Source organism: Podarcis erhardii, assembly GCF_964252035.2.
Source record: "Podarcis erhardii genome assembly, chromosome: 13".
NCBI classification, from domain to species: Eukaryota; Metazoa; Chordata; class Lepidosauria; order Squamata; family Lacertidae; genus Podarcis; species Podarcis erhardii.
In genome coordinates this window covers 1,783,085-2,064,880 of record NC_138502.1, presented here as the reverse complement: position 1 = coordinate 2,064,880, position 281,796 = coordinate 1,783,085, and the positions used below count along the sequence as shown (strand labels likewise).

Here is a 281,796-nt window from a genome sequence, read left to right as displayed (position 1 = left end):
CAAAAGACACCTTTATATGGGGAGGGGGCTGTCTGCCCCTCCTCCCTGGACGATAAAGACTTTCTCTTGTTCCACGCCCCCCCCCGCACGCCCAAGGGTGCCTAACAGACTGGGGCACTATCTCGCCCCCCCCCCCGAGCTTTGTCACGGGTGTGTGACAGATTCCCTCTCTCCCTCCCTCCCCCACCCCTCCCTTTTCTGCTCTCTTCTCCTCCGTCTATCCCTTAACACACCCAGATCAACTCCCCAACCCCCCCCCCCACCTCGATCCAGGAGATCTCTCGCTTTCTTTCTCTCTCTGCCCACCCCCTGGGCTTCTCCCTCCCTCCCTCCCTCCCTCCACACATAATTAACCTCTGAAGCTCTGAAGGACACCGGGGTCTCCTCCCCGCCCCCCCCCTCCATCCATCCATCCCTCCCTCCCTCCCTCCAAGCGCAGCGGAAGCCGGGATGGAGACGGCACTCCGGCGAAGGCGGCGGCGGCGAGGGATCCGTCATGGGATCCACTCCTAGCACGAGAGGGAGAGCCAGCCGTCGGCAGAGACCCCCCTCTCTTTCGGAGGGGGGCGCCCTTTTCCCGGGGCTGCCCCGGAGGAGGGAGGCGATCTCCACCTTGGAGTCACCCTAAAAAGAAGAGGAAGAGATACCCAGTTTTTTTCCCCCTTTTTTGGGGGGGGGAACCGCTGGCGGGGCTCGAACCCGCCGCCGCCGCCCCGTCGGATTGACAGCCGCGCCGTCCGGCCGGAGAGCGGCGGGATCCGCAGCGCATCTTCGCCGGGACGCCTTGACCTGGGAGGGCGTGGAAGGAGAGGAGGGGGGGAGAGAGAGAGAGAGAGGAGGGGGCGCCCCCCTCGCCCCCCCAAACCCCCTCGCCCCCTTAGTCCTGCTCGCCTCCGGATGGGGCAGGCATGGCCGCCTTAGCCAGCTCCTTGATCCGGCAGAAACGGGAGATCCGCGACCCGGTGGCCAGCCGGCCCGTCTCCACGCAGAGGAAGGTTTGCCCTCGAGGGACCAAGTCTTTATGCCAGAAGCAACTGCTCATTTTAATCTCCAAAGTCAGACTGTGCGGGGGGAGAAAGGGGCGGCTGGAGAAAACGCCCGGTAAGTCGCCCCCCTCCCCACTTTACACCACCCCCCTCCATCCCCTTGTGAAGAGGGGGTCCCGGATCCTGGATCTCTCCGGAGGAGGGGTGGGCAGGCACGAGGTGGGTCCTGGGTTGTGGCTCAGCCAGGGAGCGACTGCTCCGAGTGCAGAAGGAGAGCTTCTGCCGGCTCCTGGAGAGCTTCTGCCGGCCAGTCCTGAGCTATCCGGTCCTGTCTTGCCTGGGTCTTAAGGGGGAGCCATGAGGTCTAGACTCTTGGTTTGTAAATGAATGTAGCTGGGCGGCGGAGCAGCTGCTTGGAGTGTAGAAGGTGGCAGGGTTCGGTCAGATCCTGGCTTCAAATCCTGGAGAGACGCTGCCGGCCAGTGATGGGAATGTTGAACTGGCTGGGCCAAGGTTCTGGATAGGTGTGTGGTGCAAATGCCTTCGAAACACGCCAATCACGGCCTGCTGTGTTTGGAGTGTGTTCTTCCGCCCCAAAGCCCTGCAGTGACAGGACCCTCGCTCCCCAAAATTTGTTGGGGTGTGAGTTATCTGCACACTGCAGTGCCTGGAGGTCAACAGCAGGGGGCGCCGTCCCATTGTGGTTAATGCAGACCGCTTGCGAGGGGAGGGATTCCGTTTCCAGGGGGTCCACAGGACTGGGCGGTACCCCAAATATATATATATTCCGGGGTCAACGGCTTCACACGTTTGTTGTAAATATGGATAGTCCTTTGTGAGTTGCAGGGCTCTGGGTTCAACAGCAGGAGGCGCTGTTTTCAACCTTGCGCTTCCATGGGTCTCCTGCAGGGGGCGTTGGTTATGCGGCTTGACTGAAGCGTTGTCTCCTCTGGGTCAGCAGTAGGGGGCGCCGTTCTGCAATGGGGTGATCTTCTGTTTCTGCGATATCTTGGATAACTGTGGGACTCATTGCTGCAGGGAAAAGCCTGTTCAGTCTCTTGAGCACTAGAAACTTAGGTTAAAAAGGCACATATCGAATGTATAAACCCACAAATTTCAGACGCACCCTGGAGGGGCTTCTATGGAGTGGGGTGCCCGGTGCCCCCTGTTGGCTGAAAATGTTATTAAAGTACAAATTTATTTTACTTTTAACTGGTCCATCTGAACCTGGAAATAAATAGCAGGCAAGTTTATACCGTACAGACGCCTGGGACAGTGGAATGTGTGAAGGAGTCCCTGCAAAGGTGGGCGGGTAATTTTGAAGAAATAAATAATTTTGGCGCTGGTTTTTGCAGCTTAAACTTCGTCAAACTTTTTCCTACTGGGAAATGTTTTGGCTTCTGTTGTCGAGTCTTCGGAAGAATCAATCTTTTAGTTCGTCTTCCCTGCCTGAGGAAAGTTAGCAAGCTTTTGAATCCGTAGTAACAATTATTTGCAGCCGTTTCTGGGGCTGTGGCCAGGCCTGTCACCAAGTCCGGGCCTTTAAACCTCAGCGGTGGGGGGAATCGCCGTATTCCAGTCCCCACCCGCTCTAACCAGCCTGACCAATGGTCAGGGCTGTGGTCCAAAAATGTCTCCCTGAAACCATCTGTCTGAAATATGATGGGGCAATGTCCAGAGACTTAGAGCTGAGAATTCCTGAGTTTGCAGCACTCTGCGCATGTTCAGAGGCCCTGTCCGGCTCTTTGATCAAGGCGCCTGGTTTGAGGGCTGAACGGCAGGACCCGGTGTGTGGAAATCCGAACAAACGAGCCGCGATGCTCTGTAGAATACGGAACGACGCCCTGTTTGGGTTTTTACGGCTTTTGGAAAAAGATAGCCCATTAATTTTAAAGGTCTCTAAACGAAACCGCAGCTGGCGAGTCCTGGAATCCGAGGGTTTATCACGCCCAAATGTGAAATCCTATATTTGCTTAGTCTCAAAACGCTACCTAATTGTGCTGGGATAGGGAATTATAATGAAGGCTTATTATTAGCCGAAGTGGTCGTGTCTGTATAGATCTCTTGCTCCTGGCCTGTTCAGGAAAGGATGCCGACCCCCAGGCAGGGGGCAAGGGGAGGCAGGCTGTCTTCCCTAGTGGCTACAGCAGGCGGCTGCAGTCCTTAATTTCTACCTGTATTTCAAAAGCTGAAGAAGAGGAATGAAGCCACCGGGCTGGATGTGGAAAGGGTCTGTAATGGGCTCGGTGGCAGACCCTGAATTCCACACTCGGATGGTGCTGGGTTCAAATCCTGACAGCAGTTCCAGATAGGGCTGCCTGTAGAGGACCCCCCCCCCCGTGGTCTTAACTTAGGACCAGGTCGCTTCCTAGGCCAGCCAGTGGCAAAGCAAAAGATTTGGGTGGCAAGCTCTGCATTGCAGAGGGCCAGACTGAATGATCTCAGGGGCCAGGGGCCTGATCCGTCTCCTTGCCTCGCCCCCTATTTCCAGGTTGTACTAAACGTTATTGATCCGGGTTCCTGGGCCTGATGGGAAGGGTGGCCCCTCACTCGACACGCAAAAGCTCTGCATGGATTCTGCTTTCCGCTAAAGCGAATTATTCTGCGTTTTAGACGTTGTGGGAAGGAAGGAGGAAAACGCCCGAAAGTTTGAGAATCACAAAACGGCCTCAGAAGTGAGTTGAATGGGACTTCCTTCCAGGCAAATAGTTGAGCAGGAATTTGACGCTTGAGATGGTTTAAGGCTGTGTTGTTTAGCAGTTCCCCCAAAACCTCGTTCCCTCGAGGGAGTTTCTCAGTCATGGTGGCCTCTGAAGAAAAGCCTCGAGGATCCTTGTCCACATTAATGGACGCGCCACCGAGAGCGCTCCATCCTTCAAAATCTGCGTGCCCTGGTGACCCCTAGTTTGCGGTGTTTCCTGGGTGCCTTAGGGGCAGCGGAGTGGGGGTCGCTGGGGTGTTTGCACCCCTTCTCCCCGGCTCAGGGTGCAAAAATCTCCCCTGGAAAAGGATATTAGAAATCGCAAAATGGAACCGCAGAGCTAAGCGAAGAGATCTGACCCCGCAGAGGACTATCTCTTCCATCCTTCTACTCTGTTTCGCAGAGCTGTGCCCCTGTTTCGATGCCCGTGGGGCTGTGCCAGCGGCGAGGGTCCGCCTGGCTGGGACACCCCATGGATACCTTGGGCCGCAACCTGCCGTTTCCCCCAAAGAATATAGACTTTTCTCTATGGAAAGGGCCGGGTTCCTGTGGCCGTTTTCCACACACGCCCCACCCAGCAGTACACATTTGACAAGTCACTGCGTTCCTCTTTGGAAACGGGTGGATTTCAAAAGACAACACAGAGAAGAGACAGAAAGAGAAAGAGAGAAAGAAAGAGAGAGGGGTATTTTATGGGGAATTGCAACAGCCGAATAGGAAACAGAATCTCTGTCTCCCCTCCGCCACCCTGAAGCCCCCTCCCCTCTCGCCAATTTTGTCCTTCAAATGTCTTGGCGAATGACAGAGTGACAGGCGATGCAGGCCTCCACATCCAGGAACCGCGGATCTCTCCGTGGAACTTTGTGGGAGACGAGCGTCTTGTTTTTCTCATTATCTTTCTTCCTTTAAAAGGTGTTTGTTCTTCGTTTAATCGCACGCCTTGTATCTTAAAACCTTTGCACCCATCTTCGAGACCCGTAAGGAGCCTTCGCGTAACTCGTAATTAAAACAAGAGTTAAAACCACAAAGAGGGATTAATTTTTCAAAAGGACAGCCAGCCGCGCAGCAGACATTTTGCAAAAAAATGGGAAAGGGTTATTATTACTAATTGCTTGCCCTTCACCCCCAAAGTCCCAGGGTATTAACGCTCAATATTAGACACCGTTTAATATTGGGTCTTAAAAACGTGCACCTTGGGTGTCGAAAGCCGGCGTAAAGATGCGTATCCTAGCAGGAATCAAAGAATTGTGGGATTGTAGGATTGGAAGGGAAACCAGGGGTTGTCTATTCTAACCCTCTGCATTGCAGAAATCTCAACTAGATCATACATGACAGGCGGGCCGTCTAATCTCTGCTTAAAAACCTCCGACGAAGGAGAGACCATCATCTCCCGAGGGAGACCGTTCCACTGTCAAGTTGTTCTTACCGTCAGAAAGTTATTCCTGATATTTAGCTGGAATCTCCTTCTTGTGACTTGAATCCACTGGTTCGGGTCCTAGCCTCCATGTGACAGTCCGTGAGATATTTGAAGATGCTAACCAGTCTCCACTTTAGCAGGCTAAAGGTAAAGGGACCCCTGACCATTAGGTCCAGTTGTGGCCGACTCTGGGGTTGCGGCGCTCATCTCACTTTACTGGCTAAGGGAGCCGGCGTACAGCTTCCGGGTCATGTGGCCAGCAGGACTAAGCCGCTTCTGGTGAACCAGAGCAGCGCACGGAAACGCCGTTTAGCTTCCTGCCAGAGTGGTACCTATTTATCTACTTGCACTTTGACATGCTTTTGAACTGCTAGGTTGGCAGGAGCTGGGACTGAGCAACAGGAGCTCACCCCGTCACGGGGATTCGAACCGCCGACCTTCTGATCGGCAAGTCCTAGGCTCTGTGGTTTAACCCACAGCGCCATCTAATTCCTTCAACTGTTCTTCATATGGCTTGGTTTCCAGACCTTTCATCATCTTGGTCGCCCTCCTCTCTGTGTTCCATCTTGTTGACACCCTTCTTAAATTGGGGTGCCCAGAACTGGACACTGTATTCCAAGTGTGATCTGACCAAGGCAGAAGAAGGGGGACATTTCCGAGCACAATTCAAAGTGTTGGTGCTGACCTTGAAAGCCCTACATGGCCTCAAAGGCCCAGTAGACCTGAAGGAGCATCTCCACCCCCATCGTTCTGCCTGGACACTGAGGTCCAGCTCCAAGGGCCTTCTGGCGGTTCCCTCCCTGCGAGAAGTGAGGTTACAGGGAACCAGGCACAGGGCCTTCTCGGTGGTGGCGCCCGCCCTGTGGAACGCCCTCCCACCAGATGTCAAAGAGAACAACAACTACCAGACTTTTAGAAGACATCTGAAGGCAGCCCTGCTCAGGGAAGCTTTTAATGTTTGATGCATTGCTATTTTAATATTTTGTTGAAAGCTGCCCAGAGTGGCTGGGGAAACCCAGCCAGATGGGCGGGGTATAAATAATAAATTATTATTATTATTATCATTATTATTATTTCTCTTGATCTAGACACCAGACTTCTCATCATGCTGCCTAGAATAGCCTTTTTTGCTGCTGCATCAGACTGTGGACTCATGTTAAGCTTGTGGTCCTCCAAGACCCCTAGATCCTTTTCACATGTACTGATAGTAAGCCAGGTGTCCCCAATCCTATATTTGTGCATATTTGTTATCAGTGTAAACAGGACTCTGTTTTTGCACAGCCGCACACCACTTTTAGCTGTTCTCTGAGAGGTGGAAGAGGCGAGGACATTTTGGGATCAAGTCCGAAACCAGGATGGCTCCTGTAATTCTGGAACTGTCCCAGGAAAATCGGGACACTTGGAGCATGAGTAGGCAAACTAAGGTCCGGGGGCCGGATCCGGCCCAATCGCCTTCTAAATCCGGCCCGCGGACAGTCCGGGAATTAGTGTGTTTTTACATGAGTAGAATGTGTCCTTTTATTTCAAATGAATCTCTGGGTTATTTGTGGAGCCTGCCTGGTGTTTTCACATGAGTAGAATGTGCGCTTTTATTTAAAATGCATCTCTGGGTTATTTGTGGGGCATAGGAATTCGTTCACCCCCCCAAAAAAAATATAGTCTGGCCCTCCACAAGGTCTGTGGGACGGTGGACCAGCCCCCTGCTGAAAAAGTTTGCTGAGCCCTGACTTGGAGGGCGTGCAAGTCACTAGTCCTCATTGGCTGCAAAGATGTGCTTGATAAGACGTAGGCAATAGCTTGCTAAAACCCAACCACAGGTTGCTGGAATCAGATTCCCAGTGGGAAGGAACAGTTCCTGGCCTTTATACCCATATAAGAACATGAAAAGCACCTGCCTATTATTTTTTTATCTCGTATTTTTGTGTGGCGAACTGGTCTGAGATCTGCGGGCAAAGGACGGTGTACAAAATTTAATAAATGAGCAAAATTCATACTGAGCTCAGGAGCATGTGGGGTTTTGCAGAAACGAAAAATTTAAACGAGGGGGCGGTCTCTGCCCCATCAGGCTTACAGTCTGAAAAGCAGCACAAGGGAGACCTTAGAGGCAAAGGGAGGTGGAGGTCAGTGATGGAGCCGAGAGAGGAAAAGTGGTTATTTCAACTACCAAGATGACCAAGGGCCTGGAAACTAAGCCTGATGAGGAACAGTTGAAGGCGCTGGGGACGTTTAGCCAGGAAAAGAGGAGACCGAGAGGAGATCTGAGAGCCACCTTCAAATATCTCCAGGGCTTTCGCATGGAAGAGGCAGCGAGCTTGTTTTCTCCTGCTCGGGAGGGTAGGACTCGAACCCGTGGCTGCAAGTTACAAGGAAGGAGATTCTGATTCAACATTAGGAAGAACTTTCTGACAGTAAGAGCTGTTCGGCCGTGGAACGAGATTATGGTCTCTCCTTCCCTGAAGGTTTTTTAAGCCGTCTGTCATGGATGCTTCGGCTGAGATTCCTGCATTGCTTGGCGTTGGACTGGATGACCCTCGGGGTCCCTTTCAACTCTTAAGATTCTATGATACATGTGTATTTTTGGGTGGGTGTGTATATATGATTCTGCCTCTGCCAGTTGTGGGGAGGGCTCAGAGGCCGTGCAGGCACCCCCATCCAGCCTTGGGACTTCTCCGCCCCTTCCTGAACCTGCGGAAGAGGCTGGGCTTCAGAATTCGCACTCAGTACCAGATTCAGAGTGCTATGGGCAAACCGAGGTGGTGCAGAATTGAGACGGTCCAGTCTTGGCCTCGGACAGGGTGCCAGACAGTGGTACCTCGGGTTAAGAACTTAATTCGTTCCGGAGGTCTGTTCTTAACCTGAGGCACCACTTTAGCTAATGGGGCCTCCTGCTGCCACCACCACACAATTTCTGTTCTCATCCTGAAGCAACCCAGTCATACCTCGGGTTACAGACGCTTTCGGGTTGCGCACTGCGCCAAACCCGGAAGTACCGAAACTGGTTACTTCCAGGTTTCGGCGCATGCGGAGAAGCGCTAAATTGTGCTTTGCACATGTGCAGAAGCGCCGAATCGCAACCCACGCATGCGCAGACGCGGCGCTGCGAGTTGCGAATGTGCTTCCCGCATGGATCACGTTTGCAACCCGAGCGTCCATTGTACTGTTTCTGGGTTAGCGGCGTCTGTAACCTGAAGCGTCTGTAACCCGAGGTACCACTGTCTTAAAAATAAAATAATATCACTGAATAATAATAATAATAATAATAATAATAGTAATAATAGAATCTGTGAGAGTGATCAGGGACATACCGGAGAGTAAATCCTATTGAACTCAGTGGGACTTAAACACTTAGGATTGCAGTGCAAGGCTGCTCAGTCTTTACCCAGTTACCTGGGAGTAAACGCCATTGAATACAGTGGTGCTTACTTCTGAGTAGAGAGCGTGAGGCTCCATTTGCAAGAAAGGAATAATAAACGTTCCACGGTGTTTCCTATTAAAATAGGCTGGCTGCGGAAGCATTGCAATTAAAGAATTTGAAGCAGATTGCTGGCCTTTTCCTTCAAAAGGGCTTCATATGCCAACTTCGTTTGGTGCACGGATTTTATTTTCGGAATAAACAGGAGTCTGCTTTTGCATCTAAAGAGAGAGAGAGAGCGCAAAGGCTTCTGTTTCCATAAAGGACAGGATAATTTGTGTGTCTCCATCACTTTTAATCGAGACGTGGAAGGGAGGGAACAGGAGAAGCGGGGGAAATTGTGGGATCAGATCGGAAAACGGACACAGCTTCTGCAATCCCAGGACCGTCCCTGGAAAATCGGGACATTTGGACTGCAATCAGTTCGCCCCTGTGGCTGCAAACACCCAAGTCTGTGTCGTGCTACAGGGGAAAGATGACTTCTTTTCTGCCCTATGGCAGAAAGAGAAACACAACAAAACTGCCTCTATTTGTTGTTGTTGTTGTTGTTGAGTCATTTAGTCGTGTCCGCCTCTTCGTGACCCCATGGACCAGAGCACGCCAGGCACTCCTGTCTTCCACTGCCTCCTGCAGTTTGGTCAAACTCATGCTGGTAGCTTCGAAAACACTATCCAACCATCTCGTCCTCTGTCGCCCCCTTCTCCTTGTGCCCTCCATCTTTCCCAACATCAGGGTCTTTTCCAGGGAGTCTTCTCTTCTCATGAGGTGGCCAAAGTCTTGGAGCCTCAGCTTCAGGATCTGTCCTTCCAGTGAGCACTCAGGGCTGATTTCCTTCCGAATGGAGAGGTTTGATCTTCTTGCAGTCCATGGGACTCTCAAGAGTCTCCTCCAGCACCAGAATTCAAAAGCATCCATTCTTCGGCCATCAGCCTTCTTTATGGTCCAGCTCTCACTTCCATACATCACTACTGGGAAAACTATACGGACCTTTGTCGGCAAGGTGATATCTCTGCTTTTTAAGATGCTGTCTAGGTTTGTCATCGCCTTTCTCCCAAGAAGCAGGCGTCTCTTAATTTCATGGCTGCTGTCACCATCCGCAGTGATCATGGAGCCCAAGAAAGTAAAATCTCTTAGCTGGCTGCTAACCTGTGTCCCTGTTTTGACCTCAATCTTTTTGCCTTGGGGGTGTTGCATTGAACTTTCTCAGGAATCTCCAGAGGTGGGTCAAGGCAGGCATTTTCTCTGCAGGGGGAGGGCTGAAGCTCGGAGCCTCTGCTTTGCATGCACAGAAAGTCCGGAGTTCAAATCCCACCGCTCAAATTCCAGGCAAGGCTGGAGAGACCAAAAATCCTGCAGTGCTGACTTAGCAGAGGGCCAATGGCCTGATTCTCGACATGAGGCCCTTTCGAAAGCAGCTGTTGATAAAAAAAACATGAGATCTAGTATCTTGGGCTGTCGCTCATCCGCTCAGCATGCAGAAAGCCCTCGGGACGAAGCAGCGTAGTTTGCTCTGTAGCGCATGTGGGTGCCGGATTCGAATTGCAGGAAAAGAGATTGCAGCTAAACTTTAGAAGTAATTATTATTATTATTATTATTATTATTATTATTATTATTATTTATTATTATTATTATTTATACCCCGCCCATCTGGCTGGGTTTCCCCAGCCACTCTGGGCGGCTTCCAACAGAACACTAAAATACAATAACCTATTAAACAGGGCTGCCTTCAGATGTCTTCTAAAAGTTTGGTAGTTCTTTTTCTCTTTGACATCTGGTGGGAGGGCGTTCTACAGGGCGGGCGCCACCACCGAGAAGGCCCTCTGCCTGGTTCCCTGTAACTTGGCTTCTCACAGGGAGAGAACCACCAGAAGGCCCTCGGAGCTGGACCTCAGTGTCCGGGCTGAACGATGGGGGTGGAGACGCTCCTTCAGGTCTACTGGGCCTTTGAGGCCGTTTAGGGCTTTCAATGTCAGCACCAACATTTTGAATTTTGCTCGGAAACATCCTAGAAGCCAATGCAGGTCTTTCAGGACTGGTGTTATGTGGTGTCGGCGGCCACTCCCAGTCCCCAGTCTAGCTGCCACATTCTGGATTAGTTGTAGTTTCCGGGTCACCTTCAAAGGTAGCCCCACATAGAGCGCATTGCAGTAGTCCAAGCAGGAGATAACCAGAGCATGAACCACTCTGTCAAGACAGTCTGTGGACAGGAAGGGTCTCATTCTGCGTACCAGATGGAGCTGGCAGACAGCTGCCCTGGACACAGATTTGACCTGTGCCTCCATGGAGATCTGTGAGTCCAAAATGACTCCCAGGCTGCGCACCTGGTCCTTCAGGGGCACAGTTGCCCCATTCAGGACCAGGGAGTCCTCCACACCTGCCCGCCTCCTGTCCCCCCAAAACAGTACTTCTGTCTTGTCAGGATTCAACCTCAACCTGTTAGCCGCCATCCATCCTCCAACCGCCTCCAGACACTCACACAGGACCTTCACCGCCTTCACTGGTTCTGATTTGAAAGAGAGGTAGAGCTGGGTAGATTTCAGAGCATCAGAGCTGTGGAACAGACTCCTCAGAAGGTGGTGGTCTTTGGGTTGCCACCTGTCAGCGATTCCTGCGATAACTGCATTGCTGGGGGCGGGTCAGACTAGATGACCCTCGGGTCCCCTTCCGACCCGTAGGGTTCTGTGATTGTGTGAAAGCAAAGGTACTTTGCAGTGCACTGCCCCCTGCAATTCCCCGCTTTACGGGAATCTAAAATATTCTGCCGGACCCTTCTGTGTTTTCTGGTGCGCCTTTAAGCAGCCAACATGGGCATGTTTGGCACATGAAATGGCTCAGGGACAGGCTGCCGCCATGTAAATGGGAACGGATGTGGAGTAAGACCCTCCGTCGATGAGTAATATGTCTCGGAGTGGGAGGCGTCAGTTCTGGAGTGTGACAATCGGGGTGTTACAAGCCTTTCCTTCTTTTAATTTGCTAAATCTTGCAAGCGTGTGGGGACGAAGAAGGCTGCCGAGAGAGAGAGGGGGGAGTCTGTTCTGCAGCAGCGCCAACCAGGAAAGAGGGTTCTGGGTTCGAATCACTTTCAGTCGAGGCTGTGTGTTATTTTTTAAATGTTTATGAGGTGGTTTATTTATTTTTTCCAGAAATTTTATTAGTTTTCACAATATTATATATATATATATATATATATATATATATATAATAATATTTATTAAAAATTTTCAAATATAACAGAAAAGAAAAACATCCAAATATAAGGCCTTATTTTCAATGTCATCTTTCCAGGACTTCCCCTCCCCTCCCCCTCTTGTATTCCAATTCTTTCAAATAAATTCAGCAAATTCTTACCCCAAGTTTTAAAATTATTATCATTAACCCAATTTAAAAAATATTTTCCCATCCCCTAAAATCGACCTGTTCCCTTCCACGAGTTCCCCTCTTTAATATACAATACAGATTAACATAAAAAAAATAGAAAAAAGAATAAAATGTAATTTAACACTTTCCCGGTTGCGTTCCCAGTGTCCGTCAATGTCTACTGTCGTCCTGGAGCTCCCACATCTAAGCCATAGTCCTTCACCAGTCCGCTTTGCCGTCTTTTTAATAGTCTTTGCCGTCTTTTGGTCATCTTTGATTTTGAATGTCCAATCTTGAAAGGGGTCTATCTTCCAACTTTGTCCAGTTCTTATTATTCTTGTTATTCTTGTTGTTCTCTCTTCTCCTCTTCCCCCCCCCCCCCTGCTCTCCTGCACAAATGTTCTAATTCCAAAAAGCTTGTAATTCCTCTACAGAGGCTTTGTTATTCAGGAACAAAACATTACGTCAAGTCCCTTCCATTCTTCAATAGATAAATCTATTGTCTCCTTTAGTGTGTAGACCTCTGTAGACAAAATAGTGTTCCATTTCTGCAGTTTCCCAGGAGATAAAAAGTCCGATTCAAATTCCATGCCAGCAATACTTGTAATGACCCACAGCTCCTCTAGAGGGATTATAATAACTCAGTTTCCTTCCCGATCGCACCCACCAGTCAAAGTAACTTATTATTCCTTGTTTTAAACAGTTTATATCCAATTTATAACAGATGTAACCAGCAAAGTCCTCGTAACAAAGTTCTCTTTTTGTTCTTCAGTTTTGGCAGCTCCTTTGACAGCTGTCAAAACCTCTATTTCTCCTCTCCCGGCGCTCTCACGGATCGCTCCCGGGGTTTTTCGGGGGGGGGGGGGTTGTATTTTAATTCACATTCCACTTTTCTCCTCCAGCCCAGCTTATAATTTTCCATCGCGAAATTAATAACTTTATCAAAAAAAAAGGTTGCACTCGATCTTAGTTGTCAAATCCTTTGCTTTAGCTCCTCTACAACAGGGGGGAGGCTGACTTCCTTTTTGCACCTCCCCTGCTCGCTCCGAATTTAAGAAAAAATTTGTTCCCCTTTTTAATCCAAGTTCCAATTACTCACGGGTTATTCTTTAAAGTCCAGATTTTCAATGGAAGAAGTCAGCGCTCTCCGCCAAATGGCATGCGGCTTCACTCGGCAGGGGAAGCGGAGGACTCACAGCACCACCACCCCCTGTCACCCGCTCCGTAGCCTTTAAAAAGGCTCCTTCGCGTGGTCGGGGGGGGGCGCAAACGGTGCCCGCCGAGTCACCATGCCCATGGGTTTCAGCGCCCATGGTTTTTGAGGGTCCCCGCGTCGCCGGCGCGGTAAAACCCAGCCCCTGCCGAGCAGGCTCCCTCCGGAGCTCGGAGGGAGTCCGCCATTCGGCGATGGCGCCAACCCGGAAGTCCAGTTTTCACAATATTATAAACAAACAAACACACAAGACAAACAAACACAAATCATAGCCTCATTGAAAATCACAGTTATTAACTTTCTTAAGTGACTTCCTCGCTTCCCTTTGGTTGAATTTCATTGCATGTCCTTTTAACGCTTTTCCAAATCCCAATTTTTATAAAATTTAACTGAAGCATTAACATCCTTAGATCGTCACCTTATGGAATTAAACATATTAACTCATCACTTAACATAAATAAAATCCTTAGCCCATTAAGTATCTGCAAGCTGTTTTCAGTTAGTTTAACTTAGCAAATTTAACTAAATAATCATTAACTTTATCCCATTCTTCCTGATACTCCTCCTCCTTCTGAATCCTAGAATCCTAGAATCCTAGAGTTGGAAGAGACCCCAAGGGCCCTCGAGTCCAACCCCCTGCCAAGCAGGAAACACCATCAGAGCACTCCTGACATATGGTTGTCAAGCCTCTGCTTAAAGACCTCCAAAGAAGGAGACTCCACCACACTCCTTGGCAGCAAATTCCACGGACAAACAGCTCTTACTGTCAGGAAGTTCTTCCTAATGTTTAGGTGGAATCTTCTTTCTTGTAGTTTGGAACCATTGCTCCGTGTCCGCTTCTCTGGAGCAGCAGAAAACAACCTTTCTCCCTCCTCTATGTGACATCCTTTTATATATTTGAACATGGCTATCCTATCACCCCTTAACCTCCTCTTCTCCAGGCTAAACATGCCCAGCTCCCTTAGCCGTTCCTCATAAGGCATCGTTTCCAGGCCTTGGACCATTTTGGTTGCCCTCCTCTGGACCCGTTCCAGTTTGTCAGTGTCCTTCTTGAACTGTGGTGCCCAGAACTGGACACAGTACTCCAGGTGAGGTCTGACCAGAGCAGAATACAGTGGCACTATTACTTCCCTTGAATTTGTGCTTTAATTTAAAATGCATCTCTGGGTTATTTGTGGGGCATAGGAATTTGTTCATTATTATTTTTCGAAATGTAGTCCGGCTCCCCACAAGGTCTGAGGGACAGTGGACCGGCCCCCTGTTGAAAACGTTTGCTGACCCCTGCTCTATCCCAACTAGAAATAACGAAATAACGACAGTCTGGAAGGGCAGGAGAAACTGCGCTTGGAGATGTGCTTTTATTCTATCTCACTGGTTCTTGGGAAGGAAATTGGGACCATTCCTAGAGTTTAGATGGACAGAAAGACCAGCTCTCACTGTCAGGAAGTTCTTCCTAATGTTTAGGTGGAATCTTCTTTCTTGTAGTTTGGATCCATTGCTCCGTGTCCGCTTCTCTGGAGCAGCAGAAAACAACCTTTCTCCCTCCTCTATGTGACATCCTTTTATATATTTGAACATGGCTATCGTATCACCCCTTAACCTCCTCTTCTCCAGGCTAAACATGCCCAGCTCCCTTAGCCATTCCTCATAAGGCATCGTTTCCAGGCCTTTGACCATTTTGGTTGCCCTCCTCTGGACATGTTCAAGTTTGTCAGTGTCCTTCTTGAACTTCTGGTCGCGGACTATTCCGGTCCGTTTAGCTGGGAGGTAGAAAACCTGTAATGATCTCGTTTTGCATTTATATCCTGCCTTTTTCTCATCCGAGGAGCTCAAGGTAGCGCAACTGGCTCTTGCCTTCTTCCCTTCATCCCAGAAACAACCTTGCGAGGTAGGATAGGCTGAGAGAAGGCCATGGCTGGCCCCCAAGCTTCGTGGCTGAGTGTGGATCTGAACCCTGGTCTCTCTCCCAGGTCTTAGGCCGACGCTCTAACCACTACACCACCGCTGCCTCTCGTACCAGGAACCTTTTATTCCTTCAGTTCATCTTAGGGTACGGGGCAAGGCGAACCCACAGCACCCAATGCAGATTTAAAGCACATGAGCTATCCTAGTTTCCCCCCCCTTCCCCATTTGACCCTCACAACGACCCTGTGAGGTCGGTTAGGCTGAGAGACTGTGATCTTCATGGCTGAGGATTCGAATCCTGGTCTCTCCCAGGGTTCCTGGCTACCCAACTCTGGCTCTCTGTGTGGACCTGCCCGCATTGGGCACTGAATGAAGCTCACGATCTTTCTCCGTGCAGGATTCGAATTCGGGACCCAGCCTCCGTTCGGGGCGCAGAACCTCCTCCTTAACCCAACCTTCCCTCTTGAGTTGTTTCTCGCCCACTCAAAGGGAAAACGGGGGCATCAGAAGATCGGAAGATCCTTTCGCTAGATCAGGCCGGCAGCCCATCTGGCCCTCATCCTGTTATCGCAGCGGCCGACCAGCTGCCTCAGTAGGAAGCCAGAGAGCAGGACACGGACGCAACAGAGTGCTCTGCCCACCTGTGATGTTCAGCAACCGGTATTTAGAGGCACAATCATAGCCCTAAAGGAAGGAGCGCAGGAGCCGGGCTCCAGGACACCTGGGTCCCCTTCTTCGCTCAGCCTGGGCCGAATTTGCAATGTTATCTGATCTGGCGGCGCCGGGAACAGAGGGGGGTGTTTGGGCCTCTCTCATGAAAGAACTTAGAAGCCCAACTTTACTGGGCTGCTTTTGAAACTGGGGGGAGCATAGTTGAGCCGTGGAACTCCCCGACTCATGAAGCGGTTGGGGCTGCCAACTTGGACGGCTTTAAAAGAGGGTCAGACAAACTCTCAGAGGGGAAGAGGGCTACGGTTGGATGGCTACGCTCTGCCTCCGCAGTCGGAGGCAGCGATGCTGGAAACCGCTGGAAGGGAGAGCGTTGGTTGCAGGTTTGAATCCCGGCTGCGGGTTTTCCACTGGGTTGGGCACTGTGAGAACAGGATGCTGGGCTAGATGGGCCGTTGGCCTGATGCAGCAGGACTCTTCTTTGTTCGGATGAACAGACAGCCCTTCCTTCCTTCCTTCCTTCCTTCCTTCTCCTCCCTCCCTCCCTCCTTCCTTCCTCCTTCCTTCCTTCCTTCCTTCCTTCCTTCCTTCCTTCTCCCCCCTCCCCCCTCCCTCCCTCCCTCCCTCCTTCCTTCCCTCCTCCCTCCCTCCCTCCCTCCTTCCTTCCTTCCTTCCTTCCTTCCTTCCTTCCTTCCTTCTCCCCCCTCCCCTCCCCTCCCTCCCTCCCTCCCTCCTTCCCTCCTTCCTTCCTTCCTTCCTTCCTTCCTTCCTTCCTTCCTTCTCCCCCCTCCCTCCCTCCCTCCCTCCCTCCTTCCTTTCTTCCTTCCTTCCTTCTCCCCCCTCCCCCTCCCTCCCTCCCTCCCTCCCTCCTTCCTTCCTTCCTTCCTTCCTTCTTTCCTTCCTTCCTTCCTTCCTTCCTTCCTCCTTCCTTCCTTCCTTCCTTCCTTCTTTCCTTCTTTCCTTCTTTCCTTCCTTCCTCCTTCCTTCCTTCCTTCCTTCCTTCCTCCCTCCCTCCCTCCCTCCCTCCCTCCTTCCTTCCTTCCTTCCTTCCTTCCTTCCTTCCTTCCTTCTCCCTCCCTCCCTCCTTCCTTCCTTCCTTCCTTCCTTCCTTCCTTCCTTCCTTCCTTCCTTCTCCCTCCCTCCCTCCTTCCTTCCTCTTCCTTCCTTCCTTCTTTCCTTCCTTCCTTCCTTCCTTCCTTCCTTCCTTCCTTCCTTCCTTGAGAGCAGTCACAATTTCCCAATTTCTCTTCTGAAAAACTCTTCCTCACATTTGCAAGTTCCTGGCTCCAACTCACATCCGATGCCTATTTTCTCTGCATGTGTGAAAAGGTCATTTCTCTTCCGTATTGAGTTCGCCGGGACAAAATGTACTCTGGCTTGAGACTTTAGGAAAATTATGCATTATAGTTGTAGAATCGTAGGCCAAGGGGTCGCCTAGCCTCACCCCCAGCAATGCAGGAATCTTATTTAAGTTGATTAAAGCCACATTTGAACATCCTTTTAGTGGGCAGTTATTTGCGATCCTCCTTTCAAAACTATTTGCACCTGGAAAAATCTTTTGCGTGGGCACACTGATACATCCCTGCAATGCCTTTTCAAACTGCACACGTTCTGGTTCATTTTGTGATTTAGCGCTGTGTTTTTTTGCTGCGGCGCAAGAATGCCGATAGCGTCGGCGGCGCATCGCGGGGCGATTGCTAAAGCGGAACGATGTGCAGACCGCCCAGCGTAAATGCGGTATAAACCCAGCACTAATGCGCTTTTATTGCATCAGGGACATGTTGCAGAATAGAGGAGGGGTCAGCAAACTTTTCCAGCAGGGGGCCGGTCCACTGACCCTCAGACCTTGTGGGGGGCTGGACTATAATTTGGAGGGGGGGGAAACAAATTCCTATGCCCCACAAATAACCCAAAGATGCATTTTAAATAAAAGGACACATTCTACTCATGTAAAAACACGCTGATTCCCGGACCGTCCATGGGCCGGATTGAGAAGGCAATTGGGCCAGATCCGGACCTTAGTTTGCCTACCCATGGAATAGACCCCTAGAGGCATAGGTGTAGGGGGGGGGGACCCAAATCGGCCACAGACTATGGTAGGAGAGAAACAACCCCCCCCCCCGAAATTTTGTAGAGCTGCTACAAGTCAGTGTGGGCAATACTGACTTATTAACATTATGTCCATATTAGTCTATGTTCCGGCATCTCAAGCAAAAGGCCATGGGCTCAGGGCCGGCTCATCTGCATTGCCTGAATCCCAGGTAGGGCTGGATGGTGCCAGCCCGTGCAGACAACACACAGCTAGCTCTGGAGGGTAGGACTCGAACCAATGGCTTCAAGCTACGAGAAAGGAGGTTACAACTCAACGTACGGGGAAAACCTTCTGGCAGTGAGCGCTGTTGCGCGCCTCCCTCCTTAGAGGTTTCTAAGCTGAGGTCTGTCGTGGATGCATTAGCAGGGGTTCGGCTGGATGACCTCCCGGGGTCCCTTCTGACTCTAGATGGCTCTGGAATCAGCTCTCAAGAAGGGACCACAGCCGCCACAGCTTGGACCTGCGGGGTTTAGGCAAATACCCGGAGGTGAGCGCTCGATTGCCCCCCATGTCAAGACGCAGTCTACCTGCGGGTCTCCGCGGCGGCAAGGCAAGGTTGGCAGGGGTTGCGTGGGCTGCCCACTGTCAGAGATAATAATAATAGTAATAATTTATTATTTGTACCCCGCCCATCTGGCTGGGTTTCCCCAGCCACTCTGGGTGGCTTCCACAGAGACCAAAATACACAAAAATGTCACACATTAAAAACTTCCCTAAGATGTCTTCTGAATGTCAGGTAGTTGTTTATCGCTTTGACATCTGATGGGAGGGCGTCCCACAGGGCGGGCGCCACCACCGAGAAGGCCCTCTGCCTGGTTCCCTATAGCTTTCTTCTTGCAAAGAGGGAACCGCCAAAAGGCCCTCGGCGCTGGACCTCAGTGTCCGGGCAGAATGATGGGGGTGGAGATGCTCCTTCAGGTATACTGGGCCTTTGAGGCCGTTTAGGGCTTTAAAGGTCAACACCAACACTTTGAATTGTGCTCGGAAACGTCCTGGGAGCCAATGTAGGTCTTTTAAGACCAGTGTTATGTGGTCTCCCAGTCCCCAGTCTAGCTGCCGCATTCTGGATTAGTTGTAGTTTCCGAGTCACCTTCAAAGGTAGCCCCAAGTAGAGCGCATTGCTGTAGTCTAAGCGGGAGACAACCAGAGCATGCACCACTCTGGAGAGACAGTCTGCGGGCAGGAAGGGTCTCATCCTGCATACCAGGTGGAGCTGGCAGACAGCTGCCCTGGACACAGAACTGACCTGCGCCTCCATGGACAGCGGTGAGTCCAAAATGACTCCCAGGCTGCACACCTGGTCCTTCAGGGGCACAGTTGCCCCATTCAGGACCAGGGAGTCCCCCACACCTGCCCGCCTCCCGTACTTCTGTCTTGTCAGGATTCAACCTCAATCCATTAGCCGCCATCCATCCTCCAACCGCCTCCAGGCACTCACACAGGACCTTCACCGCCTTCACTGGTTCTGATTTGAAAGAGATGTAGACCTGGGTATCATTATTGATGGACACCGTGTCCAAACCCCCTGATGATCTCTCCCAGCGGCTGCATGTGGATGTTGAAAAGCATGGGGGAGAGGAGGGAACCCTGAGGCACCCCACAAGTGAGAGCCCAGGGGTCTGAACACTCATCCCCCACCACCACGTTCTGGACACGGCCCAGGAGGAAGGAGTGGAACCACCGTATGACAGTGCCCCCAGCTCCCAGCCCCTCTAGACGGTCCAGAAGGAGACAGGATCCCGGGCTTCCCCGTCCTTTGGTGCGATGCTCGCAATAATAAACTCCCTGCCCTCTCTATCTGCAACTCCCTGCCCGCCCGCAGCACCGAGTCTCTTGTGCCCCCCTTGAGTACTTGGCCTGCAGCACGTGCCAGCTTCAAGCTGGCACCCAGAACATCTCTCTGCTTGCCTCGCCTCGCCTCCTCTCCCTTCCTGATTTCTTGGCGCCCGGCCTGCACCTCATTACCCTGTGGTGTCCTTGCAGCTGGCAGAACAACGTTGGCCGTGGGAGCCGGCCAAAAACTCAGCCCCGCAGACTCTCTCTCTCTGCCACCCTCGGCCCACAACACCCAGATTTTCCCTCTGCATATTACACCCCCAAAAAACCAACCCTATAGCAACCTAAAACCGAGCCCCGCAAAACCTGATTTCCTGGCAAATGGAGAGCGACTGTTTTGAAGCGCCTTCCTCATTCCTGCGCATTGTAAGCTCCCTGGGGCAGAGACTTTGGCGTTGTCGCGTGAGTACGGCCGCAACTGGGTCAGATCCGGGTTCATTCAGCACGCGGGTATCCGATTTTGTTTCCGTTCTCTGGGGTTGTCGGGGTCAACCACCAAAGCGATCGTCTGTGGCTCATTGGGGTGGGGTGGGGACAGCTGCTTGGAGTGTAGAAGGTTCAGTTCCGCAGGATTCGAACACAAGAGCCAACTCCTGCGGTTTCCAGCAACTGGGATTTGGAAGCATGGCTTGCCCCCGACCGTGAGGGCAGAGTGTGGCCATCATGCCTAGTGGTCATCTCTCCAGCAGCGTGAAACCCTGGAGAGCCTTTGCTGCCAGCCAGTGTGAACAAGCAGGCCAGGGGTTCAACAGAAACTGGATGGTTTGTCCTGCCTGGGATTCATTTGCTGCGATTCCTGAATACATGGGGTTGGTTTGGATGACCCTCAGGAGTCCCGACCCACTGTACAATTCTAGGATTCCACAAGCATTCGCCAGCCGCCAGCGGCCTTCTGCATATATAGAGTTCAGCTGGGTTGGAAGGGAGAATCTGCAAGCTGTCTCCACCACAAGCGAAACCCCCGTTCTCCCTTCTTCTGCTCTTCCTTGGGGAGCACAATTTCTTGGTTCTGCCCTTCTCCACGTACCCACAGCCCCTGTCTCCTTTTCAAAGAATTTTAGAGCTGAAAGGGGCCTCCAGAGGTCATCCAGTCCAGCCCCCTCCAGCCCCCTCGAGCCACAGCCCGAGAAGCCCCTGACAGATGGCCACCCAATCTCTGCTTAAAGGAGAGCATGCCATCTTCAACGGTCAACGCCATGTTCATTCAGAATCTCTTTCTTTGTCATTTGAACCCCTTAAAGTTTGGGTCCTCCCAGGACAGTAGCAAACCATCTCTCTCCTCTTTCCGTGGGGAAGCCCTCCAGATCTTTGAGGGTGGCTCTCGCAGCCCCCGTAGGGACGCGGGTGGCGCTGTGGGTTAAACCACAGAGCCTAGGACTTGCCGATCGGAAGGTCGGCGGTTCGAATCCCCGCGACGGGGTGAGCTCCCGTTGCTCGGTCCTTGCTCCCGCCAATCTAGCAGTTTGAAAGCACACCAGTGCAAGTAGATGAATAGGTACCGCTCCGGCAGGAAGGTAAACGGCGTTTCCGTGCGCTGCTCTGGTTCGCCAGAAGCGGCTTAGTCCTGCTGGCCACATGATCTGGAAGCTGTACGCCGGCTTCCTCGGCCAATAAAGCGAGATGAGCGCCGCAACCCCAGAGTCGGCCATGACTGGACCTAATGGTCAGGGGTCTGTTTATCTTTACAGTGGTACCTCAGGTTACAGACGCTTCAGGTTACAGATTCCCCTATCCCAGAAATAGTGCTTCAGGTGTCAAGTCGAAAGGATACGTTCAGACATTATATTTGGAACATTGTGACAACTATACAGTGGTACCTTGGGTTACTTCAGGTTACATATGCTTCAGGTTACAGACTCTGCTAACACAGAAATAGTATCTCGGGTTAAGAACTTTACTTCAGGATGAGAACAGAAATCGTGCTCTGGCGGGGCAGCGGCAGCAGGAGGCCCCATTAGCTAAAGTGGTGCTTCAGGTTAAGAACAGTTTCAGTTTAAGTATGGACCTCCGGAACGAATTAAGTACTTAACCCAAGGTACAACTGTACCTCACAACCGAGCGAGGGACCACGCAACCGAGCGAGGGACAAATGTCCCCCGTTTTTCATTGCCCAACAAGTGAGCCGGCCCCTTGTCGGTCAGGGGCACCTTCTGAAAAACCCCAGGCCTTCGAGCTGGTGGAAGTGCTTGAGGAAACGCCACAAAAGCACGTCCAAAGACCAGGGCAGGTCTCGTCTGGGGTGGGGGTGGGAAAGAGGAACCCCCCCCCCTAGCTGCGGTTCCTTCCCAGCTCTGCGGTCAGGCTGGGGGAACCACCCTCCAGGCCCGAGGGCTCCCGAGAGGGTATCCGTTTCCACCTCGCGGGCACTTTCCCGACTTCCTCATCGGGGAAAGCGATCTGTTTGGAGGCGTCTAAAAAAAGGGACGCGGTTTTTATTGCCAGGAATAAATATATTTATGGAGGCTTGGAGGGAACCGCCGCGGTGCTCCCTCGCTGGGTTTTTATTTGGGAACTTATTCGGAGATTGGGATATAAACATGATGGATGCCTCTCTCGGCGGCGGGTGCCAAATTTCCCGGACGGTGTGGCTTAGGCGTGGCCCACCAGCCGCGGCTGGGCTGCCCTACCCCATTGCAAAAGTCTTCCCTCTTTATCTTTCAGTTGGGGGCACACACACCCCACTGCCCTCCCCACAAGGTCAGCCCAGACGCCTCTCCTGCCCCCCTCTCACCTTAGCAACAAACTCACCCCCCCATCCCTGAAACAGGCCATGGGAACCAGATCTCAACCTCATTTCTTCATCCTCCCATCTCTCTCCCCTTGCATGCTCCAGGCTCGCTGCAAAGCCAGCCAGGGCTATTATAATAAATTAAATCCATTTAAATATATCTGCATACATTATGGGAAGAAGGGAGCTTTGCAAAGCTGTTGGAATAAGTGGGGGGGGGGGAGAGACGACCCCGCGTCTGTGTATTTAAGAACCGTCTGCTTGTAGGAAGAGCGGAAGGGAATAATTATCCGGATAAATTTATTCCCCTGGTTTCTTCCTTCCTTTCTACTGCACGCTATATATTTCCGTCCTCAGTCCTGATTGGAAAAGATCTCTGCCCCCAATGCTACGTCCTGGATGTGGGGCCCAGGCTCCGTCCCAAATCTCTATAGTAACACCCCATCTCTTCCCTTAATGTCCCGAATGTGATAGCCGCGCTCCCAGATCGCCCAAAATTCTAGTCTTCATGGGCCTCTCTGATCCCACCTTGCTCCCTGGATCTGTGCGCCCCCCCAACAAAACCCACAAACCCTTCTGAACCCCTTGATTTTACATCCTAACATCACAGAACCTGCCACTGTGCCCCACAATATCTCCAGCATCTCATCTGTTTTCAGATCCCTAAATTCTCAGCTTTGAACGACACACCCCGCTCCCCCAAATCACAGCCTGTTTGATACGTCCGTCCACAACGGCCCCCCCTCCCGGTTCCGCCTTGCTGACCCCCCAAGAAACCAATCTCCTGGGGGCCAATCACGCCTCCCCACCCAAACCCCGCTAGCTCCCTTTTCCGTGGCATTTCCCTGCATCGGCCAAATGACCTTTGGGGGTCCCTACAATTCTAGGATTCTGTGATCGAGGGTCCCCACAGACCCTTTTTTATGCAGGAGCTAGATAGCTGTCCACTGGGGAATCTCCGTCTGTACTTCCTGCATTGCAGCGGGTTGGGCTGGATGACCTTTGGGGGACCCACTACCAACCCCCAAACCATATGACACATACACACACACACACACACACACCGGGCTGCAAAGCTTTCCCCCGCACCCTGAATTTGCAGCCCGTCGCAATACCAGCCCCCTATCCCAGGCCAAATCTCAGACCCCCGTCCTTTTGCTTCCCCTGGAAAATACCCTAACTCCCTTTTCCGCCTCCCCCCCAAATCGCCTAGGGATTTCTCCCTCCCGCCTCCTCTGATCAGGAACACCTCTGCATCTGCGTAACCTTGTGGATTCCTCCTCTCTCTCCCTCTCCCTCTCTCTGCAGATGCGGAGGGAGAGCGAGGGAGTGTGACAAGGGAGAAGAAGGAAGGAGAGAAGAGGTGAGACAGGCAGGCAGGAACCGCCTGGGTGTGTGTGGGCCCAATATTCTGCACCTACAATGTCGGTGGCAATGGAAAAGGCTTGCCAGACAGACACCCCAGGGCTGGGGGTTTCACCTGCCCCCCTCCAAGGCTGAGGGGCTCGATTCTCCAGAAGGGGCCACGAGATTATCTTTAATTTTTTGACCACTATCGTTCTCCCACGCAGCACCAATCTCTGAGCGAATCCCACTTTCTTGGGGTTCGGTTTCCCTCAGGACAAAGGTCAACGGAGACCGTAGTGTCTTTAGGCTATACGGTTTGTGCATCAGCACATATATACAACCCGAGCCTAAGGTGCAGGGGTTCGCGGCGTTGGCACCCCCAAAAAAGATCTCGCCTCTCTGTCATTCTCAGTTTTAGGTCCAGCACAGAGCAAGCAGGTCTCTGTGTCTCCAGCTCCCAGCCTGGTTTCTGGCTCAATTTGCACTCAGAACTCAGGCTGTTGCTCTGGGAGAGGGGGCTGGGGAAAAGGCCTGGTGGGACCCCTCACCTATTTGCAGCTCTGGCAAGCTGGATCGTTCTTTTTGGGTGCTGAGGAGATTACCTGAGTGTCGTCTTACAAAGAAACTACCATATTTTTTGCTCTATAAGACTCACCTTTTCCCTCCTAAAAAGTAAAGGGAAATGTGTGTGCGTCTTATGGAGCGAATGCAGGCTGCGCAGCTATCCCAGAAACCAGAACAGCAAGAGGGATCGCTGCTTTCACTGCACAGCGATCCCTCTTGCTGTTCTGGCTTCTGAGATTCAGAATATTTTTTTTCTTGTTTTCCTCCTCCAAAAACTAGGTGCGTCTTGTGGTCTAGTGCATCTTATAGAGCGAAAAATACGGTAGATCAGCGATAGAATCCTCTCTTGGATTCTAACCTTTGCTGGGTACAGAAAAGGGACTCTGGGCATCATCCAGACTGACCCCGCCTCAAACCAATAACAGTTCAGCAGACTGGGGGTGCACCTTATAAGCTTCAGCCCAGGTTGGAAATGATAGCATTTCTGGGGTGTCCTCCCATTTTCCCAATTAACCTCCGTCTCCAAAGCTCCATAGTGGGAATGAATTGAATGGCACACTTTCAGCGATGGGGGTAAATGGTCAACACGTCGCGCTGAATGACGTTCCCGTGACATCACCAGGGGGTAGAAATCCCCCAGGCGCATCTTGCGGCTGGCGTGGTTCCCGTGGCGACCATGTGGAGATCTCTGGTTGCCAGGCGACGGACCTCTCCATCTGGTAGCCAAACCCTGTGAGGTGGCTGAAGGGGCTGTGTCTGGCCTCAGATCACCCAGTGAACTTCCTGACTGAGTGGAGATCTGAACCCAGATCTCCCAGGTCCAACACTCCAGCCACCACACCACCCTGACTTCCTAGAGTCCATCTGCTATGGGGCAGCCCTATAAATTAAGTAGGTGAATCAATTTGGGGAGAAGGATCTGAAATTCGGAGAGAAGGATTTGAAATATTTTCCTTGAAGCTATAATTTGTTTTAGTTGATGTTTTAATGTGTTGTAAACCACTTTGAGGTGTTTTCTTGGAAATATAAAACAGTAAAGAAATGGAACAAACAAACAACAATGATAATAAATTTCATTGTAAAGGGGGGGAAAGCACTAGGATTAAGGCGCCGTTTGGCGGCCATATATCTGAGTTTCAAACATTGCAGCTAAGAATATTGTCTGGCTAGTTCAGCAGTAGAATGCCCTCTGGGATTCCAACCTTTGCTGGGTACGGGATCCTGGGGCATCATCCAGACTGACCCCCCAAAATCCCACAACGTTATTATTCAGCAGACTGGGGGTTGCATCTTGCAAGCTTCAGCCGAGGTTGGAAATGATTGCATTCAGGGTGTCCTCCCCATTAACCTCCGTCTCCAGGGCTCAATGGTAGGAAGGAATTGAATGCCACACTCTCGGCAACGGAGGTTAGTGCTCAACGCATTGCGCTGGTTGACATCGCCAGGGCCTGCCCCGGGACATCACCAGAGGTCATCGCTGGGTTCTCACGTTGCGGCCCTGAACGCGTCAGTCGTTGGGGGACCCAAGTGGAAAGAGTTCTGCTTGCAGACTTCCCCGAGTCCTGTGTGGCAGCGGGTTGGACTAGATGACCTTTGGAGGTCCCTGCCAATGCCACAATTCTGCGGTGGATCTGGTTGGCCTGGTCTAGCAGCTGGGCTCTTCTAAAGTTCCGAGTTCTAGTCCTACCACAGCTCAGGGCTTATCACAAGCTCCTTTTCAAAAAAAGGATCGGGAAGAGAAAAAGAAAATATCACGCTGGCTTTTTTTTTTTGCAAATTTACAGTGCGACTATACTTGGAGTACAGTTCTGGCGCCAAAAAGATATTGCAGAGCTGGAAAAGATTTGGAAAAGGTGGAGAGGAGGAAAGGTGACGGCGTTCGGAACTCTTTCCTTTAGCTAAAAAAACGCATGGAAGAGGAGGGGCCTATAAAATTATACCCGGCGAGGAGAAAGCAGAGAGGAAAAGTTTTTATCCCTCTCTCTCTCTCTCATCGTGCTGGAACTCAGGGCCGCCTAATGAAGCAGAAGGATGGGAGACATCAGGACAGATGAGAGGAAGTCCCCCTTCACGCAGTTATACTGCGGAACTCCCTGCCACAAGAGTCAGCAATGTTCCACCAGCTTGGAAGCTTTAAAAGAGGATTGGACAAATTCATGGAGGGGGAGAAAGCTATCGATGGCCATTGTTATTGGGTCCTGATTATGGGCTTCTTTTGGTGGCGGGTGTGTGGATCTGGTTTCCCACTTTGAGAACAGGATGGTCGGCTAGATGGAAGCTAGTGGACTCCATTTTTCAACAGAGGTTGGCCACCTGATAGAGATTCTTTCTTTGTAATTGCTGCATGGCTGGAGGGATCAGACTGGATGACCCCCAGGGGTCCCGTCGAACTCCACCGCTCTGTTATTCTTTCTCGGCCTCGGTTGTCCCCGTGTGTGAAATGGGCACGTCACACCGGTCAGGAGACTTGGAGGTGAAGGCTGCAGAAGATGATGAATAAGGAGCTGTCTGTTTGAGTTGCTTTGCTAATTATCTTTTTTGTGTGTGGGGGGGGGGGTGTTGGAAGGAGAATCGCCAGCCCCTCCAAAGGCACTATCAGCCGCAGGCGAGAAAAAACCCAGAGTCATGGATAGAGAAGGGAGAGGGAAGGAGATGTTTTGCTGGAAATCTGCAGTTCATCCTTTGCTGGTCCAACTGCCTCTGAGAAGTGTGGACACCTCACCACTTAAAAAGATTACATTCATATACAACTAGACTGATTCATCACTGCGATGGGACGTTTGCCTGCGGGAAATAGAGCGAGGGGGGAAAACTAAATGACCGTGGGAGGCAAAATCCAATTGTTTGCCCCCAGTAAAAAAAATACGTTGCACTTCTCTCCTGGGAACCCAGGCGTCCTGCACCCCTCGCCCTAACTCCAAATAAATTGTGATTTATTTATTTTGGAACAAGCCTGATTTTGCACACACACCCCCAAAAAATGCCTGAAACAACCCCCCTAAAACTCAACGCCAGACCCTTCCCCTTTCCATCTTGATCTGGGGAGATCTGAGCCCGTTCCCAGATTTCTTGCCCTCCCCCTTTTCCTTAAGGGAAACAGCAGAATTAAAATGCTCAAATCTCCCCCGACGTTGATGGAACGGGAAATCTCTCGCTGCGTCTCGTTAAAAGGGACCCATTTTTCTTCCCTAAGTATAATTTGCTTAAGAGTCTTTCCCCTGCGTTGTCATATCCCAGATGCTGGCGCCCAGAATATACCCCTTTCGCTCTGTAATGGCTCGTGAATTATTTCCAAGGCCTGTCAAAAGGCGGAGAGGGAGGGAGGGAGCAGCGGAGGAACAAAAAGAGTGATTTTCTGAGCTTGAAGCAGGCCAAGAATGGGGGGGGGGAGAGAGAGAGATCTCTTCGGAATAGAGATGTCCTAAGATGCGCGATCCGTGCGTGTCTCAAATGTGTGTTTTGTTTTGTGCAAAAAGCACGCCTCGGGTCTGTAGCTTTTTGGGTGTGTGGGTTTTTTGGGGGGTGTGTGTTAAACCTCAACATTAAATTAGCCAGAGGACCGAGGGAATTTCTCGCAGCCCAATTCTCCTCGGAAGATTGAGGGCAGATAAAAGGAAGCCAGCGCAGAGTTAAACCGTGGAACTCCCCGCCACAAGAGGCCACCGGCTTTAAAAGAGGGTTAGACAAATTCTAACAGCTCGGCTCTGCCTCCATGGTCGGAGAGAGAACGATGCTTTTGGATCCCACTTGCTGGAAAACATTGGAGGGGAACAGTGTTGGTCTTGTGTTCGAATCCTGCTTGTGGGTTTCCTATAATGCACGTCTGGTTGGCCACTGTGAGAACAGGGTGCTGAGATTGGCAGAGGGGGCCCTTTTGGCAGTTCCTCCACCCTCAGAGACACTTGAGGGGATGTTTTGAGCAGTCGTTTTTATGGCTCTAAGGGACGTGGGTGGCGCTGTGGGTTAAACCACAGAGTCTAGGACTTGCCGATCAGAAGGTCGGCGGTTCGAATCCCCACGACGGGGTGAGCTCCCATTGCTCAGTCCCTGCTCCTGCCAACCTAGCAGTTTGAAAGCACATCAAAGTGCAAGTAGATAAATAGGTACCAATCCGGCGGGAAGGTAAACGGCGTTTCCGTGCGCTGCTCTGGTTCGCCAGAAGCGGCTTAGTCCTGCTGGCCACATGACCTGAAAGCTGTACGCCGGCTCCCTCGGCCAATAAAATGAGATGAGCGCCGCAACCCCAGAGTCGTCCGCAACTGGACCTAACGGTCAGGGGTCCCTTTACCTTTACCTTTTATGGCTCTAAATGGTTTTGAACTTTTTTTTGTATCGCACACTATTGTGTTTCAATAGGGACCTCAGGGCTGGGAGCTGATGAGAGTTGCAGTTCCCAGAAAACTCCCGCTGGGTGTTGTAGCCCAACACATTCCTGCTGTCTGATTGAAATTATATTAGTCATACCTCGGGTTTCAGATACTTTAGGTTGTGTTTTTTCGGGTTACGGACCTGCCAAAACCCGGAAGTACTGGAACAGGATACTTCCGGGTTTGGGGGGTCGCACATGCGCAGAAACGCTAAATCCGCGCGTGCGCAGATGCGCCGCTGCTGGTTGTGAACACTGCGGGTTGCGAATGTGTATCCTGCGCAGATCATGTTCGCAACCTGAGCGTCCTCTGTATTATTAAAGTTGTTATGGAAATGACATGGAGGGGCGCACATCTTTACAGTGGTACCTCGGGTTAAGTACTTAATTTGTTCCGGAGGTCCGTTCTTAACCTGAAACTGTTCTTAACCTTGATACGGAAGGGGGGGGGGCATGTCTTCTTCACCTTCTTCTTTGCTACAATATATCCATTTATTTCCAATTGTCAATGTCAAAAGGGACTAAAATCTATAAAATTCATAGAAACTCAACGTGCCAATTTGCTCAATTTCTCTAGGACTCCATGACACCTCCCCTGTCCTCCATAATCCCTCAAGCAAGGTGTCAAGACCCTAATTCTGTCAAATCACTCTGCCAAGCCTTTCCTCTGGGCAATGCCGGGTGGCAGACTATACATACCTGGACCATTGTCTTCTCATCACCGGTACTCAGGAAGTGTTTATCTGCGCATATCTCCAACTCTGCATATTCCCCCCTCCCTCCTCCATATGTTAATCTGTGTAACCCAACCTCTTCTTAATGTATTCATAATGTAACCGTGATGTATTTTGCACTGTATTCTGGGACATGGAGGGAAGTTTCAAAAGTTCATGCCACCCCTTTCTCGCCGTTCAATCTCGCCTTGAACCTGTTGCGCAATAAACCTTGGATCTTCTGTAGTTTGCTCCTGTCCCCGGCTGAGCTCATTTTCCTCCGCAGGGACCCGCGGACTTAGTCCGACAAGCTGGGTGGCAGAGCAGCCTCGCACCCAGATTTTACCGTAACAACCTGAAGCACCACTTTAGCTAATGGGGCCTCCTGCTGCCGCCGCGCCGCCAGACCACGATTTCTGTTCTCATCCTGAAGCAAAGTTCTTAAGCCGAGGTACTATTTCTGGGTTAGCGGAGTCTGTAACCTGAAGCGTATGTAAGCTGAAGCGTCTGTAACCCGAGGTACCACTGTATAGTTGTCACAATGTTCCAAATATTATGCCTGAATGTATCCTTTAGACTTGACAGTGCAGGGAAGAAATCTAGCTTTATAGATTCATAGAAAATCCATACTTAAACCGACTCTCCTCATTCCAAGACCATTTTAACCCCGAAAGAAAGGTGAATTTGGGCTCCATCTCCCTCCATGAACCAAGAAGTAGGAACAGGGCATCCCGCCATAATTCCCCAAGCGTGAGAGGGCATTCACGGCCCCCCACCCAGGGAATGACCAGGGGGGCAACATTAGACATCCGCAGAGGCAGTTGAGCAAGTCAGGTATTCTGAAAGCCCATCTCCAGACAAGGTCTGAGGGCAAGGAGATATCAAGAGTGTGATTGTTCTTTTGGGTGATGGGGACTTAAGAGGTGTTGGGAAAGGTGTCTGATAAAGTGACCTAATGTTGAACTTCCTCAACCATTGTATTTGTTGTTGTTTAGTCGTGTCCGCCTCTTCGTGCCCCCCTGGACCAGAGCACGCCAGGCCCTCCTGTCTTCCACTGCCTCTCGCAGTTTGGTCAAACTCATGTTGGTTGCTTCCAGAACACTGTCCCACCATCTCGTCCTCTGTCGTCCCCTTCTCCTTGCGCCCTCCATCTTTCCCAACATCAGGGTCTTTTCCAGGGAGTCTTCTCTTCTCATGAGGAGGCCAAAGTCTTGGAGCCTCAGCTTCAGGATCTGTCCTTCCAGTGAGAACTCAGGGCTGATTTCCTTCAGAATGGAGAGGTTTGTTCTTCTTGCAGTCCATGGGACTCTTAATAGTCTTCTCCAGCACCAGAATTCAAAAGCATCCATTCTTCAGTGATCAGCCTTCTTGATGGTCCAGCTCTCACTTCCATACATCACTACTGGGAAAACTATACAGACCTTTGTTGGCAAGGTGATGTCTCTGCTTTTTAAGATGCTGTCTAGGTTTGTCATTGCTTTTCTCCCAAGAAGCAGGCGTCTTTTAATTTCGTGGCTGCTGTCACCATCTGCAGTGATCATGGAGCCCAAGGAAGTAAAATCTCTCACTGCCTCCATTTCTTCCCCTTCTATTTGCCAGGAGGTGATGGGACGAGTGGCCATGATCTTCGGGGGTTTTTAGATGTTGAGCTTCAGACCATATTTTGCGCTCTCCTCTTTCACCCTCAATAAAAGGTTCTTTAATTCCTCCTCACTTTTTGTGACATGCTAGTGATGTAGTGATGATGTATCAATGATGCCTCTCAAAGGGTATTCTGGGGGGAAGAGGGAAGTTTTAAAAGAGGATGTCACCCCATGCTCAGGTTTTTTACTCCTGTGGGGACCTGTTGTGCAACAATAAAGATCATGGTCTACTGACCACTAGCACCTTAGAGACCAACTAACTTTGTTCTTGGTATATGTTTTTGTGTGCATGGTATCTGAAGAAGTGTGCATGCACACGAAAGCTTATACCAAGAACAAACTTAGAAGAAGAAGAAGAAGAGTTTGGATTTGATATCCTGCCTTTCACTCCCTTTAAGGAGTCTCAAAGCGGCTAACATTCTCCTTTCCCTTCCTCCCCCACAACAAACACTCTGTGAGGTGAGTGGGGCTGAGAGACTTCAGAGAAGTGTGACTGGCCCAAGGTCACCCAGCAGCTGCATGTGGAGGAGCGGAGACGCGAACCCGGTTCCCCAGATTACGAGACTACTGCTTTTAACCACTACACCACACTGGCTCTCTAATTAGTTAGTCTCTAAGGTGGTACTGGACAATTTTTTTATTTTTTAATATATTTTGACTGCGTCAGACCAACATGCAGTGGCGTAGCGTGGGTTGTCAGCACCCAGGGCAAGGCAAGTAATTTGCGCCCCCTAACCCATGGATTTGCGCCCCCTAACCCGTGGATATGCGCCCCCTAACCCCAACCCCCAGATGTTGCGCCCGGTGCGGCCGGCCCCCCCTGCACCCCCCACGCTACGCCACTGCCCACATGGCTACCTACCTGAATCTACTAACCACTGTTTTGCTCCAAATTACTTGGCTGAAATTTCTTTCTTTTACTGACCACATGGGCCCGCAGGGGACTTCCACCCCAAGGAGCTGGGCTGTGGAATAGGATCTCACCCTGAAATTTCCCCCCTCAAAAGGTAAAGGACCCCTGACAGTTAAGTCCAGTTGTGAACAACTCTGGGGTTGCAGTGTTCATCTCGCTTTACTGGCCAAGGGAGCCGGTGTTTGTCCGCAGACAGTTTTTCTGGGTCATGTGTCCAGCATGACTAAGCTGCTTCTGGCGAACCAGAGCAGCGCACGGAAACACTGTTTACCTTCCCGCCGGAGCGGTACCTATTCATCTACTTGCACTTTGTTATGATTTCGAACTGCTATGTTGGCAGGAGCAGGGACCGAGCAACGGGAACTCTCCCTGTCACAGGGATTCGAACCGCCGACCTTCCGATCAGCAAGCCCTAGGCTCTGTGGTTTAACCCACAGTGCCACCCGCGTCCCTTAACCATAGTATCATTGTTATTAACTAGATTTATATACCTTCATCGTAAGATCTCAGTGCTGTTCACAGAATAAAACACAGTTGTAGTCATAGAATCATAGAATCCTAGAGTTGGAAGAGACCACAAGGGCCATCGAGTCCAACCCCCTGCCAAGCAGGAAACACCATCAGAGCACTCCTGACATATTGTTGTCAAGCCTCTGCTTAAAGACCTCCAAAGAAGGAGACTCCACCACGCTCCTGGGCAGCAAATTCCACTGTCAAACAGCTCCTACTGTCAGGAAGTTCTTCCTAATGTTTAGGTGGAATCTTCCTTCTTGTAGTTTGGATCCATTGCTCCGTGTCCGCTTCTCTGGAGCAGCAGAAAACAACCTTTCTCCCTCCTCTATGTGACATCCTTTTATATATTTGAACATGGCTATCCTATCACCCCTTAACCTCCTCTACTCCAGGCTAAACATGCCCAGCTCCCTTAGCCGTTCCTCATAAGGCATCGTTTCCAAGCCTTTGACCATTTTGGTTGCCCTCCTCTGGACACATTCCAACGCATTCCTGCTGCCTGATGAGAGTTGTAGTCCAAAACATTCCTACTGGCTGGTGGGGGGAAATGTCACTGACAGGAACTATTAGTCCCAACACATTTGCGCTCACTGGAAGCTGATGGGAGTTGTAGTCCAAAACTGGAAGCCATAAAGGTTGGGGAAGTCTCGCTGAATGGTCAGAGCACATGAGCCAGGACTGCTTGGTCCTTTCGCAGCCTGGGATGGGGTCTAGGGAGGTCTGCTCCCTAGAGAGGGGGGCATGTGCAGGAAGGCAGGAGACAACTAATCCTTCAAGGGCAGCCCCGCGTAGAGCGAATTACAGTAGTCAAGCCTGGAGGTGACCATCGCATGGATCACAGTGGCAAAATCAGGGCGAGAAAGGTAAGGGACCAACTGCTTAGCACGGCGGAGATGGAAAAATGCCAACTCCCGCTCGCTCTGGGAGTCCCCCCACAAAAAAAACCCACAGGTAGGAACCGCTCCAACAGCCTCAAGCGGCCCCACACACTCTGTGACGCTTCTGTCTTTTTTCGCCAAGCCCCCAGTGGGGCTCAAGAGGGGTGTCAGAGCTCAAGGGCTGGGGCGGCCGACCGAGAGAGAGCTTGAGGGGCCCAGGCAAGTGGCGAGGGGGTCGGATGTGAGGTTGCAATGTGCCTGTTTTTATTACGCGGCAGCCAGACTGGTGACTGGGAGCAGCCGCCGAGACCACATAACACCGGTCTTGAAAGACCTACATTGGCTCCCAGGACATTTCCAAGCACAATTCAAAGCGTTGGGGCTGACCTTTCAAGCCCTAAACGGCCTCAAAGGCCCAGTAGCCCTGAAGGAGCATCTCCACCCCCATCGTTCAGCCCGGACACTGAGGTCCAGTGCCAAGGGCCTTCTGGCGGTTCCCTCCCTGCGAGAAGCCAAGTCGCAGGGAATCAGGCAGAGGGCCTTCTCGGTGGTGGCGCCCGCCCTGTGGAACTCCCTCCCACCAGATGTCAAAGAGAACAACAACTACCAGACTTTTAGAAGACATCTGAAGGCAGCCCTGTTTAGGGAAGCTTTTAATGTTTGATGTATTACAGTATTTTAATATTTTTTGGGAAGCTGCCCAGAGTGGGCGGGGTATAAATAATAAATAAATAAATAAATAAAATACCGTGTTTTTCGCTCCATAAGACACACTTTTTTCCTTCTAAAAAGTCAGGGGAAATGTCTCTGCGTCTTAGGGAGCAAACGTGTGGTCGATCGCTGCCTCCCTTTCCGGCCCCTTTCCCAGGCCTCCATTGCTGAATGTTCTGCAGATGGAGGCTGCTTTTTCCCCCAGCGACGTGGGACTGGCTGATTAGATTATCTGTCTGGAAACTGTAAAAAGGGCTCCCTTTCCTTTCCCTAAAGAAGCTGCAGAACTGTGAGTGGAACCCCGTAAAAACAGGATTTTTTCCCTTTGCAAAAGAATCTGCACAACTTTGAGCTGATCCTCAAAAAACCGGGCTTTCCCCCTTTCCTCCTCTAAAAACTAGGTGTGTCTTATGGTCAGGTGCGTCTTATGGAGTGAAAAATACGGTGTTTGTTTGGTTGGTTGGTTGGTTTTTCAGATTAAAACTTTACAGTCACAAATCAAACTACAACTACAACTAATCCAGAACGCAGCAGCCAGACTGGTGACAGGGAGCGGCCGCCGAGACCATATAACACCAGTCTTGAAAGACCTACATTGGCTCCCAGTACGTTTCCGAGCACAATTCAAAGTGTTGGTGCTGACCTTTAAAGCCCTAAACGGCCTCGGCCCAGTATACCTGAAGGAGCGTCTCCACCCCCATCGTTCTACCCGGACACTGAGGTCCAGCACGCCCGGACACTGAGGTCCAGCACCGAGGGCCTTCTGGCGGTTCCCTCATTGCGAGAAGCAAAGCTACAGGGAACCAGGCAGAGGGCCTTCTCAGTGGTGGCGCCCGCCCTGTGGAACTCCCTCCCACCAGATGTCAAAGCGATAAACAACTACCTGACATTCAGAAGACATCTTAAGGCAGCCCTGTTCAGGGAAGTTTTTAACGTGTGATATTTTACTGTATTTTTGGTTTCTATGGTAGCTGCTCAGAGTGTCTGGGGGGGGCCCAGCCAGATGGGCGGGGTATAAATAATAAATTATTATTATTATTATTATCGAACGTGAACAGAGAAACAAGATTCTAAGGAATCTCCTGGACTTCCCTTTGTGGGTCGTGATGTTAATCGTTTCCTCCTGCGTCTTTTACGATAATCCAAACCTTTTACATCTCCATTATGTCCGGAATTCGCCATTAAACTACGACTTGTAGTGCAATTTTTAGGATTCTAAGCTTGAGCCACCGGCGTGATGCAACAGCCAAAAAGCCTAACACGATTCCAGGCCACGTTAATTAAATCCCAGTTTCTCCACACTTTAACGGGAGCAGGGCTGACCGTCTGGAGTTGGCCATGTCCGGTTCTGGATGCCTCATGTTGGCATGTTGGGGTGGGTTTGGGAGGAGCACAGTGTGGGGGGGGGGAAACAAGACTAAAGGAAGGGGAACGGACATACAGCTTGAAAAATGAAAAACTGACATGATTGCACCATTGCAAAACGTTTAGGGCTGCTAAGGACATTAGACAAGATTTGGCCTGCATCAGGCAGTAGCCTTAATCGTTTGTCCGAATGCGCATGGCAGGAATTGCAATGTGCCGTGCTAGGTGCTGTACAGTTTTTCGTTGTGTTTTCACAAATGCCCTCCACCTCTGCAGTTTTCTGAGCGGGGGCGGGGAGGCTTCTGCAAAACAATGCTTCGTGTTTCAAGCTGCAAAGTCCTGGGTTCAAATCTCAGTGGGGCTGAAGCGTAAGCCTGGCGGAAAAGAAACGTTTTTGAGCGGTGCCAAAAGATATGTTTTTGTGTTTTGTGTTTGGTTTGGTTTGTTTTTGATGTATTTTTAATCTTTGTTGGAAGCCGCCCAGAGTGGCTGGGGAAACCCAGCCAGATGGGCGGGGTACAAATAATAAATTATTTTTGTTGTTGTTGTTGTTGTTTAGTTGCTTTTATTTTTTCATTTATGTCATTTTAAATTGCGGTTGATATTAATGCTATATTCTTCGTTTTAGATTTTATGATTTATGTGGAAATTGTTTTCCATTTGGTTGTGTATTCTTTTTCATGTGTTTTATTTATTGTTTATGATTTTTGTTGTGTTGCTGATTGTGTAAATCTTGTCCTGTCGGAAGCCGCCTTGAGCATTGTTTTAACTAGGGAAATAAAAGAATGAATGAATGAATATGTGAGGATGGTGGCCGACGAGCCTCTCTGGGGAGAACGTCCCGCAAATAGGGAGCCACCACGGAAAAGGCCCCGCTCTCTTGCCGCCACCCTCCGGGCTTCCCTGTGGAGACTGGGAGCACGCAGAGAAAGGCCTTAGACGGCGATTGGAGGGTCTGCGTCGGTTCACATGGGGAGAGGGAAGTGATGTTTCTTACCATGTCTCATTTGCTTTCCCACCCCCGTTCCGGTGCAGAGCCGCAGCTGAAAGGCATCGTCACCAAACTCTTCTGCAGGCACGGCTATTATCTCCAGGTCCACCCCGACGGCAGTATTGACGGCACCAGAGAGGACACCAACGGCTTCAGTAAGGGCAGCTGGCGGGGCCGGGGGCCAGGGGAACCCCTCGCCTGACCCACGTCCGTCGCCCAAAGCCCCGGCAGGAGATCTGGAGAAAGCTCTGACCCTCCACCTGCACATCCCAGAACGGATTGGGGCAGGAGGCTTCCGCTTATTCCCTTTCCAGCAGGGGTAGGGCGGGAGGAAGGGAGCCAGACAGCAGGTGGCGCCGAAGAGCCAACGCCTTATTTATTTTATTTATTAGAATCATATACCTTTTTCGTCGCAAGATCTCAGGGTGCTTCCTTGCCGAGGTCGCAGAGTCAGAGAAGGAGGAGGCCGCCTCAGAACCGTAACGCCGGAAGGGAACCCCAAAGGTCATTTATCCCAACCCCGTGTAACGCAACCGTGCAGGGGGTCAGCCAACAACTCAGAAATATTTGGGCCCTCCACCTGCCGATTGGGTCCTTTTTTGGGCAGGAGGTATCATGGCCGATCCTGGCCCCAGTTTGGGACAAGACGTGGGATATATTTCCGGGCCATTTGTGAATTAAATTCTGCCTGTTCCTTCTCCCAGGGGGCTGGATCTGGGGGCCTTCTCGCCTGACCACGCGGCCCCCCCATCTGCAGCCACGGCCTCCCTCCCCCTGGCTCATTCCCTCGCTGGCTTGCGCCATCTGTCTTCCCTTCCTCCCTTCCTCCCGCCTTCTCTTCCCGTCCATTCCTGGCTCTCTATCTGAGCATAATTGAGCCGGCCCGTCCTCTGAGGGACGCGTGATTGATGATCCCTGCTCCTTCCATTTCATCCTGTCCTGGGCTGCTTCCAGCAAATTGCTTCCCTCCACCCTGCGCTAGACCCGAATAGAAAACCGGGAGGAGGGTGGCGGCAGCCACGGCCACAGCAAATCTTGCCACCCCCTCGCCCCCTCGTGCTCTCGCATTTAAAGGAAGCAGAGGCTTTCGAAAGGTCCGCCTGCCACCCACCTCGAACTCGCTCCCCGTGGTCTGAGTCCCTTTCCTAAGCAACCCTTCTTCTCGTTCCTTCTCCTGCTCCCGCCGCTGCCAGCAAAATTCACAAGTTCTGCCCATGGGGGTCCTTCTCCGCCCCCCAATATTTCCTCTCTCCTTCCTCGGAGGTTTTTAAGCAGATGTTGGCCACCTGCCGTTCTAGGATTCCTAAGCCGTGGTTCCTGCGTTGCGGCGGGTTGGGCTGGATGACCCCACAAGGTCCCCTTCCAGCTGCACAGTTCGGTGGTTCTAGGATTCTCTCTAAAGGGCACACGGGTCCAGGCTCCCAACTAGGACGGGGGGGGGGGGGGAGAATTCGGTTTCTCTGAGAAACGACCCAGATCCTCGCTTCTCGAACCAAAACCGTGTTTTGAATTCGGCACTCCTGCGATATCCGCAGAAAACCTCTCCAAACTAAGGAGGTGTTTGGAAAGGCGTATACCTGTGAAAATAAACAAGGAAAGGAGCATTAAGTTGTAGGGAAAGCCTTGCAAAAAAAGCGAATATTAGGCAAGGTTTTGATCTGTTTTTATTTTAACTCTTTTGAGAGCTTTTGTATACAGTGGTGCCTCGCAAGACGAAATTAATTCGTTCCGCAAGTTTTTTCGTCTTGCGAAGCACAGACTTTGGAAAAGCTTCAAAAATCACCAAAGTCTTCAAAAACCTCAAAAAAGGCTCCTTGAAGTGAATGCGCGGTTTTAAGAAAAAGGAAACAAACTTGCAAGACAAAGGAAACAAACTTGCAAGACGTTTTCGTCTTGCGAAGCAAGCCCATAGGGAAATCCGTCTTGCGAAGCAACTCAAAAAACGAAAAACTCTTTCGTTTTGTGAGTTTTTCGTCTTACGAGGCATTCGTCTTGCGAGGTACCACTGTACTGTCTCATTTTTTTTACCAACGATTGTATTATTTTATCTTTTTTGGAAACCGCTGCAAAGTTTTCAGCTTGGTTCCTCGCAATCGAGCAATGCGCAGATTTTTTTAGGAAGCATAATGAAGCGAATTTTTGAAAATTGCATTCGGAATGTTGCGTTCACACTCGGATGCCGGTGAATTTTCACAAGGGCTAGTATCCCCTTTCAAAGTCCACGTGCGAAGAACGGATCTTGAGAATGGGCAATAGAAATAGAAATGGGCAGTTTTTTGGGGGGAAACCCCCCTCCCCAGTTAGAAAAGCCTTCTGACAACTAGGGGGCAGGGGTGGGGTAAATCTGTTTGCTGACCCCTATTCTTGACCCCCCAAAAAACCCTCTTCCTGTTCTTCATTTGGTGTTGACACCGACCTCCTTTCTGCCTCTCTCCCCACAGCCCTCTTCAACCTGATCCCGGTGGGACTACGCGTGGTCGCGATCCAGAGCACCAAATCGGGCCAGTACGTCGCCATGAACGCTGAGGGCTACCTCTATACCTCTGTGAGTATCCGGGGGGTTCGATTCCTCCTGCCGACGGGCGCTGGAAAATTCGGGACGGGGGGGAAGAAAGTACCTTCTTTGTGTAGATGAACTGCGGAACTCCCCGCAACAGGAGAAGGCGGCAGGCCACTTTAAAAGAGGATGGGGCAAATTTGCAGAGGAGGAGGAGAGGGCTGTCGACGGCCTCTGCGGTCAGAAGAAAGCAATGCTTCCGAATGCCAGTTGCTAGAACGGGCTGAAGGGGAGAGTGCCGGTCCTGCGTTCAAATCCTGGTTGCAGGTTTTATTCATTGGCCACTGGTTTGCTGGGCTAGAAGGGCCACTGGTTTGATCCAGCAAGCTCTTTTCACATCCCAAAAAATGCTTTAGATGCATGGGTTTGCTCCAAAACGTTAGGTAAAAGTAAAGGGACCCCTGACCATTAGGTCCAGTCGTGGCCGACTCTGGGGTTGCGGCGCTCATCTCGCTTTACTGGCCGAGGGAGCCGGCATACAGCTTCCGGGTCATGTGGCCAGCAGGACTAAGCCGCTTCTGGCGAACCAGAGCAGCGCATGGAAACGCCGTTTACCTTCCCGCCGGAGCGGTGCCTATTGATCTACTTGCACTTTGACATGCTTTCGAACTGCTAGGTGGGCAGGAGCAGGGACTGAGAAATGGGAGCTCACCCCATCATTGCGGGGATTCGAACCGCTGACCTTCTGACCGGTAAGTCCTAGGCTCTGTGGTTTAACCCACAGCACCACCCGCGTCCCTCCCCACTAAACCTCAGGACAAATTTCCTGGCTGTAAGAGCCAGAATGGTCTCCCTCGGGAGGTGGCGGACTCCCCTTCCTTGGAGGTTTTTAAGCAGAGGTTGGGCGGCCATCTGTCATGGATGCTTTAGCTGAGATTCCCGCATTGCCGGGGTTGGGCTGGATGACCGCTGGGGGTCCCTTCGAACTCAACACTTCTGCGATTCCAGCAGGAGCTACGGATGTCTGCAGATGGAGTCTGCATGGTAGGCCCCGCTCCCTCTGAGAGTTCCCCCACAAAGAAACCCCACAGGTAGGAACCGCTTCAGCAGCCTCAAGCAGCCCCACACACTCTGACTTTTTTCGCCGTGTGCTTAGTGGGGCTCAAGAAGGTTGTCAGAGCTCCAGGGAGTACTGTGTCCAGTTCTGGGCACCACAGTTCAAGAAGGACACTGACAAACTGGAACGTGTCCAGAGGAGGGCAACCAAAATGGTCAAAGGCCTGGAAACGATGCCTTATGAGGAACGGCTAAGGGAGCTGGGCATGTTTAGCCTGGAGAAGAGGAGGTTAAGGGGTGATATGATAGCCATGTTCAAATATATAAAAGGATGTCACATAGAGGAGGGAGAAAGGTTGTTTTCTGCTGCTCCAGAGAAGCGGACACGGAGCAATGGATCCAAACTACAAGAAAGAAGATTCTACCTAAACATTAGGAAGAACTTCCTGACAGTAAGAGCTGTTCAACAGTGGAATCTGCTGCCCAGGAGTGTGGTGGAGTCTCCTTCTTTGGAGGTCTTTAACCAGAGGCTTGACAACCATATGTCAGGAGTGCTCTGATGGTGTTTCCTGCTTGGCAGGGGGTTGGACTCGATGGCCCTTGGGGTCTCTTCCAACTCTATGATTCTAGGATTTTAAGGGCTGGGGCGGCCGACCAAGAGAGATCTTGATGGGCCCAGGCAGGTGGCGAGGGGGTTGGATGTGGGGTTGGGGAAGCGATGCGCTCCCTTCCAATTGGGGTCAGGGAATTCTCTCTCCGGAGGCCTCGTTAAAGAGGGCAGCTGCTAATTGCAGTTCAGAGAGAGAGAGAGGGAAAGTATTCCCCTCCCTGGGAAATAATTATTGTACATGATTCGTTTCACGGGTGCCTGTGCAACCCCCCCTCCCTGCCTTAAAACCCGGAGACCCGTCTGCAAATCGACCCATGATCGCAGAAAGGCAGCGTCGGAAGGGACCCCCGAGGCTCATTTAGTCCAACCCGCTGCAATGCAGGAATATTTTGCCCAATGTGGGACTCGAACCCAGAACCCGGCGTCGAAGAGTATCGTGCTCTTCCGACTGAGCACCCAAGAGGGCTGCTGGGAATGGGAACAGGCAGAAGAAGACAGCGCAGCCCCCGTCCGTCATCCATACCAACCGTGATGGAAGAAGATATTCACACCTGGTGGGGGGGCAGCACAACTTCCTGTGGCAGGGAGTTCCGCAGTTTAACAATGTTCCAGCACTTCCTTCCATCTGCCCCCAATCTTGGCTGCAAAGCAAAGGGCATTCCTACAAAAAAACAATCCCAGGAGGAGCCTCCGTTAGCCAAGGGCGCCGGGAAACTATAGTTCCCAGGAAACTACAGTTCCCAGAGTTCACTGGAGAGAGCAAATCAAGCGCTTGGAAGGTAGATGTGCTTCAAATAATAATAATAAATTTTTATTTATATCCTGCCCTCCCCAGCCGAAGCCGGGCTCAGAGCGGCTAACAACAATAAAATGATACACATTCTAAAATCATTTCATTATAAAATTAATTCAAATCAAATTGATGGCAACCATTGGGCTAGAGTTATGTGGAGATTGCCAAAGGAGGAGGTCAGGCTGTGCCCTGGCCAAAGGCCTGGTGGAACAGCTCTGTCTTGCAGGCCCTGCGGAAAGATGTCAAGTTCTGCAGGGCCCTAGTCTCTTGGGACAGAGCATTCCACCAGATCGGGGCCATGGCTGAAAAGGCCCTGGCTCTGCTTGAGGCCAGCCTAACCTCTCTGTGGCCTGGGACCTTCAGGATGTTTTTGTTTGAAGTTCCTCCATGGGGCATACCAGGAGAGGTGGTCCAGTAGGTACGAGGGTCCTGGGCCATATAGGGCTTTGAAGGTTAAAACCAGCACCTTAAACCTGATCCTGTACTCCACCGGGAGCCAGTGCAGCTGGTATAGCACCGGATGAATGTGATCTCGGAGCGAAGACCCCGTAAGAGGCCTGTGTGCTCACCGTCTGAAATAAAACAGTGTCTTTTCTAAAAGTCGGCCGGCTGCCAGGATCAGCCGACCTTCCTCTGGGCACCCCTTTCTCGTCCTCCGGCCTGGCAGATGCCGAGGTGCCCTGACCCCCCACCCTTTGCTCCTCTCGCCGGGAAGCGCCCTGCTGGCAGCAGTGTTTCCCGTGCCCGAGCGACGCATCTCTGGGCAAATTCCTGGCAGCGACCGCCTCGGAGGGCTGGCGTTTTTTGGAGGGGGGTCCCCATTCCGAAAATGGAGAGGGAGGTTGGCTTGGGAGGTGCCGGGTACAGGCTGGGGGCCGGGGGAGGCGGCGAGGGTTGGGGGGGGCGCGATGAATCATTTATCCGCCGCCTGGAGAGGTGACCCCGATCCGGTGGGGAGCGTGGAACAGCTGACAGGGAGGGAGTTTTCCCTGGGAAGATGGTGCCTGTCAGAAAGGATGAGCGTGGCAGAAAGTGATGCCTGGCTGCTTGGGTTTGTGAGAGCGAGGGAGAGAAGGAGAGGGAGGGACGGAGGGCAGGCAGGCGAGGGGGCAGGAGAAGGGGGGCGGCACAGCCGGGGAGAGGGAGAAAGAGGCTCTCGGGACACCCCCAAAAAGAAGAGGAAAACCAGCGCATAAAGAGAGGAGAGGGAAGGCGATGCACAAAGGCTTGGAGGCAAATATCCTCCATTCTTCTGTATGCACTGTGTATTTCAAGGCCAGAATTTAAGGGGTTTTAGGTGCTTTTGAATTCTGGTGCTGGAGGAGACTCTTGAGAGTCCCATGGACTGCAAGAAGATCAAACCTCTCCATTCTTAGGGAAATCAGCCCTGAGTGCTCCCTGGAAGTACAGATCCTGAAGCTGAGGCTCCAAGACTTTGGCCACCTCATGAGAAGAGAAGACTCCCTGGAAAAGACCCTGATGTTGGGAAAGATGGAGGACGCAAGAAGGGGATGACAGAGGACGAGATGGTGGGACAGTGTTCTCGAAGGGACCAGCATGAGTTTGACCAAACTGCTGGAGGCAGTGGAAGACAGGAGGGCCTGGCGTGCTCTGGTCAAGGGGGCCACGAAGAGGCGGACATGACTAAACAACTCAACAACAACAAAGAGCACCTGCTTGGCATGTAGAACAACCGAGAAAAGGAATTTCTCCATCGTGCAGCGCAGGGTTCAGCGGCGGAACTCCCTGCCACAGGAGGCAGCGATGGCCACTCAACTGGATGGCTTTGAAAGAGGATTGGGAAAATTCATGGAGGAGCTGACCCAGAAACTCCAGCGGGTGCAGAATGCCGCAGCAAGGCTCCTTACGGGGTCCTTACAGCAGGATCACATTCACCCAGTGCTTTACCAACTGCACTGGCTCCCGGTGGAGTACAGGGTCAGGATTAAGGTGCTGGTTTTGACCTTTAAAGCCCTATGCGGCCCAGGACCCACGTACCTACGGGCCCGCCTCTCCTGGTATGCCCCATGGAGAGGTCCACAAATGGCAACACCTTGAAGGTCCCAGGTCGCAAGGTGGTTAGATTGGTCTCAACTAGGGCCAGGGCCTTTTCAGCACTGGCCCCGACTTGGTGGAATGCTCTGTCCCAAGAGACCAGGGCCCTGCGGGACTTGACATCTTTCCGCAGGGCCTGCAAGACAGAGCTGTTCTGCCAGGCCTTTGGTTTGGACTCGGTCTGACCCTTATGTTTCCCTCCCCTTATGGTTTTGAATTTTAAAATGAGGCTGCATGTTAAATTGCATTTTAACCTGTATTTTAAATTGGTTTCCCCTATTACATTTTTACTGTGATTTTATTGGTGTTAGCCACCCTGAGCCCGGCTCTGACTGCGGAGGGTGGGGTATAAATAAAATTTTATTATTATTATTATTATTATTATTATTATTATTATTATTATTATTTATACCCCACCCATGTAAATGGGATAGCCGGCTTTCGTCCCCAGCGGCTGAATATTCACAGCCTGTTGCCCTGGAAGCCGCTGCTGCCAGTCAGTTCAGACTAAAAAATCCTTGCTGAGTTGGAAGGGACACCTGAGGATCATCTAGACCAACCCCCCCCCAAGGCCGGAAGGTCAGCTAAGGGGGAGTGTTATATACACTCACATCATGGGAAATGTACAAAATTACAAGTGCACTGATAAGGCACAAAAAAAGAAGAAACAATAATGTTATCCACGTAGAAAACAAAGCAGAACAACAAGAAGATATTGAGTTTAAAAGGGGGGGGGAAGAGTAGTTGACCAGACCTTAACTTCATACGGTATTTATAAAAATGGATCCCAAATATCGTTAAATGGAAATCTTGTACATAGCGAATTTGTGTTGTTGTTTAGTCGTTTAGTCGTGTCCACCTCTTTGTGACCCCCTGGACCAGAGCACACCAGGCACTCCTGTCTTCCACTGCCTCCCGCAGTTTGGTCAAACTCATGCTGGTAGCTTCAAGAACACCATCTCGTCCTCCGTCGTCCCCTTCTCCTTGCACCCTCCATCTTTCCCAACATCAGGGTCTTTTCCAGGGAGTCTTCTCTTCTCATGAGGTGGCCAAAGTCTTGGAGCCTCAGCTTCAGGATCTGTCCTTCCAGGGAGCACTCAGGGCTGATTTCCCTAAGAATGGAGAGGTTTGATCTTCTTGCAGTCCATGGGACTCTCAAGAGATGTTGAGGATCTGTCCTTCCAGTGAGCACTCAGGGCTGGTTTCCTTCAGAATGGAGAGGTTGGATCTTCTTGCAGTCCGTGGGACTCTCAAGAGTCTCCTCCAGCACCAGAAATCAAAAGCCTCCATTCTTCGGCGATCAGCCTTCTTTATGGTCCAGCTCTCACTTCCATACATCACTACTGGGAAAACCAGAGCTTTAACTATACGGACCTTTGTTGGCAAGGTGATGTCTCTGCTTTTTAAGATGCTGTCTAGGTCTGTCATTGCTTTTCTCCCAAGAAGCAGGCGTCTTATAATTTCGTGACTGCTGTCACCATCTGCAGTGATCATGGAGCCCAAGGAAGTAAAATCTCTCACTGCCTCCATTTCTTCCCCTTCTGTTTGCCAGGAGGTGATGGGCCCAGTGGCCATGATCTTAGCTTTTTGGTGTTGAGCTTCAGACCATATTTTGCGCTCTCCTCTTTCACCCTCATTAAAAGGTTCTTTAACTCCTCCTCACTTTCTGCCATCAAGGTTGTGTCATCTGCATATCTGAGGTTGTTGATATTTCTTCCGGCAATCTTAATTGGGATTCATGCAGCCCAGCCTTCTTTATGGGCCAGCTCTCACTTCCATACATCACTACTGGGAAAACCGTTCCGGAAGCCCGTTCAGCTTCTGAAATGTCCGGCAACCGAAGCGCGGCTTCCGATTGGTTGCAGGAGCTTTTGGCACTCAAGCAGAGAAACATACGGGAACCAGAACACTTAACTTCTGGGTTTTCGGAGTACGGGAGCGGAGGTTTGACTGTACCTGGTACAGGATGGACAGACAGCCACCCAACCTCTTCTTAGAAGCTTCCAAGGAATGGAAGTCCGTTCCACAGCACTGAACTAGAGGGACCAAATTAGTGGCTCATCAGCAGGCAGCACCCCGTGTTTGCAAACCAGGTCTTCGTTCAGAATGATGAGGGCTAGAATCTTAGGAGAAAGGCTCAGCATCTGAGCATCTTCTTGGCATGTAGAAGGTCCCACATCCGATCTGTCAATAGCAGCCGTCGATCGCCTCCTCCTCTACAAATTTGCCTTGTCCTTTCTTTCTTTCTTTTTATAATATTTTTATTGCTTTTCCATTTTTTCCGTTTCAACATACAGTCGTACTTCAGGTTACAGACACTTCAAGTTGTTGTTTTTTTTTCAGGTTATGGACCCGCCGAAACCCGGAAGTACCGGAACGGGTTACTTCCGGGTTTCACACATGCGCAGAAGCACTAAATCGCGCTTTGCACATGCGCAGAAGCACCGAATCGCAACCCGTGTGTGTGCAGATACGCCGCTGCGGGTTGCGAACGTGCATCCCGCACGGATCATGTTCGCAACCCGAGCGTCCACTGTACTCTTGAAATTTACTTTATATACAGTGGTACCTCGGGTTAAGTACTTAATTTGTTCTGGAGGTCCGTTCTTAACCTGAAACTGTTCTTAACTTGAAGCACCACTTTAGCTAATGGGGCCTCCTGCTGCCGCCGTGCCACCGGAGCACGAGTTCTGTTCTCATCCTGAAGCAAAGTTCTTAACCTGAAGCACTATTTCTGGGCTAGCGGAGTCTGTAACCTGAAGCAAATGTAACCTGAAGTACCACTGTATTGCTCCTCCGAGCGTCTACTTCCCTCCCTCCCGCTTCCTGGTTTCCCAGGTGGTATCTTCGCATCCTAGCATTTCTTAATCTTCCCTTTTACATTATTCCTTCTTGCCCTGTCCTTTCTTAAAGCCGGCCAGGCTGGTGGAGCATCCTTGTGGCTGGGAGTTCCACTGTTTAACTGCGCACCAAAGAGGCCCAACCAGTCCAGCGTCCTATTTTCACGGGTTCCCCCAAACGGGACATGAGCGCAGCGGCAGCTCTCTCGACGCCTCGGGGACCTTTCAGCCAGAGAGCCACATTCCCTTCCCGGAAGGGGTCGCGAGGGCCATTTGCCTGTGGTGGGCGGAGTCAAAGGCAAAAGTGGGTGGAGCCATGAATATGAAATCTCTCTTGACACGCCCCTCTCTGTCCTGGGGTCAGAGATTAAGCACAGCTGGGGGGGGGACTTAAGGGAGGTGCCAATCACGAGCAGAGAGGAGCATGGCTTGGGGCAGGGGGTGTGGCCAGGGGAGGCTCCCCGGGGCCAGAAAGCAATGCTCGAAGGGCCACATTCTGCACCCAGGACTGAGGTTCCCAACCACCGTCCTAGATGCTACAATAAGGCTGCCTGGGAGGGAATAGGATTATTCAAGAGCTACCGGAAAAGGGATGTTTTAAAATTGATTAATGATTATTATAGATGCATAAAGGAAGATTTAATCTGCTTGACTGCTTTGAGGGCAGGTGATAATAATAATAACAACAACAACAACAACAACAACAACAACAATAGTAATAATAATAATTTTTATTTATACCCCGCCCTCCCCAGCCAAGGCCGGGCTCAGGGCAGCTAACAAGCAATAATAAAAAACAAGTTGAATGAATACAACTTAAAAACAAGGTTAAAATACAACATTAAAATGCAGCCTCATCACAGGAAATGTATAAAATGTATAATGTATAAAAGCCTCAGCCGAAGTTGATAGTCAAACAGGTGACGTGTAGGGAGAGGGGTTGAAGGTTGGAAATCTTATATGATACGACAATCTTTATTGTCGTTGTCCCATACGGGAACAACGAAATTGAAAAAAAATCCACGTCAGGCATTCAAAACTGGGGAACAGCACAAGGGGAAGGAAGCTAGAGGGGCAAAAGGGGGTGGGGTGTCAGCTTTTTAATTTGTATTAATTTGTTTAAATTATTTAATTTGTGGGGGAGAGAAAAATGCTAGAAAAGGCTGCAAAAACTGAATATTCACGCCTGCTAAAGGAGATAGGCCAGAGATCTGTGGGGTGAAATAACCTCCCCATCTCCTTATCCGTGCGGAAATCGCTTGGGAGGGATTTTTCCTCCCCCCCTCCCCCACAGATCTCTTGGCGAGTCTTAAGACGCCCGTTTAATGCCAATTAAACAGCTTTGAAGAAATTTGGCAGTGAAAATGATGGCGGATGGCCGCTTGGGGGGGGGAATAAAAGTAGCTAGGGTGCTTTATCGGCTGGGACACTTTGCTCTCATTAACGTTATGGATCTGTTGGCGCCTTCGGCCTCACGATTCTGGGATGGGGACCCAGGTATCCTGGGGAGACCCACAGTTCCTGTGGGTGAGCTAATAAGGGTGTCCATCTGGTGTTGGGCAGCGCCACCTAGTGGCAGGGAGCTGTCAAAACAAGCCAGTGTTTGCATAAATGGGGTTTTCCCCCCTCTTTTCATGGTAGTATTTTATCACATCTACAGCTTTTCCTCCAAGAGAGCCAGAAGGGTTTATAATGGTTTCAAAATAGTTGATTTTATATATATATATAGATATATATATGCAGGTTTTGGTGTCCTCGGGTGTCTTCCCGTGTAAAAGTTGGGGTGTCTAGGCGACGTTTCGACGAGGTCTCACTCGTCATCTTCAGGCTGGTGCTTTCGGCTTCTTGTTACTGGAACAGAGCAGGATCTCAGTGTTTGAGTTCCTATAAATACTGTAGAGGGGGTGTGGTGTATAGCCTCCAATGTTCTGGGCAGAGAGGAAGTTCCCAGGCTAGTGTGCCTTTTCTTCTTTTGTTCCTTAATTACTTGAGAGATATCTTGAGTGATTTCTTGAGTGATATCCTGAGTACCACTTAGGTGGGTCATTAGGTGTGGATTAGTTGTTAAAGTCTTTGTGTCTTGACCTCTTGAACTTTGTGAAGAGTTTTCCTGAGAAGATGGCTGTACTGTACTTAGTTGTGCTCTGGCTTGGCTTCGTGTATAGGGGCGAGCTGTGGTTTTGTGGCTTGTGTCAGCCAGATCTGTGTAGGGATTGCAGGGGGGTGCAGCATCCGGAGGTGCCACCATGGATTGGCTACTGGATGGTGTCTGTAATTCATCTGTGGAGAGGGTCTGGGTTTGGGTCTGGTGTGGTTGATTGGTGTTGGCGTTCTGTGTGCCTCTGGATCTGGTGTCAGTTTTTGTGGGGAGGGCTAATTTCCAGATGTCTGGCAAGCGGGATGTGTCGTCACGCTTGTTCATGTTGTGAGGGTGTTTCTCTATCTCGATGGCTTCCATGATTATTCTCTTGTGGTGATGTTCCGTGTTAAAGAGCAATTTGGAATCTGCAAAATTAATTTCGTGTCCTGTTTCTTTCATGTGTTGGAAAAGAGAGGAAGTTTTTTCTTCTTTTTTGACGGCATTCTTGTGTTCTGCGATACGTGCATTTATTCGTCTGTTTGTTTGTCCAATGTACGTGGCTGGGCAGACTTTGCAGGGTATTTCATAGATCCCTTGGTTTTCCAACTGGATTTTATCCTTGGGGTTTCTGAGGATATTGGCTATTTTTTGGTTGGTGCAAAAGGCTGTTTTGATATTGTGTTTATGGAGGATGCTCCGGATGCTGCACCCCCCTGCAATCCCTACACAGATCTGGCTGACACAAGCCACAAAACCACAGCTCGCCCCTATACACGAAGCCAAGCCAGAGCACAACTAAGTACAGTACAGCCATCTTCTCAGGAAAACTCTTCACAAAGTTCAAGAGGTCAAGACACAAAGACTTTAACAACTAATCCACACCTAATGACCCACCTAAGTGGTACTCAGGATATCACTCAAGAAATCACTCAAGATATCTCTCAAGTAATTAAGGAACAAAAGAAGAAAAGGCACACTAGCCTGGGAACTTCCTCTCTGCCCAGAACATTGGAGGCTATACACCACACCCCCTCTACAGTATTTATAGGAACTCAAACACTGAGATCCTGCTCTGTTCCAGTAACAAGAAGCCGAAAGCACCAGCCTGAAGATGACGAGTGAGACCTCGTCGAAACGTCGCCTAGACACCCCAACTTTTACACGGGAAGACACCCGAGGACACCAAAACCTGCATTCCTGTACCCGTGAAAATCTACGAAAGCAGATATATATATATATATATACACACACACACACACACACACACACACACATACATACATTTTAATGGTTGATCTGTTGTATACATTGTGTTTTGTTTGATTGTTCACAGCGATGAAATAAAACATTTTCTTACGCAGCGCCATCAATATGCATAGAGCTGTAGAGCTGAAAGGCGTCTTCTAGTCCAATGCAGGAATCACAGCAAAAAACCAAGCCTTTAGTATCATCAGCCTGTGGAACTCCCTGCCAATAGAAATTCAGCAGCCAATGTCAGGGCCAACTTTTAAAGGCCCGCTGAAACCTTTTCTGTTCTGCCAAGCCTGTGCAAGCGGTTAAGAATAAATACAGTGGTACCTTGATTCTCAGACTTAATCCGTTCCGGAAGTCCGTTCCAAAACCAAAGCGTTCCAAAAACCAAGGCACGCTTTTCCATAGAAAGTAATGCAGAACGGATTAATCCGTTGCAGACTGTTAAAAACAACCCCTAAAACAGTAATTTAATATGAATTTTAATATCTAACGAGACCATGGATCCACAAAATGAAAGCAATAAACAATGTACTGCAGTCACACAATCAATCAGTAGCTGAAATGGGTTCCATACAGTCACAAAAACAAAACAAAAAAGCCACAAAAATGCAAAATAAATAGCAAAAACAGAGAGACTTCAGCGTAACACTCAAATCAGAAGCGTAACACTCAAAACAGAGCACGTTCGGCTTCCGAAAAAGGTTCGCAAACTGGAACACTTACTTCCAGGTTTGCAGCGTTTGGGTTCCAAGTTGTTTGAGCACCAAGGCGTTTGAGAACCAAGGTACCACTGTATTGGCACAATGGCTAGCTGATTTCTGGTTCTAACATTTGATATGGTTTTTTATCATATGGTTTTCTGTACAATTGTTGTAAGCAGCTGCGATTTCCTTCATTTATTCATAGCAATTGTCGGCCACCTTTGTCTCCAAGGAGTTCAAGTGGGCATAAATAGTTCCCTCCTCCAATTATTATTATTATTATTTGTACCCCACCCTTCCATCTGCTTTGCCCCAGCCACAACAACCCCGTGATGTATCTCAGGCTGGCCCAAGGTCAATCAGCGAGCTTCGTAGCGAGATTCGAACCCTGGTCTCTCTCTTAACCCCTGCACATATTTATAGAGTAAAGGTAAAGGTAAAGGGACCCCCTGACCATTAGGTCCAGTCGTGGACGACTCTGGGGTTGCGGCGCTCATCTCGCTTTATTGGCCGAGGGAGCCGGCGTACAGCTTCCGGGTCATGTGGCCAGCAGGACTAAGCCGCTTCTGGCAAACCAGAGCAGCACATAGAAACGCCGTTTACCTTCCCGCTGGAGTGGTACCTATTTATCTACTTGCACTTTGAGGTGCTTTGGAACTGCTAGGTTGGCAGGAGCAGGGACCGAGCAACGGGAGCTCACCCCGTCATGGGATTCAAACCGCCGAGCTTCTGATCGGCAAGTCCTAGGCTCTGTGGTTTAACCCACAGCGCCACCCGCGTCCCTAAAACACTGTTGCATTGGCCGGGAATCGAACCCGGGCCTCCCGCGTGGCAGGCGAGAATTCTACCACTGAACCACCAATGCAGGCACGTTAATAGAGAGCAGTATATAAATGTCTTTTTTTTAATCAATTAATATAATAAACCTCTCCCCCCTCCAGACTCACTTCACCGCTGAGTGCCGTTTCAAGGAGTGCGTCTTTGAGAACTATTACGTCATGTATTCCTCCACGCTCTACCGCCAGAGGGAGTCTGGGCGGTCGTGGTACCTGGGCATCAACAAAGACGGGCAGGTGATGAAGGGAAACCGAGTCAAGAAGACCAAAGCCGCCGCCCATTTCCTGCCCAAACTGCTGGAAGGTGAGCAGAGGCGGGTGGGGGGCGTTTGGGAGAGAAAGCCCCGGGTCTCGATGCCGTGGTAGTGATCTCTGGCATCGCCTCTGCTCCCGGTGCACGTAATAACAACAACAACAACAACAACAACAACAACAATTATTTATTATTATTTTTTAAATAATATTTATTAAAAGTTTCCAGTTATAACAATATATAAAAAAAACAACAACATCCAAATTTAAGATCTTATTTTCCATAACATCTTTCCAGGACTTCCCCTCCCCTCCCCCTCTTATATTCCAATTCTTACAAATTCAGCAATTTATTATCCCAAATTTTAACCTTATTATCATTAGCCCAATTTAAAAATATTTTCCCATCTCCTAAGATCGACCTATTCCCTTCCACGCGTTCCCCCCTTTAATATACATAACAATTATTTATTATTATTATTATTATTATTATTATTATTATTATTATTATTATTTATTTGTACCCCGCCCATCTGGCTGGGTTTCCCCAGCCACTCTGGGCGGCATCCATAAAAACCAAATATACACTAAAATATCACAGATTAAAAACTTCCCTGAACAGGGCTGCCTTAAGATGTCTTCTGAATGTCAAGTAGTTATTTATTGCTTTGACATCTGATGGGAGGGCGTTCCACAGGGCGGGCGCCACCACCGAGAAGGCCCTGTGCCTGGTTCCCTGTAGCTTGGCTTCTCGCAATGAGGGAACCGCCAGAAGGCCCTCGGAGCTGGACCTCAGCGTCTGGGCAGAATGATGGAGGTGAAGACGCTCCTTCAGGTATACTGGACCGAGGCCGTTTAAGGCTTTAAAGGTCAGCACCAGCACTTTGAATTGTGCTCGGAAACGTACTGGGAGCCAATGGAGGTCTTTCAGGACCAGTGTTATATGGTCTTGGCGGCCGCCCCCAGTCACCAGTCTAGCTGCCGCATTCTGGATTAGTTGTAGTTTCTTGGTCACCTTCAAAGGTAGCCCCACGTAGAGCGCATTGTAGTAGTCCAAGTGGGAGATAACCAGAGCATGCACCACTCTGGCGAGACAGTCTGCGGGCAGGGAGGGTCTCATCCTGTGTCCCAGATGGAGCTGGCAGACAGCTGCCTTGGACACAGAACTGACCTGCGCCTCCGTGGACAGCTGTGAGTCCAAAATGAGTCCCAGGCTGCGCACCTGGTCCTTCAGGGGCACAGTTGCCCCATTCAGGACCAGAGAGTCTTGCACAGCCGTGAATGAAAGCTCCGATCTGCTCCCAGCCTTCCTCTGAGACGGTCTGTCCTTGCATCTTCCTCCTAGTTGCTTCAGATGTGGGGGGGAAAGGCTATTTCAGATGCGTAGGTGAGAGAGTCCTGAGAAACGGACTCTAAATCTTATTTGTTAGGAAGAGATGATGGACAGGGCAGAGGGCCAGTGCTGGATTTACGTACAGCGGTACCTCGGGTTAAGTATTTAATTCATTCCGGAGGTCCGTTCTTAGCCTGAAACTGTTCTTAACCTGAAGCACCACTTTAGCCAATGGGGCCTCCTGCTGCCGCTGTGCCACCGGAGCACAGTTTCTGTTCTCGTCCTGAAGCAAAGTTCTTAACCTGAGGTACTTAACCCTAGGGCCCTCGTACCTACGGGACCGCCTCTCCTGGTATGCCCCACAGAGGAACTTACGGTCTTCAAATAAAAATACCTTGAAGGTCCCAAGCCACAGAGAGGTTAGGCTGGCCTCAACTAGAGCCAGGGCTTTTTCGGCTGCGGCTCCAATCTGGTGGAATGCTCTGTCCCAAGAGACTAGGGCCCTGCAGGATTTGACATCTTTCCACAGGGCCTGCAAGACAGAGCTGTTCCACCTGGCCTTTGGCCAGGGCGCAGCCTGACTCCCTCCTTTGGCAATCTTTACAAGACTTTAGTTTATGGTTGCCATCAATTTTGATTTTAATTCATTTTTATAATGTTTTATAATGTTGTACTGTTTTAGTGTTGTTAGCCGCCCTGAGCCCGGCTTCGGCTGGGGAGGGCGGGATATAAATAAATTTTATTATTATTATTATTATTACTATTTCTGGGTTAGCGGAGTCTGTAACCTGAGGTACCACTGTATAAGCTAAGCAAGCCATAGTTTAGGGTCCCACTCTCTCGGGGCCCCCAAGAAATTTAAAGGGGGGAAAACTGGATGTACGTTTCCAAAATATAAGATAAAAAGGTAAAGGAACCCCTGACTGTTAGGTCCAGTCGCGGACGACTCTGGGGTTGCGGTGCTCATCTCGCTTTACTGGCTGAGGGAGCCGGCGTACAGCTTCTGGGTCATGTGGCCAGCAGGACTAAGCCGCTTCTGGCGAACCAGAGCAGCGCACGGAAACGCCGTTTACCTTCCCGCCGGAGCGGTACCTATTTATCTACTTTCACTTTGACCTGCTTTTGAACTGCTAGGTGGGCAGGAGCAGGGACTGAGCAAGGGGAGCCCACCCCGTCATTGCGGGGATTCGAACTGCCAACCTTCTGATCGGCAAGTCCTAGGCTCTGTGGTTTAACCCACAGCGCCACCCGCGTCCCAAAATATAAGATAAAAAACAAATAAAACCTACAGCAACAGGGTTTTGTGTTGTGTAGGCTCCTAGGATGTGTAATTATGGCCCCGCCTGCTCCCTAAAATATCCCTGGTTTGCTCCTTTCTATATATAGGGTGCCTACATTCTGCATGGACTGGCATGGGCAAATGGCTTGAGATACCTATGAGGTCCATAAATGACATTATAGCATATATTCAACACACACAAAACAGCCACAATTTGTGATTGACAAAGGACAGCTGGACATATCAAGGGCCCCATTACCTTCAGTAGCTCAGGGCCTCATCAAACCATTGCTGTCAACGTTTCCCTTTTTTAAAAAGGGAAATTCCCTTATTCCGAGTAGGATTCCTCGCAAGAAAAGGGAAAAGTTGACAGCTATGCATCAAACCTAAATCCGGCCCGTTTCCTCCTTCCATCAGGAAACCAGTCTAGACTTTCTACAAAGCCGGCCAACCTCGCTGCTGACTCGTGAGCAAACCAGAATTACTGCAGCATGGCAAACAGGCTAGGATTAGTCTGGTTTTTGAGCCACAGGTTTATTGTACAAAGGAGGAAATGGACAAGCTGGAAGGATGACCAGGGCTTGAAAAAGGAACAGTTGAGGGTGTTTAGCCTGGAAAAGAGGAGATCGGAGAGCCATCTTCAAATATCTAAAGGGAAGTTGCCAATTTTGGTGGCCGCCTCCGCCGCCTCCTGTGGCAGGGAGTTCCGCCGTTTACCGTATTTTTCGCCCTATAGGACACACTTTTTCCCCTCCAAAAATGAAGGGGAAATGTGTGTGCGTCCTATGGGGCGAATGCAGGCTTTCGCTGAAGCCTGGAGAGCGAGAAGCGTCAGTGCACACCGACCCCTCTCGCTCTCCAGGCTTCAGGAAGCTATCCGCAAGCCTTGGGAGCCCGCGGGAGTTCCCGCCAGGCTCCCACGGCTTGCGCGGAGCTGCCTCTATCCCGAAGCCCGGGCGCGCTGAGCAGTCACGCCCCGGGCTTCGGGTAGCTCTCCGCAAGCCGTGGGAGCGGCTCTCCGTGCGGAGAGCAGCCTGTTCTGGGGGCTGGGAAACTTGGGCTTCCCCCACCCCAGCCCCGTGCCTGGGGGGGGGGAATAATTTTCCCCTTATTTCCCCCCAAAAAAACTAGGTGCGCCCTATGGGCCGGTGCGCCCTATGGGGCGAAAAATATGGTAACTGTGCGCCGCACAGCTCTGTCGCCTTTGCCCAAAGAGGCACGCGGCTTAGAGAAATTCCTGGAGCCCAGGCAAGGTTTTCCTTCGCGGGCAGGAGCTACTCTAGTCCCCCGCGACTGGGAGCCGATGGGAATTGTAGTCTGGCGCCATTTTAACCCCTTCCCCCTTTTTCCCTCCGCAGTGGCCTTGTATCGCGAGCCTTCCTTACACAACGTGGTCGAGCCAGGCTTGGCGAAGAAGGCAGAGGAGGCCGGTGCCGCCCCCGCGCCCGTCAAAGAGATCTCCAAGGCGGAAGCCACGTAGCCCCGAGGAATGGGGGGGTGCCCCTTCTCCTCCACCCCCCACTTCCCCCGTGCAAGCCACCTGCACACACAACCCCCCCACATACCTCCGAGACGGCCGACGGCCGAGAAACACCTTCCCAAACACACCTTCACGGATCTTCCATCGTCTCTCAGGATGTGTCTCCCCTTCTCTCTCGCTGTCTTCCGCCTCTGCGGGACTTTGGACCCGGACAGGATCCGGCCGGGAAAGGAGGAGGTCCGTCGTTGGCCGCCAACTTGGACAAGGGGGGAAAAATAAGTCTTCCGTTTTGCGCTTACAGGTGCAATACGGCCTCCAGCCACACGGGGGCGACATTGCGATGCCGGGATTTTTCTTCTTCTTCCAAACTGTGACAAATCCACTGTGTATGGGGCTTCCTGTTTCCCTACTGCAGAATTGTTGCGTCTCGTCAGGGATAAAAGCGGCGTTTTTTGCAACCCAACCGATCCATAGCAGTCTTCCAAAACGGCGAGACGAGAGCGTCTTCGCCAAGGCCGACGGCACAACTTCAGGGAGAAGGATTGCGGGGAGTGTTTTTAAAAGAAGCGTGTCGACGTTCTTCTAACAGCCAATGGAAAACGACACAGTTTCCTACTCTGGGGGGGTGGGGTTTGGAGGGGGGGAATTTTTCGATTTCGTGACAACTGTGCTATCCCCTTTTCCTCCACCGGAGGGCGACATTCTCCAATCTGCAATCGTTGCAGGATGTATATAATTTCGCCGCTGGTCTTTTAGGATTTGTGAATAACAGCGGCAGGTGGTTATATGGGGGGGCAGGGGGGCAAGTTGACTCTTGGTTTAACCAGCTCAGGTAACTGAGACTGCCTCCAGAAGGTCCCAAGATGTAAAAACTGGGGAGAAACCTTCAAAGCGAAACCATCTAAACACTGTTCTCTTGGAGCAATTGAAAAAAATAATAATAAGTGGAATCTTTTTCTTCGTTTGTGGGCACTTTTTTAAAATGAAAAACGTAATGACTGTCCGTCCCCCCACAAAAAACAAAACAAAAATTGCAATGCCAGTTCCAGACACTCGTGATGCAAAGGACTAGCTTTTCGTTTGCCGGTCTCCTGGGTTCTGAAGCGAGAAGACTGTATTTTCGATTTCAGCCACCGGGGGCCGACATTGTGCTTTCAGGAACCAAGAACATTTTGCAGCCTGCGAAACTAACAAGTGTCATACCCACCTCCGGCCACCGGGTGACAGCATTGCGTTCACGCCAAGGGGCGTTTTCCCAGCTTCAACTGCAAAAGAAGAAAATGCAATAACCATATTTGGCCACTGAGTGGCGACGCTGTCAAACTGGCCTGCGGGGGTGGAGGTCGCAATCTGGACACCCCCCAAAAAAATAATTTGCAACATCTCAATGATCTTCCTGGCACATGGACCTTATTGGGGAACGAATAGCCAATAACTCGGGGGAGGGTGCATGCCATAAAACTCTGCGCCCGCCCCCCCCCAAAAAAACCCACCACCAACCCCAACCCTGATTCCTCCTCCTGCATCCCAGAGCCCAGAGTCGCCATACTCCAATCCGATTTCAGGATTTCATCAGGCCATAAATGAACGAGACTGAGCGGGGTTTGGTGGGAATAAGCCAATTCGAACCTGTGTTCTTCAAGGGGATGGGGATAGGGTTTATTGTGGGGTTCAGAGGGGTCTCTAGGGTGGGGAGTGGATGAATGCGGAATCGTTTTTTAAAATGCATCTCGCATTGCCCTGTTTTTGTCTCCCAGAAAACGAACCCGGGACCGTTGCCTCGGGTTGGGCTGGATGACCTTTGGGGTGTCCCAACTCTGATCCCTGCTAGAGAATGGGGGTTGTTTCCTGTTCCCCATTCCCCCATCCTTCCTGCCAATCCATGGACGCATGTTCTAATTCCACACAGCCACTGAGCTAAGCTGCCCCCCACACCACAAAAAAGCCCTGGGGTCCTGGGTTCAAATCTCAGAAACCACTAGAACGTCCTCCTCCAACCTGCCCCCCCCCAGGGAATAGTCCGAAAACATCTGGGGCGCCAGGCTGCTTTAGAGCCTCTTCCAAAAAGCCGGGCCTGGGTTCCGCAATGCCTTCCCCACCCGCCACCCCTTGGCCCCGGGTTCCAAATTCGCCTCGCCCTGCTCCATCCTTACCGAGCCATGTTTGAAAGAGAGATCCGATCTCTGTCCAGCCAACAGAGAGCAGGAAGGGACCAACAAACTGGATATCCAGGGGATTCTTTGCACGCGGGACCTGCCCCGCGGCGGGTTGGGCTAGATGCCCTTCGGGGTGTCCCGACCCTACGATTCCACGATCAGGCCCGACGCTTTAATGAGCCATAGGCAGCAGTGACTACCTATCTCGTCTTCCTCTTGGCGGTGACCGCGCCCAGCCAGAGCCATAGGTGTACCTGGCACCCACTACCGCCCTCGAGTCTGAAACCAGGCCGACCCCCTCTCCTTATCCCCTCCTGTCCAATGGCTACAGGGTTCAAGAGAACTCAGGAATTTCTCTGCTGAGCATCCAGCAGGGGCGCAACGGTGTCTTTGCAAGGTGCGGCCACAAGGGGGCGACAGCTGCCCGGAAAAAGGAAAAGGCCCACAGGGGAGCAATTCTCCGCCCGGCCACCAGTGGGCGGTGTGTAGGGCCAGTGGGAAGCGCATGGTTCGATCGACTGGTGCAATGTTTTGAGTGAGCTGCTTGGTTTTCTCTTTCGGGGGGTTGTGCGCAAATGATCTCTTCCATGCGCAAACACACACACACAACACATCGCAGCATCTTTTTTCTCCTCCTGAGCAAATGGAGTTGTGTAGATTCAGACGTGCGGCAGCCGTCATCAAATACAGTGGTACCTCGGGTTAAGTACTTAATTCGTTCCGGAGGTCCGTTCTTAAACTGAAACTGTTCTTAACCTGAAGCACCACTTTAGCTAATGGGGCCTGCCGCGCTGCCGGAGCACGATTTCTGTTCTCATCCCAAAGCAAAGTTCTTAAGCTGAAGCACTATTTCTGGGTTAGTGGAGTCTGTAACCTGAAGCATATGTAACCTGAAGCATATGTAACCTGAAGTACCACTGCATCTGAAAGGCTGTCCCATCACGGGAGAGGGAGCAAGCTTGCTTACTGATAATCCAGAGAGAAGGACCCAAACCGAGGGATTCGAATGACAAGAAAGGAAATCCCATCGATGGTTGTCATTATGATTACATTTCTTTAGTTGCGATTCCGGAATTGCAGGAACTCTTATGTCTATGATTCACGCAAGGTTTTTAAGCAGAGGTTGGAGGTCCACCTATTCGGGATTCTTCAGCCTGCAACGCAGGGGGGGGTTGGACCCGGGGGGGGTCTCCTTTCCAACTTTATGGGCCCTACAACACCCCATTTTTATTTTAACCATTTCACTGCCGGGGGATGAATTCCTCTAGAGCCTTCTCGTCCTCACCTTGAACACCTATGTGTGTGTGTGTTTGCATTTATGGACGTCGCGATTGCACCAGTACCAAGCAAGCGGTTCAGAGCGACTGGCTGGCGTGAAAGGCTGCGGGTTCGAAATCTAACCTCTTTCCCCACCACCTTTTTTTTGTGCGTGCAAACTTTATATCTGAAGGCTGTACTGTGTATATAATTCTGTATAATCTCCTTCCTCCCAGCCACCTTAATGCCTCAGCCGAAGGACAGGGCCGGGGGAGAGCGAGGGTTCGGAGTCCAATTCTGCCTGGTCTCCTTTGGCATTAAACCCCCCCTCTCCTGCCTACCCGTGTGTGGGGTTCACTGGGTCTTTCCCACTCCCTTCTCTCCGCTCAGCCTCCTTTCTCCCTCCCTCCCTCCGCCTCTCCTCTCCTCCGTTCTCCAACTTCTCCAGAGGTTGCCAGGCCCACACGTGGTTACGTGGTTCCGAGTTCGATTTCTACCTTGCAAGGGGTTGGTCTGGATGACCCTTGGGTCCCTTCCACATTTTGGACTGTGAAGGGATTCCAGAATTAAAAATCGTTCCAAACCCCACTCTGATTTCTGAGCCGGATTTGAAATCTGCACCATGTATATTCCCCCCCTTTTTTTTTTCTTGTTGTGGGGGGGGGGGGGAACCATTCTGAAATCTGGGAATGTGATTTTCCGGAACATCCTAATTCCCCGGCCCAGTACAAAAATCAAATTTGGGGGAGAAGTTATAAACCTAAAAACAGCCCCAAGAACCCCACTAATTTTGAATTGGGATAAGGAACTGGAATGTTCTGAAAAGCGGTGCCTTTTTTCTTTAAAAAATGTTCAGGGCTGCTCAATCTCTCTCTCTTTTTAATTGATACAGCAAAAAAAACCAAACACAGATACAGGATTACACACAGGAATAACAATAAACACAAAATTTTCTTAACAAACCATAAAAGATAAGCTGCTCTTAACACTACAGACCCGGCCTCCTGTCTATTCCTGATTTCAATTTCATATTAATTATTGCCAATACACGCTTTTATCATCATTTAACTTTTTCTCAATATATCTTCACTCTTGTGGCTAACTTGCAACGATTACTGAAGTTCCCCTCGTTTTGACTCGAGAAAACCACCGTTTTATAGTTCAAATCGGGGAAAATAAAAAGACCGTATATGGGACCGTATACGGACAAAAGTACGACGATTCGCAAAACGTTTAGGGGTTTGCGTAACCCTGTGTCCCCCCCAAAAAAGCACTGATGAAAAGCAAACTCCCCAATTCCCAGATTTCAAAATCCTTTCCATTTTGCTCCCAGATCTGAAATGGAAAAGTGGGATTTCAAATCTCTTTGCAGAAGAACCAGCCTTTCGGAAACAAATTCCCCTCCAAATTTCAGATCTCCCTGTTTGGGAGTTTGAGTTTCACCGTCTCATTTGGAAGTCAGAAAAAATGCATTTTGGGGAATGTTTAATTTTGGGATCAGAAAGTCTCCACCTTTTCGCTCCCAGATGTGTGCCACCATTCAGCTACAAACCATGGACCCTTGACAACCGCTGGAGGAGGCGGGGCTTGGCCTCCTTGGCTCCGCCCCCACTCCCGCCTTCTCCTCCCCCCTCCCCTTTAACCAGCACAGAAAAGCAATAATTGCAGGAATCCTCTCTGCCTTTAGCCCTGACTCCCCGCATGAGAAACCGGCTCCCTCTCAGCAATAACTTAAAAACCTCCCCTTTCCATAAACCTGGTGCGATGGGCCGAGAGTCTCCTTGCCCCCTACCCCTTTTGTCCTGCACTCTGGAAAATAATAATAAAAAAGAAAGTTTCTATTATTCTACCTGGCTTGTCTCTGTGAGTATCTGGAGGCCGGGTTGGGATGGATGACCTTTGGGGGGCCCACTGCAACTGTACGACTCTGTGACGTCTCTCCTCCATCAGAGCTTTGGGTGGCCGCCTGTTTGGGATTCGTCAGCCGTCATTTCAGCATTGCAGGGGGTTCAGCTGGATGTCCCCTAGGTGCCCCTCCGAACTCGACCATTCTACAATCCAGACACGCTGGGCATTTCCTCCCCAGCCACCTTTTTAAGGTTCCTTCCTTGGCTCAGACTCGTGGGCGTCCCATGCAGCTGAATGCTGGAAGATTCAAGACTTCTTTGCGCATTGTTAAACTGCGGAACTCCCTGCCACTTGAGGCGGCAACGGCTACCGAACATGACGGTGTTAAAAGAGGATTGGACAAACCCAGGGAGGATAAAGGCTATGGGGCGGCTCCTAGCAGTGATGGCTCTTCTTCTGAAGGCCAGTTGTTAGGGGCCGAGGGAGGGGAGGGCCAGACTTGGGTTCGAATCCTGCCCGTCAGTTTCACATAACGGGCGGCTGCTTGGCCACTCTGAGGGCAAGATGCTGGAGAGGGACTTAGCTCACTTGGTAGAGCGTGAGACTTTTAATCTACGGGTTGGGGGTTCAAATCCCACATTGGGCAAAAGGTTCCTGCATTGCAGCGGGGTTGGGATGGATGACCTTTGGGGTTCCCTACGATTCTGTGATTAGAAGGGCTATTGGCTTGATCCAGCGGGACTCTCCTGAGCTGCTTATATCTGCTCGTAGCGACTGAACCGGAGTCCTTTTCCAACGCAAAGCTTCCATATATATAGAGAGAGAGAGAGAGAGAGAGAGAGTGTGTGTGTGTGTGTGTGTGTGTGTGTGTGTGTGTGTGTGTGTGTGTTTTGGCTCCAGTCCAGTGTGACTCCATCTCTGGCCTTCCCTCCCCATTCCAAACTCCAGAACAGGATCCGGCTTGCGGTTTCCCCAATCCCTGCTCCTCTCTTCTTCCGGCTCCACTTTCTCCAAAGATCCACTCCCACGTTTTGGAACCGGGTTCATAAATGCTGCCTGCCAGAGTCTGGCACTTTGGTCTCCAAGTTCGGCCGAGCCGGTGAGCTGGATATGGTCTGGTTTGCGATTCCTGCAGCCAGAGAGGGTTTAAATTAAAAAACGAAATAAAGGCCTTTTCTGGAGGGCCTTTTTGGGAACAGGTGGCCCGGCCGGAAATCCCACGACAGCTGTGAGATGCCAACCCGTAACACAATCTTCACTCGCCGGACAAACCCTGCTGTCCGTTCCAGTTCCCCGTTGACTGACAGGTGCCAACGCCAATAAGATGCTCTTGTATGGCTTTGGGGGAAGGGGATGGGGGGTGGCTAGGTGGGGGTCAAATCTTCTGGGACCTTGCCGATAAACAAGGGATATCATGGCGGGCCGAGCCATCCTTTGGGGTCTCCTGTGGTCTCTTTGTGCCCTGGGTGAGTGTTTTGCTTTTTCCTCCTAATAAAGCTCAGCCTGAGATGTGGGAGAGGGGTTTGGGGCAGCTGGTGCAGTGGTTAGGGTGTCGGGGCCCGGATTCGAATTCCCCCACCCAAGCCCATAATTAATAAGAATAACAAATTTTTATTTATACCCCGCCCTTCCCGGTTCAGAAAACCGGGCTCAGGGCGGCTAACAACAAATTTATTTACTTTTTTAATAAGTTTTTATTGTTAAAATAATTCAGCATTAAGACACACATATTGCGAATATACAAGCATACATTTCATACAGTCCTTAAATATATACAAACATACCTACATTCAGTCCCACAGATAACTCCTTTTCCCACCACAAATTTAAAACAATGGATGCAACCAAAAACACGGCATAAAATGCAGCATAAAATGGCAATAAATTCAAAATTGCCTCTCGCCACAGGGTGGTTGTTGTGAGGAGAAAATGGGGGGGGGGGTGGAGAATGAAAAGAAATATATAAGTGTGAGAAGGGAGCGAAAGAACCTCCGTTCGGATCATTGTGGAAACCCCACCTTGCTCAATATATATATATATTTGCAGCCTGGAGAATTGAGAGCAGGCTTGTTTATTGATTCGAGGTTTCCAGAGGCCCTGGAAAGATTTCTGCGCCTTTCTTAACATGTCATAAAAAGAATATAAAGATGAGAAATTCGGGGAATGAAATGAAAGGGATTCGTTGCAGTGCACCCGATCTGATTTCCTGACATGATGGACAAGTAATAAAAGGAGAACGAAATATCTCAGGGAAGCGTGGCGTGGAGAATAATGAAGTCCTGCAAAGTTTCTACAACTGCATCGGTGCTTTTCTTGAACTACCAAATGTCAAATTGTTATTATTTTATTTGGAAAAACCTTGAGTTTTTTCCTGTGCTTTGCCGGTGGCCTAACCCTGTTCTCTCTCTGGCTGCTGGGTAATTCGGCGCTGACAAGTGTCATTTTAAATGGCGGTCAACAATATTATTATAACGATTATATTGTTGTTGTTGTTGTTGTTAATTGTATTATCATTATATTATATTTCATCAAAAATAATATTATAACGATTCTGCTTCTTCTTTCAAACAAACCTCCGAGTGGTTTGCAGCATCCTTAAAGCGAGGCAGTGCGGTGCAGTGGTTAGAGTGCCGCACCGTGACCTGCGAGAGACTTGGGTTCGAATTCCCACTCACTGGCCTACCTCACAGGGCTTGTTGTGAGGATTAAATGAGGAGGGGGAGAACCGTGAATGTCAGCTTCTCGGAGGAACAGATGGGGTATGAATTTAACAAGCAAATAAATACATCGCGGATAGGCTCAGGTGCAAACAATACAATGCAAATTCCACATTTTAGGCCGGAAGTAAGGTAAGTTAGCCATTTCGACACCAGGATAAATGTAAAAAAAACCTAGAATACAGGGATCCTAATAACTGTTAGCAGATCCAGGATACAGAAATGGTGGAGAGACAAGACAATGGCGTCGGCGCTAAATAGAAGTGATTTCTGTTCACACAGGTTAAGGGACGCCGTGGGAAGGAGGGGAGGGTTAGGTTGAATTTGGGAAATAAAATAATATATGGGACAGCAAAGGATATAACAGATCCTTATAGAATAGTAATATATTGTAACCAGAATAGAAGTTTAAAAGCAAAAGTAAATGCACTTTTAGTATTTTCATTATTGTAATAGTTATTATTATTTCTTATCAGTAGAAGGCAATGTTAATTTAGACTTCTTTGTTTTGCTGTCTGTATAATTTTTTTAAAAGTCAATAAAAAGAAGAAGAAGTGATTTCTGAATTGCAGGCGGTTCAGCTGGATGATCCTTGGAGATCCCTTCTGTTTGAAAACGCCGGCCGCGTGAAGATAAATTCAACAGTGCAAATAAGTTTTGACGGTTGGGATACGGAATGGTTCCGTTTATGTAAAATAAGCAGGGATTTCTGTTGTGCAAAATGAACCACGGAAAGGGAAGCGGTTGATATTTTAAGGTGGCTCAAGTGAATATTCTAAAATTAAAATTTAATTTAAAAAATAACCTTTTTAAAAAAATCCCTTCCAATGCCACAATTCTGAGCTTCGTCGGAGACTTTTAAAGAGAGGTCGGCTGGACGTCCGTTGGGTATTCTTCAGATGCAATCCCTGCGTTGCGGGGGGTTTGACTAGATGGCCTTTGGGGGTCCCTTTCAACTCCTCGGTTCTGTTTAAATGTTGGCCTTTCCCAATGGCCTGCGATCTGCCCTGTTGAGGAAGACAAACTTAGACTCTTTCTTTCTTTCTTTCTTTCTTTCTTTCTTTCTTTCTTTCTTTCTTTCTTTCTTTCTCTCTCTCTCTCTCTCTCTCTCTTTCTCTCTTTCTCTCTTTCTCTCTTTCTCTCTTTCTTTCTTTCTTTCTTTCTCTCTCTCTCTCTCTCTAGTTGTGAGCTGCTCAGAAGTTGAGGGCCGCCTGTTGGATAAACTCACCCAGAACTACTCCACGACGGTCCTGCCCGTCCGCAGCGTCGACGACAGAGTCCCCGTCCGCATCGGGATGTCGCTCTCGCAGCTGATCAGCCTGGTGAGCGAAGGGTCTTTTGGACCCCGCGGTTTGGAGAGGGTGCAGGACTTGGAGCCGCCAGCAGGGGGAAGCGTGGCGGCATGGCAGCCAATCGGAACCCTGCTTCTGCTGCTGCCGTGTTCGGCCTGCAGAGGGCAGCCTGGCTTCCGTTTCCTGTCGGCGCAATACCGCGGGGGAACAGCAGGGGGCGACAGTGCAGAAGGGGTGCTGTGCAAATCAGGTGAATGCCACAGTGACACAGAGAGTCGGTCTCTTTAGATTCAACCCGGGTTGAACCTGTCCGGATGTTCAAAATGTGGGGCTGATTCCTGCATTGCAGGCGGTTCATAGAATCTGGAATTGTAGAGTTGGGGCCCCCAAAGGCCATCCAGTCCAACCAGGAATCGCTGGTAAAGAATCCCTGGCAGGTGGCCATCGAATCGCTGCTTCGAAACCTCCAAGCCTCCCTCTTAGGGAGTCCATTCTGCAGTGAAAGGGCCCATTGTGTAAATAATTTATATAAAGCAGACATTCTGGGGGAACTTCCATTCCTCCTCACCACTATGAGCTGAATAAAGAGCATGAAATCCACCCTCGACTCCGAGTATATTTCAGGAGCCCTTCAGATTTTTGAAGATGGCTCTTATATCCACTCTTCTCCGGGCTAAATATCACCCAATTCCCTCAATCGCTCCTCCTAAGATTCAGTTTCCAGACCCTTCATCATCTTGGTCGCCTCTTCTGCGCACCTTCCAGCTTGTCAACACCCGTCTAAAATTAAGGCGCCCAGAACTGGACGCAGCAGGACTCCAGGCGGGGTCTGACCAGGGCGTTTGGGCTGGATGACCACTGGGTCCCCTCCAATTCTACAATCCTGTGATTCGATGTCTCCTCTGGGCTTGGGCCAGGAAAGAGTTAATGGCAGCAGCTCGACAGCTGAAGATCCTGGCTATTAATAGCCGAATCCTGCAGCCACCCAGGACAAAGGCAGGCAGGTCTTTCTGTCCATCTAAACTCTAGGAATGGTCCCAATTTCCTTCCCAAGAAACAGTGAGATAGAATAAAAGCACATCTCCAAGCGCAGTTTCTCCTGCCCTTCCAGACTGTCATTATTTCGTTATTTCTAGTTGGGATAGAGCAGGGGTCAGCAAACGTTTTCAACAGGGGGCCGGTCCACTGTCCCTCAGACCTTGTGGGGAGCCGGACTACATTTTGAAAAATGATAATAAACAAATTCCTATGCCCCACAAATTACCCAGAGATGCATTTTAAATTAAAGCACAAATTCAAGGGAAGTAATAGTGCCACTGTATTCTGCTCTGGTCAGACCTCACCTGGAGTACTGTGTCCAGTTCTGGGCACCCCAGTTCAAGAAGGACACGGACAAACTGGAACGTGTCCAGAGGAGGGCAACCAAAATGGTCAAAGGCCTGGAAACGATGCCTTATGAGGAACGGCTAAGGGAGCTGGGCATGTTTAGCCTGGAGAAGAGGAGGTTAAGGGCTGATATGATAGCCATGTTCAAATATATAAAAGGATGTCACATAGAGGAGGGAGAAAGGTTGTTTTCTGCTGCTCCAGAGAAGCGGACACGGAGCAATGGCTCCAAACTACAAGAAAGAAGATTCCACCTAAACATTAGGAAGAACTTCCTGACAGTAAGAGCTGTTCGACAGTGGAATTTGCTGCCCAGGAGTGTGGTGGAGTCTCCTTCTTTGGAGGTCTTTAAGCAGAGGCTTGACAACCATATGTCAGGAGTGCTCTGATGGTGTTTCCTGCTTGGCAGGGGGTTGGACTCGATGGCCCTTGGGGTCTCTTCCAACTCTATTGTTCTAGGATTCTAGGATTCTAGGATTCTAGGATTCTAGGATTCTAGGATTCTAGGATTCTACTCATGTGGAAACACCAGGCAGGCCCCACAATTAACCCAGAGATGCATTTTAAATAAAAGAACACATTCTACTCATGTAAAAACACGCTGATTCCCGGACTGTCCGTGGGCCGGATTGAGAAGGCAATCGGGCCAGATCTGGCCCCCGGTCCTTAGTTTGCCTACCCATGGGATAGAGTCACCAGCAAATTCAAATTATAATTTACCGTGTTTTTCCGTGAATAAGACGCCCCCATGTTTTGGAGGACTCCAAATTAAGAAAACATCCCTCAGTATACAGTGGTACCTCGGGTTAAGTACTTAATTCATTCCGGAGGTCCGTTCTTAACCTGAAACTGTTCTTAACCTGAAGAACCACTTTAGCTAATGGGGCCTCCTGCTGCTGCCGCGCCGCCAGAGCACGATTTCTGTTCTTATCCTGAATCAAAGTTCTTAACCTGAAGCATTATTTCTGGGTTAGCGGAGTCTGTAACCTGAAGCATGTGTAACCTGAAGCGTATGTAACCTGAGGTACCACTGTATAAGACGAGCCCCAATTTTAAACCTAATTTTTTGGTAAAAAAACTCCTAGTCTTAAGAAAAAACCTAGTATTTGGTAAAAAAACAAAAACAAACTTAGTCTTGTTATAAGGGAAAAAAACCTGCTCCTTTTCCCTTATGGGGTCTCCAAGAGCCCGTATAGAGTCCTTAAGTGGGTTCCCTATTGGTAGGAGAAAATAAAAGAGAATATTGAGAAGCAAAGCAGCTACTAAGCCCGATCTTTATTAAACTGTTGCAACAGGGTGCTCCCCTCACCCGCAGGAAAGGAGGAGGAACCTAGAACCATGGTGCGCAAAGCCTTATATAGACCCTGAAATTGCCCACCCTTTGGCTCCAAACATCATGCATACATCACAGAAGGAGGCATCTACAGCGGAAATCCTGTCTGCCAGGGTACCTGATAATGGTCACTGATTGCTTTACTTGGGCAGTCTGGCCATTCTTTTGTGGTGATAAATACCGTATTTTTTGCTCTATAAGACTGACTTTTTCCCTCCTAAAAAGTAAGGGGAAATGTGTGTACGTCTTATGGAGCGAATGCAGGCTGCGCAGCTATCCCAGAAGCCAGAACAGCAAGAGGGATCGCTGCTTTCACTGCGCAGCGATCCCTCTTGCTGTTCTGGGATTCAGAATATTTTTTTTCCTTGTTTTCCTCCTCCAAAAACTAGGTGTGTCTTGTGGTCTGGTGCGTCTTATAGAGCGAAAAATACAGTACTTAATTCCTTAGTCCAGGTCACAGGCTCACCCTGTGATTTATATACTTATGTATGTGTTTGCCTTGTACATGTATGAACATTTACTTTATGTATTTGAGACCTTAAATTCTTATAACACCTTCCATCTCCAGATGGGCAAGAATTAATTTATTCTGGTGCTTCCCTCGCTGCGAGAAGCCAAGTTACAGGGAACCAATTCAAAGTCTTGGTGCTGACCGTGAAAGCCCTGAACGGCCTCAAAGGCCCAGTAGACCTGAAGGAGCATCTCCACCCCCATCGTTCTGCCCGGACACTGAGATCCAGCTCCGAGGGCCTTCTGGCGGTTCCCTCCCTGCGAGAAGTGAGGTTACAGGGAACCAGGCAGAGGGCCTTCTCGGTGGTGGCACCCGCCCTGTGGAACGCCCTCCCAGCAGATGGCAAAGAGAAAAACAACTACCAGACTTTTAGAAGACATCTGAAGGCAGCCCTGTTTAGGGAAGCTTTTAATGTTTAATAGATTATTGTATTTTAGTGTTTTGTTGGAAGCTGCCCAGAGTGGCTGGGGAAACCCTGCCAGATGGGCAGGGTATAAATAAATTATTATTATTATTATTATTATTATTATTATTATTATTATTATTGATGATGAGTATGCACTCAGGGTGGGTGGGTTTCATTTATATGATTACATAACGTTTATACACTGCACGATGCGGAATCAGCGTGTTTTTACATGAGTAGAATGTGTCCTTTTATTTAAAATGCATCTCTGGGTTATTTGTGGGGCATAGGAATTTCTTTCATATTTCCCCCCCAAAATATAGTCCGGCCCCCCACAAGGTCAGTGGACCGGCCCCCTGCTGGAAAAGCTTGCTCACCTCTGGTTTAAAATATGCACTAAATTAACAGGTTAAAAACTTGCCTGAATGAGAATATGTTTAGCAGGTGCTGAATAGAGTACCGTGAAGGGCTCAAGTGGCAGGGAGTTCCGAGTGTAGCTGCCGCCATACCAAAAGATTGGTTTCTTGCAAACATGGCACCTCTGACTGTGCCAACCCTTAGCGCTCTGAAAAAATCGGACAATCCTTTTCTTTTCTTCTTTGTTTCTTCAGGCAGAGAAAGACGAGGAACTGACGACCAAAGTCTATTTGGATCTGGTAGGTGAAAATGAAATCTCTTTCTCTCTCTTTGCCTCCCTGACAAACGAACGCTTCTCCCCTTTTGGGGTAAGTGCCAGAAAGGGATCCAAATTCAGTTTTGTTCCAAGGGGTTTCTCCTCCAAACTATTTTCAAAGAGGGCCAGATTTGATGCAGTGAACATGCGTGAGGGCCGGCCAAAGTTGATGAGCTTTTTCTACAGTTTTACCCTAATGTTGAGCTTTTTTTAGGATTGATGTTTTGTCCACAGTTGCTGAGCTTTTTTTTTTTTTACAATTTCACCCTTGTTATGTACTGAGTTGAACGGCATTGTCATAGTCATTGGTCCTAGAACAATAGGATCCAGAATGCAGCAGTCTGATTGGTCCACAGGGAGCCACCCAATCCAGCTCCAGGCGGAAGTGAATCTGCAACCTGATTGGCCTAAAGGAGAATCCCGGAATTAGCCAATCACGTGGGGCCCATTGTGTAAATAATGTATATAAAGCAGATATTCTGGGGAAATTTCCATTCCTCCTCACCACTATGAGCTGAATAAAGAGCATGAAATCCACCCTCGACTCCAAGTATATTTCAACCCTGATGTTGTTGAGCTTTTTTTACAGTTTTACCCCAGGACATATACTGCTACGGGGGCCAGATTTAATCGAACGGCGGGTCGGATTAGGCCCCCGAAACAGATTTGCCTGCTTGAGGGGATGTTCAGAAACCATCAGTCAGCGGTTTGTCTACTGGACCTTTCCCGGGAGTGTTAATAATAATAATAATTTATTATTTATACCCCACCCATCTGGCTGGGTTTCCCCAGCCACTCTGGGCAGCTTCCAACAGAATATTAAAATACAAGAACCTATTCAACATTAAAAGCTTCCCTAAACAGGGCTGCCTTCAGATGCCTTCTAAAAGTCAGATAGCTGTTTATTTCCTTGACATCTGAAGGGAAGGCGTTCCACAGGGCGGGTGCCACCACCGAGAAGGCCCTCTGCCTGGTTCCCTGTAACTTGGCTTCTCGCAGGGAGGGAACCGCCAGAAGGCCCTCGGAGCTGGACCTCAGTGTCCAGGCTGAACGATGGGGGTGGAGATGCTCCTTCGGGTCTACTGGGCCTTTCAGGCCGTTTAGGGCTTTCAAGGTCAGCACCAACGATAACCTTCCTCTTGCCTGTCCTCCAATGACTCTCTCATCTCCCTCTCGGGATAAAATACATCTTTTTCTCTCTCTGTGGGTACCAGACATGGACCGACTACCGCCTCGTCTGGGACCCCGACGACTATGACGGCATCACCTCCATCAGGCTTTTCTCGGAAGAGGTCTGGCTCCCGGATATCGTCCTAATGAACAAGTGAGTGGCGATGAGGACTAGGAACCTTGGCTCTGTCAAAAGGAAGCGACCTGCGGGGAAGGGAGGGGCTGTTCCCAACAGGCATCCCTCGCCTTCCCATATAATGCGATAATACAGCCTTCTCATAATGGGCATCTGGGGAGACCCAGCCAGACGGGCGGTGTATAAATAATAAATTATTATTAAATTATTATTATGGGGCACTGGCCTGACTCAGCAGCCTCTTCTTCGGCTCTCAAGCCATTGACAAACCTTCTCCTCTATGAACTGGTCCAATCGTTTTCTAAAGCCATTCTCGACGGTGGCCATCTCCTCCTCCTGTGGCAGGGAGTTCCGCAGATTAAAAGTGAAAAAGTCCTGTCCTGAATCTCCCATCGTTCAGCTTTGTTGGGCGTCCACAAATTTGAGCGTTATGGGAGGAGAGGGAGAAAAACATGTCTCTGCCTTCTTTCTGAAGGCAGCCCTGTTTAGGGAAGCTTTTAATGTTTAATAGGTTATTGTATTTTAGTGTTTTGTTGGAAGCGGCCCAGATTATTATTATTATTATTATTATTATTATTATTATTATTATTATTATTATTTCTCCATTCCAGGCACTTTTGTATAGACTTCTATAAGAATAATTTATTATTTATACCCCGCCTATCTGGCTGGGTTTCCCCAGCCACTCTGGGCGGCTTCCAGCAAAATATTAAAAACACGATAAAACATCAAACATTAAAAGCTTCCCTAAACAGGGCTGCCTTCAGATGTCTTCTAAGTCAGTTAGTTGTTTATCTCCTTGACATCTGACGGGAGGGCGTTCCACAGGGCGGGCGCCACCACCGAGAAGGCCCTGTGCCTGGTTCCCTGCAACCTCACTTCTCGCAGGGAGGGAACCGCCAGAAGGCCCTCGGAGATGGACCCAGGTGTCCGGGGTGGAGACACTCCTTCAGGTCTACTGGGCCTTTGAGGCCGTTTAGGGCTTTCAAGGTCAGCACCAACACTTGGAATTGTGCTTGGAGACGTACCTCCTCGTCGTCTCTCCCTGAAACCAAAATGTTCTCTAAACCACAATAGGGGGTAGAGCTCTCGCACTCGGATCCAGTTCACGGGTTTCCCATACAGGCGTGTGGCTGTGGGAAAAGAAGGCCGGACTAGAAGGGCTATTGGCTTAACCCTGTTTTTGTCCCTTATTCACCCTGTCCAGCAACGACGGCAACTTTGACATTGCGCTGTCAATCAATGTCCTGGTGAACTACAAGGGAGTCGTCCGGTGGCAGCCGCCAGCCATTTACAAGAGCAGTTGCAGTATCCAGGTGAGTGAGATTTTCTTTATAAAAAAAATTATATAAGATGTGGTTACAAATGGACCATTTGGGTCAGGGCTGTCTTTTGCATATGTGCCACCGCAGTGCAAAGATCCGCCCAGCACCCCCAAATTTAGTTTTGTTGTTGTTGCTTAGTCGTTTAGTCATGTCCGACTCTTCCTGACCCCCTGTGAAGGATATTCTTTATGACCCCCGTATCTGATAAGATCCTCGGAGCAATAGAGACGCTTGAAAAGAGTCGGAATGACAGCAGGAAAAATCCCTTTATTTTGTCATGACAAAAACATGGTACAGACACGCGTTGCCTGATGTCTGCCCTCGAATTCTGAGCGAGCCAGCTTTTTATACATTTGCAGAATAATACCACCTGATTTCTGGGAAATCGTAAATTATAGCAACTTCTTATGTCCTTATTATATGGGCTTGCTTTCCCCCTTCGCCCTGCAATGGCCTCTCCACGCCACGGCAATATGCATTCCTGAGTCTGCTTATCTCTTTACAACCTTGAATAATAAACATTTGAGTCTGTTCCATCAATGCCAGCCTTGTTCTCCTGATGGACCTCGACACGTGTTCACATGTAAAAAAATGTGATTTGCACTAATAGCAATAAGATGGGGCTTTGTTTCTTCTGGGGTACAATAACATCCATTCAACTTTGCTCTTATCTTTTTACCCGCCTAAGCCAGTCATTCTGAGAGAGGAGAAAATGGCTAAAACAGTTTTTGGGATCATATAGAAAACAATATTCTAATATTCACCTGGACCAGAGCATGCCAGGCACTCCTGTCTTCCACTGCCTCCCACAGTAAAAGTAAGGGCTCAAAAAGTCCATCTACACTGACCCACTGTCAATCAAACCCCATCTAGTTGGTACATGATTTAAATGCCATTATACAAATCTGTGTTTGGAACACAGTTTCCCAGTTCTGGTTGCCTCGCCTCGAAAAGGATATTGGAAAGGGTTCAGAAAAGGAACCGCCAAAACGATCAATACCTTCTATTGATTAAATCTCATTCAGCATCCTTTTCTACCAGCGTCCAACCAGATGACCATTGTGGGAAACCCGCAAGCAGGATTCGAACAGGTTTCCAGCAACTGAGATTCAGAAGCATTGCTGATTGATTGATTGATTGATTGATTGATTGACTGACTGAGTTTCTTTACATGCCGTTTTTTCCACACTGAGCAGCTCACAGCAAACCTTCAAAACGTCAGAACACAAAGCATTGAAAATGTAAATATAAATTTAAGTGTGAAGGAGAAGAAACAGGAAAGGAGGGCCAAAAGTATAAGAGGTGGTAGCAGTGTGAAATTATTTTTTAAAAGGCTTGGGAAAAGACATATAAAGATTTGAAGAGAATGTTGAAAATGATTGTTGTTAAAAAAAATTGAAGTTATGATATTGAGATGTACAAGACTTGATGGAATTATAAAGCGAAAGACTTTGTCCTTGTATCTGAAAGTGGATGCTAAACCAAGACCAGAAGGAAGATAAAAAAAGATTGGCAAAATAAATTACTGAACTGTGCAAGACAAATTAGATAATTTGAAACCCAAGAAAGAAAAAAGACTTTGAGTTTTTGTTTTCTGTTTTTGTTTTAAACGGGGCAAATGTTTAATGCATATTTTTTAAAGCTTTGTGTATAGATTTCTACATTAGCATAACTTTTAGAAGTCGCTTGTAATAAGATGAAGAAGGTTTTAAAATTGGACCGTTAAGAATATATAATGTTTTCTGGACGTGCGTGAACAAGTATATTTTAACGGAACCAAGAGGGGGAGTGGAGGGAAGTCAAGACAAAAATTGTGGTTAAAAAATGTGTTTATGATGTGTTTTTTTCTTTTCTTTTTTATTATAAAATAAATAAATTGCTGGGGGAAAAGGAGAAAAAAGGAAATACAAATATACAGAGCATAGAATCATAGAATCATAGAATCATAGAATCATAGAATCCTAGAGTTGGAAGAGACCCCAAGGGCCATGGAGTCCAACCCCCTGCCAAGCAGGAAACACCATCAGAGCACTCCTGACATATGGTTGTCAAGCCTCTGCTTAAAGACCTCCAAAGAAGGAGACTCCACCACACTCCTGGGCAGCAAATTCCACTGTCAAACAGCTCTTACTGTCAGGAAGTTCTTCCTAATGTTTAGGTGGAATCTTCTTTCTTGTAGTTTGGAGCCATTGCTCCGTGTCCGCTTCTCTGGAGCAGCAGAAAACAACCTTTCTCCCTCCTCTATGTGACATCCTTTTATATATTGGAACATGGCTATCATATCACCCCTTAACCTCCTCTTCTCCAGGCTAAACATGCCCAGCTCCCTTAGCCGTTCCTCATAAGGCATCGTTTCCAGGCCTTTGACCATTTTGGTTGCCCTCCTCTGGACACGTTCCAGTTTGTCAGTGTCCTTCTTGAACTGTGGTGCCCAGAACTGGACACAGTAAATGTAATTTTAAAAAATGACATCCTGGACATTTTTCTCTCTCATTTTTTGGGGGGGTGTGTGTGTGTGTATTTGTGCGGCAGGTGACGTACTTCCCCTTCGACTGGCAAAACTGCACGATGGTTTTCCGCTCATACACTTACGACACCTCGGAAATCACTCTTCTCCACCCGGTCGGAGAGGACGGGCTGGAGGTGAAGGAGATTATCATCTATGAAAACACGTTTATCGGTGAGGAATGGAGGGTTCTGGGAAAATGCGTGTGGCGGGAGCTGGCTAGACGAGGAAGGGTAAAGCCAGCCCTAGGACACCCCCCCCCAAGGGATGACGCAAAAGACAACTTAGATCAGGGGTCAGCAAACTTTTTCAGCAGGGGGCCGGTCCACTGTCCCTCAGACCGTGTGGGGAGCCGGACTATATTTGGGGGGGAAATAAAAAATGAACGAATTCCTATGCCCCACAAATAACCCAGAGATGCATTTTAAATAAAAGGACACATTCTACTTATGTAAAAACACCCTGATTCCCGGACCGTACGCGGGCCGGATTGAGAAGGCGATTGGGCCGGATCCAACAGAGAATGCCCAGTAGCAGAGTTTAGATTTGCAAAAGTCAAGCAGCAGTATAGTGTCAGGAATATAGGTTGTTAGGATCCTTTTGTCCTGTTTAGTTCCATGCTGCACTCCCGTCTTTCTAGCCCTCTTGCAACGAAGAGACAACAAACTGTTAAGTAAGTTTAAAATACTTTACTTACAAAAGTTCCAAAGGTCAGATTCATGCGTTTATCCAAGCAGCAGCAAAGGAGAACATAGGCAGAATACTCTCGTAATTGAAATTGAAAAAAATTGAAATACTTTATTGTCACTTGTACAACTTGTCTACACCGAGATTACACAAGCACCCCCCACTCAGCTCTCTTAGTCTTAATTCCCCTCGTTTACTGACGCACACCCACCAAACCCGAAAGTCAGTTGCCCTGTTGTTATCTTTTCATTCAGCAGCCCATGGATAGAAGCTGTTCTTTACCCTGTTGCAGTTACAGATAGGTAGCCGTGTTGGTCTGCCATAGTCAAAACAAAACAAATTCCTTCCAGTAGCACCTTAAAGACCAACTAAGTCAGTTCTTGGTATGAGCTTTCGTGTGCATGCACACTTCTTCAGATACACTGAAACAGAAGTTTCCAGACCCTTCTATATAGTGAGAAGGTGGGGAGGGGTATTACTCAGAAGGGTGGTGGGAATGGGTGATTGGCAGATAGCTGTGATGAGCCTGTTGACGACTCTTAACGACTGCAATAGGTCTTACAGGAAAAAGCAAGGGGTGAAAAGGTGAAAAATTCAATGATTTTCACCCCACAATCAACCTAACAATGAATCAATCTATGCAAGAAATACATTTTTTGGACACTACTATAAAAATACAGGATGGGCACATAGACACCACCTTATACCGTAAACCAACTGCCCGACAAACATATCTACATGCCTCTAGCTACCATCCCAAACATACCAAACAGTCCATTGTATATAGCCAGGCACTACGTTACAGCCGCATCTGTTCCAATTCTACAGACAGAGACTCTCACCTAAGAGATCTACAGCAAACCTTTTTAGAACTAAAATACCCAACAGATGAAGTTAGACAACAGATCAACAGAGCCAGACTGATACCCAGAGAGAACTTGCTGCAAGACAGACCCAAAAAAGAAAATAACAGAACACCTCTAGTCATCACATACAGGAGACTTCAATCATGTTGCGGGAGACTTCAATCATGTTGAACTTAAAACAGTGCTCCCAACGCTCTATCAGCATGTGAAATGTCCCACAAGAGGGGACAAGACACTGGACAAAGTTTATTCGAATGTAAATCACGGCTATAGGGCTTTACAGCTGCCACATTTGGGCCAGTCCGACCATATGTCTCTGTTCCTGGTACCAGCATATATCCCACTCAGGAAACGGGCTCCCACAATATCAAGGACTGTTAAAATCTGGCCTGAAGGTGCTATCCATCAGCTGCAGGACTGTTTTGAGAGAACCAATTGGGACATTTTCGATCGTTCAGACCTGGAGGAGCACACGGCGGCAGTTCTGTGCTATATCAATCACTGCACAGACACTGTCACAGTAAATAAATCCATCCGGTTTTACCCCAATCAGAAACCCTGGATGAATAGAGAGGTCCAGTGCCTGTTGCGGGAAAGGAACAGGGCTTTTAGGTCGGGCGAGGTGCAGCTTTACAGTGTGGCAAGAGCAAACTTGAAGAGGGGTATTCGACGGGCAAAACTGGTCTATAGGCAGAGGATTGAGGATAATTTAAGGAGTAACAACACAAGACAGATGTGGCAGGGGATTCAGCATATTACCAACTACAAACCTAACCTTGGTGCTGTCGACGGTGACCCTTTGTTGGCAGAGGAGCTTAACTTCTTCTTTGCTCGCTTCGAGAAGGAGCCACCTGAGACGCCGGTATTACAGCCACCAGCCCATAGGGGCCCCTCATTCACTGTAGAGGAGCATGAGGTGAGACAGGTATTGAGGATGGTGAATCCGAGGAAGGCTGCTGGACCTGATGGCATCACGGGAAAGGTGTTGAAGGGCTGTGCGGATCAGCTGGCGAGGGTCTTTACTAAGATCTTCAACAAGTCCTTACACCAGTCTATTGTCCCACCCTGCCTGAAGTCGTCAACTATTGTTCCTCTGCCTAAAAAATCCACAATCAGTAGTCTGAACGACTACAGACCAGTTGCACTGACTCCAATCATCATGAAGTGTTTTGAGAAACTGGTGCGCCGTCACATTATTTCCTGTCTTCCATCAACTTTTGACAACTACCAGTTTGCATACAGGGCAAATAGATCCACGGAAGACGCTATCACTACCACTCTCCATGCTGCTCTGTTCCATCTGGAGCAGCCGGGGAGTTATGTGAGGCTGCTGTTTGTGGATTTTAGCTCTGCTTTTAACACTATCCTCCCCCATAGACTGGTGTCCAAGCTAGAGGCGATTGGACTCTCCAACTCCACCTGTCTCTGGGTTTTGGACTTTTTGTCAGAACGTTCTCAGAGGGTTAGAGTAGGGTCACATATGTCCACAGCCCTTAGCCTTAACACCGGCTCACCACAGGGTTGTGTGTTGAGTCCCCTGCTCTATACTCTCTATACGTATGATTGTACAGCCATTTATTCCAGCAACAAAATCATCAAGTTTGCTGATGACACTACGGTGGTGGGGCTCATTTCAGGAGGGGATGAGTCCGCCTATCGGGACGAGGTGGAGCGGCTTTGTGCTTGGTGTGGAGAGAACAATCTGGCTCTTAATACGGCTAAGACCAAGGAATTGGTGGTGGATTACAGGGAAAAAAAGGCGGACATTCAGCCCTTGTATATCAACGGGGAACGGGTGGAGAGGGTGGCGGAATTCAGGTTTTTGGGAGTGACTATCGATCAGGGCATGACTTGGAGCGCAAATACCACTGCTCTGGTGAAGAAGGCCCAGCAGAGAATTTATTTCCTCAGACTTTTAAAGAAGAACAATCTGAGTGAGAGACTGCTGGTATCCTTCTACCGAGGCTCCATAGAGAGCATTCTCACATACTGTATTTGTGCCTGGTTCTCCAGCTGTACAGCTAGGAAGAGGAAGGTGCTCCAGAAGGTCATAACCACAGCCCAAAGGATTATTGGTCATCCCCTCCCATCTTTGGAAGAACTGTACGGTTCCCGTTGTCTTAGGAAAGCAAACAATATCCTGCAGGATGCATCTCACCCGGGACACAGTCTGTTTGTACTACTGCCTTCTGGCAGGAGATACAGAAACATCAAGTCAAGGACAAATAGACTGAAAAATAGTTTCTATCCAAGAGCTGTGGCCTTCTTAAATGCAGTAACTCGATAGTGTGACCTGGGAGTTTGATGGGTGTGGGTGTGGGTGTGGCTGGAATGTGGTTTGTTTGGTTGTTGTTGTTGTTTTGCTTTTGTTGTTTTTAAGGGATGGCATCCAATTTCGTTGCACTTGTGCAATGTTGCACTTGTGTAATGACAATAAAGAATCTATCTATCTATCTATCTATCTATCTATCTATCTATCTATCTATCACATACAGCTCCCAAGTTAAAACAGTACAACGCATCATCAGAGATCTGCAACCTCTCCTGGACAATGACAGTTCTCTTTCTCAAGCTCTGGGAGGAAGACCTTTCATTGCCTACAGACAGCCACCCAGTCTTAAACAACTCCTAACCCACAATAATACTACAACCAGACCTAACACGGACACTGGCACCAGAGCCTGCAATAAACCCAGATGCCAACTTTGCTGCCACATACACCCGGACAACACCATTACTGGCCCCAACAACATCACACATACCATCTCGGGACTATTTAATTGCTCATCGTCCAACATTGTGTATGCCATAAAATGCCAACAGTGTCCTTCAGCTCTCTATATTGGACAAACAGGTCAGACCTTACGCCAAAGAATAAACGGACATAAATCGGACATCAGGAATCACAAGACAGAGAAACCAGTAGGAGAACATTTCAATCTCCCAGGACATTCTATACAAGATCTCAAAGTAGCTGTTTTACTACAAAGGAATTTCAGAAATAGACTGGAAAGAGAAGCTGCTGAATTACAACTTATCACCAAACTTAAAACCATGGAGAAACCTGGTCTGAACAAAGACCTTGGATTCTTATCTCATTATACATGACAAAGCCATTTTTCACCTTTTCACCCCTTGCTTTTTCCTGTAAGACCTATTGCAGTCGTTAAGAGTCGTCAACAGGCTCATCACAGCTATCTGCCAATCACCCATTCCCACCACCCTTCTGAGTAATACCCCTCCCCACCTTCTCACTATATAGAAGGGTCTGGAAACTTCTGTTTCAGTGTATCTGAAGAAGTGTGCATGCACACGAAAGCTCATACCTAGAACTAACTTAGTTGGTCTTTAAGGTGCTACTGGAAGGAATTTTTTTTGTTTTTAGCCTGTTGGTGTGACTAATCGTGCTTCTATATCTTCTGCCCGAGGGCAGGAGATCAAGAAAGTGCTGGCCAGGGTGTGAATCATCCCTGAGAATATTCCTCTCTCCCGAGGCAATGATTCATGGGACAGCCCATAATATCTTGTGCTGTATTCACCACCCTTTGTCGGCACTTCCTATCAGTTGATGTCAAACCAGCGTACCACACCGTGATGCAGTAGGAAAGGACACTTTCTATTGTTGACCGGTAGAAGGAGATCATCAGATGTTGATTGACATCGTTCTTCGGCAAAACTCTGCGGAGATGGAGTCTCTGTTGGGCTTTCTTAACCACCTGGGTTGTGTTTATTTTCCCAGTAAGGTCTTCACTGAGATAAACTCCTAGGAATTTAAAGGAAAAGACTCTCTCCACACAATGGGGCTAGTTCTCCTCTCTTCCGCTGAAAGTCCAACACCATCTCCTTTGTCTTGCTGATATTAAGGTGCAAGTTGTTCCCTAGCCACCATGTAGATATTTTTTGGACCTCCCCTCTATACGCTGATTCGTCTCCACCTGTTATTAAAGCCATGATGGTGGTGTCATCTGCAAACTTAATAATTGTAGTAGACGGGTCAGATGATACACTGAGAATTGTATTTGTATTAATTGTACAAATTGTATTAATTGCAGAGAATACAGAAAGCTTGCTTAGGCACGTCTTCCTTGGCTAGTTACATGGTGTGGAGAGAGTGAGAGAGGAACAGGAAGAGGAGACTTCACTTCCTGCCTCGCCAGGCGGAAGAGGGGGTGTGTCCTAGCTGAGTCTAGGAGCACAGCTCTATTGTCTTAACCCCTTCATGCACTAACTAGGAATCACGCATGGTTGGGTTAGACTGCAATTTCCTCCAAGTTCATTCCCTTCTGTCTTTTCCTTTGGCAGACAACGGGCAGTGGGAGATTCGGCACAAACCGTCCCGCAAGAACACCCTCCCGGGAGACCCCCTGTACGAGGACATCACCTTCTACCTCATCATTCGGAGGAAGCCCCTCTTCTACCTCATCAACGTCATCATCCCTTGCATCCTGATTACCATCCTGGCCATCTTTGTCTTCTATCTCCCGCCGGATGCTGGTGGGTAGCCAGGAAAAAAGAGCCACTCTTGAGCGACACCTTAAGGCTGTTAAGTGTTATTACACCCTCGGGATGGGCTTAGCTGAGCCTGACGCCCTTCTCCAAGAGGGATATTGCAAAGCTGGGGAAAGCATTCAGAAAAAGGCAAGAAAAATTGAGTGATTTCCCCTAGGAGGAAAGGTTTGAGTAGGGCGTGCCATTTTAGGAGGTGAAACTAATTTTTTGCAAATTTCTTCAGGGGGCGGGATCCTTAAAAGTATGTGTTTGGGTGTGAGGAATTCAAATCTGCTATTATTTTTGTGACTGGACAACACTGAGCTTGGGAAGTCTGTGTTTGAGGAAGAAGCACATAAACTGCTTTCAGAAAACTGACAAGTTTTAATCTTACCTTCTGAAAATGTCAGGTAATGCTAAATAATAATGATGAATAATATTAATTTTAAATGCTATTAATAACTGCAAGAGCTTGTCAGTCATTTTTAATTATTTCTATGCAGCCTTGCAGACATTTTACTTCCCAAGCAAAACTAAATGATATCAAATTAACTGAAATATATGTCGACTTCCCATGTCACGCTGCAACTTTTGAGCAGCCCTCACCTTCGGAATTTGAAAGCTGTACAATTCGACACACCTTCTCATGGGGGACTCTTTAGAGAAAAGGCGAGGGAGAGGGAGGTTTGGTATGGATAAAATGGATGAATTTTTTAACGCAGTGTGTGGTTAACCTGGGGAACTCTTTGCCACAGGAGGCGGCAATGCTCGCCAACCCAACTGGCTTCAACAGAGGATGAGATGAATTAATGGAGGTTTCAGGCTATCCAGCGGCTATGAGCCACAATGGCTATGACCTGCCTCTGCGACTGGGGGCAGCAATGCTGGTTGCAGAAAACCAGAGGAAGGGAGAGGATTGTGTTTGAATCCTGCTTGTGGGTTTCCCAAAAGAAGCATATGTCGGCTTGGTGTAATAGGGAGGAGAAGAAGAAGAAGAAGAAGAAGAAGAAGAAGAAGAAGAAGAAGAAGAAGAATTTATTATTTATACCCCTCCCATCTGGCTGGGTTTCCCCAGGCACTCTGGGCGGCATCCAGAAAAATATTAAAATACAATAATTCACCAAATTTTAAAAGCTTCCCTAAACAGGGCTGCCTTCAGATGTCTTCTAAAAGTCAGATAGTTGTTTATTTACTTGAAATCTGGTGGGAGGGTGTTCCACAAGGCAGGTGCCACCACCGAGAAGGCCCTCTGCCTGGTTCCCTGTAGCTTTGCTTCTTGGATGGAGGGAACAGCCAGAAGGCCCTCGGCGCTGGACTTCAGTGTCCGGGATGGACAATGGGGGTGGAGACGCTCCTTCAGGTCTACTGGACCAAGGCCGTTTAGGGCTTTCAAGGTCAGCACCAACACTTTCAATTGTGCTTGGAAACGTCCTGGGAGCCAATGAAGGTCTTTCAAAACGGTGTTATGTGGTCTCAGCGGCCGCTCCCAGTCACCAGTCCAGCTGCTGCATTCTGGATTAGTTGTAGTTTCCGGATCACGTTCAAAGGTAGCCCCACATAGAGTGCATGGCAGTAGTCCAAGCGGGAGATAACTAGAGCATGTGTCACTCTGGCAAGACAGTCTGCGGGCAGGGAGGGTCTCATCCTGCGTACCAGATGGAGCTGATAAACAGCTGCCCTGGACACAGAACTGACCTGCGCCTCCATGGACAGCGGTGAGTCCAGAATGACTCCCAGGCTGCACACCTGCTCCTTCAGGGGCACAGCTGCCCCATTCAGGACCAGGGAGTCCTCCAGACCTGGCCGCCCCCTGACCCCCAAGAACAGTGCTGCTGATGTTCTCCTCCGCCTCCCTTCCTCAGGCGAGAAGATGACCCTCTCCATCTTTGCTCTCCTCACCCTCACCGTCTTCCTCCTGCTGCTGGCCGACAAGGTCCCAGAGACATCTTTGGCGGTGCCGATCATCGTGAAATACCTCATGTTCACCATGAGTCTTGTGACTTTGTCCGTCATCCTCAGCGTGGTCGTCCTCAACTTGCACCATCGCTCACCCAACACCCATGATATGCCCTTCTGGGTGCGACAGGTATGTGGGGGAGATAGACACTAAAATGGGCCTTGGTTTCCCATCCAACAGCCCCTGCCAGCACCTTTAACCCAGTTGTGAACAGGTGAGGAAATTCAAGAGGCAAGAGCCAAACAGCTCCAACCAAAAGCAGGGCCTTGTTGGTGGTGGCTCCAGAGTGGTGGCTCCCCCAACTGCCTGTGCTCTCATGGCAGAGGCCAATGAAAACACTCTTCCCTTGGCAGACTTTTGGGATTAAGCCGGGAATGGTGCATTCACTGGCATCCTATGTGGAGAGGCAGCAAGCTCTGCAAATCTTTGCAGGAAGCCTCACTGGCTAATATTATTATTATTATTCTGCGTTTTCCCCATACTGAATCTCAAGGCACCTTCTTTGCCACCTAATATCCTAGCTTCTGGATTGCTTCATACTTGTCTACACATCAACGTTTCTTTATAAGTTCTTCTTTGCCAATCCCTCGTAGCCGAGTAAGATTGTCTTCCATAAACACGGTTTTAACAATGAGTCCGTAAGTGACTATGGAGGCCAATTCTGGATCCACACGTCCTTCCACAGTGGGGACAGTGGTTTCCGGGTGGGAGTTGATCACGTTGTGGATTTGCCAAGCGTGCCTTCCTCTTAGCCCATTTCTCCCTTGCGTCCTGAGTTTGAGTGTCTTCAAAGCCCACGACACCTTTGGTAAAGGCTGTTCTCCAACTGGAGCACTCGCAGGCCAGTGTTTCCCAATTGTTGGTGTTTATACTACATTTTTTTAGATTTGCCTTGAGAGAGTCTTTAAACATCTTTTGTTGACCACCAGCATTACGCTGTCCATGTTTAAGTTGGGAATAGAGTACAGTGGTACCTCAGGTTACATACGCTTCAGGTTACATAGTGCTTCAGGTTGAGAACAGAAAACATGCTCCGGCGGCGCGGCAGCAGGAGGAGACCCCATTAGCTAAAGTGGTACCTCAGGTTAAGAACAGTTTCAGGTTAAGTACAGACCTCCGGAACGAATTAAGTGCTTAACCCGAGGTACCACTGTAGTTGCTTTGGAAGGCAATCATCAGGCATGACAACATGACCTGTCCAATGAAGCTGATGTTGAAGAATCATCGCTTCGACACTAGTAGTCTAAAATTTAAACCTCCTATCTCACGTGGGGGAGAAATACAAAAAGTAAACAGGCTGCGAAGCCTTTCTAGCAGAGTAAAGACACTTATACGTTTTGCCGTGTAATGAAGTTTAGGAATAAGGCAACTATATCTTTTTGTCCACTTTTATTTGTGGTCTGCTTCGCCTCGCCATCCCCGTTGCAGCGAATGAATTGAAAAGGATGTTCAAAATAACTTTTGTAAAAACACACACACACAACCAGAAGCTTTTCTTTTGGGACAGAACTACCTAAATTGTATAGAAATCTATTTATGTATGCTATACTACAGCAGTAAGAATGCTACTTGCCCAAAAGTGGGAAGAAGCAGAAGTCCCAGCAAAGGAAGAATGGATACAAAAACTTATGGAATATGCAGAAATGGCGAAACTTACCAGAAGAATAAGAAATCAAAACAACAAACTTTTTATAAAAGAATGGAAAAGGCTTACTGAATATTTACGGATAAATTGCAAACAGATGAAAACATTGGCAGGATTCTTGTAACAACCTGCAGTTTCATAAGAGTATATATTTAAAGTGGATAATTAAATGAATTTGGATATGCAGAAAATATTTAAAAATAAATTTAAGGAACTGCAGAAAGAGGGGGAAAGAAGTCAAACGTTGAAATGTTAAATGGATTGTAAAACTAATGAAATGTATAAGCTTGAAAAGTATAAACGCAAAGAGAGAGAATGAAACAAACTTTTTTAGTAAGAAAAAACGTTTACTTACATTTCAGTGCAGGCAGCAAATATAGCAATGTCGTATATAGAAGACTTCAAACTTAGAGCAAATAGGAGTTGGTGGTCTCAAAAGAGGGTGTGTGAGTCCTCAGACACATTTCTGCTTAGCGTGTTGGAGCATGGTAGAAAAAGAGAGGCAGAAGGAGACCTGCACTGGTGTAGCAAAACATGCATTTGTGATTGGGCAGCCAATCCCACAGGAATAGCGCCATCGCTTGAAGGGGCAGTGGGAGAACAGCTGCGTCTTAAAAGGAAAGTTGTGGTGCAGGCAGGTGAGGAGGAAGAAGCTGGCCGGCAGAACCGTGCTTGGGACCAGCTGTGAACTGTGGAACTCCCTGCCACAGGAGGGAGTGGCGGTTCCCAACCTGGGTGGCTTTAAAAGAGAACTGGGCACGTTCATGGAGGAAGAGGGTGCTTGTGCTGGTCCAGGGGGGGAGGTTACCGTGGGGCGAGGTCCAGGACCTGAGTTGAGGGTCGGCAGACAGTCCTCCTCGGGCGAAGCGGGGTCCACAGCGGGAAGCCGGGCAAGGACAGGAACTCTGGGGAAAACAGGACTGGATGCTGGCCGAAAGAGCTTTTCAACGACGTTGCTCCCGCAACCTGGGACCGGGCTAACTGGCCTTTATCTTCTCTGAGGCCAGGGGCGGTCCCGGCCCCCAGGAGACCCGCCTCTCCTTGCCTTAAGGTGAGCACTCCTCCTGGGAGAAACCAGTTCCCTTCGCCTCTCTGCCCTGAGCCTCTGCAGTTCAGGAGAGGCTGGAGGGTTACTGGACCCAGGGGGAGACTCACCTGTAGGCACTGAGTCCTCAACCACCTCTGGAGCCAGAGTGGATTCACCTGGTGTCTGCTCCTGAGGATCCGGCACAGGTGCAGGCGTTTCAGAATCAGGGCCCTGCCCCAGTTCAGCCGGCCCTGGAGGCGGGGACTCCTGTGCAGGCTGGAATTCCTCCGGTTCAGCCTCTGAATCGGAATCCCAGGCCATCACAGTGCTATTGATGGCTACTAGCCGGAATGGCTGTGTTCTGCCTCCACGGTCAGAGGCAGCGATGCCTCTGAAGAACAGTTGCTGGAAATTGCAGGAGTGGCTTTCGAACTCGGGTCCTGCTCACAGGCTTCCCGGAGGCATCTGGTCATACTCTGTGATGGCAGCATGCTGGATTAGATGAGCTATTGGCCGGATCCAGCAAGCTTCATATTACATTATTATGCCTTTCAGATTGCAATGAGCGTGAGATGCCAAAAGGCCAGGGAGAGATTCACAGCCATTAAAGGCCATAGGGACTACCATCAGCTGTCATAATAATAATAATAATAATAATAATAATAATAATAATAATAATAATAATAATTTATTATTTGTACCCCACCCATCTGGCTGGGTTTCCCCAGCCACGATTATATAAAAGCATCTATATAGTTCTGTTTTTGGCCTCTGGCCTTCGGTTTGGACTCAGTCTGACCCTTATGTTTCCCTCCCCTTATGGTTTTGATCTACGGGCTACTTTTAAAACGAGGCTGCATTTTAAATTGCATTTTAACCTGTATTTTAAATAGGTTCCCCCCCTCCCCTATTATGTTCTTACTGTAATTTTTACTGGTGTTATCCACCCTGAGCCCAGCTCTGGCCAGAGAGGATGGGGTATAAATTATTATTATTATTATTATTATTATTGTTATTATTATTGAGACAAGCATCCTTTTACCAATACCTTCTGCCTCGCTGGCACCCCTTAAGCAGAAATGTGGGGGGAAATGCGAGGAAATGTACTCTCTCTCCCTCTCTCCCTCCTTCTCTAGACCTTCATCCACACGCTCCCCCGGTATTTGGGCTTGCGGCGCCCCAAGCAAGAGACGCTCTTGAAACCTGCACCCCCACACCCCAAACAAGAGACCGTGGTGAAAAGCAACCGCCGGACGGACGAATATTTTATCCGCACCCCTGCCTACGATTTCCTGTTCCCCAAACCCAACAGGTGAAGAGGCCAGGCAATTTGACACTGGTGGGATGAAGAGAGAGAGGTTGTTGCTAGGTACAGTGGTACCTCGGGTTACATATGCTTCAGGTTACAGATGCTTCAGGTTACAGACTCTGCTAACCCAGAAATAGTGCTTCAGGTTAAGAACTTTGCTTCAGGATGAGAACAGGAATCGTGCTCCGGCAGCGCGGCGGCAGCAGGAGGCCCCATTAGATAAAGTGGTGCTTCAGGTTAAGAACAGTTTCAGGTTAAGTACAGACCTCCGGAACGAATTAATTACTTAGCCTGAGGTACCACTGTAGTTCTGAAATTGTGGCGGTGGGAATTGTGGGGGGAGGGGGGAATTCCCCTTATGGGTTCGAGTACGGAGACTCGCCCCAGACTCTCAGTCGGTGAGACTTTATTCAGGATTGCGTCACCAGGTAGAGTCCAAAGATTATTCCCGATTTCCTCGCAAATTGCAAATCCGATTTGGTCATGTTGACGGTAAAGCCAGTTAAGAGGTTTTCAAAGCCCGTTGAGAGCGAGGGCCAGTGTTGTCGTCACTCCAAATGGGGAAATATCTTCGCCCAGGCACTTTTCATGACTAATTGGGTTTTTTTGCAAAAGGAGGGCCCTCCCCATTTGAGAAATATTTGCTACTCTTGAATAATGGTAAAAGGTAAAGGGACCCCTGACCATTAGGTCCAGTCGTGGCCAACTCTGGGGTTGCAGCGCTCATCTCGCTTTACTGGCCGAGGGAGCCGGCGTACAGCTTCCGGGTCATGTGGCCAGCAGGACTAAGCCGCTTCTGGCAAACCAGAGCAGCGCACGGAAATGCCTTTTACCTTCCTGCCGGAGTGGTACCTATTTATCTCCTTGCACTTTGACGTGCTTTCGAACTGCTAGGTTGGCAGGAGCAGGGACCGAGCAACGGGAGCTCACCCCGTCGTGGGGATTCGAACCGCTGACCTTCTGATCAGCAAGTCCTAGGCTCTGTGGTTTAACCCACAGCGCCCCCCGCGTCCCTTACTCTTGAATAGCTCCCTTAAATAGTAGGCCTGAGCGAGGGGAAGATGGCGGTCTCAGCTTGTTCTATCAATGGTGGACTCCTTCTTCCATTCTCACCCTTTCAAGGTTTTCATAGGAGGGTCATCCGCAGTGCGGGGGTCTTTTGCCCAACGTGGGGCTCAAACCCTGGACCCTGAAATTCAGAGTCTCATGCTCTGCTAACTGATTGATTTATGTGGGAGAGGATATATTAATCACAAATATCCTTCCAGATTCTCACATGTGTGGGATCAGCTTGAATAATCAGCTTGATGTTTGCATTTGGAAGGTGAGCTAAGCAAAGCTTTAGATGACCGCCCTTTGGCAGGAAAATAGAAGCTTAGGAAAGGCTGAAAGCTGGTACTTTTGGAGTTACCATGCTTAGTAAAAGAATGACCGTAAAGTAAGTTTAAATTGGGGTTTACTTACTTAAAGTCTTGCGCTCGTTTTCAGCACCCAACAGCAGCAAACACAATGCAGGTAAAAAAAAAAAAAAAAACTTCTAGGTTACAAAATACATAGTTGAATAGTAAAATTGTGTCTGTGCTCAGGGAGAGTTGAGACAGACATCCATCCCAATCAAAAATATGGTGCAAAAGGACAAAGAGAGAGAGAAAGAGAGAGAGGATAAAGGTTTATGTCTCTCGTTTCTTCCAGCCACTGGAAACAGGGGAAATGACATCACACAGAGTTCTCTCTCTCTCTCCATCAATCGCATTCCTATGGTCTGAGTCTGCCTATCTAGGAATTTACTTCTCTATGGTTGTTAGCCCCTAGACCAGGGGTCAGCAAACTTTTTCAGCAGGGGGCCAGTCCACTGTCCCTCAGACCTTGTGGGCTGGACTATTTTGGGGGGTGGGATGGGAAATGAATGAATTCCTATGCCCCTCAAATAACCCAGAGATGCATTTTAAATAAAAGCACACATTCTTCTCATGTAAAAAACACGCTGATTCCAGGACCGTCCGCAGGCCGGATTTAGGCGGCGATTGGGCCGGATCCGGCCCCTAGGCCTTCGTTTGCCTACCCATGCCCTAGACCAATGGTTCTCACCCTGCGGGTCCCCAGATGTTGTTGGACTACAACTCCCATCATTCCTAGCCAGCATGAGCCGTGGTCATGGATGATGGGAGTTGTAGTCCAACAACATCTGGGGACCTGCAGGTTGAGAACCGCTGCTAGATTTCTTAATTAACGAGAATATGCATTGTTAGGTTTGACGGCAAATCTCCCGCAGGTTCCAGCCAGAGGCATTCCCCACGGATATGAAGAAGTATATTGACGGCCCCAGTCACTTCATCGCGCTCCCGCCAGACTTGAAGGCCGCCATGGACGCCATCACCTACATAGCAGAACAGCTGCAAGAGCAGGATGACTACGACGAGGTGAGTTCTTGTGAAAGAAACCAAGCATTCTGGGGAAGGATGGAAGGATCTGGGCGTGTTTTGCCTAGATAAAGGGAGACCGAGATGAGATGCAAGTTGTTGTTGAGTCGTTTAGTCGTGTCCGCCTCTTCGTGACCCCCTGGACCAGAGCACGCCAGGCCCTCCTGTCTTCCACTGCCTCCCGCAGTTTGGTCAGACTCATGCTGGCAGCTTCGAGAACACTGTCCCACCATCTCGTCCTCTGTCATCCCCTTCTCCTTGTGCCCTCCATCTTTCCCAACATCAGGGTCTTTTCCAGGGAGTCTTCTCTTCTCATGAGGTGGCCAAAGTCTTCACGATCTGTCCTTCCAGTGTTCCAGTTACAGATAGGTAGCCGTGTTGGTCTGCCATAGTCAAAACAAAATAAAAAAATTCCTTCCAGTAGCACCTTAAAGACCAACTAAGTTAGTTCTAGGTATGAGCTTTCGTGTGCATGCACACTTCTTCAGATACACTGAAACAGAAGTCACCAGACCCTTCTATATAGTGAGAAGGTGGGGAGGGGTATTACTCAGAAGGGTGGTGGGAATGGGTGATTGGCAGATAGCTGTGATGAGCCTGTTGAGGACTCTTAACGACTGCAATAGGTCTTACAGGAAAAAGCAAGGGGTGAGAAGGTGAAAAATGGCTTTGTCATGTATAATGAGATAAGAATCCAATGTCTTTGTTCAGACCAGGTCTCTCCATGGTTTTAAGTTTGGTAATAAGTTGCAATTCAGCAGCTTCTCTTTCCAGTCTATTTCTGAAATTCCTTTGTAATAGAACAGCTACTTTGAGATCTTGTATAGAATGTCCTGGGAGATTGAAGTGTTCTCCTATTGGTTTCTCTGTCTTGTGATTCCTGATGTAAGATTTATGTCCGTTTATCCTTTGGCGTAAGGTTTGGCCTGTTTGTCCAATATAGAGAGCTGAAGGACACTGTTGGCATTTGATGGCATACACAATGTTAGACGATGAGCAATTAAATAGTCCCGAGATGGTATGTGTGATGTTGTTGGGGCCAGTAATGGTGTTGTCCGGGTGTATGTGGCAGCAAAGTTGGCATCTGGGTTTATTGCAGGCTCTGGTGCCAGTGTCTGTGTTGAGTCTGGTAGTAGTATTATTGTGGGTTAGGAGTTGTTTAAGATTGGGTGGCTGTCTGTAGGCAATGAAAGGTCTTCCTCCCAGAGCTTGAGAAAGAGAACTGTCATTGTCCAGGAGAGGTTGCAGATCTCTGATGATGCGTTGTACTGTTTTAACTTGGGAGCTGTATGTGATGACTAGAGGTGTTCTATTATTTTCTTTTTTGGGTCTGTCTTGTAGCAAGTTCTCTCTGGGTATCAGTCTGGCTCTGTTGATCTGTTGTCTAACTTCATCTGCTGGGTATTTTAGTTCTAAAAAGGTTTGCTGTAGATCTCTTAGGTGAGAGTCTCTGTCTGTAGAATTGGAACAGATGCGGCTGTAACGTAGTGCCTGGCTATATACAATGGACTGTTTGGGATGTTTGGGATGGTAGCTAGAGGCATGTAGATATGTTTGTCGGTCAGTTGGTTTACGGTATAAGGTGGTGTCTATGCGCCCATCCTGTATTTTTATAGTAGTGTCCAAAAAATGTATTTCTTGCATAGATTGATTCATTGTTAGGTTGATTGTGGGGTGAAAATCATTGAATTTCTGGTGGAAGGTGTCCAGGGTCTGTTGACCATGTGTCCAGATGATAAAAATATCGTCAATGTATCGCAGGTACAAGAGAGGTTTGAGTGGGTAGGAGTTTAGGAAACGTTGTTCTAAATCTGCCATGTAGTAGCAGGAGACTTTTTCAGGTGGTTCGTAATTTAACGGAACCACCTTTACCACCGGGGCTTTGTAAAGACCCCAAGATCTCCTGCAACGATTTTGCAAAGTTTTTTGCAGATAAAATCACTCATATGAGTGCTAGAGCTCTGTCTGGTCAAGTTGCATGGAATCGATTTCAATCCATTACCCCCGAGGATGTGGACAGGCTGCTTGGACGCGTGAAACCAACCACCTGTCTCCTGGATCCTTGCCCATCCTGGCTAATAAAAGCAAGCCGGGAAGGGCTGGGCGATGGGCTCTGCGGGGTGGTGAATGCTTCCCTCTGTGAGGGAGCATTCCCAGATCCGCTGAAAGAGGCGGTCATCAAACCGCTTCTTAAAAAACCATCTTTAGACCCGGCCAGTATGGCCAACTATCGCCCAGTCTCAAATCTTCCATTCTTGGGCAAGGTGATTGAGCGCGTGGTTGCTGAACAACTCCAGGCACGCCTGGAGGATGCGGACCATTTGGATCCCTTCCAATCGGGATTCAGGCCTCATCATGGGACTGAAACTGCCTTGGTCGCGCTGGTTGATGATCTCCGACGAGCTAGGGACAAAGGTGAGAGTTGTTTCCTAGTTCTGCTGGATCTCTCAGCGGCCTTTGATACAATCGACCATAACATCATTCTGGACCATCTAGAGGGGCTGGGAGCTGGGGGCACTGTTATACAGTGGTTTCGCTCCTTCCTCCTGGGCCGTGTTCAGAAAGTGGTGGTGGGGGATGAGTGTTCAGACCCCTGGGCCCTCACTTGTGGGGTGCCTCAGGGTTCCGTCCTCTCCCCCATGCTTTTTAACATCTATATGAAGCCGCTGGGAGAGATCATCAGGGGGTTTGGACTGGGTGTCCATCAATATGCAGATGATACCCAGCTCTACCTCTCTTTCAAATCAGAACCAGTGAAGGCGGTGAAGGTCCTGTGTGAGTGCCTGGAGGCGGTTGGAGGATGGATGGCGGCTAATGAGGTTGAATCCTGACAAGACAGAAGTACTGTTTTTGGGGGACAGGAGGCGGGCTGGTGTGGAGGACTCCCTGGTCCTGAATGGGGTAACTGTGTCCCTGAAGGACCAGGTGCACAGCCTGGGAGTCATTTTGGACTCATAGCTGTCCATGGAGGCGCAGGTCAATTCTGTATCCAGGGCAGCTGTCTACCAACTCCACCTGGTACGCAGGCTGAGACCCTACCTGCCCGCGGACTGTCTCGCCAGAGTGGTGCATGCTCTAGTTATCTCCCGCTTGGACTACTGCAATGCGCTCTACGTGGGGCTACCTTTGAAGGTGACTCGGAAACTACAACTAATCCAGAATGCGGCAGCTAGACTGGTGACTGGGAGCGGCCGCCAAGACCACATAACACCGGTCTTGAAAGACCTACATTGGCTCCCAGTACGTTTCCGAGCACAATTCAAAGTGTTGCTGCTGACCTTTAAAGCCCTAAACGGCCTCGGCCCAGTATACCTGAAGGAGCGTCTCCACCCCCATCGTTCTGCCCGGACGCTGAGGTCCAGCGCCGAGGGCCTTCTGGCGGTTCCCTCATTACGAGAAGCAAAGCTACAGGGAACCAGGCAGAGGGCCTTCTCGGTAGTGGCACCCGCCTTGTGGAACGCCCTCCCATCAGATGTCAAAGCGATAAATAACTACCTGACATTCAGAAGACATCTTAAGGCAGCCCTGTTCAGGGAAGTTTTTAATCTGTGATATTTTAGTGTATTTCTGGTTTTTATGGAAGCCGCCCAGAGTGGCTGGGGAAACCCAGCCAGATGGGCGGGGTACAAATAATAAATTATTATTATTATTATTATTATGAAGATGTTGGCATACTGTGGGGCCATGCGGGTGCCCATTGCTGTGCCGCTGATCTGAAGGAACAGGTCATCACCGAATTTGAAGTTGTTGTGGGTAAGGACAAATTGGCAGAGTTCGGTAGCAAAGTCCGCTGTGGTTTTATCTGAAATGGTATTCCTTATAGCTTGTAAACCATCGTTGTGTGGGATGTTGGTATACAGAGATTCCACATCCATAGTAGCTAGTATAGTATTGTTGGGAAGATTATTTAAAGATTGTATTTTCCTCAGAAAATCTGTGGTGTCACGTACATAGCTGGGAGCACTGATGGCATATGGTTTCAGAACAGAGTCCATATAACCAGAGACACCCACTGTAATAGTGCCAATACCTGAAATGATGGGGCATCCTGGATTTCCTGGTTTGTGTATTTTAGGTAGAAGATAGAAAGTTCCTGGTCGAGGTTCTGTTGGTGTGTTTGTGAGGATCTGTTCTTGGATGTGTGGGGGTAGCTCCTTAACAATCTTGTTCAGTTCTTTTTTGTATTCTTGTGTGGGGTCTGAGTCCAATTTTATGTAAAAGGCGGTATTGGAAAGTTGTCTGTGAGCCTCCTGAATGTAGTCAGTTTTGTTCATGATGACGACAGCTCCACCTTTGTCCGCTTCTTTAATTATAATGTCTGGGTTGTTTCTGAGATTATCTATGGCTCTCCTTTCAGCATGGTTTAGATTTTGTTGTAAGCGATGGTGTTTTACAATTTTGGACTCACCGCTGTCCATGGAGGCGCAGGTCAGTTCTGTGTCCAGGGCAGCCGTCTACCAGCTCCATCTGGTGTGCAGGATGAGACCCTCCCTGCCCGCAGACTGTCTCTCCAGAGTGGCGCATGCTCTGGTTGTCTCCCGCTTGGACTACTGCAATGCGCTCTATGTGGGGCTACCTTTGAAGGTGACCCGGAAACTGCAAATAATCCAGAATGCGGCAGCCAGACTGGTGACTGGGAGACCATATAACACTGGTTGTGAAAGACCTCCATTGGCTCCCAGTATGTTTCTGAGCACAATTCAAAGTGTTGGTGCTGAGCTTGAAAGCCCAAACGGCCTCAAAGGCCCAGTAGACCTGAAGGAGCGTCTCCACCCCCATCGTTCAAACTGGATACTGAGGTCCAGCTCCGAGGGCCTTCTGGCGGTTCCCTCACTACGAGAAGCCAAATTACAGGGAATCAGGCAGAGGGCCTTCTCGGTGGTGGTGCCCGCCCTGTGGAACGCCCTCCCTCCAGATGTCAAAGAGATAAACAACTACCTGACATTCAGAAGAAATCTGAAGGCAGCCCTGTTTAGGGAAGTTTTTAATGTGTGACCTTTTAGTGTATTTTTGGTCTTTGTTGGAAGCCGCCCAGAGTGGCTGGGGAACACCAGCCAGATGGATGGGGTACAAATAATAAATTATTATTATTATTATTATTATTATTATTATTATTAAACACTAGGAGGGTCCGAGCTGTTTGGCTGTGGAACAGATGCCCTCCGAAGGTGATGGGCTCTCCTTCATTGGATGGACACCTGTCAAGCAGCTCCGATTCCTGTCTCTCAGGGGGTTGGGCTGAATGACCTTTGGGGGTCCCTCCCAATTTGACTGTTCTTTGACCTGCTTCTTCCTTCTCTTGCAGCTGAAGAAGGACTGGGAGTACGTGGCCATCGTGGTGGACCGCCTTTTCTTCTGGACCTTCATCATCTTCACCACGCTGGGCACCTTCAGCATCTTCCTGGACGCCAGCTTCCACCTGCCCCCCGACCAGCCCTTCCCCTGAGCCCACGGCCTCCTTTGCCCAACCGGAATAATGGGTCGGGTGGTCCTTCCACGGGGAAGGCCTGTGAACCGTTGACTCCCGCCGACACGGCGACAGGATGTGAAAAACATGCTCGTGCCCACATCCCTATGGGGTGGGTCTGGGGAATCTCAGGGTCAAATACAGCCCCCTAAGCCTCTCTATTCAGACCCTAGGCCACACCCTCTCTGCAAGTCACACCCACTGGGACTCTACAAGGCCACACCCTCTCCTCAAGCCACACCCACTGGGATTCCACAAGACCACGCCCCCTCCTCAAGCCGCACCCACTGGGATTCCAAAAGGCCATGCCCTCTCCTCAAGCCACACCCACAGGTGCTCTACAAGACCCCACCTTCTCCTCAAGCCACACCCATTGGGACGCTACAAGGCCACACCCTCTCCTCAAGCCACACCCACTGGGATTCCACAAGACCACACCCCCTCCTCAAGCCACACCCACTGGGATTCCAAAAGGCCATGCCCTCTCCTCAAGCCACACCCACAGGTGCTCTACAAGACCCCACCTTCTCCTCAAGCCACACCCATTGGGACGCTACAAGGCCACACCCTCTCCTCAAGCCACACCCACTGGGATTCCACAAGACCACACCCCCTCCTCAAGCCACACCCACTGGGATTCCAAAAGGCCATGCCCTCTCCTCAAGCCACACCCACAGGTACTCTACAAGGCCCCACCTTCTCCTCAAGCCACACCCACTGGGACACTACAAGGCCACACCCTCTCCTCAAGCCACACCCACAGGTGCTCTACAAGACCCCACCTTCTCCTCAAGCCACACCCATTGGGACGCTACAAGGCCACACCCTCTCCTCAAGCCACACCCACTGGGATTCCACAAGACCACACCCCCTCCTCAAGCCACACCCACTGGGATTCCAAAAGGCCATGCCCTCTCCTCAAGCCACACCCACAGGTACTCTACAAGGCCCCACCTTCTCCTCAAGCCACACCCACTGGGACGCTACAAGGCCACACCCTCTCCTCAAGCCACACCCACAGGTGCTCTACAAGGCCCCACCTTCTCCTCAAGCCACTCCCACTGGTTCTCTACAAGGCCACACCCTCTCCTTAAGCCACACCCCTATACAGAGTGTACAAAGCCACACCCTCCCAAGCCACACCCCTACATGTACTGTACAAGGACACACCCTCTCCTCAAGCCACACCCACTGGGACTCTACAAGGCCACGCCTCTCCTCAAGCCACTCCCTGACTTGGATTCCACAGGGCCACACCGTCTCCTCAAGCCACGCCCACTGGGCTCCACAAGGCCCCGCCCTCTCCTCAAGCCACGCCCACTGGGCTCCACAAGGCCCCGCCCTCTCCTCAAGCCACGCCCCCACTGGGACTCTCACTGGGTGACGTTTGTCTCAGCCTAGCCTACCTCACAGGATTGTTGTGGGGATTAAAGGAGGAGGGGAGGGAGAACCTTGAGCTCCTTGGGGGATATAAATGTAACAAATAAAGAAATGAATAATAAAGCTCTGTCCTGAGACTCAAGATGAATTTGAGAGACTGGCGGACGGGCCCTGCCCATTACCCCCCCGCCCCCCTCCCGGCTTGAAGGACACCTGGGCTCGGCCTTTGGGTGAGCATCGCAAGGAGAAATCTAAGCCTGGAGTTTAGATGCCAAAGGGACAGATCCAGGTTATAATAATAATAATAATTTATTATTTGTACCCCGCCCATCTGGCTGGGCTTCCCCAGCCACTCAGGGCGGCTTCCCAAAAAATATATTAAAATACTGTAATACATCAAACATTAAAAGCTTCCCTAAACAGAGCTGCCTTCAGATGTCTTCTAAAAGTCTGGTAGTTGTTGTTCTCTTTGACATCTGGTGGGAGGGCGTTCCACAGGGAGGGTGCCACCACCGAGAAGGCCCTCTGCCTGGTTCCCTGTAACTTGGCTTCTCACAGGGAGGGAACTGCCAGAAGGCCCTCGGCGCTGGACCTCAGTGTCCAGGCTGAATGATGGGGGTGGAGATGCTCCTTCGGGTCTACTGGGCCTTTGAGGCCATTTAGGGCTTTCAAGGTCAGCACCAACAGTTTGGATTGCCCTTGGAAATGTACTGGGAGCCAATGTAGGTCTTTCAGGACGGGTGTTATGTGGTCTTGGCGGCCACTCCCAATCACCAGTCTAGCTACCGCATTCTGGATTAGTTGTAGTTTCCGGGTCACCTTCAAAGGTAGCCCCACGTAGAGCGCATTGCAGTAGTCCAAGCGGGAGATAAGCAGAGCATGCACCACTCTGGAGAGACAGTCTGCGGGCAGGTAGGGTCTCATCCTGCGCACCAGATGGAGCTAATAAACAGCTGCCCTGGACACAGAACTGACCTGCGCCTCCATGGACAGCGGTGAGTCCAAAATGACTCCCAGGCTGCGCACCTGGTCCTTCAGGGGCACAGTTGCCCCATTCAGGACCAGGGAGTCCTCCACACCCGCCCGCCTCCTGTCCCCCCAAAACAGTACTTCTGTCTTGTCAGGATTCAACCTCAATCTGTTAGCTGCCGTCCATCCTCCAACCGCCTCCAGGTTAAAGATTAGTGGGGGTTTTCAGGGTTGCCATCACCATCTAGTTAAAGACTAAACTGCGCTGGCAACTGCTAACAGGAGCTTTTCCCTTTGAGGGCAAGGTTGGCCAGGAGTCCTGAGGAAAGGTTAATTAACTGAGCACTTAATTATTCCCTTTCCGCCCGACGATCCTGGTTACTCAGTGGAAGGGACCCCCCCCCCCAAAGGTCCAACCCGCCACAATGCAGGATAGATGTCCACCTGTTACCTCTGAGGTGGAGAAAGGCACTCTGCACATGCTCCGCTCTCCTTTTGTCTTTGCCCCCAATCCGCCTACACAGGGATGAGGTTCTGGCCAGAGGGGCAGCTCTTCCTCTCCCCCATGCTTTTTAATATCTATATGAAGCCACTGGAAGAGATCATCAGGGGGTTTGGACTGGGTGTCCATCAATATGCAGATGATACCCAGCTCTACCTCTCCTTTAAATCAGAACCAGTGAAGGCGGTGAAGGTTCTGTGTGAGTGTCTGGAGGCAGTTGGAGGATGGATGGTGGCTAACAGATTGAGGTTGAATCCTGGCAAGACAGAAGTACTGTTTTGGGGGGACAGGAGGCGGGCAGGTGTGGGGGATTCCCTGGTCCTGAATGGGGTAACTGTGTCCCTGAAGGACCAGGTGCGCAGCCTGGGAGTCATTCTGGACTCACAGCTGTCCATGGAGGCGCAGGTCAGTTCTGTGTCCAGCTCCATCTGGTACACAGGATGAGACCCTACCTGCCCGCGGAGTGGTGCACGCTCTAGTTATCTCCCGCTTGGACTACTGCAATGCGCTCTACGTGGAGCTACCTTTGAAGGTGACCCGGAAACTGCAATTAATCTAGAATGCGGCAGCCAGACTGGTGACTGAGAGTGGCCGCCGGGACCACATAACACTGGTCCTGAAAGACCTACATTGGCTCCCAGTACGTTTCCGAGCACAATTCAAAGTGTTGGTGTTGACCTTTAAAGTCCTAAACGGCCTCGGCCCAGTATACCTGAAGGAGCGTCTCCACCCCCATCGTTCATCCCGGACACAGAGGTCCAGCTCCGAGGGCCTTCTGGTGGCTCCCTTCCTGCGAGAAGTGAGGTTACAGGGAACCAGGCAGAGGGCCTTCTCAGTAGTGGCACCTGCCCTGTGGAACGCCCTCCCACCAGATGTCAAGGCAATAAACAACTATTTTACTTTTTTAACAACTGAAGGCAGCCCTCTTTAGGGAAGTTTTTAATGTCTGATGCTGTATTGTTTTTAATATTCAGTTCCCCAGAGTGGCTGGGGAAACCCAGCCAGATGGGCGGGGTATAAGTAATAAATTATTATTATTATTATTCTTTTGCGCCACCCCCCTCCCCGTAGCTGAAATCCTGGAACATCCCAGGACGGAATCAGAAATCAAGGTGGCTTCTGTAATTCTGGGGTGTCCCAGTAGAAACAGAACAGTTGGAGCGCACAGGGTGATGCCACAGGACCGGTCTTGGAGACGGAGGTTAATTGGGAGAAGAGAGCAGAAAAAGGCAGATCTCCCAGTCTGTGCTATAATTTGCAGGCAGTCTTGCTGGGCTGAAGCCTGCAACCTGCTTTGGGTGGGTGTGTGTTTTGCAGGGGGTCAGACTGGATATTTATATTTATATTATTTATTAAATTTATATACCGTTAGGGAGTCTCTTTGAACCCTACGGTCTACATACCTGGAAATCCAAGCCATCCTGGCATACCTGGAAATCCAAACCATCCCTCTGTCCGTTAGAGAGGGTTCTGTTGTGTTCCAAAAGCAAGGAAGGATTGGACTCTGATTAATAGAATACACAGGAGGCTTTACCAGCAAGACTCTGGGAGGAAGTGCCAATACAGTGGTACCTCGGGTTACAGACGCTTCAGGTTACAGACTCCGCTAACCCAAAAATAGTACCTCGGGTTAAGAACTTTGCTTCAGGATGAGAACAGAAATCGTGCTCCGGTGGCGCGGCAGCAACAGGAGGCCACATTAGCTAAAGTGGTCTTCAGGTTAAGAACAGTTTCAGGTTAAGAACGGACCTCTGGAACAAATTAAGTACTTAACCCGAGGTACCACTGTCATAATCTGCCACACCCTGGCCCAGCTCCCTTTTATTAAGAAAAGAACTTATAACACAGTGTTCGTAAGAACCAATCAGATTTCCTCTGAGCATTTCAAAAAAACCCACCACGTGGGACAACGTTAGATCAGAGAAATTCTTTTAACTACAAAGACTACTTGGAGCATGCATGCATGTTCTCAGGCTAAAGAAAACAGGAAACAAGGAGGAATGCTTTTAGCAAACCCCGGACGTCATAAGCAGGCAGGAAAGGAAGGATGGCAAGGAAAGAGTATTTACCATCTCCTTGTGAACTCTCTTCCTGGCCCTTAAAGGTAAAGGGTAAAGGGACCCCTGACCATTAGGTCCAGTCGTGACCGACTCTGGGGTTGCGGCCTCATCTCACTTTATTGGTCGAGGGAGCCGGCGTACAGCTTCCGGGTCATGTGGCCAGCAGGACTAAGCCGCTTCTGGCGAACCAGAGCAGCACACGGAAACGCCGTTTACCTTCCCGCCAGAGCGGTACCTATTTATCTACTTGCACTTTGACGCGCTTTTGAACTGCTAGGTTGGCAGGACCAGGCAGTGGCGTAGCGTGGGGGGTGCAGGGGGGGCCGGCCGCACCGGCTGCAACATCTGGGGGTTAGGGTTAGGGGGTGCAAATCCACGGGTTAGGGGGCGCAAATCCACGGGTTAGGGGCGCAAATTACTTGCCTTACCCCGGGTGCTGACAACCCACACTACGCCACTGGGAGCAGGGACCAAGCAACAGGAGCTCAGCCCATCGCGGGGATTTGAATGCCGACCTTCTGATCGGCAAGTCCTAGGCTCTGTGGTTTAACCCACAGCGCCACCCGCGTCCCTTAAGATCTACCTAAAGATTAACAAACTACATCAAAGTTACCTCCGATCTTTATGGCTCAGGATGCCTGGTGAAGCAACCAGTCTGTGTTTCAGAATGCTGATATGTGCCTGTCAGGCGTAGAGAAAGCAAATGGCAGAGGTGGAGAGGCTTGTGGGATTTGATCAGAAATTATTGTCAATGAATCAAACCCAGTCAATGCCATGCTTTCATTGCTGACACAATGGCTTGCTTCGTTTTTCATAATTCCTCATAGCAATCCCACCTGGCCCCCACGGGTTCCAGGCAAACCTGGAGATTTCAGGGCTGGCAACCCTACTCCCCAAGCCAAAATATAGCCCTGGGGTGTAAAGCATTCTAACACAGAACAGTTGCTTACCACGCATCCTGGGTACATAAAAATAAGGAGGTAGCTTCGATGTAGCTTTTGTTAATCTTTAAGTCTATGGTTTTCCCAGTAGTGATGTATGGAAGTGAGAGCTGGACCATCAAGAAGGCTGATCGCCGAAGAATGGATGCTTTTGAATTCTGGTGCTGGAGGAGACTCTTGAGAGTCCCATGGACTGCAAGAAGATCAAACCGATCCATTCTGAAGGAAATCAGCCCTGAGGGCTCACTGGAAGGACAGATCCTGAAGCTGAGGCTCCAAGACTTTGGCCACCTCATGAGAAGAGAAGACTCCCTGGAAAAGACCCTGATGCTGGGAAAGATGGAGGGCACAAGGAGAAGGGGACGACGGAGGACGAGATGGTGGGACAGTGTTCTGGAAGCGACCAGCATGAGTTTGACCCAACTGCGGGAGGCAGTGGAAGACAGGAGGGCCTGGCGTGCTCTGGTCCAGGGGGTCACAAAGAGGCGGACACAACAAAATGACAACAGTAGCCTTCCTAACTTGCAGGGTTCAGCATCAAGCCCTGAGTGCGAGACACTGGATCCCCGGGGAACCTTTGGCAGGAAATCCTACCTCCGCAAAACAGGTTGCTGCCTGTAGCCGCCCCTCATGCTTCAGGTGAGAAGTGGGTCTCACCTGCCCCCTGCACCTGCCTTCAGTCTCCCCTTCCCTTCCCCCCTCTCTGCTGAGATGCTTGGTAATTTGCCGGTGCAGCAAATTATGCATTGTAAGCAAACACACATCTGTGTATTTAGCCTGCACGATGTAGACGGCCCTGGATCAGTTAAGCAAATAGACTCAGAGCGATCATCGGAGCAGAATTTGAATTCGGGAGTCGCGCCTGGCCTATTAACTTTTCATTTGATGGCCCACCCCCAATGTCTCTCTCTCATCCTCTCCGATGGCAAGTGTTGCGGTAAAATCTGGGTGCGAGGCTGCTCTGCCACCCAGCTCGTCGGACTAAGTCCGCGGGTCCCTGCGGAGGAAAATGAGCTCAGCCGGAGACAGGAGCAAACTGCAGAAGATCCAAGTTTATTGCGCAACAGGTTCAAGACCAGATTGAACAGTGAGAAAGGGGTGGCATGAACTTTTGAAACTTCCCTCCATGTCCCAGAATACAGTGCAAAATACATCGCAGTTACATCATGAATACATTAAGAAGAGGTTGGGTTACACAGGATTAACATACAGAGGAGGGAGGGGGGAATATGCAGAGTTGGAGATATGCGCAGATAAACACTTCCTGAGTACCGGTGATGAGAAGACAATGGTCCATGTACTGGCATTGCCCGGAGGAAAGGCTTGGCAGAGTGATTTGACAGGATTAGGGTCTTGACACCTTGCTTGAGGGATTATGGGGGACAGGGGAGGTGTCATGGAGTCCTAGAGAAATTGAGCAAATTGGCACGTTGAGTTTCTATGAATTTTATAGATTTTAGTCCCTTTTGACATTGACAATTGGAAGTAAATGGATATATTGTAGCGAAGAAGAAGGAGAAGAAGACATGCCCCCCCCCTTCCGTATCACAAGGAACACAATTCGGGGGAAATGTACGAAGGGCTTGCCAGATGAGGCCAACGGCGTGTTATCACAGTGGCCAAACAGGCGCCCGTTATGGAGAAAACCTGCAAGCATGATTCGAACGCAAGACCCATTCGCCGCACCTGCGGTTTCCAGCAACTGAGATTCAGCAGCAAAATGAATTGGTTTTAGAATGCTGTGTTACTTTTATTGCTGTTAGCCGCTCTGAGCCTGGCTTTGACTGGAGAGGGCAGGATATAAATAAAATATTATTATTATTATTATTATTATTATTATTATTCCAACTGTGGCGGGCAGAGCACAGCCATCCTGGCTAGTTGCCATCGCAAGCCCTCTCCTCCATGAATAGCTAACTCCTTCCTGACCTGAGAAGAGCCTGCAGGATAACGATAATAATAATAATAATTTATTATTTATACCCCGCCCATCTGGCTGGGTTTCCCCAGCCACTCTGGGTGGCTTCCAACAGAACACTAAAATACAATAACCTATTAAACATTAAAAGCTTCCCTAAACAGGGCTGCCTTCAGATGTATTCTAAAAGTCAGATAGTTGTTTATTTCCTTGACATCTGGTGGGAGGGCGTTCCACAGGGTGGGCGCCACCACCGAGAAGGCCCTCTGCCTGGTTCCCTGTAACTTGGCTTCTCGCAATGAGGGAACCGCCAGAAGGCCCTCGGAGCTGGACCTCTGTGTCCGGGCAGAACGATGGGGATGGAGACGCTCCTTCAGGTATACTGGACCCAGGATCCGGCCATGGGGCCCATCTGGCAGCCGCCGATAGCCCTCTGTTCGTTAATTTGCACAGTCTTCCGTTAAAGCCACCCAGGTCACTGCTTCCAGTGGCAGGTAGTTCCATAGTTTAACTTCAACGCTGCCTGAAGAAGGACTTCCTTTTCTCCATGCCAAGCCATGTTTTTATTGATGTCCATCGTGTTCTTAAGCCTTAACATCAGAGCAGTTGGGTACGGCTGCTTAAAATCACATTTGAAGCCCACACTTGAGAAACGTAGTTTGCTCAGATGAACAGTAAGCGATATACTACAGTTCCCTGAATTCTCTCTCTCTGTGTGTGCTTTGAATGTCTTTCAAGGAATAGTGTGTGTCCACAGCTAACAGTCCCCAGCTGTGTTGATCTGAAATAGCTTTTTCCTCCCCAGTGATTTGGAAAACGAATATCCAGCCTTGCCTGTTGAAATAAAAAGATTCGGCTAAAGAGGCAGAACATCTGAAGGGGAAAGATAATTTAGATTCTTTCCGCCCCAGCATGCACCGGTCGGCTTCTGCTGGCTGTACATTTTTGATGACTCTGAGACTTCGTTTTTCAATCCTTCGCCCGAGTCTTCAAAATGAAAGGAGCGTTTTGCAGATACTTCCCCCCGCCGGCACTTCAAACAGCAAAAAGGGGGAAATTTCAAAGGGCTTTTGAGGCTTGCAGAGTTCAGGCGCGAGTCAGGCAGCAAGAAGCTAAAAGGTTTCGATACCATCCTCTTTTGGCTGCAGAAAGTCCTTCGCGCAGCGTGTTGTTGACCTGTGGAACTCCCTCCCACAAGAGGTGGCCATGGCTACTAACTTGGATGATTGGAGGAGGAGAGAGGTCACCATGGCTAGGCTCCGCCTCCATGGCTGCTCTCCATGGTTGCTGTTGCTCTCAGTTATTGGGGCATCTGGTTCTGCTGGACTGATCCTGTAGAATAGTCTTATATTCTCCAGGAAGTGATATAGGAAAAAATAGGGGTGGTTGGCTTTTGCTGGCCATCTCCCCAAGGGGTCGAGTCCCCTAGGTCCACGATCCATCGGTCAGAGATAATAATAATAATAATAATAATAATAATAATAATAATAATAATAATTTATTTATACCCCACCCATCTGGCTGGGTCTCCCCAGCCACCCTAGGCGGCTTCCAACAAAGTATTAAAATACAGTGGTCTGTTAAACATTAAAGGCTTCCCTAAACAGGGCTGCCTTCAGACGTCTTCTAAAAGTTTGGTAGTTGTTCTTCTCTTTGACATCTGGTGGGAGGGCGTTCCACAGGGTGGGCGCCACCACCGAGAAGCCCTCTGCCTGGTTCCCTGTAACCTCACTTCTCGCAGGGAGAGAACTGCTTAAAAGGCCCTCGGAGCTGGACCTCAGTGTCTGGGCAGAACGATGGTGGTGGAGATGCTCCTTCAGGGATACTGGGCCTTTGGGGCCGTTTAGGGCTTTCAAGGTCAGCACCAACACTTTGAATTGTGCTCGGAAACATCCTGGGAGCCAATGTGGGTCTTTCTAACCAGTGTTATGTGGTCTCGGCCACATGAATGGCAGGGAAAGCAAGGCAGGTCTTTGTTTTTCTGTTGCAACAGAATCCCCTCCCCTCCTTGCAAGGAGGCGAGAGAGACCCCAAACCAAGAAGAAACATCTCTTTTAAGGGTTTGCATTTTGGCACAGGGAAGGACACTCCCTTCTTCACAAACAATCAGAAATTACATCACACAGAAAGCAGGGTTGCTGTGGCTCAGGCAGGCCAAGGTGTGATATTCCTGAATATTTAGCAGGTTTTACATAAAACTAAAGGTATAGGGACCCCTGACCATTAGGTCCAGTCGTGGCCGACTCTGTGGTTGCGACGCTCATCTCGCTTTATTGGCCAAGGGAGCCGGTGTACAGCTTCCAGGTCTGGCGAACCAGAGCAGCGCATGGAAACGCCTTTAACCTTCCCACCGGAGCGGTACCTATTTATCTACTTGCACTTTGACGTGCTTTCGAACTGCTAGGTTGGCAGGAGCAGGGACCGAGCAACGGGAGCTCACCCCGAGGCAGGTATTTGAATCGCCAACGTTCCGATCGGCAAGCCCTAGGCTCAGTGGTTTAGACCACAGCGCCACCCGCGTCCCTTAGGTTTTACATAAAGGGTTTTACATAGTTCTAGTCTAAACCACAGAGCCTAGGGCTTGCCGATCGGAAGGTCAGCGGTTCGAATCCCCGCAACCACCCCGTTGCTCAGTCCCTGCTCCTGCCCACCTAGCAGTTCGAAATCACGTCAAAGTGCAAGTAGGTACCGCTCTGGCGAGAAGGTAAACGGCGTTTCCGTGCCCTGCTCTGGTTTCGCCAGAAGTGGCTTAGTCATGCTGGCCACATGACCCGGAAAAACTGTCTGCGGACAAATGCCGGCTCCCTCGGCCAGTAAAGCAAGATGAGCGCGGCATCCCCATAGTTGTTCACGACTGGACCTAATGGTCTGGGGTCCTTTTACCTTTACATAGTTCCAGATACAGTTTACACTAAATGTTAGCATTTAATAAGACCATTGGGATGCCTGTCAGATATCCCTCAGTGCAGAGCATCTGGGCAAATAATGACAATTATTACAAAGGAGGTTTATAGATATAGGAGCGAAATTCCTTCAGGAACTGCCCCTGATTGCTATCTGCCTAGCTGTTCTCAGGCAAGGGGGGTTAGGGAAATATTTATAATCTTTAGGAGAGCAAAGATGATTTTCGGATGGCTCTCCTGTGCTGTTTTAGACGTGTGGGTCATATACTTACGTATGTGTGTTTACCCTGTGCAATTATCAACATTTATTCTATATTTGAGACCTCAGAATTCCTATAACAGTAGAAAATACAGGGTTGTTCTAGATGACCACTGGGTATTTTTCCAATTCTATGGTTCCTTGATTCTTTGTCTCCACCCACTGCAGGCTGGTTGGCGTAAGAGCAATCAGGAGGTTCAGCATGGCGCTTCAATGCCCAAGGGCGCCCGGTTCGGGTTAAATATTAGTTCGGTGTTTTCTCCTGTACCGTTTCGGTTCAATAACAAACCGGCCTGGAAGCTTCAAAGCTCGTCTTCTTCCCCTTTGGCCTGGAGACTTGAAGGCCCCCCAAAAAACTGGCTCTCTCCCAAACGGCAAATTTTTAACCTGAAACAGGTGGTCACTTCTTTCTTTCCATCCCAGAATTGTACGGCCTGGTTCTGGCGGCTCGGTGACCGAGAGGGAAATCCACTCTGCATGTGCTCTGGAGACAACCGCTTTTTATTTTTATATATATTATTTTTATTAATTTCAACATACCAATTATTATGCATTCCACAGAACTTCACATCTTATACAGTCTTTTTGGACTTCCATCAGCACCTCTGATGATCCACCATTTTTATCATTTCTTCTGCATTTCTTAAATTCCTATTGCCTTTAATTATCTTAACTCACAATCCACCTCTTTAACCATTTTTGCAATACTTCAAATAATTTACCTCACAAAACTTCTTGCAAACCTACAAACGTAATCTGGTCATCACAATTACTTTTCAAATAGTCCGTAAATTTACACCAGTCTTCTTTGAATCTCTGGTCCCGCAGGTTTTGAATTCTTCCGGTTAGTTTATCCAATTCTGCATAGTCCATCAATTTCATCCTCTATTCTTGTTTTGTCGGTAATTCTTCTTACTTCCATTTTTGTGCCAATAATATTCTTGCTGCCGTCTTTGCATATAAAAACAACTTACAATCCTTTCTGTTTATATCATCTCCTACAATGCCAAGTAAAAATACTTCTGGTTTCTTAATAAATGTATATTTCAACATTTTTTTCATCTCATTATATATCATCTCCCAGAAGCTTTTCACCTTTTTACATTCCCACCACATGATAAAATGTTCCCTCTTTTTCTTTGCATTTCCAACATTTATTGCTAACTGTATACATTTTAGCTAATAAATAAACCGCTCTTTATTTTTAAGCAGAATTCGGGTGGCATTGTAAATCATCGGATCGCAGAATTCTAGAGTCGGAAGGGACACCTGAGGGTCATTCAGACCAACCCGCTCCAATGCAGGAATATTTTGCCCTGAGCAAGAACTCCCCACATTGGAAGATTAGTGGACCTGACGAGGAAAATTCGGAATCGCTGTGATGAACTATTTCCAAAGGACTGGGGCAAATTTATACTTTATATGAAAGAAAATTGTAAACAGTTGAAAACGTTTGTAGGTCTGAGTTGAAATGTCTGGTAATGGGAAATTAAGGACCTGGTTTACTTATAAGAAGGTGATTGCTAAAAGATTGATATAAGGTAAAAAAAGTGAATATAGGAATGTGAAGAAATTGGTAAAGTGATATGGAAGTCTGTGAGAGGGAGGGAAGGAGGTCGATGTTTTATTTAAACAATGCTTTAAGTTATGAATTTTGTGTTTTTTTAATACTGAAATGTAATGAAATATGGAAAACTTAATAAAAATTATATTTTTAAAAAAGGAATATTTTGCCCTGGTTAACTCCCTCCCTCCTGTAGTGGATTTTTCTCTAAATCGCTGGCTGCGGGACAGCTTTTTAACTTTATTGGCCCACAAAAGCAGAGTCCCGCAGGTCTATAAACTTACACAGGTTTATACAGAGGCATTCCCTGCCCTTGACTTCACACAGGCATGGAAATTAAATCCCGTAACAACCAGTGAGCTAGACCTGAATAGAAGAGACCAGAGATGGGAAGAAAATTAAGTCCCGACCAGAATGGCAGAGTAAGTCGACGGATTATGCAGAGATGGCAAAAACGACTGGAAGAATCCGAAATCCAGAAAGCTGAAATTTTTAATAAAGAATGGGGGGAAATTACAATTTATCTGGGGGGGGGGGAATCATTGTAAGCAGTTAAAATCATTAGTGGGAGTGGAATAACACTTGGTGAATTTTGGATTATAACAGAGATGTAAAAGATTTGGATTATTATTATTATTCATAATAATAAATTTTATTTATACCCCGCCCGCCCTGGCCAAAGAAAAGGGGGGGAAATCAATTTAAAATACAAGTTAAAATGCAATTTAAAATGCAGCCTCATCTTAAAGTAGCTAATAAATCTTTTTTTTAAAAAAAAAATAATTTTTTATTAAGATTTTAAAGGTTACAAAGTAGCTAATAAATCAAGGGGTCTTATAAAAATTGCAGGAGGAAATGGCCAGCAATAGGATCCACAAAGGGGAAGAGGGAAGTCTAGGATATTCTTTCGAATCTTGTTTTTATGACGTATGTTGGATATACGATTGTAAAATCTTAATTTGGAAAACCAAATAAATATTTTTTTTTAAAGAAAGAAGAAGGGCAAAAGCGTCACCAAAGACAAAAACAAGGCCACAGATGCATCAGAAAATTTCTTCAGGCTTCTTCACAGACTAATTTTTTATTTTTATTTTTTGCAACAACCCTGCATTGCAAGGGGTTGGTCTAGATGGCCACAGGGGGTCCCCCCTGTGATTCTGTGATTCTGTGACTCTTCTCCTCTTGCCCAAACTCCTCCTCCACACTCACTTTTGCTGCCCCTGCATCATGGGCTATCCATTTCCCCCCCCCCTCCAACCACAAAACATGCCCCCCGCCAGGAGCCTAGGGGTGGAAGGTAGGATTCGAACCCAGAGCCCGCTAGAATCTCTTCTCAGCTGCCAGCCTCTTCAGGGCCTCGTTGGGGAAACGTAGGAGGTGCCAGCCGTCCTTGTCGGTCAGGTTTTCGCCTCCCCTCCTCTCGAGGAAGCTCAGGACGTCCGCCTTCTGGCAGGAAACATGCATTCGGAGTTGGCTGACGCCTTGGCGCCAGGCAACCTGAGGTGGCAGGGAGAAGGGGAGGGAAATAATAATAATAATAATAATAATAATAATAATAATAATAATAATAATAATTTATACTCCGCCCTTCCCGGTTCAAAAACTGGGCTCAGGGCGGCTAACAATGAATGTAAAACACTTAATTATAAAAGCAGCATAAAATACAGTATAAAAACATGAATAACAATAAAATTCAAAAATCAATTTAGGGGAAATAAGCATAAAGGCTAGCTGGTTGAATTAGTCCTACTTGGCAAGTGAAAAGGCCAGGGGAGAATTAGCTGTGGGGTCTCAGAGCGGGTGATCTTCATAAAAGGGGAGGGAAGGGGAGGGGAATAAAAGATCAGGCTGGATTTGAATTAAAGGCCAGGCAGAATAACCTGTCAGGCCAGCCTACCTCAAAGGGGTGTTGTGCGGATTAATTCTGGGGCAGGTGGCAGAACCACATAGGCTGCCTTGAGCTGCTTGCAGAGAGAAAATGTAGGGTATTAACGCAACAAGAGTAATCATAAATGCCCTAGCTTGTTCCCAGGTAATGTGTGAACAAGGGAACCCACGTGGGGCAAAGCCAGTGGGCGTCCGTTCCCCAAAAGAAAGGGAGGGGATGGTGTTTTAGGCCCCCTGCCCACATCCCGTCACGTCTCAGGGGGACATCCAAGAAGAGGAGCTCTCGTGACCCAGGTTTGCCACAGGTGGGACAGGTGTTTGTCTGAACGGGGCCAAAGAGGTGCAACAATTTGTGGGATGTGAAACACAAGAGCAGTCAAGTACAACATTCCTAGAGTTTACACATGGGTAGGAATGTTTGTCCAGCCAGCAGGTAAACTTCCTTTTCCTTCTGGGCTGGGACATGTGACTAGAAGGGGGCATGGCCTCACCTGTGCAGGTAACGACAAAAGCACAGGGCAGGGCAGCCATCTCTCTCTTTTGACTACATGCATCGAAGAAGCAGCGTCTGCTTAGCCAAAGATGCTCAAAGGGACTGTCTCCTTATGAGATAGTTTCTAGGTATATGTTACTTTTCTAAGCTAAGTCTGACTTCTGGGATCCGACTGTGAACAGAATGGTGTGTGAGTAAACCCTTTTATACTTTTATAGAAGACTGTGTCGTGTCTTATATTTTAGGAGGGAATAAGGGGGATATACCAGAACAGTTATTCTAGAGGCTTTAGCGAGCCTGAGCAAACGCATCTGCTGCGAGTTTAAAAAGGGGGATGTTACTCTGCTAAATTGTGGAACTTGTTAACACAAGTTGGAAGGCTATAATCAGACAATATATCCTCTCCTGCATCCCTGACCATTCCTGCACAACTCACCTCAGCCGCCTGTTCCGTCAGTGCCTTCCCGATCCGCCTCCCTGTGAGGAAGGACAACCAGAGGAAGCCTATTAGGATAGGGTGCTCTGGGTGCGAGTCCTACGTGGCAAAAGAGGGTTGGGCTGGATGACCTCTGAGGGACCCCAACTCTACAATTCCACAACTCTGTGACCTCGGAAGGAGGCAGATTCCCCCTCGCTGGAGGTTTCTGAACGGGGAGGGCATCCGCCAGGGATTCTTAGGCTGCGATTTCGACATGGTGAAGCGGGTTGGGCTGGATGACCTCTGGGGATCCCAGTCCAACTCGACATCTCTAGGATTCCATGCTAAACTGAGCAGGGGAAAGGTGGATTCTCCCAATCCTCAGGTGACTGCATTGATACCAGTTATATCCGCTGCTTCTCTCTGAAGATACAACCCAAGGCGGCAAGAATTTAGTGGTGCTGCCAGGGGACCCCAGACGGCCTCTCACCCGAGCTCTTGCCAAACCTGCTCAGCTCCGGCCATTTTGTAGCCTCCTAAACCATGGGTCCCCTTCATGGATCACTGCCTTGCCATGGCGAAGGGGCTTGAATAACTCAGAGAAGCTATGAACTATGCCGAACAGGGCACCCAAGATGAACAGGTCATAGTGGAGAGTTTTGACCAAACGTGATCCACCTGGAGGAGGAACCGGCAAGCCACTCCAGTATCCCTGCCAAGAAAACTCCATGGACAAAGACATTTTCTTGGGCTCCATGACCACGGCAGATGGTGACAGCAGCCACGAAATTAAAAGACGCCTGCTTCTTGGGAGAAAAGCAATGACAGACCTAGACAGCATCTTAAAAAGCAGAGACATCACCTTGCCAACAAAGGTCCGTATAGTTAAAGCTATGGTTTTCCCAGTAGTGATGTATGGAAGTGAGAGCTGGACCACAAAGAAGGCTGATCCCCGAAGAATGGATGCTTTTGAATTCTGGTGCTGGAGGAGACTCTTGAGAGTCCCATGGACTGCAAGAAGATCAAACCTCTCCATTCGGAAGGAAATCAGCCCTAAGTGCTCACTGGAAGGACAGATCGTGAAGCTGAGGCTCCAATACTTTGGCCACCTCATGAGAAGGGAAGACTCCCTGGGAAAGACCCTGATGCTGGGAAAGATGGAGGGCGCAAGGAGAAGGGGACGACAGAGGACGAGATGGTGGGACAGTGTTCTCAAAGCGACCAGCATGAGTTTGACCAAACTGCGGGAGGCAGTGGAAGACAGGAGGGCCTGGCATGCTCTGGTCCAGGGGGACACGAAGAGGCGGAAACGACTAAATGACTGAACAGCAACAACAAAGGTGCTACTAGGGATGCGGGTGGTGCTGTGGGTTAAACCACTGAGCCTGGGACTTGCTGCTCAGAAGGTTGGCGGTTCGAATCCCCGCCACGGGGTGAGCTCCTGTTGCTCGGTCGCTGCTCCTGCCCACCTAGCAGTTCGAAAGCACATCAAAGTGCAAGTAGATAAATAGGTACCACTCCGGCAGGAAGGTAAACAGCGTTTCATGCGCTGCTCTGGTTCGCCAGAAGCGGCTTAGTCATGCTGGCCACATGATGGCCATCTGTCGTGGATGCTTTAGCTGAGATTCTTGCATTGCAAGGGGTTAGGGTGGATGACCTTTGGGTTCCTTCTAACTCTACAATTCTACGATCCTACGATTTAGCATTACGTGACTTTTTCAGGAGGTAAAATTAAAATTCTCCTAGTTTTCCGGAAGCAGATTGTGTGCTCCTTCGTCGAACATAGAGACCCATGTTGTCCGATCCAAAAGAGAATTGAAGGGTTGAATTCCGCACACCTGGAAACATATTTTTACGACCGCCCACCATTACCGCTAAAATTGGCCCCCCCAAAAAAGGTTTCGCCCCGCTAAAATAACACGTGGCTATTCATAATTCTTCTGAAGGCCATTTGCAGGAAACCACAGGACGAGAGAGCGCTGGCCTTGCGTTCGAATCCTGCCTGCGGATTTCCCAAAACGGCCGGCTGCCGTGAGGACAGGATTTGACTGCTACCTCCCCATCCGTACCTCTAAATTCCGGCATGACGTAAAGATTATCCATGTAGATGTTCTTTCCCCTCCAGGTGTTATAGGTGTACGAGAAGAGGGTATACCCGATGAGGGTGTAGCCTGCGTGTGGAGCAAAATAAATAATGTTACGCAGGAGTTCAGCCTTGCTGGCATTTCCAAACCACCCACTTGCGCCTCATTCGCAGCAGCAGCAGCTTCTCCCTGCGGGCCGGATCATGTCCCTCGCAAGATGGCAGCCTCTTCTCCTCATTACCTTCCTTGCTTTTCTCTTCAGCGGGGACTTCGGCCACAAGGCACTCGTATCGGGCCTGCGCCCCAAACCCGGCTTTCTTCAGCTCTGGGGAGGAAGCGGGAAAGGGAGGGGCAGTAATAATAATAATAATATTATAATATTATAATATAATATAATATAATAATATAATATAATATTATAATAATATTATAATATAATAATAATAGCCGCTCAGGGCGGCTAACAACAAATTTGAAACACTTAAGCAGCATAAAATACAGTATAAAATGTGAATCACAACAAATTCAGAAATAGATAGGTAGCCGTGTTGGTCTGCCATAGTCAAAACAAAATAAAATAAAAAAATTCCTTCCAGTAGCACCTTAAAGACCAACTAAGTTAGTTCTAGGTATGAGCTTTCGTGTGCATGCACACCTCTTCAGATACGTTGGTCTTTAAGGTGCTACTGGAAGGAATTTTTTTATTTTGTTTTAACAAATTCAGAAATCAATTTAGGGGGGAAAGTCCATCCAGTAAATATTAGATGATCACCAGGGCTAGCTGGCTAAATTAGTCCTATTTGGGCCGGCGAGGAGACCAGGGGAGAATTAGCTGTGGGATCCCAGAGGGGGTTATCTTCATAAAAAGGGAAGGAAAGGGAATAAAAGATCAGGCGGAATTCAAATTAAAGGCCAGGCGGAATAGCTCTGTCTTACAGGCCCTGCGGAAGGAGGTTAAATCCTGCAGGGTCCTGGTTTCCTGGGACAGAGCATTCCACCAGGTCGGAGCCACCACTGAGAAGGCCCTGGTCCTGGTGGAGGATAATCTGACTTCCTTAGGGCCCTCTAAACTATGATTATTCATGGACCCTAAGGTCCTCTGTGGGGCAGACCAGGAGAGGCAGCTTTTCAACAATAAAACTGCCTCTTAGCACCCCCTGTAGCTAATCCCACGACCACCCCCGGGGGCACAACCACCCCTGTAAAAGGGAAAAGGTAAAGGACCCCCAGACGGTTAGGTCCAGTCAAAGGCAACTCTGGGGTTGTGGCGCTCATCTCGCATTCAGGCCAAGGGAGCTATAATAATAATTGTTTTTTATTTATATCCTGCCCTCCCCAGCCGAAGCTGGGCTCAGAGTTGGCGTTTGTCCGCAGACAGCTTTCCGGGTCATGTGGCCGGCAGGACTAAACTGCTTCCGGCGCAAGGGGACACTGTGACGGAAAGCAGAGAGCATGGAAACGCCGTTTACCTTCCCGCTGGAGCGGTACCTATTTATCTACTTGCACTTTGACGTGCTTTCGAACTGCTAGGTTGGCAGGAGCAAGGACAGAGCAACGGGAACTCACCCGGTCGCGGGGATTCAAACCGCCGATCTTCCGATCGGCAAGCCCTAGGCTCTGTGGTTTAACCCACAGCGCCACCCGTGTCCCAAACCACCCCTGTAAAGGTAAAGGGACCCCTGACCATTAGTTCCAGTCGTGGCCAACTCTGGGGTTGCGGCGCTCATCTCGCTTTATTGGCCATGGGAGCCGGAGTACAGCTTCTGAGTCATGTGACCAGCATGACTAAGCCGCTTCTGGTGAACCAGAGCAGCGCACGGAAATGCCGTTTACCGTCCCTATTTATCTACTTGAACTTTGATGTGCTTCCGAGCTGCTAGGTGGGCAGGAGCTGGGACAGAGCAACGGGAGTTCATTCCGTCTCGGGGATTCGAACCGCCCACCTTCCGATTGGCAAGCCCAAAAGGCTCCGTGGTTTTGACCACAGTGCCACCCGCGTCCCAAACCACCCCTGTAGGGAGCCACTAATCTAAGTTTATCAGACGTCCCCGTTTCCCGGGGACGGTCCCCAGATTTACAAATCAGTCCCCATACAAAATCCATTGAAGTTGAAAAGTGTCCCCGGATTCACTGGGAAAAAGCTGGTAACCTAATAATCTATTTGCACACCGGAGCCCCTTCTTTACCTTCGACGTTGGTCTTGAGCGAGCCCAGAGGGAAGTTGTAAATGCCCGCAATCTCCTGTTTAGAGGGAGAGAGAGAATTGGGAGCAAAAGCTCTGGTTTGCAGCCGCCTCGAGACTCTCTGTTCCCCCTTTAACCCAGGGATCCTTATGATGAATCATGCACGTAAGAATAGTCAGGATCAGGCCCAGGGCCGGATTTAGGTTGGACAAGGCCCTAAGCTACTAAAGGTAAAGGGGCCCTTTATATGTCCAGCTGTCCTTTGTCAACAACTGTTTTTTGTGTTGAGTATATGCTATATGGTCATTTATGGACCTAAAGCCATTTGCACATAACAAAATGTGTATTTTATCAAAGTCATTGTTGAACTGAAATACAATTAAGAAGTATATTAATAGGGAAATACAATTAAGAAGTATATTAATAGTGAAATAATTATTAAGCTCTAACTTAAAATGATTTTTTTATCCGTAACAAACTTAATAATGCAAAAACATTGGCATTTGGCAACAAGGAAAGTTGCTTTAGAAACACAGTTTACAAAGACTCACAATTTTGGGGTGGCCCCAAGAGAGTGGGGCCCTAAGGCATGGGTTGGCAAACTAAGGCCCGGGGGCCGGATCCGGCCCAATTGCCTTTCAATCTGGCCCACGGACGGTCTGGGAATCAGCATGTTTTTACATGAGTAGAATGTGTGCTTTTATTTAAAATGCATCTCTGGGTTATTTGTGGGGCATAGGAATCCGTTCATTCCCCCCCCCAAAAAAAAATATAGTCCGGCCCTCCACAAGGTCTGAGGGACAGGGGACCGGCCCCCTGCTGAAAAAGTTTGCTGACCCCTGAACTAAGCTATAACTTGTTTAAAGTAAAGGTAAAGGGACCCCTGACCGTTAGGTCCAGTCGTGGCCGACTCTGGGGTTGCGGCGCTCATCTCACTTTAGACCACAGTGCCACCCGCATCCCTTTATAGCTTGTTTAGCTTATACGTAAATCCAGCACTGACAGTTCAATGGCCCATCTAGTCCAGGAGCTGGAACAGAAATTTTGGCACCCGCGGCGAACCACAAAATGGTATCTCTTTCCACTCCTGGGAAGAAGATATTAAATGAAGATACAGATCAGGAGTTCCGAGACCAGGGAGAAGAGTTGGTGGAAGAAGATTGGAAGAAATTTAAAGACTATTTACAGAAACACTGTAAAATTATTGAATGTTAAAATGATGTTGGAATGAAATGAAGTGGTTTTAGCAATAAGGCAAAATAGGAATATGTAAAATTGGACTGATATTAGATGAAAATTCGAAGTTATAATATGTGAAGATAAAGAACTAAGAGTAAACAAAGAGGGTACTGTATGGATTTGCTGAACTAACTATTAACTGGAATACAAAAAAGGGAGGTGTGAGGAAGTCATGAAAATAAGTAAATGAGTGGTAAGATAATAGAAAGAGGGATTTATTTTTAACTGCTTTTATTTTTCTCTTTGTTTCTTTTCTGGTTTTTGTATTTTTTGTATTTTCTTTTTACTATCTTTGTAACTTTTTTCTCGTTGAAAAACTAATAAATAACTTTTTAAAAAAAAAAAAAAGAAGAAGAAGATACAGATCAGGAGCAAAGGGGAAATAAAGATCTGTCGCAGAAGCATTGATTCGTACAGTTGGAAGAGACCCCGAGGGTCATGTATTCCAACTCTAGGAAGGTGGCAGAGCAAGAGGTTGGCTAGTCTGGGGTTCTTCAGCTGCGATCAATTCGGTCATTGTGCGGGGTTGGCCTAGATGGCCTTCGGGGGACCCTTCCAACTCTGACCGTTCCGTGCTTCTCTTTTTTATATATATAATTAATTTTTATTAATTTTCATCAAGAAAAAATACATATCACATCACATTACAACTTTAACAATTTTTTTCGTTTTTGGACTTCCTTCAGCCTCTCTGATAATCATCCAAATTAAACTTTTTGGTTACACATTTCCTAAATTTACTATTGCCTTTTAGTATACCCTTTCATACCTCTTTTTCTTTCTTACAATATTTCTTAGGCTTCTTTAAATGCCACCAACGTTATTTCATTGTCACTTATACCTTCCCAATACTCCACTAACTTTCCGCAGTCCTCGATAAACTTTTGATCTCATAGATATCTGATCTTCCCTGTCAATTTATCAAGTTCTGCATAGTCCATCAGCTTCATTCTCCACTCCTCTAATGTTGGCACTTGTTCCTGTTTCCCATTCTGGGCCAGTAAGACCTTTCCGTGCTTGTCATCGCGTTCCTCACCTTCACCAGTCGCATGATCTCCTTCAGATCCTTGGGGGTGCAAGGGCGGATGGTGAAACTCATGGCTCCAGATTCTCCCAGGCTACTTACTCTATAGAAAGGACTGCTGTGTGCATCTGGGCTGCGTTTGAAAGCTGGGAGGGTGGCTGGTCGGAAATCTGCTTGATTCCTGAGTGTCGACTCGACTCCGGTGGGTGTGGGAGGGGCTTCTGGGTGCTTTGCAGGGGGTGAAGTCCCAAGGTCAATCCGTCAGGCTTCGTAGATCTCAGCGAGGAGAAGATGGGAACTTGAACTCTCTCCAGGGTCCTGCTGCTGGCCATTGTTTTCAAGAAGTGACAGTCATATCCAAAGGCAATCCGATGAGCAAGTACAATCATGCAATGTCAATATTGTTGCAGGAATTTATGTATAGGTTGGGGTGTTTGCCCCTCCAGCAGATATCATGCACATGCAGCCCACTACCAAAATCAGCACAATCGCGTTTGTGACTTTTGTGATTTGTCCTCACAAAACACTTCATCACAGTTTCTTCCTGCCTATTTAAAGGGCCTTGGCTGCACGACAACAAATGTAAGAATTCACTGATCAATGGATCTCTTCTTTTTTTTAATAAGATATTTATTAAAGTTTTTTTTAAGAATAATACATTGTGAGACAAAAAGAAACAACACAAATACAAAAATACAAAAATACAAAAAATAAAAACAATTTAAAAACACATAAAGTTTCCATTTACTTATTTTCTTTTAACTTATTTTCATGACCTCCTCTTACCTCCCTTTCTTATATTCCAATTCAGGTTGTTTATTCAGCAAATCCTTACCATTAGTTCTTTTACTTATTTCAAAAACCTTATTTTCCATATCTCTTAATCATTACAGCTGGAAGCCATTTAGTTTCTATCCAACATCATTCTAACATATTAATTTTACAATATTTCTGCAAATAGTCTTTAAACTTCTTCCAGTCTTCTTCCGCTGACTCTTTTCCCTGGTCACGGATTCTGCCGGTCATTTCTGCCAGTCCCATATAGTCGATCATCTTCATCTGCCATTCTTCCAGAGTGGGTAGATCTTGTGTCTTCCAATATTTTGCGATGAGTATTCTTGCTGCTGTTGTAGCGTACATAAAGAAAGTTCTATCCTTCTTTGGCACCAATTGGCCAACCATGCCCAGGAGAAAGGCCTCTGGTTTCTTCAGGAAGGTCTACTTAAGCACCTTTTTCATTTCATTATAGATCATTTCCCAGAAAGCCTTAATCCTTGGGCACGTCCACCAAAGGTGAAAGAATGTACCTTCAGTCTCTTTACATTTCCAACATTTGTTATCGGGCAAATGATAGATTTTTGCAAGCTTGACTGGGGTCATGTACCACCTGTAAATCATTTTCATAATATTCTCTCTTAAGGCAGTAAGACTGATCAATGGATCTCTGTACTGGCTCACTGGAAAACTTCAGAAATTCATATAAACAGGTGAGCTCAGCTACTCAGCAGCCCCTCTGCCTGAGTGATAATCCCTGGCATCCTGATACCTGAGTGCCAGACAGGTAGCCATGCCAGAAAGAACAAACCCAGATGAAGACAAAAGGGTGGGATTAACTTGGCTGGGAAACAGGGAAATGTGAATATCTCTTTTGTTACACTTGATGGGTGTTTGGTGGAGGGCAAGGAGAACCATGGGGCAGGGTCCAGGATGCTCAGATTATGACCACCAGACCTCCCCTTTCATGATGTAACCAGGATGTATTAGTGATGTAGTTTGGGGGTGTAACATGGGGATTAGCAGCTAATAAAAGTTTGGGTTCTCTTTTGTTCTGGGCTTCCATCTTGTTCCACCTGGTGGCAGGTGGGAGTCCTGTCGCGACAGTCTTCAATAAAGACCAAGCCAACTGGCTGCTGTTTTGCTCTGGTATTCCTGGCTGGTGTCCTTGTTTTTTGTCCAAGGGAGCCCTCAGATTTCTCCGTTAAGAATATAAACTGTTTATATAATCTATACAGAACATAGAACAATATGAACAATATGAAATATGCACTCTCTGCAAAACCAAATAAACAGAAATCTTCTAAATCTCCGAAAGTCACAAATTATGGATTCTCTTTCCAACACATGGGTTTAATTGTTTGGTTACTTATAGTTTTCAAGAAGGCAGGGCTGGGTGAGCCTCATCGCTTCAATAGCCCCCGTTTGTCTATTTTTAAAGCCATCACTGTGGCAGGGAGTTCCACAGTTTAACCATGCACAGAGAAGGCCTTTTCCGTCCCAAACCTTCCAACAACCAACTTTGTGCGATGTCCAAGAATGCTAGTGTTGAGAGAGGGGGAGAAAACTTTTCTATATCCATTTTCTCCATGGTTTTATAAGATGCCATAATGCAGGTTCATGGCCACTGGTCCCATCACCTCCTGGCAAATAGAAGGGGAAGAAATGGAGGCAGTGAGAGATTTTACTTTCTTGGGCTCCATGATCACTGCAGATGGTGACAGCAGCCACGAAATTAAAAGACGCCTGCTTCTTGGGAGACAGCATCTTAAAAAGCAGAGACATCGCCTTGCCAACAAAAGTCCGTATAGTTAAAGCCATGGTTTTCCTAGTAGTGATGTATGGAAGTGATAGCTGGACCATAAAGAAGGCTGATCGCCAAAGAATTGATGCTTTTGAATTCTGGTGCTGGAGGAGACTCTTGAGAGTCCCATGGACTGCAAGAAAATCAAACCTCTCCATTCTGAAGGAAATCAGCCCTGAGTGCTCACTGGAAGGACAGATCCTGAAGCTGAGGTTCCAAGACTTTGGCCTCCTCATGAGAAGAGAAGACTCCCTGGAAAAGACCCTGATGTTGGGAAAGATGGAGGGCACAAGGAGAAGGGGACGATGTAGGAAGAGATGGTGGGACAGTGTTCTGGAAGCGACCAGCATGAGTTTGACCAAACTGCGGGAGGCAGTGGAAGACAGGAGGGCCTGGCGTGCTCTGGTCCAGGGGGCCACGGAGAGGCGGACACGACTAAACGACTAAAAAACAACAAATCATGCAGGTTCCTGCCTCCGGCTGAATCGGGGCCCCTCTTGCAGGCTGGCCATTTCCTCCCTCTCTGCGTAGGCACCCGAGACGCTTGGGAACCCAGGTCCCGAAGTTGTGTGAATCATGCGCTGTGAGCAAACAGACGCCTTCCGATTCAGCTGGTGCGCTGTACACAAACTCTGGATTAGTTGAGCAAATATGCTCATCATCGCAGAAGTGGGTGAATTTGGATTCAGGAAACGCCTGGCCCTGATTTTACTCACGTCGGCTGCGTGACAAGCCGCCAATCATCCACTTTCGGAGCAACACAACAGGAGAATTTCCAATTCAGGCCCGTATTTTTGTGTGTGGCTGCGGAGAATTATGGCCATCTGCTCACCCTAACCGACCGCCTGTGAGGGAGATCGAGCTCCTGGGAGTTATAGTTTGTTCAGGGCGCTGGGAATTGTAGGTCAGATGGGGGAAGAATGGCAATTCCTGGGGTTCTTTGGGGAGAAGTACTGTGCTTTAAACAACAACAACTGTGCTTTAAATGTCCATTTGATGTGTTTTAAATGTCTGCAGGTGGATATACCCATCGCATTTCCTTCAATCTCATTTTCTGCTCTTTGGAGCCATCGTATCGGGTCTCACCCTCTGGAACAGGAAGAAACAAGCTTGCTCCATCTTCCGTGAGCAGATGTAAATTATAAATATAAATTTAGATATAAATATAAATATAAATATAAATATAGCTATTTATATTTATATTTATATATCATTTTAATGCATCACACACAAAAAAGAAATATAGAAGTAAACAAATATCCATCACCTCCTAGAAACTAAAAAGGAAAAAAGAAATGAAAAACAACAATAATACATTAAATACCGTATTTTTCATTCCATAAGATGCACCGTTTTCTCCCTAAAAAGTAAGGGGAAATGTCTATGCATCTTATGGAGCAAATGTGTGGTCCCTGGAGCCGAATTGCCCAGGGGCAAAAAGCAGATCATGCTCTCTTTTTTTTTGAAAGAGGGAAGGGGGAGTTGAAACAAAGCCGCTGATCGGCAAGCGATCGGAATTGAGATAAGGGACACTAGCAATAATGGAAGCTGCCTGGGAGCGGGGAGGTAAAAGCCCATGGATCCTCAGGATTTTTGCATTGGGTCACCCCAAATTCACCATCAGATCACATAGCATGTCCGTGGCTACCAAAAAAACCATGCACCCACTGTTTTGTGGGGCTGCAATGGCGCAAAAACGTGGTTTCAAAGCACGGATCCACATGGATTCTCAATATTTTTGCATTGGGGTACCCCAAACCCACCGTCAAATCACATGTCTGTGGCCATAGCATGAACCACAAAAATCATACATCCACTGTTTCGTTTAGACTATTTTTTTTCTTGTTTTGCTCCTCTAAAAAACTAGGTGCGTCTTATGGTCAGGTGCGTCTTATGGAGCGAAAAATACGGCAGTTCTCACAGTACATTTAACATAAAAATGACTTTTTATATATATACTGTAACTGACTTCCTGTCTACTCCTTACTTCTATTTCTCATCAATTAAGCCTGATGGAAAACCTAGGATAGAATAAATAATATCAAAACCAAAACATGTTCTAATATTGCAGTAAATAACCCTTTAGATATTTTCCAAGGTGGCTATCCTATCTTATCTCAGGGTGGATCTACATACAGGGGGAAAGCCACTATAAATAAGTCAGAAATTTAATAATAATAATAATAATAATAATAATAATAATAATAATAATAAATGGCTATGGAAAATCACAAATAAATTTTCTTTGCTCCCCAGCACCATCTGGTGTCGCATGTGTATAATGCATCCAAAATGATGTGTGGGTTTTTTTAAACTAATGTAGCTGAGTCTCCTTTTCCCCAGGCTAAACACCCCTAACTCCATCCATTATTTTTCACAAGGCTTTCACAGCGAAGGGAGCTGGGTTTGAGTTAAAGATTAGGGAAGGTGAAAGAATGCCATCTCCATTTAGTTAAAGAATAAACTGCACCGAGAGCTTCTGAGAGTGACTTGGAGGGCAAAGTTTGCGCGAGGGGCTTGAGGAAACGGGTTCGAGAAATGGGAGGCAAAGTTGAAGCTACAATGGCTGAGGCTTAAGCCATGGAAATTTCCTCTTCCTGCCAAAATCCCAGACTTGGGAGGGCCCGATTCTGGCTACTCAGTGAATAATCATAGGGTCCATTCCAGTTCTACAATCTTATGAATCTCTGGCCTCAGAAGGTGGTGGGCTGTCCACCAATTTTTTTAAAACAACCAATTATAATGAATTGATTTTAGAATGTTGTATCATTTTACTGTTGTTAGCCGCTCTGAGCCCGGCTTCGGCTGGGGAGGGCGGGATATACATAAAATTTTATTTTATTATTATTCTTGAGTCGTGATTCCCACATTGCAAGAGGTTGGACTGGATGATCCCTGGGGATCCCTTCTAGCTCTGCAGATACACACACACACACACACACACACACACACACACACATATTTTTATTGTGTGTTTTTTAGCTTATCATTTCCAGTGATCATTTAACATAACTTCTTATCTTATACAATATTTTAGACTTCCATCAACAACCTCTGAAGATTTTCCGTTCTTTGTCACTTGTTCTGCATTTCTTAATTTCTCTACTACTTTTAATTATCGTTAACTAATAATTCTCCTCATGGTCTTTCTCGCAGTATTTCAAATAGTCCTCCTTACAAAACTTCTTGCAGTCCTACTAGCGTAATCTGTTTTCATTACAATTGCCTTTCAAATAGTTCAAATATTTGCTCCAGTCTTCTAAGAATCTCTAGCTCTGCAGTTCTATGATTCTGTGATCTAGGGACATTATACAGAAACGTTTTAAAATGTTTGCTGTTTTATTATTGTGTTGTTAATATTGTGTTGGGACCTGCCTGGAGTGGCTGGGGCTACACAGTCAGATGGGCAGCATAGAATTAATTTATTATCAATTTATTATTATTATTATTAGCGCTTTTTTCTGGGGGTACACATACCCCTAAACATTTTGTGAATCTAAGTTTGGCCACACTGCCATTAATTTGATTTAAACTGATTTTATAATGAATGAATTTTAGAATGCTGTATTATTTTTACTGTTGTTAGCCGCTCTGAGCCCGGCTTCGGCTGGGGAGGGCGGGATATAAATAAAATTTTATTATTATTTATTATTATTATTATTGAGGGGCAGTATTCCAATATGAGTAGTATATTGTGAGTACCCCTAAACATTTTTTTTAAGAAAAAGCACTGATATTACAGTGGTGCCCTGCAAGACGAATGCCTCGCAAGACGAAAAACCCGCTAGACGAAAGGGTTTTCCGTTTTTCGAGGCGCTTCGCAAGACGAATTTCCCTACGGGCTTGCTTCGCAAGACGAAAACGTCTTGCGAGTCTTGCAAGTTTTTTCGCTCCCCCCCCCTTTTTCTAAGCCACTAAGCCGCTAATAGCCGCTTAGCCGCTAAGCCTTTAATAGCCGCTAAGCTTTTAATAGCCGCTAAGCCGCTAATACCGCTAATCCGCTAATCCGCTAATAGGGGTGCTTCGCAAGACGAAAAAACCACAAGACGAAGAGACTCGCGAAACGAATTAATTTTGTCTTGCGAGGCACCACTGTATGTTGCTGCTGTTGTTGTTGTTGTTGTTGTTGTTGTTGTTGTTGTTGTTTTATGCTGTGAGCCAATCTGAGCACAAGCATGTGGGAAAGCAGCGTCCACATGAACAGGTGGCTATGGCTCTGAAGACACCTCTTCACATGCTCTGAAGACACCTCTTCTTTATTTTATTTTTTTGACACAGATATCAATTGTTTGGAGTCCTGGCTTTGTCAACGGGTTTTCCAACCACACCCGGGAGGAACCTGTTATGGTAAAATCTGGGTGCGAGGCTGCTCTGCCACCCAGCTCGTCGGACTAAGTCCGCGGGTCCCTGCGGAGGAAAATGAGCTCAGCCGGAGACAGGAGCGAGCTGCAGAAGATCCAAGTTTATTGCGCAACAGGTTCAAGGCGAGATTGAACGGCGAGAAAGGGGTGACATGAACTTTTAAAACTTCCCTCCATGTCCCAGAATACAGTGCAAAATACATCACGGTTACATCATGAATACATTAGGAATAGGTTGGGCTACACAGGATTAACATATGGAGGAGGGAGGGGAAATATGCAGAGCAGGAGATATGCGCAGAAAAGCACATCCTGAGTACCGGTGATGAGAAGACAATGGTCCATGTATGCATAGTCTGCCACCCGGCATTGCCCAGAGGAAAGGCTTGGCAGAGTGATTTGATGGGATTAGGGTCTTCCTGAGAGTATGTGACACCTCGCTTGAGGGATTATAGAGGACAGGGGAGGTGTCATGGAGTCCTAGAGAAATTGAGCCGATTGGCACCAAAAGCAAGAAAATCGGTGTTACGGTTGATTTTCTATGAATTTTATAGATTTTAGTCCCTTTTGACATTGACAATTGGACTCAGAAATAAATGGATATACTGTATTGTAGCGAAGAAGAAGGTGAAGAAGACATGCCCCCCCCCTTCCGTATAAAACCTTAAAGCGCCTCGATGTGCTTCCCTTTCGCAAGGGATCCTTCCCTTTCCTCCAGAGTCGCAAATCTCGCCCCCAGGAGCGCCGCCAGCCTAGAATTTGCTCCGAGACGCCATCCCTCGCAGGTCGTGGCTATGAATGCGCAAGAGATTCCAGCCCTCCTTGGAAGTGAGGTCTTCACCTCCGCGGCGAAAAAGGAACCCAAAATCATCCTCTTTCGAAGCGGAAACGTGCATTTGCAACTGGGTGCACCCCTGGATCTAAGCGTCCTGTGGAAATAAGAGGCAGAAATTCAGCCTTGAAAAAACTGGGAGTTCCTGAACATTGGGCTGGAGGAAAGGGTTTTTTTTATAGCTGGGAATCCAAACCAGCCTCAGCCTTGCATCTAACTTGCAATGTTAATTTGTGGACTACACAGCAAGGTTTGTTTGTTTGAATTTATATACCACCGTGATAAGAATTTTAAAGTCTTAGATAGAGAATAAATGTTCATAAGTGTACCAGCCAAGCACGTACATAGATCAGCACAGGAAGACCGACCTGAAACCATTTTTGATTCCCAAACTGAGCAAATGTTTTCTCTGCAAGGTCAAAGGAAACTGGGAAAAGCCTCCCCATTGTCTTTTCCTTCACAAATCATGTCCTAAGGGCACATTTAAGATATGAATAGGGTGTGAGGCTGTGACCTGGCTCAGGAACTAAGTATTTATCATAACAAAAGACTGGCCAGGCTCCCCAGGGTATCCAATCAAGTGAGCATTAACAGGTAAACAATGCACTCAGATTTCTGCTGTAGACCACCTTTTCTGTGATGTAGGTATGATGTTTCTGGGGGTGGTCTTGGACTCCAGGGAGGGAATTTAAAATGTCTATATAAGGGCAGACACACTTTTGTTCTGGGTTCCTCCTCCCTCCTGCGTGTGGTGAGCAAGGCCCTGTTGCAACAGATTAATAAAGATCAGGCTTACTAGCTGCTTTGCTTCTCAATATTCTCTGGTTGGCCTCTGTTCTTTTCTCCTACCAATAGGGAACCTACGTAAGGACTCTATATGGGCTCTTGGATACCCCATAAGGGGAAAAGGGCAGGTTTTTGTTTACAACAGAGTTCACTCTAAGCAACAGGAAATGTTGTACAGTGGTACCTCGGGTTACATACGCTTCAGGTTACAGACTCTGATAACCCAGAAATAGTGCTTCAGGTTAAGAACTTTGCTTCAGGATAAGAACAGAAATCCTGCTCCGGTGGCGCTGCTGCAGCAGGAGGCCCCATTAGCTAAAGTGGTGCTTCAGGTTAAGAGCAGTTTCAGGTTAAGAACAGACCTCCAGAATGAATTAAGTACTTAACCCAAGGTATCACTGTATTTGACTTCTTCAGTGATGATAACATCCCACACCCAGCTGGGAGCTCAGGGCTTTTTAAACTGGAAAGGTTGCTTGACTGAGCAAAAGTGAGGTTGCACGCCGAAAACCAGGGCTGGACTCACCTCGGCCATTTGCTTCACAAGCGCACCGCCAATTCCTCTCCCTGCAAGGAAAGAAAGCAGCCGCGTTGATGGAAATGTAAAGAGACGGAAGGTACATTCTTTCACCTCTGGTGGACGTGCCCAAAGATTAAGGCTTTCTGGGAAATGATCTATAATGAAATGAAAAAGGTATTTAAATATACCTTCTTGAAGAAACCAGAGGCCTTTCTCCTGGGTATGGTCGGCCAATTGGTGCTACAACAGCAGCAAGAATACTCATCGCAAAGCATTTGAAGACACAAGATCTACCCACCTTGGAAGAATGGCAGATGCAAGTAATGGACTATATGGAAATGGCGGAAATGACTGGCAGAATACGAGACCAGGGAGAAGAGTTGGTGGAAGAAGATTGGAAGAAATTTTAAATTTATCTACAGAAACACTGTAAAATTATTGAATGTTAATGACGTTGGAATGAAATGAAGTGGATCTAGTAATAAGGTAAAATAAGAATATGCAGGAATGGATTGATATTAGATGAAAATTCGAAGTTAGAATATGTGAGGATAAATAATTAAGGGTAAAATAAGAGGCTATGAATTTGCTGAACAAATTTTTAAATGGAATACAGAAAAGGGAGGTGTGAGGAAGTCACGAAAATAGGTAAATGAATGTAAGATATTATAAAAGAGGGATTTTTAGATTTTTTTTATGTTAAATTTTGTTTTTTGTATTTTGTATTTTTCTTTTGTGTGTTACTATTTTGTAACCCTTTTCTGTTAAAAATTTAAAAAGAAAAGAAAAGAAAAGAAAGCAGCCGCGTTGAACAGAGGAACAACAAGATAATCTGAGTGAGCGACCCAAAAATAAATACAATGGATTATTCCCATTCTGAGGAGAAGGGGGTGATGTTCTAAAGGACATTCGCAAATATATTACAGTGGTACCTCAGATTAAGTACTTAATTCGTTCCGGAGGTCCGTACTTAACCTGAAACTGTTCTTAACCTGAAGCACCACTTTAGCTAATGGAGCCTCCTGCTGCCGCTGTGCCGCCGGAGCATGATTTCTGTTCTCATCCTGAAACAAAGTTCTTAACCTGAAGCACTATTTCTGGATTAGTGGAGTCTGTAACCTGAAGCGTATGTAACCCGAGGTACCACTATATGAGGTTTTGGAGGGGTCAGTCTCGATCAGGCATAGGCAAACTCCGGCCCTCCAGAGGTTTGGGACTACAATTCCCATCATCCCTAGCTCACAGTGGTCAGGGATGATGGGAATTGTAATCCCAAACCTCTGGAGGGCCGGAGTTTGCCTATGCCTGGTGTAAGGTAATTGAAGCTTGAAGAAAAAGAAGGTACGTTTTATCATATGGGGTGGTCTTGTAAGGCAGGCATAGGCAAACTCCAGCCCTCCAGATGTTTGGGACTACAATTCCCATCAGCCCTGACCACTGGTCCTGTGAGCTAGGGATGATGGGAGTTGTAGTCCCAAACATCCGGAGGGCCGTAGTTTGCCTATGCCTGGTCGAGATGATACCCAGAGACCTCTTTCAAAGCTGTGGCTGTGAGGTCAGACTCTGGTAGAGTTGAAAGAGACCCTGATTCGCTGCAGGAACCACAGCTGGAAAAACCTGGACAGGTGAACATCCAACCTCTGTTGAAAAACCTCCAACAAAGGAGAGAGCCCATTGCCTTCCGAGGTGGGGTTGGGACTCCCAAGGCTCATCTAGTCTGACCCCCACCAATGCAGTGATCACAGCTAAAGTATCCCAGACAGATGGCCATCCGACATCTGATTGAAAGCCCCTGTAATAAACAAAAGTCTTCTTCCCTTATGGGGGACACAAGAGCCCTTGTAGAGTCCTTTGCAGGTTCTCCATCGGTCGGAGAAAATAACAGAGGCCAGCCAGAGAATATTGAGAAGCAAAGCAGCTCATAAGCCTGGTCTTTATTGAACTGTTGCAACAGGGTGCTCCCCTCACACGCAGGAGAAAAAAAGAGGATCCCAAACAAAGGTGTGCCCACCCTTATATAGACATTTTAAATTGCCCGCCCTGGAGTCCAAGACCACCCACAGAATCATCATACCTACATCACAGAAAAGGCGGTCTACAACAGAAATCTGAGCGCGTTGTTTACCTCCTGTCTGGCAGGTTACCTGTTAATGGTCACTTGACTGGATACCCTGGGGAGCCTGGCCAGTCTTTTGTAATGACAAATACTTAGTTCCTGAGCCAGGTCACAGGCTCACACCCTATTCATACACAGACACACCCTTAAGACAGGATTTGTGCACAAAAAGACAAAAAAAAAAAAAAGATAAATGGTCCCGCTCCGGCGGGAAGGTAAACGGCGTTTCCGTGCGCTGCTCTGGTTCGCCAGAAGCGGCTTAGTCCTGCTGGCCCCATGACCCGGAAGCTGGATGCCAGCTCCTTCGGCTAATAATAATAATAATAATTTATTATTTATACCCCGCCCATAAAGCGAGATGAGCGCCGCAACCCCAGAGTCGGCCACGACTGGACCTAATGGTCAGGCGTCCCTTTACTTTTACCTTTTAACTTAGCAACCATCATCACATCTTGTGGCAGGGAGTTCCGTAGCTGAACGATGCCTTGTGTAAAGCAGTATTTACTTTCCTCTCTCCTGAATCTGATTGGATGGGGTTGGGAGCACTGGATCATGATCCAAACTGTCGCAAAGTCAAACTCTCCCCCCTGATCCGGCGGGTTGGGATGGATGACCCTCCGGTGTCCCTTCCAAGCCTACAATCCTAGGATCCATTCATTGGTCGCCCCCAATCGAACCTCCTCCCAGTGGGGTTGCAATAAAATTCCCGCCACGTTTGCAAAGCTCAGCAGGGACCGGTAAGGTTTCAAACTGGATGGGAGACCGTGCTTTGAGAGCAGAGGGTTGGACTGGATGTCCTTTGGGGTTCCCTTCCAGTTCAAGGACTTTCTGGTTTTTTTTATTAAATTTTTTTATTAAATTTTTCCATAAAAACTCCAATCATACAAATTTTCACATCACATATTTTAACTTATTAGACCTCCCTCAACTTCTCTGACAATCATCCGTAGTTAAATTTCTATCTTCACATTCCTTAATTTTAGTATCGCCTTTAAATACAATTTTTCTATCCTCATTTACATTCTTGCAATATTCCTTATTTTTTTCACAAAGCTTCTTTAAAACACACTAGCGTTGTGTATTCCTCACATACAGTTTTCAAATATTCTCTAAATTTTCCCCAGTCCTCTAAAAACTTATGATCTCTTTGGTATCTAATTTTTCCAGTTCATTTGTCCAGTTCTGCATAGTCTGTTAGTTTTGTTCTCCATTCTTCCAAAGTCGGTACTTCTTCTTGTTTCCATTTTTGAGCCATCAATATCCTCGCTGCTGTTATTGCATACTGAAAAAGTTTACAGTCCCTCTTATTTATTTCCTTTCTAGTTATTCCCAGTAGGAAGGTTTCTGGTTTCTTTACAAAGCTATATTTCAGCATTTTCTTTAACTCATTATATATCATTTCCCAGAACCCCTTCACTTTCTTACATTCCCACCACATATGAATAAATGTACCCTCTTTCTCTTTACATTTCCAACATTTGTTACAAGTTTTGTACATTCTTGCTAATTTAGCTGGTGTCATATACCATCTGTATACCATTTTCATAACATTTTCTTTTAACGTAGTACATGCTGTAAACTTCAGATTTTCGTTCCATATTTTTTGGACCGTCTAGAGGGGCTGGGAGCTGGGGGCACTGTTATACAGTGGTTTCGCTCCTTCCTCCTGGGCCGTGTTCAGAAAGTGGTGGTGGGGGATGAGTGTTCAGACCCCTGGGCCCTCACTTGTGGGGTGCCTCAGGGTTCTGTCCTCTCCCCCATGCTTTTTAACATCTATATGAAGCCGCTGGGAGAGATCATCAGGGGTTTGGACTGGGTGTCCATCAATATGCAGATGATACCCAGCTCTACCTCTCTTTCAAATCAGAACCAGTGAAGGCGGTGAAGGTCCTGTGTGAGTGTCTGGAGGCGGATGGAGGCTGAGACCCTACCTGCCCGCGGACTGTCTCGCCAGAGTGGTGCATGCTCTGGTTATCTCCCGCTTGGACTACTGCAATGTGCTCTACGTGGGGCTACCTTTGAAGGTGACCCGGAAACTACAACTAATCCAGAATGCGGCAGCTAGACTGGTGACTGGGGGCAGCCGCCGAGACCACATAACACCGGTCTTGAAAGACCTACATTGGCTCCCAGTACGTTTCCAAGCACAATTCAAACTGTTGGTGCTGACCTTGAAAGCCCTAAACGGACTCAAAGGCCCAGTAGACCTGAAGGAGCGTCTCCACCCCCATCGTTCTGCCCAGACGCTGAGGTCCAGCTCCGAGGGCCTTCTGGCGGTTCCCTCATTGCGAGAAGCAAAGCTACAGGGAACCAGGCAGAGGGCCTTCTCGGTGGTGGCCCCCGCCCTGTGGAACGCCCTCCCACCAGATGTCAAAGCGATAAATAACTACCTGACATTCAGAAGACATCTGAAGGCAGCCCTGTTCAGGGAAGTTTTTAATCTGTGATATTTTAGTGTATTTCTGGTTTTTATGGAAGCCGCCCAGAGTGGCTGGGGAAACCCAGCCAGATGGGCGGGGTACAAATAATAAATTATTATTATTATTATTATTATTATTATTATTATTATTTGCCAATCTTCCATATCTATATTATACCCTAAATACTCTGGTTTCTCTTCAGATCGTATAAATCTTTTGCCTTTTTACAGTTCAAGGACTTTCTGAGTTCTTTGGCCAGCTCTGTCCCTTCCCCGCTCCTCCTCCTCCTCTTTCCATCCTCCCTCTTCCCTGGAGCATCCTGGGAAATGTAGTTCTCCGACCCAGGAGAAAACTGGGGATCTGCCATGGCCACTACTGCAGATGTGGACCAAGACCCCTTCGCGGTGTCGATCCGCCCCTCCGGAGCCGAGGACTGCGCGGAGATCATGCGCATGATCCGGGTAGGCCCTTTCCCACGAGCAGGCAGGCAGGCAGGCAGGCAGGCAGGTATTCGACTGGTGCAGCTGCGTCCTGTTGAAGTACTGCACCTGTTGAATGTCCGCCTAAGCCCCGGCGCTGCAGGCCCTCCCTGCAGTCCGAATAGCAAAAAAAAGAGAGGTTTATTGCTTATTGAGCCTTCATCCTGGTTTGCAGGCAGGCAGGGTGGATAAAAATAAATGTTTTTTTTATATAAAAAAAAAATCGGATTTTTTTTTTTTTTATTTAAATCGGATTTTAAAATAAAAAGCTTTTGGAGGAAAAATCTTCCTAAAGATAGTTTTCTGTTTAAGTTGCATTAGAGTCCAAAGGCTATTCATCAGGAAATAAGGATTTGTTTTATGTTTTCCATGTGTGCTAAAACTCAGGCTAAGCTGTTTGTTTGTTTTTAATTGTTTAACCACGTCAGTTAACAAACGTGGATACATATGCTATAATGCTATTGTTTCAGTTAAATAAAATGTGTAAATTGTTATTAAGGGAATGATTGTTTTTCTCCTTCCGATCAAGCACAGCAGAAAAGTTGCCCAAATAGTTAACTTGTTAAACCTCACAATAATTTCGTCATTATCTGCCTGTGTGTTTCTTATAGTAGAACCAAATCAGTAATTTTTGTAAAAACTACTCTGAAAATTTATTATTCCAGAAATGAAACCTTCGTCTGGTTGTAAATATTAAGATTATACCAGCAAGAATGAGTCTTTCTGTTAAAAAAAATAAATGATTTAAATCAAGTCTTACTGAAATTGTGATTTAAATCGATTTGATTTACGGTAAATCTCATTTGATTGAAAGCTGCTCAGAGTGGCTGGGGAAACTCAGCCAGATGGGCGGGGTATAAATAATAAATTATTATTATTATTATTATGAAGGCTATGGGGCAGCTACGAGCCATGATGGCTCTGCTTCTGAAGGTCCTTTACTGGGAGCCATGGCAAGAGGGGAGAGCTGCATTCGAATCCTGCTTGTCGGTTTCACATAACGGGCGTCTGCTTGGCCACTCTTGAGGGCGGGATGGTGGAGAGAAAACTAGCTCAGTCAGTAGAGCGTGAGACTTTTAACCTCCAGGTTGTGGGTTCGAATCCCAGGTTGGGCAAAAGATTCCTGCATATTGCTGCGGGGTGGGCTGGATGACCCCTGGGGGTCCCACTTGACTCTATAATTCTAGGATCCAGAACAGGATTTGTTCAGGATATTGAGGAGGAATAAATTGAAACTGCAGGTGAGCAGATTTGGAGCGGAGTGTGAATTAATTGAAGCCTGGAAGCGGGGCCTGGGGGCGGGATTCGGATGCGAGGCTTTTAAATCCTTAAATGTAGATTAGCATATGCAAATCCTATGCAGATGTGTGGGCCCAGGATCTTTTCAAGCCCTAGCAACAGCCCCCTGCTATCAGAATAAAAGGGAGCGAAGGCTTATGCTCCTTTGCAAAGTATAAAACTGGGCACACTCTGTAACAACTGCCTGACTTCAAAAGGAACCTACTTGGCTTTGAAAGGCTGAGCCAGGATTTAACCGGACAGTTTGATGCTGTTTGTTTTGCGCTGGACCACAGCCAGGGATTTCTCTCCTGTGGGTTTTGCATTAGCATAGCAAAGCTTGCCAAGAGATTGTGTAATTGCCAGATATTGCTTTAGACTCTAGGCTATCCTCTCTCTCTCTCTCTCTCTCTGTCATTTGAGATTCTGCAGAGAAACTTGCACTCGGCAGTTTGCAATCCAGAGAGGCTGCTGGATCAGGCCGGAAGGGGCCCGATCCACTCCAGGATCCTGTTCTCAGGGTGGCCGACTGTGATAAGAATTTTTAGGTCTTAGCTATATTTTAAAGGTAAAGGGACCCCTGACCATTAGGTCCAGTCATGGCTGACTCTGGGGTTGCGGTGCTCATCTCGCTTTACTGGTCAAGGGAGCCGGTGTACAGCTTCCGAGTCATGTGGCCAGCAGGACTAAACCACTTCTGGCGAACCAGAGCAGCGCACAGAAATGCCGTTTACCTTCCCGCCGGAGCGGTACCTATTTATCTACTTGCACTTGGACGTGCTTTCAAACTGCTAGGTTGGCAGGAGCAGGGACCGAGCAACGGGAGCTCACCCCGTCGCGGGGATTCGAACCGCCGACCTTCTGATCGGCACAGTCCTAGGATCTGTGGTTTAACCCACAGCGCCACCTGCGTCCTTAGATATATATTAAATTTTCATCAATGTACCAGCCAAGCATGTACATAGATCAGCACAGGAAGACCGACCTGAAACCGCTTTTGATTCCCAAACTGACCAAATGGTTTTTCTGCAAGGTCAAGGTGGTAAACCTCCCCATTGTCTCTTTCCTCACAAATCCTGTCTTTAAGGGCACATTTAAGATATGAATAGGGTGTGACCCTGACCTGGCTCAGGAACTGAATATTTGTCATTACAAAATACTGGCCAGGCTCCCCAGGGTATCCAATCAAGCGAGCATTAACAGATAACCTGCCAGACAGGAGGTAAACAAGGCACTCAGATTTCTGCTGTAGACCGCCTCTTCTGTGATGTAGGTATGATGTATGGAAGGGAGGTCTTCTGCTCCAGGGCAGGGAATTTAAAATGTGTATATAAGGGCAGGCACAACTTGGTTCTGGGTTCCTCCTCCTCTCCTGCGGGTGAAGGGGGCACCCTGTTGCAACAGATCAATAAAGATCAGGCTTACGAGCTGCTTCCTTCTCAATATTCTCTGGCTGGCCTACCAATAGGGAACCTACGTAAGGACTCTGTGGGTTAAACCACAGAGCCTAGGGCTTGCCAATCGGAAGGTCGGCGGTTCGAATCCCCGCGATGGGGTTCCCATTCCTCGGTCCCTGCTCCTGCCAACCTAGCAGTTCAAAAGCACGTCAAAGTGCAAGTAGATCAATAGGTACCACTCCGGCGGGAAGGTAAACAGCGTTTCCGTGCGCTGCTCTGGTTCGCCAGAAGCGGCTTAGTCCTGCTGGCCACATGACCCGGAAGCTGTATGCCGGCTCCCTCGGCCAATAAAGCGAGATGAGCGCCGCAACCCCAGTCGGCTACGACTGGACCTAATGGTCAGGGGTCCCTTTACTTTTTATGTGTGTAAATTCAAGGTCTGGGCAAGTGAGGTGGTGGGGCAGGCATTGTACCTATGGTCAATGTTCTCTTTCTCTCTTTTCAGGAACTTGCAGAGTTTGAGAAAATGCCTGATCAGGTAGCAAACAGCAGTCAAGGTGAGGCTGAACCCCGGGCGGGAATTCTCATAGGCAAATCTTCCTTGGCCAGGTTTAGTCACAGAGGTGTTCTGTTCATGTTTGGGGCACGATGGTTGGGATCAGATCACCGTGGGCTGATGGTCGTTGAGGACGCTAATATCTCGAGGGCACCAGGTGTGGGAGAGGGGCTGCATTTCCTGCCCTGACCTGGCCACAGTGATCCACGCGACGGTCACCTCTGGGCTTGACTACTGTATCATAGAATCATAGAATCCTAGAGTTGGAAGAGACCCCAAGGGCCATCGAGTCCAACCCCCTGCCAAGCAGGAAACACCATCAGAGCACTCCTGACATATGGTTGTCAAGCCTCTGCTTAAAGACCTCCAAAGAAGGAGACTCCACCACACTCCTGGGCAGCCAATTCCACTGTCAAACAGCTCTCACTGTCAGGAAGTTCTTCCTAATGTTTAGGTGGAATCTTCTTTCTTGTAGTTTGGATCCATTGCTCCGTGTCCGCTTCTCTGGAGCAGCAGAAAACAACCTTTCTCCCTCCTCTATGTGACATCCTTTTATATATTTGAACATGGCTATCATATCACCCCTTAACCTCCTCTTCTCCAGGCTAAACATGCCCAGTTCCCTTAGCCATTCCTCATAAGGCATCGTTTCCAGGCCTTTGACCATTTTGGTTGCCCTCCTCTGGACACATTCCAGTTTGTCAGTGTCCTTCTTGAACTGTGGTGCCCAGTAACTCACTCTACGCAGGGCTGCCCTTGAAGCTGTCCCAGAAACTCCAGCGGGTGCAGAATGCTGCAGCGAGGCTCCTCACGGGGTCCCTGCCATGGGAGCATATTCACCCAGTGCTTTTCAAGCTGCACTGGCTCCCGGTGGAGTACAGGGTCAGAGTTAAGGTGCTGCTTTTGACCTTTAAAGCCCTTTGTGGCTTAGGGCCCTCGTATTTACAGGACCACCTCTCCTGGTCTGCCCCGCAGAGGACTTTAAGGTCCATGAATAATAATAGCTTAAAGGTCCCGGGCCCTAAGGAAGTCAGATTATCCTCCCCCAGGGCCAGGGCCTTCTCAGTGGTGGCTCCGACCTGATGGAATGCTCTGTCCCAAGAGACCAGGGCCCTGCAGGATTTAACTTCCTTCCGTCGGGCCTGTAAGACAGAGCTATTCTGCCTGGCCTTTAATTTGAATTCAGCCTGATCTTTTATTTCCCTTCTCTTCCCTTTTTATGAAGATTACCCGCTCTGAGACCCCACAGCTAATTCTCCCCTGGCCTCCTCACTGGCCCAAGTAGGACCAATTCAGCCAGCTAGCCCTGGGGAATATCTAATTAGTTTTGAATTTTGAATTTTATTGTTATTCATGTTTTTATACTGTATTTTATGCTGCTTTTATAATTGAGGGTTTAAAATCTGTTGTTAGCTGCCCTGAGCCTGGTTTTTGAACCGGGAAGGACTACTGTCAAGCGCTCTACGTGGGGCTACCTTTGAAGGTGACCCTGAAACTGCAACTAATCCAGAATGCGGCAGCTAGACTGGGGACTGGGAGTGGCCGCCGAGACCACATAACACCGGTCTTGAAAGCATTGCTGCCTTATAAAGCCATGCACGTTTGAATGGCTCCCTGGTCCTGAATGGGGCAACTGTGCCCCTGAAGGACCAGGTGCGCAGCCTGGGAGTCATTCTGGACTCACCGCTGTCCATGGAGGCGCAGGTCAGTTCTGTGTCCAGGGCGGCCTCTCTACCAGCTCCACCTGGTACACAGGATGAGACCCTCCCTGCCCGCAGACTGTCTCGCCAGAGTGGCGCATGCTCTGGTTCTCTCCCGCTTGGACTACTGCCATGCGCTCCATGTGGGGCTACCTTTGAAGGTGACCCGGAAACTGCAATTAATCCAGAATGCGGCAGCTAGACTGGGACTGGGAGACCATATAACACCAGTCCTGAAAGACCTACACTGGCTCCCAGGACGTTTCTGAGCACAATTCAAAGTGTTGGTGCTGACCTTGAAAGCCCTAAACGGCCTCAGAGGCCTAGTAGCCCTGAAGGAGCGTCTCCACCTCCATCATTCTGCCTGGACACTGAGATCCAGCGCTGAGGGCCTTCTGGCGGTTCCCTCCCTGCGAGAAGTGAGGTTACAGGAAACCAGGCAGAGGGCCTTCTCAGTGGTGGCGCCCGCCCTGTGGACACACACTATTCCTTGAAAGACATTCAATGCACACACAGAGAGAGAGAATTCAGGGAACTGTAGTTTATCGCTTACCGTTCATCTGAGCAAACTACGTTTCTCAAGTGTGGGCTTCAAATGTGATTTTAAGCAGCCATACCCAGCTGCTCTGATGTTAAGGCTTAAGAGCACGATGGACGTCAATAAAAACATGGTTCCAGTTACAGATAGGTAGCCGTGTTGGTCTGCCATAGTCAAAACAAAACAAATTCCTTCCAGTAGCACCTTAAAGACCAACTAAGTCAGTTCTTGGTATGAGCTTTCGTGTGCATGCACACTTCTTCAGATACAAGTGTGCATGCACACGAAAGCTCATACCAAGAACTGACTTAGTTGGTCTTTAAGGTGCTACTGGAAGGAATTTGTTTTGTTTTGAATAAAAACATGGCTTGGCATGGAGAAAAGGAAGTTCTTCTTCAGGCAGCGTTGAGTTAAACTATGGAACTACCTGCCACTGGAAGCAGCGACCTGGGTGGCTTTAACAGAAGACTGTGCAAATTAACGAACAGAGGGCTATCGGCGGCTGCCAGATGGGCCCCATGGCCGGATCCTCGATCCAGTATACCTGAAGGAGCATCTCCACCCCCATCGTTCTGCTGGGACACTGAGGTCCAGTGCCGAGGGCCTTCTGGCGGTTCCCTCCCTGCGAGAAGCCAAGTTACAGGGAACCAGGCAGAGGGCCTTCTCGGTGGTGGCACCCGCCCTGTGGAACGCCCTCCCACCAGATGTCAAAGAGAAAAACAACTACCAGACTTTTAGAAGACATCTGAAGGCAAAGCTTTTCAGGGAAGCTTTTAATGTTTAATAGGATTTTGTATTTTAGTGTTTTGTTGGAAGCCGCCCAGAGTGACTGGGGAAACCCAGCCAGATGGGCAGGATATAAATAACAAATTAGTAGTAGTAGTAGTATTGGTATTATTTCCAGAGCTCACCTGAACTTAAAAGCCCAAAAGTTTGGGATCTACACAGCTGGTCGTCTTGCAGTTTTTCCTGGGTCCTGCTGACCCCGTTTTTTCCCCAACCCCTTTCTCTCGCTGTCTCTTTGATTCTCGCGTCTTTCTTTCCAGGACTTTACGAGGACGGCTTCTGCCAGGACCCCTTCTATAAATGTGTGGTGGCCGAGGTCCCCCCGAAACATCAGAGCAAAGACGGTAAGCAAGGTTCCTGCCCCAAAATCCCATCTTCCAGTATGGTGAAGATTCAATCCTTCCCTCTCTGCCGCAATGAGGAGCTCCCCTTCTCTTCGCTCCTTCCTCTCCCAATTAACCTCCGTCTCCGGGGCTCAGCGATGGGAGGGAAAGCAGAAGGAAGAACCGCCCAGTTTTGCCCCAGAGACGTTCTGCCTTGGTCAGAGCCCATCTGGATTTCTGGGCACCCCAGTTTAAGGAGGATATCGACAAGCTATAGGGTGACTGAGAGGATCAAGGGGTCTGGAAATGGAGCCATATGAGGAGCGGTCGAAGGAGTTGGGAAGGGAGAAGAGGGGACTGAGGGGTGAAAAGATAGCCACCTTCAAAAATAATAGACTGGCAAATTAAATTACAGGAATTTGTAATCGAGATGGCTCAATGGACGAGCAAACTCAGAGGAAACTCAAAGCAAAAATTTGCGGGGAAATGGGATGGTTATAAAGGAAATACAATAATAGTTTTGACTCCGTGCTAGCATTCGAGTGACAAAGGAAGTAAAAGGAGGTGGACAACAATTATGGATTTATTATGTTTTCTGAATGTATTGGAAAATCTATTTAGAAAGGTTTATTGTTTTGTTTACGTTCAATTATAAGATAAAATATATGTGAAGGGACTTGACAGGAAGTCAAAACTGAAGAAACGATTTTGTAAGATAAAAGGTGGAAAAATATTTATTTTCATTATTATTATTTGTGCGGGTGTGTGTTTTGCATGGAATGTCTGGGAGGAAATAAGACGGTAAATAACAAATAGCAAACAAAATATTGATATATGTAATTTTTATTTCTCAATTATATTTTGCGGTAGTATGGTTCTGGCGGTTTTCCCCCCGCGAGACGCCAAGTTACAGGGAACCAGGCAGAGGGCCTTCTCAGTGGTGGCGCCCGCCCTGTGGAACTCCCTCCCACCAAATGTCAAGGAAATAAACAACTATCTGACTTTTAGAAGACATCTGAAGGCAGCCCTGTTTAGGGATTTTTTTTAGTAACTGATGTTTTAATGTATTTTTAATCTTTGTTGGAAGCCACCCAGAGTGGCTGGGGAAACCCGGCCAGATGGGTGGGGTATACTGTAAATAAAAAATTATGATGAAGAATTCAATTTATAGACCTCCCTTCATCACAAGATCTCAGGGCGCTTCACAGGATAAAATACAAGGTAAATAGTTAAAATAACACACCCACCCCGGCAGACACATTTAAAATGCTGTAGAATATTGGCCAACCATTAATCTGCTATTGAAACTGAGTAAAACTGAATGCAACAAGGGTTTTTCCCTCCTCCCCTGTATCAAAGATTGCAAATCCCTTTGGACAGAGCCTTATATTTTTGTTGTTTCCCTGCAAATGTCTATGAAACTCTCTATATGAATGGATTCCCCCCCCCCCCAAATTGACTTTTGAATTCTGAATTTATTGTTATTCACGTTTTATACTGTATTTTATGCTGTTTTTTTGTTGCATTAGTTAAGTGTTTTAAATTTGTTGCTAGCTGCCCTGAGCCCAGTTTTCTGAACCGGGAAGGGCGGGATATAAATAAAAAATTATTATTATTATTATTATTATTATTATTAACCCTTGGGGTGCATTGCAACTCTCCGATTCTGCGATTTTCAATCCGGGGGGAATTTCAGAACCACTTACCCAGGTTCTCATCCCATGGGGAGCAGCCCACAATCTCTTGGGCAGCCCCCCAGTATATTTTCTGCCCCCAAGCAACTGCCTGGAGGAAAAGGCTGTGTTTGAATGGCCCGGGTCCTGTTTATGGTCGGCTGCTTACCTGATCCAGAAGAGCCCTGGACTGATTTTAGAAAAGCAGGTTGTGATCTTTTGTCGTCGTTCTTTCGTTTTTCCCCACTGCAGGCCACACCGTCGTGGGGTTCGGCTTGTATTTTTTCACTTATAGCACCTGGAAAGGCAGAAACATCTACATGGAAGACCTCTACGTCATGCCAGAGTTTCGGGGTAAAGGGGAAAGGGAAGAAGCTGCTTCCAGGCTCTTAATCTCCGGGTTGCGGGTTCGAATTCCGCATTGGGCAAAGATTTCCGCAGCGCAGGGGGTTGGACTGGGGTCCCTTGCAACCGAACAATTCGGTGGATTCTATGAACAGCCAGGAACTACAGTCGTACCTCAGGTTACATACGCTTCAGGTTATAGACTCCGCTAACCCAGAAATAGTGCTTCAGGTTAAGAACTTTGCTTCAGGATGAGAACAGAAATTGTGCTCCGGCGGCACGGCAGCAGCAAGAGGCCCCATTAGCTAAAGTGGTGCTTCAGGTTAAGAACAGTTTCAGGTTAAGTACGGACCTCCGGAACGAATTAAGTACTTAGCCTGAGGTACCACTGTATAATTAAGAAAATGTGTGTGTGTGTGAGAGAGAGAGAGAGAGAGAGAGAGAGTATTGCACCTTCAAAATAACCTGGCGCCCTCCACTTTCATTGCACTACAATTCCCAAAACTCCCTGCGGGAAGCCAAGTTACAGGGAACCAGGCAGAGGGCCTTCTCGGTGGTGGCGCCCTCCCTGTGGAACTCCCTCCCACCAGATGTCAAAGAGAAAAATTAACTACCAAACTTTTAGAAGACATCTGAAGGCAGCCCTGTTCAGGGAAGCTTTTAATGTTTAATAGATTATTGTATTTTAATATTCTGTTGGAAGCTGCCCAGAGTGGCTGGGGAAACCCAGCCAGATAGGCGGGGTATAAATAATAATAAATTACAGTGGTACCTCAGGTTAAGTACTTAATTCGTTCCGGAGGTCCGTACTTAACCTGAAACTGTTCTTAACCTGAAGCACCACTTTAGCTAATGGGGCCTCCCGCTACCGCTGTGCCGCCGGAGCACGATTTCTGTTCTCATCCTGAAGCAAAGTTCTTAACCTGAAGCACTATTTCTGGGTTAGCGGAGTCTGTAACCTGAAGTGTATGTAACCTGAAGCGTATGTAACCCAAGGTACCACTGTATTTCATCATTATTATTATTATTATTATTATTATTATCTGGAAGGAGTCCGGTTGATTTGAAAACAAAGGTAAAATTTGGAGGGAGCGACCTAGACCAGATGAGGGTGGGACATGTTCTGGGACGTGGTGGTGGAAGCCAGGATACTGAGGCAGAGAGTTCCCAAGGCATAAATACCAGGGGGGCATATTTCCTTCCTTTGGAGATCCCAGGAGTCCTGTCTTCCTTCTGAGCTTTTCCTCTTCCTTCTGTCGCAGGGAGAGGCATTGGGAAGAAGTTGATGGGCGCCATTGCCCAGGTAAGAGCTGCCCCTACACAGAAATGGAACGTTCTGCATGCCAGGCAACTGCTCTGCTACGTCCCTTTCCCCTAGAAATAGGAACATTAGAAGCTGCCTCATAGCCAGTCATGCCTCTGGGGTCCACCTAGCTTCATATTACGAGCTAGGGTTGGCAGCAACAACTCTACAGGGTTTCAGACAGGTGTAAGTAAAGGTAAAGGGACCCCTGACCATTAGGTCCAGTTGTGGCCGACTCTGGGGTTGTGGCGCTCATCTCACTTTACTGGCCGAGGGAGCCGGCGTACAGCTTCCGGGTCATGTGGCCAGCAGGACTAAGCCGCTTCTGGCGAACCAGAGCAGTGCACGGAAACACCGTTTACCTTCCCGCCGGAGCAGTACCTATTTATCTACTTGCACTGGTGTGCTTTTGAACTGCTAGGTGGGCAGGAGCAGGGACTGAGCAACGGGAGCTCACCCCGTCGCCGACCTTCTGACCGGCAAGTCCTAGGCTCAGTGGTTTAACCCACAGCGCCACCCGCATCAGGCAGGTGTAATAATAACAATTATTATTATTATTATTATTATTATTATTATTATTATACCTCACCCATCTGGCTGGGTTTCTCCAGCCACTCTAGGCAGCTCCCAACAGAATTAATGATAATAATAATGAAAAAGTGATAAAACATCAAACACTAAAAGCTTCCCTAAACAGGGCTGCCTTCAGATGTCTTCTAAAAGTCAGATAGTTGTTTATTTCCTTGACATCTGATGGGAGGGCGTTCCACAGGGCGGGTGCCACTACCGAGAAGGCCCTCTGCCTGGTTCCCTGTAACTTGGCTTCTCACAGGGAGAGAACTGCCAGAAGGCCCTCGGCGCTGGACCTCCGTGTCCGGGCTGAACGATGGGGGTGGAGATGCTCCTTCGGGTCTACTGGGCCTTTGAGGCCGTTTAGGGCTTTCAAGGTCAGCACCAACACTTTGAATTCTGCTCAGAAACGTACTGGGAGCCAATGTAGGACTTTCGAGACCGGTGTTATGTGGTCTTGGCGGCCGCTCCCAGTCACCAGTCTAACTGCCGCATTCTGGATTAGTTGTAGTTTCTGGGTCACCTTCAAAGGTAGCCCCACGTAGAGCGCATTGCAGCAGTCCAAGCGGGAGATAACCAGAGCATGCACCACTCTGGAGAGACAGTCTGCGGGCAGGAAGGGTCTCATCCTGCGTACCAGATGGAGCTGGTAGACAGCTGCCCTGGACACAGAACTGACCTGTGTCTCCACGGACAGCGGTGAGTCCACAATGACTCCCAGGCTGCGCACCTGGTCCTTCGGGGGCACAGTTGCCCCAGCGCTACCCAAAGATCCCAAGGGTTGAACCCACCAGCGGCGTAGCGTGGGTTGTCAGCACCCGTGGCAAGGCAAGTAATTTGCGCCCCTAACCTGCCGCCACTGCCAGCTTCTTCTTGCTGCTGCCTGGGCTGGGGTATTTACGGTAAGGTAGCCACGGCAGCGGGTCCGTGTCCGTGTCAGGTGATCTGAGGCGAGTTGCCGCTGGCGCTGCCGCCCAAACGACGCCACTTGCCCAGAGGAGGAGGAGGGCAGAGAGGCGAGGAAAATGCAACATGGCCCAGCAGCTGCAGCAGCGGCAGTGGCGGGGCTGCCTGGCGCGCCCTATGCGGCCCTGACGCGCGGGGACCGCGGCAAATGCTGAGAGCCGCTGCCTGCCGGACGCCTTCAGCCCGGACGCGCACACAGCTCGACGGTTCCACGAGACATGGGGCTCTGCTACAGCCTGCGCCTGAGGCTCTTCGGCGACTCCGGAGGCGGCGAGCGCACCCCCCCAGATGTTGCGCCCGGTGCGGCTGGCCCCCCCTGCACCCCCCACGCTATGCCACTGGAACCCACAATGTTCTGCAAGCCAAGCAGATGTTCTCCCTGCCAAGCTAAGACCTCTCTTCTCCTCTTCCTCTGCAGATTGGCGTGGAGAAAGGATGCACTCAGATGAAGTTCTCCGCTCTGGACTGGAACCAAAAGGCCATCGACTTATACCTTGGCAACGGTGCCGTGGACCTGACTGCCACTGAGGGCTGGCACGTCTTCCGCTTCGAAGAAGACGCCATGCAACGGCTGGCGGCGGGGGCTGCCAGCAAATGAGGCGCAGACAGAGATTTCGGAACAGCAGGACTGTCTTCCCTCGGAGAAGCCAGGAATCCGGGTTCCTTTATTCACTCTGGACAGAGTGGTTGGGGAGGTTTAGCAGTAGCAGTGCCGCCGCTTCTTAGATTTGCAAAATGGCGGCGCTGGAAGGGGACCACCAAAGGTCATCTATCTCAACCCCCTTGCGATGCAGGAATCGCACCCTAAGAATCCCTGACAAAGGGCCATCCAGCCTCTGCTTCAAAACCTCCAGGAAAGGATAGTCCAGCACCTTCTAGGAGTACCACTGTTGAATGACTCTCACCATCAGAATCTGCTTAGTCCGAATCTCCTTTCTTGTAAACTGAAGGCATGGGTTCGAGTCCTACCCTCCAGAGCCAGAGAAAACAAGCTTGCATCTTGTGATAGCCCTCCATGTGAGAAATATCTTAAGGGCTGTCACATGGGGGAGAGATGCAAGCTTCTTTTCCCCTGCTCTGGAGTGTAGGACTCGAACCCGTGGCTTCAGTCTCAGTCCTCTCTTCTCCAGGCTAAATACCCCCAGCTCCTTCAACTGTTTCTCATACGCAGACTCCCTCAACTTCGGCCCTCCAGATGTTTTTGGCCTACAACTCCCATGATCCCTAGCTAGCAGGACCAGCGGTCAGGGATGCTGGGAATTGTAGTCTTTTGATCATCTTGGTTGCCTTCCTCTGCACACCTTCCAACTTGTCAATCTCCGCTTTATTATTTTTTTTTTCAAATATTTTTTATTGAGTTTACAGAATATAGAAATACAGAAGAAAAACAGATAAAAGAAAAAGAATAAAAATTTCAAATTTCCATAATCCTTTTATCAAATCTACTGGACTTCCCCACATCCTCCAGACCTTGCATTATTTATAATACAAACTTCAGCAATTTGTTATCTTATTTCATTACTTATTGTATCTTTCAATTTATCATGTTACCAAATTCAGAATATTGTATCCCAATTCTTATATATTTTAATTAAAACACAATAAAATTATTTCATAATTCCACCTCCAACTTCTTATACCTTAGTTTTCATATTTCACCTGATTGCAATTGCTGGGGCTAAAATTTCCTAAAAAATGCATTTTCTTAACATTCATACAACTTATAATGCTTTTGCAAATAGTCCTTAAATTTTTTCCAATCCTCTTCCATTGCTTCTTCTCCCAAGTCTCGGATTCTGCCAGTCATTTCAGCCAGTTCCATATAGTCCATCAACTGCGTCTGCCATTCCTCCAGCGTGGGTAAATCTTGTGTCTTCCAGTACTTTGCGATGAGAATTCTTGCTGCAGTAGTAGCATACATAAAAAAGGTTCTGTCCTTCTTTAACACATTCTGGTCTACAATGCCCAGAAGAAAGGCCTCCGGTTTCCTAGGTAAGGTATATCTAAATACCTTTTTTAGCTCATTGTAAATCATCTCCCAGAAGGCCTTCACTTTCGGACATGTCCACCAGAGGTGAAAGAATGTCCCTTCCGCCTCCTTACACTTCCAAATTTTATTATCAGACAGGTGGTATATCTTAGCAAGCTTGACTGGGGTCATGTACCACTGGTATATCATTTTCATAATATTTTCCTTCAAGGCACTACATGCCGTGAATTTCATTCCGGTGTTCCATAACCTTTCCCAGTCCTCAAACATGATGTTATGCCCAATATCCTGCGCCCATTTTATCATGGCGGATTTTACTGTCTCATCCTGTGTATTCCACTTAAGCAGCAAGTTATACATTCTCGAAAGTAATTTGTTTTTTGGTTCTAACAATTCTGTCTCTAGTTTCGATTTTTCCACCTGGAACCCCACCTTTTTGTCCACTTTAAAAACTTCCTGAATTTGGGCATAATGCAACCAATCTCGCACCTTGTTTTTTAGTTTTTCCAAGCTCTGCAACTTCCAATTGACTCCAATTTTTTCAATTATTTCGCAATATTTTGGCCAGTAGGCCTCCATGTTAAGTCTCTTACGTGCCTTGGCCTCCACCGGTGAAAGCCACCTCGGGGTCTTACTCTCCAATAAGTCTTTATATTTTGTCCAGACCATAAAAATTGCTCTTCTAACAATATGGTTTTTAAACAATTTGTGAACTTTAACCTTGTCATACCACAGATATGCATGCCACCCAAAAGCATTATCAAACCCTTCCAGATCAAGGACATCAGTGTTCTCCAACAAGATCCAATCTTTCATCCAGCAGAAGGCTGCAGATTCATAATATAACCTCAAGTCCGGCAGGGCAAATCCCCCTCTTTCTTTCGCGTCAGTTAATATTTTAAACTTTATTCGGGGCTTTTTGCCCTGCCAAACAAACTTAGAAATATCCTTCTGCCACTTTCCAAAACATTCCACCTTGTCCACGATCTGTAGGGCCTGGAACAAAAATAACATTTTCGGCAATACATTCATCTTTATAGCTGCTATTCGACCTAACAAGGAAAGTTTCAATCTTGTCCAAACTTCCAAATCTCTTTTAATTTCTGACCAACATTTCTCATAATTATCTTTAAACAAATTCAAATTTTTAGAGGTCAGATACACCCCTAGGTATTTCACTTTTTTAACCACATTTAATTCTGTCTCTTTCAGGAACTCATCTGTTTCTGTAGATGTCAAATTTTTTGCTAAAACCTTAGTCTTTTGCTTATTCAACTTGAATCCCGCCACCCGACCAAAATCAGAAATTAATTCTAACACTCTTTTAGAACTAGAAACTGGCTCCTGTAATGTTAGTACCAAGTCGTCTGCAAATGCTTTCAGTTTATATTGTTTCACTCCGACCTCAATTCCCTGTACCAACCGGTCCTTTCTGATCATGTTCAATAGCACCTCCAGGACTGAAATAAACAATAGAGGTGATAGGGGGCACCCCTGCCGTGTCCCTTTTTCAATTTTAAACTCCTCTGTCACCACATTGTTTACTATCAATTTAGCTTTTTGTTCTGAGTAAATTGCTTCTATTCCATTTTCGATTTCAATCTCCGCTTTAAACTGGGGTGTCCAGAACCGGACACAAGACTCCAGATGGGGTCTGTCCTAGGCTTCTGTTGATGCTGCCTAGAATAGCACTGGCCTATTTTAAAGCCATGGTTTTCCCAGTAGTGATGTATGGAAGTGAGAGCTGGACCACAAACAAGGCTGATCGCAGAAGAATGGATGCTTTTGAATTCTGGTGCTGGAGGAGACTCTTGAGAGTCCCATGGACTGCAAGAAGATCAAACCTCTCCATTCGGAAGGAAATCAGCCCTGAGTGCTCACTGGAAGGACAGATCCTGAAGCTGAGGCTCCAAGACTTTGGCCACCTCAGGAGAAGAGAAGACTCCCTGGAAAAGACCTTGATGTTGGGGAAGATGGAGGGCGCAAGGAGAAGGGGACGACAGAGGACGAGATGGTGGGACAGTGTTCTGGAAGCTCCCAGCATGAGTTTGACCAAACTGCGGGAGGCAGTGGAAGACAGGAGTGCCTGGCGTGCTCTGGTCCAGGGGGTCACGAAGAGGCGGACACGACTCAACAACTAAACAACAACATTCCTTCCCTTAATCTGGACACTAGACTTCTTGTTGATGCAGCCTAGCATAGCGTTGGCCTTTTCTGCTGCTCCATCACACTGTGGGCTCACGTTCAGCTTGTGGTCCACCCTAGATCCTTGTCACGTGTACTGCTAGTACGCCAGGTGTCCCCAATCCTATATTTGCGCATCTGGTTCTTCCTACCCAAGTGCAGAATCTTGCATTTGTCCTGACCGAAACACAATAAATGTCCTTCCTTTTGGGTTTGCCTCCTTTTTAACTCCCTGCTTTCCTCCCCACTGGCCCCAGCCTTCACTGCATCAAATAAATAAATATACATACAGGTTTGCAACATCTTGCCTTTCCCCTTCTTGCAGTACGCCAAAGGTTTTTAGGGTGCCGTTGTCTTCACAGTAATAATACCGGTCATCGTGGTAAGATTGGGCCAAACCTCAGACCGCTATCCTGTTCTCGCAGGATCATACCATTTTAAACAGTTTTCACCCGCAAAGAGTCCTGGGAAACGTAGTTTGGTCACTGGGGCTGAGTGTGGTGAGAAGAGTCATATTCCCCCCCCCATGGAACTACAATTCCCAGAGTCCCCCGGGAAGCGGCGTTGAACTGGCATGGCTCCCCCCCCCAAGGAATTCTGGGAGTGTCAGGATTTTAGAGATGCTTTGGTGGGGCATGGTCCCAAAAAAGGCTGGTCTAATCTATGCTGTGACTGCACTGCCTGATTGTAAAAACAAACAAACAAACAAACTCAAAGCTCGTTACCAAAACAATAAAATTACCGTGAAAGAAAACCGTTTTAAACATTCCCAAAATAATTAAGAATAAGAAGATAACTCTTAGCTGCAAAACAACTACAGTTGTACCGTGGTTCTCAAACTTAATCCGTTCTGGAAGTCCGTTCCAAAACCAAAGCGTTCCGAAACCGAGGCATGCTTTCCCATAGAAAGCTATGCAAAACGGATTAATCCGTTCCAGACTTCTAAAAACAACCCCTAAAACAGCAATTTGACATGGATTTTACTATCTAACGAGACCATTGATCCATAAAATGAAAGCAATAAACAATGTACTGCAGTCACACAATCAGTAGCTGAACTGTGTTCCACACAGTCACAAAAGAAAAAAAGAGCCGCAAAAACACAAACACAAAATAAATAGCAAAACCAGACAGACCTCAGCGTAACACTAAAACAAGCGCAACACTCAAAATGGAAGCGTAACACTCAAAACGGAGCACGTTCGGCTTCCGGAAAAAGTTCGCAAACCGGAACACGTACTTCCGGGTTTGCAGTGTTTGGGTTCCAAGTTGTTTGAGAACCAAGGTACTACTGTACTTCAAAGTCATGTATTTATACTGTATTTTATGCTGCTTTTACAATTAAGTGTTTTAAAATTTGTTGTTAGCCGCCCGGTGCCCGGTTCTTGAACCGGGAAGGGCGGGATATAAAAAAAATTTGATTATTATTATTTATTAAAGTCGACGCAGTTTGCCAAAAGGACAAGGCGATAAAATTACCGGTAAAAACCGTGAGAAACGAAAACGTTCCGGAAACAGACAATGATGACAAGGCGCCCCCTTTCTTTGCGAAATTGTTCTGTTTATTTGCTTTGAAAGAGGCCGAGCGGCCTGGCAAACTCCGTGGCCTCCATGCTGGGCACTCTCTGTCCGGGCGACTCAGCTGTTCATCTCGCAAACCCAGTTGTAGCGGCGGTTACAGTTCTCGTTGCTCCATAGCCCATCGCGGTAAAGATGGGCACAGTGGGCCGGGTGGAAGGGCATTTCGACGGAAAAGCTATCCGGTTCCCCGAGCCGCCAGTCTCTGCAATGAGAGCGAGAGTGTGATAGGAATTTTGAGGTCTTAGATATATGGTAATGTTCATAAGTGTACCAGCCAAGCACGTACATAGATCAGCACAGGAAGACCGACCTGGAACCATTTTGAATTCCTAAACTGAGCAAATTATTTCTCTGCAAGGTCAAAGTGGGAAACCTTCCATTGTCTCTTTCCTCACAAATCCTGTCTTAAGGGCACATTTAATATATGAATATCAACAACCTCAGATATGCAGATGACACAACCTTGATGGCAGAAAGTGAGGAGGAATTAAAGAACCTTTTAATGACGGTGAAAGAGGAGAGCGCAAAATATGGTCTGAAGCTCAACATCAAAAAAACGAAGATTGTGGCCACTGGGCCCATCACCTCCTGGCAAATAGAAGGGGAAGAAATGGAGGCAGTGAGAGATTCAACTTTCTTGGGCTCCATGATCACTGCAGATGGTGACAGCAGTCAGGAAATTAAAAGACGCCTGCTTCTTGGGAGAAAAGCAATGACAAACCTAGACAGCATCTTAAAAAGCAGAGACATCACCTTGCCAACAAAGGTCCATATACTGTAGTTAAAGCTCTGGTTTTCCCAGTAGTGATGTATGGAAGTGAGAGGGGGACCATAAAGAAGGCTGATCGCCGAAGAATTGATGCTTTTGAATTATGGTGCTGGAAGAGACACTTGAGAGTCCCATGGACTGCAAGAAGATCAAACCGATCCATTCTGAAGGAAATCAGCCCTGAGTGCCCACTGGAAGGACAGATCATGAAGCTGAGGCTCCAATATTTTGGCCGCCTCATGAGAAGAGAAGACTCCCTGGAAAAGACCCTGATGTTGGGAAAGATGGAGGGCACAAGGAGAAGCGGACGACAGAGGACGAGATGGTGGGACAGTGTTCTCAAAGCTACCAGCATGAGTTTGACCAAACTGGGGGAGGCAGTGGAAGACAGGAGTGCCTGGCGTGCTCTGGTCCAGGGGGTCACGAAGAGGCAGACATGGCTAAACGACTAAACAACAACATCTGAGGGGTGGTCTTAGGTTATACCCTTCCTGTGATGTATGTATGATGTTTCTGTAGGTGGTCTTGATCTACAGGGTGGCAATTTCAAAAGTCTTTATAAGGCCTTGCACGCCATTATTCTAGGTTCCTCCGTCCTCCTGCATGTGGTGAGCAAGGACCCAGTTGCAACAGATCAATAAAGATCAAGCTTACTAGCTGCTTTGCTTCTCAATATTCTCTGGTTGGCCTCTGTTATTTTCTCCTACCAATAGGGAACCCACTTAAGGACTCTATACGGGATCTTGGATACCCCATAAGGGAAAAGGGCAATTTTTGTTTACAACAAGAACAAGGAAGGGAAAATGGCAGCCTGAGCAAAACTCACGTACCTTGAATGCTCCTGCGAAGGTTCAGGTCAGATCAGAGAGTCACATACAACAAAAAATAATATTTGGAATATACTGGACCCCATTAAAGGTAAAGGTAAAGGGACCCCTGACCGTTAGGTCCAGTCGTGGCCGACTCTGGGGTTGCGGTACTCATCTCGCTTTACTGGCCGAGGGAGCCAGCGTACAGCTTCCGGGTCGCGTGACCAGCAGGACTAAGCCGCTTCTGGTGAACCAGAGCAGCGCACAAAAACGCCGTTGACCTTCCCGCCAGAGCGGTACCTATTTATCTACTTGCACTTTGACGTGCTTTCGAACTGCTAGGTTGGCAGGAGCAGGGACCAAGCAACGGGAGCTCACCCTGTTGCGGGGATTCGAACCACCGACTTTCTGATCGGCAAGTCCTAGGCTCTGTAGTTTAGCCCACAGCGCCAACCGCGTCGCTTGGACCCCATTACATTTGTTTTAAAAAAGGGCTATCTAAGGTATCGAACGGCTGGAGATGCAATAGGGATAATGCTTCTCTAAAACATATGTTTTTTTCATTGCCCTATATTGAAAGATTTTTGGCAGAAGGTAACTGAAACCATCAACAGGACTGTACGGAACAACCTCGCATTTACAGAGCAAAATATCCTCTTGAATTATATAGCCAGCACATGGAACCTCACAAAAGGGCAATGCGAGTGGACGCCAGGTGGGCAGGGGGTCAACCTCACATTCTGCGAATGGTGGGTGCAGTTTGGGAATCCAAAGGGTATATAATTGTAACTTGTTTTGTTTTTATTCTGTTTTGTTATTTGTATGAAAATTGGGAAAGTCGTGGAAGGGAATTTTGGTTTAAGAATGAGTATTGATGTATAAGTATTGATGTTTAAGTTTGGATAAGCTAAGGTTTGTAAAAATAAATTGAGGAAATGGATGAAAGAGAAAAAATAAAATAATAACATGTTAAAATAAATTATCAAGTTAAAGTTGAGAAATAAGTAAAAAGGATTTGCTGAGCTAATAATTTGAATTGGAATACAAGAAGGGGAGGTGTGAGGAGGTCTGAGAAGCAAGTTAAAAGAAAATAAGCAATTGAAATTTTATGTGTTTTTAATTGTTTTTAAGTTTTGTATTTTTGTATTTTTGTCATTTTTTGATTATTTTTGTTTTTGTGTTGTTATTGAAAATGCTAATAAATATTCATTTTAAAAAAAAACCTCACATTCTGCGAATGGTGTAGCCCGTCCCGTCCACCCACTTCCAGACGCCACTAGCCATGGTCAAGCCAATCCAGGTGTTCCGGGGCTTCGTGAGCTGGGCCACAAATTGCTGGAGAGAGAGAGAGGGCAGAAGAAAAAAGTGGTGTCACCGGGGGCAGATTGCGGTTGTAGTTGGTGTTATTAATTGCATTTCTTAGGGCTCATCCATAGTTCCTTTTGCGCTTCCCAGGAAAAACCCCTGTGATTTAGCGCTGGATTGGAACAAACGTCCGTTGCATTTTCCACGGTTTGCTGTTTGTCCCAGTGCAGCAGTAATAATAATAATGATTTCTTATTTATTCCCCCCCCCACACACCAATCTGGCTGGGTTTCCCCAGGCACTCTGGGCAGCTCCCAACAGAAAACACAACAAAACTTGCAACATTAAAAGCTTCCCTAAACAGGGCTGCCTTCTGATGTCTTCTAAAAGTTTTGTAGTTGTTTTTCATTTTGACATCTGGTGGGAGGGCATTCCACAGGGCGGGTGCCACCACCGAGAAGGCCCTCTGCCTGGTTCCCTGTAACCTCATTTCTCACAATGAGGGAACCACCAAAAGGCCCTCTGAGCTGGACCTCAGTGTTCGGCCAGAATGATGGGGGTGGAGACGCTTCTTCAGGTATACTGGACCGAGGCCATTTAGGGCTTTCAAGGTCAACACCAACACTTTGAATTGTGCTTGGAAACGTCCTGGGAGCCAATGTAGGTCTTTCAGGACCAGTGTTATGTGGTCTCGGCAGCCGCTCCCAGTCCCCAGTCCGGCTGCCGCACTCTGGATTAGTTGCAGTTTCTGGGTCACCTTCAAAGGTGTTTCTCCCGCCTAGAGTTCAGGCCAACTTACCTGTTCCAGGTAGCTGGTGATGATGACCAGGTGGGCGTCTTTATCTTCGCAGTCCAGCTTGGCTTCGTCCCAAGACTTGTCCGTTTTGGAGAGCCAGTAGCAGCTGCGACTAAACGGGAGCCAACCTTTTAGGCAGCAGTGGCTTCCCACTTTTTGGGGGAGGGGGGTAAAGAATGAAAGAGAGGTCAAACTCTGACCCACGCTGCCTTGCGAAAAAGAGTTGGCTGGCAAACATCACTTTGAGGTGGTTCCCTCTGTGGGATATCTGGTAAAAACTTCACAGAACCATAGAATCGTGGTTCTCAAACTTAATCCGTTCTGGAAATCTGTTCCAAAACCAAAGCGTTCCAAAACCAAGGCTCCCTTTCTCATAGAAAGTAATGCAAAATGGATTAATCCGTTCCAGACTTTTAAAAACAACCCCTAAAAAAACAGCCATTGAACATGAATTTTACTATCTAACGAAACAATCGATCCCTAAAATGAAAGCAGTAATCAATGTACTGTACTATAAAATAAATAGGACAGTATTGTAGACGATAATTTTTTTTAAAAAAAATAAATATTTCTTAGCTGCACTGATGATAGTCATTGTTTGGATGGGGGGCTTTTATCCATTTCCGCAGTCACACAATCAATCGATCGATCGGAAGCTGAACTGGGTTCACGAAAACAAATTACAGTAACCGAAAAAGCCTCAAAAACAAAAAGGCAAAATAAATAGCAAAAACAAAAACTCCAAATATAGCAGTACCTTGGTTCTCGAAGTCTGTTTGACTTGTGAAATGTTTGAAAACCAAGGCACAGCTTCTGATTGGTGCAGGTGCCCCGGAAACAATAGCCGACAGCCGCGTCGGACGTTCGGCTTCTGAGAAACGTTTGAAAACCGGAACATGTACTTCTGGATTTTCTGTGTTTGGGAACCAAGGTACCACTGTAGTTGGAAGGGACCCCAAAGCTCATCTAGTCCAACCCCCCTGGAATGTAAGAATCTCAGCTGAAGCTTTCCTGACAGATGGCCACCCAACCTCTGCTTAAAATGACCACCAAGGAAAGAGAGGGAGACCGTTTCACTTTCAAACAGCTCTTAATGTAAGGAAATGTTCAGTCAAAATCTCCTTTCTTGTCGCTTGAAGCCACGGGTTCGAGTCCTGCCCTCCGGAGCAGGAGAAAAGGAGCTTGCTCCATGGGGCAGACCTTGAGATATTTGAAGATGGCCATCATATCTCTCAGTCTCCTCTTTTCCAGGCTAAACATCTCTAGCTCCCTCAACCGTTCCTCATACGGCTTGTTTTCCAAACCAGTGGTCACCTTGGTTGCCCTCCTCTACACACCTTCCAGCTTGTCCATCTCCTCTTTAAAATAGGGTGCCCAGAACCGGATGGAGAACGAGGTCATTTGGAGTGTTTGAAAGACAGGTTCTCGAATATGTGCTCTAAGTCGCTGAAGAAGCCACTTCCTATTATTATTATTATTATTATTATTATTATTATTATTATTATTTCTTCGTACCACCCTTCATCCAAGGATCACAGGGCAATTTGCAAGATAAAAACACCGAAATGTACACCTGATGACTTGGAGACGCTGAGAATAATAATAATAATAATAATAATAATAATAATAATAATAATAATAATATTTATACCCCGCCCATCTGGCTGAGTTTCCCCAGCCACTCTGGGCAGTTCCCAATCAAGTATTAAAAACAATACAGCGTTAAATATTAAAAACTTCCCTGAACAGGGCTGCCTTCAGGTGTCTTTTAAAGATAGGATAGCTACTTATTTCCTTCACATCTGCTGGGAGGGCGTTCCACAGGGCAGGCGCCACCACCGAGAAGGCCCTCTGCCTGGTTCACTGTAACCTCACTTCTCGCAATGAGGGAACTGCCAGAAGGCCCTCGGAGCTGGACCTCAGCGTCCGGGCAGAACGATGGGGGTGGAGACACTCCTTCAGGTCTACTGGGCCTTTGAGGCCATTTAGGGCTTTCAAGGTCAGCACCAACACTTTGAATTGTGCTCGGAAACGTTCTGGGAGCCAATGTAGGTCTTTCAGGACTGGTGTTATGTGGTCTCGGCGGCTGCCCCCAGTCCCCAGTCTAGCTGCCGCATTCTGGATTAACTGTAGTTTCTGGGTCACCTTCAAAGGTAGCCCCACGTAGAGCGCATTGTAGTAGTCCAAGCAGGAGATAACTAGAGCATACACCACTTTGGCTAGACAGTTTGTGGGCAGGGAGGCTCTCATCCTGCGCACCAGATGGAGCTGACAGACAGCCACCCTGGACACAGGACTGACCTGTGCCTCCATGGACAGTGGTGAGTCCAAAATGACTCCCGGGCTGCACACCTGGTCCTTCAGGGGCACAGTTGCCCCATTCAGGACCAGGGAATTATTGCAAGAATTATTGCATGAGCCACCTTTCCACAGTTATGCACCCCCCTTTTCCAGACAGACGCTTGAGTGCTGCTCCCCGATTAACTCCTGACCTGTCTTGTTGCTTTTAATGCTCTCCACTTCGCAATTCTGGGTCCGCATGCTGGTCCGCAGTTTAGAGATCTGTTCCTGGAACTGGCTTTTCACTGGATGAGGCCAAAGGGAAATGAGGGTCATTCCGTATGATTCTTCTTGAGCCCCCCCCCCAACGAATCTTCAAGGACTGACCGTTTTCTAAGCAAAGGGCTTTTAAATGGGCTAGGCTGTTTCTGTTACCTGTATTTTAAAGATTTGTTTTCTCACATGGTTTTAATTTTTTTTATGGCTTAATTGCTTTTTAACATAGCTGTCAACTTTTCCCTTTTCTTGCGAGGAATCCTATTTGGAATAAGGGAATTTCCCTTTAAAAAAGGGAAACGTTGACAGCTATGCTTTTTCACCATTATCTCTTATGTGTTTTTAGATTTTTGTATTCCATATACTTTTTGTAGACAATAACTACCTCGGGCACCGGAAAATGCGGGATATAAAATTAGTAGTAGTAGTAAGGTAAAGGTAAAGGGACCCCTGACCATTAGGTCCAGTTGTGGCCGACTCTGGGGTTGTGGCGCTCATCTCGCTTTACTGGCCGAGGGAGCCGGCGTACAGCTTCCAGGTCATGTGGCCAGCATGACTAAGCCGCTTCTGGCGAACCAGAGCAGCGCACGGAAACGCCGTTTACTTTCCTGCTGGAGGGGTACCTATTTATCTACTTGCACTTTGACGTGCTTTTGAACTGCTAGGTTGGCAGGAGCAGGGACCGAGCACCGGGAGCTCACCCCGTCGCGGGGATTCGAACCGCCGACCTTCTGATTGGCAAGTCTTAGGCTCTGTGGTTTAACCCACAGCGCCACCCGCGTCCCTAGTAGTAGTAGTATTCTGCCCTATATCCTCAGGTCTCAGGGCAGTTCGGAGCATAAAATCACAATATAAAATCACAAAACGCATAATCAAATTGAAAATGAAAATAATCCATAATGAATTGGGGGGGAAAGTACGTCATCCCCCCCCCCAAAAAAAACCAGTCTCCTTTTCATTGGGAAATAATTCAGACGGAAATTCCCAGGTGTCAAAAAAGGTTATTTATGTATGTCACTACTGCACCCCATGTTTTGTTAGCCCAAAAATGGAAAACGAGTGAGGTCCCAACTAAAGAAGAATGGGAACTTAAAACTGACGGAATATGTGCAGCTTATGAACCTAACATATAGAATATCTGAAGAAGTGTGCATGCACACGAAAGCTCATACCAATAACTAACTTAGTTGGTCTCTAAGGTGCTACTGGAAGGATTTTTTTTATTATTTTTTATTTTATTTATTTTGTTTTGTTTTGAATATAGAATAAGAGAACAAGAAGAATATACGTTTAAAGAAGATTAGAAGAAGAAGTGGGGGCACTGTTTACACTTGAAAACATTAGCAGCATTAAGATAAATTCAGCAGTGTAAATATGTTTTGATGGATGTTAATAATGGAATACTGAATGGTTTAGTAAAATATACAAGGATTTATGATATGCAAAATGAGCCATGGAAAGAGAAGAAGGGAAATCACCGATATTTTAAGGTTGTTTAAATGAGCGTTCTAAATTGTGAAACAGAAAAATTAATAAAAATTATAGAAAAATAGGAAAAGAAAATGAAAACAACCCAATAACACACACACACACAATTTAAAAAGGGCATTGGATATCAATTAACCAAAGGCTTGGTTGAAGAGGAACCTTTTTGCCTGGTGCCTAAAGTTGTATAATGAAGGGGTATCATTATTAGAAAGGGACGCGGGTGGCGCTGTGGGTTAAACCACAGAGCCTAGAACTTGCCGATCAGAAGGTCGGCGGTTCGAATCCCCGCGATGGGGTGAGCTGCCGTTGCTCGGTCCCTACTCCCGCCAACCTAGCAGTTCCAAAGCACCTCAAAGTGCAAGTAGATAAATAGGTACCGCTCCGGCGGGAAGGTAAACGGTGTTTCTGTGCGCTGCTCTGGTTTGCCAGAAGCGGCTTAGTCCTGCTGGCCACATGACCCGGAAGCTGTACGCCGGCTCCCTCGGCCAGTAAAGCGAGATGAGCGCCGCAACCCCAGAGTCGGCCACGACTGGACCTAATGGTCAGGGGTCCCTTTACCTTTACCTTATCATTATTAGAAATAATAATAGCAGCAACAAAATAGTTACTAACCTAAATTAATAACTAAAAAGTATAGCCTGCCCAAATCCAGGTGCAACCATCACCTCCCCTCACACAGGGGGGAAAACCCCCCACATCTGTCTCACAGCTGCTTCTGCGCGGACGCACCTTCCTTCGCCTCCTCGGTCAGGTTTTGCACCATATGTTCAATTTTCACCAGTTGCTTCAAATCTTCTGTCTCTGGAACCAGCAGAAAGAGGTGAAGTTGGAGGAAATGGTTTGGGGATGTTGCAGGAATTTATGTTAGGGGAGGGCGGGTTGCCCCTCCAGCAGATATCCTGCACATGCAGCCCACTACCAAAATCAGCACTTTTGTGACTTTTGTGATTTGTCCCCACAAAACACCCCATCACAGTTTCTTCCTATCTATTCAAAGGGCCTTTGCTGCACGATACCAAATGTAAGAATTCACTGATCAATGTACCTATGTACTGGCTCACTGGGAAAACTTCAGAAATTCATATAGACAGGTGAGCTCAGCTCCTCAGCAGCCCCTCTGCCTGAGTGATAATCCCTGGCATCCTGATACCTGAGTGCCAGACAGGTAGCCATGCCAGAAATAACAAACCCAGATGAAGACAAAAAGGGTGGGATTAACTTGACAGGGAAACAGGGAAATGTAAAGATCTCTTTTGTTACACTTGATGGGTGTTTGGTGGAGGGCAAGGAGAACCATGGGGCAGGGTCCAGGATGCTCAGATTACGGCCACCAGACCTCCCCTTTCATGATGTAACCGTGATGTAGTTTGGGGGGGTGTAACATGGGGATTAGCTAAAGGTAAAGGGACCCCTGACCATTAGGTCTTGCCAATCAGAAGGTCGGCAGTTCGAATCCCTGCGATGGGGTGACTCCCATTGCTCGGTCCCAGCTCCTGCCCACCTAGCAGTTCAAAAGCACCTCAAAGTGCAAGCAGATATATAGGTACCACTCCGGCGGGAAGATAAACGGCGTTTCCGTGCGCTGCTCTGGTTTGCCAGAAGCGGCTTAGTCCTGCTGGCCACATGACCCGGAAGCTGGACGCCGGCTCCCTCGGCCAGTAAAGCGAGACGAGCGCCGCAACCCCAGAGTCGGTCACAACTGGACCTAATGGTCAGGGGTCCCTTTACCTTTACCTTACACTTGGAAAGAAGATCTGCTTTCTGGACTCACCCTTCTTTTTCAGAGCGGTGATCTCCGCCGAGACCGTGCGGTTTATGCTTTTCAAAGTCTCCTCCATCCCTTTCAATTCACTGACAGATTTCCGACCTGGGGAGAGGGAGCAAACCTCAGAGTCGGCCACGACTGGACCTAATGGTCAGGGGTCCTTTTACCTTTACCCCTCTTTGCCACACCCGCACCCAAGGAGCCGGACATCTCACCAGCCGAGCCACTACTCACCCGTTAAGCCGAACACAGCGACGGCAATCGTGAAGACGCAGATGAGTCCCAGCAGGATGAACACCAGGCGGTGGCCAGGGCAGACGCCTCGTCCCCAGGAGTCCGAGGGGCGCAGGCCGAATTCTGCAGGGATAAAGAAGCCTTTTGAGCCTATTCCTGCCTTCCCACCTTGACTGCTTGCGTTATCCTAGAACGTGGGTAGGCAAACTAAGGCCTGGGGGCCAGATCCGGCCCAGTCAACTTCTCAATCCAGCCCGTGGACTATCCGGGAATCATCGTGTTTTTACATGAATAAAATGTGTCCTTTTATTTAAAATGCATCTCTGGGTGATTTGTGGGGCATAGGAATTCATTCATTTCCCCCGCAAAAAAATATAGTCCGGCCTGCCACAAGGTCTGAGGGATGGTGGACCAGCCCCCTGCTGAAAAAGTTTGCTGACCCCTATCCAAGTATTTCAGAGTTTGATGGGACCCCCACGGGTCATCTAGCCGAACCCCGGGCCATGCAAGAATTACAGCGGAAGAATCCCTGACAGATAGCCATCCCACCTCTGGGCTAATCTACGCCGCTCAGTTAAAACATGAAAAATGTGTTATAGGCAACGCTCTCGCTTTTGGACAGCGTTTAGCTCAGCAGCAAAAAGAGCCGTCGCCTGGCCCTAAAGGGTTAACTTTAGGTGAATCGCCAATGTGTTGAGGAGCCTGGCATTGGAACTGTAAATGACAGGCTCCTCAATGTGCCAGCAAAGGGCGCTATAGAGCAGCGATGTCAGCGGGAAATTGCATTGAGAGCCACTATACTGTTTTTTTAAAGCGTTTTTTCCTCATCGGCGTAGATCCAGCCTCAGTCTAAGGTCCTACGCAGAAGGAGATTCCTGCTTTGAAGGCTTTGAAGAGGGGATCTTTATCCCAGTACTGAAACGAAATCTTCAATTGTTTTTGAATGTCGGTGTTGTTTTTATAGACGGAATTGGTTTATAGATGGAACTGTTTTTCTTTTTTATATACAGTGGTACCTCGGGTTAAGTACTTAATTCATTCTGGAGGTCTGTTCTTAACCTGAAACTGTTCTTAACCTGATGCACCACTTTAGCTAATGGGGCCTCCTGCTGCCGCTGCGCGATTTCTGTTCTCATCCTGAAGCAAAGTTCTTAACCCGAGGTACTATTTCTGTGTCAGCAGAGTCTGTAACCTGAAGCGTATGTAACCTGAAGCATATGTAACCTGAGGTACCACTGTATTAACCTGTGTTTTATATGTGTGTGTGTGTGTGTGTGTACACACACACACACACACATATATATATATGTGTTGTTTTTGCGCCTGTTTTGGAGTTTCATCCACTTTCTAAACTACTCCTGGGTATGTTTTCCTGGATAAGAATATTTTTCGCAGGCACCAATCAAGTTCCCACCTAATATCAATTGGCAGGGAGTTCCAAAGGTGCCGCCACATAAAAAAAGATTGATTTCTTACAGAAGTGGAATGGGTTTTTATGTGGCACCGTCGCCTGGGCACATACAGGGTAAGAAATATGGTGAAATACACAAGGTGAGTGTTTGCGAAAGACAGAGAAACAGGTTGGACAGAGAAACGTACCTCCGCTGCTCTGATCCTCCTCCTTGTCCTCCATATTTGGGGATCTAGTGCCTTGGCGACGCTTGATCACTCCGGGTCAGAGAGGGCATTAGAAACCTGGAACCAGAAGGATGGGAATTTGAAGCCAAAAATCCTGCCCCCTGCAACATAAATCTTGGCTACACCCATGCTTTCAAAGTAAAAGTAGTGGATTTCTCTGAGTTTATAGTAACAAACCAAACAACCTCAGAGTCAATAGATCCCACAAGCCAGACGTCTGTCCAGCTCCCTCCCAGTTGATTTAGGCCAGATATTGGCAAAGCAAAGTCCAAAACGCCGCCTTCAAATTGGGAAATTCCTCGTCATCAGAAACACAGATTTAAAATACACAGATTAATAAACACATCCTCAATCATTAACACAGGCTCTCTCTAAAAACGTACGAAATACAACAGGCACCGGGCTTTGGGTGGTGGTTTAACGCCCCCAAAGGAAAAGCAGGATATTAATTGCAGCCTTCAGATTAAATGTATTTCACTGAAATTAGTTTCCAAACAGGCTGTGATTCAAAAGAGTTAGCAACCACAGTCCATTTTAATTTTTTGCATTATTCCAGCCAGAAAACCCTGGGGTCTCAGTTTGACACGAATTTTGTCTTCCTTGCATTAACCTGGAGCTATGATTTAAGTGAAAAGATTGCCTACTGACGACCACAATTGTTTGATATCGACGCACTGAAATTTCCAAATGGGGGGGGGGGGGAAGCTGATTTAATGCCGAACCCTAGAGTCGGCGAAGACACCTCAAAATTCAACACTCAAAATTATTGCTCTAAAGAGAAAACAAAACTGAGCTACAGAATATTTCCCGGTGGTGGGAAAAACACACAAAACAGACTGCAATCTGAACGCAGTCTGTTTGATTTTCCAGTATGGCCAAATGGATTGGTTTCAGACCCAGATATTTTTCACCCTGCTAGGAGTCGTCTGGAACGTAAGAGCATGAGAAGAGCTCTGCAGGATCAGGCCCACGGCCCATCGAGTCCAGCATCAATTTCTCACAGTGGCCAACCGGGTGCCCATCGTAGGAAAACCGCGAGCAGAATTCGAACACGAGACTTGTGGTTGGATTTGGAAGCCTTGGAGGCAGGGCACAGGCATTCTGCCTAGTAGCCACCAATAGCCCTCTCCATTAATTCTCTTTTAAAGCCGTCACTGCCTCCAGTGGCAGGGAGTTCCACAGTCGAACTCTGCCCTGAATCTGCAACGTTCAGCTCCCTCAAATGCCCATGCATATCAGTGTTATACAAACCTCTTCTCACGTCCCCTTTCGCTCTCCTTTTGCTCCAAACTCAGAAGTCCCAAAAGCTTCAAGTTTTCCTTAATCGGAGGTCGCTCCTCAGCTCCCCCAACACTTCCCTTTCAGAACAACCCACAAGCAAAGATAAAATTCTCGAGGCGGACGCATGTGTGTGGGAAGAAACACAACGATCCGTTTCTCCCGACTGCGTCCAGATTTTTGGAACCAATCGATGTTTCTACGGCTCCGGCAAATGGATCATTATCTCCTCAAAAGGACTGACAGGCAGCCCTTTTGGATTGGCTCCCAAAGGGAGTTGAAGCGTTGAGCCGAAAGGGACCCAGGGGTCATCTAGTCCAACCCCGTGCTGCTGCAGGATTTTTCCCAGACAGACACGGGTTCAACGAGGAAGGTCCGATTTATTGACTGCACAGGGCTCCAGCGAGATACATCTGAAAAGGCTGGAAGCCTCACTTTAGCCGCTGGGGGCTCCTTTTATAGTGAAAGACTATAAAACCTCCTACAGGGTTATTTCAGAAATGAGGAACCTCCATCAGGCAGGCAAAAATTAAAAAAGCGGAACTATACTCATGCAGGCAAGAGAAACAGAACTTTTTTAGCTTCCCTTCCTGTCCTGTATGCCCCAAACTGCGAGCACGTGAAGATTTCTCGCTGATCTGTGCAAGTTTAAAAACAGACACTGCAGGGGTACCTCAGTTTACGAACTTAATCCATTCCGGATGTCCGTTCTTTATATACATGGAACCCGGGGCAAAACCACCACCCCCTGCCACCCCCTTGCGACACCACTGATCCCTGTCAGGAGTTCAGCCTACACTCGAGGAGGACCCTGGCAGAGACACATGCCCAACTGGCATGTTCTCTCCCTCCTGGTCGATCGGGAGCTTCAAAAGCTTTCTTCTGCCCAAACATCACAGCGACCGATGCCAACAGACACTGGCACACTTAGAGATCCGCAGAGTTTGTGCATCGTATGTGGCAAACCTCAGCAACTCAGCATTTTGGCTAGGTAAAGGTAAAGGGACCCCTGACCATTAGGTCCAGTCGTGGCCGACTCTGGAGTTGCGGCGCTCATCTCGCTTTATTGGCCGAGGGAGCCGGCGTACAGCTTCCCGGTCATGTGGCCAGCAGGACTAAGCCGCTTCTGGCGAACCAGAGCAGCGCACGGAAACGCCGTTTACCTTCCCGCCGGAGTGGTACCTATTTATCTACTTGCACTGGCGTGCTTTGGAACTGCTAGGTTGGCAGGAGCAGGGACCGATCAATGGGAGCTCACCCCGTCGCAGGGATTCAAACCGCCGACTATCTGATCGGCAAGTCCTAGGCTCTGTGGTTTAACCCACAGCGCCACCTGCGTCCCTAGCATTTTGGCTAATCTCCTTTATTTACATATAAACACACACACGGAGCACTGCAACATGGCTCCCTCTCTCTCTAGCAGCATCAGACAGCAAAGAGGAAAAGAACAAAGGACAATAGTCCCACTTCATGGAACACAGGAACACAAACATCCTGTCTCCGTCACTTCCCAGGAGGTGGAGTCAAAACATAAGTGGAAGACAACAATCCCATGACTGCAATCACGGAGCAGGAATTCTAACATTCCCTGCTTCCTCCTGCTTGCATGCAAGTTCTTAGGCAGCGTGAAGCCTCCCTTCACAGCTGTGAGATCCCCGCCCCGATCCTGCTTACACGCAAGTAGGAGTTGGGATCAGGGCTGCTCCGATAGGCAGCATGCTGGGCCATGTTGCATTTTCCTCGCCTCTCTGCCCTCCTCCTCCTCCGGGCAAGCAGCGTCGTTTGGGCGGCAGCGCCAGCGGCAACTCGCCTCAAATCACCTGACACAGACCCCCCGCGGCCGCCGTGGCTACCTTACCGTAAATACCCCAGCCCAGGCAGCTGCAAGAAGAAGCTGGCAGCGGCGGCAGGTTAGGGGCGCAAATTACTTGCCTTGCCCCAGGTTAGGGGATGCAAATTACTTGCCTTGCCCCGGATTAGGGGGCACAAATTACTTGCCTTGCCCTGGATTAGGGGGCGCAAATTACTTGCCTTGCCCCGGGTGCTGACAAACCACGCTACGCCGCTGCTTCCGACCAGCTCCTGAAGCCAGCCAGAGCCAACTGCTCCAGGCTGCTGAGAATGCTGCTACTGCGTTTCCCGGGGAAATTAGATGAAATTCAGGGACATTCTGGGGATGGAATTTGCCTGGGGATTTATTTGCAAATCCGGGGACTGTCCCCAGGAAACAGGGACATCTGGTAACCATAGGGTAGAGGATCTACAAGCCAGAGGGGCAATAATCATAATCATAATCATAATTTATTATTTGTACCCCGCCCATCTGGCTAGGTTTCCACCCAAGCCACTATGGGCAGCTTCCAAAAAGGTTAAAAATACATTAAAATACCTTCTTTACCTGATTTTCTGTCTCTCTATGGGTCTGTTTGCTGTCACCCTTCCCCACAGTGACTTTCGCTATGGACTCCTCGCCCCCAATCTTTGAACTGTCAACATCGCTCATCTGCCATGCCCAAATTTAGACTTTTCCGGCTGCGGGAAAGGGAGATAGCCTTTCGCTGGCTCCGACACAGCCAGCCCTGGACCCTGGGCCACAATACACAGGCCAACTTAAGCCTGGCTAATAATGTTCTAACAACGTATATAGCCTGTATTGTTTCACAATTCTTGAATAAAGAACATATGGTGGAGATACAACTAAAAAAATAAATCAATATTGTATGAACAAAATTAGAGAAGGTAGTCAATCAATATATCTGAGGCAAACAAGCCTTTCATTAGCCCCAATCCTGCAATAACAGAAGCTCAAAGCGTAGCAACAAACCAAGTTAGACAATATAGTGCATCGGTATAGAACAGGGGTAGGCAACCGAAGGCCCAGGGACCGGATCCGGTCCAATTGCCTTCTAAATCCGGCCCGCGGATGGTCTGGGAATCAGTGTATTTTTACAAGCGTAGAATGTGTCCTTTTTATTTAAAATGCATCTCTGAGTTATTTGTGGGGCATAGGAATTCGTTCATATTTTTTTTCAAAATATAGTCTGGCCCCCCACAAGGTCTAAGGGATGGTGGACCGGCCCCCTCTGCCCTTGTAATAAAAATTTAAGGTCTTATACATAAAATAAATGCTGCATTGTGTAGAATATGAGGAAGCCAGGGCTGAACTGATACTACCCTTGCTGGTACTTTTTCCGGGAAAATCAGAGGCTCACTATGTCAGGTTCCTATTGGAAGACCAGACAAATGCTAGAACATTAGCAGTGGCAAAGTTTTTATCGGTGGTTGCAAGAACCAATGATCCCTATATTCTGAACAATATGCTTGTTTAACCTGGAGGTAGGCTGTCTGAATTGTGTATTGTTTTGTAATGATTTGTTGGGTCTCTGGACCGTAATAAAGATTGATGATTAAAATAAAAGTTCATAAATGTAACAATATCTGGAGCACCACAGGAAAGGCCTGGAAACGATGCCTTATGAGGAACGGCTAAGGGAGCTGGGCATGTTTAGCCTGGAGAAGAGGAGGTTAAGGGGTGATATGATAGCCATGTTCAAATATATAAAAGGATGTCACATAGAGGAGGGAGAAAGGTTGTTTTCTGCTGCTCCAGAGAAGCGGACACGGAGCAATGGATCCAAACTACAAGAAAGAAGATTCCACCTAAACATTAGGAAGAACTTCCTGACAGTAAGAGCTGTTGGACAGTGGAATTTGCTGCCCAGGAGTGTGGTGGAGTCTCCTTCTTTGGAGGTCTTGAAGCAGAGGCTTGACAACCAGATGTCAGGAGTGCTCTGATGGCGTTTCCTGCTTGGCAGGGGGTTGGACTCGATGGCCCTTGGGGTCTCTTCCAACTCTAGGATTCTATGATTCTAGGAAGACCTTCCTGAAACCATTTTGACTCCCAAGCTGACCAAATGTTTTCTCTGCAAGGAGGGAGGGGGTGAGGAAACCTTCCCATTGTCTCAGGAATTGGGAAATCGCCATCTCAAAGGAATGGCCAGACTACCAGGAAAGGCAATCAGATAAGGCATTATCAGATAACCTGGCAGACAGGGTAAAAATAAGGCACTCAGATTTCTGTTGTAGACCGCCTTTTCTGTGATGTAGGTATGATGTTTGTGGGGGGGGTAGTCTTGGGCTACACCCCTTCTGTGATGTATGTATGATGTATGGAGGGGTGGCCTGGAGCTCCAGGGCAGGGAATTTAAAATGTCTATATAAGGAGGGGCACACCTTGGTTCTGGGTTCCTCCTTTCCTGCGTGAGAGGGGAGCACCCTGTTGCAACAGATCAATAAAGATCAGGCTTACAAGCTGCTTTTCTTCTCAATATTCTCTGCTTGGCCTCTGCTATTTTCTCCGACCGATGGAGAACCTACGTAAGGACGCTATACGGGCTCTTGGGTACCCCATAAGGGAAAAGGGCAGATTTTGTTTAAAACACCCTGAGATGGGATCCTGCTCTCCTCCCCCCCCCCCAAGGCAAACAGCAAGGCCAAAGGGATGAGCACAGCTGGGGGGGGGGTCTGGGAGGGGTGGTCAAGGCAGAACACAAACCCAGATGCTTGACCCTCCCCATTGTCTCTTTCCTCACAAATCCTGTCTTAAAGGCACATTTAAGATATGAATAGGGTGTGAGGCTGTGACCTGGCTCAGGAACTAAGTATTTATCATTACAAAAGACTGGCCAGGCTCCCCAGGTAACCTGCCAGACAATGCACTCAGATTTCTGCTGTAGACCGCCCTTTCTGTGATGTAGGTATGATGTTTCTGGGGGTGGTCTTGATCTACAGGGTGGCAATTTCAAAAGTCTATATAAGGGCAGGCACACTTTTGTTCTGGTTTCCTCCTCCCTCCTGCGTGTGGTGAGTGAGGACCCTGTTGCAACAGATCAATAAAGATCAGGCTTACTAGCTGCTTTGCTTCTCAATATTCTCTGGTTGGCCTTTGTTATTTTCTCCTACCAGTAGGGAACCTACGTAAGGACTCTATATGGGCTCTTGGATACCCCATAAGGGAAAAGGGCAGATATTTGTTTACAACAGTTCTCAAAGCAGCCAACCATTCCAGTTCCTCCTTCCTGCCCCCCTACCCATTGCTGGAGTAGCGTTTAATGTTTAATAGACTATTGTATTTTAATATTTTGTTGGAAGCCGCCCAAAGTGGCTGGGGAAACCCAGGCAGATGGGCAGGGTATAAATAAATTATTATTAGTAGTAGTAGTAGTATTAGTATTATTATTATTTCAGCTGCCATTCCTGCATGCCAGGGGGGGTTGGGCTGGATGAGCCCTGGGGACCCCAAACCCTACAATTCTGTTATTTTGCCGCCTGCCCAAAGCAATGTTGTTTCGCCATAGAGGGCTCATCTGATTCCATGTTGGTCAGCTGCTCTGCGTTTTATAACCTCACGGTTTCACGGCGTTTTAGTGATTTCGTTGTACGCTGCCATGCTTTTTTGTTTTTCGCTGTAAGAATTCTGAGGTCTCAAATATAAATTAAACGTTCGTAAATGTACAAGGTAAACACATACATAGGTATATGAACCGTGTGTCTGAAATAGCAATCCTGAAGTCCTTTTGACTCTCCCAAACCATTTTGACTCTCAAATATTTCTCTGCAAGGAGGAAGGAAAGGGGAAAACGTCTCCGTTGTCTTTTGCTTACCTGTCTGAAGGGCTTATTTGTGTCTGAATAGGGTGAGCCTTTGACCTGGATTCAGGAAGTAAAGTATTAACCATCACAAAAGAATGGTCAGGCTGCCCAGGTAAAGCAATCAGGGACCATTATCAGGTATCCTGGCAGACAGGATTTCCACTGTAGACCGTCTCCTTCTGTGATGTTTTGGGGTGGTCTTGGGCTACAGGGTGGGCAATTTCAAGAGTCTATATAAAGGCTTGCACACTATTGTTCAGGGTTCTTCTCCCTCCTGTGTGTGACGAGTGGGGACCTTGTTGCCACAGTTTAATAAAGATCAGGCTTACTAGATGCTTTGCTTCTCAATATTCTCTGCTTGGCCTCTGTTATTTTCTCCCACCAATAGGGAACCCACTTAAGGACTCTTCACGGGCTCTTGGATACCCCATAAGGGAAAAGGAGTAGGTTTTTTTTCTTATAACATTATTTTTAATGACAGTTTATAAATATTCTTCTGAATAAATACAATAAAGTCAACTGACCCATGTCTGGGAGCAGCACTCTGAAGAAAGGCAAACAAACATTCCTTTCGGAAAACAATCTCATCATGCTTTATTTGCTTTTGTAAAAGATACAGTTGATTTCCTGTATAACCGTAGGTTTGTTTATTTTCATTTATCAAACAGAACTTGGCTGTAAAATTTAAAAAAAGCAGTTTATTTAGGTTCATAACTTGCAGATTTTCTGCCCTTGAGGCCAGGGTCTCAGACCTGCCTCATCTCAGTTATCCTGTCTTCACAACAAGGTATATTTTCTGTTTTATGTATTAAGGGGGATGAGGCAAAGTCAGGTCTCTGCCTAATCCTGAATGCACAGGATCGCGTTGGTCTTGTGTGAACCTTACCTAGTTGGAAAAAAATAAAACAAACTTTTTTAAAAAACCAGAAGCCTTTTTATTAGGAATTATAGGTACCGATATACTAAAGGAGCAGAAAGGACTTTTTATGTATGGGACAACAGCCGCTCGGATGCTACTAGCCCAGAGATGGAAAGAAGAAAGAGTCGCTAACTCAGGAAACAAGAACTTTTAATAAAAATGGGGGGGAAATTACAAGCACAGGACCTTAAGGTCCATGAATAATCATAGTTTAGAGGAAGTCAAATTATCTTCCACCAGGGCCTTCTCAGTGGTGGCTCCGACCTGGTGGAATGCTCTGTCCCAGGAGACCAGGGCCCTGCAGGATTTAACCTCCTTCCGCTGGGCCTGTAAGACAGAGCTATTCCGCCTGGCCTTTAATTTGAATTCAGCCCGATCTTTTATTCCTCTTCCTTCCCTTTTTATGAAGATCACCCGCTCTGAGACCCCACAGCTAATTCTCCCCTGGCCTCCTCGCTGGCCCAAGTAGGACCAATTCAGCCAGCTAGCCCTGGGGATTCTCTAATTTATTTTTGATTTTTGAATGTTATTGTTATTTGTGTTTTTATATTGTATTTTATGCTGCTTTTATAATTAAGTGTTTTAAATTTGTTGTTAGCTGCCCTCAGCCTGGTTTTTGAACCGGGAAGGGCAGGGCGGGGTATAAATAAAAATTTATTATTATTATTATTATTATTATTATTAATAATAATAATATTTAGGAGACCACTGCAAGCAGATGGAAACACTAGCAGGGTTTTAATTTCACTTGTAGCATAACAATTACCATGGATAATATGGATTGATATAAAATATAGATTATGGAATAATATATAACTTTATAAAAGTTGAGAACGAGATCCACGGAGGGTGGGGGAAGTCGTGAGATTCAGAGTAATCTCTCTATATATGGAGATGTATTTGGCTTGTTTAAATTTTGTATTTGAAATGATTTTCAAAAAAGAAAGCATAAATACAACTAGAAAAGAAATCGCTTGTGTGGAACTCTCTGTTTCAGAGTGACAGAACCGGGTTTTTTGGAGGGGACCTTCCTGTTTCCTCTATTTATTTATTTTTAAAGATTCTTTATTACAAAACAATTTACACAGAACATAAACAAAGCGACAAACAACATAAACAGACCATAGACACAGACTAACAACACCTCATTTGACATTACACACCCTTTAACTTCCAATTCACCTCATTGCGCTTTTTATACCTTACTAGTCTATAGGCAACTTCATTTTTATTATTCTTTCCCGTTAATTATCAGTAGAAATTTTCACTTCATAATTCCCTTAAACTCCAAGATTCAGTCCTAATCTGTCAGGAGGTTTGTGTCGTTACAGTACTTTTAAAGATATTCTTTAAATGTTATCCAATCTTTACTAAATTTCCGGCCGGAATTTCCTCCCAGTCATCCTTGCAAGTTCCGAATATTCTATCGCCTTTGCTTGCCAACCAGTTTTTGTGGAGATGACATCGCTTTTCCAATTTTTTTGCTATTAAAATCCTTGCCGCTGCGGCTGCATACATAAAGAGGCTTCTGTGGGGGGTTTTTTGGTAGATCAGTGGACAGAACACCTAACAAAAAGGCTTCAGGGTTTTTTCTTCCGAAACGAGAATTTGAAGATCGTTTTGAGTTCCTGGTATATTATGTCCCAAAATTCTCTTCCCTTGGTGCAGTACCACCACATGTGCGTAAAAGGCACCAACTTCCCTCCCGTTTCCTCTAGAGGCCCAGCTCCATCTCACACATCCAAGGGAACCGGCGAGAGCAGTGGTTGTCGTTCCAAAGGCCGCTGGAATAAGCCTGGACACAGTCCTCTCCGCCTCCCAGTCCGTGGCCGTACCAGTGGTCCGGCTGCCCTTCAGCCCAGTCCCTAAAACAACAGAACCAAAAAAATCCATCATTTGCAGTGTTCTTGAAAGGAGGGGTGGGGAAGACATTTAATGTGTCACTGATGTTACGATATACGATATACAGTGGTGCCTGGCAAGGCGAAATTACCGTGTTTTTCACTCTATAAGACGCACCAGACCACAAGACGCACTTAGTTTTTGGAGGAGAAAAACAAGGAAAAAAATAATCTGAATCCCAGAAGCCAGAACAGCAAGAGGGATCGCTGCGCAGTGAAAGCAGAAATCCCTCTCGCTGTTCTGGCTTCTGGGATAGCTGCGCAGCCTGCGTTCGCTCCATAAGACACACACACATTTTCCCTTACTTTTTAGGAGGGGAAAAGTGAGTCTTATAGAGCAAAAAATACGGTAATTCGTTCCGCGAGTTTTTTTCGTCTTGCGATTTTTTCGTCTTGCGAAGCACGGACTTTGGAAAAGCTTCAAAAATCACCAAAGTCTTCAAAAACCTCAAAAAAGGCTACCACACTGCGTGCTATGAGTTGCTCCTCGAAGTGAACGCACGGTTTTAAGAAAAAGGAAACAAACTTGCAAGACGTTTTCGTCTTGCGAAGCAAGCCCATAGGGAAATCCGTCTTGCGAAGCAACTCAAAAAACGAAAAACTCTTTCGTTTTGTGAGTTTTTCGTCTTTCGAGGCATTCGTCTTGCAAGGTACCACTGTACGATATACGATACCTTTATTGTCATTGTCCCATACAGGACAATGAAATTGAAAAACTACATAAAACATTCAAAAACCCCTAAAAACTCTGAAACCCCATTTCAAAATACACTATACTATACTATACTATACTATACTATACTATACTATACTATACTATACTATAAAACACACTATACTATAGAGATGTTGTACTCCGATTTAGGTATTAAAAGGTAAAGGATCTCTGTGTGGGAATGTTCAGGAAGGCAGGAGAGGATATATTGTTTATTACTCTCCTTCCTAACTTGCGCTAGGGACGCGGGTGGCGCTGTGGGTTAAACCACAGAGCCTAAGGCTTGCCGATCAGAAGGTTGGCAGTTCGAATCCCCGCAACGGAGTGAGCTCCCGTTGCTCGGTCCCTGCTCCTGCCAACCTAGCAGTTCAAAAGCACGTCAAAGTGTAAGTAGATAAATAGGTATCACTCCGGCGGGAAGGTAAACGGCGTTTCTGTGTGCTGCTCTGGTTCGCCAGAAGCGGTTTAGTCATGCTGGCCACATGACCCGGAAGCTGTATGCCGGCTCCCTCGGCCAGTAAAGCGAGATGAGCGCCACAACCCCAGAGTCGGCCACGACTGGACCTAATGGTCAGGGGTCCCTTTACCTTTACCTTAACTTGTGCTAGCAAGTTCTTTCACTTAGCAGAGTTTTACAGTCCCACTTGGACTACTGCAATGCGCTCTACGTGGGGCTACCTTTGAAGGTGACCCGGAAACTACAACTAATCCAGACTGCAGCAGCCAAACTGGGGACTGGGAGCGGCCGCCAAGACCACATAACACCAATCCTGAAAGACCTACATTGGCTCCCAGTATGTTTCCGAGCACAATTCAAAGTGTTGGTGCTGACCTTGAAAGCCCTAAATGGCCTCAAAGACCCAGTATCCTTGAAGGAGCATCTCCTCCCCCACCGTTCTGCCCGGACACTGAGGTCCAGCTCCAAGGGCCTTCTTGCAGTTCCCTCATTGCGAGAAGCAAAGTTACAGGAAACCAGACAAAGGGCCTTCTCGGTGGTGGCACCTGCCCTGTGGAACGCCCTCCCATCAGATGTCAAAGAGATAAACAACTACTTTACATTCAGAAGGCATCTGAACGCTGCCTCTTGTGACAGAGCGTTCCACTAAGTCGGGGCCACAGCTGAAAAGGCCCTGGCTCTAGTTAAGGCCAGTCTAACCTCCCTGTGGCCCAGGACCTCCAAGATGTTTTTAGCTGAAGGCCATAAGGTCCTCCGTGGGACATACCAGGAGAGGCGGCCCCATAGGTACGAGACTTCACCCCCAAAAGTACACAACTACATTTTCTCCCGAGACAGAAGGATTCCGGCATTAATTATTAGTGCCAAAACAGTCTAAGCAGCTTATGAGCGTGAGAATAAATTACACGGGCGTTAAAAATCTCCGCACTCAGAATTTAAACACACAATGCAAATTGCCTTTCTTGTAACACTCTGTAAAAGTGAGATATAGTCTTCTTTCTTTCTTTCTTTCTTTCTTTCTTTCTTTCTTTCTTTCTTTCTGAACATAAGCTGGGAACATAAGCTGAGCCCTGAGGCAGGATGATGAGGATAATGTGAGTTAGGGCAGAGGGCTGGAGTCTGACTGGGAGAGAGGGGCGGTGGTTTGTGGGGAACTGCGCTGGCCAGGAGGCAAGAATCAGGGGTTGGGGGAAGCTTGAGAGCAGGAGGGTGGAGGGATCGGAAAAAGAGGCAGGCCAGGAAAGTGGAATGAAAAGAAAAGAGCCAGAGGTGGAATGAAAAGAAAAGAGCAAAGGACTTTTCCAGGAGGGCATCATCTCTGTCTGCATGCATGCAGCCCGCCAGGGGAAAGTATTTAAATTGGCAGAATGGGAATCGTCCCCTGTTGCTGCAACTTTGCCATAAAGCACAGAGCTGGGAATAGCCACCATATGCTAGACTGCTGTGCTGCAGAAGTGACTTTAATAATAATAATAATAAATAAATAATAATAATAATAATAATAATTTATTATTTGTACCCAGCCCCTCTAGGCGGCTTCCAACAAAGATTAAAAATTGAATGTTATCTTTCACGTTTCCGAGCACAATTCAAAGTGTTGCTGCTGACCTTGAAAGCCCTAAACGGCCTCAAAGGCCCAGTAGACCTGAAGGAGCGTCTCCACCCCCATCGTTCTGCCCGGACACTGAGGTCCAGCTCCGAGGGCCTTCTGGCGGTTCCCTCACTGTGAGAAGCCAAGTTACAGCGAACCAGGCAGAGGACCTTCTCGGTGGTGGCACCCGCCCTGTGGAACACCCTCTCACCAGATGTCAAAGAGAAAAATAACTACCAAACTTTTAGAAGACATCTGAAGGCAGCCCTGTTTAGGGAAGCTTTTAATGTTTGATGCATTACTGTATTTTAATATTTTGTTGGAAGCCGACCAGAGTGGCTGGGGAGGCCCAGCCAGATGGGCGGGGTATAAATAATATATTATTATTATTATTATTATTATTATTATTATTATTATTATTGGCACTTCCTCCCAGAGTCTTGCTGGTCAAGCCTAGTGTTTCTTTTATTAATCAGAGTCCAATCCTTCCATGCTTTTGGGATGCAACAGGGGATTTTTTTAGCTGCGATGACAGCACTGCAGAGAGTGGGGTGGAGTGGGAAACAGCCACGTCTGTGCATGGGGCACCAAACTCACTCTTGCTGGAGCATGTATGAAGTCCCGTCCACCCACTTCCAGACTCCCGTGACGTCCGTGAGGCCGATCCATATGTCACCGGACCTCCAGCGCTGATTCACGAATCTCTGAAGCGGGGGGGGGGGGGGAGAGAGAAACGTCGCTGCGTGTCAAGGAGCAAGCAGCCAATAAATCACACCGTTCAAAGTCGGAGTTAACCCTTTATTAACGAGAACAGGGCCGGATTTCGGTTTGGCGAGGCCCTAAGCCACTGAAGGTAATGGGGCCCTTTCTATGTCCAGCCGTCCTTTGCCAACAACAAATTGTCGCTGTTTTTTTGTGTTGAATATATGCCATATGGTCATTTATGGACCTCATAGGTATCTCAAGCCATTTGAACATGCAGAATGTAGGCACCCTATATATAGAAAGGAGCAAACCTGTGATATTTTAGGGAGCAGGCTAGCAGGCGGGGCCCATGACTTACATCATAAGAGAATGAAAGGTAAAGATAAAGGTACCCCTGACCGTTAGGTCCAGTCGCGGACGACTCCATTGGCTTTTGCTTACCTGTGTTAAGGGCTTATTTGTGTCTGAATAGGGTGAGCCTGTGGCCTAGATTCAGGGATTAAAGCATTAACCATCACAAAAGAATAGCCAGGCTGCCCAGGTGAAGCAATCAGGGACCATTATCAGGTATCCTGGCAGACAGGATTTCCGCTGTAGACCGCCTCCTTCTGTGATATAGGTATGATGTTTTGGGCTACAGGGCGGACAATTTAAAATGTCTATATAAGGGCAGGCACACCTTTGTTCGGGGTCCTCCTCCTTCTCCTGCGTGTGAGGGGAGCACCCTGTTGCAACAGATCAATAAAGATCAGGCTTACTAGGTGCTTTGCTTCTCAATATTCTCTGCTTGGCCTCTGTTCTTTTCTCCGACCGAAGGAGAACCTGCAAAGGACTCTATAAGGGCTCTTGTGTCCCCCATTAGGGAATAAGGGCAGGTTTTTGTTTATTACAATAGGAAAAGAAACCTTCGGGTAAAGGGTTGTTCGGTGAGGTGGGGGGAATTTATCTAAGTGAGAGCGGGCCCAACGGCAAAGAGGAAAAAGTGCCGTCGCGCCCATCTCAGGGACTGGCACATCTCCAGGCACACCGAAGGATCTGACTCCCTTTGCCACCCACCACCCCACCCTGGGAGAGGCCTCCAAACCCCACCCCACCACCACCACCTACTTTCTCTTTCGGCGAGTTGATGATCACCAGGTGAGCCTCTTTCTTCTCGCAGTCCAGCTTGGCCTGGTTCCAAGAAGCTGTGTCCTGAGACATCCAATAGCAGCTCTCCTCAAAATTCTTCCAGCCTTTTGGGCAGCACCCGGTTTTGCTCCCTATAGCGGACGGTGGAGGGGAGAGGAAAGGTTTGAGGAGTGGTTACCTGCTTGCAAGAGCTGCACCCATAACCCCCCATCTCTGTGGGAGGGGGTGTTGTAAATAAAAATATGCCCTTTTCCCTTATGGGGTATCCAAGAGCCCATATAGAGTCCTTACATCGGTTCCCTATTGGTAGGAGAAGATAACAGAGGCCAACCAGAGAATATTGAAAAGCAAAGCAGCTAGTAAGCTTGATCTTTATTGATCTGTTGCAACAGGGTGCTCCCCTCACACGCAGGAGAGGAGGAGGACCCCCAAAATTGCTGTGCAAGGGCTTATAAAGACTTTTGAAATTCCCATCCTGTAGATCAAGACCACCCCCAGAAACATTATGCATTCATCACAGAAGGGGTGTAACCTAAGACCACCCCTCAGATAAGGCGGATCTAAAACAGAACATTTGCATGTTGTTTTCTCCTGTCGCTTTGTTTATTTCCTGTCTGGCAGGTTACTTGATTGGATTTCTTGGGGAGCCTGGCCAGTCTTTTGTAATGATAAGGCTCACACCCTTATTCAAACACAGATTAAGACAGGATTTGTGAAGGAAGAGACAATGGGGAGGCTTTTCCATTTTGACCGTGCAGAGAAACATTTGCTCAGTTTAGGAATCAAAATGGTTCCAGGTTGGCTTTCCTGTGCTGATCTATGTACGTGTGGTTATGAACGTTGCCATATATCTAAGACCATAAAATTCCTATCACAGGGGGAAATGTTTTCGGCACCATTATAAGAAAAAACTGCTCCTTTCCCCCTTATGGGGTATCCAAGAGCCTGTATAGCATGGGTAGGCAAACTAAGGCCCCGGGGGCAGGATCCGGCCCAATCGCCTTCTCAATCCGGCCCACGGACGGTCCAGGAATCAGTGTGTTTTTACATGAGTAGAATGTGTCCTTTTATTTAAAGGAGATGAAATAAATGTGTGATCTCTTACCGTTGCTTCTCATCTCGACTAGCTCACAGCGGAAAGCTCTCGAGTCTTGCTTTAAGGTGTCCAACTGGCCTTCGACTTGTTTCTTAACTGGAAGAAAAGACAGACGATAAAGGAGCGTACAGTGGTGCCTCGCAAGACGAAAATAATCCGTTCCGCGAGTCTCTTCGTCTAGCGGTGCTTTCGTCTTGCGAAGCATCCCTATTAGCGGATTAGCGGATTAGCGCTATTAGCAGCTTAGCGGCTTAGAAAAAGTGGGGGAAAAGGAAAAAAACTCGCAAGACTCGCAAGATGTTTTCGTCTTGCGAAGCAAGCCCATAGGGAAATTCGTCTTGCGAAGCGCCTCGAAAAACGGAAAACCCTTTCGTCTAGCGGGTTTTTCATCTTGCGAGGCATTCGTCTTGCGGAGCACCACTGTATTGCAAAGGGAGCGAGGCTGGACACTTTCTTCCTGGCCAAATCCTGAGCACGCTGAGGAAACCAGCGTCCTACCCAGGGGAGTCTTAAGCATATGCAGTGCCGGGGTGTGGTGCTTGTAAACAAAAATTTGTCCTTTTTCCCTTATGGGATACCCAAGAGCCCATATAGAGTCCTTACGTAGGTTCCCTATTGGTAGGAGAAAATAGCAGAGGCCAACCAGAGAATATTGAGAAGCAAAGCAGCTGGTAAGCCTGATCTTTATTGATCTGTTGCAACAGGGTGCTCCCCTCACATGCAGGAAAGGAGGAGGAACCCAGAACAATATGGACATTTTAATTCCCTGCCCTGGAGCTCTAGACCACCCCTCCATACATCATACATATATCCCAGAAGGGGTGTAACCTAAGACCACCCCCCAGATACATTATACCTACATCACAGAAAAGGCGGTCTACAGCAGAAATCTGAGTGACTTGTTTATCTGCCAGGTTACCTGTTTAATGGTCACTTGATTGGATTGCCTGGGGAGCCTGGCCAGTCTTTTGAAATGATAAATACTTAGTTCCTGAGCCAGGTCACAGGCTCACACCCTATTCATATCTTAAATGTGCCCTTAAGACAGGATTTGTGAAGGAAAAAGACAACGGGGAGGTTTCCCACTTTGACCTTGAAGAAATAATTGAGGTCAATTTGTTCAGGACTTTTTTTTCTGTGGGGTTTTCAGACATGTGGTTTATATATTTATGTGCGTGTTTGCTTGGTACATTTATGAACATGTATTACATATCTATGGGGACGCGGGTCACTCTGTGGGTTAAACCACAGAGCCTAGGCCTTGCCGATCAGAAGGTCGGCGGTTCGAATCCCCGCAACGGGGTGAGCTCCCGTTGCTCGGTCCCTGCTCCTGCCAACCTAGCAGTTCGAAAGCACGTCAAAGTGCAAGTAGTCGGCTTTGAAGTCGGCACGGAAGTTGGCCGGTGGTTGGAAGCTGCATTCCGTGAGTCTAGCCTGATGCCGGAAAGCAGAGGGAGTTTTTGCCTGCTTCCGAGAGGCAAGAGAGCTGCTGAGAGACAGAGCTAAACGCTGAGAGCAGCTGAAATCGTTCTTCCACGGAAGGGAGAGCCGGAGCAGCTGGGCCGTTTCTCCACGGACAGGAGCCGGAATCAGCTGGTACAGAGTGAGTACAGCTTGTGGGGCACCTTGGGAGAACGGGAGAAGATGGCAGAGAGCCAGGATATACCGGTGGAAAAGCTCACTTTAAAAGGTTGGGCAACCTGGAGCAAAAGAATAAGGGGCTGGTTCCTGGTCCATGGGCTTTGGGAAGCAAGCCAGAGGGAGCCACTAGCACCCCTTAGCTGGGAAGATGGCCAGCAGAAAATGCGACAAGAGCTGGATATGCTCAGAGCATGCGTTCATGCATCGCTGAGGCCTCATTTGGAGGGTGTACAGTCAGCAAGGGCTGCCTGGGATGTGCTGAAGGGCTTGTGTGAAGCTTCAGCAGAAGGCCAGAGCCCTGGAGACGCTGGACTGGCAGGCCCATTTCCCGATGTATCGGCCTCTAGGAGCGCTGGTGAGCAGATCGGGGGGGTGAAGAGTTCCAAAGGCCAAAGATTTCTGCACAGCGTGATGTTCTTTCAGAATGTCTCTCTGATCCAGAGGACAGTTCTGTTGAGGAGGAAGGAGAGGCTGAGTCTGCTGATGACAATCAGGTCACTGACCAAGGTCAGGATCAGGATGGGGCGTCTCCACGAGTTGTTAGAAAAGGACAGCCCAAGAGTGAGCCTAGTTCTCCTGTGAGTGTAATGGAGAGGATTCGAAGACGCTTTAAGTCAGAGGGGGAATCCCGTGATGCAGAGGACACACCTGCTGGTGACAGTGAGCCAGAGGAAACACCAGAGTTTGTGCCCAGGCGATCCAGTCGCACAACCAAAGGTATTCCACCTGAGAGGTACCAGGCCACAGGTGCGTGGGTAAGTTTCGCACAGTGCGATTCTGAGAGTTGTGAGGTGATTCCACAGATGCCTAACAGGTACTCCAAGGGAGGGCACAAGGCATTGGGGAAGGGATTGATCTCACAGGGTGTTGCTGAAGATGTTCCACAGGTCTTGTCAGAAAGCAACGCAAGGGGGTGTGTGAGAGTTCAGAACTTAACTGGTTAAGTGTTCTGAGCTGTGCGTCACTTTCTGACGTCAGCTTTGGAAGCTGGGAGGAGTCTGGGAGGAGTCTGTTCTCTCTGTGTTTGAGAGAGACGGACATGTTCTCTCTGTGTGTTTGAGAGAGAGCCATGGCTGCAAGCAGTGATGGACAGTTTTTCTGAGAAATGTTCCAATAAAGAGCTGTAAATAGACGAACCTGTCTGTGTATGCTTGCATGGAGAAAAGGAGAAAAAGACTGCTTTACACCGCTGTATGCTACTCTGCTAAGCCGTGGCCAAAGAGACAGCAGAATTTGTTGCGCAGCACGGAAGGAAGTGTGCTGGACGCTGTAAACGACTGATTGGGATCGTAAAGCTATCAGAGGCCACGGCTCAACGATCGAGCTCCAAAGATCGTTATCTCTCAGAGATCAATAGGTACTACTCCGGTGGGAAGGTAAACGGCATTTCCGTGCTCTGCTCTGGTTCACCAGAAGCAGCTTAGTCATGCTGGCCACATGACCCGGAAGCTGTACGCCAGCTTCCTCGGCCAGTAAAACGAGATGAGCGCCGCAACCCCAGAGTCGTCCGCGACTGGACCTAATGTTCAGGGGTCCATTTACCTTTATTACATATCTAAAACCTTAAAATTCTTATCACAGCGGCAACTGAGCAAAGCTCATGTGAGCAGCGTGCGCTGGACGCTAATCCCAGGTGCGCAGGAGCTGCAGTGCTCTGACGGGCTCGGCTCGGCAGCAGCTGTTGACTCTTCCCAATCCCAGACTCCAAATCTCGCCCCCGGACTCCCAGCCTGGCACCTCTGAGAGCCCGGCGCTCAGGTGCCCCGCACCCCTAGCACCTATGGGTAAGGCGGCCCTAGCCCCACCAAACTCCCAAGCTAGCACAGCGGAACCGGAGGTCTCTCGGCGAGATCCAAAGCCAGAGCGGCTCAGGTTCAGCAAAGGACACTTTGCTTTTCCCAGCAGCACAGCTCAGGTCTTGCAAAGCGTCCATTTGCCAGGCCCAAGGTCTGAGCTCCTGTGTGTTTTCTCTTCCCAGTGTGGTTCAGAGCGGTGGACTCGTAATCTGGTGAACCGGGTTCGCTTCCCCGCTCCTCCACCTGCAGCTGCTGGGTGACCTTGGGCCAGTCACACATCTCTGAAGTCTCTCAGCCCCACTCACCTCACAGAGTGTTTGTTGTGGGGGAGGAAGGGAAAGGAGATTGTTAGCCGCTTTGAGACTCCTTAAGGGTATCAAATCCAAACTCTTCTTCCAGCCCCTGGCCAACCAGATTACAATGAGGAGAGGCAGGACTGAGAGGTGGAGATATGCTTCAGAGGTCCAGACTATGGGGAGCTCCGAAAAATCAACAATTATAATTTGGATTATCATTTGGTCTTTTTTTATTTTAATTAGATTATGACTGGATAGATTAAGTGGATGCTTTTTATTGGAAAATTAATTAAAATGATTTTTTTTAAAAAAAGGAGATGGGGGGGGGACTCGCACCCACACCACATATTGCATGCTCATTCACGGGGCCACCCACCTTTCTCCATCTTCGAAACCTGGTCGTTCATCGTTTTCTCCAGCATGGCCAGTTTCGTTCTGGTGCCGTTCCCTGGAATCGGAAACACGGCGGCGATGTGAAAAACTGCTTCCTGTTTGCGCTTCTTCTTCTTTCCTCCTCCCTCCCCAATCCTCTTTCCTTGTGTGTCGCGTCCTTCAGATTGGACGCTGAAGCACAGAGACGACCTTTGGAAGCTGCTCTGGGAGAGTTTTTGGTGGCTGACATGCAGGGCGAAAGGGCTTTGGTTGTGGGAAGGCAGCAGACCAATAAAAGGATGCCCACTGTCTCTGTGTAGTCTGCTCTAACCACTGGGTCTCAGCACCTCCTCCTGCTCCTCCCATCCCTTCACTTACTCTTCTCTTGGATGCTGCTGAGCCCGGCTTTCACCGTCAGGTTCAAACTCTTGAGAGCCTCCTTCGCCGCCCCTTGATCTCCGCTGAAACGAGCCCCTGGTGAGAAGCAGGTGAAGAGCAAAATTTGAACTCGGCTCTTTCCCTTTCACACACGCTCACCCCTTCTTTCTTGGCACGGACGCTTGGCGCACGCTCGTCTCCTGCTTGACACAATCCCCTCACCCCGGTTTACAAACATAAGAATTGCAGAATCATAGAATTAGAATTAGACATCATGCGAAAGGCTGGGCTGGATGAATCTCTAGCCGGAATTAAGATTGCCGGAAGAAATATCAACAACCTCAGATATGCAGATGGCACAACCTTGATGGCAGAAAGTGAGGAGGAATTAAAGAACCTTTTAATGAGGGTGAAAGAGGAGAGCGCAAAATATAGTCTGACGCTCAACATCAAAAAAACGAAGATCGTGGCCACTGGTCCCATCACCTCCTGGCAAATAGAAGGGGAAGAAATGGAGGCAGTGAGAGATTTTACTTTCTTGGGCTCCATGATCACTGCAGGTGGTGACAGCAGCCACAAAATTAAAAGACGCCTGCTTCTTGGGAGAAAAGCAATGACAAACATAGACAGCATCTTAAAAAGCAGAGACATCACTTTGCCAACAAAGGTCCGTATAGTTAAAGCTCTGGTTTTCCCAGGAGTGATGTATGGAAGTGAGAGCTGGACTATAAAGAAGGCTGATCGCCGAAGAATGGATGCTTTTGAATTCTGGTGCTGGAGGAGACTCTTGAGAGTCCCATGGACTGCAAGAAGATCAAACCTCTCCATTCTGAAGGAAATCAGCCCTGAGTGCTCACTGGGAGGACAGATCCTGAAGCTGAGGCTCCAAGACTTTGGCCTCCTCATGAGAAGAGAAGACTCCCTGGAAAAGACCCTGATGCTGGGAAAGATGGAGGGCGCAAGGAGAAGGGGACGACGGAGGACGAGATGGTGGGACAGTGCTCTCGAAGCGACCAGCATGAGTTTGACCAAACTGCGGGAGGCAGTGGAAGACAGGAGGGCCTGGCGTGCTCAGTGACCTATATTAAAGTGGTTAGAGGGAATCCTTCTCCCTGTTTCTAGACAGGTAGCTTGCTGCAGACGCATTTCTTTATTTTATTTTATATGCCCTGCCCTTCCAACCTCCCAAGACTTTTATTAAAATTTTATTACTGGAAAAGGGGAAAAAAACCGCAGGTGGCGGCAATTCAATTAAGAGGACGATGTGTGCAAGATAAGCTGTTTTGGGGCCCTTGGAACAGTGATGATAAAACCACCGTCTTGGCAAGGCTAAGTTAATTAATTGGCGCAGGGGGAGCAAGAAGGCAGCGTCCCAGGCGAGCTCTGTAATGAATTTTTTTGCATTTTGGCAGTTTCATAGCTTCGAAATCCCTTCCTTCAGGTTGGAGCACTTTAAGGTCAGAGCAATTGGAAGCGATGGGAGGAAGAGGAACTTTTTAATCAGTGAGGAAGCTGGGCATCCCCTAAAAAAACCCAGAATGAAATCCAGCAGAGATACATTCTGCATCTAATTTGTCAAAAAAGGGATGCGGGTGGCGCTGTGAGTTAAACCACAGAGCCTAGGGCTTGCCGATCAGAAGGTCGGCGGTTCGAATCCCCGCGACGGGGTGAGCTCCCGTTGCTCGGTCCCTGCTCCTGCCAACCTAGCAGTTTGAAAGCATGTCAAAATGCAAGTAGGTAAATAGGTACCGCTCTGGCGGGAAGGTAAACGGCGTTTCCGTGCGCTGCTCTGGTTCGCCAGAAGCGGCTCAGTCCTGCTGGCCACATGACCTGGAAGCTGTACGCTGGCTCCCACAGCCAGTAAAGCGAGATGAGTGCCGCAACCCCAGAGTCGGCCACGACTGGACCTAATGGTCAGGGGTCCTTTTTTAATTTGTCAAAAAAGAGAAAAGGGAAGGAGGGAAGACACACACACACAAAAATGTCTTTAGGTGCCAGGCAAAAACATTCCCCTGGAAATGTGGGCATCCGCTGAATGTCAAGAGATTCAGGACAGTGTGATAGGAATTTTGAGGTCTTAGGTAAAGTTAAAGGGACCCCTGACCATTAGGTCCAGTTGTGGCCAACTCTGGGGTTGCGGCACTCATCTCGCTTTACTGGCCGAGGGAGCCGGCATACAGCTTCCGGGTCATGTGGCCAGCAGGACTGAACCGCTTCTGGCGAACCAGAGCAGCGCACGGAAATGCCGTTTACCTTCCCGCTGGAGTTATACTTTTATCTACTTATACTTATACTTTTTATCTACTTATACTTTTATGTGCTTTCGGACTGCTAGGTTGGCAGGAGCAGGGACTGAGCAACGGGAGCTCACCCCGTCATTGCGGGGATTCGAACCGCCGACCTTCTGATCGGCAAGCCCTAGGCTCTGTGGTTTACCCACAGCGCCACCTGCGTCCCTTTTGAGGTCTTAGATATACAGTGGTACCTCGGGTTACATACGCTTCAGGTTACAGACGCCACTAACCCAGAAATAGTGCTTCAGGTTAAGAACTTTGCTTCAGGATAAGAACAGAAATCGTGCTCTGGCGGCATGGCAGCAGCAGGAGGCCCCATTAGCTAAAGTGGTGCTTTAGGTTAAGAACAGTTTCAGGTTAAGAACGGACCTCCGGAATGAATTAAGTACTTATCCCGAGGTCCCACTGTTTGTTAAATGTTCATAACCAACCAAGCACGTACATAGATCAGCACAGGAAAACTGACCTGAAACCGTTTTGATTCCGAAACTGAGCAAATGTTTTCTCTGTGTGAAAATGTCGGGCGATGCTAAATAATAATAATAAATTAATAATAATAATAATAATAATAATAATAATAATAATAATACTGCAAGTATGTGGCAATCCTTTCTAATGATTTCTCTGCAATTTCCCACACATCGTACTTACCAAACAAAACTAAATTATATTCATCTAACCAAAATGAAATTCCCAAGCCATTTCCAAACTTTTAAGGACCCTCTAAGTTGAAAAGAGCGCAAAATATGGTCTGAAGCTCAACATCAAAAAAACGAAGATCATGGCCACTGGTCCCATCACCTCCTGGCAAATAGAAGGGGAAGAAATGGAGGCAGTGAGAGATTTTACTTTCTTGGGCTCCATGATCACTGCAGATGGTGAGAGCAGCCATGAAATTAAAAGACGCCTGCTCCTTGGGAGAAAGGCGATGGCAAACCTAGACAGCATCTTAAAAAGCAGAGACATCACCTTGCCAACAAAGGTCCGTATAGTAAAAGCTCTGGTTTTCCCAGTAGTGATGTATGGAAGTGAGAGCTGGACCATAAAGAAGGCTGATCGCTGAAGAATGGATGCTTTTGAATTGTGGTGCTGGAGGAGACTCTTGAGAGTCCCATGGACTGCAAGAAGATCAAACCTCTCCATTCGGAAGGAAATCAGCCCTGAGTGCTCACTGGAAGGACAAATCCTGAAGCCGAGGCTCCAAGACTTTGGCCACCTCATGAGAAGAGAAGACTCCCTGGAAAAGACCCTGATGTTGGGAAAGATGGAGGGCGCAAGGAGAAGGGGACGACGGAGGACGGGATGGTGGGACAGTGTTCTGGAAGCGACCAGCATGAGTTTGACCAAACTGCGGGAGGCAGTGGAAGACAGGAGGGCCTGGCGTGCTCTGGTCCAGGGGGTCACGGAGAGGCGGACACGACTAAACAACTAAACAACAACAACAACAAGTTGAAAAATTCAACATGCCCTACTGCCGGATGGAAGGTGGAGCCAGCCTGTTTTCTCCGCTCTGGCAGCGAGGACCCAATGGACCCAAACGACGAGAAAGGAGGTTCTGACGGAACGTCAGGAAGAACTTTCTGACAGAAAGAGCTGTTCAAAAATTCAGCATGCCTTTCAAGTTCACTGCATGTACGGAGCTAAAGGAAAAAATTATGAAAATGATGTATAGATGGTACTTAACCCATGTAAGATTGGCAAAGATATATCATAATAGTGATAACCTATGCTGGAAATGTAAAGAAAAAGTGGGTACCTTTTTTCACATGTGGTGGACCTGCCCCAGGGTGAAAGACTTCTGGGAGAAGATTTAGAATGAATTGAAAAAAATGTTGAAATATACATTTATTAAGAAACCAGAGGCCTTTCTTCTTGGAATAACAGGTCTGGAATTACCCAAGAAAGATGTTAGACTGTTTTTGTATGCCACAACTGCAGCTAGAATTTTATTAGTTAAGAATTGGAAAACACAAGAACTGCCAACCGTGGAGGAATGGCAGATGAAGATGATGGACTTTTCGGAGCTAGCCGACCTGACCGGAAGAATCCGCGACCAGAAGGAGGAGGAGTACCAGGAGGAATGGAGGAAATTCAAAGACTATTTGGTTAAATATGCTAAGATAACTTAATTGGAAAAACTTGCAAATACCAGATAGGCTTAGGATTTAAATATGTGATGTTATAGAACAACATGTTTAAATTTAAAGTGAAAAGAAAGAAAGACGTTAATTGATTGAGTTAATTTTATGAGAAATTTGTTTTGGAATACTGTTACCAGGATATATACTGAAACTCAGCAAGGGGGATTTGAGGAAGTCACTCAGTAAGATTGGATTAAGTACAGTTAAGATTTATGTTTGTTTGTTTGTTTGTCTAAAGATTTGGGGAAATTAATTTTAAAAATTGGGAAAAAGAAAGGAAAAGAAAAATTCAGCATGCCCTAGCGGGGTGCAGTCCCAGGTATCCGGAGGCTGAGGGCACCAGGTTGGGGAAGCCGGATTCTGCACACCCAATCCCCCGATTCCTTTCCCCCAATGCTGTGACACCCATCACTCACTCTGAATTCCAAGCAGAGCCACCGAGAGAGTCAGGACAAAACAGAATCCCATCAGGACCAAGACGAGGCGGTTGGTGGGGCAGATCCGGCGCCAGGGCGACTGGAATGGAGGCAGCGCTGTGGGGAGAAAAAGAGGGGTGGCTTGTGGGTCTACTCTCAGTCTCCTCTACCCCAGGCTAAACATCTCCAGCTTCCTCGACCGTTCCTCATCAGGCTCCAAACCAGGGGTCAGCAAACTTTCTCAGCAGGGGGCCGGTCCACTGTCCCTCAGACCTTGTGGGGGGCTGGACTATATTTTGGAAAACAAAAAACAAATTCCTGTGCCCCACAAATAACCCAGAGATGCATTTTAAATAAAAAGCGCACATTCTACTCCTGTGAAAACACCAGGCCGGCCCCACAAATAACCCAGAGGTGCATTTTAAATAAAAAGTGCACATTCTACTCATGTGAAAACACCAGGCAGGCCCCACAAATAACCCAGAGATGCATTTTAAATAAAAAGTGCACATTCTACTCATGTGAAAACACCAGGCAGGCCCCACAAATAACCCAGAGATGCATTTTAAATAAAAAGTGCACATTCTACTCATGTGAAAACACCAGGCAGGCCCCACAAATAACCCAGAGATGCATTTTAAATAAAAAGTGCACATTCTACTTATGTAAAAACACACTGATTCCTGGACTGTCCGCCGGCCGGATTGAGAAGGTGATTGGGTCAGATCCAGCCCCCAGGCCTTAGTTTGCCAACCCATGCTCCAAACCCTTAGTCAGGCATCCCCAAACTCAGCCCTCCAGTTGTTTTGGGACTACAGCTCCCATCATCCCTAGCTAACAGGACCAGTGGTCAGGGATGATGGGAACTGTAGTCCAAAACAGCTGGAGGGCCAATTATAGGGGTGCCTGCCCTTGGTCCCCCTCCTCTGCACATGTTCCAGCTTGTCAATCTCCTTCTAAAACGGGGGTGCCCAGAACTGGACAGAGAACTAAGTTTCAGTTGAGATTCCCACATTGCAAGGGGTTGGGCTGGAAGACCCCTGGGGAACCCTTCTAACTCCACAATTCTATGACCTTCGTTAACGTCCATTTCCAAGCACTGACCGTTTCCAGAAGAAAGCAGCCGACTTTCTCCAGTGGCGCGTAGTCCGTGTAACAGGAAGGCTTAGCCCCGCTCTCTCCCCAGGCCAAATTCCCCTCACACCCCGTGCCAGATTCATGTATAAGCCAAACGAGCTATAGCTTAGGGCCCCACTCTCTTGGGGGCTCCCAAAAAAATTGAAGGAAAAAACCTGGATGTACTTTTCCAAAATATAAGATAAAAAATAAATAAAATAAAACCTACCTACAGGAACAGGGTTTTGTGTTGCATAGGCTCCTAGGATGTAAGTCATGGGCCTCGCCTGCTCGCCTGCTCCCTAAAATATCACGGGTTTGCTCCTTTCTATATATAGGGGGCCTACATTCTGCTATTTATAATTGTTCATAAAGGTAAAGGTAAAGGGACCCCTGACCATTAGGTCCTGCCGTGACCGACTCTGGGGTTGCGGCGCTCATCTCGCTTTATTGGCCGAAGGAGCCGGCGTACAGCTTCCAGGTCATGTGGCCAGCATGACTAAGCCACTTCTGGCGAACCAGAGCAGCGCACGGAAACGCCGTTTACCTTTCCGCCGGAGCGGTACCTATTGATCTACTTGCACTGGTGTGCTTTCGAACTGCTAGATTGGCAGGAGCAGGGACCCAGCAACGGGAGCTCACCCCGTCGCGGGGATTCGAACCACCGACTTCTGATCGGCAAGTCCTAGGCTCTGTGGTTTGACCCACAGCGCCACCCGCGTCCCTATAATTGTTTGTAGTTTGCACCATATATTACACCTATTATCATTTCATGTTAGAGCAAGTTTCTAGAGACTGGATGATGAGCCCTTGTGAATTGTGTTTCTAAAGGAGCTTTTGTTATCGCCCAATGCCAAGGTGTTTGCATTATGACGTTTGCTATGAGTTAAAAATCATTTTCAGTTAGAGCTTAATAATATTTCACTACTAATATATTGTATTTCAGTTCAACAATCACTTTGATAAAATACATACAGTGGATGCTCAGGCTGCGAACGTGATCCGTGCATGTTGTGATTCGGCACTTCTGCGCATGTGCAAAGCGCGATTTAGTGCTTCTGCGCATGCGCAGCCGGCAAAACCCGGAAGTAACCCGTTCCGGTACTTCTGGGTTTCGGCAGTCTGCAACCTGGAAAAACACAACCTGAAGCGGCTGTAACCCGAGGTAGGACTGTGATGTGCAAATGGCTTGAGATACCTATGAGATCCATCAATGACCATATAGCATACCGTATTTTTCGCTCCATAAGACGCACTTTTCCCTCCTAAAAAGTAAGGGGAAATGTGTGTGCGTCTTATGGAGCGAATGCAGGGGGGAGGCAGGCAGGAAAAGCCCCCAAAAGCCGCACACAGGCTCCGCACGGCTCTTGCGGGCTTTTCCTCAGGAGGGAGAAGGGACTGATGCAGCCAGTCAGTCCCTTCTCACTCCTCGTAGAAAAGCCCGCAGGAGCCGTGCGCTCCTTAAAGGGTGCGTGGCTCCTGTGGGCTTTTGCGGGAGGTGGGGGTCTTGCCATAGCCGCGCGCAGCCTCTCCCTGCCGAAGAGGTTGCGCGGGGCTAAAGAAGCCATAGCCGTGCGCAGCCTATCCCGGCTGGAGAGGTTGCACGGGGCTAAAGAAGCCATAGCTGTGCGCAGCCTCTCCCTGCTGGAGACGTTGCGCGCGGCTATGGCAGAAGCCAAGACAGCGAGCGGGATGCATCCTGCTCGCTGTCTTGGCTTCTTTGATCTATGGGACTGGGGGGGGGGACCCGGGCTTCCCTGGCAGCCCCAAGAAGCTCGCAGAGCAGCGGGAAGGCTGCACGCCTTTCCGCTGCTCCCCGACCTGCTCTTTGGGGCTAGCGGTGGGATTCCGCACGCCAGCCCCAAAGAGCAGGTCGAAAGGAACCTGAAGCCTCCGGAGCGCAGCGGAAACTCCCGCCACGCTCTTGAGGCTTCGGGTTGCCTTCTCTGAAGCCTGGAGAGTGAGAGGGGTTGTGCACCCCTCTCGCTCTCCTACAGGCTTCCAAGGTAGCCGCCTGAAGGCGACTGAGCGCACCTTGTTTTAGAGGGGGAGAACAAGAAAAATATATTCTCCCCCTCTCTGCGCAGCACCTCCTGCCGCTTCGCTGAAGGGGCGCTGGGCAGAGAGGGGGAGAATTTTTTTTCTTGTTCTCCCCCTCTAAAACAAGGTGTGTCCTATGGTCGGGTGCGTCCTATAGAGCGGAAAATATGGTATATTCCACACACAAAAACAGCGACGATTTGGTGTTGACAAAGGACAGCTGGACATAGAAAGGGCCCCATTACCTTCAGTAGCTGAGGGCCGCGTCAAACCTAAATCCGGCCCTCTCCACACCCAGTCCGATGGGCCATCCCCCCTGCGTACCTCTCCCGAAGTGCTGCCCGCGTTCACCTGGCACATCCAGGCTTTGGAGATCTTCGTACTCTTTGGCCACGCTGGGTTCGGGAGGAGGGTCCATGTCGATGGAGGTGGAGCGAGGCGGAATATCCGGCGGGACCTGAAAGCTGCAAAGATGAATGGGGAGTTAGGCTTTCCTGCATTTCAGCGGGTTGGGCTCGATGACCGCTGGGGTTCCCTTTCAACTCTGCAACCCTTGGACTACTCCCTCGCTTTCCCTTTCTTTGGGCTTACCTTTTCTCGCCCAGTGTTCTTTCTGCCCATATATTCTTTTTTATAATAATATATAAATATAAATTTTTATTTATACCCCACCCTTTCCGGGCTCAGGGCAGCTAACAACAAATTTAAAACACTTAAATGATGCAATGAAAAAACAGCATAAAATACAGTATGAAACGTGAATAACAATAAATTCAGAATACAAAAATCAATTTAGGGGGGAAATCCATCCAGTAAACATTAGATAATCCCCAGGGCTAGCTGGCTGAATTAGTCCTCTTTGGGCCAGGGAAGAATTAGCTGTGGGATCCCAGAGCGGGTAATCTTCATAAAAATAATAAATAATAAATTTTATTTATATCCCACCCTCCCCAGCCAAAACCAGGCTCAGGGCGGCTAACACCAAATATAAAAACAATTGATTGAAATACAGCTTAAAACACAAGATTAAAACACAAGATTAAAACATGAAAATGCAGCCTATTAAACATTAAAAGCTTCCCTAAACAGGGCTGCCTTCAGATGTCTACTTGCTTGGGAAAAGAAGTTGTCATCTCCCTGGCACGGAGGGGGTCCTTTCACCGGGTCGCTCTCTAGTTGGGGGGCCACGGGCGCTTCCGAAAATCGTAGCTCCCTCTTCTCCCCGTCAAAAACGTCGACCTGGGCAAAGTTTGGACAAAGTCACGACCTGCCAACAAACCAATTTCCCAATCGGCGCCAACCAAATCCCACAGCCAAAAGCGGACAGGTTGGCGGGTGCCCAGGGGGCAGGATTGACATGGGGCGAGCTGCCACGGAAGAGGGATGGGGGCGAGGTTTTGTGGCATCTGGGGTGGCCTGGCTGCCCCCCTTTTACCTCCTCCCTCCTTTTTCCAAGTCAAAAATTTCAGGCCCTCATCCTGTTCCTGATCATCGCGCGGCTCAATGACCTTTGCTCTGTCAATATTATTTCTCCCCAAAGCGGCCTTTCCCAAATGCTACCACCCCACAGAAAGTTGGGGGGGGGGGATTTTCAGATGGTTGGTGTAAAAGAAAAAATTAAGGTCTTTTTTATGTATATATAAATTTTTATTAGTTTTTATATATAGATATAGATATTTATTAAAGTTTTTAGCAAGATACAACAAAGAAGAAAAAACACAAAACAGAAAAATACAAAAAAACACAGAAAATAGATAAAAAGAAAAAGAAAAAAAGAAAAAATCCATTATTCTTTTGCTAACTTTAAAGCTCATATCCTTATTTTCCTGACCTCCTCACACCTTCCCTTTTTGTATTCCCATTTACATAATCAGATCAGCAAATCCTTACTCTCTTTTATTTATCTTAACTCTATTTATCTTAACTCTATATCTTAACATATTACAACTCTATGTTTTCACCCATTATCAATTCACTTATTGCATACTCTTTTTAACTTTGTTGCTAATACCACTTATTTCCAATCCAACATCATTTTAGCATTCATTAATTTTATAATGTTTCTGCAGATAGTCTTTAAATTTCTTCCAGTCTTCTTCCACCAACTCTTCTCCCAGATCTCGGATTCTGCCAGTCATTTCCGCTAATTCCATATAGTCCATCACCTTCATTAAATTTTTATTAGTTTTTTAACATATCATTTCCAACAGTAATTAAACATACTTTTACATCTTGTTCAACTTTTTTTGACTTCCATCAGTCCTGTCTGAAAATTTTCCAGTCTAATCTCTCAGTATGCATTTCTTATCTTCCCTATCACATTTCAAACTCAGAATCAATATCTCTATCTTTTTCTACTTTGTAACACTTTGTATATTTCTCCTTACAAAACCTTTTGTAGTCCTATTAGCGTAATTTGTTGGTTACAGTTGCTCTTCAAATAGTTTGTATATTCCTTCCAATCTTCTGTGAATCTCTGGTCCTGCAGCTTTCGAATCCCTTTTTGTCCTATTCTGCATAGTCCATTAATTTCTTCACATAAGGAAAAGGCAATGGAGAGGCTTTCCCCATTTCCTCCTCCTTGCAGAGAAACATTTGAGGTCAATTTGGGAGAGTCCAAGTGGCTTCAGGATTGCTCTCCTGTACCATTTCAGACACATGGTTTACATACTTATGTATGTATTTGCCTTGTACATTTGTTGTTGTTGTTTAGTCATTTAGTCGTGTCCGCCTCTTCGTGACCCCCTGGACCAGAGCACGCCAGGCCCTCCTGTCTTCCACTGCCTCTCGCAGTTTGGTCAAACTCATGCTGGTCGCTTCGAGAACACTGTCCCACCATCTCGTCCTCCGTCGTCCCCTTCTCCTTGTGCCCTCCATCTTTCCCAACATCAGGGTCTTTCCCAGGGAGTCTTCTCTTCTCATGAGGTGGCCAAAGTCTTGGAGCCTCAGCTTCAGGATCTGTCCTTCCAGTGAGCCCTCAGGGCTGATTTCCTTCCGAATGGAGAGGTTTGATCTTCTTGCAGTCCATGGGACTCTCAAGAGTCTCCTCCAGCACCAGAATTCAAAAGCATCCATTCTTCGGCAATCAGCCTTCTTTATGGTCCAGCTCTCACTTCCATACATCACTACTGGGGAAACCAGAGCTTTAACTATACAGACCTTTGTTGGCAAGGTGATGTCTCTGCTTTTTAAGATGCTGTCTAGGTTTGTCATTGCTTTTCTCCCAAGAAGCAGGCGTCTCTTTATTTCGTGGCTGCTGTCACCATCTGCAGTGATCATGGAGCCCAAGAAAGTAAAATCTCTCACTGCCTCCATTTCTTCCCCTTCTATTTGCCAGGAGGTGATGGGACCAGTGGCCACGATCTTCGTTTTTTTGATGTTGAGCTTCAGACCATATTTTGCGCTCTCCTCTTTCACCCTCATTAAAAGGTTCTTTAATTCCTCCTCACTTTCTGCCATCAAGGTTGTGTCATTTGCATATCTGAGGTTGTTGATATTTCTTCCAGTTATCTTAATTCCAGCTTGGGATTCATCCAGTCCAGCCTTTCGCATGATGAATTCTGCATATAAGTTAATTAACCAGGGAGACAATATACAGCCTTGTCACATCCATATCATACCTTAAAAGCAGACCCCTGTGGTCAGCGCACCCCCCCCCCGCAGCCGCCAAGAATTCTGGGAACTGTAGTTTGTTCAGAATGCTGAAAGTTGTTAGGGGGCCCCCAACCACCCCCATTTCCCCTCCCAGACTGATTTAATGGTCAGTTTCTCTTCTCAGGGAAGGTAAAACACAACACAACCATCACTATATCCCATAATTTCACACTCTACAGATTTACAATTCTACAAATATCTCAAAAATAAAATTTCATTGATTGACTTCCAGGATTAAATCTTGTAGCAGCATGGGTGTTTCCGATGCTGCTACAGCGTCAGGGCCAAACCACCTTTGCAAATATGTTTCAATTGGATATATTGCCATTGTGTTTCACTCGTTAATCCGTACTTTACTTGCAAAGCTTTATATTCCACAAATTTATAATTTTCATCAATTAATTGATTCAATGGCAAACCGCTTTGATTTAAAAAAAAAAAAAATACCATCCAACTGTGTATAAAATTTGTGAAATAGATGATCTGAAGGATCTCTTTAAAAGATTACCTCTCTGGAAGGACCTCAAAAGTCTAATATCCTGACCATTGGCTACACCTGTGACTCTCAGGTGAAACTCCAGGTAGGTTTTCCTCCAATCAATCATATCCTGGCAATTTCAGGCTGCAAAGTTAAAGTGGATTCCTTCTATTTCCAAATGTGTCAGACTTCCTGCAATAAAGGAAACTGATAGTATATTGGAAAGTTTGGGGTGACTATTAACCAGTGCAATATTTTATAACCCTCCCTGCAAACAAATACGAATGAATAACGTGCGATAAATAGCCAATAGAATTTCATCTCCTTGCAAAGGAGCCACAGGCTGAAATCTTTCTCTTTTTTTAAAATAAATCATTTTTATTAATTTTTGCATATGTTTTCCAAACAAAACTTCACATCACATCACCTTCATTTTGGCTATTATAGCCTGAGGCTTCCATCAATTCTGTCAAGTGATTTTCAAATCTGCTATCTATTCTTGCGTTTTGTTATTATAATTAATGCTTTTCAACTTCATTTCCAAATTATTTCCTTCCGAAATCGTTTTACAATAATTTATACAGCCCCCCTTACAAAACTTCTTGTAAACCTACAAGCGAGGTTACATTAATGCAATTGTCTTTCAAATAAGTCATATATTTCTTCCAATCCTTAAGGTAGTCCTGGTCTTTCTGGTTTTGAATTCTCCCAGTCAATTTTGCCAGTTCTGCATACTCCATCAGTTTTATTTTCCATTCCTCCTTTGTTGGTAATTCTTCCTGTTTCAATCATTGGGCTAGTAATACTCTCGCTGCTATAACTGCATATAAAAACAGATTTTTGTCTATTCATTTCTGTACCTACAATGCAAAGTAAAAATGCTTCTGGTTTTTTTTTCTTCAAATGTATATTTCAACATTTCCTTCATCTCATTATATATATCATTTTCCAGAAGCATTTTACTTTCTTACAATCCCACCCCATGTGGTAAAAGGTACCTTCTTTTTCTTTACATTTCCAACATTTATCCATTTTGGCCAACTTTACTGGTGTTACGGGCTACAAGCTCTTTGAGCTTACTTCTGAGTAAACCTCTCTAGGATTGGGCCGCATATCCGTTTGAACTCAGTTGGACTGAACAAACCTGCAGAGAACCAGCACCAGAACCATGTCCACTTTAAAAATGCAAAAATATTCTTTGCATAAAGTTTAGAAAAATCGCCAAGAAATAAATCTTTGCAGAGGGCCTTAATCCTGACCACCACATAGGAGTTAAAGCAAGGATTTTTTTAGCTGAGGGGGGGGGAATGAGAATAGTTTGATTGGTAGAGTAGGAGATTCTTAATCTCAGGGTAACGAGTTAGAGTTCCACATTGGGCAAAAAATTCCTGCATTGCTTTTTTTGCTAGGAATTATAGGATGTTGTTGTTGAGTTGTTCAGTCATGTCTGCCTCTTCGCGACCCCCTGGACCAGAGCACGCCAGGCACTCCTGTCTTCCACTGCCTCCCGCAGTTTGGTCAAACTCATGCTGGTAGCTTCAAGAACACTGTCCCACCATCTCATCCTCTGTCATCCCCTTCTCCTTGTGCCCTCCATCTTTCCCAACATCAGGGTCTTTTCCAGGGAGTCTTCTCTTCTCAGGAGGAGGCCAAAGTCTTGGAGCCTCAGCTTCAGGATCTGTCCTTCCAGTGAGCACTCAGGGCTGATTTCCTTCCGAATGGAGAGGTTTGATCTTCTTGCAGTCCATGGGACTCTCAAGAGTCTCCTCCAGCACCAGAATTCAAAAGCATCCATTCTTCGGCGATCAGCCTTCTTTATGGTCCAGCTCTCACTTCCGTACATCACTACTGGGAAAACCAGAGCTTTAACTATATGGACCTTTGTTGGCAAGGTGGTGTCTCTGCTTTTTAAGATGCTGTCTAGGTTTGTCATTGCTTTTTTCCCAAGGAGCAGGCGTCTTTTAATTTCGTGACTGCTGTCACCATCTGCAGTTATCATGGAGCCCAAGAAAGTAAAATCTCTCACTGCCTCCATTTCTTCCCCTTCTATTTGCCAGGAGGTGATGGGCCCAGTGGCCACGATCTTCGTTTTTTTGATGTGGAGCTTCAGACCATATTTTGCGCTCTCCTCTTTCACCCTCATTAAAAGGTTCTTTAATTCCTCCTCACTTTCTGCCATCAAGGTTGTGTCATCTGCATATCTGAGGTTGTTGATATTTCTTCCGGCAATCTTAATTCCGGCTAGGGATTCATTCAGCCCAGGGCGATAAGATACAGACGAAGGAAGAATGGCAAGACAAACTTACGGAATACGCAGGAATGGCAAAACTTACAGGAAGACTTAAGAGACAATGGCAATAGAGAGTTTGAAAAAGACCTGGTTGTATTTACAGAAACATTGTAAAAAATTGGACTCACTAGTAGGATTTGAATAAACTCTTACGATTAAGAAAATAAGTGTGCGATTACGAAACAATGAAATGGAAATTAATTAAGTGTAAGATGTGATTTGAAAGAAAATCCGGTATAAAAATGGTAAGGATATAAAAGCATTTTGCAAAAAAATAAATTACAGAAAGTAAGATAAAATGAAGCAGAAATAGCATATATTTAAAGAACTGGAAGGGGAAGTTGAGGGAAGTCACAGGGGGAATTTTGCTTTTTAATTTTTCCGAGCACAATTCAAAGTGTTGGTGCTGACCTTGAAAGCCCTAAATGGCCTCAAAGGCCCAGTAGACCTGAAGGAGCGTCTCCACCCCGGACACCAGGGTCCAGCTCCGAGGGCCTTCTGGCGGTTCCCTCATTGCGAGAAGCCAAGTTACAGGGAACCAGGCAGAGGGCCTTCTCGGTGGTGGCGCCCGCCCTGTGGAACTCCCTCCCACCCGATGTCAAAGAGAAACATAACTACCAAACTTTTAGAAGACATCTGAAGGCAGCCCTGTTTAGGGAAGCTTTTAATGTTTGATGCATTACTGTCTTTTAATATTGTGTTGGAAGCCGCCCAGAGTGGCTGGGGAAACCCAACCAGATGGGTGGGGTATAAATAATAAATTATTATTATTAGAAAAAAAAAAAACCCTGTGGGTTTTAGGACCCCGGGGGAATGAGGGCAGGACAAGGCGGGTCTTAATTGCTCAAGTCATGTGACTGTGGGCGGAGTCAGAAAGCAGTATAAAAGCACAGTCGCTTGGCTCTCAGTTTCATTGCGCGCCGGGGTTGCAGCTATGGGGCAGGAGTTTGCGATGGGGCTGTTTTTGCTGTGGGGCGTTTTTTTCTGCCAGGGGGCTTTTGCTGACCCCCAGAGTCCTGCCTGGTGGGAGCCAGAGACCTCGGATCATGTCCCCTTGCCCCCTTCCTCTGTTTTTTCCAGGGCCGCTCCTGCCACGCCCCATGCCGTGAAGGTTTCCTGCGAGCCCCACCGCTTGGTGGTGGCCGTGCACCGAGATCTCTTTGGGGTGGGCAGGCTGGTGGCCCCCGCAGACCTGACTTTGGGGGCAGCCTCGTGCGCCCCGGTGTCCTTTGCCGCTGGCACCACTGACGTGGTCCTCTTTGAGGCGGGTCTCCATCAGTGTGGCATCGCGGTCCAGGTGCTTTGGGTTCTTTGGGATGGAAGGGTTTTTGTGGGGGGGGTTGGGGGGGTCCTACTTGAGGGGTGCAGCTTAAAAATGGGGTGCCAGGGGTGTTGAGCAGCATGGGGCAAAACCCCCTGGGAGGGTGGGTCTCCCAGGCCAGCCCCATGGAAAGGAGCAGGAGGTTTAATTTTTATATAGCATTTAATTATCTTTCATTAATACCTCTTTTCCTAGTCTTTCTTGTAATATTTTGAATACTAAACCTCAGAAAACTTTCTTGTTGAATTTTTTAATTGATTTTCAAAAAAAAATTTTTTAAACAAACATAAATCTTCACCTTATCAAATCAATTATCCTCAATTAATAACTCTTTTCCTAGTCTGTCGTGTAATATTTCGAATACTCCATCTCACAAAACTACTTCTTCTTTTGTTGAATTTTTTTTACTAATTTTCCAAAAAGTTTTTTAAACGAACATAAATCTTCACCTTATTAAATCACACTTAACTACATTGTGACCTCACAAAACTTCTTGCAATCCTACTGGCGTAATCTGTTTTGCAAGGGCTAAACTCAATGATTCCTTAATTGATGGGAGTTTACTGAAAACAAGGAATTGTGTGTTTGTCAACTTTGGGGGGTTTTTTTGCCTAAACGTTTATACGCAGTAGTGTCCAAACGTTTTCCAAAGAGGGCCAGATTTGATGAAGCGAAGGGCCATGGGGGCCGACCAAAGTTGTTGACTTTTTGGGGGATTGAAATTGTTGGGTTTTATTCAGGATTTTACCCCAAAGCTGTATGGCTTTTTAAAGGATTGAAGTAGTTGAGGTTTCTTTAGGATTTTACCCCGGGAAATTAACTGCTACAGGGGCCGGATTAGGCCCCCAAAATGGACTTTGGACACGCCTTGTTTATAGCATGGATAGGCAAACTAAGGCCCGGGGGCCGGATCCGGCCCAATCGCCTTCTCAATCCGGCCTGCGGACGGTCTGGGAATCAGTGTGTTTTTACATGAGTAGAATATGTGCTTTTATTTAAAATGCATCTCTGGGTTATTTGTGGGGCCTGCCTGATGTTTTTACATGAGTAAAATGTGTGCTTTTATTTAAAATGCATCTCTGGGTTATTTGTGGGGCATAGGAATTCATTCATTCCCCCCCCCAAAAATATAGTCCGGCCCCCCACAAGCTCTGAGGGACAGTGGACTGGCCCCCTGCTGAAAAAGTTTGCTGACCCCTGGTTTATAGGAATGCAAGAGGAGGCCTTGCAGGATCAGGCCACCAGCTAGCCCAGCTTCCTGTCCCCACAGCGGCCAACCAGGCGCCCTTACTGGGAAAGCCGCAGGCAGCATTCGAACCCAAGACCCAACGCTCCCCTCCTGCATTTCCCAGCCACTTTCATTGCTGCCTCCAGCTGGTGGGATAGCCACTCGATGATAGCCTTAACTCTCCACAAATAGCCTTCTCCTCCCTGTCCCCGCCAAAAAACAGAGCCTGCAGGATCAGGCCCATGACCGCCACTAACAGCCCTCTGCTCCTCCATGAAGTTGCCCAGTCCTCGCCATTTCAGTCGGTGGTCACTGCCGCCGCCTCCTGTGGCAGGGAGTTTCGCAGGTCAACCCTGAATTTTAATGTTGTATTTTAATCTTGTTTTTCAAGTTGTGTTTCAAGCCATTGTTTTATATCTGGTGTTAGCCGGCCTGAGCCCTGTCTTGGCTGGGGAGGGCGGGGTATAAATATTATTATTATTATTATTATTATTTATTTATTAAACTCTTCACTGGAAGCTGCTAGGAGGGACCGGCGTGCCGTTCTGAGATCTGGCAGAGACCCTGGACAGGGCGGGCTGCCTTTTACTCTCCGAGTAACCCATAAGGGAACTGTTTGGGAGACGTAGGGGTTGTCGGTCTCTGTCTTCCTCAGTTTTAGGAGATTTTGGGGGTTCGGCCAGGTAAACAAGCAAGGTGCTTTCATCTCAGACTTTATTATTATTATTTTATTTTATTTTATTTTATTTTATTTTATTTTATTTTATTTTATTATTGTTGTTTTATTATTATATTTTAATATTCTGTTGGAAGCTGCCCAGAGTGCCTGGGGAATAAATTATTATTATTATTATTATTATTATTATTATTTTATTCCTGAGCTCCGTAGCTTTCAGTGGGGCTGGCCGGGAAACTGTCCCAGGGGAAGGGGGCCTTTCAGTGGGGCCTCATCCTTTGCCAAAAACGGCCGGCGAGGCTCCACCTTGTTTCCGGGATAGATAAAAGTTATCATGATGGACGGATCCTGTAGTAAGTCCTAGGAAAAGCTCTGAAAGTCAAACCCATCTCCCTTTGCTTCCAGATGACTCCGGAAATGCTGATCTACCGAACAAGTCTCTTCCACAAGCCGTCGCCTTCCTCCAATCCCATAATCACCAGGACCAACACTGCAGAGATACCCATTGAGTGCCACTACCCCAGGTGAGGAAGGCTGCCGGTTGAGTGTGGGGTGAAGCAAGGCTTTTTTCACCCTAGCAAGCCCTTGGCCTCTGTTCGTAGACTCGCAGAATTGTAGGGTGCGAAGGGCCCTCCGGGGGTCATCCAAACCAACCCCCATTAATGCCGGAATCGCAGAGAACATAGCGCCGCTTCATGGGTAGGAGAGAGTCTGGACAATTGCTCCTGTACCTTTAAAAGAGTAGTAGATCAGGCAGAAATCCAACAGGTGAAACTCTTCCACAATTTGCTGTCCTTCGTCCCTTTGGGCTACGGCTTTCATCAGCCTCGGTCAGTGCATAAGGCCTGAACCAGGCAGAGGGCCTTCTCGGTGGTGGCGCCCGCCCTGTGGAATTCCCTTCCACCAGATGTCAAGGAAATAGACAACAATCTGACTTTTAGAAGACACCTGAAGGCAGCCCTGTTTAGGGAAGTTTTTAATGTCTGATGTTTTACTGTATTACAGATTGAGGTTGAATCCAGAAGCACTGTTTTGGGGGGACAGGGGGCAGGCAGGTGTGGAGGACTCCCTGGTCCTGAATGAGGCAACTGTGCCCCTGAAGGACCAGGTGCGCAGCCTGGGAGTCATTCTGGACTCACCACTGTCCATGGAGGCACAGGTCAAATCTGTGTCCAGGGCAGCTGTCTACCAGCTCCATCTGGTACGCAGGATGAGACCCTCACTGCCCGCAAACTGTCTCGCCAGAGTGGTGCATGCTCTGGTTATCTCCCGCTTGGACTGCTGCAATGCCCTCTACATGGGGCTACCTTTGAAGGTGACCCAGAAACTGCAATTAATCCAGAATGTGGCAGCTAGACTAGTGACAGGTGACCACATAACACCGGTCTTGATAGACCTTCATTGGCTCCCAGGATGTTTCTGAGCACAATTCAAAGTGTTGGTGTTGACCTTGAAAGCCCTAAACGGCCTCAAAGACCCAGTAGACCTGAAGGAGCATCTCCACCCCCATCGTTTTGCCCGGACACTGAGGTCCAGCTCCGAGGGCCTTCTGGCGGTTCCCTCCCTGCGAGAAGCCAAGCTACAGGGAACCAGGCAGAGGGCCTTCTCGGTGGTGGCGCCCGCCCTGTGGAACACCCTCCCATCAGATGTCAAAACGATAAATAACTACCAGACTTTTAGAAGACATCTGAAGGCAGCCCTGTTTGGGGAAGCTTTTAATGTTTAATAGGTTATTGTATTTCAGTGTTTTGTTGGAAGCTGCCCAGAGTGGCTGGGGAAACCCAGCCAGATGGGCGGGGTATGAATAAATTATTATTATTATTATTATTATTATTATTATTATTATTATTATTATTTTATTATTATTATTTATTATTATTATTATTATTATTATTATTATTATTATTTTATTATTAAACAACAACAACAACAACAACAACAACAACAACAATAATAATAATAATAATAATTTATTTATTCTGGTGCTCTTGGGAGTTGGGAGCTGCCTCCCATCAACCCCTGCCAGCCTGCTGCATGATGGGAGTTGTAGTTCAACCACATCCAATGGGCGCCATGTTGGCTACCATTCCCAAAGTACCCTGGGCAAGAGGTCTTGATAGTTAAAGCGCTCTGGGAATTGTAGTTCTGAGAGAGAGAGGGTTCTTTCTCCTAACATCTCTTGCCACCCTTAGCAAACTACAGCTCCCAGGATTCTTTGCGGGGAAAGCCTGGATGGTTTAAAGTGGTCCGATACCTCTTTAAATGTCTGTGGATGGAGGCCTTTAGCTCCTCCCATTATTGGCTGTGGCTCCTCCCACTGTAGAGGATTCCCTCCCTTCTGCTCTGCCAACCCTGTAGATGTCTGAGAGCAGCGAGGAGTAATGGGCGGAGCAGGAAGCGATTTCTCGCTCCCGAGGGTGGTGGGTCAGTCTGGATGGCATCTAGGTGCCCCACGGTCTTTGGAATGAGTTCTCAGCTGCTTCTCTCCCCGTTTCCAGGAAAGGCAATGTCTCCAGCCTGGCCATCCAGCCCACCTGGGCTCCTTTCAGGTCCACCGTGTCGGCCGAAGCGAGGCTTGGATTCTCGTTGCGGCTCATGAACAGTAAGGAAAAGGGTGGCTTCGGGATGCGGGAAGGGCCTAGCTCATAGCCCTAAAACCCGTCTGGTTAGGATCCAGGGCTGCCGAGCACCAGGGCTTAAAGGATGCAAAGTTCGGCCTTAGCCCAAGTCTCCTGCCTCAGACAGGGGACAGTCAAATAACCCCCAAAGCCTATAAACATCGCTGTGGTTTGCTGTCTCTGAAAATGGAATTTCTGCTTGGCCGTTTTGGCTAATAGCTCTTGAACGCAGGATAGCTGCGTCGGCCAAGGTTGCGGGTTCGAACCCTGCATGAAACAGCTGCATATTCCTGCCTTGCAGCGGGTTGGTCTAGAATAGATGACCCTCGGGGTCCCTTCTTCTTCACAAGCTGTGTTCAGCCCTCTCACTCCTGAAGTTCCTAACCTTTGCTGCTGTTAGGGCAGCAAAATTGTTTTATGAAATGCTGGCTTCTTTCCTGAAGCCGGTAGAAAAAAGACAGTCACGGAACCGCGAAATTACACAAAACAGATGAAATACCATGAAAATCCCTGAAACGAGAAGTAATCGACTAGAAATATTACCTTCTAGAATTAAACTAAATAACAAAAATCAAGAAGTTTAAGGAAAAAATTAGAAAAACCTAGAACTGAACAAAGCCTTAACGGGACGCCGGGTACAAACCTCGTTTCACTGAACTATTCAGTTTCCTCAGAAGGAAATAGAGAAATCATAAACCTTAAATGTTTGCGTTAAGTTATGAATTAAAAATCATTTTAAGTTGGAGCTTAATAATTACTTCACTATTAATATACTTCTACTTAATTGTATTTCGCTTCAACAATCACTTTGATAAAATACATATTTTGCGATGTGCAAATGGCTTTTGATACCTGTTACATCCATAAATTATTTCCAGTAATGTTTATTGATTTTCATACAACTATAACACATACTGTAAAACAAATAAAACAACAAAAAAGAAGAAAATAAAGCAAATAGCAGTAAAATATATAACATCAAACACATAAACAATACAAATTAATTAATTAGTTACACTTCCAACCTCATAAACATATTACTTGACTTCCTCTAGTCCCTCCCATCTGAATTTCCTTGTAACTAAATGTAGCAGTTTTCCAATATCATTATTCAAAAACAGTATTCCAATTGTAGTCAAATTTCTTAACTTTTCTTTTTTGGTCCATAAATTACCATAAAGCATATATTCAACAACAAAAAAGCGACAATTTGTTGTCGACAAAGGACAGCTGGGCATATAAAGGGCCCCATTACCTTTGGTAGCTCAGGGCCTCATCAGTCCTAAATCTGGCCTTCAGCTCAGTAAGGGACCCTCCCTGCCCAGTCTCAAGTGGCAGGCTGTTCCACAGGCCACTGCAATGAACCACGCTGTCAGCAGGAAAAGTTTATTTCCTTTTCTCTTCTGCTGTGCTTGCAATTAAAAAAATAAAAAATGATTAACGCATTCATCCTCTCGCGCTGCAAAGATGACTGGAGCGGAGAGCGGCTATCGTCTCGCTTCCAGCTGGGTGAGATCCTGCACCTGCAAGCCCAAGTCGAGGCGGAGAACCACCTTCCCCTAAGGCTCTTTGTGGACAGCTGTGTCGCCAGCCCGGAAGCCACTCTGGCGTCTACGTATTCCATTGTCGACTCCAACGGGTAAGGAAATAACTTGCATGACTATTTTATTTCGTAAGTTTTATCTTTCTTTCTTTTTTAATAATATTTATTAAGAGTTTAAAGATTACAAAAAGAAAGAAAAAGAATTAAACAAATCAACATAATAAAATACAAAAACAGAAACAAAAACACTACATAAAACATTGAATTAACAAAACAAAACAAAAGCAATCAAAAACACTTCCAATATTTTAAATCTTAACTTTCATTCACTTGTTTCATTGACTTCCTCATGCCTCCCTTTTTGTATTCCACTTCAATTAACTGTTTCAGCAATTCCTTTCCATCTTCATCTATTTTCTGTCCTGTAATTAATCTTAACATATTCTAACCTTGTTTTTTCCCTTTAATACATTAACAATCTATCTGTACCTAGTTCCTTATAACATTTCTGCCAAAGCCATATAACTTCATTCCACCATTTTTCTATAGCTCATTAATTTTACAATATTTCTGTAAATAATCTTTACATTTTTTCCAATCTCCTTCCACTGACTCTTCTCCCTGGTCTCGGATTCTGCCAGTCATTTCCGCCAATTCCATATAGTCCATCAGCTTCATCTGCCATTTTTCCCGGGTGGGTAAATCTTGTGTCTTCCAATACTTCGCAATGAGTATTCTTGCTGCTGTTGTTGCATACTTATTTCGTAAGTTTTATCATAGAATCGCTGGATTCGAACCTGCAACCCATTTTGCACTCCACCAGGTGAGCTATCCTGAATACCGTATTGGCCCGCATATGAGCCGCACTTTTTCTCCCCCCCCCCAAAAAAAAATTCAGACCCTGAAAAGTTATTAAAGCAGGACTTGAATTCGCGACCTAACAAAAAATGGTTTTTTACGATATCGCTGCTGGAACAGACGTACAGTAAAACGGAACAGAAAAATGGTTTCGTTGCCAATTTGCGAGCTTGAGTACCTGTGGGATTGTAGCAATTGAATAGCATTTTCGATTTCAGCCGATTGTACGGTAACTTTTCTGGGCTTGCGAGACCGAAGGCTTAAATTGGCTCGGAGTTACAATTCTACCAACTGCAGCAATTTCGGGAGCGGGTTATATTCGGTTATTCTCTTTTTTGCGGCTTATTTGTGGGTGCGGTTTATATTTGGGCCAATACGGTAACAACAACAATTCTCTGAGCAGTTCACATACAACGGCATTACGCTATTCATTTAAAAGCAGCCAAAAAACTAAAGAAACTGGACTTTTAAGCTGATAAAATGTAATAAAATTAACAAAATACAGGCCAAGTCACCTTCAGCAGCTGGGTGCTGGCTTGCCGAAGCAGAAAAGAGATTTGAGGGGGCATCTAGCTGTACAAGGGAGGTGCCGGTCTAATATCAAGTGGCAGGGAGTTCCAAAGACCACATAGGAAACGGATGATTAAAGTGCTCCCTGAATGGGGGGAGACGGGCTGCCTAAAGCCAGGAATCCCTGTTTCAGCAGCGCTCAGAAAAAAAATCGTTATTTCTAGTACCCTCTGAGACTTTGCTTCTGCTGTGATTGCTGCATTGCAGCAGGTTGGACTGGATGACCTCAGGGTGCCTTCCAGCTCCCTTGCTTGGAAACATAGGAATATGCCTTCTGTCTGGCTAGTAATCTTGAGCAGAAAAGCCTCTTCCCCGCTAAGGTCTGTGTCTTGGGGGATAGAGCGTTTGTTTTGTGTGCAGAGCAGGTTCTGGGTTCGATTCCTGACGGCATCTCCGGATATATCTGAAGGAGCATCTCCACCCCCATCGATCTTCCCGGACACTGAGGTCCAGCACCAAGGGCCTTCTGGCAGTTCCCTCATTGCGAGAAGTGAGGTTACAGGGAACCAAGCAGAGGGCCTTCTCGGTGGTGGCGCCCGTCCTGTGGAACGCTCTCCCACCAGATGTCAAAGAGAAGAACAACTACCAGACTTTTAGAAGACATCTGAAGGCAGCCCTCTTTAGGGAAGCTTTTAATGTTTGATGTATTGCAGTATTTTTATATTTTTTTGGAAGCCGCCCAGAGTGGCTGGGGGAACCTAGCCAGATGGGCGGGGTATAAATTATTATTATTATTATTATTATTATTATTATTATTATTATTATTATTAATTATTATGTCAGGACTTTAACCTCCCATCAGCACGGTGCTTCCTAACACGCCTAAAGAATAAGAGAGGGTTTATCCAGCCTTCTCTTGTCCTGCGGCTTTGGAAAAATCCACTCTTTAGCGCTCAATTGGCACAAATGGTCAATTGGAGATTGACGTTTGCTCTGATTTAGCACTAAAGAGCAGCTTTTCTGTGGGAAAGGAAAAAATCGCAGGGAAAAACCCGAGATAATCTCAATCCTGTATCCTCAGCGCTGTATTGTTTTTAACACTCGATTGGGAGCCGCCCAGAGTGGCTGGGGAAACTCAGCCAGATGGGCAGGGTATAAATAAATTATTATTATTATTATTATTATTATTATTATTATTATTATTATTATCCAAGGAAGGGAAAAGATAGGTGGGAAATCTAGCGTAAAGGCTGACCTCGAGGAGTCTCTGGAAACAGAAATTCGCTGTCAGAATTTCCTTTCCTTTTCTCCGGGAAAGGAGAAGGACAAAAGGAAAGCTGTCCTAAGGTCTTCGGGCAAAGGGTGGTCAACAAATTTAAGAAATGAATGAAATCTGGGGAAAACAGTCAATTTTCCGCCACCCTCCAGTCCCCAAAGTCGGTGATGATTTCTCCCTTTGGCGCAGGTGTCTGGTGGACGGGAGGCAAGAGGGCGTCTCGTCAACGTTCCTCGCACCCCGAGTCTCCGAGGAGACGCTACGTTTCACGGTGGACGCCTTCCGGTTTGCCGGGGACTCCAGGAATATGGTGAGCAGGTGGGGTTTGGCGGTGTGGGAGGCCTTACCTGGGCCCACGGGTTTGTGGGAGCGGCGTCCCTAGAGATTTGGTCGACCTGGCGCAGATGGGAGTTATAGTTCAAAGCGCCCAGTGGGCAACAGGATGGTTTTGCGAAATGGGCTGCACTGCCCCCTGGAGGCAGCTGTGTTACTTGCACGGGTCAGAAATGGCTTCACTTGGGTTTTTGCAATTAATTCTTAAAATTTTTACTCATTTTTCTTTTTCATTCATGACATACATCTCAAATTCTTAACGTTTAGTATATATTTCTTCCTCCATCCCCTCCTAGCCTTTCCCAACTTCGGCTTCAGAAAAAAGTTATTAATAACATAACATCAAACCTAAAGACATAAAAGCAAATACACCATAATATTTCTCTATCTCCTAAACATTTTCTCATACTAATAATGTGAATGTTTATTTAAATCCTGCCATCAAGTCTATCGACTTTCTTTGTTTCTGCAAGTATAATATAAAGGGTTCCCATTCTTTTTCAAAGTCGCTGTGGTCGTTTTCTCTTTATCTGTCATTTTTGCCAATTCTGCATAGTTCAACTTCTCTTTTGCAATTAATTCTGAGCGGCTTGAATTTTATTTTCTCCCTTAGCTGGATCATGCTGGATATTATTATTATTCTGAGTGGTGTATTTTTTTATCGGGGATGGTTTTATGGAACCAAGTGAAGCTGGGTTTGGGAGATCCACTGACTTAAATAATAATAATAATAATAACAATAATAATTTTTTATTTATACCCCGCCCTCCCCAGCCAAGGCCGGGCTCAGGGCGGCTAACAAGCAATAATAAAAACAAGTTCATAGAATCATAGAATCATAGAAGAGTTGGAAGAGACCACAAGGGCCATCGTGTCCAACCCCCTGCCAAGCAGGAAACACCATCAGAGCACTCCTGACATATGGTTGTCAAGCCTCTGCTTAAAGACCTCCAAAGAAGGAGACTCCACCACACTCCTCGGCAGCAAATTCCACTGTCGAACAGCTCTTACTGTCAGGAAGTTCTTCCTAATGTTTAGGTGGAATCTTCTTTCTTGTAGTTTGGAACCATTGCTCTGTGTCCGCTTCTCTGGAGCAGCAGAAAACAACCTTTCTCCCTCCTCTATGTGACATCCTTTTATATATTTGAACATGGCTATCATATCACCCCTTAACCTCCTCTTCTCCAGGCTAAACATGCCCAGCTCCCTTAGCCGTTCCTCATAAGGCATCGTTTCCAGGTTGAATGATTACAACTTACAACTTAAAAACTTAAAACTTAAATGCTATAGAAATGGTCTAAACTAAAGAAATCTAACAGTTGTAGGGTAAATGGAGGTCCGATTGGGTCGAGGTGGGTTTGCCCCAACTCCTGATGGGCAGCGCTTGTGGGAGTCCCGTGCCCTATGCAAGCCCTAAAATCAGAGAGGCAGTGTGGTGCAATGGTTAGAGTACTGGACTAGGACCTGGGAGAGAGCAGGGTTCGAATCCCTGCTCCAACTCGGCTAGGAAGCTTGCAGGTTGTGACCCTGGGGGCCGGTCACGGCCTCTCAGCCCCACCTCTATCCCACAGTGTTTTTGGGTGGGGATCAAATGAGAAGACCTGGGTTCGAATTTCCACGCAGCCAAGAGGCTCGTTGGGAGCCGGTTAGCTTTAGCCTACGTCGCAGGGTTGTTGTGGAAAGGGGGAACCATGCCTGTCTCGTTGAGTTCCTTTGAGAAAAAGGCAGGGTATCCATGCAATTAATAAGGATGCAACCAGTTGATTGACACCTGTCGCCACTGTCCCCTGGCCCCAAAAGCCCTTTTTAACCTCTTGCCTTCTCCCTTCCAGCTGTACGTGATTTGCCACCTCAAGGTAACGCGAGCCGACCAAACGCCAGATGTCCGGAACAAGGCTTGCTCCTTTGACGTTGCCAGCAGCACGTGAGTCACTTGCGAGACACACAACACATATTTTCCCCTTCCTGAAGCCCTTTTCACTATTTACAGGGCCGCCTCTCCTGGTCTGCCCTGCAGAGGACCTTAAGGTCCATGAATAACCATAGTTTAGAGGGCCCTAGGGATGCGGGTGGCGCTGTGGGTTAAACCACAGAGCCTAGGACTTGCTGATCAGAAGGTCAGCAGTTCGAATCCCTGGACGGGGTGAGCTCCTGTTGCTCGGTCCCAGCTCCTGCCAACCTAGCAGTTTGAAAGCACGTCAAAGTGCAAGTAGATAAATAGGTACCGCTCCGGCGGAAAGGTAAACGGTGTTTCCGTGCGCTGCTCTGGTTCGCCAGAAGCGGCTTAGTCATGCTGGCCACATGACCCAGAAGCTGTATGCCGGCTCCCTTGGCCAGTAAAGCAAGATGAGCGCCGCAACACCAGAGTTGGCCACGACTGAACCTAATGGTCAGGGGTCCCTTTACCTTTAAGATTAACAAAACCAAAGAAAGGAGTTGGTGTTTAGTCAGGGTCTTTTCCAGGGAGTCTTCTCTTCTCAGGAGGTGGCCAAAGTCTTGGAGCCTCAGCTTCAGGATCCGTCCTTCCAGGGAGCACTCAGGGCTGATTTCCTTCAGAATGGAGAGGTTGGATCTTCTTGCAGTCCATGGGACTCTCAAGAGTCTCCTCCAGCACCAGAATTCAAAAGCATCCATTTTTCGGCGATCAGCCTTCTTTATGGTCCAGCTCTCACTTCCATACATCACTACTGGGAAAACCAGAGCTTTAACTGTACGGACCTTTCTTGGCAAGGTGATGTCTCTGCTTTTTAAGATGCTGTCTAGGTTTGTCATTGCTTTTCTCCCTTTACCTTTACCGTTACCAAAACCAAGGAAAGGTACATCAGAGCTAACTATCATCTTTCTGGCCCAGGATGCCTGGCGAACTAACCGGGAACAGGACTGTCCTAGAATGCTTATATGCGCCGTTCTGGCGTAGAGAAATCAATTGCCAGAGGTGGAGAGGCTTGTGGGATTCGATCAGAAACGATTGTCAGTGAATCAAACCCAGTCAACGCAATGCTTTCATCGTGGACACAACGGTTTGCTTCATTTTTCATAATTCCTCATAGCAATCCCACCTGATCCCCACATTAAAGGTAAAGGGACCCCTGACCATTAGGTCCAGTCGTGGCCGACTCCGCGGTTGCAGCGCTCATCTCGCTTTATTGTCCCAGGGAGCCGTCATACAGCTTCCGGGTCATGTGGCCAGCGGGACTAAGCCGCTTCTGGCGAACCAGAGCAGCGCACGGAAACGCCGTTTACCTTCCCGCCAGAGCGGTACCTATTTATCTACTTGCACTTTGCCGTGCTTTTGAACTGCTAGGTGGGCAGGAGCAGGGACCGAGCAACGGGAGCTCACCCCGTCGCGGGGATTCGAACCACCGACCTTCTGATCGGCAAGTCCTAGGCTCTGTGGTTTAACCCACAGCGCCACCCGCGTCCCTGATCCCCACATCGGTCTTCTGCAAAAAGGATCACGGGCGTTAAGCGGAGGTGGGAAGGGGGATCTGCCTGATCTTTCATGCTCTCCGTTTCTCCCCAAAGCTGGCTTCCTGTCGAGGGTCCCCGAAGCATCTGCAGCTGCTGTGAGGCGAGGAATTGCGACCGGGTGCCGGAAGAACAGGCCCCCAGCTTCCTTCCCAGACCCCGAGCCGTGGAGATGAGCTGGCAAAGAAGTCTACCAGGTGAGTGGGTTTTCTGAGGGCTCGGAGGTCGTCTTCTCCAACCCTGCCCCTCCTCACGCCTTTGGTGTCCTCCCTGTATGCATTGCTGGGGGTTGAGCGGGATGATAATAATACTACTAATAATAATTTATTGTTTATACCCCACCCATCTGGCTGAGTTTCCCCAGCCACTCTGGGCGGCTCCCAATCAAATGTTCAAAACAATACAGCATTAAATATTTTAAAAAACTTCCCTAAACAGAGCTGCCTTCAGATGTCTTTTAAATAATAAGAGGGTTGGGCAAAATTCATGGAGGAGCAAGAGGGCTATCCATGGCTACTAGCCAGGATGCCCACGCCCTGCCTCTGAATCCCGGTTTTTGGAAGCTGCAGGAGGGGATAGAGGGATCTTGAGTTCGAATCCTGAAGATTTACCTATAATGGGCATCTAGTTGGCCACTGTGAGAACATTGGACGTTCGTAACTCACCTGCTTTGTGGCTTCCTCCTGACCACAGCTGAGTTGACCGCACCGCAGGCCCACCTGACACTGGGACCCCTCTTTGTTTTCGACTCCCCGGACAACTTTGAAAACTTCCCCAGAGACCCGGCCGGCGCTCAGAAGACAGCAGTGGAAGGTAAACGGGACTCGCAAAACAGATCTTCTTCTCCTTTTCTAGTTTCTCTTCCTAACTTTCCAAGAAAGGAACTGCAAGATGCTTCCTCAGTAGTTTTTTACTTAGGGTTTGGTTTCCACCCTCGGCCATTTCCCTGGAAATGCCTTTTTCTGCTGACTTTAAAATCTGAGCTTGCTTTGGCCAAAAACTGCTTTCGGAGCGTTTTAACAAAAAAGTTATGGTGTGTACAAAAGCAGGAAGTTTGTGTCGCTCCCTCATAAGACCGGAACGCACGGGGGTCATCCAGGGAAGCAGAATTCGGGTTTTCGGGACAAAAAGAGATGCAGCACATAATTTGACCCCCGGAACTCACCGCCACAAGATTAGCGACAAATGGTGTGGTTTTTTCCAGGCAAGGAGGGTGAGGTTTGGATGGCTGCTGGTTGCATAGCTGTCAACCGTCCCTTATTTGGCGGGACAGTCCCTTATCCCAGCTCCGTGTGCCCGCTGCTGTCCCTTATTGATGATGTCCCTTAAATTTCCCGGGTTTCAAAGGAAGCAGCTCCTCTCCCTCCCTCCCTCCCTGCCGGCCAGGGAGGAGGGAGGCTCCAACTGCGTTGCTCGGCTGCGTTGCTCACCCAATAAGGAGTCTGAGAACGACTGGGGGGTGGAGCTTGCATGCCTTGGGCCAATCAAATCGGCCGCCTTGCCTGGGGACTCGCCTTTGCTCAGCGCTTCCCAGCGGAGAGGGGACGGGGGTTTTCCTTGCTGCATCCCCTTTGCCGGGTTGCTGCGCTGTGGGAACCACCGCTTGAGGCTTCGTTTGGCTGCTGGCTGGGCTTTCTGCCTTTGGCTCGGAGGGGCTCAGAAGTCGAACATACCTGCGCCATGAAAATCCCTTATTTTGGCTGCTGATCCCTTATTTTCAAGGCTGCTGGTCCCTTATTTTCAAATCTGTAAGTTGACAGCTATGGCTGGTTGTGAAGGGTGTGTTTTGCTTCCAGCCCTGTTCAGGGAAGTTTTTAACGTGTGATTTTACTGTATTTTTGGTTTTTATGGAAGCTGCCCAGAGTGGCTGGGGAGGCCCAGCCAGATGGGCGGGGTATAAATAAATTATTATTATTATTATTATTATTATTATTATTATCGGAGGTGGCGTGCCCTCTGAGGATCGGTTTTTTGGGAATTTCGAGCGAGGAGAGGGGTGTTGCAAAGTGGGTCCCATTTGCAGCATTCCCTTGGGGGCGCCTAGGTAGCCCCGTGTGAAGGGCAGGATCCTGGACCAGCCGAATGGCGCAGCGATTCTCGTCAAAAATCTCCAGACCGCCTTTTCATTCTTTCAGTGTGTGGCTAGATCGGGGGCAATGGAGAAACCCGAAATGTCCAGAAAACTGGAATAACTCTGGTTAGCTTAGTTGGATTGCAATGTGGGCGCCAGGTGGGTCTCTATAGGGAAGCCGTTCAATAGAGAGGCTGTTGCCATAGCAAAAAAAGAAAAAAAATATCTTTTCTCTGCCCTACCTCTGAAGGAGGGGCACTGCGAAAACTTGTACAGTGGTACCTTGGTTCTCAAACAACTTGGAACCCAAACACTGTGTTATGTACTGAGTTTAAAAGGATCCAAAATGCAGCAGTCTGATTGGTCCTAGAACAATAGGATTCAGAATGCAGCAGTCTGATTGGTCCACAGGAGCCACCCAATCCAACTCCAGTTGGATGTGAATCCGCAACCTGATTGGCCTAAAGGAGAATCCTGGAATTAGCCAATCACGTGGGGCCCATTGTGTAAATAATGTATATAAAGCAGACATTTCAGGGGAACTTCCATTCCTCCTCACCACTATGAGCTGAATAAAGAGCATGAAATCCACTCTCGACACCGAGTATATTTTACACTGCAAACCCAGAAGTAAGTGTTCCGGTTTGCGAACGTTTTTCCGAAGCCAAACATGCTCCATTTTGAGTGTTACACTTCTGATTTGAGTGCCAAACTTGCATTTTGAGTCTTACGCTGAGGTTTGTCTGTTTTTGCTATTTATTTTGCGTTTTTGTGGCTTTTTTTTGTTTGGTTTTTGTGACTGTGTGGAACCCAGTTCAGCTACCGACGGACCTGTAAGACAGAGCTATTCCACCTGGCCTTTAATTTGAATTTAGCCTGATTTTTTATTCCCCTTCCTTCCCTGCCCCTCCCCTTTTTATGAAAATCACCCGCTCTGGGATCCCACAGCTAATTCTCCCCTGGCCTCCTCGCTGGCCCAAGTAGGACTAATTCAGCCAGCTAGCCCTGGGGATCATCTAATGTTTACTGGATGGATTTTCCCCTAAATTGATTTTTGAATTTATTGTTATTCACGCTTTTATACTGTATTTTATGCTGTTTTTTGTTGTATCACAATTAAGTGTTTTAAATTTGTTGTTAGCCGCCCTGAGCCCTGTTTTCTGAACCGGGAAGGGCGGGGTATAAATATATTATTATTATTATTATTTTCTATGGGAAAGCGTGCCTTGGTTTTGGAACATGCTTTGGTTTTGGAACGGACTTCTGGAATGGATTAAGTTTGAGAACCAAGGTACCACTGTATATGTCAACTCAGTCGGTAGAGCACGAGACTCTGAATCTTAGGGTTGTGCTTTCGAATCCCACTTTTGGGTAGAAAGATTCCTGTACGGCAGAGGGTCGGACAATGACTCTCGGGATTCCTTCCACCTCTACAATTATGTGATTCTGGGAAAGGGAAGGCTTTAGATTTTGAAGGCAAGGGGAAAAAGAAAACCCAGCACTATCTGATCCGGCGCAGTAGGGCTTCCAGTTTTCATTCTGCTCCCAGGAAATTGCAGAAGATGCGATTATCTCCAAGGATGATTTGGGAAGCCTCAGAGCTCCCTCTAGTGTTGCAGAGCCAGTACTGCCAGAAGCAGGATTTAAATGGTGTTTCCAAATATCACTAGGGAGAGGGAGAGAGGTTCAATTCAGGTCACCCTGGAAGACGAACAGACTCAATTTGCCCGATCCGAAACAAGGCGATGGCCGAAACGCAGCCCCCCTCTATAACAACAACAACAACAACAATAATAAATTTTATGTGGTTTTAGCAGAAAGGATATAAAGGATTAAGTAAAAATGAATTGGTGAAAGAGAGAAGGTAAAATTATAATATGTTAAGATAAATTATTAGCATAAAAACAAAGTTGGAAGGATTTGCTGGAATATTTAATTGAATTAGAATACAAAAATGGGAGGTGTGAGGAAATCAAGGAAATAAGTGAATGTAAGTAAGTGAGTTAAAGGTTTGACTTGTTTTTTATTTTTTTTTAATTTTTTCTGTTTTTTGATGATATGTATTGTTCTTTTCTTTTTCTTCTTTGATTGTTTTCTTTTTTTCTTTCTGTAACCTTTAAAATCTTAATAAAAATTTATTTAATAATAATAATAATAATAATAAATTTTATTTATACCCCACCCTCCCTGGCCAGAGCCGGGCTCAGGGCAGCTAAAACCGGTAAAACTACAATAAAAACATAATGGGGGGGGAATTTAAAATGCAATTTAAAATGCAGCCTCATTTTAAAAGTAGCCCATAGAGCAAGACCATAAGGGGAGGGAAACATGAGGGTCAGACTGAGTCCAAACCAAAGGCCAGGCGGAACAGCTCTGTCTTGCAGGCCCTGCGGAAAGATGTCAAGTCCCGCAGGGCCCTAGTAGTAGTAATAATAATAATAATAATAATAATAATAATAATAATAATAATTTATTATTTATACCCCACCCATCTGGCTGGGCTTCCCTAGCCACTCTGTGTGGCTTTCAGCAAAATATTAAAACGTTAGTCTCTTGTGACAGAGCGTTCCACCAAGTCGGGGCCAGTGCTGAAAAGGCCCTGCCCCTAGTTAAGACCAATCTAACCACCTTGTGACTTGGGACCTCCAAGGTATTGTCATTTGTGGACCTCTCTGCGGGGCAGACCAGGAGAGGCGGTCCACACCCCTCTGAATTATTGCAATGTGCTTCTCCAGCCCGAGTAGTGGGTACAAAAGAAATGCATGTGCTGGGGTAAATCGTGCATAAAAATGCGTATGTTGGGGAGGGAATTGGAAGGGGCCCGAGGGTCATCTATTCCAACCCCCTGCAATGCAGGAATCTTTTGCCCACTGTGGGGCTCGAACCCACAACCTTGAGATTCAGTGTCTCATGCTCTTCCAACTGTGCTCTTATGTTAGCTATATTAGTTACTGTATATTATTATTATTATTATTAGTGCTTTTTCCTGGGGGTACACAGGGGTACGCACACCCCTAAACATTTTGCGAATCTTTGTACAGTGGTACCTCGGGTTACAGACGCTTCAGGTTACAGACCCAGAAATAGTACCTCAGGTTAAGAACTTTGCTTCAAGATGAGAACAGAAATCGCGTGGCAGCAGTGGGAGGCCCCATTAGCTAAAGTGGAGCTTCAGGTTAAGAACAGTTTCAGGTTAAGAACGGACCTCCGGAACGAATTAAGTACTTAACCTGAGGTACCACTGTAGTTTGTCCATTTACTATATTTACTCTTCCCGATTTGAACTATAAAATGGTGGTTTGGAGTCGAAATGAGAGTACCCCTAAACATTTTATTTTTTTTAGGAAAAAACCACTGATTATTATTATTATTATATCAATATATTATTGCTTTACGGTTGTAGGTGACCTGGTGAAATGGTTCTGCGGGGCAACTAATCCGTATAATCACAGGGTTGTTTTTTTTTTTTTTTGAGGGACGGACCGGCATTGAAATTAACAAACCTAAATTAAGCAAGTCCAATAACATCAACACGTCTGCGCTGAGCAGGGTCTGCACTGGGAAAAAATGACCGATAATAATTATAAACGCGACATTTTTTTCTCTTGTGCGTAAAATTTTATTTTGAAATAACTGCATCTGGCTTTGCTAGCTGGCAAATGTTGGGTGCAGTTCTGTGCCACTGTCAGATCAAGCTTGTATTGCTAGCATCCTTGCATCGCCTCTGCTTTCTATTTCTTCCTCCACCAACAGATGGATAGATAACTTGCTCACCCTGGTCTAAGGGTCAGGCCGCTGCTGGCAGCCTCCGTGACAGATCGCGTGCACTCTCTGAGAAGTCGGCGCATCGCAGCTGACAGCTCCACACCCTGGGATTTGCCCCCGTTAATTTACATTTTCGAAAAGACTTTTTATTGCAGTTCTGTGCAGAGGAAGAAGTTGCCGCAAAATCATAGTCTCTCTCCCTCTGCCCCGTGATGCAATATACCGTATTTTTCGCTCTATAAGACGCACCAGACCACAAGACGCACCTAGTTTTTGGAGGAGGAAAACAAGGGAAAAAAATATTCTGAATCTCAGAAGCCAAAACAGCAAGAGGGATCGCTGCACAGTGAAAGCAGCAATCCCTCTTGCTGTTCTGGCTTCTGGGATAGCTGCGCAGCCTGCATTCGCCCCGTAAGACGCACACACATTTCCCCTTACTTTTTAGGAGGGGAAAAGTGAGTCTTATAGAGCAAAAAATACGGTAATTTCAGAGAATCCTGGCAACTGGGAAAAAATGGACTCTGAAGCAAAAAGTGGACACGAAAGGTTCCTTAAAATCACAGTGATAACTTCATTCTCAAACGACTTGGTTCTCAAACAACTTGGAACCCCAACACTGCAAACCCGGAAGTAAGCGTTCCGGTTTGCAAACTGTTTTCGGAAGTTGAACGTGCTCTGTTTTGAGTGTTACGCTTCTGATTTGAGAGAGATAAAACTTTATTCGCATTAACCAATGGCCATAGCAACAGTAAAACATCACAGTACACACAGAACAGGAAATTTGCTATAAAAGCACAATTTAAAGTCCTGAATCAGCAGTCAGTTAGTGGCCCTTATTCTGATTGCCCCTGCTATCAACCTAGCAACCTTTGCTGTTATCTTCTCATTTTGATCTGATAGAAGGAAAGGACATTGTGGCAGTGGCTGAGCGCCCTGGGATGGTTAGTACGAGTGGGGTGAGGATTTTGTTCCTCAGGGGTTTTTTTTAGAGAGTGCAAGACAGGAGGACGTGTGCCGATGTTTTGGTGCTACCATCTCCACAGGGGCAAAGGCGTTTCTCAGGCGGGATCTTTTAGAATCGACCCTCAAGTCTCTCAGATGGAGAAACATCCACGGTTTTGTTTCTCGTGGTTTTTACCGATAATTTTATCACTTTGTCCTTTTGGCAAACCGGACTGACTTTGAAGTTCAGTGGTCCCTGGTTCTCAAAAGCCTTGGTACTCAAACAACTTGGGACCCAAACACTGCAAACCCAGAAGTAACCATCCCAGTTTGTGAGCTTTTTTCGGAAGCCGAACATGCTCTGTTTTGAGTGTTATGCTTCCAATTTAAGTGCCACACTTCCGTTTTGAGTGTTACGCTGAGATCCATCTGTTTTTGCTATTTATTTTGCGTTTTTGTGGCTCTTTTTTGTTTTTGTGACTGTGGAACCCAGTTCAGCTACTGATTGATTGATTGTGTGACTGCAGTACAGGCAGGGGTCAGCAAAAACAAAGTGAATATTTCAGAGAAATTTGCAGGGAAACACTAGTGTTTTGTCTTTTAAATTACAAACCTTTCCGATGGACCAGGTTAGCGTCCGAATGAAACTCCTTCCTTGCATTGTATATAAAGTTTTACTGTTCTTGCCACTTTCAAATCTGTTTCCTTCAATCACATTTGTGGTATTTATGATTCTGAGTTGCCACAAGACAGCCTATTATTGCTAACAGCTATTGATTTTCTTATAAATTAAGTGAAGGTTTGTCTGTGTGTGGCAAGCAGTAATACATAAATACTTCATGCTCTGAATCTGCTTCAAACGTATGTGAGTAAGGGTGTGTAAGAATAATTTCCGTGCAATATTCCTTACTGGGTTTTATTGTGTTGCAATATTGTCTGTCTTAGTGGTTTCTGCAAACTGTTATTCTGAATAATACTTTTTTTATCGGGCATGGAAAGGGGAATTGCGGGTGAGTTTATGGAACCAAGAGGGCGGTGGCCAAAAAGAGGTTTGGGAATAATAGTTCATAAAATTATGCCTTGCATGGAGAAAGTAGATACAGAAAAGTTTATCTCTCTCCCTCATAGCATGAGAACTTGGGGACATGCAATGAAGGCTGAAAGTTGCCAGATTCAGGACAATGAAAGTCCCCTCTCCTCATAGCTAGACTGTGGAACTCCCCCCCACAGGAGGCAGTGATAATTGCTGACTCGTTTAGTCGTTTAGTGGTGTCTGCCTCTTTGTGACCCCCTGGACCAGAGCACGCCAGGCCCTCCTGTCTTCCACTGCCTCCCGCAGTTTGGTCAAACTCATGCTGGTCGCTTCGAGAACACTGTCCCACCATCTCGTCCTCTGTCGTCCCCTTCTCCTTCTGCCCTCCATTTTCCCCAACATCAGGGTCTTTTCCAGGGGTCTTCTCTTCTCACAAGGTGACCAAAGTCTTGGAGCCTCAGCTTCAGGATCTGTCCTTCCAGGGAGCACTCAGGGCTGATTTCCTTCCGAATGGAGAGGTTTGATCTTCTTGCAGTCCATGGGACTCTCCAGAGCACCAATTGCTGACATAGATGCCTTTAAACATAGAGCCTTCTCGGTGGTGGCGCCCGCTCTGTGGAACACCCTCCCACCAGATGTCACAGAGAACAACAACTAGCAGATTTTTAGAAGACATCTGAAGGCAGCCCTGTTTAGGGAAGCTTTTAATGTTTGATGGATTAGTGTATTTTAATATTTTGTTGGAAGCCGCCCAGAGTGGCTGGGGAAGCCCAGCCAGATGGGCAGGGTATAAATCATAAATTGTTGTTGTTGTTGTTTATTATTAAAAGAGGATGAGGCTAATTCATGGACGAGAGGGCTATCGATGGCTTCTAGCCACAATGGCTCGGCTCTGCCTCCACGTTCAGAGGCAGCGATGCTTCTGAGAACCACAGGAGGAGAGAGGGGTCTTGGGTTCAAGTCCTGCTCAACTGGACCATCCGGTTGGCCACTGTGATTGCAGGATGCTAGACGAAACTTGTTAATGTTTAAGCAAAAGGCAAAAGTTGGGCCCCTGGCATGATCCTGCAGATCTCTTTTTAAAAAGTTCTTACGAGCCGCTGCTCTGGACGAAAGACATCTCCTTTTTCTGTTTCTTGGCAGACTTCATGCCAGCGATGGAATCCAAGGTGGATGTAATGAGAACCCCTCTGCCCTTCAAAGGCCCGGGAAGGTCGGCCAACATCTCGGAAGAGCAGGAGGATAATCCTGAGCTGCCTTTGGATGGTACGTGCCGGGCGATGGTGTTGATAGCACAAGCTGTGAAAAAAACACATTGCCTTGAGAAGGAAGAGCAGTTCGATTTAGAAGCTAGACTGCTGGGTTTTATTTAACTCCCTAAAGCGGTATATGGAAACAGCCATTAAAAAGAGCGAGGCAGAGTTGCAGAAAGAGGAACGATGAAAGAGCATGGCCCAAACTTTGTGGATCGGGGCGGAAAGTCTAGGTCAGTGGTTCCCAAATTCATGGCGGAGGGGGCTATGAGGGGCTATACTCTGGCTCAGTGGCATAGCGTGGTTTGCCAGTGCCCGGGGCACTAATAATAATAATAATAAATTTTATTTATATCCCACCCTCCCCAGCTGAAGCCGGGCTCAGGGCGGCTAACAACAATAAAATAATACAACATTCTAAAATCATTTCATTATAAAGTTAATTCAAATCAAATTGATGGCAACCATTGGGCTAGAGTTCTGTGAGGATTGCCAAAGGAGGGAGTCAGGCTGTGCCCTGGCCAAAGGCCTGGTGGAACAGCTCTGTCTTGCAGGCCCTGCAGAAAGATGTCAAGTCCTGCAGGGCCCTAGTCTCTTGGGACAGAGCGTTCCACCAAGTCGGGGCCAGTACTGAAAAGGCCCTGGCTCTGGTTGAGGCCAGCCTAACCTCCCTGTGGCCCGGGACCTCCAAGATGTTATTATTTGCAGACCGTAAGGGTCCTCCGTGGGACATACCAGGAGAGGCGGTCCTGTAGGTACGTGGGTCCTAGGCCGCATAGGGCTTTAAAGGTCAAACCCAGCACCTTCAACCTGACCCTGTACTCCACCGGGCGCCAATGCAGCTGGTATAGCACCGGGTGAATGTGATCTCGCAGCGAAGACCCCGTAAGGAGTCTCGCCACGGCATTCTGCACCCGCTGGAGTTTCTGGGTCAGTCTCAAGGGCAGCCCCACGTAGAGCGAGTTACAATAATCCAGTCCGGAGGTGACCATTGCGTGGATCACAGTGGTGAGATCAGGGCGAGAGAGGTGAGGAGCCAACTGCTTAGCTTGGCGGAGATGGAAAAATGCCGCCTTTGTTATGGCTGCAATCTGCGCCTCCAACGGAGGCCGTGGCAACCCAGCACACACCACCAAATTGACCCCCACAAGCGGAGCTGCCTGCCCGCACGTCTGGGGAGCCCAGCTGGCTGGTTTGGAGGGTGAATCCCCCCCAAAAAACCTGCAGAGAGGAGCACCGGGCTGGGCTATGCTGGGGTCACCCGTTCACCATCCCGGGAGCATCCCGGGTGAGGAGTGAGTGAGTGCTGGCCGGGCAGCCATGCACCGAGGGGGCCAGGGATGTGGCGCTGAGTCCAGGTAGGTCTCCTGGGCCCAGAGACCCCTTTTGCCAGGACGCAGCCTGCCAAGATTCTCCAGGGCGGAGAACCGTACCACCTCCAGGACTGGGGAACTCACTGCCACTGCATCGACAGCTGCCCCCAAAACAGGTGAGGCAAGGAGCTTGTGCAAATGTGACTCTGGACCTTGTAGCCTCAGAGTTTGGGATATTATTCTTCTTTGGCATTCACTCGTAGCCGAGTAAGATGGTCTTCCATAAACAAGGTTTTAACAGTGAGTCCGTAGGTGACTGTGGAGGCCAATTCTGGACCCACACGTCCTTCCGCAGTGGGGACATTGGTTTCTGGGCGAGAGTCAATCGCAGTGTGGATTTGCCAAGCATGCCTTCCTCTTAGCACGTTTCTCCCTCTCGTCCTGAGTTCGAGTGTCTTCAAAGCCCACGACACCTTTGGTAAAGGCTGTTCCCCAATTGCAGCACTCGCAGGCAGTGTTTCCCAGTTGTCGGTTTTTATACTACATTTTAGATTTGCCTTGAGACAGGGATGGGGATCCCTGTCTGCTTTGCACCCCCTCAAAATTCTGCTCCCAGGGCCATAGCCAACCCCCTCCCCAAATGCTACAGCCCTGCTGTTCCTCCACAGTTGGAGGCAGCAAAATTTCCAGAGACCAGTTGTTGGAAACAACCGTTTTTGAACAGCTGGCCCGACAAACCAACCTTAGCTGTTCAAACCTGGGTGGGTGTGGGGGACTCCCTGGTCCTGAATGGGGCAACTGTGCCCCTGACGGACCAGGTGCGCAGCCTGGGAGTCATTCTGGACTCACCGTTGTCCATGGAGGCGCAGGTTAATTCTGTGTCCAGGGTGGCTGTTTACCAGCTCCATCTGGTATGCAGGATGAGACCCTCCCTGCCCACAGACTGTCTCACCAGAGTGGCGCACGCTCTGGTTATCTCCCGCTTGGACTACTGCCATGCGCTCTACGTGGGGCTACCTTGGAAGGTGACCCGGAAACTACAACTAATCCAAAATGCGGCAGCCAGACTGGGGACTGGGAGACCACATAACACTGGTCCTGAAAGACCTTCATTGACTCCCAGGACGTTTCCGAGCACAATTCAAAGTGTTGGTGCTGACCTTGAAAGCCCTAAACGGCCTCAGAGGCCCAGTAGACCTGAAGGAGCGTCTCCACCCCCATCGGTCAGCCCGGACACTGAGGTCCAGATCCGAGGGCCCCCTGACGGTTCCCTCATTGCGAGAAGTGAGGTTACCGGGAACCAGGCATAGGGCCTTCTTGGTGGTGGTGCCCTCCTTTCAGATGTCAAGGAAATAAACAACTATCTGACTTTTAGAAGACATCTGAAGGCAGCCCTGTTTAGGGAAGCTTTTAATGTTTAATAGACTATTGTATTTTAATATTCTGTTGGAAGCTGCCCAGAGTGGCTGGGGAAACCCAGCCAGATGGGCGGGGTATAAATAATAAATTATTATTATTTATGATACTTCGCCGACTTTCCTTGAGCAGATCCGGGGTGGCAGCCAATGCTTTCTAATTCTTTGCAGTGTACCTGAGGAGAGGCCCCATCTTCATCAGTGAGGCGGAAGAGGGATCTGGGTTTCCGGACCTAGTCGAAGCAGCAAGGCCAGGTACGGAGTTTCCCCAGAATTGCCTTTATTGACACGTGCTTGTATGTAGCATTTGAGAACAGGGGAAGGTTGTGCCTATCTCCTGGCTGGCAAGATGACGGAGTCCATGCAAAAGCTCTGCTCTACTTGATCAAGTTCTGAAGAGCGTAGGATCGTATGGTTGGGAGGGACCCAGAGGTCATCCAGCCCAACCCGCTTTGATGCAGGAATCTCAGCTAAAGCGTCCATGACTGATGGCCGTCCAACCTCTGCTTAAAAACTTCCAAGGAAAGGGAGAGTCCATCACCTCCCAAGGGAGCCAGTTCCACTGTTAACAGCTCCTAATTCTCTGCTCCTTCCTTTTAACTGAATGGGGTGTTGCATTCCAAAGGTAGGGGAGAGATTCCAAGTTATCAAGGAACACTCAGGTGGGTTGGACAACCAAAGCATCCCTGGCCATCCAAGCTCCGCTTAAAGTAAGGTTACCAGATTTTTTTCCAAAGAATCTGGGGACACTTTTTTTTTATAAGAGGAAAAAAGTAATTTTTAAAAAGTTACTTAAACAAGAGGGGACGCGGGGGGCGCTGTGGGTTAAACCACAGAGCCTAGGACTTGCCGATCAGAAGGTTGGCAGTTCGAATCCCCGCGATGGGGTGAGCTCCCGTTGCTCGGTCCCTGCTCCTGCCAACCTAGCAGTTCGAAAGAACGTCAAAGTGCAAGTAGATCAATAGGTACCACTCCAGCAGGAAGGTAAACAGCGTTTTCGTGCGCTGCTCTGGTTCACCAGAAGCGGCTTAGTCATGCTGGCCACATGACCCGGAAGCTGTACGCCGGCTCCCTCGGCCAGTAAAGCGAGATGAGCGCCGCAACCCCAGAGTCGGCCACAACTGGACCTAATGGTCAGGGGTCCCTTTACCTTTATTTTATTTAAACAAGAAGTAATATCTTCTCTTCTGTGGTCTCCTCTGTCACACAGCCTTCCTCTGGGCCCCGATCTGCCCTCTTGGAGCGCTAACAGCCGTGGAGTAGGCTTGGGCTCGGCCATTGTCCTTGCCTTCCCGGTGCCCTCCTACCTCCCCTCCTCAATGGTGGCAATGGCGTGGCAATGTCGGGGCTCCCCTCTTTTTTCTCCTTCCTCTTTCTCTCTCTTCCTTCTCCTCCTCTCATCCTTCTCCCTGCATTGGCTCTGGGTTTTTCCTGGCGCCGGAGCACCACTGAGCAGTCGGTTGGGTGGCCGGGTGCTCTCGCTCCCAGCTCAATTTGGGTGGTCAGCGGTTCCCCCAGTTGACACTCCATGTGTCCCCAGTTCCCCCTTGGCAGCGCCAGTGGCTGTCTCAGCAGCCCAGAGCCAGCCTGGTAGCGCAGGTGGCTCTGGCTGGCGTCAGGAGCTGATCACCGCTGTGGCGCCCGCCATTTTGCCTCGCCGGAAGTCCCCATATGATGTGTCTTGTGCCGTTGACCAATCACGCAACATTCATTACCTCTGCATCTGGGTTCGAGTTCTACCCCTGAGCTCTCTTTGTGCCTAAAGATGGCACAGCTCCTTGAACTGACCTGCCCCTTTCTCCCCTCAGAGGCGAGGAAAGCACTGGAACTGAAGGCTGAAGTGGTCACCATGACCCTCGAAGGTGCCATCAGCAGGGCGGAGAACCGTACCACTTCCAGGACTGAGGAACTCACTACCACTGCATCGACAGCTGCTCCCAAAACAGGTGAGGCAAGGGGCTTGAGTCTGGACCTTGTAGTCTCAGAGCTTGGGATATTCTTCTTCTTCTGCGATCACTCGTACCCGAGTAAGATGGTCTTCCATAAACAAGGTTTAAACAGTGAGTCTGTAAGTGACTGTGGAGGACAGTTCTAGATTCACACGTCCTTCCACAGTGGGGACATTGGTTTCCGAATGGAAGTCAATCACGGTGTGGATTCACCAAGCATGCCTTCCTCCTAGCACGTTTCTCCCTTGCGTCCTGAGTTCGAGTGTCTTCAAAGCCCTCAACGCCTTTGATAAAGGCTGTTCTCCAACTGGAGCGCTCGCAGGCCAGTGTTTTTATACTACATTTTAGATTTGCCTTGAGACCGTCTTTAAACCTCTTTTGTTGACCACCAGCATTAGGCTTTCCATTTCTAAGTTCAGAAAAGAGGAGTTGTTTTGAGAGACGATAATCCGGCATCCGCACAACATGACCAGTCCAGCAAAGTTGATGTTGAAGAATCACTGCTTTGACACTGGTGATCTTTGCTTTTTATCCAGCAGTAAAGTTGACCCCTGACCATTAGGTCCAGTCGTGGCCGACTCTGGGGTTGCGGCGCTCATCTCGCTTTATTGGCCGAGGGAGCCGGCGTACAGCTTCCAGGTCATGTGGCCAGCAGGACTAAGCCTCTTCTGGCAAACCAGAGCAGCACACAGAAACGTTGTTTACCTTCCCGCCGGAGGGGTACCTATTCATCTACTTGCACTGGCATGCTTTCGAACTGCTAGGTTGGCAGGAGCAGGGACCGAGCAACGGAAGCTCACCCCGTCGTGGGGATTCGAACCGCCGACCTTTTGATCAGCAAGTCCTAGGCTCAGTGGTTTAACCCACAGCACCACCCGCGTCCCCAGTAGCAGACTAGCATTAGTTCGCCTGTCTTCCCAAGTGAACTTTGGGATGTACCTGACCTGGCAGCCCTATCTGCTAGTAGCGGGTAGTCTCATAAGCTGATGTGTTAACGCTGTGGTACAGCTTCTGTCTCCAGCGCGCCTCATTCCTTGCCCCCTCTCTCGCTCCAGGGTGGATGCCCGATTTCCAGTTCTGTGCCATGGTGGTGCTCATCGTAGAAGCCACCGTTCTGCTCATCCTCTTGGCCATTCGCCTTTCCCCCAGACACTACGGCCCTCCATGTGTTTCAGAGCACAACGACATCCAACGTTTTTAAGCATCTTCCATGCAAACTGTTACCAAATAAAGCACTTTAAAGAAACACACGTACGCAGCACGCTTTTGCAGTCTCATTTCAGGGATTTGGGAGAAGGGATCTGAATTCATGAATGTAGCCTTTGACCCCAGGCTGGCATTTTGGGGGACCCATAGCCGAGGTTCTTCTACCACATAGCACCTCGGGATGCGAACGGGATCCGTTCCGGAGCCCTGTTCGCATCCTGAACAGAACATAAGATGTGACTGGGTGGGTCGCGTTTTGCCACTTCCGCGTGACATGATTTTGACTGTCTGTGCGAGTGGTGAAACCCGGAAGTAATGCGCTCCGTTACTTCCGGGTCACCATGGAGAGCAACCGAAAAATACTTAGCCTGTAGCGTATTTATCCCAAGGTATTACTGTAATAAGGGACACGGGTGGCGCTGTGGGTTAAACCACTGAGCCTAGGACTTGCCGATCAGAAGGTCGGCGGTTCGAATTCCCACGACGGGGTGAGCTCCCATTGCTCGGTCCCTGCTCCTGCCAACCTAGCAGTTCGAAAGCACGTCAAAGCACAAGTAGATAAATAGGTACCACTCCGGCGGGAAGGTAAACAGCGTTTGCATGCGCTGCTCTGGTTTGCCAGAAGAGGCTTAGTCCTGCTGGCCACATGACCTGGAAGCTGTACGCCGGCTCCCTCGGCCAATAAAGCGAAATGAGCACCGCAACCCCAGAGTCGGCCACGACTGGACCTAAGGGTCAGCGGTCCCTTTACCTTTACTATGACTGTAATACTGGACAACCTTGAGTCAGGCCGCAACTGTTTGAGTCCTGATCCAGTACTTGCATATATCCTCCGACATTTCTGATGAAAATATGGACGTCTTACTCTGTGCTATTTTTCTTGAAAAAGAGGTGCCAGAACTCACTATGATCGCCTACCTTGATGTCTTAAAATGGCAATGGTGCCCACCTGAGAGGTGCCAGAACTGAAAAAAACTCTGGTCCTATTCCATATTAATAATTTTCCTAGTTATACCCCACCCATCTGGTTGGGTTGCCCCAGCCCAGGGGTCAGCAACCTTTTTCAGCCGCGGGCTGGTCCACTGTCCCTCAGACCATGCGGTGGGCCGACTATATGTTTTTTTGGGGGGGGGGGGATGAACGAGTTCCTATGCCCCACAAATAACCCAGAGATGCATTTTAAATAAAAGGACACATTCTGCTCATGTAAAAACACGCTGATTCCCGGACCATCCGCGGGCCGGATTGAGAAGGCGATTGGGCCGGATCCAGCCCCTGGGCCTTATTTTGCCTACCCCTGCCCCAACCACTCTGCGCAGCTCCCAACATACGGTGGATCGTCTGGATATGGATTTAATTCGTTCCTGGGGTCTGTGCGCACCCTGAAAAAATCTGTACCCAGAGGCACTGATTCTGTGTACGTACGAGCAGCGAAAGCCGGAAAAATACTTCCGGGTTTGCCACTTTTGCAACCCAAAGTTTATGTTACTCGAGAGTAACGTAACCCGAGTGTCTACTGCAGGGGTCAGTGTGGCAGGAACACCCCACCCCCCCATCAGCAAATTTTTTCAGCAGGGAGCCGGTCCACTGTCCCGCACTCCTTGAGATGCATTTTAAATAAAAGGACACATTCTGCTCATGTAAAAACACACTGATTCCTGGACGGTCCACAGGCCGGATTGAGAAGGCGATTGGGCCAGATCCGGGCCTTAGTTTGCCTACCCATCAGGCATCACCATTGCTATACTCTGACAGCTGCTAAAAATGGACCTACCCAGATATTTAGCAATCTGTACATTCATCTTTATTGCCAACACCCTAATAGTGAAATATTCATTCTATTCCAAATTTCCAAATTTCTTTTATTCTCTTCCCAAGTTTTTAAATAATTATCTTTTACAAATTTATATTATGTTAAATTATACTCCACCTTTCTTTCAATCTTTAAACCGGATACGTCTTGTAATTTGTTTTTACTCTCATCATTCATGTTTTTAACCAAGAGTTTAGTTTAATCGTTATTGATCTGAAGACCTGCTATCTCGCCATTTTTTTTTAAATCTCTTGTAATACTTTTGGGATTGACTCTACTGGTTCCTTCTACAGATATATGGTGGAAGTTTAAATCTGTTTTTAGCCTCCTGCCGTTTTATATTTTCAAAGGTCGTGGTGGTTAATTTTGCCGCTTGATCATTTCGTACACCCAATGAAGTGGTGTAGAAAATGACAGGAAATAAATATATAAAGCCATCCAAAGAGAGTTTGAGTGATCATCTGCCAGGAATTCTTCATAGCTGATATTCCTGCATAATTGCAAGGGGGGTCAGACTGGATGGCCCTTGGGGTTCCCTCCACCACTTGTTAGAATCCTTCTGTCTCGAGAGTGAGCGACTGGCCCAAATTCACGCCTGCTAAGCTTTCTGGCTGCATGTGGATTTGAACCCCCTTCTCTCCTAGATCCTATTCTGACACTGTCACACCAATTCGAATCCAATGCTTCGGATCATGCCCTCTAGATCTGGGTTCGAGTTCTGCCCCAGAGCTCTCTTTGTGGTGAGAGATGGCGCAGCTCCTTGAACTGACCTGCCCCTTTCTCCCCTCAGAGGCGAGGAAAGTGCTGGAACGGAAGGCTGAGGTTGTCACCATGACCATCGAAGGTGCCATCAGCAGGGTGGAGAACCGTACCACCTCCAGGACTGGGGAACTCACTGCCACTGCATCGACAGCTGCCCCCGGAAAAGGTGAGGCAAGGGGCTTGTGCAAATGTGACTCTGGACCTTGTAGTCTCAGAGTTTGGGATATTCTTCGTCTTCGGCGGTCACTCATAGCTGAGTAAGATAGTCTTCCATAAACACGGTTTTAACAATGAGTCCATAAGTGACTGTGGAGGCCAATTCTGGACCCACACGTCCTTCCACAGTGGGGACCTAGGTTTCCAGGCGGGAGTCAATCACGGTGTGGATTTGCCAAGCCTGCCTTCCTCTTAGCACGTTTCTCCCTTGCGTCCTGAGTTCGAGTGTCTTCAAAGCCCATGACACCTTTGGGAAAGGCTGTTCTCCAACTGCAGCGCTCGCAGGCCAGTGTTTCCCTTGAGTGAGTCTTTCAACCTCTTTTGTTGACCACCAGCATTACGCTTTCCATTTCTAAGTTCAGAATAGAGTAGTTGCTTTGGAAGGCAATCATCAGGCATCTGCACAACATGACCAGTCCAGCGAAGTTGATGTTGAAGGATCATTGCTTCAACACTGAGGATCTTTGCTTTTTTCCAGTACAGTGGTACCTTGGGTTAAGAACTTAATTCATTCCGGAAGTCCGTTCTTAACCTGAAACTGTTCTTAACCTGAAGCACCACTTTAGCTAATGGGGCCTCTTGCTGCTGCCGTGCCAACGGAGCACGATTTCTGTTCTCATCCTGAAGAAAAGTTCTTAACCCGAGGTAGTATTTCTGGGTTAGCGGAGTCTGTAACCTGAAGCGTCTGTAACCTGAAGCGTCTGTAACCTGAGGTACCACTGTAGTAAGGTAAAGGTAAAGGGACCCCTGACCATTAGGTCCAGTCGTGGCCGACTCTGGGGTTGTGGCTCTCATCTCGCTTTACTGGCCGAGGGAGCCGGCATCCAGCTTCTGGGTCATGTGACCAGCAGGACTAAGCCGCTTCTGGCGAACCAGAGCAGCGCACGGAAACACCGTTTACCTTCCCACCAGAGTGGTACCTCTTTATCTACTTGCACTTTGACCTGCTTTCGCACTGCTAGGTTGGCAGGAGCAGGGACCGAGCAACGGGAGCTCACCCCGTCGCGGGGATTCAAACCGCCGACCATCTGATCGGCAAGTCCTAGGCTCTGTGGTTTAACCCACAGCGCCACCTGCATCCTTTTCCAGTAGTAGACCAGCATTAATTCACCTGTCTTCCCAAGTGAACTTTGGGGTGTACCTGACCTGGCAGCCTCATCTGCTAGTAGCAGGTAGTCTCATAAGCCAATGTCTTAACGCTGTGGCACACTTTTGTCTCCAACGCCTCTCATTCCTTGCCCCCTCTCTCGCTCCAGGGTGGAGCCCCACCTTCCAGTTCATTGCCATGATTGTCATCATCACCGAAGCTACCTTCCTGGTCATCCTTGCGGCCATGCACCTGCGCTTCGGACGCACTGGCCCTCCATGTTCTGCAGCTCAGCACGACATCGAACGTTTTTAAGCATCTTCCATGCAAACTGTTACCAAATAAAGCACTTTAAAGAAACACACGTACACAGCACCCTTTTGCAGTCTCTGCTCATTTCTGAGATTTGGGAGAAGTTCGTGGCTCTGTCCTGCGCTCAGTGTTCAAGGTCTTTATAAAATTCCTTGGATGAAAGAATTTAGCAGATGCTCATTCAATTTGCAGATCACACCAAACTGGGAAGGGTAGCTAATGCCGCAGAAGAAAGAATTAAGATTCAGGGTGGCCTCAACAGATCGGAGGACTGGAACAAAACCAGAGCTTTTTTCCCAGCGGGAACTGTTGTAAACAGAAATTGCCCTTTTCCCTTATGGGGTATCCAAGAGCCCATATAGAGTCCTTACATAGGTTCCCTATTGGTAGGAGAAGATAACAGAGGCCAACCAGAGAATATTGAAAAGCAAAGCAGCTAGTAAACCTGATCTTTATTGATCTGTTGCAACAGGGTGCTCCCCTCACCTGCGGGAGAGGAGGAACCCTGAAAAATGGCATGCAAGGCCTTATAAAGACTTTTGAAATTTCCACACTGTAGATTAAGACCACCCCCAGAAACATCATACTTACATCAAAGAAGGGGTGTAACCTAAGACCACCCCTCAGATACATCACACCTACATCACAGAAAAGGCGGTCTAAAACAGAAATTTGAATGTTGTTTATCTCCTGTCTGGCAGGTTACAGTACAGTGGTGCCCCGCAAGACAAACGCCTCGCAAGACGGAAAACCCGCTAGACGAAAGGGTTTTCCGTTTTGGAAGCGCTTCGCAAAACGAATTTCCCTATGGACTTCCTTCGCAAGACGAAAGCCCATAGGGAAATCTCCGGGACAGCGGGGAAGCGCAGCGCATCTTCCCCACTGTCCTCGGACCTCCTCCGAAGGCTGGCGGTGGGGCGGAGAGACCTCCCGCCGCCGCCAGCCTTCGGAAGGCTGTCCTGAAGACTTGCAGTGGGAGGAGGGTTTTCCTTCCCACCGCCAACTTTCAGAATGCTGTTCTGAATGTTGGCGTGGGGAGGAAAAACCCTCCTCCCACCGCAAGCCCCGGGAACAGAGGAGAAGCGCTGCGCGCCTTCCCCTCTGTTCCCGTACCTGTCCTGAAGGCTTGCGGTGGGGAGAAAAGCCCTTCTCCGCACCGCCAGCCTGGCAAGCGGTCTCCATAGGAACGCATTAATTGATTTTCAATGCATTCCTATGGGAAAGCGTGCTTCGCAAGAAGAAAAACTCGCAAGAAGGAAAAACTTGCGGAACAAATTAATTTTGTCTTGCGAGGCACCACTGTACTTGATTGGATTGCCTGGGGAGCCTGGCCAGTCTTTTGTAATGATAAATACTTAGTTCCTGGGCCAGGTCACAGGCTCACACCCTATTCAAACACAGACATACCCTTAAGACAGGATTTGTGAAGGAAAAGACAGTGGGGAGGCTTTTCCACTTTGACCTTGCAGAGAAAACATTTGGTCAGTTTGGGAATCAAAAATGGTTCCAGGTCGATCTTCCTGTGCTGATCTATGTATGTGGTTGGTTGGTACACTTATGAACATTACCATATATCTAAGACCTCAAAATTCCTATCACAGAACCTGCCAGAACTCAGTTCCAGCACCTCTCAGGTGGGCGCCCATCACCATTATAAGAGGACAGGAGAGGCGTTTATGCTGAGTTCCGGCACCTCTTTTTATTGAAAAATACCACTGGCCCAAACTACCAAGATGAATTTCAATAGGGACAAATGTCAGGTTCTACACTTAAGCAGAAATAACCAGGTGCACAAATATAGGATTGTGGGGTGGGGCACAGGGCCGGATTTAGTTTTGATGAGGCCTTGAGCTACTGAAGGCACTGGGGCCCTTTATATGTCCAGCTGTCCTTTGTCAACAACAAAATGTCGCTGTTTTTTGGGTTGAATATATGGTAGTTGATGGACTGAATAGATAGCTAAAGCCATTTGTACATAACAAAATATGAATTCTATCCAAATAATTGTTGAAATGAAATGCAAGCAGTCCATGCAGAATGTAGGCCCCCTATATATAGAAATGAGAAAACCCGTGATATTTTACGGAGCAGGCTAGCAGGCGGGGCCCATTACTTATATCATAGTAGCCCACACAACACGAAACACTGTTGCTGTAGGTAGGTTTTGTTTGTTTTTTTATCTTATGTTCTGGAAATGTGCATCCAGTTTTTTTTCCTTATTTTGGGGGGGGGGCAAGAGAGTGGGGGCCTAAGCTATAGCTTGTTTAACTTATACAGTGGTGCCTCGCAAGACGAAATTAATCCGTTCCGCAAGTCTCTTCGTCTTGCGGTTTTTTCGTCTTGCGAAGCACGGCTATTAACGGCTTAGCGGCTATTAACGGCTTAGCGGCTATTAACAGCTTAGCGGCTATTAACGGCTTAGTGGCTTAGCGGCTTTAAGAAAAAGGAAACAAACTCGCGAGAACTCGCAAGACGTTTCGTCTTGCGAAGCAAGCCCATAGGGAAATTCGTCTTGCGGAACGACTCAAAAAACGGAAAACTCTTTCGTCTTGTGCGTTTTTCGTCTTGCGAGGCATTCGTCTTGCGAGGTACCACTGTACGTAAATCCAGCACTGGGGGGTGATGCCAAACTTTTCTATTTACAACAGTGGGGGGCACTTGGCTTGGCAGCAGTCCATGTGAAAAAAATTGAGGGGTCTTGAGTTTGTAACCGCTAGGAGAATTGTATCTCTGTGGGTGGAATAGGGGCCTCCTAACCAACCACGGGAGTCCCATGGACTGCAAGAAGACCAAACCTCTATTCTGAAAGAAATCAGCCCTGAGTGCTCACTGGAAGGACAGGTCCTGAAGTTGAGGCTCCAAGACTTTGGCCACCTCATGAGAAGAGAAGACTCCCTGGAAAAGAGCCTGATGCTGGGAAAGATGGAGGGCACAAGGAGAAGGGGACGACAGAGGACGAGATGGTGGGACAGTGTTGTTGAAGCTACCAGCATGAGTTTGACCAAACTGCGGGAGGCAGTGGATGACAGGAGTGCCTGCTGTGCTCTGGTCCAGGGGGTCACAAAGAGGCGGACACGACTAAATAACTCAACAACAACTGCCAACCACGGCTCCCAGGATTTTTAGAGTGGAATCAAAGCACTTTAAATGTATGAACGTGGCCTGAAAAACAACTTCCAAGAAATAAGAAGATGCTGTCCTAAGCCGCCTTAACCACTTCCTCTTCACAGTGTCAGCATTATTCAGAAAATAATAGAACTGCAAACCAGTTTACGAGCAAGAGGAGGGGAGCAGCATCGAAGACTTCCGCCCAAGTTATGAAAAAGTCAGGCAGTCAAAGCGACTAGCTGCCACATGTCACCCACTTGGCCGTGACTGATGCTATTTTCAGTCCTATGCTGGCAAATTCAGGTTTTGCCATCGTGGTTGATTGGCAGACCTTGTGCAACAAACCTGGACCATTGTGCAATAAGGAAATTGCTTCCCTTTCCAGGATTTTCGCTTTCATCTCCATGAATGGAACGGATCAGGGCCGAAGGTCACTCCTTCCTCCCCTTGCTTTGGTGTAAGGTTTTAAACATAGGCCAGTTTCTCACACACTGGGGAAGATGGGAGTCTAAGCAAGCAGCAAGTTTCAGGCTCTCCCGGTCTGAATCTGTATTGGAAATGGTTTTTAAAATATGTTTTTGTTTCATCACTCGTCGCTTGCTGTCCTGGGACAAGGCAGGCAGGATATAAATATAGGAAACAAATAACTGCAGGCTCTATAATGACCCTCATTTTGTGGATTAGGTGTGGGCACCTGATGATGAGGAATGTAAAACAGCCCGCCATTTGGTGTGTTATTCTCAACACTGAAGAGTGGTCACTATAATTTTAAGCCTTTGACATAATGATCACAGTCTGTATCCTTTTGCTTCCCTCACAGCTTACCATTTTCTCCTTTTGGGGGGGTCTGCTCTGATTCCTCCTCCCCTCTCCCAATTAACCTCCGTCTCCAGGGCTTAGTGGTGGGATTTAAGCAATACCCAACCTCATTCCAGGAGGCAGAAGTCATAGCACTGACCAGAGCACTACGACTGCTGGGTGCAAAATAGACATCTACATAGATGAGGGTGAGGGAATAAACACTTTGGTGGGCTGCCCCATGGCATCCCTTGGGGCTGCCCCTAGGTCTCAAGTTTGGGCCCTGATATCTCAGAGTCTGGATGCTCCTGAACCAGCAACCTTCTCTCCACCTCATTCATTTCAAGCTTGCAAGCTCCATCACAGCGCAAACCTGGAAATGGTACCACAGACTATGGGATGTCTGCCCCTCTCCCAATTAACTTCCGTCTCCAGGGCTCAGTGATGGGAGGGAGCACAGAGGAACAAACACAGAAACAACATATGTATGTGCACCCGCCCTGTGTATTTTGATCATTTATTTTGTTTTGACATCTCAGAATTAGAGGTTTTAATGCTGGTGAAAGAGGAGAGCACAAAATATAGTCTGAAGCTCAACATCAAAAAAACGAAGAACATGGCCACTGGTCCCATCACCTCCTGGCAAATAGAAGGGGAAGAAATGGAGGCAGTGAGAGGTTTTACTTTCTTGGGCTTCATGATCACTGCAGATGGTGACAGCAGTCATGAAATTAAAAGACGCCTGCTTCTTGGGAGAAAAGCAATGACAGACCTAGACAGCATCTTAAAAAGCAGAGACATCACCTTGCCAACAAAGGTCCGTATAGTTCAAGCTCTGGTTTTCCCAGGAGTGATGTATGGAAGTGAGAGCTGGACCATCAAGAAGGCTGATTGCCGAAGAATGGATGCTTTTGAATTCTGGTGCTGGAGGAGACTCTTGAGAGTCCCATGGACTGCAAGAAGATCCAACCTCTCCATTCTGAAGGAAATCAGCCCTGAGGGCTCACTGGAAGGACAGATCCTGAAGCTGAGGCTCCAAGACTTTGGCCACCTCATGAGAAGAGAAGACTCCCTGGAAAAGACCCTGGTGCTGGGAAAGATGGAGGGCCCAAGGAGAAGGGGACGACGGAGGACGAGATGGTGGGACAGTGTTCTCGAAGGGACCAGCATGAGTTTGACACAACTGCGGGAGGCAGTGCAAGACAGGAGAGCCTGGCGTGCTCTGGTCCAGGGGGTCACGAAGAGGCGGACACGACTAAACGACTCAACCACCACACGTACACAATGGCCAGTTCTCTGGCAACAACATTGCCAGGGGCCACCCCTGGGTCTCCAAGTCTTTCCCCCCAAAGAATTCTGGGAACTGTAGTTACAGATAGTTCACCCCACCCAGCACCCCTAACAAACTTTGCGAACCCTTAAACCTGAGGTCCTCAGCTAAAAGGCGCTATACAAATGCAATGAATCATATGTAATAGTTTCCACAGGATTCTGGACTACAATTCCCGACAGCCCTTGCCAGCGCAGGTGTGCTGGTTCCCAGGGGCTGACGGGAGTTGTAGTCCGAAAGGCCCCTGGCCGGGGGAAGCCGGCTTCTGGAATACTAGATATTGTCTCCGTATGTGGGATTGTTGCGCTCCTGTCGCATTTATATTTATATTTTTGCTTTCTTTTAGGTGCCCCCCGTTCTCCAGACGCTGATGGACTACAGCTCCCGTCGGCCTCAGCGGCAAGCCGCGAGGGATGACGGGAGTCGCAGTCCGACAGCGCCCGACGGGGCCGCCGCCTCAGGATTTACGGCAGCGGTGACGTATAAAGAAAGCGACGCTGGTCGGCATCCGCAATTCCTCCGTTTATGCCAGGACTGAGGCAGAAATGCCCGGATGCTGAGGCGTGCGTCGTGACGTCGCTGGGCAAGGAGAGGTGACGCGGCCTTGCCCCGCCCCGCCCTCCTCGGTCGGCGTGGCCCCGCCCCGACGCCGGCTGATGACGCCTTTGGGCGGCGCCGGCAGCCGCGGCGGCTCCTGAGGGAAGGAGGCGGCGGCGGCGGCGCTGGGAGGCGAGGCGTGAGAGAGAGAGGCCTCTGCCGCGTCCCGCGCCTCTCTCCCCGCTGCGGGACAAGGTGAGGCGCCCCCGCGCGCGCCGAGGGGCCGGGTCCCCTCCCTGGGCCTCCCTCACCGCCAGACCCTCCTCTCCTCGCCCCCCAACCCTCCTCTCCCGTCGTCCTCTGCGGCTGCCCCACACCTCGCCCAGGTTAACCCACCCGCTTATCTCCCCGGCCACGCCCCCTCCCCCCTCTTTGTATTGGGCTCCCCCCCCAACGCTCCCCAGCCACGCCCCCTCCCCACCCCCCACCCCACCCCCATGGGGTCTCCTGGGGACGCTTCTTGCAGCAGCACCTACCTCCCCTGGCAATCAGGGGGTCCCTGCCAGACTCGCCCCCCCCTTCTTAAAGGGCTGAGGGAGGTCAGGGGGGCAGGACTGGGCAGGGGGTGGGGGTGGGGGTGGCACTCACGGGGGATGAGCGTAGCTGTGGAGCCTCCAGGTACAAGGGAAGTCTACCCCCAATTACCAGGCGGCATGGAGCAGGGACTAGCGAGGGCCGACTCCATTCAAGGGCCACGATTCAAGGGCCTCTTTCTGGGATGGTCAGAGTTGGAGCAAGTTCGGGTGGGATGGGGGGCAGCAAGAACAAGACCTTTCTCGTAGTTCCAAGAGTTTCAGAGCGGCATGCACCGCCTTTGGGAATTTGGAAAAAGCTTGCCAGTTCTTTAAATCCTTGCGGGATCAGGCCCATCTACTCCAGCATCCTCTTCTCACAGATAAGTGGAGGCAGAGCGTAGACCAGGCTTCCTCAACCTCGGCCCTCCAGATGTTTTGGGACTACAACTCCCATCATCCCTGTCTGGAGAAGAAATATATTATATATATGTATGTGTGTGCATGTATATATAGGATGTGGGGGGGGCGCTGTGGGTTAAACCACAGGGCCTAGGGCATGCCGATCAGAAGGTCGGCGGTTCGAATCCCCGCGACGGGGTGAGCTCCCGTTGCTCAGTCCCTGCTCCTGCCAACCTAGCAGTTTGAAAGCACCTCAAAGTGCAAGTAGATAAATAGGTACCACTCCGGCGGGAAGGTAAACGGCGTTTCCGTGCGCTGCTCTGGTTCGCCAGAAGCGGCTTAGACCTGCTGGCCACATGACCTGGAAGCTGGACGCCGGCTCCCTCGGCCAATAAAGCAAGATGAGCGCTGCAACCCCAGAGTCGGCCACGACTGGACCTAATGGTCAGGGGTCCCTTTACACACACCCCCTCTCTCTCTATATATATGTGTATATATATATCTGCTTGCTGCTCAGTGAAGGGGAAGAGGGCATGGCGGGGCAGTGGTTAGAGCACCTGCTCTGCACGCATTGCAGGGGGTTGGGCTGGATGACCCTGGGGGTCCCTTCCAAGTCTACCGTTCTGTGGTTCCATGCAGGAGGTCCTGGGTTCAGCCAGCAGCGGCGTCTCCGGGTAAGAAGAGGAAGGAGCCTCCGGGAGGAGAGGACTATGTTGATGGCAGGAGGGCTACTGCTTCGGCTCCATAGTTGGAGGCCGCGATGCTTCTGAACGCCAGTTTCTCATCTGGTCAGCTGCTGTGAGGGTGCTGGGCTAGGTGATCCAGCAGGCGTTTCTTCCGTTCTTAGGAAACGGAGAGTTCCTGTTTGTTGTTGTGCCAAAGTGCACACTTTTGGAGGGAAGGGGAATTGACTCGGGGGTAGTGCGGGTGCAGAAGGTCCCAGGTTTGATCCCCAGCTGCGTCTCGAGGTAAGGCTGGGAGAGGCTCCTGCCTGAAATGATGGAATGCCACTGCTGCCAGTCAGAGTACTGAGCTGGATGGAGCCCCCCAAAGGTCTGAATTGGGCACTTTCCAACCTTCCAGTTGGGACCACAGTGGGACAGCAGGTCCTTTGCATTCAGAAAACTTGGTGTCTTAAGCATCTGCAGGTAAAAGACTCTCAGGTGGCCGGATGTCTCCGCCAAAGCAAGGCACTGTCAGTCAGAGTAAATGGCAAGACGGTGCGATTTGGTTTCCTCTCTGCTTTGTACTTCGCCCTCCCAGCCTTATTCCCATACTGAAAGCCAGTACAGTGGTGCCTTGCAAGACGGAAAACCCGCTAGACAAAAGGGTTTTCCGTTTTGGAGGTGCTTCGCAAAACGAATTTCCTATGGGCTTGCTTCGCAAGACGAAAATGTCTTGCGAGTTCCTGCGGGGTTCCCCCCCCCTTTTTGCTAAGCCGCTTATCAGCTGATCTGATAATCCGCTAAGCCGCTAATGGGCTTGCTTCGCAAGACGAAAAAAACGCAAGACGAAGAGACTCGCGGAACAGATTCTTTTCGTCTTGCGAGGCACCACTGTATAGGAGAGAGAGAGAGAGATGAAGTTACACTCTCCTATACAGTGGTACCTCGGGTTAAGTACTTAATTTGTTCCGGAGGTCCGTAACCTGAAACTGTTCTTAACCTGAAGCACCACTTTAGCTAATGGGGCCTCCTGCTGCTGCCGCGCTGCCGGAGCACGATTTCAGTTCTCATCCTGAAGCAAAGTTCTTAACCTGAAGCACTATGTCTGGGTTAGCGGAGTCTGTAACCTGAAGTGTATGTAACCACCATACTGGCTTTTGCAGAAAACTGAGGGTTTGACACTAACCTCAGTTTCCCGAGGTACACTTCACTTGGCAAACTGAGGTTTGCGTCAAACCCTCGGTTTTCTGCGATGTCCTCTTGAACCTGCATTCTTCTACCCCCTTTTGCATGGCATAAGAAGCACCTGCTAAATCAGGCCAAAGAGGACCGTATCTAGTCCAGCATCCTCATAGCAGCTAACCAGATGCCTGTGGGAAACACAAAACAAGGACCCGAACATCAGAGCACACTCTCCTCCGATGGTTTCCAGCAGCTGGTATTCAGAAGGAGACAGGGCAGAGGCATCATGGCTACTAGTCATCCATAACCCTCTCCTCCTCCATGAATTTGTCCAATCCTCTTTGAAAGCCATCTAGGTTTGTGACCATCAACGCCTCCTGCGGGAGCAAGTGCCATAGTTTAAGTATGTGCTACGTGAAGAAGTCCTTTCTCTTATCTGTCCTGTAACTAAGTGAATAATGAGGTAGTGGCCCCTTGCCTGAGGCCGGGGGGGGGGGTGCAGGAGGAGGTTGGCGTTCATTGAGCCAGGAAGCCCATACAACTTTTGCTGCAAGCTCCTGCGCGTTCAGATATTTCAGTTGAGTTTTCCAGCCCTGGTTTAGGGACCTTCTTGTTCAGCTCCCTCTTTGGCAGCAGAGTTTTCTGTCACGGGATGTGACACCCACACTGAGTGAAGCCCAGCCAGGTATAATGAGCAAGCACTCCAGTTGGCAGGGGAATGCCAGGCCATCTCAGGTGTGTGGAAAGCTTTTCTCCTAATCTGCCTGAAACATGCGAGCCAGGAATCAGTATTGGGAACTGTGTGCCTACCCCCACTTGAGATGCAGAAGAAGAAAAAGGGAGGAACAAATTCCCAAACGCTGGCTCAAACTGGAGTCACATTTTACAGATAGCTTTGTGCAAATATCTTCAGGTGCAAACGTTCTCCCTTGCTTTGAAAGGGAAGAAAAAAGGCATTGAGTTATCTGAACTTTTTGTTAATTATTGCATTCATATACAAACTTTTTCTCTCAGGAGCTCAAGGAGCTCATACATTGTTCTCCCCATCCCTGCTAGATCACTGCAACAACCTTGTGAGGGAGGTTAGGCCTGAGAGGCAACCACTTCCCCAAAGTCACCCTGTGAGAGCTTCATGGCTGAGTGGGAATTCGAACCCTGGTCCTTCCCAGCTCCTAGTCTTGACACTCTTGACGACAGCACCACACTGGCCCTCAAAACATAACTGCCAGTGTACACCAGGATGGGATTCAAACCCATGCTCGCAGAGCCCAGCCCACTGCCTTAACCACTCAGCCACCACCCGTGCAGGAAGGGTAGTCTAGGAGGTACGCAGTCCAGCTTCCGACATGCATTGGTGTTTGTGGTTTTTCTTAAACGCATTAAAGCACTGTCTAGTCTTCATGGATGCAAAGATATTTGGAAAGGTTGCTTGAAGGCAAGTGGGAAGGGCTAGGCAGGAACTGGGTCTTACGTCCACCTAAGTGTTTCTGTGTTCTGTACATCTCCTGCCTGTGCCTGACGCTAGTTCTGCACACTATGCTAAACAAGCAGCCATCTCCATAATAATAATAATAATAATTTATTATTTGTACCCCGCCCATCTGGCTGGGTTTCCCCAGCCACTCTGGGCGGCTTCCACAAATACCAAAAATACACCAATATGTCATACATTAAAAACTTCCCTGAAGAGGGCTGCCTTAAGATGTCTTCTGAATGTCAGGTAGTTGTTTATCTCTTTGACATCAGATGGGAGGGCGTTCCACAGGGTGGGCGCCACTACTGAGAAGGCCCTCTGCCTGGTTCCCTGTAGCTTTGCTTCTCACAATGAGGGAACCGCCAGAAGGCCCTTGGCGCTGGACCTCGGTGTCTGGGCTGAACGATGGGGGTAAAGACGCTCCTTCTGGTATACTGGTATCTCCATGCGTCCTGTCGCCTCTGGTTTTCACAATTCAGAAGCCTCTCCTACTCTTCTCCCATGACCCTAACGCAGCTCTTCCTTCCTCTCTCTCTTTCTCCCCCCACAGCCGCGTCGGCACCATGAAGGAAATGTTTCAAGACGAGAAGTATTGGGGGGGCCCGTCCCCCAGCCTCCGCGACCCCACGGGGCACCGGGACAAGCTGTGCCGCTCCTCCCAAGAGTGGGGTGAGCCGGAGCGCAAGCACGGCGGCTGCTTCGAGGGGAACCGGCGCCTGGCCTACGCAAAGAAGCAGCCCCTGGGCTTCAGCCCCTCGTCCTCCGCCAGCGAGGAGGAAGAAGGGAGGTGGGACCTCCCCTGTATGTCTGGCTGGGAGGTGGCCGGCGTGGGCCCCTCCCACCCAGCCCAGAGCAAAGCCGGCAGGGCGAAGGTCCCCCGGAGCGGGGGCCGGGCCTGGCCCTTCGACGTGGCCGCGGGGGCCAGCTCCCGGAGGCGCCCACAGCTTCTGGGGGCGCCAAGGTCGCGCTGCTTCCGTCGCCAGCGCCGGCGTGCCCTGCGGGCCTTCCGCATGCTCCTCTACGCCAAGAGCTCCTCCCTGGCTTTCCACTGGAAGCTGTGGGGCAAGATGGCCTCCAGGGGCCGCAGGCGGGGAGGGGGAGCAGTGGGGGCAAAGCGGGCCCGGTCGTCCCTGTCCCTCTCGCCCGGTTCGCAGCCCGACGACGACCACCTCCCGCTCTACAAGAAAAGCTGCCCCTTGCGGGAGGAGGACTGCCGGGGCGGGGCCAAGCGCAGGCCCCGCCCCGCCCGCTTCAAGCCCCGCCCTCCCGAGCCCCACCTGGACTACGACTTCGACGGGGCTTTCCCTGCGTCGTCGTCGTCCTCGCCCCCTCCGGCCTCTTCGCGCCTCAGCCTGCTGGGGGCCCTGATGGACGACGCCTCGCCCTACCCTCAGTACGTGGAGCTGCAGAGGGTCAGCTTCGACAAAGACCCCGGAGCCGCCGAGCTGGAGGAGGAAGCCGCCGGCCTGCTCAAGTACCCTGGCGGAGGGACCCACGCCTCCCCCAGGACTAGAAAGGGCGGAGAGGCGGAGCACAGCCTGGATGGAGACGGAGGTAAAGCTCACGTTTAACCGCTGCCCTTCGACGCCTCCTGGTGTTGGTGGTGGCTGGCTAATAGCTAGCACTGTGTGGATTATGTGTAGTGTGCTGTGTCTCTTGTTTATTCGTGTGTTTATTTGGCACGTCGGCACCCCGCTCCTCGGCCAAAAAAGGCTCCCAGAGCAGTTTGCGCACAATCGGAATGAGACCCTACCTGCAGGCTTAGACTCTTAACAAAAACACACAACTACGCAGCACACGAGGAAAGAGGGGCAGGGAGGGAAGAGGAAAATAAAATTTCCAAACAGTTCTTCCAATAATAATAATAATAATAATAATAATAATTTATTATTTGTACCCCGCCCATCTGGCTGGGTCTCCCCAGCCACTCTAGGCGGCTTCCAACAAAGATTAAAAATACATTAGAATGTCGCACATTGAAAACTTCCCTGAACAGGGCTGCCTTCAGATGTCTTCTAAATGTCAGGTACAGTGGTGCCTCGCAAAACGAAATTAATCCGTTCCGTGAGGCTCTTTGTATAGCGGGTTTTTCGTCTTGCGAAGCAAGCCCATTGACAGCTTAGCGGATTAGCGCTATTAGCGGTTTAGCGGCTTTTAGCATCAGCTGATAAGCGGTTTAGCGGCTTAGGAAAAGGGGGGGGAGGGGGAAAAAACCCGCAGGAACTCGCAAGACATTTCGTCTTGCGAAGCAAGCCCATAGGGAAATTCGTTTTGCGAAGCGCCTCCAAAACGGAAAACCCTTTCGTCTAGCGGGTTTTCCGTCTTGTGAGGCATTCGTCTTGCGGGGCACCACTGTAGTTGTTTATCTCTTTGACATCTGGTGGGAGGGCGTTCCACAGGGAGGGCACCACCACCGAGAAGGCCCTCTGCCTGGTTCCCTGTAACTTCGCTTCTCGCAATGAGGGAACCGCCAGAAGGCCCTCGGCGCTGGACCTCAGCGTCTGGGCTGAAGGATGGGGGTGGAGACGCCCTACTGGCACAGTACAGGGGCGGCAGGTGCCTGATGGAGCTGGGAAAAGCCGATGCAAAGATCCTTCCCAGTCCCTTCTCTCCCACTGAGGCATGACTGCCGAGGGCAGACCTGGCCTGCCACAGTTTTAAATAACTGCCTGTGGCTTTTTAAACTGGTGTGCCTTTCCACCGTGTTTGTGCGCGATGTGAGCTAGCATCACGGTGAAGCTGGATGGTGCCGAGTTCAAATCCTGCCCCGGCTGCTCACTAGCTGAGCCTCTGGGAACGCCGCTTGCCCCTCTACTCCCTGTTTCCACCAGATACCGTATTTTTCGCACCATAAGACGCACCTGGTTTTTAGAGGAGGAAAACAAGGAAAAAAATATTCTGAATCAAATGTTGAAGAGGAAGGAGGAGGGAGGATTAGGCTAAGGGGCCACCAGTCTGTCCGCCCCTTTGGAGAAGCTGGATCTACTGGCTGCCTAGCAGTGTTGTCCCTGCTGGGGGGGTCGGAGGAGGCAGGCGAGAAGAAGCAACACTCTTCAGCGAAGTGGGAGGAGGAAACGAAGGGAGCCCTTAGGGAGCCCCTTTCTTTCCTCCTCCTGCTTCGCTGAAGAAGAGGAGTTTGGATTTGGTATCCCGCTTTATCACTACCCAAAGGAGTCTCAAAGCGGCTAACATTCTCCTTTCCCTTCCTCCCCCACAACAAACACTCTGTGAGGTGAGTGGGGCTGAGAGACTTCAGAGAAGTGTGACTGGCCCAAGGTCACCCAGCAGCTGCATGTGGAGGAGCGGAGATGCGAACCCGGTTCCCCAGATTACGAGTCTACCACTACACCACACTGGCTCTCAGTGAAGAGGCGCTGCGCTGCTCTGCTGAACCCAGCAGAGCGAGAGGGAGAGCTGCACAGCGCCTCTTGGTCTGCTGGCTTCCCAGCGAAGCAGGATGAGGGACGGAAGGGGCTCCGTAAGGGCTCCCGTTCATCCCTCATCGTGCATCGCTGTGAAGGCATCGGAACAAGAGGCGTTGCGCAGCGATCCCTCTCGCTGTTCTGGCTTCTGGGATAGCTGCGCAGCCTGCATTCGTTCCATAAGACGCACACACATTTCCCCTTACTTTTTTAGGAGGGAAATAGTGCGTCTTATAGAGCGGAAAATGCGGTGTTTATAGATGCTACGGCAGAGGAGACAATGCACATCTGTTTACGCAATTGTTACGAAGACCAACAGGATGCCTGTGAATGGGGTGAAGGGGAGGCAGGTGGCAGTCTGTCCTGGCCAGTTCGATGGAGAAGGGGTGCTGTTGTCCTTCCTCTTTCTTAGGGAGGTACGAGGTGGAGAGTGCTGATGACAAGCTCAGTGGTAGTGCCCCTGAACTTCCTTTCCATGGCAAAGGTTTCAGGTTCAATCTGTAGCACCTCAAATTTGGTCTGGGAAAGATGGCCCCCTTCAAGGCACTGCAAGGTTTTCTCAAACTCCCGTGGTTGTTGGACTTAGTGCTGTTAAATTCTCCAGAATAATCTTTTGCAGAATATTCTCGATTAATAGGAATATTAGAGAATTTTCAGTTAAAATAGGAGAATATTCATTTTAGTGCATTGAAAATTATATAATTACAGTGGTGCCCCGCAAGACGAATGCCTCGCAAGATGGAAAACTCGCTAGACGAAAGAGTTTTCCGTTTTGGAGGTGCTTCGCAAAACGAATTTCCTATGGGCTTGCTTCGCAAGACGAAAATGTCTTGCGAGTTCCTGCGGGTTTTTTCCCCCTTTTCCCCCCTTTTTCTAAATGGCTAAAAGCCGCTAAACCGCTAATAGCATTAATCCGCTAATCCGTCAATGGGCTTGCTTTGCAAGACGAAAAAACCGCTAGACGAAGAGAGTCGCGGAACGGATTCTTTTCGTCTTGCGAGGCACCACTGTAGTTAACGTACTTGTTCAGATGGCAACCAAAAACTGTACAGATACTTCTATTCAATGGGGCAACGCAGTGAATTCACATTCTTTGATAGGCCTAAATTTGAAATGACCATCATAATATCAATCGTACCGGCTATATAAAGGTAAAGGTACCCCTGCCCGTACGGGCCAGTCGTTTCCGACTCTAGGGTTGTGCGCCCATCTCACTTAAGAGGCCGGGGGCCAGCGCTGTCCGGAGACACTTCCGGGTCACGTGGCCAGCGTGACGAAGCTGCTCTGGCAAGCCGGCACCAGCGCAGCACACAGAAACGCCGTTTACCTTCCCGCTATAAAGCGGTACCTCTTTATCTACTTGCACTTGAGGGTGCTTTCGAACTGCTGGGTGGGCAGGAGCTGTGACCGAAAGACGGGAGCTCACCCCACCGCGGGGATTCGAACTGTCGACCATGCGATCGGCAAGCCCTAGGCGCTGAGGTTTTACCCACAGCGCCACCCGCGTCCCCGCACCGGCTATATAAAAGAGCACAAAAATTGTAGCATTACACGGGAAACATAGTACAGTGGGCCTGCTGCAAATACTTAAGTAGTTCTAAAACTGTGGTTGTCGGCCTAAATTTGAAACGACAATATTATAGCATTAAACTTGAAATATTATTACAGTAGGCTCATAGGAGGTCTAAATTTTTATTACAGCTTGACTTATTATTTACTAGTTTTTTTAATGTGGGTTGTAAAACTGGTTCTCACATTAGAATTTATAGTTTGTGGAAAATATTCTCCGGAGAATTTTCTAGCAGAGAATATTCTCACCTCACATCACTAGTTGGACTACAACTCCCATCATCCCTAGCTAGCAGGACCAGCGGTCAGGGATGATGGGAGTCGTAGTCCATATCCAAGTCTGAGAAACACTGCTCTTGAGAGCTGCTTTCCCTAGGAGTAAATCTTATTGAGCTTAGATGGATCAGTTGTCTGAGTAATAAGGCAACTTCTTCCCTATATTCTTAAGCAGCAGGTACCGTACCAGAGATCTAAGAAATCATTGCAGTTTCAGAGTTGGTGGTTAGGATCAGTGCAGCTTTGAAAAGTTCGCTCTGCCAGGGCACAAGACCAGGCAGTGTGTTTGGAGGTCCTGGGCTTCCCAGACGACAAGAGCCCCTCTCACTTTTCCCAAAGGAAAAACAGAACAAGACGTTAGGCACCAGCTTGGCTCCAGGAGTTGCCAGAAGGAGACTCCAATTCAAATTTCTCTCTGCCCTCTAAATGGCGCCCAGTTGCATCCGAACACAGTTAAAAAACCTGGTCTTTGATCTCAGGAACAGTCATGAGAAATTTGGCTAAGTCCTCCTCTGTTGTCTCCCAAGATAGGCGGAGGCTCATCAAATCTTAAGAGGCGTCCAGTGCATAGCGAAAAGACAAAACCAAAATATATACTGTAGTATCAGAAAGTGCCCAGCATGGCCCAGGAATTTGGGGGGGGGGGGAGAATCCTGAGATTTATAAATAGATAATGTAGTTTGTTAGTTTCTAGGGCTGTGCATGGAACTTACCTGGAGAATACCTGGCCAGGATCTGGTCCCAAATCAAACAGATTCCATTACCATGGGGGCCATAGATGAGAGGTCGCCTGACCCTCAGCACTGAACAAATGGGGGCAGTAGTTGGTTTTTCTGGCCTCCCACCCCTAGTCCTGAGGTTAGAGCTCCTCTTCCTACCAAACCAGTGCACAGCCCTATTTTGCTCTATAAAGACTCACTTTTCCCCTCCTAAAAGTAAGGGGAAATGTGTGTGCGTTTTACGGAGCGAATGCAGGCTGCGCAGCTATCCCAGAAGCCAGAACAGCAAGAGGGATTGCTGCTTTCACTGCGCAGCGATCCCTCTTGCTGTTCTGGCTTCTGAGATTCAGAATTTTTTTTTTCTTGTTTTCCTCCTCCAAAAACTAGGTGCGTCTTGTGGTCTGGTGCGTCTTATAGAGCGAAAAATACGGTCGTTTATTTTCATATTTGGTTAAAAATCAGTGCAGCCCTGAACTTTCCAGCCTACCATCTTGGTCGATGATAACCTCAGAGGTGTCAAAATCGTTTGGAATCGTCTTGGTTCAAAATGGTTTGGGGCAGTGTCCAAACACTGATGAGAACAGTCTCCCCCGCCTCGTCGCTCCAAGCTTGGCGCCGATATCTCACTAGACGGGTGGAGAAACCGCTTTCCGAAATGTGTAGTAGTTTTGGGGGGTGCTGCTATTAACGTATGTGGGTCCCTGCGAGGCCTCTGAAACCCTCCCGCCTCTCTCGCGCACTGCAGGCCCCATGGACGCCCTCCCCAACGGCTTTGCCTCCCTCACTCCCGACGGCGACCTCTGCTCCCTCCCCGGAGTCACGGACGCCACCATCCTCATCAGCAACGTCTGTAGCATCGGGGGCCACGCGGCGGAGGAGCTCTTCCAGGGGCCTCGGGACAAAGACAGGCCGCTGGATCCTTCCGGGATCAGGCTCGAAGGCGACCTGGCCACCGAAGGCAGCCAAGAGAGGCCCGGCGAGAAGGCAGCGCAGCACAGCCCCCTGAGAGAAGAACACATCACATGTGTCCACAGTAAGGAGAGGGGGCCGAAATGCGTGGGTGGGCAGGCAGATGAAACAGCCCACATGGGATCTTCAAGGCTATTGTCCCTAGACTGTCTTGGACGGTGGTGGCTGCTTCAATCTGGCTTCAGGCCCAGCTGGAGGAGGAAAACAGCCTTGGGTGCTCCGTGGGCCGTGGGGGAGTCCTGTCTGGTTAGTTTCCTTGGGCCTCTTAGCAGCATTCGCTACCCTCGGCTATGATACGATATGATCATCTTTATTGTCATTGTCCCATACAGAACAACGAAATCTGCATCAGACATTCAGAAGCCAACAAGCCTGCTATCCCAGCCTGGTTAGCCCCCTAAAATCTCTGATACCCCTTAATTAAATACAATATACTCCCATAGAGACTACCTTACACTGTGTTTAAAACCAAAATCACATTTGGATAGAAACTGTTTCTCCTGCGGCTAGTCCTAGTCTCAATAACACTTTACCTTCTTCCAGAAGGCAGAAGCTGAAAGAGATCATTTCTGGGGTGCACACTATCCTGCGCTATCTCTGCAGCTTTCTTCCTCCTCGGGGAAAAGCCCCCAAGAGCCACACACATGTTCCATGCGGCTCTTTAAAGGGAGCGCTGAGCAGAGCCTCCCGCCTGCATTCGCTCCATAAGATGCACACACATTTCCCCTTACTTTTTAGGAGGGGAAAGTGCATCTTATAGAGCGAAAAATACAGTAATATAAAAAACAGGATTGTGTATTTAGGACTTCCCCTGTCCCCATCTGATCTCCTTCCCCAGCAGCTCACTGCCTGCTTTAACATGATATGGTGAAGCCAATAACTTTCCCCCACAAAAAAAGCACGTGGAACTGCAGAAGGAAGCTGGAGCACGCACTCTCTTTCTCTTCCTCCCACTTCCTCCTTCAGCAGACCGTGCTTTCCAAGGCTTGGAAGAGAACCCAAGAACAGGAAGCTCAGTGGCCAAGAGGGGAGAGGGGGAGGAATCTGGAGGAATGGAAAGAGAGGCAGAAAATGAGGGAGGCATGGAAGTCAGGGAAGGGGGAGAGTGCAAAAGGGAACACACACACACGCAATTTCTTTTAAAATGGATGCTTTTAAAATTACACCCACACACCCTAAGGGGCTTATCTCCTTCCCATCTAAATCACAGATCAAATCTGTCTCCATTGACGGAACACTACAGATCACAGCTTCAGGGTTTTTTAGCTTTAAAAATGGTAAAGGGACCCCTGACCATTAGGTCCAGTCGTGACCGACTCTGGGGTTGTGGCGCTCATCTTGCTTTATTGGCCGAGGGAGCCGGCGTCCAGCTTCCGGGTCATGTGGCCAGCATGACTAACCCACTTCTGGCGAAACCAGAGCAGTGCATGGAAACGCCGTTTACCTTCCCGCCGGAGCGGTACCTATTTATCTACTTGCACTTTGACATGCTTTCAAACTGCTAGGTTGGCAGGAGCAGGGACCGAGCGACGGGAGCTCACCCCGTCGCGGGGATTTGAACTGCCGACCTTCTGATCGGCAAGTCCTAGGCTCTGTGGTTTAACCCGCAGCGCCACCCGCGTCCCTGTGTTTAGCTTTAGCATAATGCAAAAACACGGCTCCAAGGCTCTCAAAATTATTTTCAAGGGATCCCCCGCTAAACAACCAATTCCTGGGTCACCTCTCATGCCCACAGCTGTCTTCCGTTGTTTATTGGTGGTTCTGCTCTCCTCGGGTTAAATAATAATAATAATAATAATAATAATAATAATAATAATCCTGAAGCTTCATGAGGATCTGTGCATTGGACCAGGGCTGGATCTGTAGTTTTGTTCCCTGTGCGGACTACAACATCCACTCTAATTCGATGGCATGTAAAACGGGACAGCTAATATGAAGTCCTTTGTGCAACACAGTCGAACGGTGGAATCCTCTCCCCCAGGAAGGAGGGATGGCCAGCAATGTGGATGGATTTCAAAGAGGTCTAGACAAATTCATGGAGGAGGAGAGGGCTATCGATGGCTGCTAGCCAGGATGGCTGTGTCTATGCCTCCACAGCTGGAGGAAGCGATGCTTCCGAAGGCCAGTTGCTGGAAAACGCGAGAGGGGAGACTTGCTCTTGGGGTCGTAGCCTGCTTACAGGTTTCCCACTGGGGCGTCTGGGTGGCCGCTGTGAGAACAGGATGCCGGGCTGAAGGACCATTGGCCTGATTCAGCAGGGCTCTTACGTAAAACACAAATTAATTTCATTTATCTGTGCCATAAAATTTACAGACTGCTGGATGGTAGAAAAGGAAAACAGCCCGCCAGGAACAGCCCTCAGAGTGGTTTACGAAAAAAAGAAATTTATTGATAAGAAAAATAAGCAATGATAATTTAAGATCGACACACGCAGAAAGTAATTGAATAACAAATCTACAATAATAGAATATGGTGTCGAGATTTGGAATTCAAGAGGTTCCGTTTTAATTCTCCTGGACATGACCTAATAGCGAGACATTCACACGCACACACACACACACAGCCCTGTCTCCCATCCACAGAGAGCCTTGTTGTTGTTTAGTCGTTTAGTCGTGTCCTCCTCTTCGTGACCCCCTGGACCAGAGCACGCCAGGCCCTCCTGTCTTCCACTGCCTCCTGCAGTTTGGTCAAACTCATGCTGGTCGCTTCCAGAACACTGTCCAACCATCTCGTCCTCCGTCATCCCCTTCTCCTTGTGCCCTCCATCTTTCCCAACATCAGGGTCTTTTCCAGGGAGTCTTCTCTTCTCATGAGGTGGCCAAAGTCTTGGAGCCTCAGCTTCAGGATCTGTCCTTCCAGTGAGCACTCAGGGCTGGTTTCCTTCAGAATGGAGAGGTTTGATCTTCTTCCAGTCCATGGGACTCTCAAGAGTCTCCTCCAGCACCAGAATTCAAAAGCATCCGTTCTTGGACGATCAGCCTTCTTTATGGTCCAGCTCTCACTTCCATACATCACTCCTGGGAAAACCAGAGCTTTTTACTATACGGACCTTTGTTGGCAAGGTGACAGAGAGCCTACTTCCTTTTAATATTGAAAACTGGCTTTTGCACCTCCAGGCTGTTCTCAGGGGCGCCCAAGCAGTGCCCATCCATCCCTCCCCACAATAAACTCTGTGGCTTGGCTCCCTTAAGCCTGCCAGACTCCCGTGGCTTCAGGTTTCTCCTCCTGTCCTTTCTGCCAGACATCCTGGATGAGTTCCTGCAGACGTACGGCAGCCTCATCCCCATCAGCGTGGACGAAGTCGTGGAGAAGCTAGAGGACATCTTCCAGCAGGAGTTCTCTACGCCCCAGAGGTAGGGCCTCTCTTCCCGCTCGGGGGAATTCGACTCCTTCCCCTTCCACTCTGTCTCCAGGTGTGCTGGTCCCGGGGAGGTTACCGTGAGGTGTGGTCAAAGTCCGGTCCTGGGTCGAGGGTCTGGAGACTGTCCACCAAGGGGGAAGCGGGTTGCAAAGCAAGATAAATTATTAGGATAAAAACAAAGATGGAAAGGATTTGCTGAAATATCTAATTGAACTAGAATACAAAAAAGGGAGGTGTGAGGAGGTCAAGGAAACAAGCAAATGGAAAATAAGTTATGGGAGGGTTTGATTTGTTTTTTTCCTTTCCTTTTTTCTTAAATGTTTGTATTTTTCTGGGGGGTTTTAAATTATTTTTTGCTTGTCTGTATTCATGGTGATGTATTGTCTTGTTTTTTCTTGCTTAATCTAGTGTTTTCTTTTGTAATTTTTAAAAGTGGAATAAATATTATTTTTAAAAAATAAAATTAAAAAAGCAAGAAGCCGGGCATGGCCAGGAACTCTGGGAAAACAGGTCTGGGTGCTGGCAGAAACAGGCTTCCAACGTCGTTGCTCCCGCAACCTGGCACTGAGCCGACTGGCCTTTATCCCTTCTGAGGCCAGGGGCGGTCCCGGCCCACCAGTGACTCACCTCTCCTGGCCTGGAGGCGAGCACTCCTCCTGGGAGAACCCAGTTCCCTCCGCCTCTCTGCCCTGAGCCTCTGCAGCTCAGGAGAGGCTGGAGAGTTACTGGACCCAGGGGGAGACTCACTTCCCCTGACAGGGCTGGGAGAGGCGCACCTGCAGGCAATGGGTCCTCAATCACCTCCGGAGCCAGAGTGGATTCATCTGGTGTCTGCTCCTGAGGATCCGGCACAGGTGCAGGCCCTTCAGACTCAAGCCCCTGCCCCAGCTCAGCCGGCCCTGGAGGCGGGGACTCCTGTGCAGGCTGGGACTTCTCAGGTTCAGCCTCTGAATCAGATTCCCAGGCCATCACACCAGGCAGGGGGGTGGCAGAGAGAGCTGGGTGAGGGCACCCAGTCTCCAGAAATCGAGGCTCCACGTGGCTTTAAAGCTGAGTGTGAGGGGCTCGATCAGGAGGCCTGGGTTGTTTCTTTCAGGCCTGGGGCTAAGGTGGGCACCTGATGCCCAAGGCTTAGTAATTTTACAGACCCGACTTCCTGGATTGGCTTCGGTTAAGACTCTGCTTTGTTTACAACATGACTGCATCTTACAGGCGTTTGTTTCCAAGGGTTAGGGAACGCACATGAATATTGCGTGCAGTGGTACCTTGGTTCTCAAACTTGATCCATTCCGGAAGTCTGTTCCAAAACCAAAGCGTTCCAAAACCAAGGCGCACTTTCTCATAGAAAGTAATGCAAAACGGATCAGTCCGTTCCAGGCTTTTAAAAACAGCCCCTAAACCAGCAGTTTAGCATGAATTTTACTATCTAATGAGGCCATTGATCCGTAAAGTGAAAGCAATAATCGATGGACTGTACAGTGGTACCTCGGGTTACATACGCGTCAGGTTACATGGTTACATACATTTCAGGTTACAGGCTCCGCTAACCCAGAAATAGTACCTCGGGTTAAGAACTTTGCTTCAGGATGAGAACAGAAATCGGGCTCTGGTGGCGCGGCAGCAGCAGGAGGCCCCATTAGCTAAAGCAGTGCTTCAGGTTAAGAACAGTTTCAGGTTAAGAATAGACCTCCGGAACGAGTTAAGTATTTAACCCGAGCTACCACTTTACTATAAAACGAATAAGGCAGTATTGTGGATGATAAAAATTAAAACTATTTTTTTTTTCTTACCTTCGCTGATAATAGTAATTGTTTGGATGGGGGGCTTTTATCCATTTCCGCAGTCACACAATCAATCAATCAATCAATCAATCAGTAGCTGAACTGGGTTCCACAGTGTCACAAAAACAAATTAACCCAAAAAGTCTCCAAAACGCAAAATAAATAGCAAAAACAAAAGTGCCAAACTTAATTTGTTCTGGAAGTCTGTTTGACTTCCGAAATGTTCGAAAACCAAGGCGCAGCTTCTAATTGGTGCAGGCACCCCGGAAACAATAGCCAGCCAACCACCGCATTGGATGTCCAGCTTCCGAAAAATGTTCGAAAACCGGAACACTTCCTTCTGGGTTTTCAGTGTTTGGGAACCAAGGCATTTGAGTATCAAGGCGTTTGAGAACCAAGGTTCCACTGTATACCCAAATTCTCAGAGCTGTCCCCCGTGGCATTTTTGTTCTCACGGTGATCCCTCCTCTGGGGCTCTCTCTCCGGACCCTGCAGGAAAGGCATGGTCAACCAACTGATCCAGTCCTACCAGCGCTTGCCGGGCAATGCCATGGTTCGGACCTTCCGGGTCACTTATAAGCGCCACGTGGTCACCATGGACGACCTGCAGACCCTCTACGGGCCCAACTGGCTCAACGACCAGGTAGGCTGCGCTTTTTTGTTCTGAAGTGGCTGCTAGAAGCCCTGATCCAGGGGGTCAGCAAACTTTTCCAGCAGGGGGCCGGTCCACTGTCCCTCAGACCTTGTGGGGGGCCGGACTATATTTTTTTGAGGGGGAAATGAACTAATTCCTATCCCCCACAAATAACCCAGAGATGCATTTTTAAATACAGTGGTGCCCCGCAAGACGAACGCCTCGCAAGACGGAAAACCCACTAGACGAAAGAGCTTTCTGTTTTGGAGGCGCTTCGCAAAACGAATTTCCCTATGGGCTTGCTTCGCAAGACGAAATGTCTTGCGAGTTCCTGTGGGTTCCCCCCCCCTTTTCCCCCTTTTCCTAAGCCGCTAAGCCACTTATCAGCTGATCCGCTAAAAGCCGCTAAACCGCTAATAGCGCTAATCCGCTAAGCTGTCAATGGGCTTGCTTCGCAAGACGAAAAAAACCGCTATATGAAGAGCCTCACGGAACGGATTAATTTCGTCTTGCAAGGCACCACTGTAAAAGGACACATTCTACTCATGTAGAAACAGGCTGATTCCCGGACCAGATTTAGAAGGCGATTGGGCCGGATCCAGGCCGCGGGCCTTAGTTTGCCTCCCCATGCCCTGATCTGTAGGAACTCTGATGCAGGCATTACGGCAGCCCTCTCCCAACCAGTTGTTCAGTGAACCCCCAATTAGAAAGGACTTCTACGAGCAAATTTGTAACAAAGCTTATATGAGGTACTTCTACACAACACACAAAGAGTCATAAAACATCCTCCATCAAGGAAGTTCACTGATCATGGGGTGTGAAATATCTGACTCCACACTGGTATCGGCTTCCTTGGGGTGCCCCAAAACTGTCTTGACTGTCACACTTTAACCCCCATTGCCTTGGCAACCAGGCCTTCAGTAGGGGCTGTTGACAGCCAAGTCCCTTATCTTACTTCCCTGTCAAATATCTTCAAGATGAGACGCTGGATTATCCGCCCCCCCCCCGATGTTCACTCAAGAGCAGAAATAGCAAAACATCCTGGCTGGCCGTGTTCCTTGCGCTTCTCTTGAGGTCAGATCAGGAGAAATAAGGAACACAGCGAAGGAGGGGAGGCAGGAGAGCCACAAAACACAGAAACACCAAAACCAGGCCGGATACATTCTACGTGAAAGGTTAAAAGCAATCAACGCTGAAACAAAACCTGTATTGAGAATTCAATAATCAATTTCCAGATTTTTTTATATCGCTATGAATGGACGTATGATTGCTAGCTGGCATAATAAATCTGGAGGGTGGAGCCTAGCAAGGGGTCCTGCCGTTTCCTTTCAGGAGAAGATGGAGGAGATTAAAGAAATCTTGTCTGGTTTACTTCTTTTTTTTTCCCCTCCCTCCCCACTCCAGCCCTCCCTGCCCCCTGTCAGCCCTTCCTTCTTCATATCTTTATCCATGTACACACACTGTTATTTTCCCATCTATCCTCTACCACTATCTGTGCAAATATTTCTGATTGTACATATTCAAAAACATAATCATTCCATTTTTCCATATTCCATTTGGCCTTTTCTTTCCATCCCAGAGCAATAAGTGCCATTCCAGCTAGAATCATAATCTTGTACAACTCTTGCTATTACTCTTTACTTTGTTATCTCCCAGTATTCCCGAAAATAACAAATCCCTATTAACTTCTATGTTTATTTGAAATAGTCCAGAAATTACCTTTATAATCTTTTGCCAATATTCCTTAACCAGATTACATTCCCACCACGTGTGAATATAGTCCTTTTTCCTGACTACAAAGAAATCTTGTCTGTTGACCCCTAACCTATTTGCCTCCTTTTTTTCTGGGCAGGTAATGAACATGTATGGGGATCTCGTCATGGACACAGTGCCAGACAAGGTGAGCATCGCTATTAACCTCCCAGTGATCTTCGAGCGAAGGGAGGCATATAATAATAATAACAACAACAACTTTTCACAACAACAACAATAATAATTTTTCATTTATGGGGGGGTTAAAGACAGTGTGGAGACCCAGTGTGGAGGGAGCTAACAGGCCCTTCGCCATGTGTTCATAAGAAGAGCTCCGCCGGATTGGGCCCGTGGCCCGTCTAGTCCAGGATCCTGTTCTCACAGTGGTTCTCAAATGGTCAAAGGCCTGGAAACGATGCCTTATGAGGAACGGCTAAGGGAGCTGGGCATGTTTAGCCTGGAGAAGAGGAGGTTAAGGGGTGATATGATAGCCATGTTCAAATATATAAAAGGATGTCACATTGTGGAGGGAGAAAGGTGGTTTTCTGCTGCTCCAGAGAAGTGGACACGGAGCAATGGCTCCAAACTACAAGAAAGAAGATTCCACCTAAACATTAGGAAGAACTTCCTGACAGTGAGAGCTGTTTGACAGTGGAATTTGCTGCCCAGGAGTGTGGTGGAGTCTCCTTCTTTGGAGGTCTTTAAGCAGAGGCTTGACAACCATATGTCAGGAGTGCTCTGATGGTGTTTCCTGCTTGGCAGGGGGTTGGACTCGATGGCCCTTGTGGTCTCTTCCAACTCTAGGATTCTATGATGCCTGAAAGGGAATCCTTACAAGCAGGAACAGCGGTGCTCTCCCTGCTTGCGATTCCCAGGACCTGCTATTCAGGGCCGTTTACTGCCTCCGACAGGGCACAGCCATTGCGGCTGGTTATTATTTATTAAATTTGTACAATCGCCCCTTCGCCCATAGATCTCAGGGAAGTTTAGAACCAAATTACAAAAAGTGTGATGAAATGATAGCCTCGTCCCCTGTGATTTTGTCCGATTAAAACCATCCAAGCTGGTGGCCGTCATGGCCGCCTGTAGAAGTTTGACGTTTGTTCCTTGCTGAAGTAGCCCCGTGCTCAGTTAGGCACGGACCAAGAGAGAGGGAGCTTCGTTCTTCCAGCAGGTGAGGGTGACCTGACCTCTCTGGCGAGTCATGCTAGCAGCAGCACTCACCTCATCCTCTTTGTGGCCATGAGAAAGGAGGAGGATGACAGGGAGAGACTAAAAGAGGCGAGTGGAGAAAGCCCGGCCCGTGGGATTATACAAGGTGCCATCCTGCACTAAAAAGAGGGTGCTGGATCTGGAAAGGTTGCAGACAGTTTGAGCCGATGGACCCGAGCAGCTGTCGTTCTCCATTATCACCACTTGGTGGTGCTCGTGGAACGGTCGCCAACTTGCTGCAGCCTTTGCAGACCTCTTTATTATTATTTACAGTATCTACCGTATTTTTCGCTCTATAAGACGCACCAGACCACAAGACGCACCTAGTTTTTGGAGGAGGAAGACATGAAAAACAATATTCTGAATCTCAGAAGCCAGAACAGCAAGAGGGATCGCTGCGCAGTGAAAGTAGCAATCCCTCTTGCTGTTTTCTGGCTTCTGGGATAGCTGCGCAGCCTGCATTCGCTCCATAAGACGCAAACACATTTCCCCTTACTTTTTAGAAGGGAAAAAGTGAGTCTTATAGAGCAAAAAATACGGTACATTTATATGCAGGCAGCAACCTTTTTAGGCGTGTCCACGACTGCTCACACGCACATCGCACTGAACCCAGAAGTGAGGGGGTTCCAGAACATTACCCCCAAGCAAATCGGTCGCTACCATCTTTTTCTCAAAGGAGCTCAAAGCGATGTACAGTGGTACCTCGGGTTACAGACGCTTCAGGTTACAGACTCCGCTTACCCAGAAATAGTACCTCGGGTTAAGAACTTTGCTGCAGGATGAGAACAGAAATCGCACACTGGCGGTACAGCAGCAGCAGGAGGCCCCATTAGCTAAAGCGGTGCTTCAGGTTAAGAACGGACCTCTGGAATGAATTACCGTATTTTTCACTCTATAGGACGCAACCGACCATAGTACGCACCTTGTTTTAGAGGGGGAGAAAAAGAAAATAATTTTCCCCCCCCTCTCTGTGCAGCACCCCTTCAGTGAAGCGGCAGGAGAAACGGAGCCCCTTCCATTTCTCCTCCCGCTTCGCTGAAGGGGTGCTGTGCAGCTCTCCCTCTCCCACATTGCCTTCGCCTTCAGTAAAGGCAACCCGAAGCCTCTGGACCACAGCGGGAATTCCCACTGCGCTCCGGAGGCTTCGGGTTCCTTTCGCTGAAGCCAGGAGAGCAGGACTCTCCTGGCTTCAGCGAAAGGAGAGGCGAAAGGAAAGGCTTCAGCGAAAGGAGCAGCCTTCCCGCTGCTCCCTGAGCTTGTGGCGCTGGCGATGGGGGAAAGCCCGGCTTTGCCCCAGCCCCAGCCCCAAAGAGCAGGTCGGGGAGCAGCGGAAAAGTTCCCCCAGCCCCAGGGACCACATATTCACTCCATAAGACGCACAGACATTTCCCCTTAGATTTTAGGAGGAAAAAAGTGTGTCTTATGGAGCAAGAAATACGGTAAGTACGTAACCAGAGGTACCACTTGTACATGGTTCTCCATTTAATTCGCGCAAGAACCCTGCGGGATACGTTAGGCTGTGAGAGGCAGCGACTGGCCCAAGGTGACCCAGTGAGAATTTGAACCCTGGTCTCCCAAGTCCTAGCCTTCTAACTGCTACTTGGCGCTACTGCCTCTGGGCCACGAGAGTGCCAGATTGGCATGGGCTAGTATACGCACTATCAATGACTGGGATCTAGCAGGTCAGTCCAACTTGGGGGCGACACCACCCTCTTCCCACTGCTTTGAGTTGCTTCCTGCCTTGACGCTTCCCTCCCCTCCAGCCCCACACCATTCTGCCTCTTTCGTGGACCCAAAACCGCTTGTTTTCTCTTCCACCAGGTTCATTTCTTCAACAGTTTTTTCTACGATAAGCTACGAACCAAGGGGTATGAGGGAGTCAAGCGCTGGACCAAAAACGTGAGTGGCTGCCAAGAATTCTCTGCTCCAGTGCCCTTTGAAGAGTGTAGGAGCACAGAGCAAAAAAAGGGGGGGGGTCAGATTTATTTATTTTTAGAAAAAAACACACCAAATAAATTATATACCACTCGATTCAGGGAGGGTGGAAGGCCTCAGAGGGGTTTCCGAAGAGAATGAAACAATAAAATCACCAGTAAGAAGAGTGAAAGCAACCACTGAAATGTTCAAAAGATTAAATCAGCAATAGACTAAAAAGAGAATAGAAAATACATCCACATTCTAAGCGTCTGGGTGGGCCAAGCTGGCAGGAGATGAAGGGAGTTGGCTACCCAAAATTGACAAACACTGAGCCGGGGAAGGGCCATAGATTGATGGTAGAGTTGCCTTGCAAGCAAAAGGTCCTGGGTTCAACTCCTGGCATCATCTTCAGGTATGGCTGAGAGGGACTCCCTGTCTGAAATCTGGCAGAGCCACTGCTGAGCTAATGTCAGGAGTGAGCCGGCAGCAAATACCACTGTTCAAGTTGAAGCTGACTCCTCATTAGCAAGAACACAATTTGCACGGACTTGGCTGAGCGGCTGGCCTAATGAACACAGCCGCTCACCCCTGGTAGGTCTTGCCCCACGGATCAATTGCCGAGACTGAAATTTCCACCTTTCCCACAGCTGTTTTGTTTTTATAAAGGATACTTTAATCATTTTTTTAGCTCATCATAAATTACATTCCAGAATTCTTTAATTTTATTGCATGCCCACCACATGTGCGACAATGAAAAACATAATATTTCAGCTGCCGTTCATTCGTTTCTTGCATGCCCACCACATGTGTGACAATGAAAAACATAGTTCCAGTTACAGATAGGTAGCCGTGTTGGTCTGCCATAGTCAAAACAAAATAAAAAAAATAAAAAAATAAAAAATTCCTTCCAGTAGCACCTTAAAGACCAACTAAGTTAGTTCTAGGTATGAGCTTTCGTGTGCATGCACACTGTGTATCTGAAGAAGTGTGCATGCACACGAAAGCTCATACCTAGAACTAACTTAGTTGGTCTTTAAGGTGCTACTGGAAGGAATTTTTTTATTTTGTAATGAAAAACATAATATTTCAGCTGCCGTTCATTCGTTTCCAGCATTGTATTCTTGTTATAACGAAAAAGTGCACCTAGACATTCCCATCGCTGTGCCCATAACCTAGGTTCAAGGTGCGATTTAGCTCCTAGCTTTCAGTTTCTAACATTGCTCTGAGCCTTCTTCGCTTGGGGGTCCCCCAGCTAGTTCCCTCCACCATTTCTCTGCGGCCAACCAATCCGTGACAGCTAGGAGGGCGAACAGTCTGATTCTGTTCAAGGCTGCTTCTGGTGTTCCTATGAACCAGAAAGGGATCTTCAATCCCCAAAGAGTGCGTCTGAGTAGGACTGAGACAGACCCGGAGTCTGGGACTCTGGAGAGCCCCTGCTGCCAGTCCGTGCTGGCAGCACTGAGCAGGAGGCGCCAAAAAGCTGAGGTCGTACGAGGCAACTTCCTACATTGCCGAACGTCCAAGAGGAGGGAACACAGAGGGTTGGACTGGATGTGAGGTCCTCTGCAGCCCTGTGATTCCATGGGGGACGGTGGAGGCAGAGGAGAACTTTTGGGGAAGGGGCTGCTGAGTCTGACCCAGTGTGCCTGCCCCTTAACAGGAGGACATCTTAAATACAGTGGTGCCCCGCAAGACGAACGCCTCGCAAGACGGAAAACCCGCTAGACGAAAGGGTTTTCCGTTTTGGAGGCACTTCGCTAAACGAATTTCTCTATGGGGTTGCTTCGCAAGACGAAAAAATCTTGCGAGTTCCCACGGGTTTTTTTCGGGTTTTTCGCCCTTTCCCTAAGCGCTAAGCCGCTTATCAGCTGCGCCCTTTCCCTAAGCGCTAAGCCGCTTATCAGCTGTTCCGCTGATAAGCCGCTTCTCAGCTGATCGCTAAAAGCCGCTAGACCGCTAATAGCGCTAATCCGCTAATCCGTCAATGGGCTTGCTTCGCAAGACGAAAAACCCGCTAGACGAAGAGAATCGCGGAGCGGATTCTTTTCGTCTTGCGAGGCACCACTGTATTAAAACCTTAGAATATCTTCGGAAGTGGATATAGGCTGTAGGTTAGAAGTAGAAGACAGGGTGTTTTAAAATAGTATTATTTGTAAGTGATAAAATGTGAAGTTATTTTAAGTATGGTTTAAAAAAAAAAGATGGTTATGATATATGTAAACTGCTAAAGATGAAGTAAAATGGAAATCAAATAGGTGGGACTTGGGGAAGCCAACTTAACAATGTTTAGAAAAATAAGGCTATGACAAGAATTTGTTCGTATTGTTTGTTTTTTCTGTCTGTGTTTTTTATATGTGTAATTGGATTTAAACTGATTTTATAACGAATTGATTTTAGAATGCTGTATTGTTTTACTGTTGTTAGCCGCTCTGAGCCCGGCTTTGGCTGGGGAGGGCGGGATATAAAATATTATTATTATTATTAAAACAAAATAAAAAAATTCCTTCCAGTATTATTTTTTTATTTTGTTTTGACTATGGCAGACCAACACGGCTACCTATCTGTAACTATTATTATTATTATTATTATTATTATTATTATTATTATTATTAAATGGATTTTAAAAAATTGGAAAAACAAACAAACAGGTGGACATCTTCAACAAGGAGCTCCTCCTCATTCCAATCCACCTGGAGGTCCACTGGTCTCTGATCTGCGTGGAAGTGAAGCAGAAGAAAATCACGTACCTGGACTCCCAGCGCACCCTCAACCGGCGGTGCCCCAAGGTAAAGGGCTGGGTGGCTGGGCCATAAGCAAGGAGCCCCTTCCCTTCCTCCTCCTCTGATAGGTCCCACAGTCACTGTGCATTTGGACCAGTTTGAAACTGGGCCGCCACAGCTTCCGTCCAAGACCCAAGATGTGTGATGAAGGATGCTTTAGGGATTCTCTGGGGCCACCGTCCCCCACAGCCATGCAGTTCCTTGAAGGGCAAGATCCCTGGCTGCTCAGCACGATGGCTGCGCAGAACCCCCACTATTGGTGAACTCCTATGAAAAACAGTCACCGGGAATTGCACTGGGGCAGAGCGTTGCCCTAGGACCCAGGTTCTGCTTCTGGCCTTCAACCCTTCTGCTTGGCCCCTGTGAAAACAGGATGTTGGACCTCTGGCCTGCCCCACATGCTACAGAGGCCCTTCTTAGGTTCCTGTTGCAGTTATTTCCTTCATATATCACCTACGGCTTTCAAGGCCTGTGGGGAAAACCCCAAGCCTCTTAGCTTTTCAGATTGAGGTTGAATACAAGACAGAAGTACTGTTTTGGGGGGACAGGAGGCGGGCAGGTGTGGAGGACTCCCTGGTCCTGAATGGGGCAACTGTGCCCCCGACGGACCAGGTGCGCAGCCTGGGAGTCATTGTGGCTGTTTAGGGCTTTCAAGGTCAGCACCAACACTTTGAATTGTGCTCGGAAACGTCCTGGGAGCCAGTGGAGGCTTTCAAGACCGGTGTTATGTGGTCTCCCAGTCCCCAGTCTAGCTGCCACATTCTGGATTAATTGCAGTTTCCGGGTCACCTTCAAAGGTAGTCCCACGTACAGTGGTATTTCTGGTTACGTACTTAATTCGTTCCGGAGGTCCATTCTTAACCTGAAACTGTTCTTAACCTGAAGCACCACTTTCGCTAATGGGGCCTCCTGCTGCTGCCGTGCCGCCGGAGCACGATTTCTGTTCTCATCCTGAAGCAAAGTTCTTAACCCGAGGTACTATTTCTGGGTTAGCGGAGTCTGTAACCTGAAGTGTATGTAACCCGAGGTACCACTGTAGAGCGCATGGCAGTAGTCCAAGTGGGCGATAACCAGAGCATGCCCCACTCTGGCGAGACAGTCTGCAGGCAGGGAGCGTCTCATCCTGCGTACCAGATGGAGCTGGCAGACAGCTGCCTTGGCTTCCAGGGTAGCAGTGTTGCAAGTAGTTTAATAGTAATACAGTGGCGCCCCGCAAGACGAACGCCTCGCAAGACGGAAAACCCGCTAGACGAAAGGGTTTTCCGTTTTGGAGGCGCTTCGCAAAACGAATTTCCCTATGGGCTTGCTTCGCAAGACAAAAATGTCTTGCGAGTTCCTGCGGGTTTTTTCCCCATTTTCCCCCCTTTTCCTAAGCCGCTAAGCCGCTTATCAGCTGATCCGCTGACAAGCCGCTTAACAGCTGATTGCTAAAAGCCGCTAAACCGCTAATAGCGCTAATCCGCTAAGCTGTCAATGGGCTTGCTTCGCAAGACGAAAAAACCGCTATACGAAGAGCCTCACGGAACGGATTAATTTCGTCTTGCGAGGCACCACTGTAATAATTCTGTTATTTGTACCCTGCCCATCTGACTGGGTTGCTGCAGCAGCTCTGGGCGGCTTCCAGCATGCGCAAAAACATAATGGGCTTGAGAGGAGGGGGTGAGGGTGGTCTGGCTATCCTGCCTTTTAGGAAGGGGGCTGAGAAATGGACCACGCTTCCCACTGTACGTGCTCACACTCAAAAACTGCCTGTTCTCCTTGCCCCCCCCCCCCAGCACATCTGCAGATACCTGCAGGCCGAAGCAGACAAGAAGAACCGTCCGGACTTCAGAGACGGGTGGAAAGGGGTTTTTCAGATGGTGAGTAGTATCTCTCCGCCCCATTAGCTCAGCGGAGGGAGCAGAATGCGGCTATGCCCACGCTCCAACCTGCAATGTTGTTGTTGTTTAGTCGTTTAGTCGTGTCCGACTCTTCGTGGCCTCCTGGACCAGAGCACGCCAGGCCCTCCTGTCTTCCACTGCCTCCCGCAGTTTGGTCAGACTCATGCTGGTAGCTTCGAGAACACTGTCCCACCATCTCGTCCTCTGTCGTCCCCTTCTCCTTGTGCCCTCAATCTTTCCCAACCTGCAATAACTGGGCCAAAAACGGCTGATTAGCGCAAAGAATGGAGTTACCAGGGTTTGCATCGACGCAGAATGCTCTTAAGAGAAATCGGCAAGATTTCTGGTTTGTCTGCGAAGGGAAATGGCGACGCGGTGTGAGTCACCCATCTAAAAGACGACCGTCACCGTGGTTTTTGAGCTGTGGGGGTGAGTGCCAGGGTTAGACACCCCCCCCAAAAAAGCCCCACAAGTTGTGGGATGTCGAGGCAGCAAAGGGGGTGAAAAGAGAAACAAACCAGAAGCGGAAGTTGGGGGAAGCCCAGGAGGGGGGGGAGGAAGGAATGCATAGCAAATGTTACGAATATGAGATGCATAGCTGTCAACCGTCCCTTATTTGGTGGGAAAGTCCCTTATCCCAGCGCCGTGTCCCGCTGCTGTCCCTTACTGATGATGTCCCTTAAATTTCCCGGGTTTCAAAGGAAGCAGCTCCTCTCCCTCCCTCCCTCCCTCCCTGCCGGCCAGGGAGGAGGGAGGCTCCAACTGTGTTGCTTGGCTGCGTTGCTCACCCAATAAGGAGTCTGAGAACGACTGGGGGTGGAGCTTGCATGCCTTGTGCCAATCAAATCGGCCGCGTTGCCTGGGGACTCGCCTTTGCTCAGCGCTTCCCAGCGGAGAGGGGACGGGGATTTTCCTTGCTGCATCCCCTTTGCCGGGTTGCTGCGCTGTGGGAACCACCGCTTGAGGCTTCGTTTGGCTGCTGGCTGGGCTTTCTGCCTTTGGCTCGGAGGGGCTCAGAAGTCGAACATACCTGTGCCCTGAAAATCCCTTATTTTGGCTGCTGATCCCTTATTTTCGAGGCTGCTGGTCCTTATTTTCCAATCTGTAAGTTGACAGCTATGATGAGATGTGTGTAATGAATGAAAAAGAAAAATGAATAAAAATTTTTTTTAAGAAAAGGGGAAATCAGGGAGGCAGGTTTTGTACAGGTCTCTCTTGATTTCCAAGCGGTCGAGGGAGCCAGTGACCCAGAGCGGGACTGCAAAGCAGACCTCCCTGCCAGGAGAGGGATAGTCATTTGGTTCTGCTGTTCCCCCTCCTCGCCCTGACCCGATCTCCCTTTCGTTCCTTCCAGAACATCGCCAGGCAGAACAACGACAGCGACTGCGGCGCTTTCGTCTTGCAGGTGAGGCGGTGGGGGGTGGGCAGGAGGGGTCTTGAGGTTTCCAAAAAGCAACAGACACTTTATGGCTTTCATAGGGGGAAAGGTGCCATTTCCTCTTATCTTATCCATCAGCTGCCCCCGGTCCCCTTGGCCATAGACATGCATGCTGCCCAGGGGGTGGAAATCCAGGGAAGCTGAATGCCGAGAAGATTCAGGACAGAAAGAAAGAAATCCTTCTTCACACAGTTCAGGTTTAGTCTGCGGAACTCCCCTCCACAGCGATGGCCACTGACCTAAATGGCTTTAGTCAAATTTGTGGAGGGTGTGGGGAGGGCTGTCGATGGCTGCTGGCCTTCAGAGTTGGAAGCACCAATTCTTCTGGGTAGCAGTTTCTGCAAGCCGCAGGAGCGGGAGAGCGCCTCTTGTGTTCGAATCCTGATTGCGGGTTTCCCGTGATGGGCATCTGGTTGGCCACTGTGAGGATTCGGGCCACTGGCCTGATCCAAGAGCTCTTCTTATGTTCTTATGGCTGCCTAGGTGAAAAGGAAGAAAAAAAAGAATTGAAAATTTTAAACCAGAAAGCATCACAGCCTGGAAGGACAAATTTATAATGAGCCGGGGCAGCTTCGAAGGGATAATAAAGTATTGACTCACACAGTTGTTTCCTTTACAGATAATAAAGACATATAAGTCACACACAAACACATACACACAGACACACACACCATATTTTTCGCTCCATAAGGCGCACTGGACCATAGGGCACACCTAGTTTTTAGAGGGGGAAATAAAAAATATATATCTTTTTTCCCCTCCAGCCCCAAAGAGCAGCGTACAGGCTGCGCGCAACCTCTCCCTGCCGGAGGGGTTGCGCACGGCTATGGCACAAGCCAAGACAGCAAGCGGGATCCATCCCACTTGCTGTCTTGGCTTGTGCCATAGCCATGCGCAACCCCTCCGGCAGGGAGAGGTTGCGCGGGGCTAAATCAGCCATAGCCGCGTGCAGCCTCTCCCTGCCGGAGGGACTGCACGTGGCTATCCCTGAAGCCTTCGGAGCGCAGCGCAAGTTCCCGATGCGCTCCGCAGGCTTCGGGTTCCTTTTGCTGAAGCTGGGAGAGCAAGACTCTCCCGGCTTCAGCGAAAGGAACCTGAAGCCTCCAGAACGCAGCGGGAACTCGCGCTGCGCTCTGAAGGCTCCAGGCGGCTATCCCTGAAGCCTGGAGAGCAAGAGGGGTCGGTGCGCACCGACGCCTCTCGCTCTCCAGACTTCAGCGAAAGCAACGCAAAGCCTCCGGAGCGCGGAGGGAGCGCTCCCTCTGCGCTTCGGAGGCTTCGCGTTGCTATCGCTGAAGCCAAGGAGCCTGCATGCGCCCCATAGGACGCACACACATTTCCCCTTCATTTTTGGAGGGGGAAAAGTGCGTCCTATAGAGCGAAAAATACGGTAGTTTTCTCTACCTGTGAGTTCCATTATTATAGGGAATAAAGGTTCTATATAGCCTTAAATGAGGCAGACATCTGCATAAACTGATGGCACTATGCAGCCATGTGCCTCAATCTTTCTGCAAGAGATAAAACCATGTGATATACCGGTATTTAAAATGCAGTCATTCAGGCTCTGCCCTTCAGTTACTTTGAGTTTGTGAGATATCTTTTCAGGATAGGAGGTGATTTAAAAATAAATATTCAGGCGTATGAGCTATATGTTGCTCTTATATTTTCTCTCTGAAGGGCATTTTACCTTTTATAAAGACCCTGCGTGGAAGGGCATACCAAACCATGCAGTAATCGCGTCTGATCTTACATATAAGATCTGCTTTCACCGCTCCCCGGTTGAAAATGCTTTCTCTGTTGCATCTGTTGTCTGTGTGAGATGATCAGACTCATGCAGTTTTCCTATTAATTCCTACACGGAAGTACCTTCCTTGCTGGGACATTCTGACATGTCAAGTGCAGTGGTACCTTGGGTTAAGTACTTAATTCGTTCCGGAGGTCTGTTCTTAACCTGAAACTGTTCTTAACCTGAAGCACCACTTTAGCTAATGGGGCCTCCTGCTGCTGCCGTGCCGCCAAAGCACGATTTCTGTTCTCATCCTGAAGCAAAGTTCTTAACTATTTCTGGGTTAGCGGAGTCTGTAACCTGAAGCGTATGTAACCTGAGATACCACTGTAACTCATCCTTTTCAAAAATCAAGCACTTCTTTCAAAAGAATGATCCAGAGACTTGGGTCTGGAAAGGCAGCCAAGCAGCCATCTTAAAACCTTCCACACCATGGCTGTGTTTTCGCTGTTAGCAAGAGTCTATAAAGCTACGACAAATCATTATGTGAAGGCCTGCGAGGTTAAAAGGGAGTCCTCATGCCCATGAAGGTTGGGAACCGCTGTTCTAAGTGTTTCTGCTGCAAAAAAAAAAGCTATGCATTTAATTAAATCTACATCCCACCTTTTTCTCCAAAGGAGCCCAGGGTGGCTTGGGGTGGGTCAGCAGGTGCCCATGTCTGCATACACACACTGCTTTTCAGGTGAATGTCATAAAGGTGGCTTTAAAGCCCTAAACGGCCTCAAAGGCCCAATATACCTGAAGGAGCGTCTCCACCCCCATCATTCTGCCCAGACACTGAGGTCCAGCTCCGAGGGCCTTCTGGCTGTTCCCTCCCTGCGAGAAGTGAGGTGACAGGGAAACAGGCAGAGGGCCTTCTCGGTGGTGGCACCCACCCTGTGGAACTGCCCTCCCTTCAGATGTCAAGGAAATAAACAACTATCTGACTTTTAGATGACATCTGAAGGCAGCCCTGTTCAGGGAAGTTTTTAATATTTGATGTTTTATCATGTTTGTAATACAGTGGTACCTCAGGTTACATACGCTTCAGGCTACAGACTCCGCTAACCCTGAAATAGTACCTCGGGTTAAGAAGTTTGCTTCAGGATGAGAACAGAAATCATGCTCTGGCAGCGGCGGCAGTGGGAGGCCCCATTAGCTAAAGTGGTGCTTCAGGTTAAGAATGGACCTCCAGAACAAATTCTTAACCCAGGTACCACTGTATTGTGTTGGGAGCCGACCTGAGTGGCTGGGGAAATCCAGCCAGATGGGTGGAGTATTAATAATAATAATAATAATAATAATAATAATAATAATAATAAATGCAAATCATTCAAGCAAATAAGCATCATCAAATTTGCAGCCAGAAGGCAGGATTTCCCCCTTCCCGCAAATAAAAGAGAGGGTGGTCAGGAGGCAACCTTTTTGCAACAACAGCGGCTCGTATCATGGCCAGCACACGAAGCTGTTCTGCCTTCTTCCCTTCCTCCCGTCTGGCAAGATTTTACTTCAAAACAACAGGCTTCAAAACGCTTGTGTGGTCAGTCCAGGCCTGGCGGAATCTCAGAAGCCGTTTTCTGGGGGTGGGGTGGGTGCCCGGGCAGCAGGAACAGTCAGTCCCAGTCCTGGAGGGATTTTGCACCTCCTCTCTAGGGAGGCTGTCCTGCAATGTGCATAATCGGGGCAGGTGGATAGAATCTTCCTGTTTCTCTACGTGGCAAGGTTTGAGCTAGACGCTCACAAGCTTTTTCTTTTTTAGTGCATTCATTGCGATTTAAAGTCCTTAAGAGAGAACGGTGCGGTCGCATTTGGGAAAGGTTCAGGAGAAGGGCAACCCAAATTATCAAGGGGGTGTGGCGATAAAGGTTGTGGCCTTTGGGGATTGGGGGGGGGCAGAGAAAAGGCAAGTAAGAGACAACAACAGACCCTCTTCCGAGTTGATCTGTCAGGTGTCCAGATTATGTACAGAACTGAACAGCTTTTATAGGAATGGCAAACTTATCCCAATGAGACGAGAAATGAGCATTGCATGGGGAAAAGCACAGGAACGCAGCGCCGCTGCTCAAATCCTTCATGCTGGCTTTGAAAATACGCCAGTGCAAGTACAGTGGTACTTCTGGATGCGAACAGGATCCGTTCCGGAGCCCCATTCACATCCAGAAGCGAATGCAACCCGCGTCTGCGCATGCAGGGGTCGCGATTTGCCGCTTCTGCACATTTTGAGCGGCAAAACCCAGAAGTAATGCGTTCCGTTACCTCCGGGTCGCTGCAGAGCGTAACCTGAAAACACTCAACCTGAAACATATTCAACCCGAGGTATGACTGTAGATAAATAGGTACTGCTGTGGCAGGAAGGTAAACGGCGTTTCCGTGCGCTCTGGCACCCATCACGGTGTCCCATTGCGCCACATGCAGTTTAGTCCTGCTGGCCACATGACCCGGAAAGATGTCTGTGGACAAATGCTGGCTCTCTCAGCCTGAAAGCGAGATGAGCGCCGCAACCCCAGAGTTGGTCATGACTGAACCTAATGGTCAGGGGTCCCTTTACCTTTACCTCAGGGACGCAGGTGGCGCTTTGGGTTAAACCACAGAGCCTCTTGGGCTTGCTGATCAGAAGGTCAGCGGTTCAAATCCCCGCAACGGGGTGAGCTCCCGTTGCTCGGTCCCTGCTCCTGCCAACCTAGCAGTTCGAAAGCATGTCAAAGTGCAAGTAGATAAATAGGTACCACTCTGGTGGGAAAGTAAACGGCATTTCCGTGCGCTGCTCTGGTTCGCCAGAAGTGGCTTAGTCCTGCTGGCCACATGACCCGGAAGCTGTACACCGGCTCCCTCAGCCAGTAAAGCGAGATGAGCGCCGCAACCCCAGAGTCGGCCATGACTGGACCTAATGGTCAGGGGTCCCTGGTCCTTTACCTTGACCTTACCTAACGGGCACACGGCTGGCCACTGTGAGGACGGGGTGATGGGCCATTGGGCCTGATCCACCAGGCTTTTATGATGCTCTTAGGTATCTACTGCTGATCCTCCTTTCCTTTCTCTTCCAGTATTCCAAATTCCTGGCGCTGGGCCTCCCCTTCTCCTTCACCCAGCAGGACATGCCGAAACTGCGCCGTCAGATGTACAAGGAGTTGTGCCACTGCAAGCTCACCGCGTGACGAGCTCACACACGCAGAACACATACACACACACACTCATACACACACAACACAACACACACACACACCCTCCCAAAGACCGACTTGGACGGCCGGACACACAGAACTCCTCCTCTTCCAGCTTGACAGCAGACATCCGATTTGGGGTGTACGGAAAGCGGGCAGGGGGTGTCCTTAGGTCACTGGAACTCGTTGAGGTTTAACAAGCGGACTCGTTTGGGGGGCGGGGGGTGTCGTTTTTAACCCGAGTTAAATCCCCCTCCCCTTTCTTCTTTTTCTTCTTCTTCTTCTTCTTCCTGGTCTCTCGTTTTTGTTTCGTTCGTATTTAAAACCGACCTCCGGAGGGCCCTTTCTCTGGGTTGGTTCTGTTGGGGAAGTTGCGGGGATTTTTTGGGTGGGGTGGGGAGACACACGACGGACGGGTGGGATTGAGGGCGAGCGGGTGGGATTGGGGAAGTTTCTTATCACCGAACGTGCCCTCTGCACATGTTCCACTCCGGATCGGAGGGAGGACTGGGGGGGGGGGGTAGAGTCCAAAAACGAGGGACCAGGAAGGCGGGCACGGGAGGGGCGGCGGCATAAATTACCCTCCTGCCCCCCCCCAGCTTCTCCCTCTGCTTTATCTCGCCCTGTTGGTTACTTGTGTTAGTGAATAATGTATGTTCTGGTTTTTATCCCGCCCCCCCCCTCAAGGGAGAGGGAGTTGGAACAGGGGAAGAAGGGGCTCTGGTGGGTGGGCAGGGGGGGCAGGTTTCTACACTGGGGCCGAGATAACGGAAACAAGCATTTTTTTATACGATGGCTGCCATTGTGGGTAATAAAAGAAAAAGCATTCTTTGGAGAAAAAGGCATTTTCTAACCTCCTTGCAATGCGTGGCGGTTGCACAAAGGTGTTCTGTGCAGTTTTACGAGGCGAGCAAAGATTTTTGCATCTCTTGCCCTAGGTCTGCTTTTTAAAAACAATATACACAGAGAGAGAAAAGGACATGGGTGGCGCTGTGGTCTAAACCACTGAGCCTCTTGGGCCTGCCAATCGGAAGGTCGGCGGTTCAAATCCCCGCGACGGGGTGAGCTCCCGTGGCTCGGTCCCTGGTCCTGCCAACCTAGCAGTTTGAAAGCACCTCAAAGTGCAAGTAGATAAATAGATACCACTCCAGCGAGAAGGTAAACGGTGTTTCCGTGCGCTGCTCTGGTTTCGCCAGAAGCGGCTTAGTCATGCTGGCCACATGACCCGGAAAAACTGTCTTAGGACAAACGCCGGCTCCCTCAGCCAGTAAAGCGAGATGAGTGCCGCAACCCCAGAGTCGTCCGCAACTGGACCTAACAGTCAGGGGTCCCTTTACCTTTACCTTTTTTATATATAGAGAGAAACAAAACAAGGTCCTATGCCATGGTGGTGGTGAACACTGTCGGTGGCTATGCTCTACCTCCACAAACTGGGGCAGCAATGCCTTTGAATCCCGGTTTCTGGTAACTTGCAGGTTTCCCACTGGGACATCTGGTCGGCCACTGGGAGAACTGGATGAAGCCTCCTTTGGCCTGACCCAACAGACTCGCCTCTCACCCTGCAATAGAGGAGCTTCGACAAGTGTGATAAAACCTTGGGAAGGTTTTTTTTGGGGGGGTGGCGCATTCATCCGGCCTTCTTGGGGTGGGGGCTCTGTCCCTCCATAGATCTGCGTCCTTCTCCCTCCATGGCAAGCACGATAAATCGGTGTGGGAATCGGGTTTTTAAAATGGAACCTCCAGAGCGCCATTTCTCCAGGTTGACTCTGCTGGGAAAGCTGGAGGTCGGGGGGGGGGGAGGGATTGCAGGTAAGGGGGTGTGATTGAGCTAGGGGGTGGGGATTAACACTGGAGGTCCGAAGGCAGCGCCATCTGTTGTGATCAATCACAGAGCAAGGTAGCTCTCACTTTTCTCTGCCGGCCCTGTTATTGCACCTTTTCCACTGAGCTCAAAGTGGCATACACGATTCTCCACATCCACCCAATTCTTCATCTTATCCCAACAACTCTGCGAGGTAGACTGTTGTTGTTGAGTCGTTTAGTCGTGTCCGCCTCTTCGTGACCCCCTGGACCAGAGCACGCCAGGCACTCCTGTCTTCCACTGCCTCCCGCATTTTGGTCAAACTCATGCTGGTCACTTCGAGAACACTGTCCCACCATCTCGTCCTCCATCGTCCCCTTCTCCTTGCGCCCTCCATCTTTCCCAACATCAGGGTCTTTTCCAGGGAGTCTTCTCTTCTCATGAGGTGGCCAAAGTCTTGGAGCCTCAGCTTCAGGATCTGTCCTTCCAGGGAGCACTCGGGGCTGATTTCCTTCCGAATGGAGAGGTTGGATCTTCTTGCAGTCCATGGGACTCTCAAGAGTCCCCCAGCACCAGAATGCAAAAGCATCCATTCTTCGGCAATCAGCCTAGATTAGGCTGAGAAAAGCAGCGGCTGGTTCAAGCTCACCCAGTGGCCGGGGGGGCGGGATTCGAACCCTGGTCTCTCCCAGGCCCTAGTCCAACACACTAACCACCCCTGGCTCTCTGCTGGAGGGAACACAGGCATTGTGGTGGGAGAGAGGATAGTGGGAGAGCCATTCTAAAATCGGAGCCAAGCGTTGAAAGCAGGGGGGCGTGCTCATTTGCGGGGCTGGAGCAAATTCCCCACAATATGTGTGTGGTGTGTTCCAACGTGGATCTCGGCTAAACATAGACATTATCACACCCCCCCGGGTGCAAGACGTCCTGCTGACTATCTGGTTTTTGCTGCCTTTTTAGTTTTCCTTGAACCCAGTCCTCCCTGCAGTGACTCATCGACTGGATTGAAAGCCTGTGTGCTTTTGCTCCTCCGCAATGGCTCTGGGAGTGAATCACTCTGGTTACTTACTCAGAGCCAGGAATCTTTTCTAGTCCAGCTCAAAATATTCCGGCCACTGGTTTCTTCCTCCTGGAAGGGCATAGGCCTTGGGTGGCTCTTTCCTGGACAAGGGAGACGGGCCGGGGGCTTTAATTATAAAAATATTTATGTGCCACTGTATTGCAAAAAAAAAAGGATTGAAGTGGTCTGCAAGAATACCTATGTACTGTAAAATCAACTAACCATTGCAGAAAGATAATGGTCTCAATTGCCTGCACACCTCTGGAAGCACAGAAATGTTTCCAGCAGGTGTTTAAAAACAGAAGGTGGCAGTGGCAGGGAGTTCCACAGGAACGGGCCAAAGACACAAAAGGCTTGGTTTCTTGTCGTTAAAACGTGCCTCGCAAATCCAGGGGACAACCAGCAAAGTTCCTTCAGATAATGTCAATGATCAAGCTAAAGTATAAGGGTCCAGAAAGTCCCTAAACGTACGCCATTGAACCTGGCTTGGTTTTAAGGGCAGGGTGGCGCTGTGGGTTAAACCACAGAGACTAGGGCTTGCCAGTCAGAAGGTCGGGGGTTCGAATCCCCTCGACGGGGTGAGCTCCCGTTGCTCGGTCCCTGCTCCTGCCCACCTAGCAGTTCGAAAGCACGTCAAAGTGCAAGTAGATAAATAGGTACTGCTCCGGCGGGAAGGTAAACGGCGTTTCCGTGCGCTGCTCTGGTTCGCCAGAAGCGGCTTAGTACGCTGGCTCCCTCGGCCAATAAAGCGAGATGAGCGCCGCAACCCCAGAGTCGGTCACGACTGGACCTAATGGTCAGGGGTCCCTTGATTGGGCAGCAACCTGGAACTTCTCAGATGCTAGGAAAGCTTAGGTCTGCCTCTGGTCTTTCCATTGTTGTTGTTCATTTTATAGATTTGTATCCTAGACTGGTGGCAGAGTGGCTGATGAAACCACATAACACTGGTCCTAAAAGACCTACATTGGTTCCCAGTATGTTTCCGAGCACAATTCAAAGTTTTGGCGTTGACCTTGAAAGCCCTAAACGGCCTCAAATGCCCAGTAGGGCCTTCTGGCAGTTCCCTCCCTGCGAGAAGTGAGGTTACAGGGAACCAGGCACAGGGCCTTCTCGGTGGTGGCGCCCGCCCTGTGGAACGCCCTCCCAGCAGATGTCAAGGAAATAAACAACTATCTGACTTTTAGATGGCATCTGAAGGCAGCCCTATATTGGGAGATTTTTAACGTCTGACGTTTTACATTTTTTAAATGTTATGTAAACCGCCCAGGGTGGCTGGAGAAACCCAGCCAGGTGGGCGGGGTATAAATTATGATGATGATGCCCTTCTTCCGAAGATCCCAGGGCAGTTCACAACAGAAACATACAAAATGAGAACACAAAATAATCCTCCTTGATTATTGGAGATGCTGACTCGGGCTGATGGATGCTGTCGATTCTAACATTTTCCTCATCTCTCTGCACCCTGGATCGGTTTCAAGGTGGGCCAAGGAAGTTCATTTTTTTTTTTAAAGAATATTTATTAGCATTTCAAAAATAGTACAGAAACAAAAAATGACAAAAAATGACAAAAATACAAAACTAAAAACAATTAAAAACACATAACATTTCAATTGCTTATTTTTTTTTTACTTATTTTCCAGACCTCCTCATACCTCCCTTTCTTGTATTCCAATTCAAATTGTTAGTTCAGCAAATCCTCACCATTAGTTTTTACTTATTTCTAAACCTTTTTTTTTCATATCTCTTAAGCATTACAGCTGGAAACCGCTTAATTTCTATCCAACATCGTTCTAACGTTCATGAATTTTACAATATTTCTGTAAGTAGTCTTTAAATTTCTTCCAGTCTTCTTCCGCCAACTCTTTTCCCTGGTCTCGGATTCTGCCGGTCATTTCTGCCAGTCCCATATAGTCCATCATCTTCATCTGCCATTCTTCCAGAGTGGGTAGATCTTGTGTCTTCCAGTATTTTGCAATAAGTATTCTTGCTGCTGTTGTAGCATACATAAAAAAGTTCTGTCCTTCTTTGGCACCAATTGGCCAACCATGCCCAGGAGAAAGGCCTCTGGTTTCTTCAAGAAGGTATATTTAAATACCTTTTTCAGGAACTTCAGGCAAGGGCTTTGTTTGGCTGCCTGGACCGCAGATTTTTGGTATTTACATGGTGCCTGTTAATCGCTTCCTGTAGTGGGCCTCTAAAAAGAGTAAAATATAGGTGGTGGTTTGTTTTTAGGAGAGAAATCAGCTGTTGCAGCCCACCTTCGATTGGGCTGCTCACCTATAATAAATAAATAAAATAAAATATTTTGAAATAAAAATGGGGGAGGGGCAAGGAACAGGCCAGTGGAAAAGCAGAGGGGGGAGCCCAGTCCAGTGGGTCAGCAGAAGGGGATCCTGACCAGTGGATCAACAGGGGGGGATCCGGTCCACCCTCCCAAATACAAGAGGGTTTGTGGAATGGGGGGAGTTTTCCAATTTCAAAGCCGGAGGGGTCAGGAAATTTGGCTTTTGTGGGGGGGGCAAAAAAAGGGAAGGGTTTTTAGGGGGGGGTCTCTGAAAAATGCACCCAGTGCTTAAATTTCAGCCCAGCCCTTTTAACTTTTTTTGGGGGGGAGCAAATCTCAGGAACTCAGGAAATACTTCCACAGCACCTAAAAGGGGGCTCCCTTGTAATGGGGTAGGGTTGCAAAAAAATAATTATTATTATTTGCAAAAAAAAATGGGAAGGGTTTTTTTTGGGGGGGGTCTCTGAAAAATGCACCCAGTGCTTAAAATACAGCCCAGCCCTTTTAACTTTTTTTGGGGGGGGCAAATCTTCCTGCTCAGGAACTTCCACAGCACCTAAAAGGGGGCTCCCTTGTAATGGGGGGAGGGCTTTTGCAAAAAAAAAAAAATTATTTGCAAAAAAATATGGGAAGGTTTTTTTTTGGGGGGGTCTCTGAAAAATGCACCCAGTGCTTAAAATACAGCCCAGCCCTTTTAACTTTTTTGGGGGGGGGGCAAATCTTCCTGCTCAGGAACGTCCACAGCACCTAAAAGGGGGCTCCCTTGTAATGGGGGGGGGCTTTTGCAAAAAAAAAAAATATTATTATTTGCAAAAAAAATTGGGAAGGGTTTTTTTTTGGGGGGGTGTCTCTCAAAAATTAAATTTCAGCCCAGCCCTTTAAACTATTTTTTTTTGGGGGGGGTGATTTTGTCAGCCTCCTCTTGTCAACCCCCCCCCTTTCAAGGCCTATATCACGTGATGCTCTGCCCTCCCCGCTGGACAAAGGCAGCAGGCCCAAAATTCAGGCCCCAACGCCTAACCACGTGGGCCTTTTTCCTTTCCTTGTCTCCCCCCCTCCTTAGAACCCGCCTCCTCCTCTTTCGCGCTCCCATTGGCCCACCGTCTCGACGGACGCGGCCTGCGTCCAACCAGAGCCCGGCGCTCCCCGCTGACGTCACGACGCCCGACTTCTTTCCACCTCTCCCTTTTCCCCAACCCCCCACGCTCCCCTCTCTCTCGGTTTGACGTCACCATTAAAAAAAAAACCCGCCCGTCACGGATCCTCCTCGTCCAATGGGAAGGCGGCGGCGGCGAGCCGCTGGCCAATGGCGTCTCCGGAAGCGGAGGAGGGGGAAGGCGGCGGGCCAATGGGGGCGAAGCCGGTCGGGGAGAAGCGCGCGGGGCCAATGGCGTGAGGCGGGCGGCGGGGCGGGCTGAGGGGGAAGAGGGCCAATGGAGGAGGGGCCGCGGGGCGGGGCCTCGGCGGGATGTTATAAGGGGGAGCGAAGCGGGCGGGGCTAGGACCTTTTCCCCAGGATGTCTGCGAGTCAAGAGAGCCGGTGAGTGAGCGGGCGAGGGGGAGCGCGCGCGGCAGGGCCTCCCCCCCCCATATCCGCCCAATGGGCCCGTCCAGGCCTCTTCTCCTCCCTCAAGGTTCTATCGGAGGACCGAACCATTACGCGGCAAAGTGGGGGGGGGGCGTTGAACAGGCGAAAGAGAGGCGCTTCCCTCACAGCGAAAGAACCGCGAATGGTTTCCTCCTCCTCGCCTTCCTCCATTTTGTTCCCTCGCTTTCAAGTTCCCCCCACCCCCACCTCGGCTCATTCCACGTGGCCGGTTAGGTCGGGGCCGTCGCGCGCACCCACCCCCCCCCATTTTCGGGAGTGGACCCGTCCTCCCCCCTTAAGGTCCCTGCGGCTTGGCAGCCGAGACCATTTTCATCGCGGGGGGGGGGGAGGGAGGGAAAAAAAAGAAAGCCGGAACGGGCCTCACCGGCGTGTGAGGGACTCGTTCCTGGGCGAGAAGCGCCGCCATTTCGGCCGCGAGGGAGCGCGGGGCGTCGGGTTCTGTAATGGCGTTGTCTCTTATTTTGGGGGGGGGGTTATCTCCCCCAAGTTTTTTTCTCTCGAATGCTCACGGGCGGTTCCATTTTTCGTCGAGAAAAAGGGGGGGGAATCTCTTTTTGGTGAAGAGGAGGCGATATTCTTTCCGTGCGGAGTGTCCCCCGTGTGGAGGGCGAAAAAAGGCGGCCTGTCCCTTTTTTTCCCCGTCTTCCCCCTCCCCTTTTTTCAGCCATTTTGAGGCTTTCCCTCTTACACAAGTTTTCCTCCCCTCCTCCCATTTCTCCTTCTTTTTCCTCAGTGGTCTGTTCCTTTTCTCCCCCCCCCCACTCCTCATTTGGACTCGCCCATCCTTTCCCCGCTCTTCCCCCCCCCCCGGGAGGGCAATTGGGCCATTCCATTTCCGCACCGCGCAGACTTGGCACGGGCGAGCCCATTTTAGAGAAATGGGGGGGGGAGAAGCAGAGCTGCCTTTCTTTTCTCTCTCCCGCCGCGGGCGCGTCCATTTCTCTCCCCCCCCCTTTCTCCCGCCCTGCCTATTGTCCTGCCGCTTCGCATCCGGGAACTCTGCGCCCGTGACGTCACGGGCCCGTGGCCAGAGGCGCGGGGAGGGAGGAGCCTCTTGCCCTTAAAAGGAAAGCAGGAAGGAAAGAGGGAGCGGGAGGCACGTGGGGAGCGGCGAATGGGCCGCCAGGGGACACGTTGAGCTGACGGCATCGCCTCCCTCCTCTCCGGCTGGGAGGAATGGCTGGAGTCGGAAAAGGGGCCTGTGGAACTCACAGCCACAAGATCGGGGGAGGAGAGAGCAAGAGCTCTGCTGGATCAGGCATCGCCTTCCTCCTCTCCAGCTATTGGGGTGGGGGGGGAGGAATAGCTGGAGTTGACAAAGGGGCCTGTGGAACTCACAGCCACAAGAGCTCTGCCGGATCAGGAATAGCTGGAGTTGGCAAAAGGGGCCTGTGGAACTCACAGCCACAAGATCGGGGGAGGAGAGAGCAAGAGCTCTGCTGGATCAGGCATCGCCTTCCTCCTCTCCAGCTATTGGGGTGGGGGGGGAGGAATAGCTGGAGTTGACAAAGGGGCCTGTGGAACTCACAGCCACAAGAGCTCTGCCAGATCAGGAATAGCTGGAGTTGGCAAAAGGGGCCTGTGGAACTCACAGCCACAAGAGTTGGGGGAGGAGAGAGCAAGAGCTCTGCTGGATCAGGCATTGCCTTCCTCCTCTCCAGCTATGGGGGGGATAGCTGGAGTTGACAAAGGGGGCCTGTGGAACTCACAGCCACAAGAGTCAGGGAGGAGAGAACAAGAGCTCTGCCGGATCAGGAATAGCTGGAGTTGGCAAAAGGGGCTGCGGAACTCACAGCCACAATATCAGGGGAGGAGAGAGCAAGAGCTCTTCTGGATCAGGCCAGTGGCAGTGTACCTCTGGCCAAACAAGTGGGAAAGCCCTGGTGGCGGTGATCAACTTCTGACCTTCCAAGGGGTGAACCCTACTTTTTCACAAGCGGGTGGTGGTGCTAACCTCTACTTGTCACCTAACGCCATTCCTTACATAAGCTATTGCAAAACAGAGTGCCTTTTGGAGCCATAATAATATGCAATGGGTGGGGAGTGCATTGATACTTTCCTGATTGCTCATTCGAGTGCTTCTGAAATGACGTTTGTTTTTTTTTTTTTTCCCCTTCCTCTAGACCTAGAGACAATGGCCCTGAAGGGATGGACCCCGATGGTGTCATTGAGGTGAGAAACTACCCATGTCCGGAGTCAGTTGGATAACTAAATAATGGGGAAAACATACCATGATCTCTGTATCCCGACCAACACTGTGGCATCCAGATTGCCCAGAATACCTGCTTGGGTGTTAACTTTTGAGAGGTTTGGGACTTGGCTAAGGAAGCTCACCTTTCCCTGCTTCTCCCTACAGAGCAATTGGAACGAGATCGTTGACAGTTTCGATGACATGAACTTGTCGGAGTCCCTCCTGCGAGGAATCTACGCCTATGGTTTTGAGAAGCCCTCCGCCATCCAGCAGCGAGCCATTCTCCCTTGTATCAAGGGTGAGGCTAACTGCTCAAGCACACTTCTTCAAAAGGGGGTGGGGGGCCCTGTGTAGAAGGAGGGGAGTATAGGGAAAGGCAGGCAGTGAAAGAGAGAAAACATTGATTTCTAAGTTGACTGCTTAGAGTGCTACACTGGCGAGCAAGCATTTAAGCCCCATATAGCAGAATATATGCAGCAAATGATCTCAGACTGACTTCTGCTTAAATTGCTGCTTCACTTTAAGTTTAGTATTTGGTATTGCAAGAAAAGGGACTTTGCTGTTCTCAGGCCAACCAGATTCCCCAAACAGGAAAATCCTAACACAACTAGCATTCAGAGGTTCCCTTTATGCTTCAGGGAGTGACCTCCATAGTTGTGTGGAGAAGTCCGTCCTTTTGTCTGCCCTCCAGATATTTTGGGCTTTCATTTCCAATAGTCCTCTTATCAACGTGGCTCTTCTGGCTAGGAATGATGGGGATTTGCAGTCTTAAAAATCTGGCATGCACCAGGGTGAGGTGGGGGCTGATTTTTTTCTGATCAACAATACTAGGCAGAAAGGAAGGAATTTTGGGAGAGCTTTCCAAGTTAATTCCCACCCAACACTGCAAACGCAGCTGTCCTTGTCTCCATCATCCCCCTTGCTACTGGGCAAAGAGGCACCTCTGAATGTGGTGACTGTCTTATATCTAGCAGGGGGATATAAACGTTACCCTATTCATCCCAGCACAGCGTTCCTCCCCGTGGCTGTCTGCTGGTTCATGCTGGGGAAACACTTACCCTGTCACGGCTCCCTCTTGAGGTTGGCAGGATGTGGTAGTTGTCGTTTGTGTGTGTGTGTTTGTGACGCCGGCCTGCTTTCCTTCTGCTCAGGTTACGATGTGATTGCTCAGGCCCAGTCTGGCACTGGGAAGACCGCCACTTTTGCAATCTCCATCTTACAGCAAATTGAGCTAGACCTGAAAGCTACCCAAGCACTGGTCCTGGCCCCAACAAGAGAGTTGGCTCAGCAGGTAAGCCTTTTCCCCCCTCTTTCTAGCCCATAGTAATAATAATTATTTATTATTTATACCCCGCCCATCTGGCTTCCAACAGAATATTAAGAACACCATCAAACATTAAAAACTTCCCTAAATAGGGCTGCCTTCAGATGTGCACAGTTTGTCTTGTATAAAAACACGTGTCCTCTTTTTGCAGGTGGAACTGAGGGCCCCAAAAACAAACTCCAGAGGTCTCCATTCATTCCTCTGGTTTAATGGGCAAAGAGGCGCCTTTATAAACTGTCTGACAGACAGAACGTGCACAGGTGAAGCTTTATCCATAATTGCATTTCTGTACTAGGAAAGGCTTAACCTGTTGGAGTTTCTGCCTGCCGCACAGCTGTGAAAGGCGCAAGGACCCTGCTTCTCTCCCCCCCTTCCACCAAAATCTGAGCAGACGTGTATAACGTTTCACTGTAAATCAACAACGCAGTGAATGAAATCGCTTTCCTGCAGGGCTAGGGACTTTTAAAAAAAGTTTCTATTCAGTTTATATCCTGCTGTAAACCTGTGGTCCTTGCTGGATCAGGCCAAGCCATAAACCTATGGCCCATCTAGCACCATAATCCTGTTCTTGGTTTCTCCAACCCCTCTTAAAGCCATCTGAGTTGGTGACCTTTGCTGCCTCCTAAGGGAGGGAGTTCCACAGACTAACTGCGTGAAGGAGTACTTTGTCCCCTTAAGTGACCCTGCTTGCCTCCCAGGCTCCTGTCCTCCCTTTGACATTGGCTCCCAGCCTCTTGTGTCCTGCGTCTCCTTCCCTGGCGTGCAAGAGCATTTTGAAGGGCTTTATTCTTTTCCTCCTGGCCTGGTCCCGCTTCATAAAGTGATGCCAAAGAGGCTTTCCGCTGAAGGAAGGAATCCCCGCCTCCGCTGCAACCCTGTTCCTTTCCCTCCATCTTCCCTCCCCCTGCCAGTTGACGAAAGAGGCACCTTGCAAAAATGGGGGCCTCTTTTTCTTCGGCCGGGGGACAGCGACCATCCCTGTTCATCCCAGCACAGTGTCTCTCCCGTGGCTGTTTGCTGGTTCATGCTGGGGAAACAAAGGTGTTGGCACCGGGAGGCCATTGCCCTTGACCAGCACCAGGTAAGAGAATCCAGACCCCGCTAACAGCTCTGCCCCTCTCATCCTCCCACAGATCCAGAAGGTCGTGATGGCCCTAGGAGACTACATGGGCGCCTCCTGCCATGCCTGTATAGGCGGGACTAACGTCCGCGCCGAGGTGCAGAAACTGCAGATGGAGGCCCCTCATATCATTGTCGGGACCCCTGGACGTGTCTTCGACATGTTGAACAGGCGATATCTGTGTAAGTATCTGCATTCTTCAGTTTCCCTCCAGGTAGCAGCACAATCGGCACCTCATGATCTTACAATCTTTATAATAATAATTTGTTATATGTACCCCGCCCGTATGGCTGGGTTTCCCCAGCCACTCTGGGCAGCTTCCCACAAAGATTAAAAAATACATTAAAATGTCACACATTAAAAACTTCCCTAAACAGGGCTGCCTTATTAGTAAATAAACTCAAAAGGGAGAAAATGCAATTTTCAATGTTGGCTTGTTGCAGGACATTGCCTAAAACACCCATTTCCCCCAACATCTGGTCCGCCTGTTTTTTTATATAATAAGTTGGCTTAATTGTAGTTATTACAGATTAAGCTTTCTCAATCCATTTGGCTCTAGTAGGCTGCCATAACCTTAGCAGCAGTTTTAAGGTTACACACGATTCATCGGCCAGAATTTGAATCCATAGATTCGGGACCTGCCTTCTGTAGCAGCAAAGAACAAGCTGGCTCCATCTTCCGTGGGAGATCCCTTCAGATATTTGAAGAGGGGTATTGGGTGGGATAGAAATAATAGGCTATTGGGCAGGGTAGAAATAATAAATTATTATTATTATGTGTGCCCTCAGTCTTCTCTAGACTAGACACACCCAACTTCCTCGAAGCGTTCCTCATCAGGACTTTGTTACCAGCCTTATCTCTGGCTCGTGTGACTTTGCTCTTGGCGGCAGAGTTGCCATTTTCATAAACCAGATCCGTATCGCCCCGTCTTGCTGTTCTGTGATGATCTCCCATGCGTGTCATCTGACTCCCATCAACCCCCCATATTTCCCTCCCGGTTGGCGTTCTGCTGTGCTGGGAGAGAAAGGTGTGGGTTTCGGAAGTGATCATAGCTCTTGAAAGATTCCTGAGAACAGCCGCCATCCCATTAAGGAGACACTCTGTCTCTACCACCCCACTTCAAAGTCCTCACCAAGGCTGCTTTGTCTCTGCAGCGCCCAAGTTCATCAAGATGTTTGTGCTGGATGAGGCCGATGAGATGTTGAGCCGAGGTTTCAAGGACCAGATCTATGACATCTTCCAGAAACTGAGTGGGAACACACAGGTACGGCAATTTCTCACCTCGCTGGGGCAGAGAGTTCCACAGGTCTTGGCCAATGGTGCCCAAAGCTTATCGTCATCAAATGAGCCTCAGTAGGCTCTTTAGATCTCTGCAATGGAAGGTTTAGGCCAGTGGTGGCCAAATTTGGCCCTCCAGTTGTTTTGGGATTACAATTCCCATCATCCCTGTCCACTGGTCCTGTTAGCTAGGATTTATTTATTTATTTGGACATGGGTATTTATTAAATTTTATTAGAAATAATGATACAAATCTCATTCACCATGTTATTTACAATTATTCTCCCTTCCCTCAACTCCCCTCTTCTGAGTTTTTTAGTTTTATTTATTGTATCCTGCTTTTCCTACAAAAAAATAAAATCCCTTATCATTTCTCTGATGATGATGGGAGTTGTAGTCCAAAAACAGCTGGATTGGCCACCACTGTTAAGCAAACCCTGAGGTACCCTGGACCTAAATTGCTCACAGCTTTGTTCAAGGACCTTGAACCCGGCTCACATACACCCTGCCAGGTGATTTCCCTCTCCCAGTAACCCGACTGCCACATTCTTCAGCAGCCGGAGGCTCCTGAGCCAGACCCAGGGCTGCCCCACACAGAGCACATGGCCGTAATCTAGCCTTGAGGGTACCAGTGTATTGACCCGCAGCCCCTCTGCCCCCTTTCCAGGTGGTGCTTCTGTCTGCCACCATGCCCATGGATGTCCTGGAGGTGACCAAGAAATTCATGCGGGACCCGATCCGTATCCTGGTCAAGAAAGAGGAGCTCACCCTGGAGGGTATTAGGCAGTTCTACATAAACGTGGAGAGGGAGGTACGTGGCGACTGTTACATGGGGGTTGTGGGGTGGCCGGGAGGAGGTGTTGATTTAAATTTGGAGTGGGTCTTCTAGTTCGGTTATAACTCTCCTCCCTCTCGTGCCAAAGGAGTGGAAGCTGGACACCCTGTGCGATCTCTACGAGACCCTCACCATCACCCAAGCCGTCATCTTCATCAACACCCGAAGGAAGGTGGACTGGCTCACCGAAAAGATGCATGCCCGGGACTTCACAGTTTCCGCCATGGTGGGTGAACAAGCCTTTCTTTGCGGGGAGGGGGGAGTCCTGTTCAGGGTTGTCTGATGGGGATGTCTCTCAGTCTGTATAAATTTGCTTCTCTGGAAAAGGCCCGGGAGCCTTTAAGCACAAGCTGTGTTAATAGGATTGCAGGCAAGAAACTAGATAGTGGTTTTTCAAGCCCACCTACCCCTCTTCTGTATGCTATAAAAAGCATTGTTCAGAATAGGGGTTTTCGCAACCCACTGAAATTGAAAGCAGTAGCAATTGCAGTTACTCTAAATCCAATTAAAATTTCAGTTTAATGCAACAAAACTGTTTAACTTCAACCAGCGATCACCAGCTTTTCAAAGGCATTTACAGAACATCTTTGCCTCTTTGCGCTGTCCTCAATAATCCCCCAGACCATTTGGGGAACTGCTGAACTAGATCATTACGGTATCAACTGTATTTCTTCCCTTCCCCACCCAAATTAAAAAGTTGGCCACCAAGGGTTAGGTGTCTTGTGAAAAGTGTGGCTTTTAAAATTGTCAAAAAATTTAGTTTTCTGAACAACAACAAAATGGGAGGAAATGGTAAATTTTTTAACCTTCAAGTAGAGAAAAAGCAGCAATTTAAGCGATCTGAAACGAAACATGCAATTCAGATAAACAATAGCATTAACACCATGTAAAAAACAAAAGATTATCCAAAAGTGAGATCAGGGCACAAATGTGATCATTCTGTAATGTGTCGTGAGGAGAAATGGGAATAGTCACGTTTCTACACACCAGCAAAATGAGAAAGGGTTGCTGGGTTCTATAATTTTCCATAAATTTACAAAGTTGGATTAAGTCTTTGGAACCTTTCTACCTTCTTTGCAGCATGGAGACATGGACCAGAAGGAGCGCGATGTCATCATGAGGGAGTTCCGCTCTGGCTCCAGCCGTGTCCTGATCACCACAGACTTACTGGTAAGTCTGGGGTGTGGAAGAGGATGGATGATTCTGGAGAGGTTGAACTGTGGAACTCACTTCCACAGTGGGCAGTAACGGCCAACAACAAATTCATGGAAAACGCCCTTGTGCTCACGTCGTGGGTCTGCCATGTTTGTCTGGTTGGCTCCCCCACCCAAGGAGATTCCCTCTCTGCCTGGCTGGCGCAGTGCTGCTGGCGGATTGTAGCTCCTTGGCACACAAATCGCGGGGGCTGCTCTTCCCCACGGTTGGCACCCGCCACCAAGGTGCCTTGCTACGTAGCAGCCGCCCACAGTTGAAACCTTGCGAGCACAATGGGACGACGACTGTTGGCGAAACTGCTAAACTGTCCCCACTTCTCATTCCCAGGCCCGTGGCATTGATGTCCAGCAGGTGTCCCTGGTCATCAACTACGACCTGCCAACCAACCGTGAGAACTACATACACAGGTGAGATCCTTTTTTTCTCCCCTTTCTGGTCCTTCTCAGGCTTCTTGGATTGCAGGGGGTTAGACTTCAGGACCTCTTGGGTTTCCTTTCCACCCCTTCTGTGCTAAGATGGCAGGCTCTCCTTCCTGGGTGGTTTTTAAGCAGAGCCTGGGTGATGCCCACCTGCAGTTCTGCGATTCCAGCCCAGTTGGCCACCTGCTTACCTCCTGCTCCCCCCAGTAAACGCTGCTCTGTCGCGAAATGATGCACGTCTAAAAAAATGTGTCGCCAGCGTGAAAAGTTTGGAAAGCTCTGTTGTAGATACTGCAAACAGCCACGGTGATGGAACAACAGTTTGCAAACCCGAGAAACATTAATCCTACCAAACCTGCCCTCAGATATCTGGAACCTCTTTAATATCATAATGCAAAACAACCACCACCACCCCATTATGGTGTTGTGGTGCTGTTGCAGTCACACAGGTGGTGCTGTGGTCTAAAACACTGAGCCTCTTGGGCTTGCCGATCAGAAGGTCGCCGGTTTGAATTCCTCTGAGCTCCCGTTGCTATGTCCCAGCTCTTGCCAACCTAGCAGTTTGAAAGCATGCCAGTGCAAGTAGATAAATAGGTACCGCTGTGGGGGAAGGTAAACTGCATTTTTGTGCACTCTGGTTTCCATCAACAGTGTCCTGTTGCACCAGAAGCGGTTTGTTCATGCTGACCACACGATCTGGAAAGTTGTCTGGACAAACGCCAGTCTCCTCGGCCTGAAAGCGAGGGGGCAATCCCATAGTCTCCTTTGACTGGACCTAACTGTCCAGGGATCTTTTTAGTGTATTTTTTGTCTTTGTTGGAAGCCGCCAAAAGTGGCTGCAGAACCCCAGCCAGATAGGCAGGGTACAAATAAAATTATTATTATTATTATTATTTATTACCTTTACCTTGTCTAATGGGAACCTGGCTGGCCCCTCTGAGAACAGCATGATGGATCATTGTGCCTGATCCTGCAGGCCCTTAAGATGTCCTAGTACTTTACCTACCTCCTACTGCCCAAAGTAAACACTTTCCTCTTTCTCTTTCTCTCTCCCCCCTCCAGGATCGGCCGAGGGGGCCGTTTTGGAAGGAAAGGAGTTGCGATCAACATGGTGACGGAAGAAGACAAGCGTACGCTTCGCGACATCGAGACATTCTACAACACCTCCATCGAGGAAATGCCTCTCAACGTGGCTGACCTCATCTGAGCTGCCTCCGTAGGGGCTCACTGTGCCTGCGAGAACCTCCCCTTCCCGCCCCCCCAATTAGGCACAATCCTCTCTTACCCCCACCCTTGCAAAAATACCTGCCCTTTTCTATTTTTTTGAGTTTTCTTGCCTTTTGAATAAATGTCACTCTCTCTGGGGGCAGAATGACCTCTTTTAGTGTTTACTGGCGCCTTTTCTCTGTCTCGGTCTCTCCCCCCCCCCCTTACTTGTTGACTTCACTAGGAATTCGGGAAGCAGATCATAGAAGCCACGATTCCTGGCATCTATAATCTCTTCCCTGCAGTGCCCCACCCCACTCCCCAACAGGGGAAAAAAAGACGTATTTCATAGTCTCTTCAAAATTCAACCTTTCAACAAAATCGTGGTGCTATAGCAGGAAAGACGACCCCCCCCCCCTTGGAGAATCGAAAGGGTGTGGGTGTTTCTGTTTTCTCCCTGACTTAAAAATCATTGGTAAAGAAAAAGAAAAATCACTGATTCAAAGCAAATTGCCAAGACGTTTTGTTTCCCCCCTCCTCTGTGTATCTCAGAAATGAGACCTTTCCCCCCCAACACACTTTGTTAAGATAAAATCTAAAAAAAATTGAAAACTTTTCATACGGCAAAAAAATCTGTACGTGCAACCTTAAGACCTTTTTTTTTTTTTGTATAGCTATTATTTATTCAAAAGGAAAGTTACAGTGACCAAAATAAACGTGATCTTGAGAAAACTCTATGCGCCTTGGGTGATTTTTGTGAATTTTTAAGAAAGGGAGAGGGTGCCTTAATTGACCATTTGCCTCCAAGAATATTAGTGCTATCAAAGTAGGTGGGGGGGTTGCTTTTATAAAGTAAGTTTTTCTTTCAAGGTCTTCAACCCCGTGAGGCATCGTGGCCGGGTAGGGATTCGAACCCTGCACTTGCAGCACCCTAAGCATTTGGCCACAGTGGTAAGACAAGGTCTAGAAGCTTGCTTTTTTATGAGGAAGTGGC

General features: G+C 48.4%; 10 protein-coding genes and 1 long non-coding RNA gene across 14 annotated transcripts; 8 read left to right on the top strand and 3 right to left on the bottom strand.

The window, feature by feature from the left end:
• Positions 1–705: 705 nt before the first annotated feature.
• On the top strand, positions 706–56,174 carry FGF11 (fibroblast growth factor 11). Its single transcript, XM_081835819.1, has 5 exons — positions 706–1,101; positions 36,366–36,476; positions 38,763–38,866; positions 51,149–51,347; positions 55,266–56,174. Exons 1-5 carry the CDS (start codon positions 909–911, stop codon positions 55,385–55,387), a joined length of 729 nt encoding a protein of 242 aa, XP_081691945.1. The 5' UTR covers positions 706–908; the 3' UTR covers positions 55,388–56,174.
• A 5,842-nt stretch (positions 56,175–62,016) lies between these two features.
• On the top strand, positions 62,017–94,083 carry CHRNB1 (cholinergic receptor nicotinic beta 1 subunit). The gene is made up of 11 exons (XM_081835724.1): positions 62,017–62,114; positions 64,548–64,687; positions 68,905–68,949; positions 70,181–70,290; positions 71,480–71,588; positions 74,130–74,277; positions 79,959–80,150; positions 82,007–82,230; positions 85,910–86,085; positions 88,355–88,502; positions 93,808–94,083. The coding sequence occupies exons 1-11, from the start codon at positions 62,063–62,065 to the stop codon at positions 93,946–93,948; spliced, it is 1,485 nt and encodes a 494-aa protein (XP_081691850.1). The 5' UTR covers positions 62,017–62,062; the 3' UTR covers positions 93,949–94,083.
• A 13,262-nt stretch (positions 94,084–107,345) lies between these two features.
• Positions 107,346–115,964, bottom strand: LOC309326817 (thialysine N-epsilon-acetyltransferase-like). The gene is made up of 6 exons (XM_081835851.1): positions 115,806–115,964; positions 113,534–113,588; positions 111,589–111,672; positions 111,333–111,434; positions 109,282–109,322; positions 107,346–107,962 (listed from the first exon to the last, which is right to left on the bottom strand). Exons 1-6 carry the CDS (start codon positions 115,866–115,868, stop codon positions 107,786–107,788), a joined length of 522 nt encoding a protein of 173 aa, XP_081691977.1. The 5' UTR covers positions 115,869–115,964; the 3' UTR covers positions 107,346–107,785.
• Positions 115,965–129,764: 13,800 nt separating this feature from the next.
• Positions 129,765–142,622, top strand: LOC309326813 (thialysine N-epsilon-acetyltransferase-like). Its single transcript, XM_081835843.1, has 6 exons — positions 129,765–129,867; positions 133,066–133,117; positions 136,401–136,484; positions 138,389–138,490; positions 139,744–139,784; positions 141,739–142,622. Exons 1-6 carry the CDS (start codon positions 129,772–129,774, stop codon positions 141,916–141,918), a joined length of 555 nt encoding a protein of 184 aa, XP_081691969.1. The 5' UTR covers positions 129,765–129,771; the 3' UTR covers positions 141,919–142,622.
• A 4,412-nt stretch (positions 142,623–147,034) lies between these two features.
• On the bottom strand, positions 147,035–162,126 carry LOC309326795 (asialoglycoprotein receptor 1-like). 2 transcript variants are annotated; one of them, XM_081835811.1, is made up of 9 exons: positions 162,103–162,126; positions 158,397–158,492; positions 156,798–156,920; positions 156,570–156,665; positions 155,528–155,599; positions 153,247–153,339; positions 150,758–150,906; positions 149,882–149,988; positions 147,035–147,277 (listed from the first exon to the last, which is right to left on the bottom strand). In XM_081835811.1, exons 2-9 carry the CDS (start codon positions 158,428–158,430, stop codon positions 147,133–147,135), a joined length of 819 nt encoding a protein of 272 aa, XP_081691937.1. In that variant the 5' UTR covers positions 158,431–158,492; positions 162,103–162,126; the 3' UTR covers positions 147,035–147,132. The 2 variants fall into 2 exon arrangements, with proteins under 2 accessions (XP_081691937.1, XP_081691936.1); XM_081835810.1 differs by lacking the exon at positions 162,103–162,126 and adding an exon at positions 159,687–159,815.
• Positions 162,127–167,182: 5,056 nt separating this feature from the next.
• On the bottom strand, positions 167,183–207,506 carry LOC309326786 (asialoglycoprotein receptor 1-like). Of its 3 annotated transcripts, XM_081835798.1 has the most exons (10): positions 207,285–207,506; positions 187,480–187,605; positions 186,691–186,830; positions 183,211–183,327; positions 178,360–178,455; positions 177,986–178,057; positions 173,886–173,972; positions 172,760–172,911; positions 171,545–171,651; positions 167,183–168,148 (listed from the first exon to the last, which is right to left on the bottom strand). In XM_081835798.1, the coding sequence occupies exons 2-10, from the start codon at positions 187,497–187,499 to the stop codon at positions 167,998–168,000; spliced, it is 942 nt and encodes a 313-aa protein (XP_081691924.1). In that variant the 5' UTR covers positions 187,500–187,605; positions 207,285–207,506; the 3' UTR covers positions 167,183–167,997. The 3 variants fall into 3 exon arrangements, with proteins under 3 accessions (XP_081691924.1, XP_081691926.1, XP_081691925.1); XM_081835800.1 differs by lacking the exon at positions 187,480–187,605 and having other exon boundaries at positions 207,285–207,420; XM_081835799.1 differs by lacking the exon at positions 207,285–207,506 and having other exon boundaries at positions 187,435–187,605.
• Positions 193,570–206,930, top strand: LOC309326832 (zona pellucida sperm-binding protein 3-like). Its single transcript, XM_081835868.1, has 7 exons — positions 193,570–194,085; positions 196,419–196,537; positions 198,512–198,615; positions 200,099–200,270; positions 203,008–203,128; positions 204,984–205,075; positions 206,677–206,930. Exons 1-7 carry the CDS (start codon positions 193,723–193,725, stop codon positions 206,831–206,833), a joined length of 1,128 nt encoding a protein of 375 aa, XP_081691994.1. The 5' UTR covers positions 193,570–193,722; the 3' UTR covers positions 206,834–206,930.
• Positions 207,288–225,982, top strand: LOC309326810 (uncharacterized protein). Its single transcript, XM_081835840.1, has 6 exons — positions 207,288–207,432; positions 215,574–215,696; positions 218,583–218,666; positions 220,220–220,357; positions 224,170–224,307; positions 225,614–225,982. Exons 2-6 carry the CDS (start codon positions 215,579–215,581, stop codon positions 225,757–225,759), a joined length of 624 nt encoding a protein of 207 aa, XP_081691966.1. The 5' UTR covers positions 207,288–207,432; positions 215,574–215,578; the 3' UTR covers positions 225,760–225,982.
• Positions 225,983–231,656: 5,674 nt separating this feature from the next.
• SENP3 (SUMO specific peptidase 3) lies at positions 231,657–265,301 on the top strand. Its single transcript, XM_081835691.1, has 11 exons — positions 231,657–231,784; positions 236,375–237,378; positions 242,556–242,843; positions 246,021–246,132; positions 248,417–248,564; positions 250,408–250,455; positions 253,341–253,418; positions 256,085–256,222; positions 257,992–258,075; positions 259,451–259,501; positions 264,344–265,301. The coding sequence occupies exons 2-11, from the start codon at positions 236,388–236,390 to the stop codon at positions 264,452–264,454; spliced, it is 2,049 nt and encodes a 682-aa protein (XP_081691817.1). The 5' UTR covers positions 231,657–231,784; positions 236,375–236,387; the 3' UTR covers positions 264,455–265,301.
• A 5,756-nt stretch (positions 265,302–271,057) lies between these two features.
• On the top strand, positions 271,058–281,537 carry EIF4A1 (eukaryotic translation initiation factor 4A1). The gene is made up of 11 exons (XM_081835750.1): positions 271,058–271,145; positions 273,338–273,386; positions 273,571–273,703; positions 274,557–274,696; positions 275,863–276,031; positions 277,004–277,113; positions 277,795–277,938; positions 278,051–278,188; positions 279,043–279,132; positions 279,505–279,584; positions 280,659–281,537. Exons 1-11 carry the CDS (start codon positions 271,123–271,125, stop codon positions 280,801–280,803), a joined length of 1,221 nt encoding a protein of 406 aa, XP_081691876.1. The 5' UTR covers positions 271,058–271,122; the 3' UTR covers positions 280,804–281,537.
• On the top strand, positions 272,380–273,316 carry LOC309326842. Its single transcript, XR_014150381.1, has 3 exons — positions 272,380–272,399; positions 272,780–272,816; positions 272,935–273,316. It is a non-coding gene; the product is annotated as an uncharacterized lncRNA (long non-coding RNA).
• Positions 281,538–281,796: the final 259 nt, after the last annotated feature.

What these genes read in the sequence shown, in the direction of transcription:
- FGF11 (XM_081835819.1), top strand. Translation starts at nt 909, where the DNA reads ATGGCCGCCTTAGCCAGCTCCTTGATCCGGCAGAAACGGGAGATCCGC. An exon ending in GCGGCTGGAGAAAACGCCCG is followed by an intron (nt 1,102 to 36,365) that starts GTAAGTCGCCCC and finishes GTTCCGGTGCAG; the next exon opens with AGCCGCAGCTGAAAGGCATC. An exon ending in AGGGCTACCTCTATACCTCT is followed by an intron (nt 38,867 to 51,148) that starts GTGAGTATCCGG and finishes TCCCCCCTCCAG; the next exon opens with ACTCACTTCACCGCTGAGTG.
- CHRNB1 (XM_081835724.1), top strand. Translation starts at nt 62,063, where the DNA reads ATGGCGGGCCGAGCCATCCTTTGGGGTCTCCTGTGGTCTCTTTGTGCC. An exon ending in CTATGAAAACACGTTTATCG is followed by an intron (nt 74,278 to 79,958) that starts GTGAGGAATGGA and finishes TTCCTTTGGCAG; the next exon opens with ACAACGGGCAGTGGGAGATT. An exon ending in TGCCCTTCTGGGTGCGACAG is followed by an intron (nt 82,231 to 85,909) that starts GTATGTGGGGGA and finishes CTCCTTCTCTAG; the next exon opens with ACCTTCATCCACACGCTCCC.
- LOC309326817 (XM_081835851.1), bottom strand. Translation starts at nt 115,868, where the DNA reads ATGAGTTTCACCATCCGCCCTTGCACCCCCAAGGATCTGAAGGAGATC. An exon ending in AGATCATGCGACTGGTGAAG is followed by an intron (nt 113,589 to 115,805) that starts GTGAGGAACGCG and finishes CCCTCTAAACAG; the next exon opens with GAGATTGCGGGCATTTACAA. An exon ending in GCTCAAGACCAACGTCGAAG is followed by an intron (nt 111,673 to 113,533) that starts GTAAAGAAGGGG and finishes CTTCCTCCCCAG; the next exon opens with AGCTGAAGAAAGCCGGGTTT.
- LOC309326813 (XM_081835843.1), top strand. Translation starts at nt 129,772, where the DNA reads ATGGCCACTACTGCAGATGTGGACCAAGACCCCTTCGCGGTGTCGATC. An exon ending in GAAACATCAGAGCAAAGACG is followed by an intron (nt 136,485 to 138,388) that starts GTAAGCAAGGTT and finishes TCCCCACTGCAG; the next exon opens with GCCACACCGTCGTGGGGTTC. An exon ending in CGTCATGCCAGAGTTTCGGG is followed by an intron (nt 138,491 to 139,743) that starts GTAAAGGGGAAA and finishes CTTCTGTCGCAG; the next exon opens with GGAGAGGCATTGGGAAGAAG.
- LOC309326795 (XM_081835811.1), bottom strand. Translation starts at nt 158,430, where the DNA reads ATGGAGGACAAGGAGGAGGATCAGAGCAGCGGAG. An exon ending in GGAGGATCAGAGCAGCGGAG is followed by an intron (nt 156,921 to 158,396) that starts GTACGTTTCTCT and finishes TTATCCCTGCAG; the next exon opens with AATTCGGCCTGCGCCCCTCG. An exon ending in CATTAAAAGCAACAAGACAG is followed by an intron (nt 150,907 to 153,246) that starts GTCAGGAGTTAA and finishes TCCCCCAAAAAG; the next exon opens with TGGGAAGCCACTGCTGCCTA.
- LOC309326786 (XM_081835798.1), bottom strand. Translation starts at nt 187,499, where the DNA reads ATGACAACTTCTTTTCCCAA. An exon ending in CGGGCAGCACTTCGGGAGAG is followed by an intron (nt 183,328 to 186,690) that starts GTACGCAGGGGG and finishes TTCTCCCCACAG; the next exon opens with CGCTGCCTCCATTCCAGTCG. An exon ending in TCAACTCGCCGAAAGAGAAA is followed by an intron (nt 171,652 to 172,759) that starts GTAGGTGGTGGT and finishes CCCCCGCTTCAG; the next exon opens with AGATTCGTGAATCAGCGCTG.
- LOC309326832 (XM_081835868.1), top strand. Translation starts at nt 193,723, where the DNA reads ATGGGGCAGGAGTTTGCGATGGGGCTGTTTTTGCTGTGGGGCGTTTTT. An exon ending in AGTGTGGCATCGCGGTCCAG is followed by an intron (nt 194,086 to 196,418) that starts GTGCTTTGGGTT and finishes CTTTGCTTCCAG; the next exon opens with ATGACTCCGGAAATGCTGAT. An exon ending in TTTGACGTTGCCAGCAGCAC is followed by an intron (nt 205,076 to 206,676) that starts GTGAGTCACTTG and finishes TTCTCCCCAAAG; the next exon opens with CTGGCTTCCTGTCGAGGGTC.
- LOC309326810 (XM_081835840.1), top strand. Translation starts at nt 215,579, where the DNA reads ATGCCAGCGATGGAATCCAAGGTGGATGTAATGAGAACCCCTCTGCCC. An exon ending in GACAGCTGCTCCCAAAACAG is followed by an intron (nt 220,358 to 224,169) that starts GTGAGGCAAGGG and finishes TTCTCCCCTCAG; the next exon opens with AGGCGAGGAAAGTGCTGGAA. An exon ending in GACAGCTGCCCCCGGAAAAG is followed by an intron (nt 224,308 to 225,613) that starts GTGAGGCAAGGG and finishes CTCTCGCTCCAG; the next exon opens with GGTGGAGCCCCACCTTCCAG.
- SENP3 (XM_081835691.1), top strand. Translation starts at nt 236,388, where the DNA reads ATGAAGGAAATGTTTCAAGACGAGAAGTATTGGGGGGGCCCGTCCCCC. An exon ending in TCAAGCGCTGGACCAAAAAC is followed by an intron (nt 253,419 to 256,084) that starts GTGAGTGGCTGC and finishes ACAAACAAACAG; the next exon opens with GTGGACATCTTCAACAAGGA. An exon ending in GCGGCGCTTTCGTCTTGCAG is followed by an intron (nt 259,502 to 264,343) that starts GTGAGGCGGTGG and finishes TTTCTCTTCCAG; the next exon opens with TATTCCAAATTCCTGGCGCT.
- EIF4A1 (XM_081835750.1), top strand. Translation starts at nt 271,123, where the DNA reads ATGTCTGCGAGTCAAGAGAGCCG. An exon ending in TGATCACCACAGACTTACTG is followed by an intron (nt 279,133 to 279,504) that starts GTAAGTCTGGGG and finishes TCTCATTCCCAG; the next exon opens with GCCCGTGGCATTGATGTCCA. An exon ending in CGTGAGAACTACATACACAG is followed by an intron (nt 279,585 to 280,658) that starts GTGAGATCCTTT and finishes TCCCCCCTCCAG; the next exon opens with GATCGGCCGAGGGGGCCGTT.